The 283755-nt window shown below is 40.9% G+C and overlaps 2 protein-coding genes across 9 annotated transcripts; one reads left to right on the top strand and one right to left on the bottom strand.

The window, feature by feature from the left end:
* The first annotated feature begins 55094 nt into the window (after window positions 1–55094).
* Window positions 55095–189387, top strand: SMAP1 (small ArfGAP 1). Of its 8 annotated transcripts, none has more exons than XM_072965490.1 (11): window positions 55095–55425; window positions 102836–102969; window positions 119519–119604; window positions 126169–126244; window positions 132627–132710; window positions 137044–137124; window positions 168074–168158; window positions 183857–183972; window positions 185127–185298; window positions 186204–186511; window positions 188432–189387. In XM_072965490.1, exons 1-11 carry the CDS (start codon window positions 55308–55310, stop codon window positions 188564–188566), a joined length of 1395 nt encoding a protein of 464 aa, XP_072821591.1. In that variant the 5' UTR covers window positions 55095–55307; the 3' UTR covers window positions 188567–189387. The 8 variants fall into 8 exon arrangements, with proteins under 8 accessions (XP_072821591.1, XP_072821590.1, XP_072821593.1 ...); XM_072965489.1 differs by having other exon boundaries at window positions 55096–55425; window positions 168068–168158; XM_072965495.1 differs by lacking the exon at window positions 55095–55425 and adding an exon at window positions 113064–113181 and having other exon boundaries at window positions 168068–168158.
* A 147-nt stretch (window positions 189388–189534) lies between these two features.
* Window positions 189535–262366, bottom strand: B3GAT2 (beta-1,3-glucuronyltransferase 2). Its single transcript, XM_006215799.4, has 4 exons — window positions 261649–262366; window positions 228810–228954; window positions 190016–190164; window positions 189535–189938 (listed from the first exon to the last, which is right to left on the bottom strand). Exons 1-4 carry the CDS (start codon window positions 262237–262239, stop codon window positions 189852–189854), a joined length of 972 nt encoding a protein of 323 aa, XP_006215861.3. The 5' UTR covers window positions 262240–262366; the 3' UTR covers window positions 189535–189851.
* Window positions 262367–283755: the final 21389 nt, after the last annotated feature.

The raw sequence follows: 283755 nt of genomic DNA, 5'->3' as shown, positions 1-283755 counted from the left end.
AAGTCCAAAAGGCTAATGTGAGAGAAGCAGGGGATGGGTTGTGCCAGCTGAGTCACGTCTGATGACTCAGAAGCTCCCTCCCTGTGGTCTTTGGATGACCGGGTCAGGGGACGCCAAGCGCACCTGCAGAGCGGTGCTGATGGGAGAACGGGAAGGGCTGGGCTCCGTTGCCGTCCGCTGGCCTCACTCAGTCACAGAGATTGGACCTCCACGTGTTAACATAAAATCACATGTTTCTGAAAAGTAGTGAAACTAAAGTAACTTTCCAAAACAAAAAAATTCTTTAAGTGACATTGTTTTATATTTTTGTGATTCTCTTTAACATCTAACTTAATAGAAGGCCGCCATATTCTCATATCATCTTCTGCATTCAATTGGTTGTGATATTGTTTTGATTCCGGTATAAGGAAGAAAAGGTAGCCTCACACAGTTACGTGGTTAGAAAAGGGAGTATCTCTCAGAGCCCCTGTAGCGGTCTCAGGGTCCCCCAGGGTCCTTGGACACTTCCAAGAACTGCTGAGCTGACTTCAGTCGAGAGGGAGGTACTAAATGCAGACTCCTTAGAAAGGTTCACAGAACCAGCTGAGCCTTCAAGACCAAATTTCAGAACCCACAACAGCGCTGGCTAGAGAAGAGAGCTGGGGCCCAATGTCAGAGTCTGCTGCACCTCTCTCTGTAGGCAGGAAACTGTCACCACAATCAACACAAACCCCAGGAGCCCTGAGATGATGCCGACCATGCTGGCAAAATGAAGTCCCAGTGGCTTTCTTTTTCTCTCATCTAACCTCTGTGGGCAAAGAGTCAGATGTACACACCCTAGTGGAGGCTGGGAGGTGTGCTTTTACTGATCCCTGGGCTGTAAGGCAGGCTCTGCACTGGGGAGCTAGCAGATGTCGAGATGGTGTTCAAAAGAGTTTGGACAGACAAAAATGTTACTTGTCCACCACCAGCATCCAAGGAAACTTTTTGAGAATCAGTCTTACTGGGGCATATAGTATAGAATTGTAAAATACATAAATATAGGTGTGTAAAAATAAGGTTTAACTAATCTCTAAAACACATTAAATGTCTATTCCTGCTCATGTGAAGACTGCTTCTGTCAAGATTGGACATTTGAGCCTATAATTTATTTTTATGCCTTTTACATAGCTTTGGTTGATGAATATGAAAATTAAGTTATGTGAAAGTTGCTTAAAATTTAGTAACAGCCTATATTCTTTTGAAATACCACTTAGATATATTTAGACCCTGTATTTCTAACCTAGTTGTTGCAAGTGGAATCGCATCTGAAGCCTGGAGCCTGCAGGTGCCCCTGTTAGCTGTTGCTGGTAGAAAGGGATCGTGGACAGACTGAGGAGTCTGTTGTTCACGCAGGCGTGGGAAGGAGACGAAAATCACTGGAGTGTTCAAAAGCAACTTTTAAGAGAATATTAGACCCTGAAAACATGCATAAGGAGAAAAACTAGGAAAGTGTCTCTGCAGGCTTGTCTTTAAGTAGCCCCTTGGAAAAATCTGAATTTATAAACTGAGATGTTATAGACTGTGGACTGTAACCGTTATCTTAAAACACTGTGTATTCCTGCGCACAGGAGGTCACCGTATTCAAAGAGGCACGTACAACTTCAAAGGTGTAGAACATTTGGATTCTTTGGTTTACCAGAAGAGTTTCGTATTTTGTCTCATCCCTAAGTCAGTGACTCAGATGGATGCCTTATTTTTAAAAAAGCTGACGGAAGATTGTATTTTGATAGTTATCATCTCGCTTTCATTCTGCTAGTCAGAAGCCCCAGGCCTTTGGAGGGGGTTGTCTCACGTCAAATCTGAAACCTTGATTACGAGTCACAGGTCCTCTACCCTGGCCATCTGTATGCCAGATGCTGCAGCGGGCCGCACCACCCAGACGGTTTACTTCCGTGGTTTTGTGTGGATAGGTTAGCGCTGACTGGAGTGCCCCTGCCTGTTGCTACCAGCGTATCTCTTCTCCAGTCCTTTGTGGAATGCAGCTCAGTGTGAACAGACATGTGCAATGCCCTTCTGTACGTCAGAGAAGCAATATGAGACGAATGCTTGCCCAGCTAATTAGCCCTGACCACCCGTGGTGAATCTAGAACTTTGTATTACAGGCAGTCGAGATAGCTGGTAATGGCAAGCGCAGGGGTAACAGTGTGTGCTCGTTACTTAGAAGTGTGGGGGCAAGCACCAGCAGCACTGACCAGGAGAGCTGAAAGCAGTTGCCCCTGGGCTGAGCTGGCTGGACAGGCGCTGCTGTTCTGCCTTAGACGCTCTGTTTCTTCAATGAGTATGTTAGTCCCTATTTTAAGAAATTACACAGGTTCATTGGGGAAATTGAGAAAACAGTATAAAGAAGAAAACAAAAATTATCAGTAAAACTTCTATACTCACGTAACTTGTGGTGTTTTGTCCTTCAGTATTCTGAGACTGTATGCATGTTTTTTACATCTGTTGTCCTAACAACTTCATAGCAAAAATGGTGATTTCACGATTTTAACATTTCTTAATCACAAGTGATGTTAAGCACTTTTCTCTGTTTGTCAGCCTTTTGTATTTCTTCTGTTAATTGCTTTTTCTTGTCTTTTGCTCATTTTCTATTGGATATTGACCTTTTGTTACCAATTTGTATGAGGCCTTTGCTTTTCACTTGCGCTTATTTATGCTGAAGTTTTTGAATTATTTTTATGGAGTCATTTTTTTTTCTCTTGGTCCGAGTTGGCCTCTGTGATCTTGATTTATTAATATCCCTTCACAGATTGCTTTGGTGGTTCCAGCCCATGATGAAATCTTAAGTTCTGTGTCCTTCCTGGGCTGGCCCTTGACATCCATTCAGGCCCCTCCATTCCAACCAAGCCCCTCTACTCACAGCCTCTCAGACAGGCTCTTCAGCACCTCTCCACACTGGTAGATAACATGCCTTCTGCCGGAATCCCCTCTTCTTTACTGCTGGCCGAGAAAGTACCTATTGAGCTATACTCGCTTCCTTGGCTCTCTTCTGTGTCATTTCCACGCTCAGCTATTGTAGACATACTAACTTCTTTTAGAATTAATTTTCAGTTCTGTTCTCCGTTAGTCCATGGGCTTCCTTATCTGTCTTTGTCTTCCTGATTTACTATATTCAGCTCTGTACCCCCAGTTGCAGCATGGTGCTGGGTATAGTAAACACCCAACAAACGCTGCCTCAGTGTTGAAGAATTCAGTGTTCATGGGGGGCAGAATTCCACAGGGACACCCAAGAGCCCCTCTCCCTGGTGTACTTGGACTGTGTAGTCCCCTCCCCTCCAGTATGGGTGGGACCTGCGAATATGACGAGATACTTGTCCCCTTGATTAGGTTACATCATACAGCAAAGATGGTGGAATAGTCATTCTGGTGGTCATGTTACCTTGGTAAGAATCTACTGTAGAGGGGAGGGTATAGCTCAGTGGCAGAGTGTGCACTTAGCATGTACAAGGTCCTGGGTACAATCCCCAGGACCTCCATTAAAACTAACTAAATAAATCTAATTACCCACCCTCCCCCCAAGAAAACAAAACAACAACAATAACAAAAGTGTAATAAAGTAAAAAAAAAACCAATGCATCGTAGCCACCCAGAGGAAGCTCCTCTCCCTGGCTTTGAGGAAGACAGCTGCTTTGTTGTGAGAGTGCCGTTAACTCCTTCCTGAAGGCAGTTTGTAGGAGCTGAGAGTGATCCCAGCTGACAGCCAGCAAGAAAACAAGGACCTCAGTCCTGCAACCACAAGGCTCTGAATTCCACTAATCACCCAAATGAGGTTGGATCCAGATTATGAGCCTCAGATGAGAACCCAGCCCCAGCTGAGACCTTGACTTCAGCCCAGTGAGGCCTTAAGCAGAGGACCCAACTCCCCAGGACCCAGACTTCTGATCCACAGAAGCTGTGGATAATAAATGTGTGCTGTTTTAAGCTACTCATCTTGCAGTGATGTCTTACTCAGCAGTAGAAAATTGATACAGTGTTCCAGGTGCTGTTGCTAGGGAATTGGCCCTGAATCTCAGAAACAATGACAAGGCTGGTTTTAAGACCTTGTAGTTTGAATACCTTGATACTTACTTTCGTTATATGTGTACAAAAGCTCTCTCAGACCTGCTCTGCCAAACTCTTGCCCTTGTCTCTCTTAAGAGAAATGGAGCGCTGCTACCTGTAGGTGTTCTTCCTCCACCACCCCCCAATAGCCAACAGCAAGGTCTACTTCCTGCTCGGGTTCCTCCTTGCTGGCTTCTGTGTGCATAGAATATCACTCCTGTTACTGTACTGTGAATCTCTCCTGTGGGACCGCATGTGTGTGACCCACCACCTACTATTTACGGTGATCATTTGTGTGTACTGTGGTAAAGCCTGCTGGGCTGAACTTCCAACAGCCGACAGCCAGGTCTCCTTCGCTCCTCAGAGGGTAGATCAGCTTCCTTCTCAGAATGGCCCCTAATGAGTTACCTGGCCCAGTATTCTAGAATTGGGCCAGCTGGGTCCCTCAGGTGAAATAAAATAATCCTAAATCAACTTTGTTCTTTAGTTTTTAATTTAAAAAATTTTATTTTGGGGGGGGATGGGGAGGAAATTCAGTTAATTTTTTTTTTTTGATGGAGATACTGGGAATTGAACCCAGGACTTGTACATGCTAAGCACGTGATCTACCACTGAACAGTACCCTCCCCCCTCCTAAGTCAACTTTAAATTGCTATAGAAATGCCCCAAATTCTTTTAAGAATTTATTAATTTATTAAATAATGCATTTTTCTTTAAACCAACCAAACTTTGAAAAGATTGGGAATCTTCTAAGACTTCTGATGTCGATATGAGACAGGTAGCAAAAGTTCCGCTTGAGATGCAGGGGCATGTGCTTTTAAAAAAAGGCAGGTGGTGGTTAAGGAAGACAAAGCGGGGCCGTCAAGCCAGTGTGCAGCTGGAGGCGGGTCGGAAGGGCTGGAGAGGGCCAGCAGGTGCCAAGCGGCCGGAGGTGGGGGGGATTTAACCCAGAAACAAACCTGGTACCAAAACGTCCGAGACCAGGCTTGGTCTTAACTTAATTTTTACAAGGATACAAACTGAGCCTCAAGTCATTGCTCTCATTTTCCGCGAGTGAACCGAGACCTCCAGGCTGTATGAGGCAGGCCCCACTTACCTTTTAAAACCATTAAATTCACTTAAACTATTTGCATTTAATTTTCATTAAGGAAACAAAAAGAATTACTGGAAATGGGAATCAGTTTCAGCAAGTGCCCAAATAACAAGAAAAGCTCTCTTCCATGTTCAAAAACTTTCCAAAATTTAGAGTAATTAAAAAGTAAAAGGCAAAAATAGTTTCAGAAAAAAATAATGCTGATGTACATTTTCAGATACTCTGCCAAAGCCAGGCTCCTTTCTGGCACGTAGCAGCCTGACTTAGGTGATCGCCAGTGGGGGCTGAGCTGCCTCTGATTTCCTGCCAACCCCCACCCCACCCCCGCACACCATTCCTACTGCAGGCCATCAGGCAGGCTTTGTCACCCGCCTCCGGTTGGGTCACTAGAAAGATGCTTGGGCATGAGATGTCATAGCTATTTCAGTAATTGAAATGCAGGATACTTCCTGTTTTTCTTCTAAATGTGAGTACTAGGTAAATTTTTCAGGACCAGTTCAAGACCTGCATATCGTGATTTAATTCAAGCCCTCTCAGAAAACCTTCCCATACTTTCCCCACTACAAGTTATAAGATTCCTCACATTAGAAGGAAGGAATCACAGGAGAGAGGGATTACGAGGGGAATGAGAAAATGCTTGGGAGTGATGGAGATGTTCATTATCTTGCTTTTTGATGGTGGTTTCACAGGTGTGCATATATGTCAGAACCTATCAGATTGTACACTTTTCATATGTGCAGTTACTTCAATAAAGTTGTTTCAAAGTTAAAAAAAAAAAATCACTCCCAAAGGCCCTCTGGACCCATACTTGTCGCAGTGAGAGGTATTAAGGTACAGTTAACGTGTGTTACTCCTTAGAAGATGTTAATTACTGCTGACACATTCGGTGCTGCTGGGCGTCACAAGGTCTTCTGGGGAAAGAGACCAGATGTTGTCTTCGTGATTGTTGCTTAAGCTCTTATTAGGGGAATTTTCAAGATACACAAAGGTAAGAAGTATAATATGTGTGCTCTGTGTACGCATCACCCAAGTTTAACAGTTACCAATATTTATCAACAGTTACTAATTTTGCTTCATTATTTCCGTACACACTTTCTCCACTCTGAGATAAGTTTATGGCAAGCAACTACAGACTGTTTATACAGAGGAGTGAAGCCAACTTCAGAGACCGGGTACCTGGCGAGCAGCCTGGCTAGCTGGGGGGGTGACACTCACAGAGGTGTCAGCGTGAAGGAGGCCTGAGCCCAGGACTGGTACCAAAAAGTCAGTGGGTTTTTAAAAATAGGTACTTTCTGAGAAAGAATCAATTGATCTTGACTGCAAAAAAAAAAAGGTCTTGTTTTTTTTAAGGTTTTGTTTCACCTTAAGTATAGGAAGACTGTGCCAATATTCATTTTTTCAAGGTATTTATTTTAGACTTAAAACATTCATAATTACATTGAGTTTAAACATCCTGCTGTAAGCACTGTGCTCGCCCACTGGTTCTGTGTTCCTCAGTTTTACAGCCTACTCTTAAACACCAGGGGCAACGATTTCACAAATTTTAGAAAATACATTAAAAAGCTTCATCACGTTTTGCATTCAGGAAAATGATTATCATTGGCTCAGTTCTCTTTGATTACATAACATTTCCATTTCTTTTCCTTTGGGAAAGTGACAGTTAAACCCGTTGGAGCTGTTCTGTTCCTTAAGCAAACCTCTTTCCGAATGTTCAGCGTAGTCTGTAAATGTAACCCAAGCGAGCCCCTCCCTCCTGCACTGGCGTGTCTGGGAGAGGGGTCCGTCACCGGCCGGGGCGCGGCAGTCCTCACTGCGGAGGCGTCCTCGCTGCCCCAAAGCCCCTCCGCGCCCCCACCGTGGCCCACAGCCCTGCCCTCGCCCCGCCCCCCCGCCTCCCCCCCGGCGCGGGGGATGCCGATGTCAGGGCCGCCCCCGCCCGCCCCTCAGCGCCGCCTTAGCCCTCTGTCGTCCTTGCCAGCCTCTCACTGAAGTGCGGGGGGATGGGGGGGGGCTGGGCTAGCGCAGAACAGGGGCTGAGCGCACACTGACTCGAGAAGTTACTGAGGAAAAACTCCACTGGGCTCTGTTCGTACGTACTGGTTTCCTTTCATTATGGCGGCCTCACCGGGGAAGAGTAATTCCTCTGTCCCTCTCATCAGCCCAGGAAGGAGAGGCTAGTGTTGTGTTTTTAAGGTCCAGGTTCTTTTAACATCTCTTACTCCACCAGGGAAGGAAACAGCTGTTGTGATTCAGGTTCTCTGAGGAGGACTAAACTGGATCATCTCCGAAGGAGAGGCGGAGAGGGCCCCGGCTTTGGCTTAGATTCGTACCCGACCCCAAGCAGCACCCGGGTGGCGACACCCCTGAGGGGACTGAGTGAGGATTCCCGGGACTCCGCGCCAAGCGCAGCCTTGAGAGCTGTGTTTGTTTCCTAGGGCTGCCAGCATGAAGCAGCACAAACCGGGTGGCTTAAAACGGCGGGAACTTAGGCTCTTTCAGTTCTAGAGGTTAGAAGTCTAAACTCAAGGTGTCAGCAGAGCCCTGCCCCCTCTGAAAGCCACAAGGGAGAATCCTTCCTCGTCCCTCCCAACTTCCGGTGGAGTGGCAGCAGTCCTTGGCGGTCCCTGGTGTGCAGGTACACAACGCCTGTCTGCCTTCGTGGTCACACAGCATCCTCACTGTGTCTCTGTCACCACATGGCCATCTCATGAGGACACCAGTCATGTTGAAGTAGGGCCCACTCTTCTCCAGTATGACCCATCTTACCAGATGACATCTGCAATGACCTTTTTTCCAAAGAAGATCACATTCTAAACAAAAATAATAAAAACTGTGAAATTATGTACTTTAAATTGGCAAACTGTATGGCATTTGAATTATATCTCAATAGAGATGTTATTTTACAAAAGAACTCGATGCATATAACATGGGTGACCATCAAAATAATTACACTGAGTAAAGGAAGCTGTATTTTAAAGAGTACGTTCTGTATAATCCCACATATGTAAAATTCTAGAAAATGCAAGGATCTACAGTTATGGAAGGCAGATCAGGGGTGGCCTGGTTGGGGGAGGGAGGAACGGATTACCAAGGGGCATGAGGAATCTTTGGGGGCGATAGATAAACTCAGAATCTTGATTGTGGTGGTGGTTTCGTGACTGTACACATGTTAAAATTGATCAAATTATATGATTTAAATATATGCAGTTGTACATCACTTATCTTCAATAAAACTACAACAAAAAAAAGCCTTAAAAAAATCACATTCTGAGGTCCCAGGGGTTAGGACCTCAGCACACCTTTCTGGGGCGACCCAATTCGCCTCGTAACAAGAGCACAAGACACCTGTAGCAGGCCTGGTGGGGCGGCGGCAGTCACCAGCCTGTGAATAAACAGGCCAAGTGAGCTCACACAATGCCTGTTCTCAGCATCAACCAACCAAAGACCAGAGGGTCTCCCTGAATTTTCTAGCTGTGTAAGCACTCGGAGGGCCTTGCACAACCTCAGGAGGGGAAGGGAGATAGATGTGGCAACTCTGCCCCCGAGCACGCGGAGTCCTCTCCTGACGATTACACCTGACGCCAGCGTTCCCCGTGCTCCCTGGGCCGCCCCCGCCCCCGCCCCGGCCACTGGCCATTTGTCCTCTCCAGGCGCCTCATTCCTTCATTTATCGCCCACAGGTGCTGGTGCTCTATTTTCAGAAACTCCCCTTTCATTTTGTCTGTGGACAATTTCAGGGTTCACGTACATGGCCCAAAAAACCAAGGTCGCTTCCTAGTCAAAAGTGCCACCGACTCCTGGTCGGCAGGCTTCATAATAAACCTTTGCAGTGACAACTTTTCTTCAATGCAGCCTCTATAAATCTGTTGGAAGAACGTATTCCCCCACCAAACGTTATAAGCTGCAGAGAAGGCATAGAAAAACATGTTCCCCTCCTCAGAGAGTCAGTCCCCAGGGCTTGAGAATATGGGAGGCTGGACTTTTTTTTTCTTCCAGTTATATAAAAATCAAAGAAATGCCCTATTTCTGCTCAGATTCATTTGCAATATCACCGCTCGGATTTTTCCTTAGTTTAAGCACAAAAATTGGTCTGCAATGTTTTATATCCCATAAATAGCGTCCTCCCACTCAGAGGCAAAATGGAAACCTCTGTATACTTTTCTGTAATCAAAGCATTTCACCCAGTTGTGCAGAGGGAAAAAAAAAATCCAAGAAATCAGGCAACAACAAGCAAACTATATTTATAAAATCATGGAAATACTATGCAAAAGCATTTTAGCTATATTTGATAATACAACAAATTATCAGTCAAATTGCTAAACCACTTTCTTTTATCTTTTTTTTTTTTTTTTGAAGAGGTGAATGAAAGCTTTAAGTCATCGCAACCCCTGGTATTATGAACCTTCTTTCAGAACAATTCCAGGAATGACTGCATACATTCAACATGAAGAGTTATAAAAAGAGGATAGTCTATTTGTATTTACAGGTTTTCACTGAATATTTTTATTTTTCACTATACATTAGTCTTCTTAAATTCTACCTAGAAAAGGTTTTCACAGAACAAAATTTTATTTTTAAAAAGACTCCTAACAGTGAAATAAACGCCAGTTCTAAATATAACCTTCATGCTCTGCAGAAAAAGGAAGCCATAATCTCCACAAGAACCCAGCCATGTAATCCGACCACTGGCTAAACCGCTTTCTTTACCGAATACTTTTAAAAATTCTCCTTTAAAACAGTGAGAAGGTGGAGCTGTAGGAAATTGTCCTTCACCCACCCCTAATAGAAAATTAAGATGGTTTTAGCAATCTGAATGTGGAAGAGGAAGTCAATTTATTTTATATTTATAAAATTGTGTATCTAACAAATTTTTCTTCAGGGCTGTGCACATTTGTGATTCAATGTCTGAATACACCTGTAGCAGCCCAGGGAAAATGATTGATTCACTGACTCCTTCCCCTAAAACTTTATTAGCCATAACCTATTAGAATGTGAAGACGAAGGAGGTGGGTGTAACCAAAGGATGGTGCCCGGATCTGTTGTTTAAGCACTGAGAGCGATGCCTTAAGTCCACTATCCCAGGTGGAACCAGTGTGGGGCAGATGTGGTCTCTTGAGGAACAGGACTGTGGGCTTGAGGAAGGATGTGGGGTGAAGGTAAGATGCTGATCTTAGAAGCACAGCTGTTAGATCCTGACCATAGGCTGTAGATCTTGAAAGTGTTTAGAGATGATCTGCACAGGTCAGAGCCTCGCAGGAGCCCAGGCTGAGACCGCCTGCTGCTCGGTAGCTCCAGGGCCAGGACTCAGGTTTCCCGACCTCCTAGGCAGTGCTCGGAACCTTCTTCAACCTGACTGCATTGCTTCTCTTGAAATCAAGTTTAAATGTCACTCACATGTAGAAAAGCAGGTTTCCAGTTTGAACTTGTTTGCTTTGAGGAGCGTATGGTGGATCACTAATGTAGTATTTTCCTCCATACTTAGCCATTGCAAAGTATCCCATGATGTAAATGAGACTGACAGTCAGGCAGATGTCTTTTTAACTTCAGAAGTGACTTGCCTAGCTTCCATTTCAAGATGCTCGGCAAGCCTGTTTTCTCCACTGCTAATAACTTATTTTTCATAGATTTATTTATTTTATTTTTTTGGTGGGGGAATTAGGTTTATATCTTTGTTTGTCTATTTATTAGTGGAGGTACTGGGGATTGAACCCAGGACCTCGTGCCTGCTAAGCACATGCTCTACCACTGAGCTATACCCTCCCTCAACCCCAGCTGCTTGTAACTTAAAGGGATGCAGTCAAGAACAGCCTTCTGTGCCTAGCAGCCCGAACCTGTTATCCTGGCCTTCAGCATCTGAGTAGCACTGCTAGCACCTCAGCTGTCTCCGGGCAGCAGCTGCTGTCAGCCTGATCTCATCTTTCCGAACCGTCCACTGCCCGGGGAAAGGCATGGTGCACGGTCAGCCCCTAACTCCAAGAAGCACAAGCATCGAGAGTCTAGCGGCCTCGTTACAAGTCGTTGCTATAAAGTTTATCAATTCCTTCTTGGTTTTGAAAGTATTGATACAAGCTAACTTACATATTGGTCATTGTTTTTCCATTTTCCTTCATTTATTTAACTACTACTAAGCAAGAACAACAAAAACAAAAAAACCCAGTGGACTCGTTACATTTTTCTTGAGTCACACCAAGTTGTTAATAGGGTAAAGAGTCAGAATGCAAAGTACTCTATGGAAATTATACGAAGCTGCTCTAACAAATACTGTAAGTGCCAATCCACTTGTGGTTCACATTCCTGAGAACAAAGAGCTGGAGAGACTCGGGGATCAGCCCTCACTCATCCCCAGGGATTCTGATGCTGATTAAATAGTGCAAATATTTCCAGGGCTCACTCCAGCCTCCCGGCAGCCAACCCAAGGGTGGTGTGATGGGGGCTGGCTGATGACCACGGGATGGCGTGAGATGCTGGGATCTGGGGATGGCGCGTTCTTGTGCTGTCCCATGATGGCCACGCTTCCTCAGAACTGTTCTCCCTCCCAGGATGAATGTGCCCCTGTGTACAGAGAGCGTCCACCATCCCCTGTCCAGAAGGATGGACACTCTTGCCCTGATCTGCGCTTATGTAGGGCTCTAGGCCAGTTCACTCACTGTCCTTGTGAACATCCATCTTGTCCTTGTCATGGGTCCAGAGGAGTCTTGTGGGGAACCCAGCAGAGGGGGTTGGGCTGGGACAGAGAGAGGGGGGAGCTTCCCCTCCTGCAGGAACTGCAGCTGCTCTCCCTCCTTCCCCAGGCTCTCCATCAGAACCAGGCACAGCCTGTGCATCACACATCCCCAGTATCCAAAGCAGAGGACAGTCAGTAGCAGATTCATTACTTGATATTTCTACTTCTGTTCATGAAACGAATTGTGGCAGAGGCCCTTGTGAAGCAGCTGTCTCTAAATAAGACCACAAGCTACACATGAATTCTCCAACAGTGTCTGCAAGCCAGGAACTCAGGCTCATCAAATCTTCTGCGGAGATAAGACTTCTGATCAAGGTGGACAGTCTTTAGGAAATAAATAACCCTAATGAGAGGAGACTCATCGACCTTGGCACCTGGACAAAACCAGAGAATTACTTCTTCTAGTCCTCCTATTTCACAGACAGGACACTGAGGCTCAGAGAGGGTTAGGATGGGAAACACGTGAGTCTCCCACCTTTCAGGGTGAGGCGTAAGTGGCACAACCCAGCCAAGCAGCCTCCCTGCCCTCAGAGCTTCGTCCAGAGTATCCGTCATCAGGGTCAGAGAGCTGGCCTCTGAGAGGCAGTGAAGCACTGTCCACCCAGAAACTGGGTGGCCCACGTCTCAGAGAGATTTTAGAAATGGGACTGGGTTCCAGTTTACTGATTTTTTTCCCTCTAATTATGAAAAAGCCCTTATCAGATGAAAGATTGGCATTTATTTATTTGCAAAACTGATATGTAAGGGGGCTTTCGATTTCTTCACACAGTTTGGAAACTGCTTTCACAGGTGTTCATTACTCTGATGTGTTCATAGGGTCATCTCAAATTTGAACAGCAAATTGCCAGTCCAAACCAAGCAGAATTAAATCTCAGCTTGTGAGTGGGGTAACATTAGCTTGAAAACAGGATACACTAAAATTATAAAAATAGCGAGGAGGGGATAGCTCAGTGGTAGAGTGCATGCTTAGCATGCACAAGGTCCCGGCTTCAATCCCCAGGACCTCCATTAAAATAAATAAGCCTAATTACCTCCCCCTCCAAAACAAAAACAAACAAAAACAAAATTAAATAACAAAATTAAATAACAAAATTAAATAATAAAAATAGATTATTGCTTTTACTTAGTTTGTACCTTTTTTTTAAGAATTACAAAAAGGAATCCACTTGATAATTTTCCCTACTAGTAATGTATATATATGCATATAAAATACATGCACTCAAGCCAATTGGGAGATATATATATATGATATAATCTTAAACCTGAGCAAGGAATTACTTTTAGGGAATAGGCTGGGGCAGAGAAAGAACAAGATGAGCCTGGAGTATCTAGTTTTGCCAGAAGTCAGGCTGTGTTCAAAGAATAAGCAAAAGAACACAAGAGGCAGGTTCAAAACCAAGTTCTCCCACTGGCCAAACAGGAAATCTTTTAAGGGTAAATGGAGATCCATGTTTTACTCTGGCAAAATAACACTGTTGCCTCCGATAACTTGGAAGGCAGATGACGTGCGTTTGGACTGGCGATTTTAGGGGAAGAGATTGGATAGTATTTGCTGGCTTCCCCAAATTACTTCAAGATAGCAGGGTTCCGAAATGACTGGCTAGTTTCTAAGCCAGAATGAAAGGAAATAGAGAGTCTAGAACTTCAGGACCTATAGCACTGAAAGAGGCAACTGCTACTTAACTCCAAGTAATACAAGATGAAAATAAGAAGGGACTGAGTTTGCAGCAAGGATTAGACCAAGGATATGAATGTCAAAGCCCTGGTTTACATCTCTGAATGGATAAAATGACACCCAGTAATTTCTTTCTGTTGGAAAAAAAGGGGGAGCTCAGGAAAGACAGACTAAGGAGAGTGGCTCTCTAGAATTCCCCAGTGTTAACACTTTACCACACTGACCTCGTCATAGTCACTCTGCTCTCTCCCCTCTCCATAAGCGTGCGCACTCACACGTATCGTTACATTTTCTGTACCCTTTGAGAATAAATTGCAGACGTGATGCCTGTTATCCCTAACGCTTCAGTGCTGCTCTATGAAAACCCACAGCTAACATACTGAACGGTGGAAGACTGAATGCTTTCCCTCTGAGATCAGGAATGAGACCAGCGCCTTGCCTCTCACCACTTCTATTCAGCATCACATTGGAGGTTCTCGACAGGGCAGCTGAGCAAGAGTAAGAGATAAAAGGCATCCAATTTGGAAAGTAAGACATAAAATTATCTCTGTTTTCTGATGATATGATTATATAGAAAATCTAAAGGAATCTACTAAAACACTGTGAGAACTAATTAACGAGTTCAACAAGGCTGAAGGATACAAGCTCAATATACAAAAATCAATTGTATTTTTATGTGAGCAACAAATAAACCAAAATGACATCAAGAAAACAATTTCATTTACAATAGCATGAAAGAGAATATAGTACCTATGAATAAACTTTTGAAAGGAAGTGGAAACTGTTCTGAGAACTACACAGCATCATTGATAGAAATTAAGGAAGACCTAAATGGAAAAACATCCCCTGTCCACATACTGGAAGACTTAATGTTGTTAAGATGGCAGTACTCCCAAAATTGATCTATGGATCAATACAAACTCTATCAAAATATCAGCTACCTTTTTTGAATAAATTGACAAGCTGATTGCAGAATTCAAATGGAAATGCAGGAGACCCAGACTAGCGAAAGCAACTAAAAATAAGATAAAACAAAGCTGGAGGATCCGTGTCTCCTGATTTCAAAACTTACTAAAAGCTGCAGTTATCAAGACTGTAGTCCTGGTGTAAGGATAGATGGATAGATCAAAGGAATAGAATTGAGAGCCCAGAACTAAACCCTCACATGGTCAATTGATTTTTGACAAGGGTAGCAAGATATTTCAGTGGAGAAAGAATAATCATTTCAAGAAATGGTGCTGGGACAACTGAATATCCACAAGCAAAAGAATAAAGTTGTGTACATCCCTTAAACCATATACAGAAAATTAACTCAAAATTCGTCACAGACCTAAATGTAAGAGCTAAAACCATAAAGAAGAAAGAATAAGAGTGCATCTTCACAACCTTGGGTTAGGCAATGAATGGTTTCTTAGATGACACCAAAAGAAAAACTGGGCTTCATTAAAATTAAAAACCTTTGCACTTCAAGGGAGAACATCATGAAAGTAAAAGACATCCCACAGAATGGGAGAACATATTTGCAGTGCAGATATCAGACAAAGGACTAATGTCCAGAATATATAAAGAACACTTACCACTCAATAATAAAAATACAAATAGGCAAAGGATCTTAATACACATTTCTCCAAAGAACATATACAAGTGACCAGTGAGGATGTGGAGAAGTGCTCAGTATCACTGGCCATTATGAAAAAGCAAATCAAAACCACAGTGAGATGCCACTTCACATCCACTATGATGGCTATAATCAAAACACGGGCAACGGCAAGTATTGCCAAAGATGTGGAGAAACTGGAACCCTCATACACTGCTGTAGGCTTGGAAAAGGGTGCAGCCGCTTTGAAAAATGTTCCTCAAAATGTGAAACATAGTTTAACATAGTTATCATGTGACCCAGCAGTTTCACTCCTAGATATATACCCAACAGAAATGGAAACACATCTGCACAAAAACGTGTACGTAAATAGTCATAGCAGCATTATTCCTAGTGTGATTGTTATCTTTTAGATTTTTGCTAGTTAGATTAGCAGGTGTGGCCCTTTGGTTTGCTTTTAACTGATTTCTAGGCAGGAAGAGCATTTCTATGTTTATCACTTGTTTTGTTTTGTTTTCCCACTTAGGTCTTTTGCCCACTCTTTCATTTTATTTCTGTCGAGGTGACCTTTTCTTATTGATCTGTTTATGAAACATATCTTACTAAAGATGAGCTGCATTTGACATGAGGGGTGGGGAGAGCTGAGATTTAGGGATCTACTTTAAGACTTGTCCAGAATTACTGGTGAAAACTTATGAAAAAATAAAGATGTCTGCTCTCACTTCTTCTATTTAACAATCTAAATAGTCGGAACACCCTCCCCTCCAAGAAAACTGGGAATGATCCAAATGTCCAACTTGATGAATGGATAAATACACTGTGGTATATCCATACAATGGAATCTTATTACACAGCAGTAAGAAGAATGAAATACAGATACCTGCTACAGCATGGATAAGCCCTGAAAACATACTATGTGAAAGAAGCCGGTAACACAAGGTCACAGGTCATATAGCTCCATTTCTCTGAAATGTCCAGAATAAAATTTACAGAAAGTACATCAGTGTTCGTCTAAGGCTAGGAGGGAGCTTGGGGGCGGTGGAGAGAATGGAGAGTGTGTGCTAATGGGGATGGGGTCTCTTCTGTGGGCCATGGATATGCTCTAAATAGATTTGGTGATGGTGGCACAACTGTGTGACTATACTAACCACCACTGAACTGCACACATTAATGGGGTAAATTGTATGCTTGTGAGTTATGTCTTCATAAGCTGAGGTTTTTTTTTTTAAAGGTACGTGTTTATTAAAAGTGAAAAACTGAAGAAAAAAAAAAAACCTCTGAAATTTCCAAGCAATTATAGAGTTTCTGCCATTTCTTTTTTATTTTCACACTGAGGGTAGATAAAGGACTGTGTTCACAAATGCCTGGATCATTTCTTTTTTCTCTGAAGTTATGATGTTTACTTGAAATACATCAAGGCCATTTGTTTCTGTGTGTATTCAGTTTTAGAGTTGTAGCTACATTCCTTATTGGTGTAATTCTGTTTTTGAATTAAAACATTTATGTTTCCAAAATTAAAACTGTATGTGTTATCCACAGAAAAGTGCTGCTCCTCCTCTTAGTCTTTCAACTTTGTTCCCACCCAAGCTCCGTGTATGACCTGCTTCATCAGTTTCTGATTATCTTTCCTTAGTTTCTTTTGTGGAGATTTTTGAGAAGCAACCAAGCAAAAAAGTAAGCGCCAAAACCTGAAAATGTGGGTAGGGTATACCTCAGTGGTAGAGTCCCTGCTTAGCATGCACAAGGTCCTGGGTTCAATCCCCAGTGCCTCTATTAAATAAATAAATAAAAACTTAGTTACCCCACCAAGAACCCCCCTCAAAAAACAAACAACAAAAACTGAAACATAACAAAACTGGATGACAGAACTAATATAAAATAGGTAGACATTTATTTTTTTATATATATATTTTTTGAAGTATAGCCAGTTTACAATGTTGTGTCAATTTCTGGTGTACAGCATAATATTTCAGTCATGCATATATATATATGTATTTATTTTCATATTCTTTGTCATTATAGGTTACTACAAGATATTGAATATAGTTCCCTGTCCTATAAATTATAAACTTGTTCATCTATTTTATATATATTAGTATCTGCAGATCTCGAACTCCCAATTTATCCTTTCCCACCCTCTTCCTCCCTTGGTAACCATAAGTTTGTTTTCAGTGTCTGTGAGTCTGTTTCTGTTTTGGAAATAAGTTTGTCTTTTTTTTTTTTTAGATTCCACATATAAATGATATCATATGGTATTTTTCTTTCTCTTTCTGGCTTACTTCACTTAGAATGAGATTCTCCAGTTTCATCCATGTTGCTGCAAATGGCATTATTTTATTCTTTTTTATGGTTGAGTAGTATTCCATTGTATAGATATACCATAGTTCTTAGATTCATTAAAGGATTAAAAACCTCAGCTTAGATCACAAATCAAAACCTAAAAGTAAGCACCAAATTAAACAACACATTAAAAAAAAGTGACTCAGTGTTTGAAAGTAAAAGAATAGTCAAAGATATATTAGGAGTTTGGGATTAAAAGACACACATTTTTATATATATATATATATGTATATATATAAAATAGATAACAAGGACCTACTGTACAGTGCAGGGAACTATATTCAATTTCTTGTAATAAGCTGTAATTGCAAATAATCTGAAGATATATATGTAAAAAAGATATATCAAATAAATTCACACAAAAAGAAAATGGAGACCCCCAACAGTAGTATCAGACAAGGTTGAATTAGTAGGGAAGCAAACAATAAACTAGACAAAGAAGGTCACTCTACAGTGATAAAAGGGTCCTCTACAAATGCATCCACATTGGCTCTGTGCTTCCACCTTTATTAAGATGTATGGAAGGTTATGATCACAGTATTATTGATAATAGCAAAAGACTGAACCTAGTCCCCTCCCGCCACGTTCCGTCATTAGGACTGGTTGAGTAAATGGTAGTGTAAAATACAATATGGCCCTGGGAAATAATGCACTGCTAAGGAACAGCCTCCAGGATACACTGTGAAGCAAAAAAAAAGAAAAAGATACAGGACAAAGAGTGCAGCTGGAGCCCTTGGGCTGCACATTCTCTGGGAGGACTTGCAATGGCCCTGGGGGTGCAGAGGGGCAGGGGTTAACTGGGGAACCAGAGCTTTAGGTTGAGGAGATTTTAAAAATCTTTTTTTTCAAATATCCAAATAGGGTAAGAAAATTCCAACAGGCCAAGAAGATATACAGGTATACCTATATATTAGAAGGTGTATACTGTCTTAACCCTATTTGAATTTTCCCTATATGCAGACACTATCTTTTCAATTTAAAAAGAGTCATTTTAAAGAGGTTTAAAAGATGAAGATCCCTTCCAGACCTGAAATTATATCATCATTATGCATAACACTGTTCAGTAGAGAACCTCCAAAAAAATCCATTGTAAATTGTGGTGTGAACATTAGCAAATGGTTGTTCGTGTGATTTGAGCCTTAGGTAGTACTGCCTATTAAACCACGTGTTTAATTTTGTCACCAGAGATTTGGGTATCAGAATGTATATGCATAACCAGAGAATAAATCTGGTTTTGTCTTCCCAAGGTGAAATGATTAGACTACAAAGGCCAGTTTCTTGGAGTACATGGGAAAGTTTCAGATGAATGCCACCTTCCCTAATGTGGAGAAGGCTTCACAATGCAGTAGAAAGTACCTTGCTGGGGAAGGGTATAGCTCAGTGGTAGAGTGCATGCCTAGCATGTGTGAGGTCCTGGGTTCAAACCCCAGTGCCTCCACTAAAAAAAAAATTACCAACCCCCCCTCCCCAAAAAACCCCAAGTATGTTGCTTTTTGAATCAGGTTTTTTTTTTTTAATTTGATTTGTTTGAATTCTTACTACTTACTTCTGTGTGACCTCGAGCAAATCACATTGTCTCTTGCAATCTAAGATTCCTCTTACAAAGGGGAGGACTTACTTCTGCCGCACTAGTGTCGCAAGGGGATGTAGGGATCCAAAGAGGTAATGGATATGGAGATGAAATCCCTAATCAAGTTTAAGGGAGTATTAAAGGTTTCACTACTCGGCACATGTAGGTCATATATTGAAAACATCCTAAACAGGAGTAGCCTGGTATTCAGCAGTCAGCTTTCCGGAGGTTTCTGAAAGGACAACCACTGAGCAGCCTCAGTGGACCTGCTGGCGCAGAGCATGTGGGGACACGTCGCTTACTACATGTGTGAAGCCTTAATGAAACACATGAAGGAAGCTATTTGTCAGATCCCCGAGTTTAAGGTACAGAAATACTCGGGGCAAGATGTCAGGGACTTCAATTACTGGGATCTGAGACTCACTGTTGTGACAAACATCCCACTACATCTTGCCTTGGGAAAATTGTCATTTCAAAGGCTGCTGAAGAAGAGAAGGGATAAAAAGATAATTTTAATAACTCAGAGCCCAGATAAATGTTTGGGAAGTCCCTTTTCACGTGTGATCCCAAAGGAAATGAATAAAGGGAATTTTTACTCAATGAGGCAGAGACGGCAGGTGGGTCACAGCTGGCCTGGGCAGTTCCCGAGGGCCTTGGTCAGAGGCAGGAATGGGAACCCAGTGTATGCCTTCCTGTGCAATTTTGCAGACACACGCTGATACGTAAACCTGTGTCTCCAAAGATGCACTAAAGTTTTTATGCATTAAAAATTAGTAGTATGGCCAGAGGTATTGCTTAATAATTCAGCACATGCATTAACTTAGGAAGGGTTTAAAAGTCATTTACTGGAAAGAATGATTACTGTCAGCCCATTTTCAGTGGGTGATTTTATTATCATTTTATGCCAAAGGTTATCATTTCTTTTTTTATACTTTCTTTTATGTCCAATAGACTATCTTTATGAGACAGCTTTAATAAGATATTTCTTAATTACTTTTTTACCTCTCTGAGCTTTCTCACTCCTCTGCTGTTCCTTGTTCCCTCGAGTAAGTAACAGAGTTTCACCGACAAGAAGTGAAGCAGAGGTTCAGAAAAAAATGTTCCTTGTCCGATGCAGGCTTGGGAAGACTGATAGAAAAGGAACTTGTGTTGAAAAGAAAGTGAGGACTGGATATTAGTGGCGAGTGAACTTAATATGCACAACAGAATGATAGATGCTTAAAAAAAGAAGGCAAAATAAACTTAGTTTCCATATATGGAAATGAAGCTCTTGGATCACAGGAAAGAAGTAGTTCTGTTTTCTGTTGATTCAAGCCACAACTGAGATAAAGAGGTCAATTTGGAAACCCATCACCTAGGGATACATGGAGAAGGGCCACCAGAACAGAGAACCAAGAGACTGTCACAGGAGGAAACACAGAAGGTGTCTGGGAGGACTGGCCTGAGGAAGAGAACGGAAGAGGGAAACAGGACAGCAGCCTGAAATGAGACAACGAGCCACTAAGTAAAAGAGAGTGTAAACTTGGGTTATCTTTTCCCACAGAACTAGGGTTCCTATGCAGAAACCAGAGGAAAGTACATTATGCATTAAATTATTTAAAATCACGTTCTAGCAGATAGACCTGTCTGAAAATGAATTATGCTGTCTTGGAAAGTAGCCATTTCCCCACCATTCGGGTCCAAGATGAAGGGGCATCTGTCAGGGACACCGCAGAGCATCATCACTTTCTAGTGGAACTTCGTGCAGTGATGGAGCTGTCCCAGATCGGTCCTAGACGGTAGCCACTAGCCACACGGGGCAAAGAGCCCTGGGAATAAGACTCGTGTGACGAGGCACTGAATTATTTTCAGTAATCATCATTTAAAGAGCCCTCTGGGCCCAGTGGCGACCATGTTGGAGAGCGCGGTTACAGGCTAGGAGAAGTCGCTGCATTGAGCTGGAATGTGGACTAAGCCACCTCTGAGAGCTCTGATCTAAGCTCCTGATGCTCCCCTCACCCCACTGCAGTAGTGCTAAATTGCTTCTGTTCCCTTGAACGCACAGTGCTATTTCATACTCGTAAATGTTTTCTCTGCGTGGAATGCCTTCCTCCAGTGTGTTCTACTTTTCCTCATCCTTCCCTCCATTCTCAGTTGCTCTTCTCCTGGAAAACCTTTCCCAACATGCGCAACACTTGCGTCTTCCGTATCTGGGACATGGGTTTCTTATCAGGCGCATCGTGCAGCATTCTAACCCTCTGTTAACTTCTCCCTCTCACCCGCGTGCTTTGAATCTGTTAAGGAAAGGGCGGCTTGGCTCCCGGAGCAGTGCTGCTGAGCAGAGACGGTGTGTGAGCACACCTGATATGCCACCAAACACGTGTATTTTACAAAGTGATACCCAAGAAATTGCCAATTAAGGGGAGATGGTACAACTTATCAACCATAGGTAAGGATAAAGGAGTCGAGGTTTTAAAATATTTTGCACAATATCATGCAAAAAAAAATGAGTAGAAGAAATTGACCTACCATTATATTTTAACACCCTCCTCACTCCTCATTCCTGAACATCGCTGTGTCAAGTTAAATACAGTTACTTTGGAAGAATTTTAATTAAAGTTCTTAGAGCCACAAGGGAGCATGAGGTACTTCCTGCCTTTTAGCAGTGACATTCAAAAAGGCTGAATAAATGTCCCAAGTTTGTTCAGCGAGGAGGTGTCATAGTTGACTTTATTTATTTATTATTTTTAAGCTTTTGGTGGTGAGGGGGTAATTGGGTTTATCTTTTTTTTTTTTAATCGAGGTACTGGGGATTGAACCCAGGACCTCCTGTAGGCTAAGCACACACTCTAACACTGAGCTATACCCTCCCCCTCACAGCTGACTTTAAAACCATATCTCCTATTTATTAAGAATGGATGTCTCTGATATCCTAGTTGTTATTTTAAAATTAAATATGTTCTAGTTTTCCTGGCTCCAAAATAATACTTGTTTTTTTTTAAGTAAAAACATTGGAAAATACAGAAAAGAATAGAAAAGTATTTTTGAAAAAAGAGAATACCCATCACCTGTAACTTCTAAATGCAAAGGCTGATTGATTGGTTCATTCTGTCAGGGCGCACTACCAAAGACCACCAGGAACACAGCTGGAGTTGAGTAGGTAGAACTGCCGTGAGGGGGAACACACACCATGGAGAACCACAGGGTTTCCCAGTAAGAGAATGTTAGAGAGAATGTATTGTGCAATTTATTCCTTGGTTGAGTGATGTGGGGGAGGGTCTAGGAAGGGGAGAAGGGGCTTTGCTGTGGACTTGTTCCTGTCAGAGAGCAAGACAGTTCTGTGATTGGGCATCTCAAGTCTTATGTATAAGGATAGGAAAGGACAGACGAGAATGAGGATAAAGCTGTAACTGATGAAGAAGCAGTCCCTCACCTTGTCTAAGGGGCGGGGTGTCTGTGGGTAGCTCACTGGCCTTGCTTTTGTCTGCTCTTAGACAAAATTATCAAGTGGCTTTACATGTCTCATTTCATCATCGTCTCAGAATAAGCTTGTCTGAAGTTGGTGCTCTCTGAGATGCTGTATGTCTAACTGGAGTATTATGTGGCCCAACTGTGTCAGGCGAGTTCTGAAAATCAGAGACTGCTGCTTTTTGTCTTTCTTTCTCAATTCAATTATTCATTCAATAAATATATATGGGAGGGACGGTATAGCTCAGTGGTAGAGCACGTACCTAGCGTGTACGAGGTCCTGGGTTCAATCCCTAGTACCTCCTCTAAAAAGTGAATAAAAACCTACTTACCCACCCCAACCAAAACCAAACGAGCAAAAACCAAATAAAATGCTGGCTTAAAAAATTAAAAAACAAAGAACAACTAATAATAAACAAATAAGCCTAATTACCTCCCCCCAAAGAATAAATAAGTACATGTATATAAAGATGTATATTTATATATAAGTAAATATATAATATATATTTATATAAATTTATATAATATATGTTATAAATATATAAAATATGTATATAAATACTTATTTCTATATATAAGTATATATTTACATACATAAGTATATATTTATGTATATAAGTAAAAATATATATAAATATATATTTAGAAATATATCTAGAGAGAGAGAGCACTTGTAACTCAGATAAATGAGTCAGGACGTAGTGAATAGAACATGGTCCACATTCTCCTGGGGATTAGATGCTAACTTGGGGATTTAACTAAGCAACAAACAAATCTATGAAACAAGGTGGGGTAGCACTGACCTTTGCAGCCATGTGCTGGGAAGAGACAAAGAACAAGGGAGCGGCCCAGTGGTAGAGACTCTGTCTTAGGGAAGGCCACTTTTAAGCCGATCTGAGCAGAGGTCCATATGAAGTGGGGGGTAAACGGTGAAAGGTCTGAGAGGAAAGAGCTCCGAGGAGGAGGAACAGCGATTGGAAAGCCCCTGGTGGGGAGGGGTAGGCTCCCTATGTTTGAAGAACAGCCAGGAGGCCAGTGGGGCGGCACAGGAAGGATGGAGGGGTCTGTGGGAGGAGAGACGGCCCCAGGGAGGGGCCGGGGAAGGGCGGTCAGATCATTTAGGATTTTGTAAGCAATGATGAAGGGTTTGGACTTTATTCTAAGTGTGATGGAAGTCATTGGAGGGCTTTGAGCAGGCAGGGAACATGATCTGGCTTCTATTTGTAAAGGATCACTCTGACTCATAAGGGGAGGGTATCTACAGGAGAGCAGCAGGGCAGAGGCTCGGAGACCACTTAAAATACAAGTAAAAGTTAAAGTTAAAACACAACTTCATTGGTCCAGGTGGGAGATCATGCACCATTCAGTATGGTAGCCACGGCTTACGTGTAGTGGCTGAGCCTTTGAAATGTGGCTGGTCCAAGTTGAGATGGGCTTTAAGTGTAAAATACATATGGCATTTGGAAGACAGCTGGGGAAAAAAACAATGTTAAATGTCTCTTTTATATTTTTATATTTATTACCCATTGAAGTGATAAAAATTTGGTATATTTGGTTAAATAAAATACATACTTGAAATTGATTTCATTTCCTTCTTTTTACCTCTTTTTACATGACTACTAGAACATACGTGTTATCTTTCTATTGGACAGCACTGGTCTAGAGTCCTCCAGTGGAAGGTGCTGAGGAAAGGTAAGACACATGATGTATTCCCACATCATGCTGGTGTTGTTGGTGATAAACTGGGTGTGAGCTAAAGAAAGGAATCAAGGATAATTCCAAGCTTTGAACTTGAGCATCTGGGTGAATAGAGGTGCCATTTACTGAACTAGGGAGTGTTGGAGTAAGAGCAGATTGGGGGCACAGGGAATCAGGGTTCAATTCTGGACATACTAAGTTTGAGATTTCAATTAGAAATCCAGGTGGAGATGTGTATGTGCAGTAGGCAGTTAAAGGGAGAAGATTGGGGTGGAGATCTTTGAGAGTCGTAGGCAGGTACATGATGCTTGAAGTCCAGGGACGTGATGAGATCACCACGGAAATAAGGATGATGGAGAAAAGCAGCTGTCTAAAGACTACGTCTGGGAGCTCTAGGAAAAAATGAGTCGGTTGGGGAAAAGTCCATGAGAGTGTAATATCCCAGATGTCAAATGGGGAAAGTGTGTGAAGACTACAGGCGGGATCTGCCCTATCACATACTGCTGGGAGGTTCCATAAGAGGTGGACTGAGATGTGAGCATTGGGTTTGAAGATGTGGATCAGACCATGGTCAGTCACGTGGGCATGAGTCCTGATGTGAGTGAGTGCAAAGACTCACAAGGGTGAGGAAGAGGACACAGTGATGAAAATCTGTACCAGAGTTTAGAGCAGAGAAATTCGGGGTTTCTACAGGGCAGTGTGGAGTCTAGGAATGAGAGGGATGGATCTGGTGGAGAGATTGTCCTAGATCGGAGCCCACCTTGTCCTTCTAAGTGCTGACAGAAGGACACTGTGCAGGTGAGCGGGGAGCTGGGGCTGGGGAGGGCGCTTGGAAGTTCTCTTCAGATCGATTTCAGTTTCTTAGTGAAATAAGCAACTAGCCACCCACCGAGGCCTAAGATGGGGAGACAGTGTTGAAAGTGTGAGAAATAGTCACCTTGAAGAATGGTAGGGCGATATTTTTAGGGAAGATTTTAGTTCCCGGATCACTCACTGTCGGCCTCTCCAACACTAGCCCTTCCGTAAGATGCAGTAATTCCAGCATCCATGTACGTAATCCTCCCAACACTGGCCTCTCGATCCTTGCTCCCTCGTCCAGTGATCTCTCCTTCCATCACTCTATCTTTTCCTCCACTAAGGTGATACCCTAGACTCTAGACAACCCAGGTCACTATGTAAATGACGCCATTTACCAAAAATGGCGATGCCTCATCATTTCAATTTCAAGCACTCCGCTTTTCCGCCATCCCCTTCCAGAGTTTTAGTTTATTCCCTCTAGTACCCCAATCCCAGCCACCCTTCACTCTGTCCCCACAACCTTTTCATTGTCCCTCGCTCCACTCCCGCCTCAGCCCCTGACTCATCCAGCGCGATGCCTTGATAAACCAGATAAACCGTAATCACCCCCTCAAGCGTAGCCACCGCTTGCTGCCCCCGCCTGTCCCTTCTCCCTGCTCGCAAGCAGCGCCCCAGCAATTATCCATGTCTCTCTAGTGTCTTCACATTTTCTTTCATTATACAGAACGTGCAATCACTTCTCCCATCTTAATAAGCGCTATTTTTAAAATCCTACTTCCACCACTACTGTGCTTTCTCTCTTTCCCTGTGTAGAACAAAAAGTCTTCAAAGAGTTGCCTGTATTCACCGTTGCCAAGTCCTTTGCTTGAATTTTCTCTGGAACCCTCTCTCATTATCCTTCCCTTACCACCCGCTGAAATCCCCACCTTGCGAAGTCTGATTATTTATTCTCAGTCCTCATTTCACTCCATTGATGAGGGATTTCATCGTATTTCATCCTTGTCTTCACTTGACTTCTAGGACAGTAGAGTTTTCTGATTTTTCTTCTATCTCACTGCCTACTCCTTCCAAACATCAGAAAGTTCAGACTTTGAATTTTTAACCTCTTTCGTTTAACCTCCATTCACCCCTTGGTGATTGGATTCAGCCTCGTGGTATTAAATTCCACATGTATGCTTCTGAGCCCCCGATTTTATCACTGACCCAGGTCTGTCTCCTGACTTCCACACTTACGTATATAACTTCCTACTCAACATTCCCCCTTGAGGGTCTCATTGGCACTGCAAATCTAGCCTATTCCAAACTGACATTCAACCCCCCTAAATCTAGTCTTCCTCATCCTGGGCTGACGACCGTTTCACCTTACCAGTTGTTCAGGCCAGAGGCCTTGGCGTCATCCTTGACTGCTCTCTGTCTCATATCTCACGTCTGATGTCTTAGAAAATCTGTCCACTTCTCCCATCTCGGGCCGCACCCAGGTCTTCCCTGACTGCCCCAGAGTGAGCGGTTTCATATCTTGTGCTCTATTGGTCTGTGGTACACTATGGTAAAGAAGAATAAGAGGGTGTAAGGGAATAGGAAGAAGCTTTCTAAGCTGAAGAAAATAAAAGCAGGGAAGAGGAAAACCACATGTTCGGGGGACTGCTAGTGTTCAACACAGCTGGAGCGAAGGATTTAAGAGATGAGGCCGGAGAAGCAGGCAGTGTTACAGAAGGCCTCTCTTATTAAGTGGGCGGTATGACTATTTCACAGTCAGTGATGAAGCCTTGGAAAGCCTTCAGTGTGGGGAAACTTCAGCAGATGTGTGTTGGAAAGGTTACTCTGACGGCAAAATATAAGCGAAGGTAGGCAGGACACACACCTGAAATAAGGCCGGCTCCCTGGAACAGAGAAAGAAGGAGAGACCGAGAGATGGTGAAAATAGACTCCCTTTGATTGAGTATAGCACTGAACATGGGGAAAGGAGGGGTCTTCTGTCCTGGATGTGTTCAGATGGCAGCACTGCTCCCTGAGATTGCACACGGCAACAAGTGTAGAGGAGGGTGATGGGTTTCTGCTAGACAAATGCTTCCAGGTCCAGGGACACCTCACTGAAGACATCCAGAAAGATGTACATTTCATGGATCAGGAGCTCTGGCGAGGACTTGGGCTGAGATGTGAGTTTAGGAGTTGTTTGAACACACACCACTTTGTCCTAGCCTGGGCATGGGAATCGCTCAGCAGTGGTACCCGCAGGAGATAAAAATCAATCCAAGGCTGATAGTAGGTGTGTATGGAGGAGAGGAACCCCTGAAAGGTCATGGGGATTGGAGGGAAGATGAGAACCAGGGGAGGGTGATGTCTCAGAAATCAGGGAGGAGTTTCCAGAAGGGGAGGGATCATCAAGTAAGGTGAGGATTGTGTTAGCTCAGGCTGCCGTAACCAAATGCCATGGACCGGGGGTGGGGGGACCTCTTACTGGCTTGCAAACAGTTGCCTGCTCAATCTGTCCTCACATGGCAGAGAGAGAGAGAGAGAGAGAGAGAGACATACAGACAGAGACACAGACTTCTCTTTTGCTTCTTCTAAGAATGCTAATCCAATCATCCAAACCCAATTACCTTCCAAGGTCCCACCTCTAAACACCATCACATTGAGGATTATGGCTTAAACCTGTGAATTTGTGAAAGACGTAGACATTCAGCCCACAGCGAAGAGTAAACGGCTTTATTTTGATTTGACAGGCAAGAAGCATTTGGTGAAATCAACTGTACTTCAATTTAAAAAAAAAAGTATTTGGTGGCTTTGATCAGAACACACTTCTGATTGTGAGTTGTGAAGTTGTGAGTGCAGAATTCTGATGGCAGATAAAGGGCAAAGTCAGAAGGCCAAGACAGTGACCTCCGTCTAGCACTCCTGTACCTGGTTTCTCAGAGAAGGAGAAAGATGGGAATGTATTTGTCTACAAAGGATGCAGACCTGCTTCGAAATGGAAAGATTTGAGGGAGGGAGGATATAGCCCAGGGGTAGAGTTGCACAAGGTCCTGGGTTCAATTCCCAGTACCTCTGTTTAAAACAAAAGAAAGAAGCAAATAAATAAACTTAAATTTACCACCCCCCCATTAAGAAAACAAACAAAAAGGAAACAAAAAAGTTTAAAAATTTTTTTAAAAGATGGAGAGATTTGGACATGCTCACAGGCATCTAGACGGTGTCAGTTAAGAATAGTATAAAAATTGAAAAATACTGGAGAGAAAGGAGATGCCTAAGGTCTTTCAGGGAACAGAGGAGGATTTCACTAAGAGAAAGAAGAGCTGAACTGATAGCAAGATGGCCTCTGGGGATCAGAGAAGAGGAAGTAAGTCTGGGCCAGACACAGCAAACATGTGGGTGTGAGCAGGGCCAGCCCCATGGGCATGTGACTGCAGTGGCCTCGGGCACACTCTCAGAAGGAGCCCTGGGGAGGAGGGCACAGCTCAGTGGCAGAACACATGCTTAGCATGCATGAGGTCCTGGGCTCAATCCCCAGTGCCTCCTCCAAAAATAAAGAAACCTAGTTACCTGCCCCCACCAAAAAAAAAAAAAAAAAAAGGAGCCCTTTGCTTCGTCTAATCTCTGCCATGTCCACTTAAAAATTCTCAATAACGTTATCTTTGAACTTGCATTTCATACATGAAGTCCAATGGTGCTATAACTCATGCACAGAACAAAGGAGAGACGACTGGTTGCGGTGTGCACACGCTCAAGTTCAAGCCCATAGGCAGTTGTCTTGGCTGCCTGACAGTCCTGCACACCCCAGACACAATCCAGGGAACATGGGACCCTGAAGTGGTGCCTGGGGCTGGGACCTGGGTCCAGACAGGCAGCGGCATTGTGGCAATAGCCCCAGCCCTGGGGATGGTGGAGTTCAGCATGGAGGCAGCTGACTCCAGGACCCCAACTCGCCAACATCTGCACAAAGACTAACTTTACTGCATGAAAACTGGTATAGGAACTGTTGCTGCTCGGGCGGGAAACTGTAAAAAATTAATGCAACATAGAAGTTTATACACGGGCATTGCATTAAAGCGTATAATGCCCAGGAAGTCATAAAAATACTTCAAAGAGTTCAGAATTCCTGGTTTTGGAAACTACTACAACCCTGCCAAGCAAACATCCATTAAATTGTCATTGTATAAATTGATATTTGAAATTAAATTCAGACAACGCAAAACTGATTTGTACGATGAATTAAATCTTTTTAGAAAAATTGTACCATCTGCTCTAGATGTACTGAAATTTATATTTCAAAGGAATTTATCAGAAATCGATCTCAATGTTGTCATAGCCTATAAAGTACTCTTAAGAGCTCCCATGACAGTTGCATCAACAGAAAGATCTTGCTTGACATGAAAAATTATACAAAATTGATTGCAATCTTATATTTGAAAAGAGCATGTTGATTTCAATTATACCAACTGAAAATGAAGTTGCTGAAAGTAAAAATTGTGCCAACGCAATAAATGAACTTGTAGAAAAGGGAACCAAAATAACCTCGTGCTTAGAATGTCACATTAAAACAATATTATTTATTGTGGTGTATACAATTATATCAAATATATTTTTTTGCAATTTGTAAGTTTCTGTTTTATTCATGTGTCATTATTACTCCTAATATATATAGTAATTAATAAAATATTTTTAAAAGAAAAAGCTTTATATTTTAGTACCTGTAACTGCACTTTTTTTTCTTGCTTTTAAAAAATAAAGGGAACTGCATTTTCATGTTGAATTGAACCCTGCAAATCATGCAGCTGAACCTGGTTGTGAGGATGGGATGCTGAGGGAGCCCAGGCCTCATATTCTCAGTTTCTTTTTTTCCTTCTGAAAAGCTGGAGGCAAGAAAAGGGGGGTTGTGGGGGAATAGAAGCAGGGTGGTTCCTGAGTGTTGGCTCCAGGGTGAATTTTAAAGGTTTAAAATGTTACGTGGAAAAAAGAAAAACAAAAAACTTAAAAAAAAAATAAAATAAAATAAAACGTTATGTGGAGAATCAATCAGGTAATGCAGCACTTTGTTCGAGGGCTTTAAAATACTTTCAATATAATAATTTCCATAAGCTTTTTTTATTACTTCAGCTATACTATTCATTATATGACCAGCCATAAAGAAAATTCCATCTGGGAATTATTCTATTTCCACCAAGACATTTGCTGGGTTTAATATCATGTTGTGAAAAGTGGACTACAATTAGCTTGACTTGATGTGAAATAAATGGAGTGCTAAGGTCTCAACTGATGTAGATGACGGAGAATACACGTGCAAGTGTTGTGTAAGCTGTAAAGCCTTGTAGGTACTATAGTCAGTACATCTAGTTTTAGTAGATGATCTACAAAATGTGAAGTTTAAAAATGTATTTTTAAAATTTGAAGTATAGTCAGTTACAATGTGTCAGTTTCTGGTGCGCAGCACAATGTGCCAGTCATGCATAGATAATACATATATTCGTTTTCATATTCTTTTTCATTAAAGGGTTTTATAGGATATTGAATATAGTTCCCTCTGCTATACAGAAGAAATTCTGTTTTTTATCTATTTAAAATTGTATTTTTGTTTACAAAAGTAGACTTCTCCAGATTATAAAATTGGCATGTGTTCTTTGTTGAAAATTTGAAAATTTTGTTACATAGAGAAAAAGATTACTCACAGGTCCTTCTTTCAAAGTCTATTACTGTTATCAATTCAGTATGTTTTCTTATAGATTTTTCCTAGCAAATTAATTAGAATGTAGCTGTGATCATATAGTTATGTGTAATATAGATTCCTTATAAAAATCATTATAATATTTATATGATTGCCCATTATGTTGCTCTGTCATATATGATTTATCCATTTACCTATTGTTGGACATTTAGGTTGTTTTCAACTTATGCTGTGGTTTTATATAACTACCCGAAGAGTCCTCACTGACTTTCACTGCAGTTAAAAATGTTTCTAAAATTGAACTAAATTTAACCATATTCCATTTCTCTGCCTGTCCCCCCCTTCCCTGTTTTTTAACAAACACACAAAAATATGAGTCACTGACCTATTTGAATCTTAGTTACTAAAACCATTGTGCATAAAAAAAGTTATTCTTGAAGGATGAGAAAACTCCTCCACTAAGGCTAACTAACCTCCCTGCAAATTACCTTTATGAACTTATTTTCTGTTATTTGGCCTCACAATGAAAATGCCTGAGAATTTCCTAAGGAAAGGCAGAGATTCAGGTAGTGCATGAGAGATGAATTAATCACTGCAGGAGAAAACTCAAGGCTGAAAACAGGCTGACAGTCCCTGACAGATATAACAAGCTGCTTTCTGTCACCTCTCAACTATTTAAATGTAAATAGGTCATTTGGAAGCACATTTAGATTTTCCCAAATAACCGGTCAAACCAGAACTGTTTCACTCTCCCTGCATTCATTTCAATCTAACCGTTATGGGCCATTCCAGGATATTTATTTTCTGGTCTGGAGCCTTGAACGAGTTAAAGCACTTTGCAAATGCCTTACTTGTATTTGGGATTAATTTATTCCCACAATAGAATCTGGCTTATTAGAGCTTCAGGTATGTCCGAAGATTACTGAAATGAATAATACACTAGAAAGAAACAAGAATAGACTAAATGAGGCAGAAAACAGATCACTGAGCTAGAAGACAGAGTAGTGGAAATTACTACCACAGAACAGGAAAAAGAGAAAAGAATGAAAAGAAATGAAGACAGTTTGAAACCTCTGGGACAATATAAAGTGCATTAACATTCACATTACAGGGGTCCCAGGAAGAGAAACTAGAAGGTGCCCAAGAAAATGTTTGAAGAGATAATAGCTGAAAACTTTCCTAATCTGGGGAAGGAAACAGTCACCCAATACAGGATTAACCCATAGAAGAGCACACTGAGACATATTCTAATTAAAACGTCAAAAATTAAAGATAAAGAGACTAAAAGCATCAAGGGAACACCCATAGGGCTATCAGCTGATTTTCCAGCAAAAACGCTGCAGGCCAGAAGGGAATGGCATGTTATATTTTAAATGATGAAAGGGGGAAATTTACAACCAAGAATATCCCATCCAGCAAGGCTCTGATTCAGATTTGATGGAGAAATTATAAGCTTTATAGATACATCTGAAGAAAATTCTATGTTACGTACATCCCTGAGATATTTGCTGTTTCACCAGGAGCTCAGCTGAAAAGCTTGGTGGAGTAAACTTCTTTTTGTCTTTTTCTCCCCATGAGTTTTCCACTAGATGGCTGGCCTTTTCTAAAGTGAGGTTGACCAACCATTTCTGAGATTTGAGAAGGGATTAATTAGTATTGGGGGTTGACTGGAATCGTATCTATTTTTATTTTAAAAAATCACATACCGAGAAGCACTTGTTTTGTGACTTGCTTGTAAAATTCCCTTTCACCATCCACAGCATGACTGTGCGGCTGATGTGTAGGAACAGAGCTCAGGCTGCTTTGTCCCTGCTGGGAACGGGACCCATCGTAGTCAGGGTCACTCAACATCGTGATTTTACACAGATTTCCAGGTTGAGGCCAGAGATAACAGGAACCCTGACCTCTTGTTTTCACAGATGCGTCTTCATTAATTTTTCATGGTAGAGGCTAGGACAAAGATTCGTTTGCAGGTCTTTCCTTTGGGGCTTGACCACCATGAAGGGAGGCACAATCTAAGGAGGCTTCATGGGGAAATTGAGGTTAGAATTGGCCAAATGTGGCTGTGGCTGTAGGACTGTAGGAATGCGGAGGGACTATTACAGGCTGAGGGAATCCAAGAGACAAGCACGTGAAAGCTGGAATGAGCCTGAAAGATGGGTAAAATTAGCTAGACAGAGAAGGCTGGGACATGGAGAAGGAGGTCACAGCAAGAATGAAGCCCAAGCAGAGAGTGAGCCTGACTAGAAAGAATGGGACATGGTATCCCGTGGTGAGAACTCATGAAGGCTGGACTTGATGGGAGGGATGGAGTTATGATAGGTTCCTCAGCAGAGAACGACTATGGTAGATTGTTACCCTCCTTAACTCCCAAGGAACCACTCCTCCCAGCATTCATGCTTCTATATGGATAAAGACTCCCTCCCATCTCTTCTTCCACATTGACTCTGAGCTTGGACACATGACTTGCTTTGGTCAGGAGGATATCAGCCAACATAACTGTAGTGTGTCGGAGTTTGTCCTTTTGGAATTTTGCCTTTGCCAAGTGAGTAAGCCCAGGCAAGGCTCCCTGAGGGAAGAGACAGAGGAAACACATGAAGAGAGAGACCTGGCAGTTAATATTTCTAGTCATCCCAGCTGAGCCTCCAGACAGATGAGTGATGCCATCTTGGACCATCCATCCCTTTGAGGGACTAGATTACAGCTGCACAAGTGACCTCCGCTGAGATGATGGAAGAACCATCCAGTTGAGACTAGGCAGATTGCTGACCTATAGGACTCCGAGCGGTAACATGATGGTTGTTTTAAGCCACTAAGTTTTGGGGTGGTTTGTTACACAACAATAAATACAGGATTAAGATGAAAGGTCTTCTTTTCTCTTGCTGGCTGCTCTCTCTTGGTCACCTGGGCAGATTCATCATCCTTAGATTGTACCAATACTTAATAAATATGGATGTTCCTCAAGGCTTGGTCCCAGGCCCTCTTTGTTTTCACTCACTTCTCCCTCCTGCAATTTCACCCACTTCCAGAGCTTCTTTAATGTGGTAATGAATCACCACTCACCTACTTTCGACCAGTAGTTTATGCCTGCAGCTCTGCCCTGGTCTCTATGCTCCAGACTCAGATACCCTACCACCTGCCTGAGAGCTCCATCTGTGTATTTCAAAGGTGTCTCAGACTCATGATCACTCCAAAACAGATTCAGTTTTGGTTGTCTGTATATTTCTCAAAATTTGTCCATTTCTTTTAGGTTGTCCAAGTTATTGCCATATAGTTGTTCAAAGTGTTCTCTTATGATTTTTTGCATTTCTGTAATATTTCTTTCTTCCTTTCTTTTTTTCTGATGATGACGTTTAAGATCTATCCTCTTAGTGAATTTCAAATATGCAACACAATATCATTAACTAGAATCACGTTGCTGCATATTATGTCTCCAGAGAATACTCACTTCAGAGTCATACCTCCTTCACCCTTACTGCCCCTTGTCCATGACTAGGTCTTGTTGATTTTACCTTCTCAACACATCTCAAATCCGCCCATTTCCTACCATCTCCATAACCACTGCTCTAATCCAATTACCATCATCCCATCCAGACCTCTGCCAAAGATGCCAGCTACTCTCCCTGTGTCCACCTTGCCTGCATCCAATCTGTTCCTTACACTGCTGCCCGGAATGTTTGTTTCTCAAACGTAAATATGATCATGTCAGTCCTGAGTGTTAAACACTCCAAAAACTTCCTATAACTCTTGGAATAAAGACTGAAATGACAGTTGTGACCTGAAAGGCTGTGTAAATCTGGATTCTCCAAGAAGCAGATACCAAAATGGGATTAGATGGGAAAGACATTTATTAGGGAGAATAGCTATGAAGACTGATGATTGGATAAAGAAGATGTGATGTATATAAACAATGGAGTACTACTCAGCCATAAAAAAGAATGAAATAATGCCATTTGCAGCAACACGGATGGACCTGGAGATTATCATACTAAGTGAAATAAGTCAGACAGAGAAGGACAAATACTATATGATATCACTTATATGTGGAATCTTAAAAAATGATACAAATGAACTTATTTACAAAGCAGAATGGGACTCACAGACAGAAAACAAACTTACGGTTACCCAAAGGATAAGACAGGGGTAGGGATAAATTAGGAGTTTGGGATTAACATATACACACTACCATACATAAAATAGATCAATAACAAGGACCTACTGTACAGTACAGGGAACTATATTCAATATCTTGTAATAACCTATAATGGAAAAGAATCTGAAAAAGAATATATACACATATATATGTATAACTGAATCACTAGGCTGTACATCTGAAACTAACACAGCATGGTAAATCAACTATATTTCAGTAAAAAAGAAAAGAATAAAGGGGAGAGTGATGGAGAATGTGGGAGAGCTTTCAGACTATGATGCAAGTCTAACACCCATGATGGGGGGCAGAAGGGTGCGAGGAAGGAGATCTGGGCAGGAAGAGGCTCAGATTGCAGCAAAGTTCTGAGAAGGTCTGGGCCAGCCCAATGTTGGCCTTTATAGGTCTCTTTTCTCATGGTGGCATCCTCCCCCCACCCCCCTACCCCATGCCAGGGCTCAGTCATTGGCAACAGCCCAGGGGGTGAGTGGCCTCAGTGTGAACACAGTGGTGGACCCACGTTGTCGGTCAGCTCTGCTCCCTGGTGGCAGGAGCTCGGAGTCGTGCACTTTTATGACCCCCACAAGGTCTCATATGGTTTGACCCCTTCCTATTTCCCCAGCCTCCCCTGGTACCATGCTGCCCGATATGGTCTCAGACTCTCTGTACAAGTCTTTGGTTACTGCCTCAAACAATGATTGTTACATGTTTCCAACTCCCTCCCCAACACAGATACCAGTTTATGCCTGTCAGTCTTTTGGTCGTCAGCTCAAGTGTCTCTTTGTTTAGAGATTTCCACGATTGGGATCTAATCTCCCTTTTTTTTTATGCTCTCATAGCACTGTGTTCCTTTCTTTCATCACATAAATTTGTGTGGTTATTTGATTATTGTCTGTCTTCTTCCCCAGACTGTGAGGTACTTATGAATAGAAAGTGTGTCTTTTTTACTTGGGGCTATATCTCTAGTGACTAGCAATATGACATGTTCACAGTGGTTTTGTTGAATGAATGAATAGATGGATGTAAGAAAAGATACTCAATGTACCTGCTGGCACCTTGGGCACTTTTGGTCTGTTCAGTGGCTTTTTCTGCCTGGAGCTGATGAAAAGTTCATGACCCTGCTCTTTGACGTGAGGGCTACAGATTCTAAGAAAATGACATTGGGTTAACTAGGGTCGGGGGAAGAATGGAAACAAACAGGCCCATCTGGATGTAAGGAGCTGATGAACCAAATTACAGCAGACATTTTAAAAGAAGAAATGAAGTGAGTAGTTCATTTATTGGATATTTCATTTATTTAGAATGAATCAAAGGTAACTCTGAGGTCTAAAGTCAGGTGATTGGGATCATGGCAGGGAAGAGAGAAGGGAGAGCCTGAATGAGGAGGAAGATGAGTTTGGTTTTGAAGACATGGATTTCTGAATGAAGCCAGGCTATCCTAGCAGAAATGGTCAGTGGGGCACTTGGAGGTGTAGAAATGAAGCTAGTGTGAGAGTCTGAAGTCCATTGAGGGTCTTCTCTTTCAAGAAGCCAGCCATGGCCACTGGGTTGCAGAGTCCTGACAGTCTGGGTTGGGTGAGGAGGTGGGGACAGCTCGCCCTCACCTGCACAGGGGAAGCATAGGAGATAACGTGAGAGGCAGTACCATGGAGAGAAGGACATGTTGATTTGGCATCTAAGCAGCCAAGTAGATGGTCAGGGGAGCTCCCAGAGCCAAATGTCAAGGCAGAGATGTAGAATCTGGGCGGGGGCTGACTGAGTGGAAGACAGGGCTCCAGAAGACATGGAAGGTTGATGAAGGTGAGGGTAAGGAGACCCTGGAAGAATTCTTTGAGCCCATGAAGAGTGGCTGTCAAGGTCTGTAGCTTTGGCCGTGAGTGAGAATGGGAACTTTTTGGCTAGTTCCTCAGAGCAGAAGTGACAGTGGAAGCCATGATAATGCACAGTCCCTGAAAAACACGTGTGCTTTAGGAGAGAGGAGCACGGGGCTTGGACCCAACACCAACGATGAGGGAATGGGATGAAGAGGGGTTTTATGAGGCTCCAAGGAGAGCTGGGAGGCAGTCATACAGAAGTGCTGAGAGTAGGCTTTCAAGGAAGGACAAAGGGAAATTCTCAGCAGAGCATTAAGTATAATGTGAACAAATGAAACCAAATTATGCTCAGTTTCCTAGAGGACCTGTATGGTACAATGTCCTTCGATACCTTTCTCCAATATTCTTTCTATTGAGATATAATTTATATGTAACAAAATGGAGAGCTCTTGAGGGATATATAGTTTAATAAGTTTTGACATCTATATATACCACCCCAGTTAAGGTACAAAACATTTGTATGGCCCCAGAAAGTTCTCCTTGTGCACCCTACCCTCTCTCCATCCCTGAGTAATTATGGTTCTGATTTCTATTGCCATATATTCATTTTGCCCAATCTAGAACCTCATAGAAATGGAATCATACAACTTGTACTCTTGTGTGTCAGGCTTCTTTTTCTCTACCTAACAATTTTGAGATTCATCCATATTGTCTTGCAAATGGTTTGTTCCTTTTAATTGCTGTGTAGTATTCCATTGTATAAATGTTCCATTATTTGTATATCCATTTCCTTTTTTAGTGACATTTAGGTTGTTTCCAGGTGTTGGATTATCATAAATGAAGCTATTATGAATACTCTTCCAAGTCTTTTATTTTTTAATTTTTTTTTACATTTTTTATTGATTCATAATCATTTTACAGTGTTGTGTCAAATTCCAGTGTTCAGCACAATTTTTCAGTCATTCATGGACATATACACACTCATTGTCACATTTTTTTCTCTGTGATTTATCATAACATTTTGTGTATATTTCCCCGTGCTATACAGTGTAATCTTGTTTATCTATTCTACAATTTTGAAATCCCAGTCTATCCCTTCCCACCCTCTACCCCGCCCCCGCCTCCACCCCCCCCCCCCCGGTAACCACAAGGCTGTATTCTCTGTCCATGAGTCTATTTCTCTCCTGTATTTATGCTTTGTTTTTGTTTGTTTGTTTGTTTTTGTTTTTTAGATTCCACATATGAGCGATCTCATATGGTATTTTTCTTTCTCTTTCTGGCTTACTTCACTTAGAATGACATTCTCTAGGAGCATCCATGTTGCTGCAAATGGCATTATGTTGTCGGTTTTTATGGCTGAGTAGTATTCCATTGTATAAATATACCACCTCTTCTTTATCCAGTCACCTGTTGATGGACATTTAGGTTGTTTCCATGTTTTGGCTATTGTAAATAGTGCTGCTATGAACATTGGGGTGCAGGTTTCATCCTGAAGTAGACTTCCTTCTGGGTACAAGCCCAGGAGTGGGATTCCTGGGTCATATGGTAAGTCTATTCCTAGTCTTTTGAGGAATCTCCACACTGTTTTCCATAGTGGCTGCACCAAACTGCATTCCCACCAGCAGTGTAGGAGGGTTCCCCTTTCTCCACAGCCTCTCCAGCATTTGTCATTTTTGGATTTTTGAGTGACGGCCATTCTGACTGGTGTGAGGTGATACCTCATTGTAGTTTTGATTTGCATTTCTCTGATAATTAGTGATATTGAGCATTTTTTCATGTGCTTTTTGATCATTTGTATGTCTTCCTTGGAGAGTTGCTTGTTTAGGTCTTCTGCCCATTTTTGGATTGGGTTGTTTATTTTTCTCTTATTGAGTTGTATGAGCTGCTTATATATTTTGGAGATCAGGCCTTTGTCTGTTTCACTTGCAAAAATTTTCTCCCATTCCGTAGGTTTTCTTCTTGTTTTATTTCTGGTTTCCTTTGCTCTGTAGAAGCTTGTAAGTTTCATTAGGTCCCATTTGTTTATTCTTGCTTTTATTTCTTTTAGGAGAAAATTTTTGAAATGTATGTCAGATAATGTTTTGCCTATGTTTTCCTCTAGGAGGTTTATTGTATCTTGTCTTATGTTTAAGTCTTTAATCCATTTTGAGTTGATTTTTGTATATGGTGTAAGGGTGTGTTCTAGCTTCATTGTTTTACATGCTGCTGTCCAGTTTTCCCAACACCATTTGCTGAAGAGACTGTCTTTATTCCATTGTATATTCTCGCCTCCTTTGTCGAAGATGAGTTGACCAAAAGTTTGTGGGTTCATTTCTGGGCTCTCTATTCTGTTCCATTGGTCTATATGTCTGTTTTGGTACCAATACCATGCTGTCTTGATGACTGTAGCTCTATAGTATTGTCTGAAGTCTGGGAGAGTTATTCCTCCAGCCTCATTCTTTCTCTTCAGTAATGCTTTAGCAATTCTAGGTCTTTGATGGTTCCATATAAATTTTATTATGATTTGTTCTAGTTCTGTGAAATATGTCCTGGGTAATTGGATAGGGATTGCATTAAATCTGTAGATTGCCTTGGGCAGTGTGACCATTTTAACAATATTGATTCTTCCAATCCAAGAGCATGGAATATCTTTCCATTTTTTTAAAGTCTTCTTTAATTTCCTTCATCAGTGGTTTATAGTTTTCTGTGTGTAATTCTTTCACCTCCTTGGTTAGATTTATTCCCAGATATTTTATTACTTTGGGTGCTATTTTAAAGGGGATTGTTTCTTTACTTTCTTTTTCTGTTGATTTATCGTTAGTGTAAAGAAATGCAACTGATTTTTGAACATTAATTTTGTAACCTGCTACCTTGCTGAATTCTTCAATCAGCTCTAGTAGCTTTTGTGTGGACCTTTTAGGGTTTTCTGTATATAGTAACATGTTGTCAGCATATAATGACACTTTTACCTCTTCTTTTCCAATTTGGATCCCTTTTATTCTTTCTCTTGCCTGACTGCTGTGGCTAGGACTTCCAGGACTATACTGAATAGGAGTGGTGATAGTGGGCATCCTTGTCTTGTCCCAGATTTTAGTGGGAAGCTTTTGAGTTTTTCACCGTTGAGTACTATGCTGGCTGTAGGTTTGTCATATATAGCTTTTATGATGTTGAGATATGTTCCCTCTATACCCACTTTGGCGAGAGTTTTTATCATAAATGAGTGTTGAATTTTATCAAATGCTTTTTCTGCGTCGATTGACATGATCATGTGGTTTTTGTCCTCTCTCTTGTTGATGTGATGTATTACATTGATTGATTTGCGTATGTTGAACCAGCCTTGTGTCTCTGGGATGAACCCCACTTGGTCATGATGTATAATCTTTTTTATGTGTTGTTGGATTCTATTTGCTAAAATTTTGGTGAGGATTTTGGCGTCTATGTTCATCAGTGATATTGGCCTATAATTCTCTTTTTTTGTAGTGTCTTTGCCTGGTTTTGGTATCAGGGTGATGGTGGCTTCATAGAATGAGTTTGGGAGTATTCCCTCCTTTTCAATCGTCTGGAAGAGTTTGAGAAGGACTGGTACGAGTTCTTCTTTGTATGTTTGGTAGAATTCCCCGGTGAAGCCGTCCGGTCCTGGACTTTTATTTGTAGGGAGGTTTTTAATTGCTATTTCTATTTCCTTTCTAGTGATCGGATTGTTCAAGTGTTCAGTTTCTTCTTGATTCAGTTTTGGTGGACAGTATGTTTCCAGAAACTTGTCCATCTCCTCTAGGTTATCCAGTTTGATTCCATATAGTTTTTCATAATATTCTCGTATGATATTCTGTATTTCTATTTTGTTTGTTGTAATTTCTCCATTTTCCTTTCTTATTTTGCTAATTTGTGCTCTCTCTTTTTTCTTCTTTGTGAGTTTGGCCAGAGGTTTGTCGATTTTATTTACTTTTTCAAAAAACCAGCTTTTGGTTTGGTTGATTTTTTCTATGGTCTTGTTAATCTCTATTGTATTTAATTCCTCTCTGATCTTTATTATTTCCTTCCTTCTGCTGCTTTTTGGGGCTTTTTGTTCTTCTTTTTCTAATTGATTCAGGTGGTGGGTTAACTTGTTTATTTGAGATTGTTCTTCTTTTTTGAGGAAGGCCTGTATCGCTATAAACTTCCCTCTTAGCACTGCCTTTGCTGTGTCCCATAGGTTTTGAGTGGTTGTGCTTTCAATATCATTTGTCTCAAGGTATTGTTTAATTTCAGCTTTGATTTCCTCATAGATCCATTGTTTTTTCAATAACATATTGTTTAATCTCCATGCTTTTCTTTTTTTCTCCTTTGTTTCTCTGTTGTTGATTTCCAGTTTCATGGCATTGTGGTCAGTAAAGATGCTTGTGATAATTTCTATCTTCTTAAATTTGTTGAGGTTTCTTTTGTGTCCAAGTACATGATCGATCCTGGAAAATGTTCCATGTGCACTTGAAAAGAATGTGTATCCTATTTTTTGGGGGTGTAATGCTCTGAAAATATCCACCAAATCTAGTTTTTCTATTGTAGTATTTAATTTCTCTGTTGCCTTGTTTATTTTCTGTCTGGAAGATCTGTCTAGTGATGTTAATGCAGTGTTAAAATCTCCAACTATGATTGTATTCCCATCAATATCCCCCTTTATCTCTGTTAGTAATTCTTGTATGTACTTAGGTGCTCCTATATTGGGTGCATATATATTAACGAGTGTAATATCTTCATCTTGTATCACTCCTTTAATCATTATAAAATGTCCTTCTTTATCTTTCTTTATGGCCTTTGTTTTAAAGTCTATTTTGTCTGAAATCAGTACTGCAACACCTGCTTTTTTGGCTTTTCCATTTGCATGGAATATCCTTTTCCATCCTTTCACTCTCAATCTATATGTGTCCTTCTCCCTAAAGTGGGTCTCTTGTATGCAGCATATTGAAGGTTCTTGCTTTATTATCCACTCTGCCACCCTATGTCTTTTGACTGGAGCATTTAGTCCATTAACATTTACAGTAATTAATGATAGGTGTGTGTTTATTGCCATTTTGAACTTATCTTTGCAGTTGAACTTGCATATCCTCTTTGTTCCTTTCTTCTTCCTTTTGTGGTTTGGTAATTTTCCTTTGTATTATCATGGATTTTATTTAATTTTTGTGACTCCCTTGTAAATTTTTGACTTGTGGTTACCCTTTTTTTTGTAAATCTATTAACCTATACCCGTTTTTAATAAGCTGATAATAACCTGATCTCAAACCCATCCTACTGTCAAAAAAATTTTAAAAAAGAAAGAAAAAAAATTCTATATTTCCCTGCCTCCCTCTCCCACTCTCAGTGATTTGTATGTCTTCTTTTATAATTTCGTGTTTTCTTTATTTGTAATTCATGAGTTATCACCTTTCCAGTTGTGAGTTTCTCATTTCTGTAGCATCCTGCTTCTTTTCTATTTAGAATAGCCCTTTCAATACTTCTTTTAGCATGGGTTTAGTGTTGCTAAACTCCTGCAGCTTTTTTTTTGTCTGTGAAACTCTTTATTTCTCCTTCTATCCTAAAGGATAGCCTTGCTGGATAAAGTATCCTAGGCTGCATCTTTTTTTCATTCAGGGCTTTGTATATATCTTGCCACTCCCTTCTGGCCTGTAGTGTTTGTGTAGAGAAATCAGCTGAGAGCCTTATGGGGGTTCCCTTGTAGTTCACTCTTTGCTTTTTCTCTTGCTGCCTTTAGAATCATTTCTTTATCCTTGACTCTGGCCATCTTGATTATGATATGTCTTGGTGTGGGTCTATTTGGGTTCTTCCTGTTTGGGACCCTCTGAGCTTCCTGTACTTGTATATCTGATTCCTTCTTTAATTTTGGGAAGTTTTCAGTCATGATTTCTTCAAAAACCTTTTCAATTCCCTTTGATCCTTCTTCCCCTTCTGGGACCCCTATTATGCGAAGATTAGGACGTTTTATATTATCCCATAGGTCCCTTATGCTATTATCATTATTTTTTATTTGCTTATCTTGTAGTTCTTCTGAATGGGTGCTTCCTGTTGCCCTGTCTTATAGATCACTAATTCGTTCCTCTGCATTAACTAGTCGGCTTTGCACCGCTGTTAGATCATTCCTCATCTCTGTCAATGAGTTTTCCCATTTTGCTTGGCTCTTCTTTATAGCTTCAATTTCATTTTTGACATAATTTTATTTCTCTAAGCATTATCTCTTTTAATTCCTTCAGCAATTTGATCACTCCTTTTTTGAAATCTTGATCTAGTAGGCTAGTGATGTCTATTTCATTGAGCTTTCTTTCAGGGGATTCCTCTTGTTCTTTTAATTGGGAAAGGTTTCTCTGCTTCTTCATCTTGCTCATACCTCTCTGGCACTGTGGTTTATGGAGTATCAGTTGTCTATTTTGGATCTTAAGGATTTTATCTATCTAATGCCTATTTAGGAATAGAACTTAGGGGAAAAAAAAGAAAAAAGAAAAAAGAAAAAAAGAGAAAAAAATAAGAGAGAGAGAGAAAGATTTTTAAAAGAAGGGAGAAAGAGGGTTTGAAAACAATGTATAATGAATAATAGAAGAGCGGGTTGAAGCAGAGTATTAATCGGGTGGAGACGTCCTTTTAAAACCTTTAAAAAAAAAGGGGGGGTGGGGAGATGAATATATGTGTTTGAAGCCTGTGTCTAATCAATAACAGGACATCAAAACCCAGAGAAATAGAAATGAATTAAGAAGTAAAAATTAAGAGAGTAATTGAAAATAGAAGAGGTAAAAACAGATTAAAAAAAACAAAACAAAAACAAAAACAAAAAAACAAAAAAACAAAAAAAACCAAAAAAAACAAAAGGGGGGGTTGTCGATGTTCTCCTGGAGTGTGTGTGCTTTTAATGTGATGTCCTTCTGTCTTCGTCCTGTTTTGGAAGCTCAGCTTGTTTTCATAGGCCCTCCGTTGGCGCCCTCTTTTGTGCTGCTCCCAGCACCTGTCGGCAAGCAGATCGCGCCTCCTCCTAACACGGGGTCAGGTGCAGCTCTCCTCTGCAGCGGGCGGGCGGGCCACTGCCCCTCCGGATGCCGCAGTCAGATGTTGCACACTGGCCAGGCAGGAGGGCGGGTCGTGCCCCCTCCCAGCACCTCGCTCAGGGGCTGTGTTCCTGCCCGACAGGCGGGGGGGGGGGGGGGGGGGGGCGCGCTCTCCCTCTGCCTGCGCTGCCCGTAGCTCCGCTGCTCTGTGCGGCTGCGCGTTCTGCACCGGCGCTCCGCCCTGGTCGCGCTCCGCGGGTGGGCTCGGGGAAGACCGAGGGGAAGCCTTGTCCCTGCTCCGAGCCAAGACCCAGTTGCTTGTTTGTGGAGCAAGTTCTCTGGGGGACCAGAATGGAAGGATCCTATCTGCTCAGGGCTGTAGGCCCGTCTCAGTCTGGCCCTTGAGGCTGCTAAGCCCTTCGGTACAGAGGCAGGTTTCGCCTCTGCCCCCGCCTGGGTGCTCAGCGCCGGAGAATATGGCGGCTCTGCCTGGGCCCCGCCCCTCTTCCCCTGAAAAGTTTTCGTGGGTTTTCAGAGATGGGGGTATGCACCCTTCCCCCAAGAGCACATCAACCTTGCTGCTTTATGGAGGGCCCAGGTTGTTCTGTGCTGTACACCCACAGCCCCGGCGCCCAGCCCCTTGCAGTCCCCCGGAGCTGCCTCCGTGCAGCCGCCCCTGTCCTCCGCCTGGCTTGTGCAGCCTGGCCCTGCCCGCCGCTGCCGGCCCGCGTCTCAGGCTGGGTGTCGGGGGGACGCTCTGTGCCCGTTTAACTTAGTTCTGTCAGACCAGGGCTGCTCTGTACAGATCTGAGCCTCGGAGGCTCCCCCTCCGTCCCGCTGGCCTCTCAATTGGAGAGGGGAGACCCAGCGAGCAAGTGCCAGTCCTCCTTTGCCGCTCCCTCCCCGCGGGACCCGTCCCGCACTGCTTTGCCTTTTGTTGTTTCTTTTTTCCTTTTCTCCTACCAGATTTTTGGCGTCTTTATCTTTAGAAGAGGGTGATGATCTGTTGGAGTTCCGCAGGTGCTCTGGTTGGCTGAGTGGGTCTGTAGATGTGGGTCTTGATGTATTTGTGGGAGAGGGTGACTTACAAGCGTCCTTCTACTCCGCCATCTTGCCTGGAAGTCCAAGTCTTTTTTACAAACATATTTTTTCGTATCTCTTGGAGTGAAATTGCTGAGTCACAGAAGTGTATGTTTAACTTTATCTGATGAGTAGTTTTAAAAATGGATATAACCTTCCATATTCCCACCAGCAGTAGAGTACCAGTTGCTTCACAACCTATTAGTATTTGGTATTGTCATTCTTTTAAATTTTATTCATTTTAATGGGTGTACAGTGGTATCTCATTCCCTTAATGACTAATGTTGTCAAACATTTTCCACGTGTTTGTCGGTCATTCATGTATCTTCTTTTTGATATATCTCTTTAAGTCTTTTGCCATTTTTAATGGGTTGATTGTCTTTTTACTACTGATTTGCAGGAGTTCCTTACATATTCTCTAAATAATTCCTTTGTACTTATCATGTGTTTTAAATATTTTCTCCAAATCTATAGCTTGATTTTTTCTTTTTTTAAAATATCTTTTCCAAATTTTATATTTCCTTTTTTCCAGCTTTTAAAAATATAACTGACATATTATATAATGTTTACCTTAAACATTGTGTAAGTTTAAGATATACAGTGTCTTTCCATTTTCTTAATGGTGTGTTTTGAAGAGCAGAACTTTTATTTTAAAGAACTCTGATTTTCAATTTTTTTCTTTTATGGTTAGTCCATCTTGTCTCCAAGATAACTCTGCCTATCCTAAGGTGGTAAAAGATAAATAATATTTTAAAACAATTAAAAATAAACCTATGCCTATTTCCTTTCCTTCTAGCTCCTAAAAAATGATGCTACCTTTAGTTTAAAATCACTAAGATGACATGCACCATTTTGGTAAGAAGGTCAACAATGAGAATGACAGAAAATTTAATGCATAAAATATTTTATACCATCAAGGTTACCAAACCTCAAGGCCTGGGAAAAAAAAGATAGGGCTCCTTTAAAGAACAGGAAAAGAAGTGGAGGTCTTCAAGAACATGCCCCTTCCACTTCCACCAAGTGATACATGGGTGATTACCCATCGTATGGGTGCCCTATGTAGATCAGTTTTAGTTTGACTTTTTATACCTAACAAAGAATAGAGGAATGTATTAGAAGACTTATTGGGGTAGACAAAGACTGCATAGGAAAGCTAAAGAGCCAGTCTTCAGAAAGGACCAGGGCTACAGTAGCCATGAGGATCAAGGGAGCAGAAGGAAAGAGATGAACAGACCCCCACAAGGATGAAGGGCTTCTAGCTGTTCCTACCAGTGGGTTACTTCTCTCAAGCTCACCTTACAAGAGGAAAGTATCTGAATGACATAATTTGGTCACATGCCCACAGGAGGTACAGGGACGTTGGCTGGCAGTCCCTCCTTCAAAACTGGATTCAACAGAGGAAGAGGGTGGCTCCTCCAAGGAAAACTGGGACACTGCTACCGGAAGAGGTGGGGCCGGATTCTGGGAAAGCAAAGATAATAAGTGCCCCAGACACCTTTACCAAGACTGAATGTATAGCTTTCAACTTGTGTTTATCTCTCCTACTTAAGCAAGATGACACTGTTACTCACCTACCTTTGAGTCTTCCCTTGAATAACCAGGCTTGCTGAGGTAGACTATATTACAGCCAAGGCCAGCTGTGAAAGCAGAGTGTGCCTGATTATGGCTTATCCCACACTGGCTTTGTTGCTGTTGTGACTGTGTTAAATCTTGAAGTTGACTCTGCATTCCTGATTACTTAACATTTTTATAAGTTGAGATGCAGAAGGTCTGTAAAATCTAATGTTAAGTGGGGAAAAGGGACAGCCTAAATAAAACATAACTTGATCAAGACCAGAACTGAATTAGGAGTAATAGAAACAAGTTTTGTGTGTTAGATTCCCTTTTCAAAAGTTATTTGAGAAGTTGTGTTTCTTAATTTTGCTTCTAGAAACTGTATGTTTTCACACACCAGCTCCTACACTCAATCTTAGATTCCCATGCATTCATTTAGCAAACATTTATTAAGGGCTTGCCACATGCATGCATTAGAGATGGGGGCTCCGGAAACTGCCATCAAGGACATTGTGAGAGAATCTGATCTATGAATACAGAGAAGCAGTAAATTGTCATAGGAGTAGGGGATGAGGCTGCGACTTACTGCTCACTAATTTTTATCCCTAGGACCCAGCAGAGTGCCTGAAACGTTGAAGGAACTCCAAAATACATTGTTGAGGGAGGTGGGTATAGCTCAGTGGGAGAGCATGTGATTAGCATGCACGAGGTCCTGAGTTCAATCCCCAGTACCTCCATTTAAAAACAAAACAAAACAGAATACATTGTTGGATGGATGAAGAAATGAATGGAGGAAGGAATCAGCTCTCCTGTCAGGAGGCTGGTGGGGATTGGGAGTGTAGGAGATACGAGAAAGGGTAGGTTCAGTACAGTTTTCTTAAGAGTTGTTAATTTTGCTTCAAGAAAGTGCTTTAAAGAATGAAGGTTACCCCCCGCCCTCACTCTGTGGTCCCCCCAGGCATCTACCTTCAGGTGCACATGGGGGTTGATGACACCGGCTCTAACCAGGGGCTGCAGGAGTTGGATGTGCCCTTCTGGCTCCTGTATCAGGCTTTTTGTGATTGGGGACATTGGTCACTCACATGACCACTAAAAAAAATCAGTGTCTCTCTCCTGAGGGTGAGAAGATGAGGCACTAAGACTTTGGAAGTTATGTTTCCCCACATTGAGCAGTGCGGTGTTGTATAATAGACACTCGCTCAGTCCCACTTCCAGAGGAAGATGGAGAAGTGTCTGCAAGTCACACACCTGCAACACAGGCCACTCTCTCCCCACACCAAGACGAGTCCTCTGGTACCTGAACGTGGAAGGAGAGTGTGCGCCACACACTGGGTGGGAAGCCTGCAGGAACCACACACACGCTGGTGTAACTGGTGTGAACGCTGAAAACAAAACAAAAATAAGTTCTAGGTCCTTCCTGGGTTCCTCTCCTTGTCGTGTGTATGTTTGTTTGTGTATCTCTGCATTTGTGTGTTCCGCTTGCTGCAGTACACTTGGCCTCTCTTCAGCTCATGCCATTGCTGGATCTAACTTACTCTACTCTGTTTTCCATCCATCCCAGGGTGGGAGGTGAGGGTAGAGCACCCAGCTTATGGAAGGAGCAGGGCCTTAATGCCAAAACACCGAACCACAAATGCCAATTATGCTACTTAACATCTAGGCAACTTTCAACAAAGCCTCAACATCTCTGAGCCACCGTTCCTGGGCTGTTCGGTGATATTTCCACTTTTCCTTCTGAGGACACGGTAGGAAGGTGCTGTTGGTCCCTGATATCAGGACGGTCAAGCACTTGCTTTGGCCAGTGGATTGATAGTGGAAGCAGACATGTGTCACTCCTGGGGGGAGACCTGTGAGATGATCATCTTCTTGCCCTGACCCTGAAAGATGACAGATTCTATAACAGTCTGTTTCCCAAGGGAGGGCAGCGGGGAGCAGAAGCCCCGCCGACCCTCTTGTTTGAAGCCGTTAAGATTTGGGGGTTATTTGTTATTCCACAGGAACTAGCCCATCCTGGCTGAGGTTTTCTAACATGAATACTGAGTATAGTAAGATTTATTTCAAAGGGTGGCTCTGATTACTATCATCGCCATCCTCACGGCTGTCCATACCTACCGCTCTTAGCAGACATTCAGCCCACACTTCACACATGACTCCCTCCGGTCCATGTCACTCCACCCACGTTGTTCCTTCATTTCCCAACTCTCCCACTTTCCCTCTTTTACTATGTCCTCTGTGGAATACTGCCTCCATTTGTTCAAACTCTCCGAACCTCTTTCTCATTTTTCCTCTAACGGGAAACAGAATTTTAGTGTTGAAAGGGATCCCCCCCCCCCCAAGAATCTGCAGAAACAAATCTTCAGCCTGGATCCCCAGTCACCAAGCATCCGTAGACACCTTGACATCCTGGATCCTAGCAGTACATGTTACTGCTCCCCTCTGAGAGCTAGCAGAAGGCACTGTCTTTGTCAGCTGTTTGCACCCATTTCCTAAGGACACCTACTCACCTCTGGCCTTACAGGAGCCTGTGGTCATTTTGCTGCTCCTGTCACCCTTCCCACATGCATCCGGGACACTTCCCTTCCCTCCACTCTGGCAGTGCTTCCTATTCATCTACCTATGTCTCCTTCCTTTGTTTCCTTCTAACTGTTGCAGGAAAATGGGGCACAAGAGAATGGCCATGTCCCAGGTCCCCAGTGAGTCCCCAGGATGCACCCCATCAAGTGAGGGGCCTTGGCTTTGAGCAGGAAAGACTTCAAGAGCAAGCCGCAGTAAAGTGAAAGCGAGTTATTCAGGGAGATACACACTGCCATAGACAGGGTGCAGGTGTCTCAAAAGGCAAGAGAGAGAGAGGCAGCAGACAAGAAGCAGCCCCAGAGCATGGGGTCATCTAGGAAAGTGAGATTGGCCACAGTGGGTGCGGGAGGTCCGTTTTTATGGGGTCAGTAATTTCACTTGCTAACAAGTGGGAGAATAATTTCAGCTCCTTTGGGGAAGGGGCAGAGATTCCCAGGAACTGAGCCACTGCCCACTTTTTGGCCTTTTCAGACCAAGCCTTGGAACTGTCATGGCACCTGTGGGAGTGCCATTCAGCATGCTAATATATTACAATGAGCATGAAATGAAGCTCAAGGTCTACTGGAAGTCAAATATTCTGTCATTTGGGCCTCAAGGTCTACTGAGTGTTGAATTTTCCGCCATCTTGGGCCTAGTTGGTTCTAACCAGTTTATGTCCTATCCTCAGTTGCTGCGTCATTCTTTTAGTGGTTGTGCCCTGGCGTCTTCCCTCCTCTACCCCTTCCTCAACATTTTAGTGAAACAGCAGACAACTGCAGTCCCTGGGAAGCCCCAGCAGGTGACCGCTCTTCTCTTGTTCCTGGCGGAGGCCTAGTTATGAAGGCAGACAGTGGATGGTGTAGACCCATGATTGTGTGCTGTATCATTGCCTAAAACTGAAATACGTTACTTTCCCAGAGCAGCTGGCGTTAGTGTTTACCCTTACTTCTCAGAAGCCTCTCCACCCACGGCCTCTGGTTCTCTTCCCGGCCACACTTCATCTCTCTTTTCAACAGTTCACCTTACTCTGTCCACTTCTCATTTAGCTGGCAGTCCTCAGAGCTTTGTCCTTGGGACTCTTTTTTTTTTTTTTTTTTTTTTTTTTGTCCACAAGCTTTCTTCCAAGGCATCTCCTCCACCCTCATGGCTCCTATGACCATTTAAATGCAGATGACTCCCAGTGACTTTGCCCACACCAGCTCCTCTCTAGGGCTCTAGAGGTAGCTACTCAGTGTCCTATTAGATGTGTGGAGCTGGACGTCCTATGGACACCTTAAACTTAACATGTCCTCAAACAAACACCTTTTCTCTGACCCCATATCTGTACTGTCTCTTCTATTTTGATCTGGGTAAATGGCATCACCGTTTACCTGTCTCCCAATTTAGAAACCTTGGGTGTTGTTCTCACCTCCTTTCTCTCAACCCCTACAGTCAGCTGCCAAATCTTGCTGCTTCTAATTTTAAAACATCATTTGATTCTGTCTCTTCCAAATTCTATGCTACTGGCTCAAAATAGGATTTCAGCATATCTTCTTTGGACTATTATTGCAACCCTGTCTGTGATCTGTTCTCCTGATAACATTTTTCCCCATCCATATTCTCCAGCTTGCCACCAGAGTTGCAGAAAACAAAGCTTCTGTTGGTTTATATGCCCAGAGGGAAAAATTCCAACTATGTAGTTTGGCCACAAAGCACTTAACCTCTTGGCCCAATCTTCTTCATTTAGACTCCCTGCCTTCATGTTCTCCAGGCACATTCTAGGTTCTTGTCGCTTCATAGTGTCACTGCTTTGCAGCACATAACCATACATTTTCAGAAGTCCATACATATTTTTTTTCAAACTGTTCCTTTTCAAACTGTTCCTCTCCATCTCTATTCACTTGAAAAATACCTCCATCTGTTAAAACCAAGTTTAAGCATCACATACTTGGTCCGCCTTCCCCATTTCTTCCAGGCTACTGATGTTCTGTACCTTTTGCTCCCAGAGTGCTTTGTATTTGCTGCAGACTTTACAATGTGGCTCTTAATTTTTCTATTTACATGTTTGCATCTCACACTAGATAGACTGCAAGCTTCTGATGATCAGAAAACTGAAAACAAGTTCTAATAAATATCGATGAGGGTACACAATGTTGTTTTCCTCCCGTGAAGTTTTTGGTATCAATCTCTTTTTCGTCCTTCCTTCTACCATCTGTAATAGACAATCGACTTTGAACTTAGGTTTTTTTTTTTTTAAACATATATTCCTTTTCATATTCTTTTTCATTATAGGTTACTACAAGATATTGAATATAGTTCCCTGTGCTATACAGTAGAAACTTGTTTACCTATTTTATATATAGTAGTTAGTATCTGCAAATCTCAGACTCCCAATTTATCCCTTCCCACCCCTTTCCCCACTGGTAACTGTAAGTTTGTTTTCTATGTCTGTGAGTCTGTTTCTGTTTTGTAAATAAATTCATTTGTGTCTCTTTTTTTGAATCCACATAAGAGTGATATCATATGGTATTTTTCTTTCTCTTTTTGACTTACTTCATTTAGAATGCTTACCTCCAGGTCCATCCATTTTGCTGCAAATGGCATTATATTATTCTTTTTTATGGCTGAGTAGTATTCCATCATATAAATATATCACAACTTCTTTATCCAGTCATCTGTCGATGGACATTTAGGTTGTTCCCATGTCTTGGCTATTTTAAATAGTGCTGCTATGAACATTGGGGTGCATGTATCTTTTTGAATGAGAGTTACCTCTGGATATATGCTCAGGAATGGGATTGCTAGATCATATGGTAACTCTATTTTTAGTTTTTTTAAAAGAATCTCCATACTGTTTTCCATAATGGCTGCACCTAACTACACTCCCACCAGCAGCATAGGAGGGTTCCCTTTTCGCCACACCCTCTCAGCATTTATCGTTTGTGGACTTTTGAATGATGGCCACTCTGACTGGTGCTAGGTGATAACTCATTTAAGTTTTGCTTTTCATTTCTCTGATGATTAGAGATACTGAGCATTTTTTCATGTGCCTATTGGCCATTTGTATGTCTTCATTGGAAAATTGCTCGTGTAGGTCTTCTGCCCATTTTTGGATTGGGTTTTTTTTTTTTTTTTGTCAAACTTAGATTTTTAATGCCTTCAGGCTGACCACCTAGCACAGCACTTATCAGTAATGTAGTCACTGTTGCTATTGGACACTTGAAGTGCAGCTGGTCCAAGTTGAAATGAGCTGTAAGTGTAGAATACACACTGGATTTTGAAGACAATATGGAAACAAGAATATAAAATATCTCACTAATAATTTTTGGTACTACTCACATGTTGAAATGATAATATTTTGGACACACTGTATTAAATAATATGTACCATTAAAATGAATTTCACCTGTTCCTTTTTCTATTTTTTTAAAAAAATTTTTGCTTATTTTATTACAATTTTTTAAATGGAGGTATTGAAACCCTTGTGCATACTGAGCATGTATTCTTCCACTGAGTTATACCCTCCCTTTTTCTATTTTTAAACGTGGCTACTAAAAAATTTTAAAGAACATATGTGGCATATATTAAATTTCTATTAGATGTTACTGTGCCTCTTCAATCCATCAAATACATCATTTCTTGGTGGTAAGTCTGTCTTCTGTTTTTTTATTTTTTCTGAATTCTTGCACTGGGGGAAAAAAGCCACTAAAATTAGTATTTGTTAAGTGCTTCCTGTGGATTAACTTTCCCAAACATCTTTTTTTTTTTTCCATGCTACTATCCTAGGTGAAGAATCTACAGTTTTCTGTTGTCAGCTGCATCAAGGCAAGATTGCTTCGTCTGGTATCCCAAGCCTTCTCCTCCTCCTCTTTCTCTTCTCCTTCTTCTTCTTTTTCTTTTTCAGTTGAAGTATAGTCAGTTTACAGTGTTGTGTCAATTTCTGGTGTACAGCATGTTTCAGTCATACGTATCCATACATATATTCCTTTTCATATTCTCTTTCATTATAGGTTACTACAAGAGACTGACTGTAGTTCCCTGTGTTATGCAGTAGAAACTTGTTGTTTATCTATTTTATATATAGTAGTTAATATCTGTAAATCTCAGACTCCCAGTTTATCCCTTCCCACCCTGTTTCCACCTGGTAACCATAAGTTTGTTTTCTATGTCTGTGAGTCTGTTTGTCTTGTAAATAAGTTCACTTGTGTCATTTTTAAAGATTCCACACGTAAGTGTTAACATACAGTATTTTTCTTTCTCTCTCTGGCTTACTTCACTTAGTATGACAGTCTCCAGGTCCATCCATGTTGCTGCAAATGACATTATTTTGTTCTTTTTTTATGGCTGAGTAGTATTCCATTGTATGTGTATCTATCTATCTATCTATCATCTATCTATCTATCTATCTATCTCACATCTTCTTTATCCAGTCATCTGTCAATGGACATTTGGGTTGTTTCCATGTCTCCCAAGCCTTCTTTAATCCTGTTGCACTTGACTTCTCCAGCATTGTCTTTCACTTTTCCTAAGTAGCACCTCTGTCCTTCAGTCTGTTTTCCAAGCTACTTGAAGCTAATTAGTTCACTTACTCACCATCTACACTGCCATCACCATTCAATTTAATTGCACAAATGTTTTTGAGACCTTGTGCCAAGAATCAGGCTAGGCGGGCATGGAATTCACCTTCATGCAGGGCCTAGGCTAGGAATTGGCCCTATAAGACAGATTCCTGCTCAGTGCCTTCCTTAGATCTGCCCCACCACAGGCAGGGGCCATGTTTATTATGATTACATAAGCCCTATATTAGAAATTGCTAATAAACCACAACATGCAGAAACATTTGCATTACCTCACCCAGGGTTCAAATCCCACGGGATTGGATTGGGAAACTCTGAGTTCCAGTCAAGAGTGTCTCCTTTCCCTAGTTTCCTTTTTTGCATTAAAAGTAACTGTTGATACAGATTCTTGTTAAAGTGAAACCTCCCAGGGCCAGTATTTGGTTCCCCCTCTACATTCCTTCCCCTCCTATGGAAGTGAGACAGGAAGGAAGGAGGCAGGGCACAGCCATTCAAAGCATGACACAGCAATTAATGCCAAAGCAGTGGAAAATTCAACTTCCAACAGGCCTTGAGGCCTAAGGTGGTGGGAGATTTTACTTCTAGTGGAACTTGAGCTTCATTGTACGCTCACTGTAATACATTAGCATGGTAAATGACACTCTCACAGGTACATGACAGTTGCAAGGCTAACCATAAAAGATCAAATAGTGGGCGGTGGCCTAACTCCTGGGAATCCCAGCCCCTTCCCCAAAGTAGTAGAAATAATCCTCCCACTTATTAATGTATGCTATGCAGCCCAGAAAAACTAACAACCTCCACACCTGGTGGCCGCTATCCCTTCTGAGAGAGATAGACTGCACTCTGTCTATGGAGTATGTATCTACTGAGCACTCAGCCCTCACACCTGATGGCCTTTCTCTTACCTTTTGAAATAGCCTGCACTCTATGGAGTATGTAACTCTCTGAATAAATCTACCTTTACTCAACTGTGGCTCACTCTTGAATTCTTTCCTTTGTGAAGCCAAGGATCCACACTTGGAAGGGTGTGTCCCAGGGACTCCACTGAGACCTGGGAAATGGCCATTCTCTTGTCCCATGTTCATTTTACCTGTATCAGAATGCCCTACTGCCAAACATTTTAGACCCTGAAGACATAGGACTTTGGATTCCAATTGCATCTCCTCCCCTGAGTAGCTCTGTAACGTGGGCAAGTGATCTAACTCCATGCCTCCATTTCCTCCTCTGCATAGTGAGGGTAACAGTATCAAGGGTTGCGATAGGGTTAAATGAGTTAATAGTTCATGGCCTAGAGTAATCACTCAATAAATGTTAGCCCTCAGTATGTGTCACTATCAGACTATTTCCCTCCCTTAAACTGTAAGGGACTGTTTTGCCTTCTTCATTCCATGCGCGTCGCCAGCTCCTGTTTCAAAACTGCTGGTGAATAAACAGTGAATGAATTTAAAAAGTCCCTCCAATCACGGTTATTTCTGCCTTTGCAATGTCTGCCAGCGAGAGCAAAGGCAAGGAAGCCTCCTTGGAAAGGTATTCCTTTACCAGGTTTGACCTGAAGCCACCAGGAATAAGCACATCTCACAAGGGGGGGAAGCCTGACGTGGGCAGGGCGCGCATCCTTCCGGAACCACGGCGGGCGGAGCCGGGGCGGAAGGATCCGGCGGGCTAGTTCTGAGGTAAGCCCAGCACATGCGCAGCCCGCCCGGCGTCCGCGTTCCTTCCGGTGGCGCCGCCCGGAAGCGTCGGCTCCGCCCCCTCCCCTCGCCGGCTCGGGCGCTGCTGCGGAGCCGGCCCGGCGAGGAGGCGGGACACGTCGGCGCTGCCGCCGCTCCTCCTCCTGTTCCATCCGCTGCTGCCGCTGCCGTTGCCGCTTCCCGGCCGAGTCTGCGGCCGGACGGTGCAGGTGCGTCCAGCCCGCGCGGCCCTCGCCCGCGTCTCAGCCGCCGCCACCCGCTGCCGAGATGGCGACGCGCTCCTGCCGGGAGAAGGCGCAGAAGCTGAACGAGCAGCACCAGCTCATCCTGTCCAGGCTGCTGAGGGAGGAGGACAACAAGTACTGCGCCGACTGCGAGGCCAAAGGTAGCGCGGACGGCGCCCCGGGCTCCCGCGGCCGTGACCTTCGGGGCGCCCGGCCGGCTCGGCGGATGCGGGCGCGGGGCTCCTCGCCGGAGCCGGTGCCCGCGATGCTCCGACCTCCCCGGGGCCGGGCCAGAGCGGGACGCCGCCGGATGGGGTAGGGGTGAGAGGGTCGCCCCTCCCGGCGCTCACAGGTGCCTCGTGGGTGGGGCCACCCGGCGCCGCGTCTTCCCCCTCGGGAATCGGATGCTCCGTGTCCCGGGTGCAGCCCTACCTGCCCGCCCACCTGGCAGCTTTGTCCTGGGCTCTCGCTTTGCTTCCTGAGAAAGAGTGTGCTGGTCCTTTTTGGTGGGGTTGGACTTTTATTCAGTAAAACAACTGGGGAGGGATTGTTACTATCATCATTCGTAGTGTGTTTTCAGCTGGGTTTTAGCCGGAATGGAGAAGAATCTCCTTACGTGAGTCTCTTGCATAGTGGGCTTCTGTTCCTGGAAATTTAATAATTAGATTCTCTCTGACCAGCTAGTTTGGGAGCTTATGTATGTGAACCCTGGTCTGTATGCCCCATAAACGTCAAAGGTGCATTTTAAAGCTCCAGAAATGAGAAAAACCTAATTTTAGTTTGTTGCAGTTTCTGCCTGAGCCTTTGAAATAGATTCACTATTTTTAGCTTATATGTTTTGGCTTTGGAGATCTGATTTATGTTTAATGTCTTATAAGTAATCTCATGGGAAAAAATTCACATTTTTAAAAAACCTCTTACATGGTAGAAAAAAAAATCTTGCTTTTTTTGTAAATTGGTTTATTTGTTTAGTAGATGAGAAGTAGGTAGTTCTCCGAGGCAGGAGTCCGCCTTTGGGAATGTCGTTTAAAATTTCTGCATTATTTGACTTGAACTTTTCCTGAGGCTTTACTGTTCTTCCTCAGTACTGTATACATGAGTCACGTTTCAGTAGGCTGGTAATGTTTGATTAAACTAAGCCACACCATCGGCAAATTACTTCACTACCAAAACAGGTACTGATTACTGGAAGGTACCGTGGGAGTACTGTAACTAGACCATTTTATGAAGCACTTTTCAAATCATAGTTAGTTGATTGGGCCAATCTTATATTTATTGTGCGTAACCTTTCAGGTGATGAGGTGAAAATGATTGATTGTTAGAGTAGTATTTGTTTACCTGAAATTGATTATGCGTGTGGCTGTTTGGACTGCTGTTCTGCATTGAGGCTCAGTTGCTCACTCATCACTGCACTAGTGAAACACTGGAGAGTAGGCCTTTAGAAGGCCAGAAAAAGAAAGGAACTCAGGTTAAACAGGGTGCATTTTGAGTAATTAATACAGTTAACTAGAGATGCTAGTAAGCATTAAATCTTCTCATTAAAAATTGAATAACAATTTCAGTAATTATCTTCCTTTATGCATCGAAATCATTGAAAAATAGTTTTCAAGTTTCTTTCTCCCCAAAAAGTACTTTATAAAATCAGATTTCACCAATGCTTCCTAAAATAACTTATAGGTTAAAAAAAGCCATTCTTTACCACACCTTGACATTTCCATGTACTCTTTTTGAGGTGAAAAAGAAGAATTAGGTACCTCTCAAATTAGGACAGAAATTTTACCTCTTCTGACCTGAGGAATAGAGAACATTAGTTGTGTTAGTTTTGCTCACTAGTTGTCTTGCCACTGGAATCATTAGATGTATATCGAATGAATGTCTTTTTTATTTTGGTTTTGCTTGGTCTTTTGTGGTTTTGTTTGTTTTTGAGAAGCGAAGGAAGTGGGAGAGAACAGTACCAGGAGTTCAAGGATGTGGTGTGAAGGGCATGTGTGAACTCCGCAGTCAGGATTTAGAAAGGTCCTTGTTTTTTCCTGTTGCTACTAAATCTTGAGTAATGTTAGAATGATCTAAATTATTTCACTGTTTTATCTTCATCTTTCAGGAAAAACAAATCACAGGCAAAATCATTTATTGGTTTAATGAGGTTTGATTTATTAGTTGTAATAATTGAAAAAGATGGACATGATTGGGCAGTTGAGATGATTAAATGTATTTTGTAAAGTTTTTGAGTCTTTCGTATGATTCAGCTCCATTGGGGTGCTCTCTTAGTAGAATTCTTGGCTTATTACATATTTTGGCTCTATTATTATGTATGTCAGATAACATAGTAAATGTAGCTAGTGAAATTCTGATCAAATGTACTTTTAAAAGACATGTTAAAGGTCTTACTTTACAGTTTAGTTATTATAAAGTGGTTCCATACTCTGTGTGTGTATGTATGTGTATATATACATTTTTTTCACTGCTTAATAAATTGCATCAAGCTTTTCATGCATTTTGAAGTTATTTCCTAATTAACTCAATTTAAGAATGTTTCCCCAGAAACATTCTTGCCTTCTAATGGTTGGTAGAGGTATTTTGGACTTTAACATTTTCTTACCCTGCCTGATTTGATAGTATTTGGAAGGTAAGGGAGGAGGAAGGACAGCAGAGGTGCCTGTTTCCTGCTCTTGATCCTACTCTTAGCAGATCTCTTGAGGGACTGGAGGCTAGGAACAGGCAGGTGGAGCTGCTCTTCCTCTATCTGGCCCCGTTCCTGACCCTGGGGGGGGGGGTTTAAAGCAGTTCTATTGGTTATTAGTTGGTGCCACTTTATGGAGCAGTGAGGATTTTGAGCCCCTTGCCGACTTCAAGTTTAGTTTTTAGTATTTAAAGTTTCTCCCATGGTTAATACTGGCTTTGATTCTGAGCACGTGTAAGTTGGCATGAAAGTGTATCTCTTGCCCAGTTAAGTTTTGGGAGGGTCGGAAACAAAAGGTTTGTGAACCCTCTAGATGGCTTTGTTCTGCCTGTCTGGTATGGAGAGGTTAAGCAGTTTGCTCAGATCAAACACTCATTTCTTCATTCCACAGATCGTGACTTGAGGACACACCGTGAAGCACTGTATTGGATCAGGGGACTAAAAAAGTTTGAAAGACCTAAAGGAGTTTGCTTACTGGGGACTGCATTTTTCAAATGAATAATTCTAAAATGATGTGCGAAGTGTTAGACTAGTGGTTGTAAGAAGGACCTCCCTCTGCACGTATTTTGGGCCGATGGTCTTCCTTGCACCCTGACTTCTGTCCCTCGATTGTCATCACAGTTCCTAGAATGCTGTCTCCCGGCCTTTGCACATGCTGTGTCTTCTGCCTGGGAAGCTCGCTAACAGTTACTTGCTTGATGAGTTTTACCTATTTTCCAGTTTCTGCTTTAAGTGTCTCCACAAGGGAAACGATTCTCCCCGATCTTCCCAGATTAGGTTAGGCTTGCATTAGACATGTGAGACGCACCCTGAATCTTTTATTATGCTGACCACAGTTGTAATTAAATGTTATTTGGATAATTATTGTGAAATCAACATCCCTGTTGGATTGTAGCTGTGAGAGGGATGAGATCTTGTCTGTCTTGTTTTGGCTTGTGTCCCCAGCCCTCGGCACAATGTGTGACATGTCGTAGGTAAATGTAACTCAGCAAGTGTGTGCTGAATGAATGGGTGTGAATGAGCACAGAGCTGAGGGCAGGCAGCGGGGTGGGTGGAAGCGAGTGTGCGTCTGGGCGTGTGGAATGACCCTTTGGGGGAGAGGCGCAGAAGCAGTCTCCCTGAGCTGGGTTCTGAAGCGTGGGATTTCACCTGAGGGAGAAGCTGCACAGACGGAGGGACAGGTACATAAAAGAACATGAGAGGTTTCCGTACGGCCCCTTTTTTTTGTGAGCTAACTTTAAGCTTGATCAGATTTGGAGGTGGCGGGTCTGAGAAAGAACTGGAATGGAGAGAGCGGGCAGGTCACCTCGTTGCAGCAGTGTCCAAGCGAGAGAGCAGGAGGCCCTGAGCTCTCTTAGTGTCAGTGTATCCTACGTCAGCAGACAGGGCGGGGAACAACCAGTGTAGCTGTAATAATACCATTTCTGTTAAGGAACAGGCTACTCACAGAATCATTAAAGAGCTGGAGGAGCAGAATCAGGGAGCCTCTCCTGACTTCCAGTTTCAAGGCCACACCATTGCCACTGCCAGTGCCGCCACCACTGCCAACCGCCGCCTGGGTTGCTTCTCACCCCCGGACTAATGAACTGATCGAGAACAGGACCATGGCGGCTGCAGCCACTCAGTGTCTGTTAGACATCTTTGTCAGTTCCCTTGCTGTAGTAAAGTGGCCTTTGCTGCACTTGAGCCTTCCACATGACTGGCAGACCTAACTTATGTCCAGGACCTTTCCTTCATGGGAGACTTTAGGAATGGTAACCGCTTCAAAAATTAGAGATGTGAAATGGAGATTGTGAGACCCAGTCGAGTACTATGGGCAGTCGGTGATGGACATTTTTTTAAATCAATATTTTATCAATATCAAAATATATAAGAGTTCTTGTATAAACCTATTTTAAAGTAATTCTTACTAAAGAGTAAAGTTGACTTTGAGGAAGTGGTGTTTATGATGATGTTGATGCTAATAGGAGAAATTCATATAAACAGAGGTCTGTGATTATAATTCTTTAAAGAGACCTGCCAATCTAAAAGTTCCCTCATAATGGGAAACTTCAGTCTGATGAGATTATTCTTATAATTCTGCTGATTCTGAGGTTTGCCCTGATGATTGTGTGCAGAGCTCTGGTGTCAGAGCTGGGATGGAAAACACTGGTCTCTCTCTGACTCATCAGTTTAACTTTGGCTGCATGTTGTCCCATCCTTTTTTCCTCCCAATTCTTGTTTTTTTTTTTTTTTTTTAAGAGATTGAAATGTTCTTCTGTTACTGGATTTTACTAAGTAAATTTATATGTCCTTAATTCTTACTATATGATATATGTGTATTATGTGTGTGTGTGTGTGTGCGCGCAAAACCCTTAGTGATCTATACAGACTGGAACGCGTGTGTTCAAGGCGAAGTCAGCTGTCTGGCGTTCTGATTGTATACATTATAAATGCAAGCCTTCTCCTCCTCCTGCTGCTACTGCTACTAGCACTCCTAGTGGTCTTTCCACTGGATAGAATCGACTCATTTTTCTTTCCATTTCTCAATGGAGGAAGATCAAAGGAACTTGGAGGCCATTTTGTTTAAGTTGTAATTATTGTCAAGAGAGTTGACTGCCTTACGTTCTGACCATGGTGAAGAGTTGATTTAACAGACATACAGTTTTGTTGGTAAGTCCGTATTTTCTGAGCACTACAATGATTAAGTATCATGTCAGGTACTGTCATGTGAGCTAAAGGTTTTCTGTATGGTCCACAAACTAGTTAGGGATTTCAGTAATATGAAACAATGATCATTTAAATTCTAATCTCTGTGTAGACTGTAGATTCATTGAAATTTTAGTAATGGGAGAGCTCAGTGACTTGGAGAAGGTAGAACTGTAAGGATGGAATTTTAAAAAGAGCAAATAATAACATTATATATATACAAGTAAATTCGTGCTTTCTTCTTGCCATACACTGGTGTGAGCGTATGTTTTACATATATTAATTTACATATATAATTCTCAAAACAGTCTTTTGAGGTAGGTAACATTGTTCTGTCTTACAAATGAGGGAACTGAGGCACACAGAGCTTCAATTAAGTACCTTTCCCAAGGTTATACAGCTAGGGAATAGGGGAGCCAGAAATTTTTTCATTAAAATAGTTTTGTTTTGACGGCTGCTGTATATCTTAGGCACTTTCCTGGGTTCTGGGAATGAAGCAGGGAACAGGCAGGTAAGGTCCGTGCTGTAAAGGATTGACTAGTCTGCTGGGAGCAGGACTGACTTGTAGGGTTGGCCCTTGGCTATTTGGGGTCTCACTACCCTGAGTAATAAGAGTTGGTCACGATGCCCAAACTGTACAGACACCTGCCCTCCTTTCGGGAGTCTGGAATTTGCCTGTGTACTGGGCAAGGTTGCCTGTGTGACCAGCCCTGGTAAAACCCCTGGGCACCGAGTCTCTCAAGAGCTTCCCCTGTTGGCAGCATTTCACACCTGTTGTCAGAACTTACCACTGAGCAGCGTCTTCAGCGCAGCTCCCCTGGAGAGGGATACCTGGGCGGTTGTGCCTGCCTTCTCCTGGGCTGCTCCTTGTGCCTTTTCCTTTTGCCAGTATACTTGGTACCCTTCTGCTGTAACAAGTCGTAGCCATGAATGCAGCTGTATGCTGACTCTAGTGAGTCCTCTTAGTGAATTACCAAACCTGAAGGAGGTCTTGGGAACCTCCCAGTGTAATGAATAGTATATATCTCCCTCCAGTATAGTGTACAGATCATGTCAGAATTTCAGAATATCTCAGCTAGCTCTGGAACCCAGCCTCCTAGCAGGGGTACAGCCCAGAGGAGCAGGTATGAGCATCAGAGGAAGTTCTGGCTTTCCTGGGATGGGACAGAGTTGGGAATCTGGACTGTAAAGTCAAGACTGAACCCAGGAGATCTAGCTCCAGAGTGTACGTGGTTAACCGCATGTTTGATTCATGAAAGATAAAACATACGCTTTTGTAGTTGACATTTGTGTTAGAAGAGGTTATTTTGGGGGAAGAGATTATCAATTTCAAGCTGACTTAAGATATTTCTTCAGATTTTTGCCAAATGTATTCAAATGTTGACAATGTTGTTTTGCTTTATTTATCTCTTTGCATTTAATAGCAGAACCACCATAACTTTAAAATGCCAACTTAAACAAAATAAAATTGTTTTTTTTTGATTACTAAACTTTATTCTACAAATTGACTGAATCAATAGCTGGGTCCTTTCGTGCTTTTTTGTTTGCTTGTTTGAAAGGGAGTCTTCCATATAGCTTTTTTGTTTTCTATTTTTGCAGTTACGTCTTAGGTCAGGTACTGGTCATCACCTGGACTTTTTAAACCGTTGAAATAACATGACAGAATTGAAAAGCAGTGTGTTGGGTTAAGTTAGTAAGACTAGGTTTGAGCCTAAGCTTTGCCTGTAACTTGTCTGGTGACCAGTTGTCCCTGTTTTCATTGACTATTACTGCAAAGGTTTATTTCATCTCCCTCATGGTCTGTGTTCTCTCCTGAAGCTCTACCTCTTGTCACTTCTATTATTGCTATTGTCAGTATTTGCTATTAGTGTTAATTAAAAAAATTCTACTATTGAGGATATAGAAATATAATTTTGGTGGGGGAGGGTGTAGCTCAGTGGTAAAGTGCATGCCTAGCATGCACGAGGTCCTGGGTTCAATCCCCACTACCACTATTAAAACAACAAATGAACAAACCTAATTACCCCACCCCCAAATTCTTAAGTAAATCTTCAGTCATTTATACTTTTTAAAGCTTTTCACTGATGACTTAAGTGTTGTTGAGCAATTTTCCCTGGTATTATCTTTGGTTATCTCAAGCCATATCATATAACCAACAAAAATATTCCTCACTGGTTGAGAAGTCCTTTTCTTTGAAACTTTTTCATTTTAATGCTTTCGTGGAGTTGAGTAAAATCAATCACCTCTTCCACTCAACTACAAAACCAGTGTCTGCTTTTATTTATCATTTTAAAGAAAAGACTTGTAGTTGCATTACATTTTCAGTCACCCTTGTATATTATCAATGTCAGAATTTTTTTGCCTAAGGTGTTAGGTGGAGTTACGTTAACTCTGAATGGCATTTAGCTGTAGTATATAGAAACAATTTTTGGAAAATATTTTACTTAAAACAGCGCTTAGATAAGATGCTGTTGGAAATATGTGCTAATTTCATGTTAACAGTATTTTGAGGGTCCAAAGGAGAGTGGATTATAAACTTTCTAGTAACCCTCCATTCTCTGTGCCCCTTTGCCACCCCCCCAACAATTTTTGGCCTCCATTTTATAAGAGATCCAAGTGACTGCTTCTAAGAGAGATTGATGACAGACCTTCAGATGTCTGCCATTGATCTTTTGTAAAGAGTGCATTTCAAGGACCAGTGATCAGCTTGAATCCACACCTAAAAAGAAAATAAAAGAAATTTTAAAAATTCCATAGAAAATCATATTTAGGATGGCTTTATGTTCCAAGATAAGAATATTTATTTGAAAAAATTATAGTTTAGTCTGGACTTTTTTTTTTAATTGAAGTATAATTGATTGACAGTGTTGTAAATTTCATGTGTACAGCAAAGTGGTTCAGTTATTTTTTTTTCAGATTATTTTTCCTTATATTTTATTTTGTTGAATATAATTTCCAAGGCTATACAGTAAATCTGTCTTATGTATGGTAGTTTGTATCTGCTAATCCTAAACTCCTAGCTTACCCCTACCTCCCTCTTCCCCCTTTGGTAGCCATAAGTTTGTTTTCTATGTCTGAGTCCATTTCTGTTTTGTACACAGATTCATTTGTACTATTTTTTAGATTCCACATATAAGTGATACCATATAATATTTGTCTTTCTCTGTCTGACTTCACTAAACAAAATATTCTCTAGATCAATTCATGTTGCTGCAAGTGGCACTATTTCATTTTTTTATCGCCAAATATTTCATTGTATATACATAGTATGGACTTTTTTAGTTTATGCATTTCTACTCTTTTTTTTTTACTGCTATTTAAAACAATTTATTTATTTTAGTGAAATATAGTCAGTTTACAATGTATCAATTTCTGGTGTACAGCATAATGTTTCAGTCATATTAATATATTCATCTTCATATTTTTTCATTATAGGTTACTATAAGATATTAAATATAGTTCCATGTGCTATACAGTATAAACTTGTTGTCTAATTTATATATAGTAGTTAGTCTTTGCAAATCTCAAGCTCCCAATTTATCCCTTCCCACCTCTTTTCCCCCCAGTAACCATAAGTTTGTTTTCTATGTCTGTGAGTCTATTTCTGTTTTGTAAATAAGTTCATTTGTTTCTTTTTTTAGATTCCATATGTAAGTGATATCATATGGTATTTTTCTTTCTCTTTCTGAATTACTTCACTTAGAATGATGATCTCCAGGTACATCCATGTTGCAGCAAATGGCATTATTTTATTATTTTTTATGGCTGAGTATTATTCCATTGTATAAATATACCACAACTTCTTTAGTCAGTCATCTGTTAATGGACATTAAGGTTGCTTCCATGTCTTGGCTATTGTAAATAGTGCTGCTCTGAACCTTGGGGTGCATGTATCTTTTCAAATTAGAGTTCCCTCCAGATATACATGCATTTCTAATCTTGAAAGTTGCTTTTGGTATAGCGTGGTGATGGTACATGATGTCAAAAAACTAGTAAAAATATGTTTATTGAAGTGAAATGATCATCACTGTTATATTTATTTCCTATTGCTGATATTGCAAGTTATCACAAATTAGTCTCTTAAAACAATACAAATTTATCATCATTTAGTTCTGGAGGTGAGAGTCCAAAATGAATCTTACGAACAACTCAATCAAAAAATGGGCAGAAGACCTAAACAGACGTTTCTCCAGTGAAGACATATAGGTGGCCACTAGGCACATGAAAAGATGTTCAGTGTTGCTAATTATTAGAGAAATGCAAATCAAAACTGCTATGAAATATCACCTCACACCAGTCAGAATGGCCATCATTAAAAAGTCTACAAATAGATGATGGAGAGGGTGTGGAGAAAAAGGAACCCTTCTACACTGTTGGTGGGAATGTAAATTGGTGCAGCCACTATGGAGGACAGTATGGAGATTCCTAAAAAAATTGAAAAAAACTTACCATATGATCCAGCAATCCCACTCCTGGGCATATATCCAGAGGGAACTCTAATTTGAAAAGATAACATGGACATGGACCCCAATATTCATAGCAGCGCTAAACAACAAAGTCCTACTGTGTAATACAGGAAACTATATTCAATATCTTGTAGTAGTCTATAATGAAAAAAATGTGAAAAGGAATGTGTGTGTGTGTGTGTGTGTATACATATATAACCCAATCACTCTGCTGTACACAAGAGACTAACACAAGATTGAAAATTGACTATACTTCAATAATAATAATTTTAAAACAAGTCTTACTGAACTAAAATCAAAGATGTTCCTTCTGAAAGTTCTAGGGGAGAATCTGTTTTCTCATCTTTTCCAGTTTCTAGAGGTCACCTGAGTGTTTGCCTCAAGGCCTCCACCTTCAGTATGTCTTCTTCAGATCTGTCTCTCTCTGTCTCTCTGCTTCCATTATCGCTGTGATGCCGTTGAGTTCACCTGGATAATTCAGGAGAATACCATCTCAGTGTCTTTAACTTAATTGTACCTGAAAAGTCTCTTTTCCCATGGAAGGTAGCATATTTACAGACCCAGGTATTGGACATCTTTGGGGGCCATTCTGCTTACCATAAATGGATTTATGATAAAAGTTGTGTATTGAACCTGAATTTTTATAGTAGGTACTGATTTGGGATATACTTAAGAGGGCATAGGATGGTGAAGTGAGTACAGTTTAAATTAGCCATTCTCACAGAAAATATTTTAAAAATATATGCATGCAAGAGTCATTTAACAAACTCTTTGCAACATGACCATTTATATAGAGAGTCCTCAGACATTTATTTTTTAAAAAGGTATTAGAACCAATAGTTGAGTTTATCAGGGTTGCAGGAATCAAAATGATTATAGAGAAATTAAGTATTTCTATGTACCAGCAACAAACAGTTGGAAGTGGAAGTAAAAATTACCATTTGCAACTGCATTAAAAATATGAAAACTTAGTGATAAATTTAACAAAATATATGCAAGACTTGTATGCTGAAAACTACCAAAGATTGCTGAGAGAAATTAGATACCTAAAGAAATGGAGGGATGTATCGTGTACATGGAGTAGAAAATATAGTCTTTTAAAAATGTCAGTTCTCTCCAACTTAGTGTGTAAATTCACCATGTTCCCAGTCAAAATCTCGGAAGGTTTTTTGGGTAGAAATTGACAAGTTGATTCTAAAATTTATAATGAAATGCAAAGAAGCCCCACCCAAATCTAAACAATTAAAAAAAAAAAAGAAACATTAGGCTTTTCACACAACTGATTTCACCAGTTAATATAAAGCTACTGTAATCAAGACAGTGTGGTATTAGTGTAAGGACAGACATAGATCAGTGGAACGTAGTAGTCGAGAAGTAGACTCACATATAAGGTCAGCTAATTTTTAACAAGTGCAAGGGTAACTCAGGAAAAGGATAGTTTGTAAACAACAACAGAATGTACCTTACGTCCTACCATGAGCAAAAATTAACTTGAAAGGAATAATAACACTAAATTTAAGAACTAAACCTGTAAAACTTCCGGAGAAAACGTAGGAGAAAATTGCTAGGATCTTGGGTTAGGCAAAGATTTCTTGGATGGGACACAAAAGCACAATCCGTAAGGACAAAATTGAAGAAAGAGACTTCATAAAAATGAAAAACTCTTGCTTTTTAAAAAGGCACTGTTAAAAGGAAAATCATAGACCAGAGAAAATATATCCAATATGGACTTTTGTTCAAAATGTGTAAAGAAGTATTAAAATTTAAGACTAGGAGAAGATAAAACTTGTACTTGAGTGTTCATAACAGCTTTATACATAATAGCTGAACCCCAGGAACAATCTATATGTCCATCAGCTGGTGAATGGATAAACACACTATGGTACATTCATACAGTGAAATAATAGTTTGCAATATGAAGGAACAAACTAGTGATACAATCAGCAATGCGGATGAATCGTAAAAGCATTATGGTTAGTGAGGAATCCATACACAGACCACATAACACATGATTCCAATTATGTGGGATTCTAGAAGGGTAAAACTTACAAGGACAGAACATAGATTGGGGATTGGGATGAGGGAGGGTAGCTATTTTTCAAAAGTAGAATGCCATGCCAGTATATTGTTTTATTCATTTGGTGATATTAACAATTGCTGTAGATTATATAGCAGGTTCTCAGTTACTTTATTTGAATCTGTGTAACGTGTACAGTCCTAAAGTTATTTTCCTCTTCCATGGTCTGAGCAAAGATTTTGCAAAAGTAATACCCTTCTTGATCTTGGCTTAAAGGATGAAGAATTCTTGACTGATGCACTTTTTGTCTCCTCTCAGATCTATTAGAATACCGATGAGTGCTTTGAAAACTATGGAAATCTCTGGTTTAACCTTTTACTTTTTTCTTGAGGAGTTAAATTTGTACACAGCTCTGAAGTTCCTCCTGGTGTCTTTAGAACATCAGTTTTTTAGTGCCTCTAGGATACAGGATTTCTGGCACTACAATAATCTAGAGATGTCATGAAAAATATAGTCTGTAGATGAGAATGTCATATCATTAATGAAAAGAATGCCACTTAGTACTTTTTACTCCAAGGAGCTATACAACTTTTTTGGTCCTATGATTTTGGGATTTTTTTGTTGTGAGACCAGTGGCCTACCTCCTAAGACTTAGAAATCATTGCTTGAGAGAAATTGAAATAATTAAGTGACCTGGGATCCTGCCATGGGGAGTCTTCAGTTTCTGAGCTTCTCTTCCAGCATAGTGAACTGCTTTAAGGCAGGACTGTGCCTACTTAAGTCTCTTCCTGTTCCAGAAAGTAGTTAAGTTGGATCATACCTTTAGTAATCATGCATTGCAGTGTCTTGAAAATTGTTAAAAAATTAAAATTAATTTGTTATATGTTTGTACATAGAAGGAGTTCCCCTGATTTGGAAAGACTCCCTGATTTTAATGGCTTTCTCTTTTGCCAAAAAATTGAGTTATTGCTCTATTAATAATGGCCTTTCAGCATCTAGACTTTATAATCATAGAGGGTTTTTCTCAAGTTTATGTCTCTTCTTAATAATTCTTTGCTATTGTTGAGTAAAATTCTGTTTTGTTTTTTTTTAAATCTCATTGAAGTAGCAGTTCTTTCTTCTGAGATTAGCTCACCCCAATCCATGGGTTCATGACAGTTGGACAGGCATTTGAATAGGTAACTCAGAACAAAATTATGCAATGGCAGACCCTGGGGCATGAACTTGGTAATAAGGAGATGTACCTGTTAGTCTTAAGAATATGAAATCACATCTTACATAGGTGGTTAGATTATAAAATCCACTCTAACTGTGCTTTAACCCCTTAAAGAACAAGTATGTATGATTTTTATGTCTATAGCTCCATATGATTATTCTTATGAGAATTAAATTTTCAGTACCTTAGAAGAGTTACACATCATTAAAGGAAAGAAACAGGAAAACATATGCATTTTATTATATTCTTTTTGTGGTGGGGGCTAGGTAACTAGGTTGGTTGGTTTGTTTATTTTAGTGGAGGTACTGGGTACCTAGTGGGGATTGAACCTAGGACCTTGTGCGTGCTAAGCATGCACTCTACCACTGAGCTATACCCACCCCCAGAAAACTTACACATTTTAAACTTTTCTACCTAAAGTTAAATATCATGTCCCTAATGGTGAATGGAGCGTGGGTAGCTATTCCTCAGTTGTTTCTCTTTCATGGTGAGGTTTCCTGTGTATGATTTTAATATTGAACTCGTATAATTGTAATAAATGTTGATAAGTTGGTAGGATTATTTATGATAATTGCTGCATGACATAACATATATGAAGCATTTGTACAGAGTCTGGTATATAGTAAGTAGTCAGTAAATGTCAGATATGAATCTGCGTCTTGCTTGATTAGACCCACAAACAAACTTGCTTTTTGAACAGCAGTAGAAAAGCATGGTTGGAGATAAACCGAAAACAGGTAATTATAGTCATGTTCCTGAAATCTCTTAATTCTTATTCTATTTGCCAGAGTGAGTTTTGAAGATAAAGATGGAGCAGGTGCAGTCTTGTGTACGACTTTACTGCACGTTTCAGTCACACTCATTTTACTAGGTATTTAAGAGGAATGAGGTGGTGCCTTCTCTCAAGGCACAAAATTGTGCTGTTACTGTGTGTGCCCAGAGCACTTAGCCAGTGTTAGTTCTCTCTCCTGTGGAGTCAGAGTCTTGGCCTGCCTTTGTATAAATACTTCATGCAATTCCACAGCAATCCCAAGGGAATAAAAATCCCCACAATAGAGATGGGAGCCCTGAGACTTAACTTGGTCAGAGGTGCTTTGGTGCCAGGATTCTCACTGCACTCTGCCGGACAAGACTCTAGAGGCCCTTGGGCTGCTTCTCATATAGGCTTTTGTCTTGGTGTGCTGGAGCGGTCCATGGGGAATTTTGGGAAAGTCCTTTAGATGTTCCTGACCTGAGCCCTTTCCATGTCTGCTTTCCTGTGGCCTTCCCTTTCTCCTGTTGGACCCTTCCTGGGACCTGCAGAAGGAAGGAAGGAGGGTAGGAAGGGGCTCCCCCTCTGAGCAGCCGGCCAAGGCAAGGCTTAAAGGGCCCATCTTGAGGGGAAGCATTCTGGGGGGTAGTAGTCTAGTGGAAGGAAGGTCGACAGTCCATATTTGTTTCATTCATTTTATTTTATCTCATTTCATCTTACTTCAGATTTCAGTGAGAAAGCTGTAGTGATGCTCCGTTCCCACTGGGTGGATTTCAGAGTATTTCAGATGCGTGGGGATGAAGGCCTGGATGCCAGAGGGAGATGTTTTGCTGCACACATTTAAAAAGACATGGTGGTCTTGTTAACATCTTGTTGTAGAGGTTGTCAAATAAGCACATTTTTAAAGTGCCCTTGATAACTGAATTTTAAAAATAAAGCAAAAAAAATTTTGTTTTCTTTTCTTCTCAATTATTATTTTAAAAAAGTTTTATTGAAGTATAGTTGGTTCTCAGTGTTATGTTAGTTTCTGGTGTACAGCAAAGTGACTCAGTTTATATATATATATATATATATATGTATGTATGTGTATGTGTGTATGTATGTATATTCTTTTTCATTCCTAATTACTTTTTAAGACAGTTGTCCAAGATTTCAAATGTAAGAAAACTGCTTCTTCCTCCTGATTGTGGCTAAGTTTTAATACGGGGAAATTTTTCTGAATTTTATTTTTTTTAACTTTTAAGCTTCTAGATGTAATTGATGACTTTATTAGCGTTGACTTTTTGATATGATTATTCTAGGAAGTTAAAGAAAGATAAATTCTACCCAAATATCTGATACAGTTATGTTCTTCTCTTTGTAACATGACTTCCTTCTCTGTTTTCATTAAATTACTAGTTTTGTAAACAAAGGTCACTGGTCTGTTGCTGCTGTTTCTTCACCCATATTGTTGGATTAAAATAAATGTTTTCTCCTTGTGGAAATTCTGCTCAACTATTGTATAGAAGCAGTTTTCCCTCTTGCTTGTTTACTGAAAATCAGTTGTTATGTGGAATTTGGTTTTTAGTGGAGACAACGATCTCCTCCCTGTACATAAGACAAGGCTGTCAGGTGATTGCCTTTTGGGGGGGGGCTTTTATCTCGTACCACATTTAGGCAATTATACTTTCGACTTTTTAACTTATTTGTTAAAATATGCCTATAAACAGCAGGAAACAATGGTTTTTACTTAAAATAAATGTTTTTCTAGTTTTCAGAAAAGTGGTTGAGGGGAATTCTGGATTCTGGTCAAGACTAGAAGAAGCTTCAGGTCTCCATGCATCCTGACAAGTACAGATCTGAGCAAACTGGGCCATCAGCTCTTCTTTGATGTGTCAGAGAACTGAGGTCAGAGGGCAGACTGCTCTCCTCCAAATTGCAGAGGCAGGTGAATATAGAGAGTCACAAGTTTAATCACAACTCTGGGGACCTAAACTGTTACTATTGAATTGCTGGCTGCTCACTCCAGGGGGGCTAACTCATGGGGAGGGTCCCACACTTTTGTGAGTTTTACCTCCAGGAGCTCAACATAGTAATATGAGAGAAAAAGCTCTTGGTGCTTCTGGCAGGAGAGGGGAAAGGAACCATTTTGAAATACACCAGAGCACTCTGTTCTTTCTAGCGAGATAGGCTCTCAGGAGAAACTGTTTTAAATAGAGCTTAGGTGACCCGAGGGAAGGGGAATACCTGACTTGAGCCTTCTCTATCTAGTCTGTCAAGTGAGAGAGGAAATTCCGACTCCTAATCTAAACATCCTGTCCCACCAAAGGGGCAGGGGTGGAAACTGAGAATTGTGAAGCTCCCCTACAGAGGTGGAGGCTCCCTGGAAAGCGGACACCTAATCACGGGACTACGGATCGCCCTCCCACCCCACAGCTTAGCACCACTGTTACTAAAGATCTGTTTACAGCAGTTCCTTTTATCTAGAATATCACGTCCAGCTATCAAGAAGGAATTACAAGGCATACTAAAAGGCAAAACAGTAGTTGAGGTTTTTAAATTTCATAGTGAAAATGTTATCAGATATTTGAAATATGGTCTCACAGGCTGCCAGCCCACCCCTTGTGAGATATAAGAGTGATTGGAAAAACAGGAAGAATATTTTCATATGTTTAAATGAATGTATAAAACACGTGTGTATATATAACTTAGTACGTAAATGGCTAAAATTACTATATATTCAGATTGAATAGACTTACTTATTCACATCAGATCTGTACTAAATTCTTTTAGTCTAAAGGGTTCTGAAGTTTTTATAGAGAGTATCAGTCCCAAATAGTACTTCCTGTTAGGCCACAGCTGAGTAACAGAACTTTAGACAAGTCCCACTCAGCTGAGCTTTAATCTTTATGGTAGACCATGGATATTCATATTCAAGGTAATTTTAGATATAATACTAAGTAAGGAGCATCATACTGATCAGAGACATTTCATATATGTATGTATCTCCTGAAAATATTTAAAATGAGGTTGTAATTATTCTTTATATTAAACCTGGGGTTAATATCTCTCTACCAACTCAGTGATATGAAAAAATTGGGAGTGGGGACATTTTAAAATTAAAAAGCACTTAAGAGACATAACCAAACACAGTGCATGGTCCTTGAGAGAATTCTTTTTTGAAAAAGACCTTTACAAAGACATTTTTTATTTTGGAAGCACAGTTGTGGAAAGTAGAATGTGTACTGAGTATTAGGTGATATTTAGAACTCATTGTTAATGTGGTAGGTGTGGTAATTGTGGTTACGGGGAGAAAATTCATATTTTTTAAAGATTCGTACTGAAGTATTTAGGGATGATGTCTTTTGTCTAAAATTAAGATACTTCTCATACAAAAGATGAACATATGGCAAAATAATAACAATTTTGTTGAATCTGGGAGGTGGATATGTGTGTATCCACTGTACTATTCTTCATGTATTTCTATATTTGAAAAATGTTGATAATAAAAGTTAAGGGAAAAAATTTTAGTTTTTGTGCCTAAGGGATAAACTCAAGCCACCAACAAAAGAGGAGGATCATTCTGGCCTTAAAAAATGTTCAGTTCAACCTGGTCTGCATTTTTTTTTTTTTCAGTTAGAAAACTACACTAGTTAACTAGTCTTGACTAGCAGTGTGTATCTGGACATTTATGTAACCTTGTACTGAATGACTGTTTTTCAACATATATCAACTATTCTGAACATGCTCAGTGTCTGTGTAAATATGCCAAGAGAATGAAAGACTTTGGGGAAAAAATCTTCAAATAAACTATTATTACGAAGGCCAAGTGATTAAGCAGTAATTAAATGAGCTGTTGGCTTGTTATGGTAGCCCCTAGTCATTTTAGAATGCTGGGTGGGAAAAAAGATTGTCACAAAGCTGTCTAAGCACTGACTAGCTGTTGTTAATAAAGCATTTGAAAATGTAGGAATGAATGTGCTACTAATTTTACTTCTTCATCATGCTGTTTTTCGAGAACACATTGAAAAGAACTGCAGCAAACCATGAAAATATACCAGAACCTCTAGTGCTAATCACTAACTTGGATTTTATCCAGGGTTTACTTCAAGAAGTGTTCATTCCACGTATATTTTCCGAGCACCTGTTGTGTGTAAGGTACAACTGCTAATTGCCATACAGATTGAAGCTGTAACAGGGCACTGTGTGAATCCTGACCACGGGGCTTTCTGTATTTAAGACTTTACATCACAGGGGACAGAAAAAGAACTGGAATTATCTTAAGCAAAATAGCACTGGGAGTTTTAATCAGAAGAGGAGGGAGGTTTCCCCCATATGACTCAGTTCTTGAATCTCTTCACTCCCTTGCCAAGCTCATCCAGTCTCTCTTGCTTTTAATTATTGACTGTAAGTCGCTGACTCCCCAGTACCTATCTTCAGGCCCAAAAGACCTCATCCCAGAACTCCATACTGGTGTATCCACTTGCACGTTGTTGTTCATTCAGCGGCTCCCAATTAACCTGTCTTAACTTGATTCTTCATCTTCCTCCTCCAGGCCTGCCCTGGGGCAGTCTCCCCTATCTTACTGTGCCCTTTTGCTCAGTCCCCAGACTTTGGAATTGTTCCCATGTTAACTACAGTAGTCTCCCAGTTGGTCTCCTAGCTTTATTCTTACCTGCCATGGTCCATTCTAACACAGCTGCCAGAATGATCTTTAAAACAGTCAGGTAAGTTAGATCCTGTCATGGCTGTACCCAAAACCCTCCATGATTTTTGTCTTTCGGAGTGAAAGCCAAGGCCCTTAGGAAGGTCCGCACTGCCCTCTTTGCTCCTGTGGGTGCTGGTCAGGCCTTGCCTCAGTACCTTCACACTCTGTTCTCCATCCCTGGAACGTTCTGCTTCAGACGTGCCTATGGTTTAGCCTCCTCACCTAGGTTAGGTTAGGTCCGCACTCAGATGTATACTTAATTTTGTCTCCCTTTCTAGAATGTAGGAAGTCAGGGGTTTTTGTCTTTCTTGTTCATTGCCTAGGATACTTCCTGGCACACGAGGCCTGGGTAGAGATTTGTTGAATGAATAAATGACCAAGGACGGGGAGAAGCATGCTGGACACCAGGATGTTGTATGCTGCCAGTCTGAGTCATTGTCTGTGAAAGAGGAATAATCAAGATACAAGCAGTATATGAACAGCTAACTTATCTCAGTGGTCCTAGAACTATTTCATGTAGTATATTAAGTATTTGATGAGGGTCACTATGACTTTGGTGATTCTCTTTCTGAAAGATGTGGCCTCACCCAATATCTCTCTTTTTCTAACTTCTATTTTAGCATATGTAAAACTTTGTTTAGTCAGGTTTATAAAAGCCACTAACTTTGGATATTATAATCTTATATTGTTTTTATCTGTTTAAGTTGAAGTTGTTTTAGTAGAACTTAAGCACTGAAAACTGAACACTCCAGATGTATTGGCAGAAATACTTTAATACAGGGAATTATATGCTTAGGAAAGCCCTGGGAGGCGTGGAAGAGCTATTCCAGGCAAAGTCTCCCAGAATGACCATCAGATCACGCAGAACTGACCTTCCAGGGCGCCACTAGCCCTGAGGCTGCCACTAGACCATTGTGTATAAGAAGACAGCAGTTAGTTAGGGCCGGAAATTAGAATGCTACAGAGGCCTTCAACACTTAGAAGCCGGTACTGGAATGTGGGTCTTTCCATCATCTGTGTCAGAACTGTGGCTTCACACCCAAGGAGCTGGAGACTAGGCATTCTGTGAGCCAGTCTCCTTGCAGAAAACAGCCGAAAGGGCAGGAACATAGACTTCCCCTCACTTTTGCTTTCAGATATTGCACAGGGGCATCTAATTGGTAGAAACTCATTCTTTTTCGGAACTCTAATGATGGAGTAGTCTGAGATATAGGGCCTCTTTGGCTGGCTGTCTTCTGGACACCGACAGGCACCCCAGAAATAGGGCAGAAGGGAGGTCGTGTGAGCCAGTCAGTAACATCGATGTGGCTTCTGCCTTAGCGGTTTCATAACAGATAGAGCTTGCACAGCCTGACCTGGGAGGTCCTCAGTCGGCCGTGTTTTCTGTGTCTGTCCTTGGCGCTCTGTATCTCTCTCTGTCTGCCTCATCCTTCACTGAGATTTCCCTTACTCACTGGTTTTGCCTCTGCCTGAGCAACTGCTAAGTCTACGTGACCTGCTCTTTGGCTTCCTACAGGTGGTTGTCTCTTCCTTTGGGCCTTTGGGTCATAGTCCATATTCCTGGGCGAGATGACTGGGTCCAGCGTGGGTCACATGCTCACTTCTAGATACTGTGGCTTGGAGGCCAGAGGATTGCAGGAACAGCTTCCCTGTAGAGGTCCCTCTTCTGTGACTGAGTGGGCAGGTGCTCTGAGAAGGAAGTGTGGCACATACGGTTAATGTATTAATGCATGTCGGAGGAATATTTGACGCAAAACACAGATGAAGTGCTTTGCATTGGAGTAAAGATGAGGAAGAGAGTGGGTCAGTTTATGAGGAAGGAGAGTGAGAAGGGTCTGACGTGAGGGGACAGGTGGGTCAAGTCACTTGTTGAGAACAAGGGTAGGGGGATGTTGTGGGAGATGCCAGGTTATTCTCTGCACAGGATACTCGCTGATAGTCAAAATTTTACAACAACTTAAAAATGTTTTAAACTGATCCGTCCCCTCATTGATGGGTGTTTCCCTTCTGACCTCTGTGGTTACAGGGTCCTGCTGTCAAAGCTTTGTGCGCACATGATTATTCCCGAGCATCACGTCTCTGTGTGCGAGGTGTACCTGAGAGTGTGCTGGGCCTGCGCCATCAGGCTGCTGGGGCCAGTCTGCCTTCCTCCCCGTGCTGTGTGAAGACTGGCTGGCCCTCAGCTCCCAGCCTGGCACTGGCTAATCATGTTTTTGAAACGTTTCCTTAAATATGGTTGGTGAAAACAGCATCACACAGTTTTATTTTGCATTTTCTTGATGCTCATAAAATTGAACGTTTTTAATAGGCTTATCGGTCACTTCTGTGCTTTTGTGATTCGCTCTTTCACCTTGGGGCTGGGGTTGGCTTTCATTTTCACTGTTTTCTCTTTGCCAGTCCTTGGGCCATTCCAGGTGACTTTCATTCTGCTGAGTGGTGGACGCCGCCCCACTCACCCCAGAGTCTGTAAGCCCATGAATACTTTGGGCAGATTTTCAGTCTCTGACCTACATTTTTTTGTAACTATGAAATTATAGAAAGTTTAGTGATAGAGAGACCTGTCAGATATCTGGCCTAATCTCCTATTAGAGATCAGTTGATTAGTTAATAGGTTAAATGTGTTATTCAGAGCTGTTCAGCAAGAGAACCCAGAGTCAACCACAGTTTCTGCTTTGTGAATCCAAAGCAACAGATAGGTTTCCAGACAGTTGCAGTACTTTACCCTTGACCTTTATAAAAGGTATCTCTCAGCTTTTCAGTTACTTCTTTATTCTCTTTGCATTCAGCCACTGTACACAATGAGAACGGAGGTAAATTCTGGATTTTTATGCTTACTCAAATCGTACCCATGTCATGGCACAGTATTAGCAAAAATTGGTAGTCAGGGTGAGGAATGATTACATATTAAGTATTTACTTAACCAGTTTATTTAAACACTGATTTGGCAACAGCAGTAATGCAAACATGTTTTAAAACTTGGAATGCTGTTTGTTGGTGTGTGCTGTGTTAACTAAAAGCAAATGTAATCTCATGAAATCTGTAAATAGTGTCAAGAGTGGTTTAAAAGAGGTATTTGTAAATAATGAGTATCTTTGTGCTTGAGAGAGAAATTTTGCAAAAAGAAAGTACTAGAATATTTGTAAAAGTGTAAACAAAATAAGGAAAGCTGTAATATGCTTGCTCAAACTTTTGAACTTTTAAGGTGAATTTTTGAATGCTGCTAAATCACCTGAACAAAGTAAGAAATAGATTTGACAGGGCGTAAACTTTAGGACAGTCAGGTGATACAAGGGTTATTGATTCTTAAAATTAAGCTTCATTTCATTTTCTCCTTTGACCTTGTACCATCCTGATGACTGGTGAACCCTTAAACGGTCACCACAGTTTAACTTCTTTGCCAGAGGAAATCAGCATTTGAAAAATGGCATGGAAATTCTGTGTTTGTAGATTTTATTAGTTCCCTAACGAATCTTAGTTTTTTAGTGTCTTTATGATATTTTGAATTTATTTACATATTGATTTCTTCTTCCCAAGTTTTAGAGGTAAATGTAATAAAAACGATGTAGTTATCTGTTTCCTAACTTTTGCTCTGCTGTTACCCCTGGGAGCGTCCCGAGTTCAGGACATAGGCTGTGGAGGCTAGTGCTCCGCGCTGAGGTCTCAGCTCTCCTGTTGTTACCTCTGAGGTTTTTTTCTTTTCTTTTTCTTTTTTCCCTCCGTCTGTCCTTCCTTCCCTTCTTCCCTCTCCTTTCTCCCTTCTCTCTCTCCTTTTGTCCTTGTGGTGGGAATGTGGTATTTAGATGTTTAAACTTCAGTGTCACTACCTGTAAAATGGTGATACTTGTGTTACAGGGTTGTGAGGATAACCAAGCGTATGAGGCCATGTCTGGCACAGAGTGGGGCTTTGGTAAATGACCGAGGGTTTGTGACTTTGTCAAGGTCTTGTGTTTTATTTTTGTTTTTGCATCATGGTCATTTTGCTCCTTTGAAGGGAGCATTTATGAATTATGTTTTGTCTGGTAAACAGCGTAGTTGAGCAGATTCTGAATCTGCCCCACACAGGAGTACTTTACAGAGGCTCAGGACGAGAAGGTAGTAGTTCTCTTTATTTCTTTATTGTTGACCTTTTCCTACTGGTTCCCTGGAGCAGACATCAGGAAGAGGTGTACACCCCTGCCCTGCCTGCCCTCTAGGAGCCTGTCCTCTAGGGGACGGGCAGGCCAGAAGCACCAGGAGTCGTGCAAGCATTAGGTGTAAGAAGTTGAGAGAAAGTGAACATCACCAAGAGTGGGAGTTGGAGAAGGTTTTTAATACAAGATCATTTTTCAGAAAGAGTAGAACCAAAATTAAAGGAGAAGAGTGGCCAAGTCCTAGGAAGGGAGAGGCTGGTGGACAGCTTTGTGTGTGTAAACTTGGTACCCATGCCTGTCATGGCCCTGGAGATGTGTCTGGGTACCAGGCGGACATCTAGGAAAGGGGAGACACAGGGGGCGATGTGGAGTCTGCCTGGAGAGGCCCACCCCAGCCGTGAATGGTTAGAGGCTTATAGATTGGGGGGTTGGTGGGTGGATAATCTAGATGACAGAGAGGCAGGGGCCATGGGAAGTGACATCACAAAGGGAACTGATGGGACAGAGGGGCCTCCAGGGAGGGGCTTGAGAAGGAACAGTAAGTGCAAGTGGGCACTCCAGAGGCTAGAAAAGGGCATTTGAACTTGGTGGACGTGGGAGCTGTTTTGGAAGCCCTTGTGTGGGAGTGTGTGGTGGAGCCGAACCCGAACTGCTCCGGGCAGTCTGCACCTGCCGTGCCGCGGGAAGGTGCGTCTTTGTCTGGTGCTTCCGTTTCTCAGCTTAGCCTCAGGCTAACCTGGGCCAATGTTTAGCACCTTTGCCAAATTTCATTGTTTGCTTTGTTTTCTGCATTTACTTTTGAAATAAATGCTTTGTTTTCCTGTGGATTCTGACAGCTTTTATACTTCATGAGGAAAATTGTTTAGAATTTATTTTGCAGCCCAAGGAATATTGTTAATATATATGTAAATTGCTTTGAAAATAAGACTTGGTTAACGTTGTATTTGTCTGGCTTATTTTGTTTTGTTTGAGGGACTATAGTTAACTCTTGGATAAACTGATAAAATTGGTAAAAAACTTTTCTGGGGAGACTTGCCAGTTTATTTTTTTAAAATATATATTTCTTTTAGGATGTTTTCTCTCTTACTTCAAAAAGTACAATTCCTTTTGCGTCAGTGAATATACTAGTGTCTTTTGATGCAGAAGGATTAGACTTCGTAAACACTGAAAATTGTCATAAAATGTGTTGATAACATATATCTGCCCTCCGCTGGTGAAAAGGTATTACTGCTCTCAGCTCAGTAGCTTGAATTAGTTCCCAGTACTATCGAGAAAGGCCAAAAAATCGTATTTGGGGGAAAAAATACCTTTCTTGTTTGAAAGAAATGTATTCTCCTTAGAGCAATCCTGCACAATGAATTATTCTTCCCCAGAGTGGTAGTGCCGTGGGTGAGAGAGAATAGGACCTAGTCAGCTACGCTGATGGTTATTTTTATATTGTGTTTGTATTCTTTTCTCAGCTTTGCTGTAAGATCTAGATCTGCTCTGTTCAGCCTGGTAGCCACCAGCCACCTGCTGTTCAATGAAATTTGAATGATCAGTTCCTTAGTCCCACTCACCACGAGTCAAGGCCTTTGTGCCAGTAGCCATTGTGTTGGACAGCGCAGGGTAAAGAATGTTTCTTGCCTCAGAAAGTTCAATTGACATTGCTGTTCTAGTTTTAAATTTTAATTAACAGGGATCATCATTTTCATAAAGTAATCATTGTTCTTAAATTTGCAGTGAATTTCTTTGTTTGGCATTGTATCCTTTTCACATAAAAACAGTTCACCCAGAGAGGATGCCAGTTAACTGTTCGGATATGTTTAGTAGGATTTTAGTTTATTAAGATTTTTCGGTACCATGTAATTTACTGCACTTTATAGATATTTATTGCTAAATGATTGTAGCACAGTGTTCTCAATGTAGAGGATTAAGAATTTCTAGTGTTTTCTTTCTCTGTTTTGAAGAGTCAAGTTAGTTTATATAACTTGACCATAAAATAATGGTTATATTTTCTGTGTACCATTCAGTTGAGGTGATAGCGTCTTTCTCCTTTTGGTGCCTGTTTGGGGTGGAATGAAAGCTATAAATCAGAACATATATAAACTAAGACTTTGTGACAGTGTGAACCATAGTTTAATATGTGTTGGCTGGTTAAAAACGTAGGCAATCTACCCAGATTCCTCTAACGGCAACATCTTGCAGGACTACAGTATCACAACTAGGATATTGACATTGACACGATAACCAATTTTACTGTGATTTCTACAGTTTTGCTTATATTCACGTGTGTGTGTGTTTAGTTGTGTCCAGTCTATCACCACTAGCATCTCTTGTGCTGCTCTTCTGAAGCTGCACGCACCTTTCTATTCCCCTCCCCCATCCCTAACATCTGGCAACCACTAATCTGTTTTCTAGTTGTAAAATTTTCTCATTTCAAAAATGTTATATAAATGGAAACGTCTGATACTTTGTGATTGGCTTTCTTTGCTCAGTGCAATTCTTTGGCGGTTCATCCAGGTTGTTGCATGTATTAATAGTTTTCTGTTTCATTAAGTAGAATTTTATGGTGTGTATATACCATAATTTGTACATTGACCTGTTGAAGGCCCTTTGGGTTGTTTCTAGTTTTTGACTATTACAGATAAAACTGTACATTTGTGGATAGGTTTCTGGTGAACATAAGTTTCGTTTCTCTGGTGAGTGCCCAGTGGTGTAGTTGCTGTGTTGTATGGTAACTGCATGTTAGAATTATTAAAAAACTGCTAAGCTTTTCCAAAATGACTGTATTAATTAACGTTTCCGCCAGCAGTATAAGAGTGATCCAGTGTCTCCACATCTTTGTCAGCATTTGGTGTTGTCACTGTTTTTTATTTTAGCCAATTTTGTTAGATGTGTAGTGATAGTGATACTGGTTTCCATTTGCATGTCCCTAATGGCTGATGGTGTTGAACATCTTTTCATGTGCTTACTTCCCATTTGTATATCCTCTTCAGTGAAATATCTGTTATGTCTTTCATTTTCTAATTAATTTTTTTTACCATTGATTTTTTAAAAATAAACTTTTAGAACAGTTTTAGGTTCACAACAAAACTGGGTAGAAAGTGCAGAGATTTTTCCATATACCCCCTGCCCCTACACATGATAGCTTCCCCCGTTATCAACATACTATTGAGTTTGAAAGTGCTTTATATGTTCTAAATACGAGTCCTTTTCTGGTATATGTGGATGTTTTCTTCTGCTCTATAGCTTATCTTTACGCCCTCTTCACATGGTCTTTTACAGAGCTAAAGTTTTTAATTTTGACAAGGTCTTACTACTAATTTTTCCTTTTATGGGTGTGTTTTTGTTAAATCTGGTACTCTTTTCTAACCCAAATACTGAGGACTGCCTCCTGTGTTGTTTCGTAAAAGTTTTATGGTTTTATATTTATGGCCATGATCCATTTTCAGTTGCTTTTTGTATGTGATGTAAGATATGGACCAAAGTCCTTTTTTTTTTTTGCATATGAATATGCAACTGTTCCAGCACCATTTTTTGAAAAGATCTTTTCTACCCTTACTTGCCTTTGCATCTTTGTCAGAAATTAATTGACCATATATGTCTGGGAATATTTCTGGATTTTATTATGCCCCATTAATCTATTTGTTTTCCTCATGTGTTTATTTTAGTAGCTTTTTTGTAGGTTCCGTCAAATCTTCTACCTAGGTGATTGTCATCCTCAAAGACAATTTTTACTTCCTTTCCAATTTGGTTGCCTTAATTTCCTTTTTCTTACCTTATTTCACTACCTAGAACCTTTAGTAGAACAGAAGAGGTGAGAATGGATTGCATATCTTGTTCATGATGTTAAGTTAAAGAAGAAAGCATTCAGACTTTCACCCTTAAATATGCTGTTAGCCATATGTTTTTCATAGATGCTCATTATCAAGTTGAAGAAGTTCTAATTTGCTGAGATTTTTTAAAAAATTAGATGTTGGATTTTATCAAATGCTCTTTCTGTGCTTATTGAAATCATACAGTTTTTCTTTTATAGTTCTTTAACATAGTGAATTACATTGATTTTGCACATTAAGCTAACCTTGCATTCCTGGGACAGACCACACTTGGTCACAATGTACTATCTTTTTCATATATTCCAGGATTTGATTTGCTAAAAGTTTATTAAGAATTTTTGCAGATATTCATGCAGGATGTTGATCTGCAGGTTTTATTTCTTGTGATGTCCTTGTCTGGTGTTGATGTCAGGGTTATGTTGACTTCATAGGATGAACTGGGAAATACTACCCTTCCCCCTTTTTCCTTAGTTTCCTGAAGAGCTTGTGTAGAATTTGTATCATTCTTAAATTGTTTGGTAGATTTCCCTAGAGAAGCCATCTAGTCCTGGAGCTTTTTGTTGTTATTGGAAGGTTTTCAACTACAGATTTAGTTTTTTAAAATATTGAGCTGTTCACATTATCTTTTCTTTCTGGAAAGACCTCATTTGTGTCTCTTGAGGAATTGGTGAACTTATTAGTGTAAAGTTGTTCATAATATTGCCTTATTTCTATTATCTGTAGTCACTTCTCTCATTCCTGATATTGGTCATTTGGGTTTTCTCTTTTTTCTGATCAGTCGAGCTAGAGGTTTATCAATTTTATTCTCAGATAATCACCTTTTTTATTCATTGACTTTCTTTGTTGTTTTTCTGTTTTCTGTTTCACTGATTTCTGTCCTGATCTTTATGTCACTTTTTTTTTTGAAAGCTGTTTTATCATGGTAAACAGTTCTTGGTGGACTGTATTTTACTTTCAGCACTTTTAATATGTTGTTTCATTGTCTTCTAACTTATATTGTTTGTCATTGTATATTTTTTCCTTTGTATAGAATGTGTATTTTTCCCTTCAGCTGTGTTTAAGGTTTTTCTGTTTATTCCTAATTATATGCATATTTGATGTACCTTTGGGTGAATTCTTTTCAAGTTTCTTGTGTTTGGGGTTCTTTGATGTTCTTGGTTCTACAGGTTTATAGTTATCACAAAATTTAGAAACATTTCTGCAGTTATTTCTTTAAAATTTTTTTTTCTGTCACCTTACTCTCCTAAGTTAGGGATTCTAACGATAAATTAATTAGACTGCTAAAATTGTTGCTCAGCTCACAGGTGTGCTTTCTTTAGGTCTTTGTGTTTCATTTTGGATAGTTACTATTGCTCTGTCTTCAGAATCTTTCATTTTTATTTTTCTGTAATGTCTAATCTGTTAGTTCTCTCCAGTGTATTTTTTTATCTCAGGCATTGTAGTTTGCATCTCTAGCAGTTTTATACACACACATTGTCTTCTCTCTAATCCATTCCATACCTCTGCTTAACTTGCTCAGTCTTTTCTGTAGCTTCTTGGACAGTCACAAATATGTTTTTAATGTCTTTGCCTGCTGCTCCTATCACTGTGTAATTGTTTGGGTCAGTTTCAATTGACTGACTTTTCCCCTCTTTACAGGTGATATTTTCCTGCTTCTAGCATGCCTGCTAGTTTCTTATTGGATGCTAGATAGTGTGAATTTTGCTTGTTGGTTCTGAATTTTTTTTTGATATTTCTATAAATATCATTGAGGTTTTCCCCCCCTTTGTTGCAGTTATTTGGAAATAGTCTGACCCTTTCAGATCTTGCTCCTGAGCCTTTTTAGGGGACAGCAGAGCAGCACTTACTCTGGAGTTAATTCTCCCCACAAGTGAGACAAAAATTCTTCTGAATCGCACATCTGATGCTGCATAAATGACGAGGCTCTCTGGTCTGGCTGACGGGCACGGACACTGCTCCTGACTCTTTTGGGCTTTAGGGTTATTCCCTCCGATTGCTTTGGGTGGTTCTTTCTCCGCCTTCTGTGGGTTTCTCACACTCATGCATCCGTCAGTGCTCTGGTGGATACTTGAAGGCGCCTTTCACAGACCCGATGAGTTCTCTGCGCGTCCCTCTCCTCTCTCGTGCTCTGCTTTGTGAACCTAGCTGCCTTGGGCTCTGGACTCCTCGCTCCCAGTCTTCAGTTAGGGGGCTGCTGGCCTGCTCCGGGGTTTTCTCCCCTGAACCATGGCCTGGACGCCCCCGGGCAGTGAGCTGAGTTCATTATGGGCCTCGCACCTCGTTTGTCTTCCATCTGTTGATTCCCGGGCTCTTCAGGAGTGTTACTTTATGTAGTTCGTTCGATTTTTAAGGTGTTTTTAGTCAGTAGGGTAAATTCAGTGTCCATTCCTTCATATTGGTTAGATGTGGAACTCAGTATAGTTTTAGTAGAAAAGGGGCACGAAAAGAAAATTGCTTTTAAACCTTTTTTTTTTTTTTTACTGAAACTTTATAACTTTTCCTAGGCTCTTTGGCGAAAATAGTTGTATTGAATTTATGTGGGACATTTGTTTTCATGTAACACTTAGAGCTACTACCGCAGCACAAGAGAGATGACAGAGCCGTTGATGTTGGTGCTGCCCTCCTGTTGGAGTGTGGCCGGGAGCATTGCTCCATCGTCAGCTCCCAGCCCCACGGCTGACTGCGTGATGCAGCACGAGTTAGTCCACCAGTCAGTCCTCCCCGATCTCTGAAGGCTCACTTCATTTGTAGAGGAGCTCTCTCGTGATGTGTGCTTCAGATACACATTTGATGTTGTTTTGCCAACTGCTGATATTACTGATTTTTTTCCAAGTCACATGAAAACTTTTGATTATACTCTGCAGCGTATTATTAAATATTTCATGTTTTAGAGATCATCTCATTCTATTTTGTCCTGTTGAAAACATCTGTTTATATAATTACAGCTTGCTGTTCTCAAACTGGTACAGAATTTAGCTTGCTCTTTGCAGTGATTCTTCCTACTGAAAATGTAAGCAAGACTAATATATTCCACAGTGATATTTGTTGAAATCTTGGTATATCAGTGTTTCACTGATTCGTTACTGATATCAAAGACATTAAGTGGGCTTAATCAACCATCTCCATTAGTTGTGAACTTAAAAGACAGTAGTTGAACTTCATAGCTAATTTAGAATATCATTTTAGCCAACAGTTTTTGCTTTTCCCATCTAAAGGCTTTTTTTAAAAGCAATTGTTTTAATATACAAAATGTATATGTCTAAAATATAAAGACACTAATTGTTTAAATTGATTTTTCCACTGAAAGCTGAAAGTTGATATTAATTGAGCCAGCATCTGAAGAAGGTGAAGTAAAAGCAAGTTACTTCATGTTAATGTTGTAGTTAACAGTTGCAAACTCTAAATAATTGAATATTTTGTTTCTTCTTAAGCTGTGATTTCATTCATTTCCCTGGCCTTTCATAACTGTTCAGTGACTCCGTGTTGCTAACAGCAGGAAGTAAAATTTGGGAGTCCCAGCTCTCTGCGGTGCCTTTGGCCTCTATTTTCACTTAAGCTACATCCATTACTTTTTGTTAGATGCTGTCGGCCCAAGAATCTTATGTGCTTTTGGCTCTGCGTGTGTGTGGTTTTTATCCTCCTGGACTTAACTCCGGGCTGCTGCGCCTGAGATTCTCTCCATCTGGGGCTCTTTCCCCACATATATCTGCATAACTGTCTCCTTTAGGGCTCTGTCCAGATGCTGTTTTATGTGCTGTGTTCCCTGACTGTTGTATTTAAAATAGCATCCCCACTTTTTTCTCAGCACTTCGTGTTCTCCATACATACTTATTTTTTTTTCCTCCATAGCCTTTATTACCACCTGACATCCTAAACATTTAATAACTTGTTTATGTGTGTGTGTCTCTCTCTCCTCACTGGACTATATAGTTCGTGAGGGCATTTTCATCTCTTTTTTTTCCCATGCTGTGATCCCCAGTGTCTAGAAAGTTCCTGGCACTTAATGAACAATCAGCACATTTTTGATAACAATGAGTCAATAAGTGAGTGAATGAACCATTAACCTTCGAAGTCCTTTCTGTATCTAAAGCTCACCCATCTTTCCAGGCCCACCTCCAGGTACACTGCCTTCACGAAGCTGCCTTTGACTGAGGCCGCCCCCACTGCTTCAGTTCATCCCGATCTTTTTTCCTCCTCTGAATCTGCGGCATTTTCATATTAGTATAGGAGAGAATTTTCTAATAGGTAAAATTGCCCATGGTTGGAGTAAGCTGCAAGTTGGTAACATTCTATTACTTGAAATGTTTCCGTAGTGAAGGATGGCCTTGTCAGTGAAGGGGACTAGGATTGCCATTCATAGTTCTCTTTGTACTAGATGCTTTAATTTCAAGGGACTTTAAAAGGTGTAGATGAAGTTGCCCTACCCTGTAGTTGTGGAAACTGACATTAGAGAGGTTGCATAATTTGTCTGTAGTTCGAGAGCCATCAGCGTCTAATTCTAACCCACGAGCCATTATGCTGCCTTCAGTGAGTAACCACTTCATGAACACAAAGTTTCTTGTTTTTTGGCGGGGTTTGATGGGGGGGGGTTTGGCTTACTTATTTACTTACTTAAATGGAGGTACTGGAGATTGAACCCAGGACCCCGTGCATGCTAAGCACACTCTCTACCACTGAGCTACACCCTCCCCCCTCAAGGCCCCTTATGATTGCGTGAAGTGTGGAATTTGGCATTTTTACCAAGGAATGAAGGCCTGAATGGGGCAGAGTGACCACGCTTGGTTAGGGAAGGAAAAAAGTTTAGAAAATTTTGGATGATGGTATGGTTAGAAACACCAAGAGGGAAACAAAAGCACCAAACGTTACCATTCTGTTCAGATAGTGATCTGGTAGGAAGGTCAAGGTGTTGACAACAAAGTTGGTAGATTTTATTTTGATTTAAGAAACATTTGTTGTTGGGGTTTATTGCTTTAGTTTTTGTTTTTATATGATCCGGGGGATATTGTTTAAAAATTAAAATGAAAAATCTTAACTATTTAGCCAGTCTCCAGAGGGTAATAGCTAGCACGTTTAATTAGGGTATATGTTAGTTAAAAGGTGATACTTAAGAGCCTCCTCTGTGTCAGTTACTATGTTTTATGCAGATTGTCTAGGTTTTCTGCAACCATTATTGTCAAATTTGTGTTTTCAGCACCATTTCACAGATAGGGAAGCTAAACTTAGGGAGGGTGTGTTCAGACATACAGTGAAGTGGGGGCATCAGTGATGGCCTTGCATCTGTGTCTCTGAGACACATTGAGAAAAAATTGTTTTACGTGGGGAATCAGTACATGTTACATGTAACTGAAAGAAGTGTTTCTTTTTAAAAAATTAATTTATTTTTTGTTGAGGAGGGAGGTAATTAGGTTTGTTTATTTATTTTTAGAGGAGGTACTGGGGATTGAATCCAGGACCTCATGCATGCTAAGCGTGTGCTCTACCACTTGAGCTATGCCCTCCCCGCAAGAAGTGTTTCTTGAATAGTTTTTATTCTTACTGTGATGTGTACATTGCCCTGTTTTGGATTGCTGTGTTTACCCCAGGATGGATAGGACACATTACTGGTCATTATCTGCAGTCTGATACATCTCTGCTGTGTTTACTCCTTGACTTTATAGAACAGTAACCCACTTTTGGCTTCTTTACTTTGTTCTTTCATGCCTTTACCTGCTATATTATAACTCCAACATGTATCCTGGCAGCAGAAACAGAAAACCTAAGTCTTTATAGTTAAAAAAAAAGTTATTTTCCCAAGCTGATTTTTATTTTAAGTTAAAACTAATGAACAAATTCTTTGTTTTTAGTGAAGATCATATTTACTGAGAACACATGTTTTGAGCTTGCCTTTCCTCATGGTTTCATGGCAAACACACAAACCATATTAAGGTGTTGTTGAGAGAAACTTCTGTCTGGCTGCTCAGTGGAGGATCCAGTAAATCACTGTAGGTTCTGTTTAAAATAGAGACATCAGTGGGTCCATCTGACTGGGCCAGTTGTACTGCCAGTTTTTCTGTTTGCTTTTCTGTACACTTAAAATATTTTCATACTTAAAATTTTTTTAAATTGTATAACCCTACTTATATTTAATGAGTGCTTTTGTATTAGTGGACAAATGGAAAAGAAAATGCCAGGTGGTGCCCACCATTAATCAAGATTATGACGCCCACATCGTTTTCTGAATTATATTAAGTTAGAGTATTGTTAGAATTCTGGCAAGAATATATAAATGGATAATAAATGGCTCTAGAATTCAGGAATGAGAGAAAAAGTGGAATAATTGAGTTGCTAATATATAGGCCCAGGGTGTATTAAATAAACCAGTGTTCAGGAATAGTTTCTGGAATTTAATCACCGGGAGCCAGAATAATATTAGAGTAAAATTTAGGATTAGGAAACTAGCAGTTTGTATTTTGCCAAATATATTTGTTTTTCTTTGTTCTGAGTTTTCCTATGATCTAATTTGTTGCTGGCTTTTGATTATCAACTACTTTTGACATTAATAATTTCTTTTGCTATGTTAAGTTTTGATAGTATTAAAGTAACTTTATTCCAGTTATACTGTACTGGAATTTAGATTTATCAGATTTTGTTGTATTTTTATCACATAAACATGCAACATTTTGAGCATGATTTTAATTTGACAAAATGAGTAAACTTCATTTCATCTCTGAACATGTTTAGTTGTAACCACTCTAGAATTTTCATGAGTTGTCTGTAACGGAACTTATGATTTACTATTTTGATAACAAAAGGATGTTGAACTCAAATTAGTAACACCAAACAAAAATTTATATTAGACATATTTTAAGTTAAAAGGAATAACAGGTGAATTTTTCCAGTTTTACTGAGCTGTAATTGACATACACCACTGCATAAGTTTAGCTGGTACAGCGTAAGTTTTGTTGTACATACATTGAGAAATGAGTCCCACAGTACTTTGAGTTAACATCCATCATCTCACATAGATACATATATATGTGTATGTGTTTTCCCTTGTGATGAGAACTCTTAGAATCTGTTCTTTAACAACTTCACATTATACAGCAGTGTTAACTATAGTCATCATGCTGTACATTACATGCCCAGGACTTATTCATCTTATAACTGGAAGCTTGTGCCTTTTGACCCCCTTCATCCAATGAGCCCTGTAACTACAAATCTGATCTCTTTTTCTGTGAGTTTGCTTGTTTTCTGATAAGTGGAATTGATTGATTTGAAAGTCAGTTCTGAAAGCCATTGAGTGTTTGGTCATATTTGCCTCTTACCGTTGCCTTGGCTAAAAGAAAACAATACAGAACACTTATTTTTAAAAGTGCACTGTTCTGGCATATAAAAAAAGCTTGAAAATAGACATCTAAAACCTAACATTAAAGATGTGTAAATCTAATACATTTTCAAGTCACTTTTTTAGGTAAATGACTGTTTCTGGCTATATCATTTAAACAGTACTAAGATTTTTTTTTTCAGTATACTAGGAAGAAATATTTCAGTGTTGATTCTCATTTTTCCTGGGCATATTCTCTTAAAAGATTAAATACTTGAGGATTTTAGAAGCTATTAATATACTAAATTTTAAGACGTTTATCTAACATACCTATTTTGGTGCTGTTTATTGGGAAAGGGAAAGTGACTTGCCGCTTGCTGATTTTCACAGAGCAGATTCTGTGAAAGAAATGACTAAAGCAGAAAACTTTTTCATTGCTCCCCCCTCTCCACAGACTCTTTCCAATGCTTCTGTTTTTTCCTTGGTCAGTGTTAATAGGGTAAGTGAATACACAGTCTCCTCCCATTTCAGCTTACATTTCTTTGTTCAGTGGTAATGGGGCAGAGCAGCGTGTATAGCCTTACTTCAGTTTTAAGCTTGAGGGGATTCTTGAGTCTGCGTTGGTTCCCAGTGCCGCGTTGGCTTTTTGCCCCTAGACCCAGACTACTCTCGTATTTCTGATGACTGTGATCCACTGTTCTCAGTGGTACTCCTCTCCAAAGGTTTTTCAGTTAGAGAATATACTAATTTTGTCTCCGCTGTGGAATGTGTACATAAATCTTTTTGAGGTTTTCAGAAAGTCATTCTGCCATAAACTAGGAAGCAACAGAAGAATTAACAAAATGAGAAGATAAATTGAAATGCTGGAAGTCTGTATGAACTGATTATGCTGATCCATTCCTGGAGACTCTTAGTAGATTGTTTCCAAAACAGCCATTTAAGAATATTTCATAGGACAAGTTGTATTACTGTGCTTGATGTAAGGATGTAAAAGTCACTTTCACAGGCAGGGTAAAAAACAAACAAAACCTCTGTGATATTTCTTAAACATGCCTGAAACATTTCTTGTGCCTTAACCTTGAGGGAGGAAGGCATCTCCTCTTCCTCAGTCCTCTGTGCAGCCTGTCCCCTTGCCCTCATTACTCCTGCCCGGGTGCTGCATGGTCTGTTCCTCTCCCGCCTCAGGTCTCTGGTCAAGTACAACTTTTCCTGACCAAAGAGCACCACCCCCACCCCTTGCCTGTTTCCACCTGTGCTCTCCCTGTCCATTTTCCCTTTATTTTCTTATGTAATGTTTACTGCCATCGACACACTATTACTTTTTAAAAAAATTTTTTTATTGAGGTGTAGTTGATTTACAGTGTCAGTTTCAGGTGTACAGCGAAGTGATTCAGTTGTACATATACATACATATATGCATATTTTCTTTTCAGATTCTTTTCCATTATATGTTATTACAAGAAACCGAATGTGGTTCCCTGAGCTATGCAGTAGGTCCCCGTTGTTTATCTATTTCATGTATAGTAATGTGTGTCTGTTAATCCCCAACCCTTAATTCATCCCTCCCTGACACACTGTTCCTTTACATGTCTGTTTACTGTGTACCGCTTCCCACTGGAATATAAACTCCAGGAGAGCAGGAGTTTATCTGTTTTGTTCATCACTGAATCCCCAGAGCCTTGAACACAAGTGCCTTGAAATGGGGGGCACTCAGTAAATACTTGGTGGGGGAATGCATGCACTGCTCTTCTGAGTCTAAGAAACTTAAAAAAAAAAAAGGCAATTCTAATTCCAAGGGAATTATTTAAACATTACAACTTAAATGCCATCATTCTGAATAGAAAGGTTTTTAAATTTCTTTATTCTAGAACTATTCTTTCAAAAGTTTTGTTTTATGTTACTAGTTTGGTTTGGCATAAGATTCTTACTGGATGAAGATACTGAAGAATGATGACTGCTGTGTGTTAAAGGGAAATTCTTTTAAAAACCTTAGACAGAAACATTCTTTTCTTACTATTTAATGTCAGTCTGGTTTTAGACAGATTTCAGGAGAAGGAACTAATTACTTAAGGTAGGACGTGTCTGTGAGTCCTTTTCCGGGGACCACAATTGCTTGACCTGTGTGAATGCTTCATATTCTAGCTGCCAGGAAATGATTAAAACAGCACGCGGAACCTTTCCTCTCATCAGCAGTGTGATGACTCTGAATCTTGGAAAGTTGTGCAGAAACTGTCAGGTGTTACCCGCACTTGTTATGTTTCAGTGCTACTGATGCTGCTTTATAGGAACCGTGAATGTGAGGTAGATGAACAGTAGACAGGTAGGTGGATCATGCCAAAATATGTTACTTTCCGATTTTTAAAAAAGGATATTTTAAAGAACATTTTGTTTCCTTCTTAGTAAAATATTGTATGTTAAAATATTTAGTGTTTTAAAAAGTAAACTAAAACGGAAACCGTAACGGAACACTCTTTGACATAAATCGCAGCAATAGTTTTTTAGATCCGTCTCCTAAAATAAAGGAAACAAAAGCAAAAATAAACAATAGGATGTAATTCAACTGAAAAGCTTTTGCACAGCAAAGAAACTATCAACAAAATGGAAAGACAACCGACTGAATGGGAGAAAATATTTGCAAATGATACGACTGATAAGGGATTAATATCTAACATATGTAAACAGTTCATACAACTCAACATCAAAAAAAATCCAGTTTAAAAAATCCAAAAAAAGTTAAAAGAACTGAATAGACATTTTTCCAAAGAGGAAATGCAGATAGCCAACAACATGTGAGAAGATGTTCAACATCACTAATCATCAGGGCAAAAGCATAATGAGATATCACCTCACACCTGTCAGATTGGCTGTCATCAAAAAGAACACAAATAACAAATGTTGGTGAGGATCTGGAGAAGAGGGAACGCTAGTACACTGTTGATAGGAATGTAAGGTGGTGCAGTCACTGTGGAAAACAGTATGGAAGTTTCTCAAAAAAATAAAAATAGAACTACCATATGACCCAGCAATTCTACTCTGGGTATATATCTGAAAAAAACAAAAACACTATTTTGAGAAGATACATGTACCCTAGTATTCATGGCAGCACTATTTACACTAGCTAAGATGTGGAAACAACCTGAGTGTTCATAAACAGATGATTGAATATAGAAGATGTGATTTATATATATGTGTATATATATAATATATATATATATATAAAATATGTATCAGAATACTACTCAGCCATAAAAAGAAGGAAAGTTTGCATTCTGTAGAGAAAGACAAATAATGTATGATATCACTTATATGTAGAATCTAAAAATACAACACACTAGTGAATATAACAAAAAAGAAGCAGATTCCTAGATACAGAGAACAAACTAGAGATTACCAGTGGAGAGGGGGACGGGCAACACAGGGGTCAAGGGTGGAAGGTACAAACCACTAGGGGTGAGGTAGGCTCAGGGATGTGTTGTACAACACAGAGAATATAGCCAATATTTTGTAATGGCTGTAAATGGAATGTAACCCTTAAAAATTGTAGGAAAAATAATTTTAAAAAAAGAAAAAAGTAAACTGATGAACATTCTGTTGAGTATGTTTGCTGGAAGAAACTGTTTTAAAACAGCTGTTGTTGAAATAGTATTAATGGCACTTCTAGTTAAACTTTTGGGTTTAGTTATGGAACCTTTTTAATGTGATCTGCATCTGTGTCATCTTGGCTGACGCTTCTGTGAGTGCCAGGACTCCACATCCTGGGGTACCCTCTGGGATCTCCTTCTGAACTTAAGCCTGCTGCTTCTACTCCTGGCCACCATTCTGTCTTTTCTGGTAAAGTAAATAGCAGTAGAAGGAATGCATGATATTGCATGTCCACGTTTAAAGAAATGTATGTATTTTTTTAAGCAGCCTTTTGAGATATAATTTACATGCTATAAAATTCACTTATTTTAAATGTATAATTCAGTGATTTTTAGTATATTAACAAGAGTTTTGCAGTTATCACCACTATCAAGTTTTAGGACTTTTCTGTCTTGGTCATCCCCGAGGAGACTGGCCCCTAACCTCGCTGACTGTGAGCAGTGAAAAGCTGGTCAGTGCTCTGGGGTGGGGAACAAAGGGCCTGTTAGCGGAAGAGAAGGGGCTCCTTCCTTGTTCCATGCTTGGTCATGGACACGTGTTGGTGTAGGTGGTTTCTCTTTAGGATCCTTTTACTGTTTGGTGTGTCTCCCTTTCCCTAGGAATCCGCTCCTGTGGTGCTGCCTTGTGAGTCACCTTTTACATCCCAGGTGATTTTGCCCTCCCTCTCTCCTCTGTTCCCCCTGGATCAGAATTCTCTATGCTTTGCAATTTCCTTCTTCAAGGAATCAAACCAAACCAGATTCAGTTCTTACTGCCTCTGTTCTGGTGTATCATGAGGAAAGAGATAAAGTGAACTTATAATAATGTGGGAAGAAATGGTACTTCTAGAAAGATGAACAGATTATTTGCATCTTTAAATCTATATTATTAGCTTCAGCAGAAAGTAACTTGGCATTTCAAAAAATTGACATTGTAGAGTAAACACAGTCAGCCCATGCATGGGACTTTTGTTTGGAAGGATGGAATTACCACAGTAGGAGACGCAGGGTATTCACAGTTGCATTTTGGGACCTGGCCGTGGCATCCTCTTACCTCTCTCTCGTCTTCCTAGCATTTTCCCTTGTTTTTGAACCTAATTTTCTTAATCTTGAAATGGTGTAGTAACATTACCCACTTTGTGTGTTTGTTAGGATTAAATTAGACAGTGTTTCTAGAAATACATTGAATAATGTCTTGCAGATTCATTAAGATGCTAGTTCCCTCTAAAAGTACTTTCCTGCTCATTTTGGCAGCAGTAACTCAAGGTTCTAGTTATCATTTGTAAGCTGGAGACTGCCTGCATTTTTATGTCGGATGTTGTATTGGGTGCAGAGCATGCAGAGATCGATGAAATGAAGTCCCTTTGCTCAAAGAGATCACTGTGTCGCAGAAAAGATAGCTTAAACAATGAACTGTAAATCACTGTGATAAATGTTATTTAGAAAGTGTTGGGGAATTGGAGAAGGCTTTAAATCTTAAAAGGAAATTACTGTTAGCAGTTAGTGATTATTTTCTCTGTTCCTCATTGTATGTTATTTTCTATTTATAAAAAATTGAAAGAAGTTTTTCTGTTTGCTAGTCTGTCATGGTAATCAGAAACTTAAAAGAAGTTTCTTCTCAGAATAGCATACAATTTCATCAAATGATATGAAGTCTGCAAGGCAGGTTGAATGAGTTCTTGGTAAAATTCCTGTTCTTTTTTAGTTATATAGTACGTTTTTACATTATTTAGATTTTAATTTATCACTCACTAAACCTCATTTTTTCTACTTTCTCTGGAGTTTGTGTCTTTATCTGAAAGTTAGTAGTCACTTTACTATACAAATTTATGTGCATATATATCAAAACTTTAAAAAGGTCAAGTCAGTATTTAAATAAAAGAAACGTAGCAGTAATCAGGTGCTGCAGTATTGTATTTCGGCTCCAGCATTACAGCATAGCTGAAACTCTTCAAGGGGGGAGGGGCACTACTGTTCACTTATACTTTGTTCAGACCCAACCTGCTGTAATTGGACTTCCACTTCAGAATCACCTCAGGTGCTGCCGTCTCTGCAAAGCCTGTACTGATATCACCGGCCTGCATTCACCTTTTCCTCTTGTGTGTTTCCCCATCATTTGCACTTAACACTGTAACCACTGAATGACCTCCTGGATTGCAGGCTCCCTGAGATAGGACCTGTGTTTTGTCTTTTTCATCTAATAATACCTTGGTGAAAACGGACACATAATACATACTTGGTGATTTAAATTGAATCTGGAAAACTAAGGTTTGATGAAAGTGTGCTTTATTATTCTTAAATACTTCTTTTAAAATTTTAGCCCTGAAATAAGGGGTAAATCTCCGGTATGTTCTAATTACTGCCGCCAACATGCAGATATGATGCATATTGGATTAGGTAGATTGTAGGTTTAGCTGCTGTAACAAAAAGACCTGGAAGTACTGTGGCTTAAGCAGGATGGAAGTTTATTTCTTCTTCTCAGTAGTCTGCAGATGAACCATCCACTGTGGATAGAGTAGCTCTGCCCTCTTCAACATGAGGCTTTCAGATCCAAGGTAGCGCGTTCATTTCTTCTCATCTTCTCAGCTCATGGGGAGGGGAAGAGGCCAGGGGAACGCATGCTCAGTATGGTTAATGGCAGAACACGTAATTTTAGCTCACCTTCTGTTGGTCAGAATTGGTTATGTGGCCACGCTTCGCTGCAGGGGAGGCTGAGAAATGTAGTTTCTATCCGAGTAGCCACATTTCTAGCTAAAACTTCGGGGCTTTTCTTATTGAAAGGAAGGATGACAAATGCGTATTAGAAAGAACAGTTTCTGCCTGATGTTTTTTGCTTTTGTTTCTATTTTTTTTTATAGACTAATTTTTTAAAAAAACTTTTTTATTGAGCTATAGTCATTTTACAATGTTTGGTCAAATTCCAGTGTAGAGCACAAGTTTTCAGTTATACATGAACATACATATATTCATTGTCACACTTTTTTGTTTCTATTTTTAAGTGAATAGATGGATTGCTTCAGGTATCAAAGAACCTGTGTGTTTGACTAAGTCATCAGACTTAGCTGATTTTTTTCTTTTGTCGCCTGTTCCCTTATCTAGACCTGTTCCCTTACTGTGGGTGACATGGGCCATATAGGGCCTTCTCTGTGGAAGCTTTACCATTTACCTTTGTAGACATGACTATTAGATCGAAAAATCGCAGGTCCCTGTTGTGGCATATTCTGTGAGACAAGCTGTTGTGGGCTGCAGACACTCCTATAAAGCAAAGGAGAACGAAGGCATGAAGTCCTACGGAAAGGCTTTATGGAGGTATGGGACTCAAGTTAGGCCTGAAAGGTGAGGCAGGACTTGTGTATCATGGGCAGAACAGTCTAGGCAAGGGAAACAGTGTTCAGGAAAGTTTCAAGACTGGACAACTGAGTTGTATTCAAGGGAAGGCAATGAGCCTTGTTCTGACTTCTGAGTAACCGACTGTCTTCCCGAGTGTGCCCACTGGAGTAGTGCAAAATGAAGTTGACTTAAGAAGGATCAAGATTATAGATGTGTTAAAGGTTTGGATTTGGAGACTGAAATGGTGAAAGTTTAACTGGGCAATAGAATTCAGAATGGGTAAAGCCCCTCTCTCCTCCCCTTCCTCCCCCTAAACTGGTGATGGACTTCAGAGTAATTGAATTCCCTCCCTCCCTCCCTCTTCTCTGCCTGACCTCTGTGAGTTGCCCATGTGTCCAGATGTGTTGTCCTAGCTTCGTTCTTCTTGACGTCTCTGAAATTTTTGACACTGTTGACCATCTTTTCTTTAAAACTCCGTCCTTCTCTGATTTTGTACTGCTTTTCATTTTCTCTGTGAGACTCAATAGTCTGCTTTTTTTTTGCTCTTTTTGTTCTTGAGGCTGCAACTGTCATCTTGAAGAAGATCCTCATATATGTCACCAGTTTGAACTTTAGTCTTGTATTCCTAATTGCTTGCTGGACATTTTCATCTCAGTGTGTCACTGTTATTTAAAGCACTCAACAGATTTTCTGCAGAGCTTTCTGACTGTACAAGGACTTTGATGCTTTCAATCCCAGATTTAAAGCAGAACTCACAGACGTCTTTGGTCCTCCCTTCTCCATTGTCCCTGCGTCTCCCAGTCAGTACGGCTTGTCAGTTCTTGCTGGTGGTTCTCACATGTGTTCATTTCCATTCTTATTGTGGCCACATTTATCAGTCTTGTAACAGAGTGTGTTTGGATTGTTAGTGTTCCCTAAGTGTTCACCGATGATGGATGAGTCAAGGTGGTGACATTAGTGAGACCAGATAATAATTTCTGTTCCTAGAGTTTTGCTTTAGTGTGGTTGTGATTATGAGCTGACTAGTATTACTTTAGTTGATATTAGCTTATTTGTGTTGTGTTTAATGAGATGGTGATACTTAAAATTACCCATATTTGAATTCTAGATAAACGTGGACTTTTTTTTTTCCCTCAGCTGATTTTATTCTTAAGTTTGTTGAAATCAATTTTCAGTGTCAGTCACATACTCAGTAAGAATAAAGTATGCCGAATACTTGAGTTGAAGGCTTTGTCAGTATAATCTAGAACGGGGCGGGGGGTGATGTCAGCATCATGGCGGCGTGAGACCTCCCTGTGCTTCTCCCCCTCCACCCACCAGCAGTGAAACTCCGTAACTCAACGTGGGTTCCTCTGCCCAGCACCCCAGGACGCGCGAGAGCCCCACCCATCTGTACACCTGAGGGCCCTGGACTCCCAGCCGGATGGAGGACCGGGTACAGCAGGGAAGGCGGTGTCCGCGACCCTGGCTCCCCTAGCTCCCCTCTCCTCCCCAAGGCAGCAGAGCTGGCCGCCCAGGAGACCCCGAGCCAGAGGAGGCGCCGCTCTCCCGAGTCCCAGGTGGTCACCCAGTGACAGCCGCGACCCTGGAGGAGTGAGCGCAGCGGCGAGGGCACTAGGCGGTGGGGTGGGAAGTGCGGACCCTCGGGAACCGGGAACTGGTGCTGCGGCGCCACCTGCTGGAAACAGGTGTTCACTCCTTCAGATGCACTGGCAGTTCTGAGAGGAACCTCGGTAGCACGGCGTCGTCGTTGTCGGGAGAAAATGACAGTCTCCAGAAACGACGCTTAAAGTCACGAACTCCTGCAGCCTCTGACTGATAGAGAATGCATGGGAGCTGTCGTGGAGGAACTCGGCGGGCCGGAGAAAACCCAGAAAGGCGCTTCCGTGAGCTCAGGGATAAAATTAGTGAGGGGAAGGAATACCTTTCGGAGGAGCGTGAGACTCTGAAAAGGAACCAAATTCTGGAGCTGAAGGTCTCAATAAAGGAGATGAAGAATGCATTTGAAGGCGCTGCAAATAGAGCAGACTGTATGAAAGAGAGAATTTGTGAACTCAAAGACAGAAAAATAGAAATGATACAGGTAAAAGAGAAAAGAGAACTAAGTTCTTAAAAATGAACAGATTTCACAAGAATTATCCAACTCTTTTCGGAAGGGCAACGTTACGAAAATAGGTTTCCCAAAAGGAGAAGAAAGAGGAGAGCAGAGAGTTTATTTAAAGAAACAGTAGCTGAGAACTTCCTAGACCTGAAAAGGAACAGAATTGTACAAGTCCGTGAAGTGAAGAGAACATCTAGTTACCGCATCGCAGAAAGACCTTCTCTAAGACACATTATTTTAAAACTGAAAAGTCAACGACAAAGAATTTTAAAGGCAGCCAAGAAAAAAATGGATGGTAACCTACAAAGGAACCCCAATTAGACTATTAGTAGATTTCTCAGCAGAGACTCCACAGGCCAGGAGGGAGTGGAATGACATTCTCAAAATGCTGAAAAATAATACTGTCAGCCAAGAATATGCTATCCAGCAAAATTACCCTTCAGATCCGAAGGAGAAATAAAGGCTTTCTTAGACAAAGCTGAGGAAGGTCATCACCACTAGACCTGCCTTACAAGAAGTGTTGGAAGGAGCTCTTAAAATGAAAGGGCAAAAGTACACAAAACTTTGAGTAAAGTGATAAATAGAATCAGAAAATTACAACTCTGTGTCAGAATAGGTTGTTAAGCACTTATATCATGAAGGTTAAAAAGGAAAGAAAGCATTAAAAAAACAAAACAAACCCCCCAAAACCAACTATAGGAACTTCGATTTGGCAAAAAAATCACAACACATAAAGGAGTAATTTGAGACAACGGAAGCATAAAAGGAGAAGAGGAAAAGGATGTAACCCACATAGGTAAATGAAGATAGATGCTCTCTGCAGCAAGGACTGTTTTCTCTCTGAGACCTTTTGTACAGAGAATGATCTAGAATCTTGCTGCTCTTAAGTGTGGTCCATGGAAAGCAGCATGGGCAGCCAGGGTTGCTGGTTGGGATGGCGGAGTCTCAGGCACCGTCTGGGGCTACCCAGTCAGAATCTGCATTTCACAGTGTCCCCAGGGATGTGCTCGCACATCAGAGTTTGAGAGGCGCCGATCTGGAGCTGACTGTGCATTTCTTTAACTTTATTTAGTTTGAGACTTAGCTGCTAAAATAATTAAACCTTCCAGCTGTTTATCTTCTTGTGTTTGTTTACCTTGGATTTTTACGTAGATGTCCGAGCAGATTGTTGTAAGAGTTACAAAGGATGAAGAATAGCGGGGGTGGGGGTGGGGAGGGAGGTCTAGGCCAGAGAGGTCCCAATGCCCTCTCTGGGTAGGCAGCACGTGCCCTGAGGCCCACGGGGCAGAGTCAGCTGGGCACTCCAAGGCCCAGCATGTGTGCGTGGGAGTGCAGTGATGAACTTGGAAGAGGCAGTATCGCCTTCTCTGTGGGGCCAGGGTCCTAGCCAGCGAGTGACGCTTTTCATTACATGGCCTCGTCTGTCTTCCCTGAAAATCTCCCAGTTACTCTCATGCTCTGCCCTTCAGCCATACCAGAGCCCACCATCGCTCACCTCATTGAGCATTTGCCAGCAGTGTGTCTTGGCCTATTCTATGCTGGTTGCCTACTGGTCAGCCTTGGGACTTCCTCTCAAGCTTTGCCTCCTCTGAGACGTGTGTGCCTTCCAGCAGACTTGGTCTCTGCAGTTAGAGTACCGCTTGTCTCTTACCTATATCACATTGTGCTGACATTGATGACTGTATTTAGTGTTCATCCATGTTGACACATGCAGTTTATTCATTTTCACTGGTGTGTAATATTTCAATGTCTGGTGAGATAATCATACTGTGAACATTTACATTGTTTCCAGTCTTTTTAGAAAGCACGCTGCTGTAAATATTCTAGTTGCACTGCTTCTTGTATATATGTGTGAGTGTCTTTGTAGTGTTTTTCAGCCTTAGTGGACTGTGATCCAGAGAAACATTTTATAGCATGACTTGATTTTTGTGTGTATGTGTGTCTGTATACATATACGTATGTTGCTGATTTTTTAGAAAAAGTTTAATAAAATATTTATCCTTTGTGTGATGCATTGATATCTTTTTTCCCTGTAAAAATAAATAATTGTTGAGGTTGAATTAATGAGTTCTAACCTGCTGTTTAAAATTCTGCTGTGGAGTATGTTGTATATGTGTGTGTGTGTGTGTGTGTGTGTATAGATAAATATGCTGTAGTACATGTATAAATTAATAAACCTACGTGTGTGTATGGGTTGTCAGGTGAAAAGATTTATTCATCTAGAACTTTACTAGATTTCCCCAAATTGTTTTTTAAATGGCTATATCTATTTATACTTGGCCTACTGAATCTGGGAACTTAGCTTTTTATCATTGTAACCATGGTGTTTTAAAGCATTTGCTTGGCACAGAATCGGTGAGTACTCTGAATAGTTTGGTGAATGAAAATGAGGCTCTCCCACTGAAAATTGGATGACTACCATGTTTAACAACTACAATTTTGTCAGGGCAATGTTAGGTCAACTTACAGTGCTACTTTATAGAATGGATAACCCATTTGGCATTTTGGTTGGGCTTTTGAAAGTCTATTTTTGGGAATTCCTAACTGTAGTGTTCAATTACAACAGCTATATTGCAAAGAAGGATGCACTGACAAAATTACATTATTATTTTAGTTGGTAAAAGGTAGTTGGGGCTGAAGTTTCCCCGTAAGTGATAGCAGTTTTCTTTTTTCTTTTTCCTTGCAGGAATCAATAAAATAGTTTGTTTTTATAGCCTTAAATTGGTAAGACCTAAACATCAGTTAACAATTATATCTAGCTTTTGCTCAATAGTAACATGGCCTTTTTTTCCCTGTTGCTGCTAGCATTATTCTTATACAGTGCTTTTATATATTTTAATCCCTTTATGATCATTGATTATTATAAAAATGCACCACTGAGTTGCGTGCTGCAGCTTGTACCTGTGTGGACAATCCCTCTCCTGTTCTGCAAATGGTGCTTCCTAATTATTCAGTCAGTCATAGTCTTTGCTGCATCAGGGAAATTATGTTGTAGAGAAAAGTCTCCATTTCTGTTTGGCTGAGGGTCTAGAGGGGACTCATTCTATTTCAAGAACAAAAATGAAGCCACACCTGGAGTGCATTGAAAGTCTTTGTTTTCTCATCGTGCTCTAGACCCACTGTCCTTTTGGGAGTTACTTTTGAGGAAAGTTAAGATACAGTTGTTTTACAGACCAGTGTAGGAACGTCTCTAGAGAAAGAAAAGTATTGCATTTTGATTTTCAGAATTTCTGAACATGACAATAATTTGCACTTAAGTAGTGCTTTAAAACTTTCAAGTTCTTCTCCATGCAAGTCTCACCTGAGTATTGAGGGCAGCCGTTCTGACTCCACTGTAGCAGGTGAGAACCTCGCTGCTCAGTTGGGAACTAGTCCAGTGTCATTTCTGCAGCCCACAGGTGGCAGAGTACATGCATGGTACAGGGCTTTGGCCCAAATTCACTTTGACACTGTTAACGATCCCATGTTTAAATAGAGTGCGTCCCAGATGGCTGTCAATTTATAGGTGTCATTTCTCAAATTTAAAAGGATATTTTGGCATAAATTATAACTGTATAACCTACCTCCTAAGGGATTTGGGGGGATGTGTTCAGGCTCACTACATTGTAATTACTGGCTTCAGTGTTATTTTGTAGATTAACTCTTACCTTTAGATAAAAAAGTATGTACCTAAACAGAAGCCTCCATTTTTCAAAAAGCTTGGTTTTCATTGATATCTCTTACTATACATATTTTTTCATAATCAGGCGATTTCTAGAAATCGGTTATGTGTAAGCTTCTGAGTATTTGACATAACTTCCAGATGTTTTATTTTTGCATTTTTACTGTAACGAGACAGGCAGTATATGAGGATAATCATAAGGAAACTTAAAGGTATCAGAGGCAGTGCATTCAAAGGTATGAAGAGTAGTGGGGCTGAGGCTTGTTAGATGTGCACTTAGAAATGGTGAGTTTCTCTGTAGTGTCTTTCAGGAGTTTTTGACCGTGACCCAAAGAACTAACGTTTTATAGCACACTTCAGTTCATCTGTAGCTTTTCCTCGTCTCAGGGTTATAGTTGAGACTTATATTTGAGATGAGTGTTGATATGGGGCTTCTTGAGGCTGTCCTTGTTTCTCATCCTATACTTAGTATTAATCCATTCAAATTTTTTCCCAGTGTGTTGAATGCAAAGTGAAGGTTGCTGTAGTTTTACAGGGCATTTGCCCCTAATTACCAGTGAGGGTGTGCACGTTTTTTTGTGTGTTTATTGGCCATACATTTCTTCTGTGAATTGCCCGTTCGTCATTTTGTCCATTTTCTACCAGATTTGTTGTCTGTTTCTCACTAGTTTCTGTTCTTCATTTTAAAAAATCTCTTTGATTTTTATTTGTTAGCAATCTTACACATTTGATAAAAGCGATACCTTACACATTTGATAAAAAACTTACTTTTTCCTGTGGGATATTACCACTTCTGGTTCAAATATGCTGAGTGAAAAACCTTGACATAAGTTTGTTTTAAATTAGACAGATTTGGGGGGAAGAAGCTCCTAGGAAAGCAAAATTAGTAAACTCATTAAGGTTCCTGAAGGTTGATTTATAACCTTTCAGCACAACCAAAACACACGTCTTCTTAGCCAGCTGCCACTGTGCTGTTTGACAGTTTGAGTGGAAATTCTATAACCCTCTGATAATTGTATAAAGAACCAGAATGCTGCTTATGTGCTGTTACAGTACTTGTTTTAGTTTTTAATATTTGGTTTTCTTTACTTCTCCTTAATTAGGTCCTCGATGGGCTTCCTGGAATATTGGTGTGTTTATTTGCATCAGATGTGCTGGAATCCATAGAAATCTTGGGGTTCACATATCCAGGGTCAAGTCAGTCAACCTAGACCAATGGACACCAGAACAGATCCAGGTAAACACTTCCCCACCAAGAAATTATTAAAAATATTTAAAATGAGTTTAAAACTTCGAATCTTTCTTGTACCTAAGGATTAACATTGGAAAGTAGTATATTGAAACATGGCACGTGCTGTATATAAAATTTGTGTTATTTCAGTCGTCGATTCACAGATGCTTATTTCTCCTTGGTTCTGTATCAGAGTCAGTATTTAATCTATTCTTATCTAAAATGTTGATTTTGAATTATTTGAAAAATGAATTCATTTCCCGTGTGCGGATGAACTTTGCCGGTCTAGCTCCGCGGTCTGTCTTGCTGTGCTGTCAGCAGAGGGCGCCCGGGTCAAGGTAGAGAGCAGACGCCTCCCGCCTGGGAGCTGTTCTTGGTTCTCCTTCGGGGCCTCACAGCAAACGTTCTCGTGGCTGATCGGGTCTTGTTTCGAGTGGTTCAGCTTTGTTAGAGGTAAATTTGTCATTTTAAGGGTTGTCATTTTTCCATCGTAACAGTCGTAAATTCTCAAAATCATACTTTTTAGTCCCTAAGGTTAACTGCAACTGTAAAAAAAGCCCAACTGATTAAGAGAAAGAGAAAACCCAAATGACCAGTATCAAGAATGAGAGAAGTGACTACAGATAATAGGAATACGGGAATATTATGAACACCTTTATGCTAATAAGTTTACCATTTCCTCAGGAGACACAAATGAGATCTTTCCAGAAAGAAAAGATAACCTGAATAGCTCAGTATCTACTAAAGAAATAGATTCTGTAGTTGAAAACCTTCAGTAACAACAAAACGCTCCAGGACTAGATGGCTTCTCTAGGGAAATCCACCGAGCAATTAAGGAATGATACAGATTCTACAAAACTCTTTGGTTATATTTTATGATTCACAGTGAAATTACACTACTTTGTCTTACGCTCTTTTCAAATTACTTTAGTCAGCATGAAGTGCAAATACACAAATATACGTAGTTGAACTTCAGTGATACACATACATACCTCACAAATGTAAAAGAGCACAAATAACAAACATTGGCATGGATGGAATGAGGTAAGGGTGGAAAGAATAGAATAGAATGCTGGAGGGGAATGGTCATTAAAAAAGAGACATTGACTTGATTAAAGAAAGTAGAACTTCTGTACTGAAGACATTAATGCCAACATAAATTTTAGATGTAGCAAAGATTTAAATATTAAAAAAGTTAAACCTCAAAAATACTCAAGAAAATAGAATTGAGATCTTCAGGCTATAAAGTCAGACATAATTTATTTAATTTAGTCTTAAATTAATTTTTGAGCTTTTAATGGTTAGAGTGTAAAAGGAAATGTGAAACTATGTATTCTTGAGATCCTTGAGGAAAAACTTTACTTGTTACATCAAGGCAGATATATATTTTTGAACATTTTATATAGGGCAGAGTTCTTAATAACATCTCTGTGGTAACTGTGGTGACCAATTTCATGATATTTCTTATGTTGTCTTCCAGCCAATGTGAAGTGTGGCTTGAAAATGTAAGACGGTGTTTGTAAAGGGTATGGAAGTACAAAGCATTCAGGACCAAGTGTATTGCCTTTTTAATGGTTCATTTCAAACTAAGGACAAAATGTGAAATCCCTGGACAATTAAACTCTCCAGAAATACTGTTTTTCTCAACTAGGCTGTTGAAGGGGGTTGAGTAGGAGGTTACTTGAGGTGGACAGCTGTTCTTTTCTAATAGTTTAGAGCAGAACTTCCCACTCAGAGGGCTGTAGTTTACTGGTTTTCTTTGGGGTAAGTTACAGGTACACAGCAAGAACACTGTATTATTAAAAAGGCAAGGGCTTTGAAAACAATTATTAAGTAATATACAGTCTTTGAAATTGTATTTGAATACTTTTTGTGTGGTTCCAACTGTCAGCTTCTTTAAATCAGAGTTGTTATTTTTGAATGCAAGACTTTCAGTTGGTACTTCTCACCAGGGAGTGCCCTGTGTGGGCCCGTCCCCCCGGGGCTTCTCTCCAGGTGTGCCATGAGGAGAATGAGATTAGGACGCATTCCCTCAAAACTGCAATTGAGTAGACAGTAAAGTTTCACTCTAAAGAAAAAAAAAGCAGAGAAGCCTAAGCCATCTGGTATACTCATGGGGGCCTCGTAAGTACTTACAAGCAAAGCCAGAGCTGTTCTTTAAGACGCGATCTTGGACTGCTGGGCAGTAAGTGAGTAAGGAATGGGTGAAGACCCCAGGGCTCCGCACTGTCGAGACAACCTTTATCTCAGCCGAGAAAATGTAAAGACATGGTTCCAGAGAGGCAGTAGGTTGAGTGATGAAGACAGTTGTGTCTGGAGTCAGACTGGCCGTTATAACGACCCAGCTGATGCCGACAGGACGCCTGCGCCCAGGCTGCCTCAGTTTCTTCACCTCTGAGCTGGGAGTGGTAGGAGTGCCTCTCTAATAGGGTGCTGGGAGGAGCACAGACGTTAGTATGGGGCAGGCATTGACAACAGTATGAGCACATTTTTCTTTTAATAAAGTATCATTGATTTACAGTATTGTGTTAGTTTCAGACCGGCACGTTTTAAACACTCAGTAACGTGGGCTTGTCAGGTACTGGGAGGATTAGTCCGTTCAATACATCAAGCCCTCGGTGTTGCTGCTTTGAATATCTCTCTGATCTTCAGGATTTAGCTTCCTAGTAAACCTGCTGTGAGGAATGGGTTGCTAAATGTACTACTGGGGAAATAAATAGATCCATTGTGTGGTATTACAGAGTATAAATGAATTTCTTTCTGAGAATATTTGCAGGAAGTAATTACTTCATTTTGGTAGAACTGGCTGGTGAGGTATTCTGAAATGAGTAGGTAGGTGATCACATCATTGTCTCTTGAGATGGCCTCTTATTCAGAGTGAAGTATTTCCTGTTTTCTGTAATGTTAGGTGTGTTCCTTGTACTCCAGCTCTGTTTATACTTTGGCATTGTTTTTCTTTTTAACTTGAAAAATGATATAATTACAGAGTGAATAATGTACAGATGCAAGTGAGTTTTATGTACCGTGGCCAATGTCCGTACAGTTGTCCATCTATGTTCATGGAGGACTGATTCCAGGACCCCCGCAGACACCAAAATCCGTGGATGCTTAGGTCCTTTATCTGACATGGTGGGGTCCGCGGAAACGGGCCTCTGGGTGCAGAGGGCTGACTGTACTGCCACCAACACTCGTAAAGATACACAGAGCAATTTCCATCACTCTAAAAGTTTCCTTGTGCTGATTTCTAGTCACGTCCCCTGGGGGCAACCACTATGCTGTCTGCTTACTTTTAAAAGAAAATAATTTATTTACCAAGACTTATTTTTATTTTATTTGCATGGAAATAAAATATATTTGGTATTTATCTTGATAACTACTTATTTATAAATCTTCAGTAATCTTCCCTTACAGACTCTGTTTACTACTGTGTCATTTATTGGTGTGGTACTTAGTATTTTGGGGAACACCAAGGCCATACAACTAAAATTCATTGATGTATAAAACACACCCTGGGATACTTTGCATGTGAGATTGCCCAGTCTGTAGGCATAGTGAGCTTGTCTTCAGCGTTCTGTCGGCATTTTTCTTCCATCCCTTTATATCTTTGCTGTTTTTACGTAAGCTTTGACTACACTTTGGACTCGAAGGAAAGGCCTTTAAACCCAGACGGCCTAGCGTCTTTGTTTACTGTTATAACAAAAGAGAAGAAGCTTTTTTTCCCTCTCGTTTCACGACCGACCGCCCATCCTCTGCCTGTTTCTGCTTTGACTTCCAGCTTCTTGTTCTCTTGCTCTTGGGCCTTGCTTGTGTCTCTGCCTTTATTTTCATTCTTAGCCTTCCTTCCTGCTTTTCCACCTAATTAAAAAAAAAAAGTATATTCATGTGGAGGCATCTTTGAACTCCTTCTGTGAGACATGTCGCCTCACCCCCGCTCCCATGAACCGCTCCCACGGCTTCCGGCCCCGGCGCAGGCTCCCGACTCCGCCGCGCTCCTTACCCGCTGCTTGGCCTGTCCGGCCAGTGAGCGTTGTTCAGGACGCAGTGTGCCAGCGCCCGCCCCCTAGGGCCCAGCTCATCCTTTAGCAGTTGAGTTCCCTGAGCAAGGTCTCCACCTGCCGTTTGATTAATTTCCCTCACTTGTGCCCGCGCCGGCTCAGGGTGACTCCCGCCGACCCGCTGGTTGGGGAGGCCGCCCCCCGCCCGCCCCTCCGCCCTGACGCTAGTCTCTGTCTTCCGAAGCTTGTTTTTTGTAAGAGAGGCTCGAGTGACTGTCCCCCCTCTTCCGTTTTGTCTCATTATTTAGTCGCTGTATTTCTTACTGTTTCTTCTGCTTTTCCCTCCGACTGGAGACTTTCCGCAGCTTTGTCTTTAGCCTGTTTGATCTTTCCCCTTTCTCCACAGGGAAACGCAGTTCCTCGCATGGATTCAGCTGTTATTTTTCTGTGCAGATGGTTTTCCCTTCTCTTTCCAGTAGTGACTTCTGTACACTTTCAGAGCTTCAGTTCTTTTTTTAGATTGTCTGTTGGGGACCTGGGGTACGCATGGGTTTAACATTCTGTGAGAAACTTGGGGTATCCTTGGCATGCAGCATTTGGTGATTTTCCCAAGTGTGTTCTGTGAGGCTGGAGTTAGCCAGGTAGGTTGATTCCATGGCACTGGAATTTCGACGTCGCTTTCCATCATCTACTCCTATTCGTGTATGCAGTAACTCTCGCGAAGTAATTAAAAATCTTGTTGCTTTGTGACACTTGCTTTGCAATAAAGCAAAGAAAGGCAACTTTAATGCAATGATAGAAGTTAAGGGAACAAATGGATAAGACCAGGCATCCAGGCATGAATTTTTTTTTTTTTTTTGTGAGACAACATTACTCACTTGAGTGGAATGAGGAATAGGGTATCAGAATTAGCCGTTGCTCTTTAGTGGCATCAGTGAAACCTCTGTTTCATATGGAAACAGGAAACAGGTTTCAGTGTGGGAAATTTTGGCCACAGTCACAATAATTAATGGATAGCATTTGTAAATGTTAAGATCAGTAGATGTCTGTTTACCTGCAACTTGACAGACCTAAAATTTAAGTAATTTTCTGGTTGTCTAGACTGGCTTTCTTTCCTGTATTCTGTCTGTTCTTAATTTTTTTGTTGTTTGTGTTGCTTACCATTCTGTCTCCCCTTCTCCCCATGTTCCTATATGCTTTTAAAATTTCACAGATACAGCTGCCAGAGGGGGTGTAACTGAAGCTAGTGTGTGGAAGTTCCAAGGCAAAATCTGTAGGTACCAGAAAGGCAGTGTTTCCCACTAGTTCACACTGTGCAAAGCTAATTGATTGCCGTAGAGACCAATGAGTTTACCTTCACTGGAAGGTTTGTGCAGAGGGTGGACCGACCACCTGGAAATGTGTAGCTGGGATTCAGGCTTTGGACGACAGATGGGGAGTAGTTTAGATGATGCTGAAGTCTCTTCCACTCTTGAGATTCTTTGATTGTACGCTCAGTCCTCTTTGGTTACCTCAGCAGTTCAAAAAACATTTTCATTATTTGCTTTAGAATAAAAGTGATATGTCACAATTAGAGATGTGATTCAACTTTTTCCGAAAGTCAGATCTCACCTTCAGGATAAAAATTTCCTGAACTCTTGGACAATTAAAAAAAAAAAAAAGTGACAGGATTCTCGGGTTAATTACAGATTCTAAAAATGTCTTGAACAAACTTTCCTGCTCTTCATATTTTCTTTCATTAGGAGAAAATCACTAACTAAATAGATGTAGATTTCTGTTACAACCTTGTTGTTCCCAGAAACAGTTACTATGAGGTAACTTGGTATAGCCTTTAGTTTAGTTTAGCAATAGATGTGACTTGCTTGTCTCAATTTAAACTTTTGATCTTTCTAAGAAAAAGATTTTTTCCTAAGGGAGCTAAAATCATGGGTTTTTGCTGATCATCAGTAAGCTCTGCTGTCTTCTGTCACCTCAGTTTGTGCTCCTAATTGGGCCAAATCAGAGAGGACGGGCAAAGGAGAGTTGATGGAATACTTTAACTACTTCTCTGTAGCTGAAATAGCAACTAACATCACAGGTGCTTCTGCATGGCTGCTCACACGGTGTTCATCTTCAGTGGTGACGTTGGGAAGTTAAGGATTTAAGATGTAGGGGATGAAAGTGGCCAAATGCACTGAAGAAGTTTCCTCTTCTTTCGCTTTCTGATGTCGTATATTTTGGATAAAGTTATGATACATTTTATTTTTAAAAGCAAATTAACTTTGTGAAATAAAATGACTTGCGGTTGATGAAAGTACAGCCTTCCTGTTAGCTACTTCCCTATCTTTAAAAACTGGAAACCTGGAACTAGAATCTTGTTAGACAGTTGAAACTTAAATTTTACTTGAATCCTGTAGTTGTGTAGGTTTGTTTTACCTGGAACAGGATCCAAGGACGTATCGCACTGATCCTTTCTCCCAGGTCTGGTCTTTGCTACTGGGGAGTAATTAATTACGTTATCAGTTCCTTGCAAAAAAAATGGCATTGTGACACCATCTTAAGTCCTTCAGTGCAGGTGAGATAAGTTATTATGTTTCCCTGGAAGTCCTGCAGAGGAGAAAGACGCATTAAATAAAACATTACTAAAATTAGTTTTACCTGTTTTCTTTTTAATGAGGCTACTGGAAAATTTAAAACAACATAGCTGGCTCCTTGTCTCTGTGTTTCCCGGCGGGGATGTGAATGTGTTGTGGTTGTTGTGTGTTCGCCCGGAGCCTCTGCAGCTCCTCTTGCTTAATGTTTGCATGACCCACGTTCTTTCATGCTTTTATGTCTGACCTGTCTCTGTCTTGAAACATAAAGAGGTTTCTTTTAGACAGGAAATGCCTTTTTCAATATGTAGTTTCAGATTTTTTACTTCAGTGACTTTTTAGAAATTCATTTCTTGGTATCCTGTTTCCTTGTTTGAATTTCCTTTTCCAGTGACTGTCTCACCTGGTTGTTGGGTCTTCGTTGCCTGGCTCTAACAGTTGTCATTTTCTCTTTTCGTGACTTTTTTTTTCCGTCGTTAAAACTTTTTTCTTCTTTTGCCTCTCCAGTTTTCTTAGAACATTATTTACTGGGTTTACTTGTTCTCATGTTCTGTTTAATTTCATACTCATTTCTGAAATCTTTTTCTTTTTATTTCTAATTCTTCCCTGAGTTTTCATTCTAATCCTGAATATTCCTGATTCTGATTTAGTTGTTCTTCCATGACATCACATGCCCTTGAATTCGTTTTACACGTTTTCCTATCTTGCCTCTGTGTCTTGTGGCTCGTTCTCGGCACACCTGTTCTTGGGTGGTTGCGTTGTCAGAGGTGTTACTCCGCTTCTGATTCTCTTCTAATACCTGTGTATGAGATTTCGCCTTGGTTGTGTTATGTGACATTAGGTTTTCATTACCTTTAAAAGGAATTGATGTTCACGATAGCTTTTCCAACCTCACAGATCCCTCTTCAGTTGTTTTCATGTGATGTTTAAACATTAAGGCAACTTGTTTTCTGAGATTTTCTTGCTCTGTTCCCTTCTCCCACTTTTATCTGGACCTTCTCTTCCTGTATCTCCATTCTTCCTGTTGTGCTCCATGTTAAATTGTTTCCCAGAGTTTCTACTCAGTGTGGGGCCCTGTCCTGGAAGGCACACGTGCTGGTTACCTAGTGAGAGTTATGGGGAACTTGAGATAGAACTAGCCTGCTTCCTCCCCAGTCCCAGCTCCTTGCACTGACTTGCTGTTGGACCGGGTAAAAGTCCTTCCCGCCTCATGTGCTTTCGTCACGTTGGTTCACAGCAGTCTCCGGTGTGTATGTCTTCACCGTCTCAGGTTCTGTTCTCAGATCCACTGATGCCTTGTGAGCTGCAGGCATCACATGGCCTAGTGCCGTTACGTGCTCCCCACCTGATGGCATCCTGGGGTTTGTGGGGGTACTCCATCACCAGATTTCTTTGTGAATATTGGGCACGGGTTGTGGATTTTTGAATCTAGTAATACTTTTTGTGTGAGGAGCTTCTGGAAGCTGCAAAAACTGTCATTGCTGTTATAGAAGTCCTGTGACAAGCAATATTTAAATGAATAAAATTCCCAGTAAAAAAGCTAATTTGGAGCACTATATGATTTAACTGCACTTGACCTGTATGTGTTAGAACATTGTTTAACCTCTTAAAGTTTTGACCCTTAGATAAATCTCCTTAGTGACTTACACAACCAGACATATAATAAACTTTGAGTTCGCAATTCTTGGCACCCTCCTCTTTAAGAAACCCCGAATCAAATGACTTTCCTTACTTTGTGGAAGGATGCTCATTATAAATCCATCAAGCTGATGACATTTCTCAAATTACAGCCTTGTGTGCAGACTTCCCTTTTTAAGTTGCTTGGGATTCCTCTTACCCTGACTCCTTGCCCGGGCCATGAGATGTGTCCTCAGAGAAGCAGAGTCGAGTTCATGTTCTACCTGCATGTGCAGAGGGAAGCGAAGAGAGAAACGTGATACTGTCTATAGCGCTGACTCTGTGTGGTTTAGGAGGAGGTTTGCATCTTTTACAGGCCATTTGGGAAGAAGCCACATTCATTTTGAATTTGATTGTGCAGGATTGTGCTCTTTCTTTTGCTATTGGTAATCGTTTTTAAGGTTAAACTTTTAAAAATATCAGTACTAGTTTTAGAAGTCTCTTTTCCTAGTGACTGGCTATAGTTCTTGAGTCAAAGCAGTGAACGAAATGGTAAGGTGTTACTTAATGGAGGTCACTCATTTAGCTCTGTTAATTCTGTACTGCCTTGTCCAGTAGAGCTGAAGGCAAAGAAGGGCTTATACCGTAGTGAGCACTTTCTTTGGTAGGAAATTGCTGGGCACCGATGAATGAGTACCTGTTTGAATGGCTCATCTGGAAACACAATTATGACTAATGCCATTGTGTACAGTATTTTAGAGGTATCCTTGCTTCTCTTGCTGCTTTGTGTGGATATAAAATGATAGAGGAGAGCAGGTGTGGGACAGAGGGTAGCACTGGCCTGGGGCTCCAGAAACCTGGGCTCTGGTTTGGGCTTTGTCAGCTACATGATGGGTGATCTTCAGCAACTTACTTAGCAGTGGCTCCTTCTTCTTTCTTTCTTTTTTAGAACATTTTAAAATTAGCAGTAGCTAGTGATATGGTAAGTTCTAAATGTATTTTTTTAATGTCTCATTACTATTTTGATAGTGACTTTTGTTAATTTCTAAACACACACTAACAGTGTACAGAGGGACAAAGTACGTCGTGTTTGAGAGAGTAGGGTGGTTTTCTGTGACCAGAGTATTGGGTGCAGTCCTGTGGGTCTTAGGAGGTGAAGGTGAAGGTGCAGCTGTCAGGCAGGGGCTGGTTTGGCCTTGATCCTGTGAGTGATGGGGGCTTGGGGGGTGGGGGGAAGGACAGCAGAGGGAGCTCTTAACACATTACAAGGTGAAGAGTGACATCTAATACTATGTTTCTTTTAAGAACGTAAATCTGATGGGCTTGTTCCTGCAATGACCTTGGTGGTGGGTGACTAGATCTTGAACTAAAGTAATGGCAATGAGATTAACAGAGAAAGCCTACAAAAAATATTACAGTTAGAATCACTGAGACTTGTGACAAAAGAGACAAGAGTCCAGATGACTCCTGAGCTGGGCCTCAGGCACCTCGGATGAAAGTAGTGCTTTATTCCTGGACTTCAGATGGAATGAATTTCATAGTAAGTAGAGATGACAAAAGACTGTAATGTGAGACTTTCCCAATTTTGTCATAACTGTGATTTTATTGCTTTAAATAAAGAATTCATTCTCTGAGTTTGTACCAGCTAGCAAATGCTGCAACGTATGCATCAAGGTCTGAGAATATCTAGAAACTGTGAAAAATCAGAAAACTTGTACCTCTAATTTTACATCCTCACTTAAAAATTTTAACTTTTACGTATGTGTGGTTGGCTTATTTTGTTCTTAAAAACAATTAAAACAGAAAGAGAATGACTACCCTAAAACACAGTTTCATGAAAACTGAAGGAGTGGACTCTGTATTAGATATTTCCAAGGAGTTCCTGAGACCAAGAACGCTGGCCCTTCTTTTCCAGCAGCTGGAACCCAAAAGATCTTGAAACCAGTCCTGAAAAGCTTGCTCCTATGCAAGAAGTCCTGGTGGCTTTTGAGAGGAAGATAGAGAAGTATTCTGGAAAATTTCAAGTGGTAGTAGAGGTGAGTCACTGACATGAAGAATTTATCCAGGGACTTACAAATATTCATTTTCTCTTTTTAAGTAAGAGGGTTTTTTCTGTTTTTTAAAAATACACAGTCAGCTAAGGCAGTTTAAGATTTCAGTCTTTGTGTTCTAAAAATTTTAATGAACAGAAAATAGTAGGGCAGGAAGTATGCCCTCTCCCACGCAAAACCAAATACATTGAAATTTTAAGAAGCAAAAACAAATACACTGAAGTTTCAATGATGAGTATTCATCAACAATACAGTTTCTTTTTGGAGATAATGATACTGGGAAAGCACATGGTAAATAAATGCCACGCTTACATTTTGAATGTATATGAGTGTAAGATGCACTTGGATGGGATTTTTAAAAATACTGATTTCATTTGATTCATAACGTCTTTGGTCCTCAGAAGACTCTGTTCTCTTGGTAGAGGTGGAGGTCCTAGTAGGAGGAGGTCTCCTTGCTTTGATTCACATGCTGCCTGGATATCCTGGCTTAGCTCCCTCTGGACAGTAATTTACTTGGAAACAATGTAGGATTAATGTAGCCCCTTCTAATTATTTTATTGTTTTGGGGAATGGGAAATTTATGGAACAAAAGGTGTAAAATGAGTGGCCTCTCTCTCATATTTTTGTTCCTCAGTCATCCAGTTTCCCTCTGTAGGAGCAGCCATGTTTTTCAGTTTCTCATATTCTTCCTGAAATATTTCGTGCTTATATACAGACATAGAAGTGGTGCACATTCTTAGCTGTTTTCATATCCTTACCCAGTAATCTTTTGACCTGGGGTAAGATTCTTCTTTCCCCCCCATCTATTCCTCAGAAGATGGGTGGAAGTATTCTAATTTGCCTGTTTTTTTTTTTTTTTGCCTTGTTTTCCTCCAGATTTAATAGACTTGTCACATTCTTCCCTTATACATTAATGTGTAAGATTCTGTTGGTCATTTTAGTGTTCTGCATTTTTGCTATGGGGAATTTAGAAGGTCTGTTTGCCACATTGTAACCTAATCATTTGCAGCAAATCAGTTAGTATATTCTCTGTCTTTTATTTTGTAGCTCTTACTCTTTTTTCCACTTATTCCATTTAAAAAAATAGCCAGTGAACCCAGAAGGGCAAGTCAGTAGCATAGAAATTTACGAAGACTCTGCAACTCCATCCTGAAATGATACATTAGTGCGAATTTTTGTTCAACTGTAAGTGGTTGTTGCCTTAGATACTCTCAGGGGAAAGTGCGGGAAACGTGGCGCCAGCGGCAGGCAGGAGGCGGGCACTGAGAAAAGGGGGTCGCACAGACACGAAGGGGGCCTGAGAAGCCCTAAGTCTTCGGCACGGATACTGACCCAGGCTGGGCCAGGCTGGCTTTGGCTGGACCAGGACAAAGACAAGCCAGGCCCTGGCGTCATCCTGTCACTGGGTTGAATTCCACAAAGAGCTCTGCTTTCCAGATTTGGGAAGATGAAAGAAAAGAAAGAAATGGACGAGTTTTATTCTCGAGAGAGTGAATCATTAACTTGGAACCTCGGGTGGCCTGTTACTCATCTTGCCGGTTATTACTGTTTCCCACTATTGACAATGCCTGAAGCTTGGGCACATGTAATTTCTGTTTGTTACTGTTGCCCTTTCTCTTTACATGTGTTTCATGGCCCCTTTTTTAGTAAAACTGTTCTTGTGTGCAGCTTAATTGCCGTATTTTTCCACTGGAGATGCCCCATTGACATAAAACAGTGATTTTTTTTTAATGTACCCAGTAATGTTACATAAAAATAAAATTTCTGGTTACATTTGTTTGCTTACTTATTGATTCTGCTTTTGTTTAATCTCTTCCCACTTTTTGTTTTTTTTTAGTTTTTCTGTATGTTTATTAAATTACACTAATACAAAAATAAATGCCTATTGAAACTTTAAATTGACAGCCTCTATTCTCTTCACTCTCTGTAAAACATGAAAAATTTAGAACTCTTTTAGAATATATGTTATATTGTTTTTAGTGCAAAAACTAGGACTGGGTGATATGTTTTCTACTTAGAAAGTTTCAGAAATAGAGATGCTTCATGTACGTTAGATTGTGAGAACAGTGTGTTAGTCAGTAGGCACTTCTCAGCATTTCAGTTCAAATAGGTTTTTTAAAATTCAATTTCAAGTGATGTGTGAGGCTCTGAGCAGGTGGTATTCTATGTACTGGACGATGTGGCAAGACAAACACACAGATCATGGACTGATGAGGATGAATACTTTTAATAGTAGGTTCTGGGATTCGTAAGTGTGTTTTATTATACCATTTCTAGGTGAAGCCTTCCTTTTCCATTATAATCGTGGTGATTTTGGATGAAGGTGGTTCAGTCAAGAAGCATAATATAAAATTCATCTTTCTAGGACCATATATTGTGTAAAACGAGGACAGATTGAATTTAATAGAAATAGTAAGTAACATTCATTTTTAAATATGTTCTAACTAAATGGCATTTATCATAACTGTGAGGTACACATCTCACTTATTCCTCAATATAGTTTATGTAAATATATATCATATTATATATAATTATATATTTTTTCTTAAAGTAAAAAATGAATGTTGAATTTGTATTTAATATATTCTTACAATCATTGGTCAAGAATATCAATACATTTCTGCTATCTGGATGCTCGGCTTGTTTTTTAAAAATCTAATTTTGAAACCAACTATAGTTTGTTAAGTAAGTAAATATCTATTTCAAAATATTTAAAAACCCTAATAAAAGCTTTGATTTGAGTAATTAAGGGTCCTCTTCCTCCCTTTTTCATATTTGAAGTGTGAGTGGAAGAGAAAAAAATTAATTGACAGAAAATGACATGACTTCTATAAAGCCAAAGAATTTTCAAAATTGGTAAGGTCTTTTAATTTTTCATAGTCTTACACATATCCCTCCTTTCAGAGAAGTGAAAACAGATTCATAAAATTTAAGTTTTTCAGAACGGTGCATAGTGCTTAGGATCTGGCTTGAGTTGTAGGAACGAGATGGTGGAAGTTAGGTAGTTCATTACCCATATCTTAAATCTCATTGTAGTTAAATATAATTAAATATATAAAGCTCACTTTTTCTTTTAAAACAAATATTTGCCCTTTATCATCCCTGTTTTTTGTGACTAGTCTGCTCATCCCAGCTCGGGAAAACTGAATCATAAATTGCCAAAGAATAAGCGACTAAAATTCTCCTTTCTAACAGTCAGTGCATTTTGCTAAAGCATTTTGGATTAGGAAACCTAAAAGAAAAAGAATAACATTTTAATAATAGGAAAGTGGTTTTAACAATGGAGGCGATAGTTACAGTATTCTATTTTGTGGATACTGGTTTTAACTAGCTGGTGCGTGGTGGTGAGGATTGGGACTGAGGGAACTCGATTCCGGTCTCGGCTCTGTAGCTGATTCCTTGAATTACCCAGTAGAGAACCTCTTTGTGCCTGTTTCCTCATCTGTGGACTGAAAACTGAGCCTGTGAAACAGAGAGCCTGGTGTTCATGAGCCCTGCCTGTACGGTGTAGTCCCATTTCCACTGGATGCTGCTGAGGTACCTAAGTTACTGATGGCTGATGCTGGTTGGTTCTATCAAGAGTTAAATACTTGTGGAGACTAATGATCTTGGGCCTGTTACTTAACGTCTTGCAGCTTCAGGTTCCTTTTTTTTTTTGTCAAATTAGGGTAATAACATCTAAATCAGGGCTTTTGGAAATTAAAAATGGCATATACAATTTATATTTTGTAATAGGTATACAATTTATGTATTATATACAGTACATCTAATTTATAATAACATTGTTTATATATATGACTAAAGTATTGAGCCTAATGCTTGTTATTGTAGTTATTGGGCTACTTCATTATTTTCTGCTGATTACCAAACAGTTTGCTTCTTAGGGTCAATAAAGTAAATTTTCACGTGTCCTGTAGGCCATTTCCAGTAGCGTCTTGAAACTTCGAGGGCAGCTAGTTTGTGCCACATTCCTATCGCCTCCCCAGAGTGCCAGCCCCTGTTTTCTTCCCCTTGCTCTAACATCTCCAGTTTGCTGAACTGGCTTCATCTCCACCGGTCCTTCCATTGCAGACTTTCTTTCCACTCTAGTCTGTTCTACCTTTTAGAAACTTAGAAATTATCTGAGCTTACTAGTATCTCCCTTCTTTTTACAAAATGGTCTCTCTGTATCTTTAGTGTCGTTGAATCCTTGTTTCGCCCATTCCCAGCTAACACAGACACACACACACACACCTGCATTAAGTCACTTTTTGGCAGTGGTCTTCTGAAGAAATGGCCCATTATTTCACATTCCTTTCTGTTTCAGATTTTTATACCTCTTTTTGTTTTGTTTTGTTTTGTTCTGTCTAATTGATGGATAGCATCCCTAGAACAAAATTAAATACTTTGGTATACATGTAATGTATATGTACACCTTGTTCCTAATTATTTTTTATTTTGCCAAAATAAAATATTAATAATCTGTATTAAAGAGAATACTTATATATAATGTATAGAGTCATATTTGTTGAATATAAGATAATGTCACTGATTATAAGAACCACCTCTATTTTATGGACTAATAAGAAGAAAGATCAATTGTAAGACACCATCAATTGTAAGATGTATTTCTATTTCATAAATGTTAAAATATGAAGAAAAATATAACTTTGGATCAGTGAGGTACGGCATGGGTAGCAGTTACTATTTTTAGTTTTAGTAAATTTTTATGTGTCTTTATTGTTAGAAACTTCAAATTTTCTTATTTTCATAGTTTCTCTGAGCCATATTTAAGTTACTTTTTGCTTCTTTGCAAATATTATGCGAACTAAGAGACTTTTTTTCTTGGTCTAGTTCTTTCCAAATGTTTAATGTCTTTGTGATTACATGACTTGATCATTTCTGCTTCTAAATTCCTACCACAGCACAGAGATGCAGCATCATTTGAATGCTTGAAAACATTTTTTCTCTTTTCAGGAAGGGTGAGCTATACTGAATGTTTCTCGACCCTTCTCCCCGCACAGAATCACTTCCCAGCCTTGCTCGCGCTATCGCCTTGGCGCTAGTGTGCCTCCCAGCGCGCCAGCCCTGTGGCCTGCCGTATTCCCTCCAGAGCTAAATAACAAAAAGCCTTTCATTTCTTTTTCAGTTTACTAGCTCTTCTATTTCCCAGCCTTTCGTTACTTCACTTTCTCATTCTCTCTAGAGAGATGACCTAGAAATCTCGTTTACCCTGAGGAATGCTTATGTTGAGGGAGTGTGGTGTAGATATCCGGAAATGAAGTGTACGTTAGGATTTTGAATACCTTAAAACTCTCAGTTGGGAGAAAAGTCACTGTACTTTTACCTGAAGGAAGATGGAGGATGGTTCGTGTACACTTGAGGGCTACAACTCAAGGTTGACGTCTGGTAGTCTTTTAAGCCTGGGTTGTCTTCTTGGGGGTGTGGGGCTGTGTGTTTTGGAAATGAGGGGAAAAAAAGGAATTACAAAAGCAGATCTTTCAGCCAGTTCAAGCATTTTAAGGAATTTAAGCTGCATGTCAATGGTGTAAAATAGTAATAGAAGAATATTTGGCTTGTAAACGTTAGTTCAGTTTCTGATGTGGTAGAATATCCTGGAAGTGCTGTTTGGTTCACAGATGATGGAGCTTAACTGAATAATCATTTCAACCAGTGTAATTATCTTATGCCTCCTCAGCAGTGGTTCTTACTCCTGCGGTTTTAGGGAGAAGTCCTGTGAACTCCTAAACTTGTGTGTAAAACTTGGCCGTTAGGCACAGATTTTTGGTAGGGAGAGGATCCTCGGCTTCTAGCAGAATCTTGAAGAGATTGATAATCCCAGAGAAATGAGTCCACGTCTGTAGCGTTCTGGGCCAGCACTGTTTCTGGACCAGCTCTCCGTTGTGATCTTGATTGTAAATCCTGAAAACCTCAGTATTCTGAAGCTCAAAACAAAGAAAATTTGATTTTGAGTTGTTAGCCTTAGAAGTGACAGTGTTGTTCATGTGGTGTATTTAAAACAATACACCAGCACAAAGCCAGGGAAGCTGCTTTTAAGAAGTAGTGAGTATAAATAAAGATGACATTATAGACACAGAAAAAGCGTGAGAAAACCGTGGATCCACATATGTTGAAAAAATGTGGAGTATTAAAGATATGCTTCTGTTTTGAACTTGAATTGATTTCATAGTTGTGATTTAGATTAGTTTTCTAAAGAGAAGATTGTATGTCGGGAATGATACATGTCTAGTGTGTGTATACCTGTGTATACATGTGTGTTATAGGACTTACTTTTTAATGTTTATGTGAGTAGTGAAAATACTTGATTCTTTTTTAATTGTAGTGCATGCAGGATATGGGAAACACGAAAGCACGACTACTGTATGAAGCCCATCTTCCAGAGAACTTTCGAAGACCGCAGACAGATCAGTATCCTTTAAAATGTCTTTATTACAGGTTTTAAAAGAATTAGCTCATTTTTATGGTTCATATTTTAGCTGTATTTAGGAAGATGTGAACTTTGTCACACTGTTGTTCATTAAAAATAGAAGTTCATTTGCCTTGAGCTGTGCTTTATAGGCAGTAAGTTTTTAATATGAATCTGGTAACACGTAATCTATATAGTATTTTTATATAATTATTGTTAAGTGTAAAATATTTTAACTGATTCTTCTTGATTGACTTCCTTAATTCTTGATTGAAGAGTATGTGTTGTTTATTATTTTAGGCTATTATTTGAGAATTGATTTGTGAACATCTTGAGTATTTTTAAAAAATCCTTTCTAGAGGGGTTTTCTTTGATCACCTTTATGTAGTAATTTATATGAAGCACTTTGACATTTACGCGTTTGCAAGGCAAGGGGCATATTTAGTGGAAGTGCTGGGGTAATTTGGGCTCACTTCACCACTGACACTCCGTCTTCATCCCAGGGCGCACAGTGGTATTTACTTCAGATCTGCCCTAATGAATGAACAGAATATTTTCTCAAAGACATTTTAGTCAGGATGTGTTTCACATGTTAAAGGTAAATCGTTTGACTTTATAGGATTTCTCAAATTCAGACTGAAGTTTGAGAAATCCTATAAAATCAAAATAGGATTCTCTAGTTGATTGTAGGTATTTGTGATTTTATCCAAAGGTGGTTTGTGGTTTTGGCACTAGAATGTAGCTTCTTAAAGATCAGTTGTATATTACCCCATTGTGTACTAAAATGGTTTGTGTGACCAGACAAAGAAAAAAGTTGATCTTTTCTTACACAGAGATACTGGCTATTACATATTTTTTTCATAATTGTGTGGAAACTTTTTGAGTTATGTTAAAAAAGTTAGTGTTTGACCTTTTCTGTTTCTGCTCCCCCCACCTCCTTCCCACAAATTAACAATCTGATATCCAAGGCTATTTTTATTATAGCAAGATCCTAGGGTGAGAGTGGGCGGTACGTTTCAGGCAGAGAAGATCGTGTGAGCCGAAGTATGATGGTGTGAGGACACACGACATTTTACAGTTTTGATGTGACAGGAGTTAATTTCTTTGGGGCAGGCAGCAGAAGCAGCTCATTTTCTAGATTCTAAAGGGTTTTTAGTACCATAGAGAGCAGTTTGAACCTCATTTCATTGGCCCAAAGGGTTGAAGAATTTGAAAAGCCATGCAGGGTTTTGAAGCAGGAGAAACATTACAGACATTAGCTTCCACCGCCAGGAAGATGAGCTGGAGGAGATGGCGGAGTCGGGGAGACCATGTAGAATACCCGTACAGCTCAGAAGTGAGAAGTGATGGGGATGTGAGTTCCAGAAGAGAGCTGAGAATGGACAGGGGCGAACTGGGAAGATCAGAAAGAAGTTGGGGAAGCAGGAGCAGTTGGAGGAGATGAAGATTGGCTTTGTTTCTGGGGAAGACACTGAGATGACCCCAGATTTTCTAGCTTGCCTTAGGTTCAGTGAATGACGTAAACTTACTCACTGGAGGAAGGAATTCAGTACCAGATGAAGGTTTAAGGGGTAGAGGTTGAAGACAGTGAGCCATTACTTTGGGCAGGATGAGGTGTCTGTTGGACGCATATGTGGAGACAGATACCCATTTGGAAGCTGGAAACAGGCATCTGGACCCTAAAAGAAAGCAGGAAATGTAAACTGCAGAATCACTTCCGTGTAGGTGATAGAAAGATGCTCGGTTAAGTTATGTTTACCTAGGGCAATAACACCATTGCCTTAAAAATGTTTTTTAACTTCAATTATTACATCTGCGTTATTTTTATCCCCTCTTTTAACTATGAACACTGTGATTTGGAGCTTTCGTTGGGGAGACTAGTAAGAATACCAGTCCCCTTTCTTTCTTAATTTCATGAGTCGTTCTAAAGCTCAGTGCTCTTTGAAAAGTCCGACATCTCTGCACTTTTATTTGATTTAAATATAGTTGTCTCATCCCTAGAGGCAAGTGGAACCAAACTGAGTGAAACTCACACAATAGGGGACCTCACTGCATTCTTAACAAGATTTGTCACTTTTTAAAAGCTTTACAGTTTACAAAAGTTAGGCAGAAGCTGCTGTGAAAGTGTAATTTCTCATGTGGGATGCGGTTAATTATAGGCTGCGTGTGCTAGTGCATGACGAGTGATAAAGCTTTACATTAAGCTTTTCATTATTAGGATATTTCGTCTTATCTACAGACTTTAATTACTTCAGTTCCATGAGATCTGTTGTGCGCCACAGCTAATCAGCAGTTCTCCTTGGAGCTTTTGAAAATTTTACTGCTGTCAGTGGTGTGTGTCTGGAGCTGGAAGATTTTGTTCTTGGGAATAGATATTAATTTAATTGTCTTTTAAATGGTGTCTTTAAAGAAAGGAAGAAATCTTGAAATACAAATAAATACATGTTAAAATATAAAACACATCGTAATGTTAAAATTTTCCTGGATTTAGTTAGTATTATTTGTTCATTTTGAGGACTGAGACAGTTAAGGTACTAAGTGTTCTATAACCACAGACACAGGGAACATTCTGGGGCATTTTGTTATTTGTTTACTGAATCCCAAATCAAGCACTTAATCATGAATTGTTGTCAGTGTACTCCTTACCTTGATTTGCTGAAATCATTACCATTCTATTTCTGTTTTTTTTTTTTTGAGGGGGTGTATTATTGATCTCTGTCAGTGTATAATTAAGTCCTTTTGTGTCTAAAGGCACCTGGAGACTGGAAAATGAAGATAAATATTTCCTGATCTCCAGATTAGTTTGTTCTTTTGTTGATGTTTCATATTTGCTCAGACTTGATGCTGTGCAGGCCGCCTCAGCCCTTAACACAGTAGCTGCCATCTACTTCCCCCTCCGCTGGGGCCCTGTGTCTAAAACATTTGCCTATTAAAATGCATTTATCGATAGTAAGAGCTAAGAGTGAAATTTACCCTGTGCCACAGACCGCTCTTACTTCTTAAATCCCCTGGCGATCCTGTGAGATGAGTCTCGGCGTTACCTCCATCGTGAAGGAGCGGAAACAGGCACCCAGCTCCGCAGAAATAAAAGCCCACGTCATTTATTGAGGGCTTCCTGTTTGCTAGGTACTGTGATGGGTGCTTTGTATGTATCACCCCCTGAACTCTCAACAATGTTGTGGGGTGGAGTATTACTATCTTCTTTATGTATCTGAGTATGGGTTCAAGAGATCAGCTAGCTTCAAGGTCACCATAACTGCCAGTTAAATAACAACTGCCTGCTGGTACCTGAGATGAGGGTGCACATCGGAGTACTAATTCTCCTCTGGGAGTTAGTACTACAGTCAGCACAGAGTGCAAAATTATCGTCAAATTTCCCTTGAAAATCCCTTATGTTGTCTACAGTGATAGTTTGCAGACACAGAGAATCTCTGTAAATCCAATTTGGCTACACTTTGCCCTCTAGCAAATAGAATTTTGGGAATAGAATTCAGAAATCAGTGAATGCAGGCCCATGAGCCAGCTACTGTTTTTGTAAATAAAGTTTTATTAGAACATAGCCATGCCCATTCATTTATAAATTTTCTGAGGCTACTTTGGAGCTACAAATGCAGCAGTGAGTAGTTGCACCGTAGACCCTAGTGCCCCACAGAACCTAAAATATTTACTGTCTGGCTCTTTAAGAAAAAGTTTGCTGCCCCTCTGGAATAAATCATTTTTTTCTGTAGGTGAGGTAACAATGAAGAATTGCCTGGCATCTGGGGCCTTGTATAAAAAGAAATAAGGACCACGCAATACATTCTTGGTCGAAGAGGCACATGAGAACTGAGAGCAACCAAGGATGTAGCATGTTCTGTAAATCACCATTCTCACTCAGGTGACTCCCATGCAATTCTGAAAAAGTAATGTTTTATGTTAGTAATTAGGACTATCCTAGTGTGTTGTCCTACCTTAATGCTTTATTTTATTTATTTTTTTTTATATCCTTGAAAAGCAGATCACCTTTCATCTCATATAATTTTTTAAAGTTGCCTACTGCTTAGATAATTATTGAGAGGGCTTCTTATCAGAAGCAGAAACCAGACTCAGCTACACTTGAATTACTTGTAAAAAATATATTAAGTATAAATTGGGATTTCACAGATATCTGTTATTTCTGAAAATTCACACATTTCATTTCACCAGATGTTAGTATTGTTTTTCACTCCAGAAGATTCATACTTAAATGTTTGCCTTTTTCAAACTTCAGTATTTATAAAAACATCATAGTTTTCAATATTTTAGTTTTACAATGATGTTTAAATTATTTTATATATTGTATTTTTAATCTTAATGAGTTTTCTCTCTAATGGTAATTTTTTCTTCATAAACAGTGATCTTTTATTTGTCATAAACATTTAAACTTTAAACAGTATCCAAAATAAACTATTGTTGCTGTCTTTAAAGAGAAAATATATCAGTGTTATTCTCCCAAATATTTAAACATAAAAATTATACTTGAAGAATTTAGATTTCTAATAATTTTCTTCAGTTAAAAAATAACTATATACATATTATGTGTTACATAATATTTATATTTAAAAGTAAATATAATGACTATTTTAAAAACATTTATACAGTTTTTAGAAACAAATATATATCATCTGGAGTGAAAATGACATCAAAGTAAATTTATTTTTCTCTTCCCTTTTTGTGGTGGTGAATAGTTGTTTCTACAATGAAAATTGCTCATTACACCCATATTCATACATACTAATCCAAAGCGTCAGCTTTTTTGATTGTTTCATTTTTTTTCTTGTTAGAAATATAGAAAGATGTCATATTGAACATGGGTTTACAGTCTGTGCAAACTTCATATTTAGCTTATTTACATGTGAAATTGTCGAAGTAAAATAACATTATTGCATTTCATGAAAACCTTGGCATGTTTTGGTGATTTTTTGGTATTGGCTGCCAAAATGTTCAGATATCTCAGTAATCAGCCTGGTGGCAGCTCGGGGGCCTCTCACTTGAAAGGGTCTCCCCGGGCACCTTGGAAATGAAGGTCTTCTGCATTTGACGTTCTTCGCTATATTTTAGGGCATATATTATCATTAGCAGAAATGCAGTGACTGGTTCTCAGATACAACTGTGGTGACCAGAGGTAACATCCTCAGAGGTCGATGTCAGACATCCCTGGTTTCAGATCACAACTCTCCCTTGTACTGTAGAATCCCAGAGAACTTCCTGAACTTTCTGTGCCCGAGTTTTAGTTGTAAAATGGCACCTTCCTTATAGGTTGTTAAGAGGAGAAAAGGAGATAATCTGAAGTGCCTTTCACATACTCAATTCATAGAAAACTGTCTTCAAAACAGCTTTCAGTCGTTCAGCTTACTTAATAAATGGAGTGTTTAGATTTTCTGTCTGTCTTGCCTTCCCTGGCTCCTTTGAGTGCTTTTCCTTTAATACCTGCTGTATAGTGGTCTGCTAACTCTGTCTATTACCTTTTGCCTCAGCTGTCAACTTAAAGGTCTTTTATTAACTTCTAATCAGGAGTTATTGACTGAAAATATATTGTTTTACTGCTTCAGGTAACTTTTCTTTGAACAGAAGGATGTCTTATCCTGGGATCCACAGAGAGGTTGTATTTCCGTGTAATTCATGTCCTTTATAATCCTCTGTATTCTATTTTATGCATTAAAAAGCATTATCTCAGAAAGGAGTCCACAAGCCTTCTTTAACTACCAAAGGCACTCATGGTACTAAAAAATAAAAAAAGTTAAGAATCCCTAATGGAAGAAGTCCCATTTTAGTGGAATAGGATAAAGCAGAGATTGGTGAGGGAAGTCTTCTGTATCAGGTAACTCAGAACTCTTGAATCCCACTAGAAGTCCCTCACTCTGCCAACAGGTCAGGCTAGTCCACCTAGCCTCAAAAAAATTAAATAGTGCTATCTTTAGTTTAAGCTTCTTGACTTCTCCATTTTTTGAAGCTTTGAAAGAAAAAAAATTGGCCACCATTCTTCTAATACATGGGGAATCAATAAGAGGCAGCCATGTATGGTGGGATTGAACGGAAGTGTTGAAATCATGGTTGTTCAGTCTTTCCAAGTTGCTGACTCTTCACCTATGAGGTGGAAATTGTAATATGCACATGACTGCTTTGGGGAAGGATTAAAAAGAAAGAGCTCTGGACAGCACAGAGTGTCTGGTGCCCTGTGGGTGCTGCCTGGGTGTTAGTTTCTTCACTTAACGCTGAAAATCCAAAATGAACCTTAATTAAATTGAGAGTTTAGTGGAGGGTTGAGGAGTGTGGTAGAATTGAGAAATGTGGTTACTTTCTTTTTAGAGTGGGTTGAGTGGTTTTATTGAATGGGGAAAATTTTCTGAAAGAGATAGAATGAAAGTAGGTTTGGCAGAAAGAAAAGTTAGGTTACAGAATTTAGTTGTAGAAATAGTATGTGAGGAAAGAGCGGACTGGGGAGTGGGAAAATTGAATTTAGAGCCTTGGCTTTGTGGAGAGGATGGAGTAAAGGAGAACGTGCATGTCACTGAACTCATGCTTTTCCTTAAGTTATCTGTTTTCAGAGCAGTGGAATTTTTCATCAGAGACAAATACGAAAAGAAGAAATACTACGATAAAAATGCTATAGCACTTACAAATGTAAGTAAAATCTTCATCTCTATCACCAATTGATGTTTGTTGAGTAGATCTTGAACTTGTAACATCTGATACAGCTCAATTTATTTATTGTAAAGATATACTGGTTACATACCGTAAAACATTTGAATATTGGAATTTTTTGTCACTTAATGTTAATGAGCTTTCAAAGCAGAACTCTTGGTTCAAAAAGGAGCATAATCAAGTAAGAGTCTAGTAACTGCTTAAATGACATTTGATTAAGTTAATTGTTTGAAATTTACAAAAATATAAAGCCACTAACTGAAAAAGGAAGGTAGAGAAAATTATTTTACTGGATTCTGGAAATGAATGAAAAAGGCCAATTTATTGTCTTGTAAGGGCTTTGATGAATCTGTCCAGACATAAGTTTATTAAAACATGCTTTTTAATTGATTATTATCAAGCATTTGATACCTAATTTTGAGACCTTACTATAGTGATCAAATATGTTTTTTTTCTTTTCCTGATTAAATTTTCCCATCCCAGTAATTACCATTTAAAGCTAATTGTCTTTATTATTTCAATCATTTTTTGGTTTTTGATTCCTGGCTCAACAATGAAGCTACCAGCCAGTTAATTTTGTAGTTAAGTCACCTGCCAAGTAATTTAGAGGCAATAATTTCATCTCTTTTTGCATGTAATCTGATTTTCCTTTTCATTTTCCTGTAGTCCATATGGAGAAGCAATATACGATAAAATTCTAACAAAATAAGGAAATTTTAATTTAATATATTACGTTTGACCATTGAAAAATCTTGATGAAAAGTGTTTAAAGTATGATTAATGTATGTTTTAGAGCAAAGGTACCCTTGTGTTTATTTTGGGCTCCATTTTCAGTGGATGTAGAAGAGGAAATCCTTTGAAAGACTGACAAAAATGGAGAGTATTGAGAATGGTATTTATAATGTCCATAAAATTGCTTAGTTATAGCATTATGGGGAAAAACGACTACTTTAAAACACAAGTAATATATTTTCATATGAAATTCTAAGAAATCATTTTAGAATACAGGATGTATAAACTAGGGGATGGGAATTTTGGTGGCCATCCTAAAATTCTGTCATGGTGATACAGAGCGAATCTGCCCTCCCTGGCTGTTCCTTGATGGAACGAGTGATGGGAGACATTTGAAAAACACTGAGTACAGAAATCTGTCCTGCCTTACCTCCCCGCACCCTCTGAAGCAGCAGTGAATCACAGCTGGAAACACAGCGATAACAGTGATTTCTTGGGAGATCTAGTGGGCTTGAGGTGAGGAGGCTGAGCACTGCCACGTTGTCTGCTCTTTTCCATCAGCAGCTTTTCTCTCCTCTCCTCCCTTCTTCCCTCCCCCATCCCTTTCTTCCTCCCCTCACCACATATTTCCACTCTCGCATGATTCATTTGCCACCAGAATGATCAAACACCGAGTCTGCTGGAGCGGTGAACGTCCGGGTAACTCTAACTATTTACTCCTGACCCCTAACGTCCTTGGATTTGTCTTGGAAAAACAGCTAATGATCACTGGGCGTTCATGACTTTAAAATGAGCACTCGCTTGTTCTTGTTTCAGTTCATCTTACACATTTCTTGCCTCCTTTATCACTTCGCATCCCTCAGAAGTAACCTCTGGAACTCAATACTTGAGTTTGCAGCACACAGAGGTTTTACTTCTCCAGACTGAATTTCGCCCGAAATTACTTTGCCCATCAGCGGCCTTATAATTGAGTATTATATTAAGGGTTTAAAAACAGCAGCATTTTCACTCATCTTACATATGTGTGTATGTATGTATGTATATACACACATATATGTATTAAAAACTAGTAATTAGTACAACAAAAGTAAAATTAAATCCTTTATTTTAACTTAAAAGTTGTTATGGAAGCAGTGTTTCTATATTGTATTGCAATAAAAATGAGCTAGTCCTCCTAATTTTATTGAGCTCTGTTTGTCGCTAGCTAATGCTGGCATAATTTGTTATTTAAGGTAAATGAGCAATAATTTTAGATGCCCTTCGAGGTGGGGATGAGAAACTGAGGTGATGAATAACTAGGTGGTGAGTTAAGATTAATGTAACACAGCATAGTTTCAGGGTGTTTTTTGTTGTTGTTACTTCTGTTACAGTTTTGGTTTCCTTTTCTGTGGAATAGGAATGCTCTGGTATCTACATTTGATAGTGTTATAAGAGTTAAATAAAATAAGGCAAGCTGCATTTTTTGTAGAGTTACCTAGTAAATACAAGCTTAATAAATGTGAGCTCCTGTGGATGATTACGTTGGAGAAAGAGGGCAGGGTGGCAGGGCAGACGACTCACAGTAGGTGGATAATTTAGAGATGTGAGTACTCAGAATTAACCGTAAGACTTTAGATCATTGACACAATTTTGATATGAGTTCTGTTTGGTTAATATTGCTACGTTTTACCCTTTAATTATGGGCTGCCAGGTGACTGATGTGGCCATTAAAGAATTCTGTTTTGAAAGTTTTCTAGAATTCTCCATTTCTTAGTGATTTATCCAATGATTTTAAATTAGTATATTAAAATTCAGGCTGCTTCTACATAGTTTGTGGCCATTACTTAGTTAAGTTTGTTGAAGCCTCTTAACTCTCCCGATGAATTTAATTGGTGATTTATTTTGTGTGATTGATTTATTAGTTCAGTAAATGTACTTTCAGCTTTTGTATCTAACATATGCCATGAAAGGTAATTGACTTTGGAAGTCATGTTTCTAAAATGATCTCTGGACTCCTGAAAAACTTGAGCTTCATAGTGTATTGAAAGCTCCTGAGACAGCCATCTGAGAACTGCTGTGATAAAATCTCCACTTGGAAAACATATCCAAGAATTTCCAAAATGGGTGTGAAGCAATGTATTGCTAGCAATTAATCCATAAGGTATTTTTCAGTGTTTCAGAGCACCAGATTTTTTATTATACCATTATTCTGTTAAAAAAGGGTGATATTAAAACAAAATCAAGAAAGTAATGTAATCTTTTCTTGAAAAGATAGATGAACATTTTGCCTTATGATCTTCAAATAATCATACTGGTATTTTTTAAATACTTGATACTTTTTCAAAGAGTTATTTGCTCACCTTATCCTGGTACATGGTAGTGGGAAATCTGTTTTGCCTGATCAGGTTTTCTTCTGCGGTAGGTGGGTTTGTGTGATTGGATTGCTCTGGGAGCTTCTTCACATACAGTTTATTTTGGAGGGGGCTTAGTGAAGAACCTCGGGGCTTTAGGATAATTGAGAGAAGGATTGTAGTTCATTTATTCTGGAGGGAAATCTTTTCTGGGTTCCACCTGTGTATCCTGTCATGGATAGAGGGGAGGGCCGGAGAAGGTGGGGAGTAGGGGGATGTTCAAACACGAAAATTGATTTACTGACACCACCAATTCCCAGCACCGTTTTCAAGGTCAAAGTCTTGTCCTCTCTCTCTCTAAAAGTACTGAAATCCAGTGAAATGGCATTACCATCTAGCTAACAACAAAAATTCTGAATGTAACAATAACTGTAGATAACTTATATGAGATTTCAGACAAGTATGGTAGCAAGCCAGCGCACTGCTGTTGAGATGGAACCTCCTTTTGGTTCTGCCTCTGAGATGCACTCATCCTCCTGTTTTCTTTTCCACAAAAAAAAACACATATTTATTGAGACCTGCTGAATGCCAGATGCTAAAGATGATGAACAGACCAGAACAGTGTCTGTCTCAGACAACTTCAGCTGAACAAAGAACACTGATTAAAGTGATCACATCCTTACTGGACAGGTGTGATGAGGATGCAGTAAGGGAATGCTGTAGAAGGTGCTTTGGGAGCCATGAAGTGGCTGCTTAACGCAGACTAGGGGAAGGAAAGGATACTTCCTGGAGGGGGCAGTGTCCACTGGGAATTAAAGGATGGGTAGGAACTACTGGAAGTGTGGGTACCTCCCGCAAAGGAAACGGCAGGAGTGGAGGCCGACTAGAGACTAGACCCAGAGGAGTCACGTGCGGCTCGAGGCAGCGTGGCCAGGTCAGGGGAGGATGGGAGACAAGTAGATGACACTTGTGGCCTAGTTGAGTTTGGACTCTGCCCTTCTAAGTGGGAATATGTAGTGGGCAGACTCGTGTTTGATTTGTCATAGTTCAGAGAAGAGCACGTCTCGGGGCAAGGAGACTGGGGAGGAGGGCTCATCCTGGCGGCAGGTGATAGGATTTCCTGCTTGGGTGCTTAGTGGGGCTGCTGAGAAGTGGTCTGGAGAGGCTTAGAAGAACATCAAGAGCATTAGTTTTTCTTGCCTCTGCGTTTTTCGCTTGTCTGTTTCCGTGCTTCCCGTTGTCAGTGCGTTGACTTCTATTTCTTCATTGCTCGCTCACGTAACGGACCTTACCCTACTCATCAGCTTTTTAAAAATCAATCTTACCGAGGTATACTTGACATACAATAAAGGCAGACAATTTAAGGCACGGTCCGGTGAGTTTTGGAAACTGTCTGCCCCTGTGTAACTAGCGTGTGGAACCTTCCCTTCACTCCAGCAGGTTCCCTTGTGCCTCTGGCCTCCCACCCCAGCCCAGGGAGCCACTGCCCTGCTTTTATCACTGTGGGTTCCATTTGTCTTTGCCAGAGTTTCATATGAGTGGAATCATACTGTTTACTCAGTGTGCCTGACTTCTTTCAGCATGTTTCTGAAACTCATCCCTGTTTTCACGTGTGCTGTTAGACCAGTCCTTTTTTATTGGCACACAGTAGTTTGAGGTACAGGTATAGTTTGTTTACCCATTCGTGGTTGATTTGCTCATTGACTTTTCAAGTGTCTTTCTTACTGAACAAGTCTGTTTTTTCCCTAGCTGGAGCATAGTATTAAAGGGTTTTTTTTTTTTTTGCATTAAAATGCATTGTTAAATGACTCATAGTTACTGAATAGTTTTATATTGCTCCTTTTGAGGTTTAAAAGTGGTCAGATCAGTTCATCACCCTCTGAAAAGGAGAACTGCACTTGCAAACACTTACCTTGAGTTAGTAATACTTAACATACTGGATGTCCCTATTCTTCCCTTATACTTTAATGTTTAGCTTTTACCTGAGTTCGGGCAAAAAGGTCTTTATGATACAGGTTATTATCTTAAGTGATTTTATGTACTTCTAAAAATCCCTTGTTTTCTGAATAAAGTGGCAGTTAAAGATCTCAGATAGGTAAATGTCCAGTGGGATAAACCAGCTTTGAAGCCAGGCTTTAAAATGCACAGTTTGTCTTTTTAAATATTTCCTTCTGTGTTCAAGTTACATTAGTAGTCACTCAGCGGCTAGTTTGCATAATTTTTATAGAGACAACAGTGTTCCCAGGAAAAAAAAAACCCAAAGATTTTGGTCTTGGGTTGCAAGTCAAGAATTACAGTCATAACTAAATTAATAACAGGCAGATTGAATGAGGCTGCCTGTCATCTCTCAGTGTTATTTTGACATTACATCATGACCTTTCTATAATAGCACCTTTTATTTTTAAAAATTCCTCATAGGCACTGTTGATACGATAGGGCAATATAGAGATGTCAGTTTTATGGCTTCAGAGATCTACTGTGCATTTTGTGAGCATATCTCACTTACATTTTGACAGTGAGGAGAGCAGGAAGATAATGCTCCCATTAAAGTGATCAACTGCACATTTAGAAATTGGGTAGGAAGATGTGTCGAAAGGCTTTCAGATGAAATCGTTTTCATGTCTAAATGGTCTTTGCTGCATGTATAACTCTCTCCTAATGCCCTGGGGTAATTCAGTGAGTGCTCCTCTCAGAATGGTGTTGATGCAAACAGATCCTGAAGAGGGACGTGTATGAATTGCTTTCTGACAAGCCTCTCTGCTGCTTGGCTGTTACACTGCATTAATCCCCTCCTTTTCTCTCCCAGCCTTCTTTCTGGTTTTTAAACAGTTGATTAAAACCTTAATTAACTTTTACTATTTCAGCTGTTTTATTTTCCGCTCTTATAACAGTTATTGTCAGTAAAAACAAAAACTCATTTGTACTCTCCTGCTCCTTGAAGCAATGTATCTTCACGTCTCTGAGCATTAATATTTCAGTGGTGACACCGACCGAGACTGAACCATGAGAAGTGTCGTTATTTTTCAGATGCTTTCGGTATGATTTTGTCTGAGTACACTTTAAATTTTATATCATAGTGAAGTCCATTTTAAATCATGCACTATTCTGTAATAAATACTTTTAGAAATTCTACATGGAAATACTAAAAAAGCAACGCTTTCTTCTTGACACAATATTTTCCTTTGACATACTTCTAAATCTCAGAAATATGTTTCTTACCTGTGACTGTCAATTCTGGTGACCTTGTGTTGTTTGCTTTTCTTTTTGTTTTCTCTTGACTTTTCATCTGCATTCCACAGATTTCCTCCTCTGATGCTCCTCTTCAGCCTTTGGTGTCCTCTCCTTCTCTACAAGCTGCTGCTGCTGAGAAAAACAAGTTGGAGGTATGGTGGAGTTCTAGCCACATGATGCATTGCTCAGTGGTGAATGCACTTCCTTTCACCATGCGCCCTCCTTTGGGATGCTGTCATGGTTGTTTATGTTTTGAATAGTCTCCAGTGTTAAATATGTTAAATGCGAGAATTTTAAGAACACTTTTGTACATCACAGGTAAGATTAAAGGGCTTTAATCTGTATGTAATTTCAGAATGATGAATTTACTGGCACCATAGATATATCTCAGCATTTAATAAGCAGTTTTTTTTTGTTGTTTTTTCCATTACTACTTTACACTTGAAGGAACTTTTTTATAGTTGCTCTTGAATTCTTTGATTCATTGGGAAGGTTGTTGATTAAAAATGTTTTCTTTCTATGATTCTGTTATTATAAGCACTTGAAAGTAAAGGTCGAGTTTCTCTGTAAGCAATACTAGCCATCATATAGAGACAGTGTATGAGTGTAGAATGATCGGTGACACGTTAGAGTGGGTTTGGGGTACAGGTGGTTGGGGTGCATGGTGCTACCATTATGGATTTTGAAAGTCATCTCTACAAATATTTGAGGGTTTTAATTTTTTGACTGTTTATTTTTGTTTTTGTTTTTGGTATAATGACCTTAATGAATCAGTTTGAGACATCCGATTTTCAACTACCATTTTTTCTGTTTCTGTTCTGTTTCTGGACACAAAGACAAAGAAGGCATATCCCCCTGCCCTGAAGAAGCTTACAGTCTCACAGGGGAGAACAGATCACTTTTCCAAGATTTCTAATGAGCGTAGCGTGTGCTGTGATTGACATGCGCCCCTGTGCTGCTGCTAATACGGGGGCGCACTTTTGATGCATCTTAAACTCGTAATAAACATTAGCTATGAGGATTAGGATGCATGCCAAGTAGGGAAAGTATTTTGTGAAAAAAAGCTTGGGGCCCTGTGGAATGTCGCGCTTTGCCAGTAGGAAGGGGTAGGTTTGCAGGGCTGGGACCTGTGGTAGGGGAGAGTGGGGGAGGAGCCTTCCCATGGGCCTGCTGAAGGGGTCTGAGCTGCATCCTGAAGGCCCTGGCACCTCAGTGAGTTACAGAAGTAGGGGAGTATCAGGATCCAATCTTCATGTCATGATGCTCTGCTCCCCTGGCTCTGGAGGGTGAATTCTGTGCTGGTGGGTGTGGAAAGGCTTTGACAACCTGTCACTCTGACCCATGAGCGAAATGATGGGGGCTTGTGCTGGGGTGGAGGCAGAGGGCTGAAAAAGAGAGTGTGGTGGTAAGAGATCTGGAGAAGATGGAGCCCATTGACGGGCTTTTGGGGGTGCTTTGGGAAGCTGTGGTGACTCCCAGTTTCAGGCTTGGACATCTCTGTAGACGATAGTGCTGTCTGGTGAAAAAAGGGCACAGGCTGAGGAGGGGAGCATGTTTGAGTAGGGAACAAAAAGGGACTCCCGCATGGGGTGTGAGATGACTGTGGGATGTCTGGGTGTCTGGTAGCTGTTGGATGCACAGGTCTCTAGGCCAGAGGGAAGGCCCAGGTTGGAGCAGCGGAGGGAGCGGACAGGTAAGGAGATGGGGCAGCCCAGGAGGGGGTATGGAGTGATGAAAGGGGAGCCCTGTGGATGGAAAGCTGGGTGCACTTGGACTTAAGAGCAGCTAGAGGGGCACTCATGAGGAGACAGTGGGGACAGTTTTGATCCTGGAGTACATGGTCGGAGGTGGACAGCTTGGGTGGCAGAGTGCTGTAGGTGTCAGGGAATCAGCACTGGGGGCGTGTGGGGGTTGCCATGAGAAAGTGCAAGGATGTCAAAGGCTAGGGTTGCCTTTTCACTATTTGCCTTGAAGCTGTGCTCTCACCTGGGACCAAGAGTGGCCACTCTGAGATTACAGGTGTGTACTGTGTGGTGCCTCCACCAAGTCTTGGAAAGCAGTGGTCTGATCCAGTCTAGCATTAATGATGGTGTCTAACAGCATTTAGACATTGGGGGGCACCTCAGAGTAGTCCATTTAGAATGTCTATTCATATATTTTTTTTAATCCTTTAAAAATGTCTACTTTTAGGTATGTGTTATGTATACTATAGTGCTATACATACTTTATAAATATATACATATGCATGGTACAGTATATATGCTCACAGCTTTTCAAGATAAGAATGCATAATAAAAAAATTGTAGAGACTGTATCTTTAATTAAATCACTCACGTGTAGTTTGATCATAGTGAGCCCAGTACATACTTTATCATACAGGGCTTGAACATTTATTCCAGCTTTCTTATGCAGGAGGTCTCCTGTTTCTGTGTCTCACTCAGACATACAGTAACCAAGTTTTGGGGACTACTATTTTACCATACCAGACACTGCTGTGTTTTATTCTTGCTAAGAACATAGTTTAAAACAACAGAGGCTCTCACAGTTCTCTGATCTTTCAGCAGCTTTTGATTCTAAAGACAAGAGTCATCTGTGGGTCACACTGTGTGATCTGAGTTTAGAGCCCGTGGTTTTAATGTCACTTCAGAGCCTGTGTCATCACACCGCTGCTGCGATCAGAGTAGATCACAGCCGTCTTCTGACAGCCAAGATGTTAATGGTGTTAAAGAGCCTCAGCTCGTGCTCCCTCTGTTAAACGTAGCTAACTGATTTAATTTGTTTTTGGTGACTTCAGATGTGCCCCGCCAGTCACGGCAGTTAGAAAGATTGGCTTCTTACGAAGTATCGTGACTGACTTGCCTGGGAAACACCAGGCAGCTTTGGGAGGTGACGGAACAGTTCACCCCAGTGCGTTAGGGAGAGCGTTTGCTCATGTTGCTCCCTCACCCAGACATGGCTGATGACACCCAGAGAGCGTTCTATAGCATTTGAAGGATTTTTGTTCCCCTCATTTTCACCTTTCACTTATAAAATGGATTACCTCGGAAAGCTGTTGTGAGGATTTGCACGAGTCCGACGGTGTCTGGCACGCGGGAAGGGGTTAGTAGATGTGAGCTGTCATTGTGAGGAGGAGGGATGGGTGATGGCATCCTGCTCTGCCGGACGGCAGGGGCAGGGAGAGCCGGGAGTGTGGGCTCCGGAGGCCCTCGGCCTGACGGCTGATGAGCTTTGTGCGTGATGACACTTTTTTCAGACGTTATTATAAAAATTAAATTAGGCAATAAGGTGCTTATCACAGTACCTGGCCCACGGGAGCTTTAATTGTATCTCTTATGTTACAGCCTGAGAATTGCCAGTATTGGCTTTCCTGATTTACAAGTGGTGAAAATCTTACTCCTGAGAGAGGTTGTGTCAAACACCATTTTAAAGGCATAGGTGCAAATGCAGCCTATAGGCACTTTGATCAAGTTGTGTGTGTCTACTATTCTGCCTTTCCTGAGTTCACCAGTTTGTCTTTGCATGTTTGCTGCCAGGAATCTAAGGCCTAGGTCAGCACTCCGCTGCAGTGTCATCTGATTCTAAGTGTCTAGGCACCTTTTCCCTCCACCTGCCTTACAAGGGCTCTGTGTGTGTGTGTGTGTCCTGTCCCGTCCTGTCCTTTCCTTTCCTTTTTCCTTTCCTTTTCATGCAGGAATCTGGGGCTCGTGCATGCTAAGCACGCACTCTACCACTGAGCTATAGCCTCCCTTTGCCAAATGCTCTTTATTTAATCTTTATTTCACTTTCCTTTTTTAATGGCCCTTAAGTTTTTATTAGTATATCCTATTTCATCCTTCTTGGAAATGCAACTTGTGAACATTATAACACCATTATAGTTTACTTAGACTAAGTTGGATTAAACACACTCACTAGGCAGTCCCCAAGCACTATCTCCAACACTTTTCTTCATGAGAAAATTATTGTATTTGCCCTTTTAAAAATCACTACACTGTGGTAACAGGCTGAAAATATTTTATGTTATTTTTAAAAGTTAAAGTGATTTTACCCTTTTCTCCTTGTGTACATGTTGTGATCTGTCTTCATCTGTGTGATAAAGAATTCTGTTCCATCAGTTACTTTATTTCTTCTTGTTATTCAAATTTTAACTTAATGATTGCTGTTAGGAAGCCTAACCTGATGTAAAAATGCAGTGAGGGTTTACTGAGTAGAGGTCTCATCTGTTTTAAACAAACTGTAAAATATCTAAATTGTCTCACCTCTGTCTTAATTGTTTTTTAGGAAAAGTTACTCCTTTTCGTGTTATTATCACGTACCTCCCTCAGTGAGAGTGTGCATCTGCTCTGCTTCCTTTTATGTTGCAGTATCGCTGGGCGTTGTCATCACACTGTACCTTTTTCAAATGATGACTCAAACTAACAAAGTAAAATTGTGTAAAGAGCTTTTTTTTTTTTAAAGTAAGCATCAAAACATTTGGCTATGTTTCAGAAAGAAAAGGAAAAAAAAAAGGAAGAGAAAAAGAGAGAAAAGGAACCAGAAAAGCCTGTAAAACCTCTTACAACTGAAAAGGTAACGTTTCTTTTCTTTTCTTTTTTTTGTCTGCAAAGATTACGACCTTGTTTGTATAGTTAGATATGAATGACTTTTGGGATGTTCATGATAATACAAATATTCTTTCAGCAAGGATTTGTTGAACGAGTACTGTGTGCTATGCATGTGCGTCTAGCTTGTCCTGTGGGATCTGTAGTCAGTTACATAGGTGAGGGGGTAGATTCGTGTGAGTTCCTTGAGGACGAGTATTATTAATGATGGGAAGAATGGTGTCTTTAGAGGATGGGGGTATAGCTCAGTGGTAGAGTGCGTGCTGTATGCATGAGTTCCTGGGTTCAATCCCCAGTGCCTCCGTTAAAAGAGAATTATTTAAAAAAAAACAAAAACAAAAACAGATTTTCCATTTAAAAAAATGGCATTTTTAGCTTTTAAATCAGTGAAAATTTAAAGAACGGAGATATCTTACCTGAAGGGCCTTCAGGAGAGATTCCAGGTTTAAGGTTAGTACTTGAGCTAGATTTTGAAGTGTAGGTGGGGTTAAGGTGTGAGGCAGGAGTGTATCAGGTGGAGAGAATGCCTTGAAGACTGGCATGGAAACTGGTAATACACCAAGAGTGTTTAAAAAAACAGTGAGGAGTAGAGTTTGAAGGAAGATACATGTCTGTGTATAGAAAGTAGTGAAAAATGAGACCAGAATGGTAGGTTGAGCTCAAATTGTAGAGGACCTAAAGTCCAGACTGATTGTTTTTGGGAGGAAGGGCTGTGGGCAGCATTTCAAGGTTTCGGAAGCAGATGGTACGTCTAACTGAGAAGATTCTTTTGGAAGATTGTTTGGCAGCGATAAGCAGGACGCGTGTGATTAGGCCGACCAGAGGTAGACAGAGCATTCCATTTTTCTAAAGGGCTTGGTGAAATGCTTATGGCGGCTTAGCTTTGAGTGTGTTTCGTCATACAAGACTGGGAGTTCAATAAAAAATGTTAAAAAAAAGGTTAAAAAAAAAAACAACAAGACTGGGAGTGCAGTAAGGGAACTGTTAGTAAAGGGAGCACCCTTGATTTTAGTTGATGGAATTTTAATAATTGACTTTATGAAGGCATAAATTACATACAACAAAGTGCATCCGTTCTGTATACAGATCAGTATGTACTGGTTCTTTTTCTGTCCTATTTATTAGAACAGTCTCTCCCCTCAGAGAGTTATAAACATGCTTTGAGCATGAAAGATGTGCTGAGGATCCTTTGTGTAGCGTCAAAACCATCAACCATCTGACCCTTTCTTCACCTCCCTAGCAGTCTCCCTCCATCCCTCATGCCAGGCAGACTTGTCTGTTGTCACCTGAGCGTACCTTCCATCTCTGTTCTCTCAATTGCCAAGAATATCCTCCCGTCGTGCCACCTGCCTCCTAAGCTTACTCATTCCACCCTTTCCATGAAGTCCCTGGAACATCTCAGCTAGATACACTTTCTCCTTCCTCAGAATCCTGGTGACATTATCATGCATTTGATTTTATTACTTCCTACCTTATATTATTGTTTAATTGTACTGTTAGATAAAGTTCTAACACATGTTTTGTTTCCTAAGATTATGCATTGATCAGGTGGGGAATGAGTCTTACATTTCTTTGTATTTCTGACAGTTTCTTGTGCGTGTTAGATGTTTAAGATAAATACATGCACAGTGATTTGTTGATGTTTTTCATCTCCTAATTCCTGTAAGTTTTTGATCCCAAGGTCATGCAGAATAATAAAGAAACTGCAATTTATTACTGATCAATTTATTAAATACTAAAGACTGTAAGATTCTTGCTAAGTAGAATTCTTTGAAATTTTTTGGAAATATTTTTCAGTTATTTTCTTTGAATATCATTGTTTGTTTTAATGATTATTTACTGATTTAGAGCCTTACTGAATTAAATTTAGATTTTAAGTATTGTAAAACTTTTTTAAAGGAGTGATTAAGTGAAATCGTTTAGTTTTCTACTTGGTTACAAAGGAATTTAGAAATCACTAGTAAGTTTTATCTTTCATTTCCAAAAATCAGAAACATCAAAAGGAAGAGTTTATGTAATGCCTTATTGTTGCACTTGGCAAATGTAAAATTTGACTACTAAAAAACATCATATACTTTTTCCTCTTTTAAAGAAAACACTTAACCATCAAAGTACAGTGAGCATTGGTTGCAGTGACCTTGTACATTTCATAGCCTTGTGTGTAAATATTTGCCTTCTGTCGCCTGCTGTGAGAAGGGCCCCACAGTTACCTGAGAACCAGTCTCAGTTCAGGGGCAGTTCCGGGGTGGAACAGTGCGGAATCGAGCACTTTCCCTTTACCTCTCAGTCAGTCCACACCTCACCTGTCTGTCCTTGCTCAGCCTGCAGACGCTCAGGCCTCTTGCTGCTGATTCTGGGAACCGTGCTGCAGGGTTTATCCCCTAGAGGGAAAGGCTCAGTTCCTGTCACATGTGGTGGTCAGGATAATGTGCAGCGTTTGAGAGGGAAGATACATCTGAAGGCGTGGCGAGGGGACTGCCGGGGCAGGAGTACAGGCCAGCTCCCCTTCGCTCACACAGAGCCCTTTCCGTCACGTCCTGGCGGAGCTGCTGCTCTCGGGCAGGTATAATCTGCAGAGGAGAGCTTAGTAGTAGCAGCAGTGACAACGCAGCGGTCATCGTCACAGTATCGTCGGCAGGAGTAGAGTTGGCCTTCTGGCCGCCCGCTGTCTGGGGATCATGCTGGTGTGCGGCTCACACGTTCACTTGTGCGTGTTCACAAGCAGGCAGAGGGCCCGTCTGTGTGCTCACCACCTTGTCAGGAGACACAAGCGGCCAGCTCCCCATTACTCTTCCCAACTGAAAACCCCTTCCCGTCTCAACACAAAGAGGGCCATTTCCTTGCACTTTAGAAACCTTTCTCTGAAAGTATTTCTAAATAATGTGGTTTGTTTTTCTCCCTTTTTCCAACATACAAATGAAATGATACCATAAATATTCTGTTGGGTTTTGCTTTCTTGGTCAACGTTTTGTTTGTAAGGGTCAATCATGTTGTATATAGTTATCGTTTATTCAGTTAATAATTTTGTTGTATTTCATTATATACGTTTCTTACTCTATCCATCCCATTGTTGATAAATGTTTGGATTATATCCAGGCTTTAGCTCTTAGACATAGTGCTGCTCTGGACACTTTTATTCTTGTATCTAAGCATGTATTCTTTAGAAGGTAATTAGGAGTGAAATTGTTGAATCATAAAGCATCTGTGTCTTCAACTGTATTAGATGATGTCAAGCTATTTTCCAAAGTGTGTATCAATGTATTCTGGTCACAATATGTTCTCTACAACATTTGGTATTGTCATAGATTTTATTATTGGCAGTCTGGTGGGTATATAATTATACTTCATTGTTTTTTTTTTTTATAATGAAGGCACTGGGGATTGAATTTAGGACCTCATGCATGCTAATAAGCACGTGCTCTACCACTGAGCTGTTTCTCCCTACCCCGTACCCTGTTCATTGTATTTTTAATGTCCATTTCCTATATTACTAATGAGGCCCAGTGCCTTTTCATATGTTTATTGCCCACTTGGATTTCCCCTTTTGGAGTTCTGAGTCACATCTTTTGCCTGGATTTTTCAATTGGATTGCTTACCTTTCCTCATTGATCTGTAACAATCTATACATGCACATACACACATATATAGAGGAAACTCATGCCTTCCAGTTACATATTTGTCTCATCTCTGTGACTATATTGTGGTTAATTTTATTGCTGTTTTTATTTCTGGCTTGTGAATTCATGGTAGAGGGCCTCCTTGTCTTATTCCTGACGTCAGAGGGAAAGCTTTCAACTTTTTACCTGTATGTGTTATTATTATTCCTTACAATACTACAGTTAACTGTTTTAGATGGAGGAGCCAAGAGCCAGAGAGAATATGTGATTTGCCTAATGTCACCTAGTTTACTTAGAGAATTTATGGAGCCTAGTTTGGAAAAACAGATTTATTTATTTATTTATTTATTTATTTATTTATTTATTTATTTATTTATTTATTTTTAAGGCAGCGCAGATTAAACTCCATCTCATGTATCCTCATGTGCTTAAAAGAATGGTGCCTGATAGGGGTTATTATTTTAAGACTGCTTTTTCTGAGTCCACTTATTTCTACAAGTAATTAAAGCCATTAGTGTGATTCGTGAACACACAGCAGTGAGTTAAGAAACAGTTACTTAAAAGCATGTTGACTTGGGGAGTTGGAAGGATCTGTAATTCTCTAGTCCAAATCCCTTATTTTATAAAGAAGTCCTCTCCATCCCAGCTGGACCCCGAGCCACTAAGAAGTGACGTGCTCAGTGCTGACAGTTGGTAGCAGCTCAGGGGTTTGAACCCAGGTCTTCTTTTGATTAAGTCCCAAGTTGTGTGTGTGTGTGCGTGTGTGTGTGTGTGCGCGTGTGTGTGTGTTTTACTTTGACGTATGTCTTCAGGTTCCTTCCTTGTTGAATCTTTAGTCCTGTTGTAAATTGTGTACATCATTTTATAATGAACAGTCCAGGTTTCCTAAAAAAGAGTTGTATCTTTAACCCCACCTGTACTGTCCTAAGTAGTGAATTAATCATTTTTACTGATTTGTTCGCCTCTAACAAGGACTTCTTCCGAATGAACTTGTTTTCCCTGAGCTGTCTGCTACTTGTGTTTAAATTGTATTTTGTACCTATGTAGTTCTCACCGAGGTTGACATTTTTGTGTTGTGCAAGCATCTGTTCCTAACGGGCTTAGCCGGAACCAGACTTACTTTCTTTACTGGGAGGAGAAAGATAAAGCCTAAAAATTTACTGAATCAAGTGATAGTAAAAAAAAAAAGAAAAAAAGAAAGGCAGAAGCTTTTGACATTTGAATAGATATCTCTCTGTTGTGCTTTAGATATTCTGTTGGAAAATGGTATATATATTTGACTTTTTCTAGCACATTCTGTCATACGTTTGACATTTCTAATTCTCTCAGTTTAGATTTATCTCCTAGGCTATCTCTCAAGTAGCCAGTGACATATGAATATGTCCACGCAGAGGAGAGGTACTCTGTTAAAGGGAAGTATGTGAGTTCTCTTCCAGTTTAAATAAACACATCTTGATTTCTCCTTTGGAAGGTTCTGAGTTTTATTGTTTTCCATTTCTTAAAGATGTGCATATCAAAACATGAAATATGGACAGATAGTCATTTCTTGGTATGGGAAAGTTAAACCAGTTAAGGTCATTTAAGATAATAACCACAGTAGTGGTTCTGGTCTTAACTATAATATGGTTTATTACAGTCTGGATTATTATGCATTCAGTTCTGAAACTTCTGAATTGTATGTTATGAAACCGTTACTGTTGGGGTCAACAAACTTCTTTAAAACATTAATATTTGAGGCTGTAGACATAAGATGTCTTTCACAGCTACTCAGCTCTTTCTTTGTGGCACAAAAGCACTAAACAGATGTGTCCGATGAAATTTCATTTACAAAAACAGGCAGCTGGGTTTATGGGGCCCTCTGCTCACTGCTTCCACAGCCGAGAGTCTGTGGCGGTGGGAGGAGCGGGGCCAGGAGGGAAGCTGGGTCCAACCCTGGGTCGGTGCTCACCGTCTCCTTGGCAACATCAGCTACCTGCCCGGACCTGCCTTCTCTTCATTTATCAAATGACAAGCTTTGCCTAGGTGATCTCTAGAGAGCCTTGTGGTAATAAATAGTTTTAAATTTAGCATTACTTCTTCCACCTGCTGAATGGAGGGACAGATTCCTAAAACCATCCGAATATATCCTTAAAGATGGCTTTTGCAGGATTGGTATTTATTCAGTGAATTCTATTATTTCAAGCTGATTTCTCACCCACCTTCGTTGCTGTTCTCTTTAATCAGCTATTTTTCCTGTTAAAACACAAAATCTAATATAGGAAAAAAGTATTCAGTTATTCCTAATGCAAGCTACTTCTGAATTTATATAGAATACATATGTGTATATATGTATAATTCAGAAAAACTGGCTTACTGTAAGGTATTAGATATTTCTATTTAGGTATCTATCCATGTAAGTGTTAATGCATCAGTGCTTTTATATGCGATGGGTGTATTAACAGAATAATTTAGGTTATTCTATCAGAGTAAAGATTTTATATTTTCATGGACTTTCTTAAAGTCTCTCTGAGATAATTATAATGAGAGTTTAGAATGTAATTATGTACCTATCTTGGAATATTTTAATATTTTTATGAATTAAAATTCTTTTAATATTCAAACTTTTATTTTATTAAGTATTAGATTTTCTGTGTAGGAGAATATAAAATATACAAACAAGCAAAACATTAAAAAAAATCTAACTTCTCATAGTCCCTCTACCTGAGGATAGCTGTTTTAGATACTTGTAGTGTACCTTTTTGTGCTTGTGTGCACATGGTGTGCTCTTCCCTGCCTCTTGTAGATACCTTCGTGGAGTGAGTACTCTTAAGAGATTGCTGTGAATGGCATGTGGTCCTCAAAGTATGTGTTGTAATTTTTTTTAATGAAAAATTTTTTTAAAGTGCTTTTTGTGCAGATACTTGCCACTAGCTTCTTGAAGTTTATGAGAGAAAATTTACAACGTGTTATCGGTATAGAATAAAAAAAATTCCAGGAAGGAAAGTGGAGAAGCAATGATGCTGTGGGAAAGAGAAGGCCCCTACGTGTGATCTTGCTCACTGTCATGTCAAAGCTTACCTCAAGATACAAGTATTCGAATCTTTAAGAAGATGATATTTTAACTAGTTAGGAAAGAAACAAAAATAGCCAGCAGAGTTGCTCTTTTAAACAGACCTTTTATGTTAAAACTTTAAAAAATACCTTTTTACTTGATAAGTATAAGTGATCTGACTTTCCAATATAAGCAAAAGGTACAATTACAGATCTCTTGAACTTGAAATTTTGACACAGCCATGTAAAAGTAAACAACCAGTTGTAAGTCAAATCAGTTGTTCTTAGTAAACCATTAAAGATAAATTACGGGGCTCACTGCCAGATTCTGTGTTGATAGTCATGGCGTTGAGCCATCTGACAGAGAGACATGTACGCAGGCACTGCGCTCTCAGCGTAATTTAGGCTAAATAAACATTTCATGTAATGCACGCATACATTTGAGAATAAGATATTTCCTATAATTAATGCTTTTCTAGAAATCATGGGAACATGCTGTCTAGACGAGTAAGCACAGCAGGTGTCTTACAGAGCATTTTTACACATAGGTTTGGAAGATTCTTTGTATTTTCCACAAATCATTTCCAGCTTAAAACTTGGCATTGGAGATTAGTTTGATAATAATCTTTTGTTTGTCGATTTAAAAATTAGATTCAAAAGAATCATACATTAGGCTTAGAAAGCATTTTGGTCCTGCTTCTCTGTTGTCCAAGTTTTATTAGGGTATAGATTGCAAGTGCTATTGACAACTTTTTTCTCTAGCTATTAGGTCTCTTTTTTTTATGTAATTAAAAAAATTTTTTTTATTGAAGTATAGTCAATTTACAATGTGTTAATTTCTGGTGTACAGCATAGTGATTTACACACACACATATATATATATTCCTTTTCATATTCTTTTTCATTATAGGCTGTTGCAAGGTACTGAATGTGGTTCCCTGCGCTATACAGTAGGACTTTGTCGCTTATAGTTTTCTTTTTTTAAAATAAATCTTTTCTCTCTGAAAAGGAAAAGATCACAGTGCTGCTCCTAAGTAAAAATAAATCATCATTCCTGTCCAGTAAATTTAGAGTTTTTCATTCTTTAACCAAAAGACTGGGTGGATAGAAACCTAGTGGATTTTTCAGTAGCCTCTCCCTTCTACCTCCTCGTCATACCCAAACCATGTCTATTTTAAGAAGTTAGAAGACATGTATAAACAAAAAGAAATCACATCACCACAGATTTAACCACTTAGAAAAATTACCATTAACATTTGATGTTCACCCGTCCAGACTGTTTCCCAGGGAAGTGTATGTATCCACATGGGAACATCTATCCGTGTTATTCTGTAGCCTGCTCTGCTCTTCTGTCCTGTAATAGATTATCTTGAGTATCCTTTCTTGTTGATAAATACACATGTTCTTTTGTATCTTTAATAACATTCCACTGGATGGGTATATCATAACTTACCTTCCTCTGAATATAGAGTCTTCTTAAAATTTATCTCTCTTGAATAATAAAAATGTGTACATATAATCAGTGTACATGGCAACTTATTAGGAGCCATTTTTAAAGCTGGAATTGCTAAGCCAAATGAAGCGGACTTTTGAAAGTTCTTTTGAAAAATGTTAAACTACTGGAAGATAAAGATGACAGAGCTTAGACTTGGTAAGAAGACTTTTAATTCCATTCTCTGCTATTGACTAAATATCTGACCACTCTGAACCTCAGTGTCCTCAGTAAATCTGTTAATTCAGCGAGTATTTTTGTACCATCCACGTGCCAAGCATTACTGTAAGTGCTAGGAATAGAGTGGTGGGGTATTCTGTGTCTTGTAGGATGTTTAGCAGCATCCTGCCAGTCCCAGCCATCGAAAATGTCTTCAGACAGTGCTGATGCCCCCGAGGGCAGAATCGCTCACAGAATAAAGTACAAGCACCCGAACCTTCAGAGTCTGGCCATCACTGGCTCCCACTTTTTGTTTTACTCACTTCCTTCCCAAATCCATGCAGACAGGTTCCAGGGAGCCCGAGTGCATGCTGTCCTCTGAACATGCCACGCTTATTTCTGTCTCAACTTTGATTTGGTTCTGCACCTATCCCACCCCCAAACCCCCCCATGTCTCTTCTTGTCCCCAACCGGGTCTGTGTCTCCTCCTACGTCTTTATCATTGTGATCATGGTATCAGCCTCATTTCTTTCTATAGCCATTTCTCCCATTATTATAAAAACCATGGAAAGTATAGGAAAAATTGTTAAAAACCTTCCATCTTACTATCTAGAGTCTCACCACTGTTAACATTTTAGTTTTTGCATTCAGTTCCTTTTTTCTCTGTAGACTGACTGACTGCATTTTTTTAATATATTTTTCTCCTCTATCCTCCACTTAATATTACATAATGAGTGTTTTCTTATTAATATTAGTATTTCTTACTGCTGTTAACATTTGTATTACCATAAGCTTTAGTGTATGGACTGCATTAATACGTTTTTATATTTTCTAAATTTCTAGCTCACTATATAGCATTTTCATAGATAGGTACAAAAGAAAATTTTATAGGATTTCAAAAGGGTGCTTTATATCTCATGTTTGTTAGGATGACGCTATTGGAAAAAAACAGAAAATAACAAGTGTTGGTGAGGATGTGGAGAAATCGGACCCTTGTGCGCTGTTGGTGGGAATGTAAAACAGCGTGGCCGTTGTGAGAAACAGTCCGCTAGTTAAACATAGAAATTACCATATGATCCACCTGTTCCACTTCTGGGCATATACCCCAAAGAATTGAAAACAAGGACTCAGACAGACACTTGTACATCCATGTTCATAGCAGCATTATTCACAATAGCCAAGAAATAGAAACAGCTTAAATGTCCATCAGTGGATAAATGGATGAACAACATGTGGTGTGTACTCAGTGGAATACTCAGCCTTATGAAGGAAGGGAATTCTGACACAGGCTGCCACATGGATGATCCTTGAGGACGTTATACTAAGTGAAGGAAGGACAAAAGAACAAATACTGTGTGATTCCACTTCTTGGTACCTGCGTGAGGTACCTCAAAATAGATTCATAGAGACAGAAAGTAGAATGGTGGTTGCCAGGGTCTGGGGGGTGGGTGGGGGGAGAGCAGTTCCTGTTTAATGGGAACCGGGGTTCCATTTTGCAGGGTGAAAAGCTGGCCGTGGGGCTGCACAGCAGTGTGAAGGTACCTCCAGCTGCTGAACTGTGCGCAGAAACATGGTTATTACCACAACTGAGAGTTACTAAAGATTTAAAGGTCCTTGGTAAATCTGTGCAACTTTATCTTTGTAACCTAATTTTAGTAGGTTTTATAGTATAGCAATTTTAAGTCGTCATGTTTTTCTCTTGAATTGCGTATTCAGACATTTCACCAATTATGACACTTATTTTGGCTACCTCTTAGATGAATATTCTATTTATCTGAGTTAAAGCCTTTTCTCTTGTAATTGTGGTGTTGCAAAAATTATTTTTAAATATGACATTTCAATTTGCAAAACAGGCATTGATGGATTTTCCGTGTAATGGCGACGTGCAGTACTAGCTGTGGTGCTGGGGGAGGGAAGTCCCTGGCATCTAGAGGACACTGAGAAAAGGTCTGCTTGCCCACCTGTGGGATGCCCGCCCACCAGTTACCCAGCATGAAGGAGGATATTTTATCTTCCCATTTACCATGCCACCCTTACCAGTGAGAACGATAGTAAATTAAAAACAAAATAGGCTTAGGTTATAGAAATATTTGCATCACATACTTTGTTTAAAGGAACACAGCTAACACTCCTAGGTGCTTCTCTCCACCTGCCATCTACACACTGTGTGGCAGGCTGCTCAGAATAATTACGGGTTAATGTTATGTTTTCTTCGTTACATAAAATTTCTAAATACAGAAAATTGATAAATCCGTTTTTTTTTTTTTTACCTTCTCTTTCCCTATTTCCCTTCCTATCCATGCCCCTGCCCCAATAGAAACTGGTGGGGAAGGACTTACACTTGTCCTAAACTTACAGTGCCCTGGATGTATTAATGTATTTACTTGTTTTTTTTTTAATTAAAAAATTTTTTTCTAAATGCACAAAATTCCAAGGAAAGTTTCAAAACCTATTTCCTATTTAACTTGAAGATATTTTCTTTACAGTCTTTGTCCCTTAATTCATCTGGTGGCATTTGACTTAAAAGCAGTAGAATCTGACCAGAAAGTAAAAAGTACGCAGTGATGAGAGGACAAGGTGCTTCTTCACTCACAAGGGAGGCATCTGTGTCCTCTTTTTAAAAAGCATCCACTGTGTCCAGCCAAGGCCCCCTCCCACTGGCCTCGGGAGCTCCAGCTCTCTCTGCTGGTCTCCGTCTTTCAGCGTTCTCGCTTGCCTAGGTTTGTGGCTTCCTGCTACTGCCTGGCCTCATTATTCCTGCTGCATTTCACATCCTTAGCTGTAGATCTGGAGAGATTGAGAGGGCCTCTCTTTTCTGGTAGTAGTGATGAGCAGTCCTGAGGCATTGCTCCACAAGTATGCAGAATAGTGTTCGTGTGTGAATTGTGAAAACACACTTCATCACTTCACTTCCACCTGGTATGAACATCCTTAGAATCTGGTGAGGACCCTGAAAGCAGTGAATATGAATAACCCGCTAGACCCCACCGTGCTGTCTTTGTTTTCTCCTCTGTGCCCCATACTCTCCAGACCTTTCATCATTTGATGCCTTTCCTTTTAGCTTCGTAGGTGACATGGCTTTAATCAGATGTCATTAGAGTTTTCATGTGCGGCCTGTGTTCTGCATCCTGTTGCTTCAGTTCACCTGAGCTCAGCTCCCTGCGTGTACCACCTGAGTATACGTCTCAGTCCCCACCCACACTCAGCCCTCCTCTTGTGACAGTCGACAGTGTGCTGCAGGACTGTAGGTGTTGCTGTTCTAGCTGCTGTGGTACTCTGGGTGATTTCAGTGTAAGGCTGATAAAAGTAGCAGTAAGAGGCATCTGGTCCAAGAGTCTGGTTGCCTTTGAGTGTATTAAACGCTCCTACCATTTTGTATCCAGGTGTTGGGGGTGGGTGCAGAGAGAGATTTAGAGATACATTGAAAGATTTCTGGGAGGAAATTTTTGGATTGAATATGGCAACTGTTAGGATGCCTGCAGTTGTACAAGATGCCCTAAAGGATTGGAAGGAACATAAAAAGGATGAGGACAGAGCTTACCCTTAAGAATACTGAAATTCAGAAAGACCAAGTGGTTGAAAGGGGATGATATGAAAAGTAGCTTCAGTGGAGGCAGCTGGAGAGGTGCAGAGAGCAGAGGTTTAGAGCCATGAGAGCGAACAGTCGGGATTATTAGGAAGAAGACGTCTTCATGGAGGTTGTCACATTTGACATGAGCTTGGAAGGGCTGTTGGGGTGGAGGCAGGGAGGGCGGTGGGCAGACGGAATAGTGTGGAAGAGTGATGAGTTGTCAAGCGTGTTTGGCGATACTGTATACTTCACTGTAACTAGAGTGTAGGACAGTGATGAAGCGTAAGGCAACAAAGATGATTTTGAGGGAGCCTTCATTTCCTGATAAACGCTAGGGCGCTTCTGATTTTGCATAGGGAGGTGTATTGATCTGAGCAGTGGTTGCAGACTGTGAGATGTGTTGAAGGGAGGAGAGGCACTAAGCTATAATTCAAGCAGGAGATAAATTGAGACTTGACGCAGTGTTATCCATAACACATGTTGGTCATCCTCTGCTTCTTGTAGAGGAATGAAAGACCTTTTAGTTTTAATACATTTTAGTTTGCTTTTTAACAGATAGCCTTGTCAAGCTCCAAGGAGCTGTTGTTTCAGATGCCGTCATTTATTCACTCAACAAATATTTATTAAGCAACCACTCTATACACAGCACCAGGGATACAGTGATAAACAAAACCAAGAATCCTGCCTTCATATGAGAATGTGTGTAAAATTATTTCAAATGCAATAAAGTTCTTTACCAATAAAAGATATCATTGTGATATTTAGTTATTGCTACCATCAACTTTATATTAGCCAAAAGCCTCAAATGACATTATATGTCAACTCCATGTTATATCTCCTGAAAGATATTTTAACTGATCACTAGACTTTAAACTTACAGCATTGGTAGAGAGTTTAAGGACTTAGTCATTTGATTTTAATGATGAATATGCATTTACTTATTTTTCGAGTAATTTTAGCAAATGTCTATTTCAGTTATATTGGTGATTGAGGGTCATTGCATTGAATCTAACAAACCCTCCCGGTTCCATCTCTCCCCCAGCCTGTTAGATCTGTGACCCTGCAGCTGGAGAACCACAGGCAGCAGACATCTCTATTTTAAATACGCTAGTACATTAAACATGGGTGGGGAACACTCCGACCTGGTTTACAGTGGAAGCCTATTGCTGTGGCTTTCACATCATATTGTTTTGCCATATGCAGATGTATTTGCAAACAAAACGACAGAGAAGGGCTCTAATTGAGATCTCTCTTAGGACTGGGTATCCAGGAGACCCTGTGGGCTCTGGGGATGGGATGCTGGGATGGAGAATCTGTTTCAGACCTGCTTCCCTCAGTCTTCCTTCTCCCTTACTGGCATTCTAACAGTCTTCCTTTCAGGGGAGGAAAAGGAGCTGGGCTGGGGGACCCAGATCTGTGATATGAAAGACTGGCCTGGAGATGTGGCCTTCCTCTAGCTGGAGTGAAAATATTTACTTGGAACTATAATCACGGTCATCTTTTTATTTCCAGTTTGTGGAAAAACCACACTAATAACATTTTCCAGTTGTAAAATTTTATACCATGTTATTTTTTTAAATAACAGCTTTATTGAGATACAGTTCACATACTAATGTGTACAAGTCAGTGGTTTGTAGTACATTATCAGAGTGGCACAGTCATCGCCACTGTCCATTTTAGGGCACTTTCATCACACCCAAAAGAAACCCCAGAGCTGTTAGCAGTCCTTCCCCATGGCAACCACCAGTCTTTCTGTCTGTGTGAATTTGCCTGTTCTGGACATTTCGTATAAATGGGGACGTATAACGTGGTGTTTGTGGCTGGCTGCTTTCACTAGCACAGTGCTTCTGAGATTCACCCATGTTGTATACCGTATTCTTTTCTTCCAGTATGTTTTTGTTGTCGTTGCAATTACAGAGCAAAGAAATGGTCATTCTCTCATCAACAAGATTATGAGTTCTCAGAGTTTTAAAAAATTTCATATTTTAATAGAAGAACCAGAAGTAGCCATTTATTAGGGAGATATTTAAAATCTGGAATCAGCATTTACAGGACAGATACATGATTCATTCAGAGAATCCTGCCCATTTTAGGTCTGTGTACTGTCAAAACCAGAAACATATGAAATTAAAATTTGAGGTTTTTATGTTGCAATTCATACTGAAACTTTTTAAAGAGCTCTCCCACTTATTTTTTTATTGAAGTCAGTTTACAGTGCATTAATTATTTCTGGTGTACAGCATAATGTTTCAGTCGTACATATACATACATATATTCATTTTCATATTCTTTTTCATTATAAGTTACTACAGGATATCACATGTAGCTCCCTATACAGAAGAAACTTGTTTAGCTATTTTATATATACTAGGTCATATTCATAAATCTCAAACTTCCAATTTATCCTTTCCCACCCCCTTTCCTCTAGTAACTATAAGATTATTTACTGTGTCTGTGAGTCTGTTTCTGTCTTGTAGGTGAGTTCATTAGTGTCTTCTTTTTTTAGATTCCACATATGAGTGATATCATATGGTATTTTTCTTTCTCTTTCTGGCTTACTTCACCTAGAATGACAAGCTCCATGTCCATCCATATTACTGCAAATGGCATTATTTTATTCTTTTTAATGGCTAAGTAGTATCCCATTGTATAAACAGACTACAGCTTCTGTATCCAGTCATCTGTCCATGGACATTTAGCTTGCTTCCATGTCTTGTTTATTGTAAATCGTGCTGCTATGAACCTTGGAGTGCGTGCATCTTTTTGAGTTAGAATATATGCCCAGGAGTAGGATTGCTGAATCATATGGTAAATCTGTTTTTAGTTTTTTGAGGAATCTCCATATTGTTTTCATATTTAAAATTTTAATGTAATTTCTCACTCTCCCTTTATTCTTCTGTGAAGTAAGTGTAAAATGACTTGAAAACAAAAAAAAATTGGAAGAGTTGCTTTGATCCAGATGGTAAGTGGTGAGAACTGTTTATCCTGATAAACTGAGGGTTAAATTGGCTGCTAACCATGAGTGTTCACGATACAGTCTTTATTGGAACAGCATATGTTGAGGCCGCATCAGAACAATATTAACATTTCGAAGATTTTGAGATAGGGCGCACATATATCGTTACTTAGTAAGGAAGGAGCGTTCTGCGGAGTTGGCAGTACGGGCCTCTACGTAAGGTCGTTTTGGAGAGGCTGTGTCAGCCCCTGGGTTCAGGCAGCGGGTGGACTCAATCCGTTGCTCTCTGTTCCCCGCCCATAGGGCCCTGTACGACAGTGGCTTCAGTTCCACTGCCTGCTATGCCTTTTTGCTTGATTTCTGCTCCAGAAAGATGTTTACCTCAATTCTGAGCTGGCTAGTCTTTAGGTTTTTGAATTTAATATTTTGTCATGTGTTTGATGCTGAAAGAATGTGATTACAGGTGAGATTCTGGGGTCGTGTTGGCTGCAGAATGTGATGAAGTGAGTGAAAACGTAGAAGACTTATTTAAAAAGCTTCTGCTTTTGATGAAGTAAACTTGAGCTAAGATACACACCAAATAGTAATTTACCAAAAATAAGCAATATCTCTTGGATTTATCAATAGGGATATTGTTTATAGATTTTCATATCATGTTCCTATACAGTAAAATGTGAGGGAACAGTCATAACTGATGTTAAGAGGTTTGTAAAGAGGAGAAAAGAAGGACACAGTTTGATTTGATGGGGATGTGAATGATATGTCTTGGTACAGAGACCAGAAAAGAATTGTGAAAACCTTGTATTTTTTTTGTATATATGTATTTTTATTGAAGCATACTCAGTCTACAATGTTGTGTCAGTTTCTGGTATACAGCACAATACTTCAGTCATACTCGTTTTCATATTCCATAAGTTACTACAAGATACTGAATATAGTTCCCTATGCTATATAGTATAATATTACCTATTTTATATATAGTAGTTAGTATTTTTAAAGATAATTTTGAACCAGTGAGAGAATTTCCATCTATGACAATCTTGCAGCTTTTTTGTAATTTTTTTCCCACTTAATTATACAGAATGAGTTAGTTTACTTTCTTATAAATAGGCATTATTTAGAAGCCTACTTTTCACCACTATGGAAGAATCCTTAAATTGCATTTGTATCTCCAGATTCCTCTTATTAAGTAGGCTAACCTGTCACACACAGGTGAGCTAATCAATGCAGCCAGTAACTGGTTAGGGGAGTGATTAATCGCTGCTGGGTTTAGTCCTCGTGGAGTCTCCAGTTTCATATCTATCCTCGTCCTCAGTAAAACCAGTATTATACAGCGTCACTCTCTTGGTAGGACTTGAAATTGCTGTCAGAATTTTTTCTCCCCTTTTTTTTTGAAGATGTCCATTTCTTAAAGAGAAAATTAAGAATCTGAAAAAGCTTTCATAGTTATATGGAGTGTGTATCTATCTGAAAGTGATATTTTGTACCTTCATAGAGATTTTATTTTAGAAGTTAGTTTTTTAAAATTTCTTGACCTTTTTATTGAAGTATAACATAGAGATCTTAAGTTCATAGCTCAGTGAGCTTTTACAAATGCATACGCTGTGATCCACTGTGTGACCAGTGCACTGATCTCTATGTAACACATTACTAACATCTCTGCACTCTCTTGTCTGCTTACCCAACATCTCCCATAGGTCATCAGTGCTCAGATTGCTATCGATATGGATAAGTTTTGCTTGCTTTTAAATTTCATGTAAGTGAAATCATATGGAACATACTTTTTTATGTCTGGTTTTGTCACCAAACCAAAGGTTCTTCTTGCCCTCACCTGGTAAAGCCAGTCTGCTGACACTGGGTGGTGGTGGAGGAAGGTGCAGTGTTCACTGCACGTACCACGTGGGGAGTCCAGGCGGCTAGTGCTCAAACACCCCAAATTCCCTGATGGGTCTCAGGGAAGCATTTTTAAAGGCAAAGTTGGGGGGGGTCGCAGTGTCTATGATCAGCTTGTGCACAGGTCTCTGATTGGCTGATGATGAAGTAAAGGGTAGTGTCACAGGGGTTAATAACATTATCTGTCCTCAGGCTCCGGTGGGTCTGGGGCTACATGGTCATCGGGTAGTTAACTTCCATTTGGTGGGGGTCTTAGCATCTGTAATACAGCTCAGGAATGTGCCTCAGATACTGTCATCTGTGCACGTGAGGGAGCAACTAAACATCCTGTGACTGCCACGTGGCTGATTTACTCTGAACTGTTACCAGTATTCCTGGCTGAACTACTGCTTTTGTCATTACATGTTCACGTCCTTTCAAACATTAATTCTTGAGCCTGGCTTTTGTCAGTTGGGAAGGCCTGGGAGACTACGGCTTTTCAACAAACAGGAGGCCAGCAGGGGACACCGGGGCTAGCGTCTGTCCTGGTAAGGCCCCACAGGGTCCTGCTTTGTTACGGTTTCTTTTGCTTGTCATTTGTCTGTGAGAGTCATCCATGTTACTGTGTGTTCTTTCTTACTGCTAAATATTGTTCTGTTGTCGGTGTGCCATCCTTAGTTTTTCTATTCTACTGATGGCTGACAGGATCAATTTGGGGGTTAGGATTGTGATGAATAAAGCTGCTGTGAGCATCCTTGTACATGCCTTTTGGTTTACATACACGTAGCTTATCGGCTGTGTACCTGAGAGTGGAAATACTGGGTCACAGGGTATGTATATGTCCAGCTTTAGTCTTTTGGCCACAGAATTTTCCAAAGTGATTGTACCAATTTATATTCTCTCCAGTGTCGTATGGTAGTTACAGTTGCTTTTCATTTTTCACCAAAATTGAGTATTGTCATTTCAGAAAGGAATCTGGTGAGTATAGAAATGAGTATTTTTATTGGTTGGTGCTAATTAAGTATATAGAATGTCCTGGCAGTTGAGATTAAAAGATAAATAACTTAACTAGCTGAAACAAATTTGCTCTCTTCTTACTGTTTTACCTAGTTTAAAAAATAATTGAGTAGCTAAATTAAGAATTAATTCTTACAGAAAGCAAGAACAAGGTGATAGTAACCTTATTTTGTTGTTAAATAACTGTATGCTCAGATGCCCTCAAAGCCTGAAAGAAAAGGAACCAGCCGAAGGTGTAACTGCTTTTTAATACTTACTTATTATTAAGTAACAGGGGTGATAAAGAGTGTGTAAATTGTGGCAGAAAACCATATTTTAGGTTCTATTACAGGTTTACAGTAAATTGGAAACATTTTTTTTCTTCATGGAATTTCTAAAATATTTTTTACAGTCATTTGAAGTTTTATTGCAAGTGAGGCAATAAAAGGGGAAGAAAGCAAACTACTTTGTGTGCAGAGCTTTCATTTCCTATTTAATGAGAAAAGGGGAGACTTTGGTCAGTAAGCATGTAAGTGTTACAGTCCCTCACAGTAAATTAAAAATTTCCTTCAACAGACAATAAGAGAACTATTTCCTCAATACATGCTTTGGTGGAAAGTAGTTTTATGAAGTTGAAGCCTGTGCTTAAGAATGTTGGAGCCAAGGTAGAAGGGTCGACAGTTAGATGTGATGGGTCCTTGAAGGTAAACAAGTCAGTGCTTACTGAGTGCTTAACCCTGCTCTGCCGGGCCCTGTTCTGGGCCCTCTGTGTGTGTCACTCTGTAGTCCTCACAGTGACTCCAGGAGTTTGACACTGCTGTTAGCCTTGTTTACTGATGAGGACCCGAGAGACACAGGTTTGGTAGTTTATCCGTGTCACGTGGCTATTGAGTAGCCAAGCCGAGATTTGAATCTGAATGTCCTGCCTTCAGAGATGTGGTCTTAACTGTAGCCTCTCAGTGTGTGTTACTGTTACAGCCAAAAGCAGAGAAAGAAAGAAGGGAGAAAGGGCAAGGGAGTAGCTAAGTTTCCACTAAGGGCCATGTGTTGGGCAGCACGTTCTCTGTGCTGAATCTCGCAGAAACCCTGGATCGTTTCCATGTAGTCATCGGACAGAGGAGAAACATAAGATTAGAGGTGAAACTTACCCGGGGTCACACAGTGGTAGAGCAGGTCTGTCTGAAAAGGAGGTCACTGGAGGGAGGTCATTGTCTTCCCGTGAATGTCTGCCCTGGATTAATTTGAACAACTGCTGATACCCATTGGGCAGTAGCAACCTGTTTAGGTCTTTAGCACAAATTTTCTAATACGAGCGATCCTGGAGTGATTGAACATACCATCTCTGCTAAATAATAGCAACGTGGTATACGGAAAAGAATAGGGACTTTGAAGTCGGAAAGACCTCTGTGTTTATGATTAAAATTTAAATTTTTTTTTGATTATAACAACAAACATTTAGTTTGAACAGTTCTGTGGGCTGTGAAGTCTGAGGTCATGGCACTGACAGATTCAGTGTCTGATGAGAGCCCACTTCCACATAGCTGGCTGTCTTTTCACCGTAACATCACATGGCAGAAAAGGGCAAGGGAATTTTCCTGGATCTCTTTTATAAGGGCATTAACTCCATTTTCGAGGGCTCCACCTCCCAAAGGTCCCAGCCCCTAATAACATCACCCTGGGCATTAGGTTTTTAACATACGAACTCAGGTGGGGACACAGTCAGGCCTCAGCATGAGCATATAGGAGAGGGTTTATTTCTGGGTTCTCTATTCTGTTGTCTGTATGTCTGTCTTTATGCCACTACCACACTGTTTTGATTATTATACCTTTAAAACTTAATTTAAAAATGATAATTAAAAGTCATAGTTGATAAGCATTTTTGGATGGGCCACTCGTCTGCCCAGTCCTGAAGATGCACCCACGTTATTCATCAGATGTGTAACGAGTGCCTGCTCTGTGGCAGATGCTGGGATGGGCCATGGGGCACAGCAGTGAACAGATCAGACAGAAACTCCACCCTCTAGAGCGTACAGTCTCTCAGGTGTGTTTAGCTGTGACTTGCTCTTGGGCAGCCGTGATCTCCTTGATACCATCTCCTTGTTCTCCTGGCAACCTGGTGGGTGGGTGGGGGGTCTGCCTGATAAAGGTCATTTCTAAGGGCCTCCAGGATCTGCGCTAGCTTTCTCCAGGACCATCAACCCTTCTGTATTTTTTTTATTTTTTATTTTTTATTTTTTATTTTTTTTGTTTTTTGTTTTTTTACATTTTTTATTGATTCATAATCATTTTACAGTGTTGTGTCAAATTCCAGTGTTCAGCACAATTTTTCAGTCATTCATGGACATATACACACTCATTGTCACATTTTTTTCTCTGTGATTTATCATAACATTTTGCGTATATTTCCCTGTGCTATACAGTGTAATCTTGTTTATCTATTCTACAATTTTGAAATCCCAGTCTATCCCTTCCCACCCTCTAACCCCCCCCGTAACCACAAGTCTGTATTCTCTGTCCATGAGTCTATTTCTGTCCTGTATTTATGCTTTGTTTTTGTTTTTTAGATTCCACATATGAGCGATCTCATATGGTATTTTTCTTTCTCTTTCTGGCTTACTTCACTTAGAATGACATTCTCTAGGAGCATCCATGTTGCTGCAAATGGCATTATGTTGTCGGTTTTTATGGCTGAGTAGTATTCCATTGTATAAATATACCACCTCTTCTTTATCCAGTCACCTGTTGATGGACATTTAGGTTGTTTCCATGTTTTGGCTATTGTAAATAGTGCTGCTATGAACATTGGGGTGCAGGTGTCATCCTGAAGTAGACTTCCTTCTGGGTACAAGCCCAGGAGTGGGATTCCTGGGTCATATGGTAAGTCTATTCCTAGTCTTTTGAGGAATCTCCACACTGTTTTCCATAGTGGCTGCACCAAACTGCATTCCCACCAGCAGTGTAGGAGGGTTCCCCTTTCTCCACAGCCTCTCCAGCATTTGTCATTTTTGGATTTTTGAGTGACGGCCATTCTGACTGGTGTGAGGTGATAACTCATTGTAGTTTTGATTTGCATTTCTCTGATAATTAGTGATATTGAGCATTTTTTCATGTGCTTTTTGATCATTTGTATGTCTTCCTTGGAGAGTTGCTTGTTTAGGTCTTCTGCCCATTTTTGGATTGGGTTGTTTATTTTTCTCTTATTGAGTCGTATGAGCTGCTTATATATTTTGGAGATCAGGCCTTTGTCTGTTTCACTTGCAAAAATTTTCTCCCATTCCGTAGGTTTTCTTCTTGTTTTATTTCTGGTTTCCTTTGCTCTGTAGAAGCTTGTAAGTTTCATTAGGTCCCATTTGTTTATTCTTGCTTTTATTTCTTCTAGGAGAAAATTTTTGAAATATATGTCAGATAATGTTTTGCCTATGTTTTCCTCTAGGAGGTTTATTGTATCTTGTCTTATGTTTAAGTCTTTAATCCATTTTGAGTTGATTTTTGTATATGGTGTAAGGGTGTGTTCTAGCTTCATTGTTTTACATGCTGCTGTCCAGTTTTCCCAACACCATTTGCTGAAGAGACTGTCTTTATTCCATTGTATATTCTCGCCTCCTTTGTCGAAGATGAGTTGACCAAAAGTTTGTGGGTTCATTTCTGGGCTCTCTATTCTGTTCCATTGGTCTATATGTCTGTTTTGGTACCAATACCATGCTGTCTTGATGACTGTAGCTCTATAGTATTGTCTGAAGTCTGGGAGAGTTATTCCTCCAGCCTCTTTCTTTCTCTTCAGTAATGCTTTAGCAATTCTAGGTCTTTGATGGTTCCATATAAATTTTATTATGATTTGTTCTAGTTCTGTGAAATATGTCCTGGGTAATTGGATAGGGATTGCATTAAATCTGTAGATTGCCTTGGGCAGTGTGACCATTTTAACAATATTGATTCTTCCAATCCAAGAGCATGGAATATCTTTCCATTTTTTAAAGTCTTCTTTAATTTCCTTCATCAGTGGTTTATAGTTTTCTGTGTATAATTCTTTCGCCTCCTTGGTTAGATTTATTCCCAGATATTTTATTACTTTGGGTGCTATTTTAAAGGGGATTGTTTCTTTACTTTCTTTTTTGTTGATTTATCGTTAGTGTAAAGAAAGGCAACTGATTTTTGAACATTAATTTTGTAACCTGCTACCTTGCTGAATTCTTCAATCAGCTCTAGTAGCTTTTTTGTGGACCTTTTAGGGTTTTCTATATATAGTAACATGTCATCAGCATATAATGACACTTTTACCTCTTCTTTCCCAATCTGGATCCCTTTTATTTCTTTCTCTTGCCTGATTGCTGTGGCTAGGACTTCCAGGACTATATTGAATAGGAGTGGTGATAGTGGGCATCCGTGTCTTGTCCCAGATTTTAGTGGGAAGCTTTTGAGTTTTTCACCGTTGAGAACTATGCTGGCTATAGGTTTGTCATATATAGCTTTTATTATGTTGAGATATGTTCCCTCTATACCCACTTCGGTGAGAGTTTTTATCATAAATGGGTGTTGAATTTTATCAAATGCTTTTTCTGCATCGATTGAGATGATCATGTGGTTTTTGTCCTTTCTCTTGTTGATGTGATGTATTCCATTGATTGATTTGCGTATGTTGAACCAGCCTTGTGTCCCTGGGATGAACCCCACTTGGTCATGATGTATAATCTTTTTTATGTGTTGTTGGATTCTGTTTGCTAAAATTTTGGTGAGGATTTTGGCGTCTATGTTCATCAGTGATATTGGCCTATAATTCTCTTTTTTTGTAGTGTCTTTGCCTGGTTTTGGTATCAGGGTGATGGTGACTTCATAGAATGAGTTTGGGAGTATTCCCTCCTTTTCAATTGTCTGGAAGAGTTTGAGAAGGACTGGTATGAGTTCTTCTTTGTATGTTTGGTAGAATTCCCCGGTGAAGCCGTCCGGTCCTGGAATTTCATTTGTAGGGAGGTTTTTAATTGCTATTTCTATTTCCTTTCTAGTGATCGGATTGTTCAAGTGTTCAGTTTCTTCTTGATTCAGTTTTGGTGGACAGTATGTTTCCAGAAACTTGTCCATCTCCTCTAGGTTATCCAGTTTGGTTCCATATAGTTTTTCATAATATTCTCGTATGATATTCTGTATTTCTATTTTGTTTTTTGTAATTTCTCCATTTTCCTTTCTTATTTTGCTAATTTGTGCTCTCTCTTTTTTCTTCTTTGTGAGTTTGGCCAGAGGTTTGTCGATTTTATTTACTTTTTCAAAAAACCAGCTTTTGGTTTGGTTGATTTTTTCTGTGGTCTTGTTAATCTCTATTGTATTTAATTCCTCTCTGATCTTTATTATTTCCTTCCTTCTGCTGCTTTTTGGGGCTTTTTGTTCTTTTTCTAATTGATTCAGGTGGTGGGTTAACTTGTTTATTTGAGATTGTTCTTTTTTGAGGAAGGCCTGTATCGCTATAAACTTCCCTCTTAGCTGCCTTTGCTGTGTCCCATAGGTTTTGAGTGGTTGTGCTTTCATTATCATATGTCTCAAGGTATTTTTTAATTTCAGCTTTGATTTCCTCATTGATCCATTGTTTTTTCAATAACATATTGTTTAATCTCCATGCTTTTCTTTTTTTCTCCTTTGTTTCTCTGTTGTTGATTTCCAGTTTCATGGCATTGTGGTCAGTAAAGATGCTTGAGATAATTTCTATCTTCAGTCATGATTTCTTCAAAAACCTTTTCAATTGCCTTTGATCCTTCTTCCCCTTCTGGGACCCCTATTATGCAAAGATTGGGACGCTTTATATTATCCCATAGGTCCCTTATGCTATTATCATTATTTTTTATTTGCTTATCTTGTAGTTCTTCTGAATGGGTGCTTTCTGTTGCCCTGTCTTCTAGATCACTAATTCGTTCCTCTGCATTAACTAGTCAGCTTTGCACCGCTGTTAGATCATTCCTCATCTCTGTCAATGAGTTTTCCCATTTTGCTTGGCTCTTCTTTATAGCTTCAGTTTCATTTTTGACATATTTTATTTCTCTAAGCATTATCCCTTTTAATTCCTTCAGCAATTTGATCACTCCTTTTTTGAAATCTTGATCTAGTAGGCTATCGATGTCTATTTCATTGAGCTTTCTTTCAGGGGATTCCTCTTGTTCTTTTAATTGGGAAAGGTTTCTCTGCTTCTTCATCTTGCTCATACCTCTCTGGCACTGTGGTTTATGGAGTATCAGTTGTCTATTTTGGATCGTAAGGATTTTATCTATCTAATGCCTATTTAGGAATAGAACTTAGGAAAAAAAAAAGAAAAAATAAGAGAGAGAGAGATTTTTAAAAGAAGGGAGAAAGAGGGTTTGAAAACAATGTATAATGAATAATAGAAGAGCGGGTTGAAGCAGAGTATTAATCAGGTGGAGACGTCCTTTTAAAACCTTTTAAAGAAAAAAGGGGGGGGTGGGGAAATGAATAAATGTGTTTGAAGCCTGTGTCTAATCAATGACAGGACATCAAAACCCAAGAGAAATAGAAATGAATTAAGAAGTAAAAATTAAGAGAGTAATTGAAAATAGAACAGGTAAAAACAGATTAAAAAACAAAACAAAACAAAAACAAAAACAAAAAAAAACAAAACCAAAAAAAAAAGGGGGGGGTTGTCGGTGTTCTCCTGGAGTGTGTGTGCTTTTAATGTGATGTCCTTCTGTCTTCGTCCTGTTTTGGAAGCTCAGCTTGTTTGCATAGGCCCTCCGTTGGCGCCCTCTTCTGTGCTGCTCCCAGCACCTGTCGGCAAGCAGATCGCGCCTCCTCCTAACACGGGGTCAGGTGCAGCTCTCCTCTGCTGTGGGCGGGCGGGTCACTGCCCCTCCGGATGCCGCAGTCAGATGTTGCAGACTGGCCTGGCAGGAGGGCGGGTCATGCCTCCTCCCAGCACCTCGCTCAGGGGTTGTGTTCCTGCCCGACAGGCGGGGGGGGGGGGGGGGGGGGGGGGGCGCTCTCCCCCTGCCTGCGCTGCAGGTAGCTCCGCTGCTCTGTGTGGCTGCGCGCTCTGCGCCGGCGCTCCGCCCCGGTCGGCGCTCCGCCGAGGGTGGGCTAGGGGAAGACCGAGGGGCATCCTTGTCCCTGCTCTGAGCCAAGACCCAGCTGCTTGTTTGTCTTTGTGGAGCAAGTTCTCTGGGGGACCAGGATGGAAGGATCCTATCTGCCCCAGGCTGTAGGCCCGTCTCAGTCTGGCCCTTGAGGCTGCTAAGCCCTTCGGTGCGGACGCAGGTTTCGCCTCTGCCCCCGCCTGGGTGCTAAGCGCCGGAGAATATGGCGGCTCTGCCTGGGCCCCGCCCCTCTTCCCCTGAAAAGTTTCCGCGGGTTTTCAGAGATGGGGGTATGCACCCTTCCCCCGAGAGCACATCAACCTTGCTGTTTTATGGAGGGCCCAGGTTGTTCTGTCCTGTACACCCACAGCCCCGGCGCCCAGCCCCTTGCAGTCCCCCGGAGCTGCCTCCGTGCAGCCGCCCCCGTCCTCCGCCAGGCTTGTGCAGCCTGGCCCTGCCCCCTGCCGCCGGCCCGCGTCTCAGGCTGGGCGTCAGGGGGACACTCTGTGCCCGTTTAACTCTGTTCTGTCAGACGAGGGCTGCTCTGTACAGATTCGAGCCTTGGAGGCTCCCCCTCCCTCCTGCTGGCCTCTCAATTGGAGAGGGGAGACCCAGCGAGCAAGCGCCAGCCCTCCTTTGCCGCTCCCTCCCCGCGGGACCCGTCCAGCGCTGCTTTGCCTTTTGTTCTTTCTTTTTTCCTTTTCTCCTACCAGATTTTTGGCGTCTTTATCTTTTGAAGAGGGCGATGATCTGTTGGAGTTCCGCAGGTGCTTTGGTTGGCTGAGTGGGTCTGTAGATGTGGGTCTTGGTGTATTTGTGGGAGAGGGTGACTTACAAGCATCCTTCTACTCCGCCATCTTGCCCGGAAGTCTCTGTATTTTTTTTTAAATGATAATATTGAGTTTTTTTTCTTTTTAATGGAGATACTGAGGATCGAACCCAGGACCTCATACATGCTAAGCACACACTCTACCTCTGAGCTAAACCTACGCTCCGTGTCTTTACAAGGGTGCTTTAAGTTCATTACACGCTTATCAAGCATCTCTTATGTGATGAGTCCTGTTCTAGCATTGAGGGTACAAAGATGGTATCAGGGAAAAATAAATATCTACCAGGAACTTATAGTCTGGGAGAAAGAAGAGGAAGTGTTTTGTCTCCTCCTGTGGGGTCCCCTCAAGCCCGCCCTCTGCTCTTTCCTTCCTTCCGTGGAAAGCAGTGGGAACCTACAAGCGGGGTGGCGGGGAGGGTCGAGGCTTCCTTGTGTAAGGTAAGTCCCTTTGCTCCAGCCATTCTCGCTCCCTGACCCATGGTGATCCCTCAGGTTTTCCTTGAAGCAGGGAGAGGAGGAGGAGGATGTATGTGTATATTTGTTTTCTGGCCCATCTGCTTTAACTTTACTTAATCTTTCAGTGACCCTTTCCTATCATCCCTCTTTTCTGATGACTTGAGACGCATACCAGCCATCCTATGTAGAATGTCCTTATCGAAAAAATCTCACTACCCAGTCACTGCAGTTGAGTCATCAAAATATGAGAAGATTTCATACAGATAATGTTGGAAAACTGTTCTGATTACATGCAGTGCCTGTCAAATGAGATTTTATTTGCAGACTCTAAATGTTTTAGAGCTGGTAAGGACGGGGGCAATCCAGCCAAACCCCCTACCCTTCAGATGAAGAAATGGGAGCTGGGTGTGATGAGACTGTCTGTAAGCCCACAGCCCCTGCCCTGGATCTCTGCCCGTGATAAGTTGTTCATGGCAGCTGTCTCTAACCCGTGATAATGCACCTGGAACCAGCAGGGAGTGTGCATGTCCAACGATGGAGGCAGCGTTCTCTGTTGGTCAGCTGTTTATACTTACCCAAGCCTTGCGGGAATTATGTGCAGCTTTCATTTTTGTCTCTTTGAAGCTTGAAGAGTAATCTGCAGTTTTTCTACACGGTCGTCTGTTCATTGGCTGTTGGTGGAACACCTGATGACTTGGATAATGGTTTAGTGGTTTTTCCTCACTGTCCTCCCCGTCTAGCACCACTGAGCCGAGGGCCGTATTTCTCTGCCAGATCCACGCGGTAGGAGCTTGGAGTTCCCTACCTTTCCCCATTTTGAAAAGAAGACGTGAAGTGGGAAGTACAGCGTTCAAAGACAGCGTTGTGTTATTCTAAAGTAGCCGCAACTAAGTGCCAAAGAGACAGGGTTTCTAGTCTTTGGGAGAAAAGGAAACAGACCGAGTTGGGCTGGAAACTAAAGGTGGGGTGGGGCGGGGGAGCGGAAGGGGAGAGGCTGGTAGCAGTACGTGTAGTAGGGGCGGTGGTGATAGTAGGAACTGCCGCAGCAGGACAGTGTTTCAGCTCACTGCTCTTTGTCTGAAAGAGCAGTCTCCAAACCTTTATGTGTCAAGGTGACTCTTAGATTTTATTAACTAATAAAATTTAAAAATTAAAATATGGGTTTACTGCACGTGAACTCCATAAATGCCATTTGTTAATAGCGGTTGTGTTGGTGGTGGTAACATTAAATTATATCTTTGGATGGATTTCTTACCAAATTACTAGACTACTTATGACATGAATTAGACATGTATCAAATCGTATCTTGCTAATAATACATAAAATAACATCCTGAAAAAAGTAACTATAAAATACTAGTTCTGTTCTTTGCTAACAGTGATTTCGTTTTAACAGACATTTTACTTTACTGAAATCAGGAACTTTAAGTGGAGAAACATCCTCTGTGTTTGAAAATTGAGTGGGCGGTTGCTGGCGCAGTAAATTTGTTTCCACTGTAGACCTAATGCATCATCTTAATGCAAACAGTGAAAGGATGAAACCCTCTACTAGGTTTCTTGTGATTTAGTAGTAAGGCGCTATAATTTCTAGAGCCTTCACAACCTGGCTGCAGAAGAAGTCTTGAAACAATGTAAGGTATCTGATAGAGCAGGCTGACGTTGGTGTGGTCCTGCTCAGGTATGCCTTGTAGTACTGTGTTCTCTTCGTGGTACCTGATGATACTTTGGTACAGAAAGCCATCAGCTTCTGAGATAATAGTACAGAAAGAGAGAAGGTAGAGTTCAGTTATAATAGTAACATTAAAATCTCAAATATTTATGTTGCTTTTTATTTTTTATAGTTTACAAAGCACTATTGTAATATTTATCTTATTTTACCTTCACTTACTCATCTCCTATGTTCTTCCTTTCTTTATGTAGTTCTGAGTTTCTGACCTGTATCATTTTCCTTCTCTGAAGAATTTCTTTTAACATTTCTTGCAAGGCATGTCTACTGGCAACAAATTCCCTCAATTTATGTTTGTCTGAGAAAGTATTTTTCCTTTACTTCTGAAGGATAATTTCCCAGAATAAAGAATTACAAGTTTGTGGGGTTTTTTTTTCTTTTAATGCTTTAAATATTTGATGTTTGGGTCCTGTCTCTTCTTGCTTACATGGTTTCTAAGGAGAAGGTACATGTAATTCTTACCTTTGTTCCCCTGTAGGTAAGGTTTTTTTCCTCCTTTGTCTTCTTTCAAGATTTTTTCTTTATCCTTGACTTTGTGTAGCTTGAAAATGATATGCTTTGGTGTAGTTTTTTAGCATTTATTTTGCTTGGTGATCCCTGACCTTCCTGGATCTGTGTTTTGGTGTCCAACATTAATTGGTAGAAATTCTCAGTCATTGTGACTTCAAGTCTTTCTTCTGTTTCTTTCTCTCTTTTTCTTCTGATAATTCCTAGTGTGTGTTTGTTACACCTTTTATAGTTGTCCCACTTGGATATTGTTTGTTTTTCTTTTCAGTCTCTTTCTCTTTGCTTTTTCCCACTGCAAATTTCTGTTGACATACCTTAAGCTCAGAGATTCTTTCGTCAGCCATGTTCAGTCTGCTAATGAGCCCATCAGAGGCATGCTTCGTTTCTGTTACACGCTTTTGTTCTGTATCGTTTTTTAAATTCTTCCTTAGAATTTCTGTTTCTCTCCTCACATTGCTTGTCTGTTCTTGCACGCTGTCTGCTTCTTCCATTAGAGCCCTCAGCACATTAAACATGGTTGTTTTAAGCTCAGTGTGGTGGTTCCAGCATCCCTGCTGCATCTGAATCTGGTTCTGATGGATGCTTGGTCTGCATCCATCTGCATCTTCAGACTGTGTTTTCTGCCTTTTGTATGCCCTGTAATTTTTTGCTGAAAACTGCACGTAAGGTCCTGGGACAGGAACTCCAGTTAGTTGGCCTGTAGTAATGTGGTGAGGGATGCAGGAGAGGGGAAGTGTCAGGGGTCCTGTGATTAGCGCTCGTGTTCTGGTGAGGCTGTGTCCCTGGACACCGAAGGTGGGACAGGATGACCGAGGGGCCTAAAGTTGGGTGTTTCCCTTCCCCAGGTAAAATAGTTTCTCTTGAGGGCAGGCTTGGTTTTGAACAGAATGCTCTGGTGTATTTCAAAATGGTACCTTCTCCGCTCCCTAGGCCACAGCCAGGGGGGTTTCCTCAGGTCTTCACTATGAGAACGTGGTGTTGCTTCTGGAGGTAAAACAAAAATGGGACTAGTTTTGGGCTCTCAGACTGTGCATACTAGGTCTCCAGCAGTTTGTCAATTGCAGCTCAGGTTTTTCTACTGTCGGGGGGGGGGGGGGGGAGATTTCCACCTTACTCCTCTTGAGTTCCTTTGGCTGGTCCAATAAAAATTAAATTGATGCAAGATAGATGAACTGGAGGGAAAAAAAAACATCTAAGTTCATATGCATGGAAGTCTCATAGAAATGAGACCCAAAAGTAACAAAAGCAGACTGTTTATGTTATTTTTAGGTAAAGAAACAATTACTTGTGAAAATTTAACATAACAAAGGGGCTTGTGCCTGGGGTAGTAGACTAATGAAGAAGTAACAAAGAAGTTTGTCTCGCAGCTTTCTTAGCCCTGCGTTCCCTCACTGGGTCCTGGTACAGGAAGGGCACCATCACAGCGGAGCTTTTTTCCTGCTTTTAGAGGAGGGTCAGAGTGTTTGGGGTTTTTTCTTAATATCTCCCCCCCACCACCACGGGCTGTTTCTCCAGCAACTTTAATTCAAAATAATAAATACGTCATTTTTGAGGCACATTTAGAGGTTGACAAATACTACTCTGGTGCTGGTTTCTGCTCTAGTAAATTATAATTCTTTGGATTCTTCTGTTTCTCCAATTGGGGCGGCTATGGTTTGCCCTGTGACCTTACTTTTTTGATGGATCTAAGAAGAGCTATTGATTTTTTAGTTGTTTCAGCTTTTTGCTCGTGTTAAGATGGAGTTGCTTACATGCCAGACCAAAAACTGGTCTGCTTCTATTACCTGAATTGTTATTCTAGTAGTCGTAAGAACAATTTGACAGTTATTTTAAAAAATTTTTGAAATTATTTTTTAATTGTATTTTTTGGGGGGAGGTAATTAGGTTTATTTATTTATTTGTTTTTAACCGAGGTACTGGGGATTGAACCCAGGAGCAGTCAGAACATACACAACATTCATTAAGTTTGCGGTCTTGTACGGACTTGGTTCATGCCTCCCAAAAGAATTACAGAGTAACATCGACGATCAGTGATCACAGATCACCATAACAAATATAATGACAAGTTTGAAATTTTGCGAGAATTGCCAGAGCATGACACAGGGACACAAAGTGAGCAAATGCTGTTGGAAAAATGGCACCAGTAGCCTTGCTCCATGCAGTGTCCCCACTAACCTTCAGCGCAGAAAGAACGCAAAATCAGTGGAGCACAGTAGGAGAAGGGCAGTGACACAAGATCTGCCGCACATCCGTTGACGCCCCTCGAGTGCGGGGCTGCCTCCCCGCCCGCGGTGACCCCAGGGCCACCCGCCTCTGCTCGGCAGCAGCCAGCAAGTGAGTGGTGTGAAATGTGGGCTGTTCACACGAAGGGCTGAAGTGGCTGAGAACCGTTACACTAGGATTCCATTTGTATATTCACTGTTTTGGGGTCTAATATGTAAAGTTCATCGTTTGAAGTCAGTGATGGTGTTTACTAGTTTTTTTATGATGATAAATGCCCTGGGCTCTATAACACCGTGCTTCGTGTGATTTGTTGCACTAACTTTACCAGTAAAGATGTGTAATTAATTGGGGCCTGAAAGTCTTGTTTGGTTGATGTAAAAAAAATAATAAATCTCATTATTTACTTTCAAGCTACAGAAGAAAGAAGATCAGCAATTGGAGCCTAAAAGAAGCACCAGCCCTAAGAAAGCTGCAGAGCCCACAGTGGACCTTCTAGGACTTGGTAAGTGATGAAAGCCACCAGCCACAAGTTGAGTTACAAAACAATTGACACCTTTACTTGAAGTGAATGTAACGGCTTTATTGTCAGTATGCCCCAGAGATACCAGGTAACTGAATTTGAAAATTGTGTCATTAGTTTGCTGCGTTCCCACAAGAAGGGAAATCTTTAATAAGGCAGCTAGTGTCTGTCAGCCGTGCATTCGCCGAAACACAAGTAATGAGTTCCCTGGGGAGAGAGGAGATGGCAGAGTACCTTCAAAGGCTTGGTGGACTGTGACATTTCAACATTTAAAACGAAGAGTAGATTCTTTTTTCTCGCCCCCTTGCTACCCGCCTGCCCCTCATTATTTCATTTTGCTGTTGGGGGCTTCCCTTAGCAAATAATTCTGGGGTAGCCTTACTGTAAAATGTGTGGTTTTAAAGTGAACTTTATTTTGGTTACCTGGAGCGGCACGCCTTACACGCAGCTCTGGCAGCGAGGTTCCCTCGTCTGTCTGACGGCGGCAGTAGGTGCTCCCCGCCACTTGCGTGGTCTCTGCCCCCTGCTGACAGGCAGATGCTGCCTGCCTGGGGGGCGAGCGTGCTTCCCTGTCCCCGTCTGCAAGTACTGTCAGCTCCTCTTACACTGTCTCCTCTTCCTTCCAAAGTAGCTTGATAAATGCTTATTTTTTAGTGCTGTCAGAGCCTTTGGCAGTAATTAACTTAGACAAAATTTTTTTAGTTTGGGGAGAGATTAACAATTAAAGGAAAAGAATGAGAGAGCTGAAAGGTAGAGTTGAACTTCATACACTGCTTTCCAAAAACTGATCCTCATCCTTTTTGAGTAAATTGTTTTCTGTGTTTAGAATTACAGTTGAATGTTTCATTCGTTTCCTAGGAAGCTGGTACGTCATGCACACACACTTCCTATAGGTAATGACGGTCTGTGGTGGTGAAAATAAGTGGTGTATTAGAAATATAAAAAATAACTATAATTTTGAAAATACAGCTCATTTCAGGGGCCCTGAATATAATGATGTAGAATTCCAGTCCTCGTAATTGTTTTATTAGCTTTGCTGTAAATGAGAGAAAAGAAAAAAGGCTTATTACCAAAGTAAGACAATATCTTACTAAGACTGTGAGCATTGTTGTCTTCACTGCAGCATTTCCTTTCCGGTCTGAGAATCCGGTTGATCAGTTTATAACTTAGAAATGTAAGATACAAACCAGGCCTGACTCTTAGCCCAGAAGCCCCCTCACTGATCCAGCGTCTCTTCATAAAGGGTCTGCTGTGTGCTGGGCACCCTTGTAGGCACTGGGCAGAGAACACAGGTTACAATATCTGACCTTTTGGAGTCTGCACTCAGTCTGGGGAAACGGTTGAGTGAAATACTCATGGGCCACGTACGGTAAGGGCTGTAGGTGAAAGAAAACAGAAAAGAGTGGTTGTCATTTCAAGTAGGGTGAGGGGTAGGGGCCTCACTGAGCCATCATGGGAGCGAAGACCTGCAGAAGTTGTGGCTCCCTGGACCCGTGGAGGTGACACAGCGAGTGTAAAGGCCCGGCAGCCACGGGACCAGCGAGGAGGAGCTGAGAGGCTGGTCTGGGGGAGAGTGCTGACCGAGAGGGAGCTGGGCATGCTGTGTCAGGACATGGACTTTACTCTGAGCATCCTGGGAATGCGTTGGAGGGACTGGAACAAAGAGGCACATAATCTGACTTGAGTGTTTAGAGACTTCTTACAGCTACCGTGTTAGGCGTAGATTGTAACAGGCCAGGGCTGGAGGCAGAGAGACAGTGAGGAAGCTGTGATGGTCATACAGGTGAGGGGAGCGTGGCTTAGGGTAGGGGATGGCATTGGAAGTTATCAGAAGCAGTCGGGTTCTGGGTGTATTTTAAAGACAGAGCCAATAGGATTTGCTGACCCACTGAAATCACAGGATGTTTCCCTTGGGTAATGAGCCTGTGGAACAGGCGAATCTGCTCAGTCGGGACAAGAAAGGTTGCTGTACTGATGTCTTGATGGGATCCATTGCACAGATAGGGTGGCCGGCCTCAGATACTCCACTGTTGCTACAGTGATGTTGCAGAGTCAGGAACTCCTGGAGCTCAGCAGCTGACATCATAAACGTTGACTTCTCTTACTCTCAGGAGCATGGTCAGCTGGGGCATCTCTGTCGGAACCTCAATGGTACGTTTTCTGCCTTCCAGGTTATTGCTGGGTACGCCTGTCTCACCATCACTTGTTTGTCTCTGCTTTTCAAGCTCCCATTAGTGTTTCCCTGTCTCCCCACCCACTGCCTCACAGTCACTGGGTTTAGGGTTTGGTGGTGGCTGCGCCTTCTTCTGGTGTCTGTTTCTGTGATCGTCAGCGGGGGCTGGTGTCAGTTAACGTTTATTTCCCCCACTCATGGGTCTAGGAGTCTCTAGACAATGGGAGAGTTCAGGAACAGTGTCATCAGGGGAGAACTGAGGTTTGCATGGGCGGGAAGGTGAGGGCTGTGTGAAGAAGAGGTTCGGGATGTACCAGGGGAGTTGGCTGGGGACTGACAGTTTTAGGTCCTACACTGGACGAGTTCCAGAGGTGGCAGGGTGGGGGATGGGGTCAGGAAGAGGGAGTTTGGAGTCTTGCTGATGGAGATTTAGCAGCAGGACATGGGGTGTCTAACCCAGAGCACACCCCACTTTTCACTCCTGCTGGTTATCAGTAACTTAAACTCTTTTAAAAAATATTTTCAGACTTTTTAAAACTGTGTTAAGCAAGAGATTTGATGAGTTCATGGAAGTTGAGCAGGCCACAGAGAATCCAGTGTCCCTTTCAGCTCATAACAAACGGTGGTCCTAAATCAGGATTGATAAACTGGTGTCTCTTTTGGGCAGTGGACAATTTTTCTTCTGCCCAGGGTGGGCCTGCCACTCTGGTTTTCCCCTGTAAACCGAAACATGGTGGGGAGTAGGGAGCAGGTGCCTTGTGAGATGGTTTATGGTCATGCAAAAATGACGGCATATCCCCTTATGAATGAGACCAGGACAGGCATTATCTTAAAACATTTGCAGAAAATACAAACAAAACTCCACAAGGTTAGTTTAGTTACACAGCCACAGAGGACTGTGAATCCCAGATTTACTGTCTGTATTCAGGATCACTTTTAATAATTTCATCATAGGGTAATAGTAATCATTTTTTTAGAAATTAGATCTTCCCTTTAAATGACACTTTGATATGTCTCTTTTTTTCAACTTAGTGACTGAAGATAAACCGATTTTCTTCAGCTCAACTTTCCTGGTCTACTCCCCACCCCAAGGTTAAATGTAAAATGCTCTCTATATACTTTTTAGCAAGGGTCAGCAAATTTCTTCTGAAAAGGGTCAGATTTTTTTATCTACGCAGGCCGTGTAGCCTCTCCTGCGACTGCTCAGCTCTCCCACCGTCATGAGCACGTAGCCAGAAGCAAGTCTGGAACCCGGCGGGGAGGGTGGCTGGGCTCTGCTGAACTTTCGAAACAAGCAGGGGCTGTAGTTTGCTGCCCTGTGCTCCTGATCAGACCTGCAAGAACGACTTTAATACTTTATTCAGCAGTGCTCCATTTTCCTTTTTATAGAAGCCCCCATCTGAGAATAAAATCTGAAAGGGTGAGCCCCTGCTCTGACATAAACTGCTGGTGTCAAATGTGCCCTTGCAGGTTTCAGGTCAGTTTCTCACCAGAGCTCCGCCGCCCTGCGTGCCCCAAGTGCCCTGCCCAGACATCGGTCTCTTGTCAGGAGGCTTCAGCTGCAGGCCCGTCGGGCACAGACAGGTGTCTGTGACTGGGGGAACCTGAGAGAACGTTCCAGAGGACCGCACCCTCTTGCCCCTCTCCAAGGACCTCACGAAGAATCAAGTGTGAGCTAAAATCTAGCTCGGAATGTGTTCACTGCTTAAATAGCAATATTCTTAGGCTTGCTCACTTTACTCTAGGAAAGTTTCTGCCTGAACATTTCATATGTTTTATTTTAAATTATCTTAAATACAGAACTCTGTACAGATTGGAGGCAGAGGTTTCCTCAGTTTTTGTTTCTGTTTCTGTTTTTGTTTTAACATTTTTTTATTGATTTATAATTATTTTACAATGTTGTGTCAAATTCCAGTGTAGAGCACAATTTTTCAGTTATCCATGAACATATATATGTTCATTGTCACATTTTTTTCTCTGTGAGCTACCATAAGATCTTGTATATATTTCCCTGTGCTATACAGTATAATCTTGTTTATCTATTCTACAATTTTGAAATCCCAGCCTATCTTTTCCCACCCCCCAACCCCCTTGGCAACCACAAGTTTGTATTCTATGTCTGTGAGTCTATGTCTGTTTTGTATTTATGCTTTGTTTGTTTGTTTGTTTGTTAGATTCCACCTATGAGTGATCTCATGGTATTTTTCTTTCTCTTTCTGGCTAACTTCACTTAGAATGACATTCTCCAGGAGCATCCATGTTGCTGCAAATGGTGTTATGTTGTCGGTTTTTATGGCTGAATAGTATTCCATTGTATAAATATACCACATCTTCTTTATCTAGTCATCTGTTGATGGACATTTAGGCTGTTTCCATGTCTTGGCTATTGTAAATAGTGCTGCTATGAACATTGGGGTGCAGGTGTCATCCTGAATTAGGGTTCCTTCTGGATATATGGGCCCAGGAGTGGGATTCCTGGGTCATATGGTAAGTCTGTTCCTAGTCTTTTGAGGAATCTCCATACTGTTTTCCACAGTGGCTGCACCAAACTGCATTCCCACCAGCAGTGAAGGAGGGTTCCCTTTTCTCCACAGCCTCTCCAGCATTTGTCATTTGTGGATTTTTGAATGATGGCCATTCTGACTGGTGTGAGGTGATACCTCATTGTAGTTTTGATTTGAATTTCTCTGATAATTAGTGATATTGAGCATTTTTTCATGTGCCTATTGATCATTTGTATGTCTTCCTTGGAGAATTGCTTGTTTAGGTCTTCTGCCCATTTTTGGATTGGGTTGTTTGTTTTTTTCTTATTGAGTTTTATGAGCTGCTTGTATATTCTGGAGATCAAGCCTTTGTCGGTTTCATCTGCAAAAATTTTCTCCCATTCCATAGGTTATCCTTCTGTTTTACTTATGGTTTCCTTTGCTGTGCAGAAGCTTGTAAGTTTCATTAGGTCCCATTTGTTTATTCTTGCTTTTATTTCTGCTAGGAGAAAACTTTTGAGATGTATGTCAGATAATGTTTTGCCTATATTTTCCTCTAGAAGGTTTATTGTATCTTGTCTTATGTTTAAGTCTTTGATCTATTTTGAGTTTATTTTTGTGTATGGTGTAAGGGAGTGTTCTAGCTTCATTGTTTTTACATGCTGCTGTCAAGTTTTCCCAACACCTCCTCAGTTTTTTCTTAATTGAAAAGCTCAAAGGAGCATACAGCGTTGGGCATTATTTCACACGTGTGTTTCAAGAAATAAAATCTTGAACCTATCACAATAGCCAAGTTCAGGTGGGTTGACAGTGCTAGTTAAACGTAGTTATTAGTATAAAACCTCCTTAATTATGTAGTAACATATATCCCAATTTTATATAATGATAAAGAGGAATTCATTATCTTTTTTCTCTAAAATTTTTTTTGCTTTTAGAAGATTTTCTGGACAGAAACATACTAAAGCATAAAACATCCACAGAAAGCACTTTAGTTACCTTTAAAGCAGAAGGTTCCTACAGGGAAATATATGCCTGTTTTGCAAAGTCCATATGCTCTAAAGTGAAACAAGTTAGTGAGTGAGCTGACAATGCAGGCCAGATGTGGCAGCAGCCTGGATCGCCACTGTGTCCCGTGCACTGAGCCTGTCCGGGGAGCGTTGTGTAGTTGCGCACACACCCCTCTTCTATGGGGAGCAGGCTGAAGAAGAGGAATACTCATCTAGGACAAGTGCCCAAAGTAACTTTATGGTCTGTTCTGTTTTTCAGATGTGGCTTAGAACCTAACAAAAACTTGTATTATTTCTGCTCCAAAAAGTATGTTCAACAAAGGATAATAACACACTATAGTTACTCTTTCAAAAAGGGGGTCTTGGAGTCGGGTTTCTTTCTGTGATCACACCTGACTTCTGATGTACAGTGTAGTGATTCAGTTATACATATATATATATATGCTCCTTTTCATATTCTTTTTCATTATAGGCTATTACAAGGTATTGAATACAGTTTCTTGTGCTACATAGTAGGGCCTTGTTGTTTATGTATTTTATATTCAGTAGTAGTATCTGCAATTCCCAAACTTATCCCTCTCTTCCCCCTTTCCCCTCTGGTAACCGTAAGTTTATTTTCTGTGTCTGTGAGTCTCTGTTTTATAAGTAAATTCATTTCTGTCCTTTTTTTTTTTTAGATTCCACATATAAGTGACATCATATGATATTGGTCTTTCTTTGTCTGACTTCCTTTACTTTTACTTAGTATGGTGATTTCTGGGTCCATCCATGTTGCTACAAATGGCATTATTTCATTCTTTTTTTAGCTAAGTAGTATTCCATTGTATAAATATATCACATCTTCTTTATCCAGTCACCTGTTGATGGACATTTATGTTGCTTCTATGTCTTGACTATTGCAAATAGTGCTGCTATGAACATTGAGGTGCACGAATCTTTTTGAATTAGAGTTTTGGACCAGGCTACTTCAGATCACAAGTGACTGAAAGCCTAAAAGTGGCTGAAATTCAGGACATTTTCTGATTGGACTGGACAAAAATGTGGAAGTGCGGCAGTTCAGGTGGAACAGTGAGGTCAGGAGCCAGGCTCCTCTTCCCTTGTGTCCAGTCTGTCACCCCCAGAGCACTGCTTCCACCTTCAGGCTTGTGCCCTCGTGGTCAGCAAAGGGGCGATGCCATTCCCAGTACCTTGTCCTCTTGGGACCACATCCCAAGGGTGGTTTCTTGTCACAAGTTTCTTAGGAAGCAAAGCCTTTCCCAGAAAATGCCCCCCAGCAGGGTTCTCAGGGTCCCTCTGGCCAGAATGGGTTCTGCGGCCTTTCTCGTTGCAGGAGAGGCTGGGAAACAATGTGGAGGCTCTGGAGTGGAGGCCAGCCTTCTCAGCAAGGAGCGCCTGTGTGGCAGCTGGAGCAGGTGCATTTCATCCTTGTGATCACCCTTAGGGTGGAGGGTATTTTACACACAGACACCCCTTTTCCTTCTCTCTCGCTCTCTTTTTTGTTGTTGTTGTTGTTTTAAACAGGCAAACTGAAGCTAACAGAAGTTAACTTCCAAGTCACAACTTCTGGATGATAGAACTGGGATTCAAACCTAAGTCTGTCTGACCAAAGTCCAGTCTCAGCTCTTACCATGGACCGAAGCAAGATGTTGGTCTCAAGTATTAATTATATATTATCTGGTTACTTTAAGAAGCATTGAGATAGTGTATCCTGTGTGCCAGGCAGTGTTTTGAGTGTTTACAGGTATTTATTTATTGGATCTTTGCAGCAACCCTAAGGGTGATGAACTGTCATTGTTTCCATTTTCCAAGTGAAGAAACTGAGGCACAGAGAGGTTCAGTAATTTGCCCAAAGTCACACAGCTAGTAGATTACAGAGCCAGACCCATATTCTTAACCATTACATCATGTTGAGCTCTAACAGAAAATGAAATTCTCAGACTCCCAGGTGACACGGAACCACACAAAGTGGACCTTAGAGCCATGTGTCCTGTAGACAGCTGGCAGCTTTGGGTCATGATGGGTACTGGACTTGGAGGCAGAACCTGGAGTCTGGGCTCGAGCATCTTCGTCTGGGAAATGAAAATAAGAACCTTTCCCTGATTGTTGGCCAGAGTATAAAGGAATGGCTGAGTGTGAAACACAGAGCACAGTAACCTGCACGCAGAGTGCCCCGGGACCGCGGCCCGAACCCTGTCAGAGGAGACCAGGGAGGGAGTGCGTGCCTTTGAAGGGGTGTGCAGAGGATGCGCTCGGGCTGTGCCAGAAGCTGATTGCAAAGCCCCCGGAGGATCTGCAGCCCCAGGAAAACAACTGAGGGAATTGGGTGGCCGCAGAGAAATCAAGTCGGTCACCACTAGTTAAACATTTCAAAAGAAGTTTGTTTTGTACAGTTTAGTTTCATAGTTATATAGTTCTTGTCTCTCGAGGTTGTAAAATGGTACAGAAGTATTTGAGATACATATTTCTTATATATATATAAAGTATATATATGTTATATACATATATAAATAATGTGTTATATATGTATATGTATAATTTTTTTAAAAAATCAGTTCTACAAAGTTTCCTCCTTAAACCCCTTCTCAGCAGTTTCAGACCACAGCTGTAAATCAGTGTGTGTGTCCCCTGAAAGATGGACAGCCCCTCTCACAGCATCGGCGCGCCCATCCCCGAGGGGATCCCCGCTCCAAAGTCCACCACGCTGCAGGACCGTGCAGCCTGGAGGGGCTTGGAAAGGAGGGGAGAAGCAGGGCAAGAGGGTTAAGGGCAACTTTTAAGGGCAACTTTTAAGGCCACTTCAGTCGGTTTAGTAAAATTAGCCTAAATGCCACCTATTCAGCAGTAAGAAAAATTAACTAAAAAATTGAAAATAAATAACTCCACTTAATCTCTCACACATCTTTTTTTAAACATTTGAAGACATTATGAACCTTGAAAATTTTAATATGCTTCAAATGAACCTTTGTGACTTAAATTTACAGAGTAACACACATAGGTGTTTATTTCATTTCATAAAGCAGGTGTGTGTTTTAATACAAAGGAATTCCAAGTAAGATTTTTATTAAGGAAAAAGCTTGAAATGGTCTCTTGATAGAAAATAAAAAGTTCTTGAGTGACATGAACATTTGTAAAGCTTTAAGAAGGAGTTTTGCCATTAAGGGGGCATCCCTGCATCTCACGGAAGCAGCCTTCTTCAGTCAGTGCTGTTTCCACTTTAAATTCATTCCTCCTTGGGGATGATGCCTCAGTAGTTACTGATGAAGAATTAGACTTGGCAGCTTTCAGTGTAGCAAGAGTGTACTCAAGGCTGAGTGTTCATGCTCAGTCAGAAACGGTAATGAAAAACGTACCATCCACTCACTTACCATGTTCTTATCTGCCTTAAACTAGATACTACACAGACTCTCATGCTGCTCTTTGACATTTTTTATTGTTTGTGCAAGTAGATTATGACCAGCTAATGCCTCTGACATTCAGGTAAAGGATGAATTCAATTAATATTTATTGGGCACCAGCAGAGTTCCCGGAATCCTAGTAGACTCCAGAGAATGCAGCTCTGTGTGTATACAGTCGTGCAAGTGGAGGGTGAGTACAAATCCCAGCCTGAAGAGACAGAGGACTGTCCCCAGGAAAAGAGTGGGGTTATGCAGGAAACTGGTTGTGAAAATTCAGTTTGAAATCTGGCTTAATGCTAAAATTCACAACTCAAATTTTATTATCCTCAATTCAAAGCTTGGTTTTCCTGCTGCTGCTAGTCAGAGGAGGAGCACGTGAGTTTTTTAATACCCTGCAAACCCACGCTGAACAAAGTCTAATGTGTTCTGGAGGTCATCCTTAGAGCGAATAACAGTTGGAGAGGATGAGCACCTCCCCAGATAAACCAGCTCCTAGGGCCTTACCTTTATAGAGCAGCTTGTGATTTAAAACCCATCTATCTGCATCTTACTGAGCAGACAGCTTCCGAGTGCCTGGCAGGTGCTGTGATCACATGCCTGGCCCGGGTCTGGAGGGAAAGGGAGGGGAGGGAGGTCGGTTCCAGCCCTGGGCGGTGGGCAGGGACTGGGCAGGGATGAGGGACTGGGCAGGGATGGGGGACTGACCCGCGCGTGGGAGTCGGCGTGTGTGCTACTGTGGTGACAGTGATGCTCCCAGCCGTGAGCCAAGTAGCTCTGCAGGATGCAGTTCTGATTTAGAGAGCATTCCAACTGCTTTGTCTTCTTTGTGATCTGGAGAGAGGAACCCCAGGGCAGGGACTCAGGTCAGGAAGCAGTTGTTGAATCCCAGGCAGACAGCTGTGTGGGGTGCTGCTGTGAGAGAGGAAGGGGAGCCAGCGAGGGCAGCAGCAGCAGTGGCTGCAGGGTCTTGGGGAGAATGTGGCCCCAGACTCACAGGACCAGACTTCCAGGAAGGAAGGATCAGCCGGGGCCAAATGTCAGGGTATAGAGTAGGGCAAGGACTAAGGGACTTGCCACCAGACCACTGGTGCTTTTCAAAATCAGTGTCTTTATTTCACGTTTTCTCCCATCAGAGGTAGGATCACCTCCCTGATAGTTGTGTTTCCCCAAGATGCTGCCATCACCAAGAAATCCTCTCATAATCGATGGTCGGAAAGCATCTCAATTCATCCATCTTTTGGGGGGCATTTGCTGTGTGCTAGGCATTACTTAAGGAGGCAGCTGCATTCTCTCTTTCTGGGGAGAGGACAGGAGGGAGTGGATGACGGGTTGTTCTAGGCTGTAAGCCTGGTGCTGGGGTGCAGTGAGGAGGCTTGGAGCACTCTGGCGGGTGCCCGGCAAACTCAGTGTACTGAGATACCATCCAAAACTGAAAAGAAAATTGTTAAGGCTCTTGGAAGGCCACCACTTTGCAGCCCCTGGATTTGGGCCGGAGGAGTGCAGGCCTGCCTGGCCGGCTGTGGGTGGGGTGGCTGCAGTGGACGGGCTGCTGGGTCTCGGGCTCAGGGGTCATCACCGCCTCAGAGGGACCAAGGCTGAGCATGGGGCCTGGGCTGGGGGGCGTGCACTTTCCTAGGAGGCAGGGCAGCGGCGTGAGCCCCTGTATGAGGGTAGGGAAGCGGCACAGTTTCTGTCTGGGGGAACCAGGAAGAGCTTCTCAAAATGGGGAGAGCAGCTGGGTTTTCATCACCAGACTTGTCTTCTTTTGTGAAACTCTCTAGAGGTCATGTGAGGATTAAACTGAGACACTTTATCTAAAGCATTGTCAGAGTACCTGGCAATAGAACTTAAAAATGTTAGTATTAGAAATGTGTTACTGGGTAGGGAGGGTGGAGCTCAGTGGTAGAGCACATGCTTAGCACGCACGAGGTCCTGGGTTCAATCCCCAGCACCTCTATTTAAAAAACTTTTTTTTCTTAATAAATCAATAAACCTAATTCCTTCCTCCATGTGTTATTAAAATCCAAACTGTTGTCATAAATTATCATTCAGAGCCATTTGAACGGCCCAAGAAGACACTAAATATTGTTTTAAATACCTTGTTTACCTGTCCTCATTTGGGTTTCTGGTGTCACATGAGCTCTGGTGTAGCCACAGTAATAGAATCCCCAGCTGCATCGAAGATGTCTAGATGATGGAGACAGGCCTTCACGACTTTTGTCATGTTTGAAATGTTACCTTCTCACTAAGCATCTCTCTCGCAGTGTCATGGTGTGCGGTAGGCCAGTAACTGCATGCTGGGCGGGCCTTCTGTTCATGTGAGATGTAGCACTGATTTTTAACTTGTTTTCTTTAGCTCACAACATTTAACCTTTTCTTGTAAATTTCTGCCATGTGTATGAAGCACTGAAACAGTCACCCATCAGCTCAGTTTTCAGATAGAACATGAGTCTGAAATCTTAAGGCAGTGTAGAAAGAAAATCGTCACCCACAGTAACTAACTCAGGCTTGCTGCCTTGCCTTGAAGATCGAAGTTCCTTCTCCATTTCACTGCACTGTCCTGATTTCTTCTGCTTGCTTATTGTCTTTTCAAGAGGTCCTTTGTGCTTTATTATCCTTCTTTATGTTGTTGTCCCCAGCCACTTATCTTCCACTTGCCTTAGGCTTTTCTTGTACTCTGGGTCTACCGTTATTTTTACTGTCCACCGGCTCGTTTCTGCATACTGATTAAAGGGGGCTGCCGCTGCCTCCCGCTGCGGCCGCCCCGCCCGCTCTGCAGCCCAGCGAGGATCAGCGCACTCACACAGAGGGGCGCCGCGCTGGATCCCGAAGCGTTGTCTGCACAGACATCCACTTCTCGCCTGCAGGCGTGTGTAGGCTGGTCCTTGGTTCCCTCCACCCTGGAAGACAGACAGGCTTCCATTTGTCGGGGGTGGGGGGTGGGGGGTGGGGGAGGGTTGCGGGGGCCGGATGTGAGCGCGCTTGCGCGCATGTATCTGTACATACAAAGTGTAACCCATGTGGATTTAATTATTTTGCTTAAATTATAGTGATCTACACTATTTAAGCCATTTAATTTGAATAAGACTTATTCTAAGTTTTTGAATATTTATCTGAAAGACTTTTTTAACATCTTGGTATTCTATGGCTTTTGTGGCCTCTGAGCTTTTAGTTAATCAGCAGATTGTGCTGTTAGGGGACACTTGGTGAAAAGGATGCACTGAACTCGCAGTGGCTTGTGAATCCTCTTGACCACCGGGGCTGGTTGTATTCCACACTACTTCACTCAGTCCGTGCTCACTGATGACCTGGTCACGTGGATGCCTCACTAGAAACAGAAGATGAAGGGACTTAGTGTGAAGACAGGGAGGAGAGGAGGGCATTGGGAAATGTGAGGGCCCAGTGGAACGGTTTTTGAACTGTTTATGCCGCTGCTTCTCTTAGTACAAATAATGATAAACTATTTAAAAATTGCTTTTTCATTTTCAAAGTTTTAAGTGATTTCTTGTAATTACACACAGTTGTAATGACATGACTTTTGAGGACATGTAGCTGAAAGTAGAGAGCAGTTTCTAGTCGAGGGTTCAGAAGACTTGGTTCTAGTATGAGTTTTGCTACTAGAGAGGTGACAATGAGCGAGTCTTTAATCTCTCTGCCCTGCTCTCTGTCCCTGAGATAGTGAAAGGAGATGCCCTTCCCATCTTTCATGGAGACAGAAATAACATGGAAAAGTTCAGGAAGCAGGTGATTTTCCTAAGTATGATAATGATAACTAGTCTTTGTCTTTTTTAACTACTGAAAAGCAAAACCACAAGTTTTGAGATGAATTGAAACAGTCATTTTTAGAGAGTGTGTTTAGTGAGCCAAATACAGCAAGTCAAGTCAGCAAACAGTGAAATCCAGTGGGAAAACTCATCGGGAGTGTGTTTACCAATTTTGCAAGGCCGATAAGTTTCCATTTAGGTTAAAGGATTTGTTCTTCAGCAGTTCTGTGAATGCCTAGCTTTTTTACTAACAAGGAAAATTGATAGGAATTTTAATCCATCATATGAGGGGATCATCGGGGGAGAAGTGTGAGGCAAAGAGGAGAGAGGGCAGGGGTGTTGAGATGTGTGTCCATCCGGAGGCTGGAGAGAGGGAAACCTTGGTCAGGTCTGAGAGAAAGCTCCCCACCTTATTAGATTTTTGGAGCTAAGAGAAAATCTTCTCCAGTCACTTGAAAATAGAATCAGTCTTGCCACAGAGATCACTGTCCCTAAGCAGACGCTTCCTCTGTCTCATTCTAAAGGATTCCAAAGTCCCCTGGGCTTTGAAGTTGACTTTCATTGCCACTCCGCTAACCGTGGTGGGTGGTTACAAAGAAAGCCTAGCCTCGTTGTTTGTGTGGAATGCCTTTCTGAGATTTCAAAAGGCTAGGTTTAAATATACAGTTTTTAATGAAAGGAGAGAATGAACTGTTCACAGTGCAGTGTTAGAAACAGAAGTCGTGTTACCTTATTGAGAAGGATGGGAGCTGTGCACACACTGTTATTTGAAACAGCAAAACATTTTAATGGAAAAACTGGAATTAGTTACTTATACTCTACTCGCCAGTTTTTTCTTTTTCCTTTTTTCCTTTTGTTCCTCTTGGTTGCAGTTTGTTTTGGACGATATTTGCTTCTGTCTGTGAATTTAAGTTGCGCGTAATGTAGTCATATTTTCTGTTGATGAAGTGCTTCCTTGTTCATATGGCAGAACGGAACATGTCTGTTCGATGAGATTGTTTTCCTGTCCCCAACTCCTCAGCTTAGAGGTTAAAGCACCCTGGCTTACATGTCATTGTTATTTGAGTCTCTTTAATGAATCATGGATGCCATAAAGAAGGTGTTCCTTTAGTTGTGTTTTTAATCTGGAATACCTTGTCCTTCTAAAATATTTTATTTCTGATTCGTATTCACATGACATACTACATGGCAGGTAGATGGAGGCTGGAATGGACTGGAAAACATAAAAAAGCCCTTTAAAAAGGTCTGATTTCAGAATGATTGTTGCCATTTTGAAGGGGTTAGAAATGGAAAAAATTATTTTCATGTATGAGTCATATTTGAGTTCTTTTATGCTATGGTTGTGTGTTAGCTTAAAATATTTTATAAGTTAGTAATGATCTAGGCATTGTTTTATTGCTTCGCCTGTAAATTGTCCACAGTGCTTGGTAGAGCTATGACATGTGTAACATACACATGTGTACTGAATACATTTCTTTTTTATGGTTCTGATAATGTGATATCACTGAAAATGATTGAAAAATATTTGCAGTTAGTCTTTTCCAAACGAGCCTTTTGTGGGTTTCACACACATTTTTATAAGTTAAGTAGTAAAGAATATTTCATTGTGACCATTTATTGATTAAAATTAATGATAATTTGTTCTAGTGAAGCTTAAAACAGGGAAATAGAAGGTTACTAGTTTCTGTAGTTGCAGTTCAAAAAAGACAAGAAACATGTGAGTTTCTGTGGGTTGTGATAGAAATACCCAGTACATGTAGATCTTCATTAAATTTGTCAGATTTTTAAGTACCTACTCTGTGCAGGACATCATCCCAGTCATTGCTGAAGAAGTTTTAAACGATGCCTAGTTTGCCTTCGAGGAGTGTATGATTCATCAAACAGGGATCAGATAGACTGTTAGTTATTAAAATAGAAGCTCAATTAGGATGTTAGTCCCAGGAGATTGGAGTTGTGATGTTCTGAACTGTTCCTTGGGCTGTGGCCACAGAGAATTGAGCTGTGTCAGAGGTTCCATTCCTTGAAATACCATGCTCGCAAACTCTCCACTGCATCCCCTCCAGCTCCCCACCCTTCCACCTTCTACATTCTGGACAAATATAAAAATGTGAGGGTAAGAGGGGCTGAGCCAAGTGGTTGGCACTCTCTCAGAGTCCTTTCCCAGTGCTGTCTGCAGCTGGATACAGCCGTCATTGAAGGTGACCGTGCTTGAATAAAGAAAGGAGTTGTATCAGTGTTTTGTGGATACTTCCTACAGAACCAGTGTATGATGTGTATTTGTTTTATTTCTGTCCAGTTTTTTTCCTTATGTTAACTTTAAATTTTAACATTTCAGACATTTTAAATCATTACAATTTATTGCCAGGGTAGATAAACATGATACGAAGTGGTATCTGAAATGCTTATACACATTTATGGAGAAGCATTATTTGTAAGAACATGGTATCAAATCCCAGCTTAGCCAATTATCTCAAAACTAGTGCCTGTCTCATAAGGTTATGGGGATTACATGAGTTAATACATGTAAAGCACTCAGAATAATACCTTGTATAAGGAAGCATCAGGTCACAGCATAATGTGAATAGTGTAATATAATTTGTTAAAATGAGGTTTGCACATATACTTAGAAACCGGTGGGTGAAGAATATTTCTGTAAGAATAAGCAAAACTGGAAATGGTTTCTTTGGGAAAGAGGACAGAGTCTGGGGTAGGAGGAGGGCATATATTTTGTTGTGAACTTTTTGAATTTGCCTCTTAACTATGTATTAATTTTTAAAATAATGCCACATTTCAAGTAATTTAAGAGAGTCTAGAATCTTTAAGACGAGAACCTGTGTTCTTTTCATATGGCCCTGCAGAGGCACCAGTGACCAATGGGAACACAGCCACGGTGCCAGCCCTGAATGATGATCTGGACATCTTCGGACCGATGATCTCTAATCCCTTGCCCGCAACTGTCATGCCCCCAGCTCAGGTATGCAGTTAGAACGTGATTTTATGTGATCACTGTTTTTCTTTTTGGAAAGCTTCAAAGTGTCAATTTTGGATTGTCTCTCAGCAGTTGCTGATTTGAAAGCCTCCTGTTCGTTAGGCCAGGAGTTGGCAAACTAAGTTTGCAGCTTGTTTTTGCAAAAAAATTTTATTGGAGCACGGCCGGTCACGTTCACATACATGTAGTCTGTGGGTGCTTTCACGCTGCAAGGGCAAGTTAAGTCATTGCAACAGACATGTGACCCGCAGAGCCTAAGTATTCCCTGCCTGCTGCTCACCTTGTTCTGTAGTTTGAGAAGACTCTTCTCCAGTTTTTACTAGTCTTCCTAGAAATCTTTGAAACCCTGCATATCCAAGTCACTTCCTTGTATACACACGTGATCGAATATTTAATGCCTGCAGAGATGAGTAAAGTGAGGTGTCAGTTGTGACTGTCCGCCACCACGTGTGTGCACAGTATAGGAGATGAAGCGAACACTTCCGTTCTGTATTAACTACCCGCAGACTGATTTGTGTCTGCGTTCAGGCGCCCTGTCCAAGAGCGGAGTGCGAGGCCTCGGTGAGAGTGCAGGTGCTTGAAGGCTTGCTGTGCCTCGTTTCAGGACAGACTAGAAACATCCTAATGTTGTGGTTAAAACTAATTATAGACCAGCTTCATAAAAATACCATGATGTAGCTTTTGAAAAACAAACACTTTTTTCCCCCCAAAGAAGACAAAATCAGCCATTGCAAGACCCTTGCCGTCCACTGTAGTTGTAGAGATGTTCTTTATTCCGAGGGACACCAGTTCCTCTGAAGCAGAAGTTGCTGCAGGAGATGCCCGAGCACCTCCAGGGGTGCTGGTCCTCAGGCAGCTCCACATACCTCCTGCTGGACCCACTGTGGTCAGGATGTGATGGGCACAAGCTCAGCGTCTGTCTAGCAGGCAGACACCGTTTATTACTACTCCTTCCTTCACAGTAACAGGTTCAAAACAGGAAACGTTGTGTCTTTATCCTACCCGTTGGTTTTGCATGGGCTTGTGAAGGACTCTAATGCCACCATTTTACCTTCTACAGCAGTTCCATTTCTGTCTAATTTCATAACTTCATGTGGATTTCAAGTCATGGATGAGCTATGTTTTGGTGTCTGTCTCAGGGGACGTCCTCTGTACCAGCAGCTGCCACGCTGTCTACAGTGACATCTGGGGATCTGGACCTATTCACTGAGCAAACCACTAAGTCAGAAGAGGTGGCCAAGAAGCAGCTCTCCAAAGACTGCATCCTCTCTCTGTACGGCGCAGGGACCGTGCAGCAGCAGGGCGCTCCTGGTAACTCACTCTGAGACCTGCCCCCAGTGGATCGCAGTGACAATGCTGGAAGCATGTCCTTTGTGGTCACAGAGTATCAGTTGTCTCTCTTCCCTGTCTTTCCCATCTGATGACTACTGCTGCTGCTGCAGTTTACACAACCATGAATTAAAATGAATGAAGTGTTAGGATTAAAAGCGCAGGATGCACAAAACTTTATTCATTTAGTGTTAAGAGGCAGGTCACACATCACTTAAAATTGTTTCACAGGCTTTATGGGACATGGATAATCTTTGAAGAATTACTTAAATTTGATTTGCATGAAGTTTACAACTTTGTGTACAGTGTGGTATTTTTTCTGCAAGTAAAGAAGTCTGAAATACCACATGAAATCAAAAAAAGCTTTGAGGTTTTTTAATGCTCATAAAGAAATACTAGCACAGTGAGGTTCACTGTATTCAGTTTTAATCTGGCAGACCATTTCCTCTAAAATGGGCTGCATTTCACATATGAGCTGAAATTGTATGACATCTCAGCTGCTTCCTTAAAACCAGACACAGTCAACTCTGACTTGTTTATTTGGTAATGAGAGGCCAGTGGTGCAAATCAGCAGAAACACAATCTCATGCTACGTAGTCTGGTCTTCACAATGGATATTTTATGTAGCTGTTGCATAAGACTTATTTATCATGATTAAATTTGCTCAGGTTTGTAACTGATTTGTCTGCATTCTGGGAGTAACCAGCTCTGTGGGTGTAGGTGTGAGTTGGTCTAGGCAGTAGGAGCAGCCAGACCAGAATTAATTTTTGCTGTGGGTGGTTCAGAAAGACGGTAAACCCTATTCTGTGCTTATAGAGGTGAGTGCAGCTGTCTACAGTGGACCTGTTTTCCTCATTCATTTTCTTTGCATGGTTCTTACGATGCAGGTATGTTCATGGGACCCACAAATATACCGTTTACCTCACAAGCACCGGCTGCATTTCAAGGTTTCCCAGCCATGGGCGTGCCTGTTCCTGCAGCTCCCGGCCTCGTTGGAAACGTGATGGGACAGAGCGCGAACATGATGGTGGGCATGCCCGTGCCCAATGGCTTTATGGGAGGTGCACAGACTGGTGTGATGCCCCTTCCTCAGGGTGTGGCTGGCCCCCAGGGAGCCATGGTGGGACCGATGTCTGCACCCCAGAGTAAGTTTGGCCTGCCGCCAGCTCAGCAGCCCCAGTGGAACCTCTCGCAGGTAAGGGTCGGCCTCTCTCCAGCTTCTCCAGAACCACAAAAACCAGATTTGTATTCTAAGTGGTTTTATTTGTATTTAAAGCTAACAGTCTGGCAAAAAGAACTGAGTAGGGATAATGTTATACAAGGTCAAAACTGTCTAACCCAGCAGATGAACGAACTGTCATTGCTCCTGTGTTTAGAATATTCTGTAGAGAAGTGTGAGGCGTTCTTTTCATTTCAGATTATAACACAGCTGTAATGGTGAATATCCCTAATTTGTTTGTAAGAGCTGGAAATTATCTTGGGCATCTTTTGAAATTAGCACCAAGCTTTAACCCAGCTCCCTGGTGGGGTGTTTGTTTAGACAAACTATTTTCACTTATCATTTTGGGGTTTTTTTGGGGTAGTTTTCACAAATTAGAAAAACGCAGCCCATTTTCTCAAAGCACTGTTATTTGAGAGATGTAGGCTGTTTCCTACGGCTGCTGCCCATAAATTTATAAAAAATCTTTTTGTTCAGAAACGTTTGTAAAGTTGTATTTCCTTCTTACTTATAATCACATTTATGTTGAAAAAGAATACTCACTAGTTCAAGAATTCCCACAGGATATGAGCAAGTCCATATTTTTTGTCAGACATCCCCTCATGTTACAAAATCCTGTTTCTACCCAGGTTGGTTTAGAGCCAGGCAGTGACATTTTAGTATTACCTCTTTCAGATCCGTTCTGAAATGGCTGCGCAGATGGAGGCTCTGAGACCTGGGCACACGTGCCCACGCTTCTCCCTGTGCTCTTCCTGTTTGATGTTCCCCTAGTATTTCGCTGACCTTGATTTCTGCCTGGTCAGCATTCAGGGACTAGTATATGGTGCTTTCTAATGAACATTAGCAAAATCACCATTATATTCCATGAATATTCCAAGCTATTTTTATTGTCACAACTTAAAGGAGTATCTATATGACATTGGTCTCTACTCTGGGAATCTCAAAAATTGTAAGTACCAAATGTCAGGAACAGCTTTTGTGTAGCCAGAATGTAAAACTCCCACTGCTCAGGTTAGGGCACTGGCTGAACTGGCCTTGCTTCCAGGCCCGCTGTTCTCCAGCACTCCCTCAGTGGGGTCTGCAGGCCGTGACACAGCGGCTCAGACATCCTCTGGTAGGTGTGAGGAAGTGATCTGCCTCTCCGGACACTTACACCGCATCAGTGATGGGGTTAATGCTAGTGTCCTGGGAAAACTGCAAACAAGTAAACTTTATTAATACAGCCCAGCCCTGAACACAGGTTTGAATCCATTCTACTTTGTGGTAAGTGTTCTTGTGTTTCCTTCACTATCATCAGTCTTAGAGGTAAGAGGACCACAGGGGAAGGGTTAGGATGCTGATAGACGCACACGACTCCAGTCTGGAAGGAAAATACATGTCATCTTACACTTGTATTCGTTTTAGATGTTTATGTGGTTGGCAAAGCAAAAGAGGAAATATTTGATGACCTTTTTTAATATTTAGAAAGTATAGAGAGCCATTTAAGACCTTAATAAAGGCAGACTCAGAAATGACTTCAAAGATTACTTTGGTACTTTTTTCAGGCATGGTTAATCTTTGGAGGACAAGAAATTGAGTCCAGAGAATGAATAAATATAAAATGTTTTGAGGTCACTTTATGGACAGTGCGAAAAAGTGGAAGGAACTGAAGCCCAGTGAGGGAACCCAGCAGCTGCCCGATTCCGTAGAGAACGCCTGGTGTGGCGGTGACTAAGTGTCTACCCCGGGGCCCGACTCCGCCTCACGTGGAGGGAAGACACTGAGACTTGCTGTTACACTTCAGCACCTCGCCAGCCAAATCAACTCCAAATAGAGGCAGCTTCTGATAAACCGGGGTAACTGTTACAAATCCGTAACAGAAGTGGAAAGTGAAGGAGGCCTTTTGTGTGTTCACAGGTGAATCAGCAGATGGCTGGCATGAGCCTGGGCGGCGGGAGCCCCGCGGTGGGCTTCGGCCAGCCCCCCAGCACCACGGCCGGGTGGTCCGGGGGCGCGTCGGGCCAGACCCTCAGCACGCAGCTGTGGAAGTGAGACTGCGGCCCAGCCTCGCCTGGACGCCCACCGACATTCCTGCTCAGACGCATCCAGTCTCCCTGTTTTTTCATGTACAGACATTTTTTTCTTTTTCCCCCGTTTGTTCATATTAAGAGTTTATCTGATTGACCGTGTTGGTCTGTGCTGATTAAATTTGATGTGGTGCAAAGCAGGTTGAGGAACCGTTTCACGTCGAGCGCAGCTTCGCTCATGCTTCCCCCGATTTCATAGACGCGTTAGCAGAGGAGCTGCCAAGTCAACTTGCGTGATCAGTTTTACTCTGGATACAATTATAGCTCCAATGTTTGCATATAAGGGAAGTAGTTATCATCATGTTAGTAATACCTCTAACAGTATAACCCCCACCCCCAAATTAGCCAGTAATCCTGTAGGAAGGTCCTGTATGATCAAATGTTTAATCATATAAATAGAATGTAAATGTATCACGGAGCACTGTTTTTTAGTGTATCAAAATTCTTTTATTTCATCATTCACTTCACCGTGCTGTTGTAATGGCGTGCTTAACAGGGAACGTGGTTAGTGAAAGGAAGATAAACCTGGATGTTACTCCAAAACTTAGTTGAACAAATGTTTAAAGAAGTCAAATTTTACCTGCCTCTCTCGTAATTGGATCTCTTCTTATGTACACATAGTGCTAACACGATGGCCTTGCACTGTATGCAAACAGGGTAGTAACTCAACAAAGCCACTTCAGTCCTTGAAGGTATATCCAGGTTTATGATGGTCCTTGTGTTTACATTTTATGGTGCCTAGTATTGACAACTGTTAAATCTTGATATTAAACAGATGAATCCATAGACCTTTTTTTGTGGGTTTTATTTCCTATGATGTATATACTGTCAGTCACCAACCTTAAAAAATTACTTAACATTGCAAAGTTAGGGATGGGGGATGTTTGTTTAGTTGACAAAATACTTGTTATCTGTTTCTGAAGCCTGTTTGTTTCTACCAACTATAAGGCCAATGGGGGGAAAAAGAAGTATATAAGGTTCTCAGAGTGGTACCCTGCAGCCATTAGCTGTACTGGGCAGAGGTCTTCCAGTTTAGTTGTGGGGGGAACATGCAGGACAAATGAAGACAAAAGCACACGTGTGACACCATCCACTCAGCGTCTGTGAACTGACCAGCTCTCCGGAAGCAGGTGTCCGGCGGGTGGCAATGACGGCCGTTGTCCCGAGGAAGGTGACTGACACCTGGGTGCCCGCAGCCTGACCGCACACGTCCGCCTCGTCCTTGCCCAGGGCCGCTGGACGGCACCACTTCATACCTCAATCTTCACTGTGTCCAGGTGGTACTTGGGCTCATTGGCCAGGTTGACCTTCTCTGTCCGAGTGTGCCACACGAGGACCTGAGGGGAGGAAAGCTGGTGGGTGGCCGCGCGGACACAGCGCGGTCAAGGTCGGGCAGCACAAGGGAAACGAGTACCTTGGTGCAGTTGTTCGCTTTCGGTTCCAGCTCTTCAACTGTCGTTATCTGCTTTAGAAAGTCAGATTCTTGCATCCCTGGCTGGGACCCACGACGCTTAAACACAGCTTTGGGGTTGGACAAGATGACTTGAAGGCTTACAGCGAATCCTTTGTGAAAAGTTAAAAAAAAAAAAAGTCTTTAAAGTGAAATACTCGTGTACTTCTCTTTCTTCTATATAATTTTGGTCACATCAAAAAGTTTTTCAGACACCTACTGTGTGCCAAGTCTGGGTTCAGAGTTGAACAGGACTCTGTTCACTACCTGGATCACAGCCTCAGGGGGAACACCCAGCATTACAGTGTAGCGCGTTTGGTACCCGGTCAAGGTGTGCACTCAGGGGCGGGGGTTTTACTGTGACCTATAAAGCCTTGTCTGTTGGTAATAAAGAGGGCGTTTTATAAGCTGCTGTTTCATAGAGGCCTTCACACCCCATTTCCCTCGAATGACTAAGAACAGTGTTGCTGAAACGCACACAGACTCGCCCTACTGTCCTTGGGGATGGGGATGAGAGCCCGCCCGCCTTCCTGCCCGTCCTGTAACGTCTCCAAGTGTGCTGTGTAGCAAAGCCAGCACTGCCCCGGTGTCCTTTGAGTTTAGAAGACTGAAGAACAGAAGTCAAGTCAGTCAGCTAGAAAATGAATACAGTCGCCTAGTTTAAATTCCCAGTTTGATTCAATATGAAAATGGTGGGGCGGGGGGCGGTTTGGAAACCAGTGCAGGAGATACCAGGCCATTTGCTAAATTTGATTTTTGTATCTTGTTTCTCAAGGAAACAAATCAGTGTCAATTTCCTTAAATGGTTTGGTCTTATGAAAAATCATTTATTTAATCTGTAGTGTAACAGACTCTGTGTTAAAGGCTTAGCCATTAAGCATTCTGCAGGCAGTCGTCACAGCCATCGTAATTGTTTTAAAAGTCGGGAGCCCCGGACCTCTGCTCGAAATGTACTGAGCAGATGCTGTAATGTCAGGCACCCTTCCAGAGTTACGAGGACCAATCTCCAGAACGTTTTTTAGCATCTTTTTTCCTTCCCTACATCAGCTCAGGATTTATGCTTCTTTTTGCAAAAGTGTAGTTAGCCAAGGAAGTATCAGATGATACCAGTCAGTAACAGGGGAGCAGTCAGAAAACCACAGCCAGTATCCTCATAACCCCTCCTGATGCTGGACGGGGCCAGGCCCACGTGCTCGACCTGCCGCCTCTATGGGAAAATGCACCACTAAGCTACGGGCACACAGCCTGGTACATCGGGTGCTGAGTGAGGTGGGATAAAGAAACAGTTACGGACCATTATCCTGAGAACTGGTCCCAGTATCGTCCACCAGCCCTGGGGGAAGGCAGCACCTTTGGGCAGAATTTGAAATTAGAAGCCTTTGGTTTTTTTGTGGGTCCTTACAGCTGTGAACTGGCCAAGTCACTTAACATCTCTTGATTCTCAAACTTCATTTCCTCATCTGCAAGAGAGGTGTGACCCCTTCTCATCTCACGTCTGATGTAAAATTAGTGAATAGAAAGACTCCATTAACAAAGCGCTCTGTTCAAAGGACCCTAAAATATATAAATACAAATACCATTGTAAACAGTTAGGAGGGGAGGTGAAATCAGCCACCATTTACGACTGGAAAACTGCTGACAGGAAAAGGCTTGCAAAAGTTATGGGTGGCAGGACCAGACCACCCGCCTCTCACCCCACTTTGCTATCAGGTCTGAAGCCTTCCTCAGGCACGGCTGGAGCACATGCCTCAACAAAAAGCAGAGGTTCCAATTAACACAAAAAAGTGACTTCTAAGAAGTCAACTCAGATTTTAGGATTAAAAGAGTTCTTGCTTTTATTTTCACTTGCTTTTAACTAGGCTTCATCCTTTTCTAGTTCCAAATCAGCCCTTCTCAGTCCCACTGACGCTCTCGGTATGTTTTTCACATGGCTTCAAAGTACTGATTTTATTTCCCTATTCTCATAAAAAAAATAAAAGGGTCCAAATTGTGCAGAAGTCACTGAGGAAATTATATGAAGCCACGCTGATCTGATTTCCTTCATTTTCCCCTTAAGACTGACACATTCATCAGCGTGACCACTGAAAGATTCAGATTGAGATTTTCTTTCCTTAGCTCAGGGATATCCTTCCAGCTCTTAAAGCAGTTAGTTATGTGGCAAAATCCACCACGTGGGCCAAGCTGACAGCCGGCTGGGAAGCTACACTGCTTTGCTGAAGGCCCCTTCCAGCCTCGCTGGAGAAGGGGGTACATCTGGGAGGCCAGCATCTTGGAGAGAGATGCTGGTGGGCTGGCTCACCGCCTGAGCAAAGTGGTTTTCTGTTTTTTCATCCAGAAGGGAGACGGGTAGTTCAGATGCTCCCCCACCTCCTCCTTCCATTTTCCCTGCCAGCCCTTGCTCAGTGAGCTCTTTGAAGGATGGCTCGCTCACTGGGCCAAACCCTAGGATGCCTTTTGGGGAACCATCTGACCCGCTGCAAAACTGGGGAGGCAGAATTCTCTGGGCAGTGGGACAAGGCGTTTTCTGCTCCTAAACCATTGCCTCCAACCCAAGGTGGGTATCTTGAGTTTTCTTCATTTCCAAGGACTTAGGCCTCAAGTATTATAGGTCCCCTTCCCTCTTTGTCACTGAAATTAAGTGAACTTTAAAGAAGTTTCCAGAAGCTTCTGAGATACTAGGAGCCTTACAAAAATCACAGGGGCAGGAGTCTCTCTTCTGGTCAGTTGTGTAAAACATAAAATGCAAATGGACGCTCATTATCCACTGTGCAGGCAGGACTTCTGACCTCCTCCAGTGCAGGGGGTCGGGTGGGGGTCTGGTCCCTCCCGTCAGGACGGGGCTCACTGATTAATGTTCAGAGTCCACCAGGCCATTTCCACTTCAGGACAGGATGAAGCAACAAGCACCAGGTGTTCCCTACAGTCTTAACTAAAAACCGGACAAAATATTTGCAAGAAGAGTTTCTAGACGTTGGGAAAGAAGCACACGGGACAGAGAGCTCCGGAAAAAGGAACAAAGGTGAGCCCCCTGGGTGCCCCATCTTCCTGCCTGCAGCGCGTGTCCAGACTGCACCCCAGGGAGAGGACTGCACACCGCCGGGTGGCCGCCTTGAGCCAAGGAAAGAGTCGAGAATTCGGGGAGGCCAAGGCAGCTGGGGTTCACAGGGCATTGCCCTGGAAAGCAGGGAGCTCGGCTGCTCTCAAGTCCAATTGAGTGCGATCAGCACATGCTTGGGAGGCTCCCTGAGGCCAAGGAAGGAACCACTGGAAAGAAACAGGTGGGTCGATGGCTGGAGCTCACCCGGCCCGGGGCAAGTTCATGTTCCCAACAGACTGCAACTGGGAGTAGTAGCCGGGGCCCCGGAAGCACACACGGCGGAGGTTACTGCTCCACAGGGAGGTGACACTAGCCCGAAAATTAAGGCTTAGCTGGTCTTGCCTAACAAACCTTAAGCCTGGAAAGGATCAAATGTGTCTAAGTAACTTAACTGTATCCCAGAAAAAAGCCAGAAGTAAATAAATAAATGCACATATAACACACAATTATACTCACATATACATACACACCCATATATGCATATGTGTGTATAATTATATATGTGCATGTCTAAAATAAATACATGTTATACATTTTGTATATAGAAATACAATCTAATATAATGAAACATGTTTTTTTCTACTACCTAGTCACATAAAATTTTAAATGCCTATGATCCCAAAACACCAAATTTACAAAGAAACAAATTACCGTCCTATAATGAAAACTCAGTCAACAGAAATGACAGATCATAGAAGTACAGGTCAGGGGCATTAAAACATTATTAATACACTTAAGATGTTCAAAAAGGTAAGGGAAAGATAGAGCATGCTAAGTAGAAATATGGAAAATATACTGAAGACCCAAAATGAGCTCACTGTGATGAAAACTACAATGTCTAAGATAAAAAATACAGTGGATGAGATTAACAGCTGATAAGACACTGCAGAATAAAACATAACTAAACTTGAAGACCTAACAATAGAACCACCAAAGGAAAACGGAAAACACACACGCGCACACACACACACACACACACACGAGTCATGGAAACAGAATGAAAGATGGGAGAAAGAAAAAAATTTTTGAGGAAATAGCAACTGAAATTTTTCCAAATTTGAAAAATCAGTAAGGGTATTTAAGACTTAACATTACATCTAACTCAGTAAAATAAAATTAAAACAAACAAACAAACAAAAAGATTTACAAAAAAAAAAAAAAAAGACTCAACATTACCAACCAACTTGACCTAACATTTATCAAACACTCTACCCAACGGCAGAATACGCATTCTTTTCAAGTGCACATGGGACATCATCAAGATAAGCCATTATCTGGGCCATAAATCAAGTCTCAATAAATTTAAAAGAATTCCAACTGCACAAAATATTTTACTAACCACAATGGAATTAAAATCAATTATAATTCAATAAAATCAATAATATAGAAATCACATGTATAAAATATATAAATCATATATAAATCAATAATATAAAGATATCTGGAAAAGTCTCCAAATATTTAGAAACTAAACAAATAATTATAAACAAGGTATGAATCAAAGAAATAAATGAAAAAATGTTAAGCTGAACGAAAACAAAAATGACATTAAAATTTGTGAGATGCATCTAAAGCAGTACTAATGTGGAAAATCAGTTTTCAAAATATTTTCCTTTTTTAATGTTTACTAAGCAACTTTATTGTTTGGAGGGGAGGTAATTAGGTTTATTTATTAATTTTAATGGAGGTACTGGGACTCCATTGAACCCAGGACCTCATGCATGCTAAGCACACGCTCTACCACTGAGCTATACCCTCGTCCTGTGAAATTAATTATTTTTTAAAGCACTAAATACTTAAAAAATTTTTTATTGTAGTAACACTGGTTTATAACATTATGTAAGTTTCACATGTACAACCTTATATTTCAACTTCTGTAAACACTAGAGTCTGCTCACCACCAAAAGTGGACCCTCTTTACCCATTTGGCCTTCTCCCAACTACCTTCCCCTCTGGTAACAACTACTTTGTTCTCTGTAGCTGTTTGTTTTTGTTTGGTTTGGTTCATTTGTTTATTTTTAGATTCCACACACAAGTGAAGTCACACCGTATTTCTCTGACTTATTTCACTTCGCATAATAATCCTCAAGGTCAATCCATGTTGTCATAGATGGCAGGACTTCATCTTTTCTATGGCTGAGTAGTAGTGCATTGTGTGTATGTGTGTGTGTGTGTGTATACACATTTCCTTTATCCATTCATCCAATGAAGCTGTTTCCATATCTCGGCTATCATAAATAATCCTGCAGTGAATCCAGGGGTGCATATATCTTTTTGAATCAGTGCTTTCATATTCTTTGGATAAGTATCTAGAATTGGAACAGCTAGAAAATTAATTATTCTAAATTTTTTAAGGAATCTCCATACCATTTTACATAGTGGTCATACCAATTTACATTCTCACCAGCAGTGTAAGAGGGTTCCCTTTTCTCCAAGTCCTCACCAACACTTATTTCTTGCCCTTCTGAAAATAGCCATCCTAATGGACATGAGGTGGTATCTCACTGGGGGCTTGATTTGCATTTCCCTAATAAGTAATGATGTCAAACATCTTTTCATGTGCCTATTGGCCATCTGTATGTCTTTGGAAAAGAACCTATTCAAATCCTTTGCCCAGCTTTTTAAAATCAGGATCTTGTCTATTTTGTTTGTTTGTTTGTTTTTGAGTTGTATGAGTTCTTTATATATTTTGGATATTAGTGCCTTATCAGATACATGATTTACAAATATGTTCTCCCATCTGGAAGGCAGTCTTTAAGTTTTGTCAGTGGTTTCCTTTGCTGTTCAGAACAGTTCCAGTTTGATGTAGTCCCAATTGTTTATTTTTGCTTTTGTTTCCCTTGTCTGAGGAAATATATCTAGTTAAGATATTGCTAAGGCCAATGTGAAAAATCCACTGCCTATGTTTTCATCTAGGAGTTTTATGGTTTCAGGTCTTACATTCAAGTCTTCAATCCATTTTGGGTTGACTTTGTGCATGGGGTAAGATAGTGGTCTGGTTTCATTCTCTTGCATGTGGCTGTCCAGTTTTCCCAACACCATTTAACGAAGAGACAGTCCTCTCTCCACTGGATGCTCTTTGCTCCTTTGTCATAAATTAATTGTCCACATACATGTGAGTTTATTTCTGGGCTTTCAGTTCTGTTCCAATTTATCTCCTTTTCTGCCGATACTGTGCTGGTTTGACTACTGTAGCTTTGTAGTATGATCTGAAATCAGGAAGTGTGACATGTCCAGCTTCTTTTGTTCTCATGATTTTTTTTTTTTTTTGCTATTTGGGATCTTTTGTGGTTCCATATAAATTTTAGGATTTTTTGTTCTATTTCTGTGAAAAATGCCATTGGGATTTTGATAGGGATTGCACAGAATCTGTAATTGTTCTAGGTGACACAGATATTGTAACAATGTCAATTTTTCCAATCCATGAGCACAGATTAACTCCGATTCTTCACTTCTTCAGTTTCCATCATCAATATCTTACAGTTTTCAGCACACAGGTCTTTCACCTCCACAGTTAAATTATTCCTAGGTATTTTATTCTTTTTGTTAAAGTTACAAATGGCATTTCTTAATTTCTCTTCCTGAGAGTTCACTGTTAGTGTATAGAAAGAAACACAACAGACCTGAGTATTACCACTTCCGTACCCTCCAACTTCACTGTATTCATTTATTATTTCTAACAGCTTTTTGGTGGAGTCTTTAGGGTTTTATATATATAATATCTTGTCATCTGTAAATAGTGATAGTTTTACTTCTTCTGTTCCAGTTTGTATGCCTTTTGTTTCTTCCTAGCTCTGGCGAGGACTTCCAGTACCACACTAATGAGAGTGGTGAGAGTGGGCATCCTCGTCTTGTTTCTGATCTTAGAGAGAATGCTTTCCGCTTTTCACAGTTGAATATGATGTTAATGGGTCTGTCATATATGGCCTGTATTATGTTGAAATATGTTCCTTCTATACCCATTTTATTGAGTTTTTATCATGAATGGGTGTTGAATTTTGTCAGCTGCTTTTTCTGCATCTATTGAGATGATCATGATTTTTATCTTTCATTTTGTTAATGCAGTGTATCATGTGGATTGATTTGCAGATGTTGAACCATTTTTGCATCCCTGGAATAAACCCCACTTGATCATGGTGTATGATCTTTTTAATGTATTGTATTCAGTTTGCTAATATTTTCTTGAGGATTTTTGCATCCATGTTCATCAAAGATACTGGCCTGTAATTTTCTTTTCGTGTTTCCTTACCCGGTTTTGGTATCAGGATAATGTTGGCCTCATAAAATGACTTATGAAGTATTCCTTCCTCTTCAACTTTTTTGGAAGAACTTGAGAGGCATAGGTATTAAATCTTTGAATTTTTGGTGGAATTCTCTTATAAGCCATTTGGTCCTGGACTTGTGTTTTTAGGGACGTTTTTGATTACTGGCTCAACTTCCTTGCTAGTCATTGGTCTATTCATACATTTTATTTCTTCACGATTCAGTCTTGGAAGTTTGTGTGATTCTAAGAATTCATTTCTTATAGGTTGTCCCATTTGTTGATGTACAACCATCATGGTATTCATTTATAATCCTTTGTCCTTCTGTCACATCCATTGCAAGTTCCCATCTTTCACTTCCGATTTTATCTGTCTGAGCCTTCTCTTTTTTCTTAGTGAGTCTAGCTAAAGGTATGTCACTTTTTTTTCATATTTTCAAAGAACCATCTCTTAGTTTCACTGATCTCTTCTATTGTCTTTTTGGTCTCTATTTCATTTAATCCCACTCTGATCTTTATCATTTCCTTCCTTCTATTCACTTTGGGCTTCATTTATTCTTCTTTTTCTAGTTCCTTTAGGTGTAAGTTTAGATTGTTTGAGATTTTTCTTGTTTCTTGAGGTAGGTCTATATTGCTATAAACTTCCCCCTTAGTACTGTTTTTGATGTATACCATAAATTTTGGTATGTTCTACTTTCATTTTCATTTGTCTTCAGTTTTCTTTATTTTACTTCTCTTTTGATTTCTTCGTTGACTCAAGGGTTATTCAGTAGCATGTTGTGCAGTCTCCACGTATTTGTGATTGTTCCAGCTTTCTTCTTATAGTCGACTTCTAGTTTCATATCATTGTGGTCAGAAAAGAGGCTTGCTACAATTTAAATCTTCTTAAATAATTGAAACTTGTTTTGTGTCCCAACACATGATCTCTCCTTGAGAATGCTCCATGTGTAGTTGAGCATATGTATTCTGCTGCATTTGGATGGAATGTTTTGTACAAATCTATTATGTCTGTCTGGTCTAATGTTTCACTTAAGACCCCTTTCTGTCTGATCTACCCAGTGATCTAAGTGGAGTGTTAAAGTCCCCTCAAAACATATTATTATGTTATTGTTAATTTCTCCCTTTAGGTTTGTTAATTGCTGTATATCTTTTGATGCTCCTATGTTAGGTGTATATTAATCGCTGTTATGTCTTCTTGATCAATTGTCCCCTTTATCATTATATACTGTCCATCTTTATCTTGTTACTCTTTTATGACTTGAAGTCTATTTTGGCTGATATGAGTATGGCTACACCTGCTTTCTTTTGATTGCCATTTACTTGGAGTATCATCTTTCATCACTTCGCTTTGAACTTTTGTTTGTCTTTAGGGCTGAGATATGTCTCCTGGAGGCAGCATATACTTGGGTCTTATTTTTCAACCCATCCAGCCACTCTGTGTCTTTTGATTGGCGAATTTACTTCATTTACATATAGAGTAATTGATAAATGAGGACTTTGTTCTGCCATTTTATCTTTTGTTTTCTGGCTACTCTATATTGCCATTGTTTCTTTTTCCTTGTGTTCATTGGCCATTTTAGTTTGGTGGTTTTCTATGATGTTTTTCTCACTTCCTCATTTTTTATGTTTTGTGTCTCTGCTCTTCATTTATATTTTTTGGTTACCATGAGAACTGTATAAAACATCTCATATATTCTAAAACCACATACAAAAATAAATTCAAAATGCATTAAAGACCTAAATATAAGACCAGATACTATAAAACTCCTACAGGAAAACAGAGGAGAACACTCTTGGACATAAATCACAGCAATGTATTTTTTGAACCAGCTCCTAGAGTAATGGAAAGCAAAATAAAAGCAAAAATAAACAAATGGGATCTAATTAAACTTAAAAGGTTTTGCACAGTTAAGGATATCATTGACAAAATGAAAAGAGCCTACAGACTGGGAAAAAATATTTGCAAATGATGTGACCAACAAGGGACTAATTTCCAAAGTATACAAACAGCTCATACACCTTAATATCAAAACAACAACAACAACAACAAACCAAGTAACCCAATCAAAAAATGGACAGAACACGTAAACAGACATCTCTCCAAAGAAAGATAGCTAACAAGCACATGAAAAGATGCTCAACATCCCTAATTGTTAGAGAAATGCAAATCACAACTACAATGAAATATCACCTCACACCAGTCAGAATGCCCATCATTAAAAAGTCTACAAATGATAAATTCTGGAGAGGGTGTGGAGAAAAAGGAACCCTCCTACACTGTTGGCTGGAATGTAAATTGGTGCAGCCACTATGAAGGACAGTATGGAGGTTCCTTAAAAAACTAAACATCGTCTTACCAAATGATTCAGCAATTCCACTCCTGTGCCTATATCCAGAGAAAAATATAATTCAAAAAGACACACACACCCCAATGTTCACAGCAGCACCATTTACAATAGCTAAGACATGGAAACAATTCAAATGTCCATTGACAGATGACCGGATAAAGAAGATGTGGTATATATACACAATGGAATACTACTCAGCCATAAAAAAGAATAAAATGTCATTTGCAGCCATATGGATGGACCTGGAGATTGTCATTCTAAGTGAAGCCAGAAAAAGAAAGAAAAATGTCATATGATATCACTTATATGTGGAATTAAAAAAAAGGATACAAATGAACTTATCTACAAAACAGAAACAGGCTCACAGACACAGAGAACAAATTTAAGATTACCAAGGGTTAAAGGGGTTGGAAAGGGATAAACTGGGAATTCAAAAATTGCACCTCTTGGGGAGTGATGGAAATGTTAGCTATCTTGATTGTGGTGGTGGTTTCATGGGTGTGTACATCTATCAATATTCATTACATTGTACATCTGAAATATGTGTAGTTTATTGTACAGGAACCATACCACAGTAAAGGTGTTTAAAAAAAAAGGTATCAGAATCAAGTGCGCTCAAGTGACATTATTATAGGGAAGCCATAGATTCTAACATATGGAATACTTTTTGGAAACTTTCAAGGGTCAACTGTTATCAGTAATAAATCACAAAGAGCTATGGATATGACATACATTATTTTATATATTCTAGGTTAAATGAGATGTTGTTTCCTTTTAGGACTATTTCATTTTTCTCCTCTTCTTTGACAATTGTGTCATTTTACCTAGATTCCTACCATAGCAGATCTGAGAGAAGGATGGCAGAAGCAGAGAAGTCTGTTAGAAATTGCTCCAGCCCAAGGATTCATACTCATCAAGTCTGGACCTCTCCATCACCAACTGGGAGACGGGACGGCAAGGACTGGGGTGTGGAGAGCAGGGCTTGGAATCTCTCTCTCTGCCTCTAACATAACAGCTTTATGGAGATATAATTGACAAATGAAAATTGTATACTTTTAAGTTGTACAACTTGATGTTTTGATATACATTGTGAAATGAACACTGCAATCAAGATATTTAACATCTCCATTACCTCATATAGTTACTATTGTCTTTTCGTTCTTTTTGTGTGTGGTAAGCATACTTCAGATCTACCCTCTTAGCAAACTTCAAGTATACAACACAGGATTGTTAACCACACACACAGAAAGTCTCATATATAAAATAGTTCTTTTTCTGCTGACAGTGTTTCTTTATTTGCCTAAGTGGTTCCATTCTTTTATCCCACCCTTCTATGTTTTTGTTGTTTCAAATGACCCTTTTTAATGTTGTAGTTCATTACCAAATTGAAATACAGTTATTTTACTGCTTTTCACCTTTGACCTTTATGCTATAATTGTTTACCAACTTCTTCTGATACAGAGTTGCAATTTTCTGATTCTATTTATTACCATAGCCAAAGCCTTTTGGTTTCAGGTAGAAAAGCTCCTTTTCAACATTAAAAAAAAATTTGGCTGGGGAGGATAATTAGGTTTATTTATTTTTTTAACAGAGGTACTGGGGGTTGAATCCAGGACCCCTTACACGCTAAGCATGGGCTCTGCCACTGAGCTATATACGCTCCCACCTCAACATTTTTTGTAAGACATATTTAGTGATGAACTCCATCAGCTTTTGGTTTGTCCAGGAAAGCCTTTATTTCTCCACTGCTGAATAGAGTATTCTTGGCTGGCAGTTTTTAATCTTTCAATATTTTGACCATGTCATTCCACTCCTTCCTGGCCTGTACTTTCTGCTGAGAAATCTGCTAATAGCCTAATGGGGGTTCCTTTGTAGGTTACCACCCTTTTTCCTGGCTGCCTTTAAAACTCTTGGTCATTGACTTTTGACAGTTTAAATAGAACATGTCTTGGAGATGGCCTTCTTGTGCTGAGGTAATCAGGTGTTCTTTTAACTTCATGACTTGTATATCCAGTTCTCTTCCCAGATTTGGGAAGTTCTCAGCTATTTTTATTTTAAACAAACTCACTGCTACCTTCCCCCTCATTTTTTCCTTCTGGGATACCCATTACCCTGAAGTTGCCCTTCCTAATAGAGTCAGATACTCTGTTGCACGTTTCTATCTGTATAGAATTTCATTTCTTTTTAGATCTTAGTTGTCTGTGTTCTTCCACCTGTATCATTTCTAGATTTATATCTTCCCACTTGCTAATTCTCTCTTCCACATGGTCTGCCCTGTTTCCAATGCTTTCTAATGTGTTCTCCATCTCATTTATTGAGTTAGTTCTTCAACTCCAGAATTTTTGTTTAGTTATTTTTTAGAGTTTCAATCTCTTTGGTAAAGTATTCCTTCTGTTCACTGATTTTATTCCTTAGCTCAGTAAACTGCCTTTCTGAGTTCTCTTGTAGCTTGTTGAGTTTCTTCACGACAGCTACTTTGAATTCCCTATCAGTTAGACTGCAATATTCCATGACTCTAAGTTGGGTTTCTGGAGATTTGTCATTTTCTTTTTGTGATGCTGAGTTACCATGGTCTTTTTTTTTTATGGTACTTGATGAATTGTTCTTTTGGTGGCGCATTTAAAGTAGTGAACGCCTTTCTTATTTAGGTAAAGGTTTTTTAAACTTGATTCTAACAATTCAACAGGTTAGAAATTAGAGGCCTTTCTTTTGCTTTTCAGTAGGTGGCGCTATAGCTCAGGTTTTGGTTTCTCTTTCCTGAGCATCCTCTGGTTCTCTTTGAGAGTCAGCACTTTTCCACCCACCACTGCCACTGTCAGAAGTGTCACCTGGTGCCCTCGGTGCTGCTGCCTTGTCTCTGGGGTCGCTGGTGCCTTGCTGTTGCCAGTGTCACTGCTGTCACTGGCATCACAGCTTAGGGCACTGGGATGGAGGGTGCCTTCACTGCACCCAGGGCGGCCTGGGTCACGGGCTCTACAGCCAGGAGGGGAGATGGAGGGTGGTGGGGGAGGTGGGGCTCTGGGTGCCGCCGCCTCATAAGGGGTTGTTGGGGCGCTGCCGCTGCAGGTGGGGGGCGGGAGTCGCAGATGCCTCTGTGGCTGGAGGGACGGGTCTCGGGCTCTGCTGCCACTGCTGCCTGGTTTCCTGTGACCCCGGGCCCCGCTGTGCCAGGAGTCCTCATTCCTGTGCTGCCTCCCCTGCTGCTACGGGGCTCTCCGGGGCTGCAGGCTCACCTGCCACAGCCAAGGGGCCAGGATCACAAGCACCGCCTCCACTACTCCGCTGGCTCTGCCTCCTCTAGGTCCACCCACCGTAGACGTACAGATGTACAGAACTCTCTGGAAACCTAGTATGTTGGGCAGAGGGAACCTCACTGAGTTATGAATATATTACTGGTTGTAGATTGAAGGGAGAGACAAAGGGAGTGTCTCATGCCGACACCAGGCACTAAACATTTTTATTACATAAGAAGAAAGGTCTCAGCTCAGTGACCTCACCACTCACCTTTATACTGTAGAAAAAAGAGTAAAATAAAACCCAAAGTGAATAGAAAAAAAAAGGTACTAATAAATATGAGCTGAAATTACTGAACTAGAAATAGAAAATGATAGAGAAGGCCAGTGAAATCAGAACCGTGTTCTTCGGGTGAAAAAAAAGTCAGTAAAGTTGATCAACTTTTACTTATACTTATCAGAAAAAAGAAGATACAATTTACGAATAACAGAAATGAGGGGAGTATCAGTGCAGATTATACAAATATTAAGAACTCCTGTATAATAACGGAGTATTATGAACAACTTTATGGAAGTAAATTTGACAACACAGATAAAAATGAACAAATTCCTTGAAAGACACAGGCCATCAATCTCACTTATGAAGAAACAGATAATCTGAATAGACCTGAATCAATGAAAAAAATTAAGTTTATATTTAAAATCTTACCACCAAAACAACAAAACAAAATTTAAAGACTCACCAGATCCAGAAAGCTTCACTAGTGATTTTTACCAAATGTTTAAGTAAAAAAATAACAGAACTTCTCCAGAAAATAGAAAAGGCAGGAACATTTTTCAAATTCTACGAGGCCAGCATTGCCCTGACGCCAAAATCGGATGGAAACATTACAAGGGAACTACAGAGCAGCAACCCTCATGAACACAGAAAAATACTTAACTTCTAGCAAACTGAATCCAACAATTAAAAGGACAATAAATCATAACCAAGTGAGGCTTATTCCAAGACTGCCATGTTGGTTTAACATTTCAAAATCAAGCAATATAATTCACCAAATTAAGAGACTAAAAAAGAAAAAAAATCTGATGATCTCAATAGGTGAAGAAAATGCCCTTGACAGAATCCAACATCTAATCATGATTCTAGAAAAGCCTCTCAGCAAACTAAAAAAAAAAGCGAACTTCCTCAACTTGATAAAGTATGTCTACAAAAAACCTATTGCCAACACTGTCCTTAATGGCGAAAGGCTGAGTGTCAAACCGCTGAAGGCTGGAATATGCAAGGATGTCTGTCTCTACCTTTATTCAACAAAGTACTGGAGGTCCTAGCCTTTGCAATAAGGCATAAAAAGAAAATAAAGGAAGGAAAGGCAGACAAATTGGAAAGGAAAAAGAAATGTGCAGTAAACCTCTTCTGTTTTAATAGCATCAGTGGTGCCTGTCAGTTCCTTCTACCGTGCATCAGCATGGTCCCACCTCCACGTACCTGTCTCACTGGCACTGGTCTCTTTTTTCTAACTATTCATAATCTAATTTCAGCGAGGCTCTTCCAAGTCAAAACTATTTCCAGTTCCCAAAAGATGGTTTTTGGCAACAGTACCTTTATTGTCTGGTCACAAAAAGATACTAACAACTTTTTCTTGCACAGTTGCTCTGGCTAGTTGTCCTGGAATGCTGGACCCTTGAACACTTCTACTATTGCCAGTAGCTATCGGGGACTTCCAACAGTCTCTCTCTCTCCCCACTTTAAACAATAAGAAAAAAAGATTTCAAGTCCCCATTTAAAACACATACACACAATAGTGTCAGGGAAAGTGGAAAAAGAAAGATAAGAGTTGTTGATATGAGTTGAGTTTCCGGTCATATCTTTTCCTAGCAAAGCACACACTGCCTTTTTGAGTGTCATGTGTTCGTTCGTGTGTGTGTGTGTGTGTGTGTGTGTGAGAGAGAGAGAATCTTCCGTACGCCTTCCCTTTATTGAGATATAATTCATATATGCTGAAATTTGCCTTTTCAAAGGATACAGTTAAGTGGCTTTTGGTATATTTATAACTCTGGGCATGATTTTTTTTTTTCGTAAAGACTGTTCTTTCTCTTGAATCATCTTGGCACTCTTGGCAAAAACCCTGGACCATAAATGTAAGGGTTTATTTCTAGACTGTCACTTCTGTTCAGTTGATTCATGTGCTTATCTTCATGCCGTACCACACTGTGTTACTTTAGCTTTATAGTAACCTTCCAAATCAGAAACTGTAAGTTTTCCAACTCTGCTCTTTTTCAAGATCGTCTTGGCTATTGAGTTCCTTTCTTTCTCATGTGAATTTTAGGATTACGTTGTCAATTTTTGCAAAAAGCGCAGCCAGAACTTTGACAGGAATTGCATCGAATCTGTAGATTAATTTGTGGAATATTGCCATTTTAGTAATACTAATAAATCGTCTAATCCATAACATTAAGTCTTCTAATCCATGAATATAACATGTCTATCCCCTTATTTGGTTCATTAATTTCTCTCAATGATGTTCTAAGTTTCTAGTGTGCAAGTCTGATACTTCTTTCGTTAAATTTATTACTAAGTATTTTATTATTTCTGACACAGTTGTAAGTGATATTGTTTAATTTCATTTCAGACTGTTCATTGCTATTGTACAGAAATACAAATGATGTACATATATTGATCTTACATCCTGCAAACTTCAATCATTTATAGCACCTGAAGTTGTGTGTGTGTGCGCACATGTGCCTGTATGTGTATTCCTGAGGATTTGTTATGTAAAAGATCTTCCTTTCTAACCTGGATGCCTTTTATTCATTTTTCTTGCCTAATTCCCTCGCTAAACCTACAGGACAACAGTGATTACAAGTGTCAAGAGGGGCCATCCTTGTCCCATTCTTGATCTTAGGGGAAACACTTTCAGTTTTCAACTCTTAAGTATGATGTTAGCTGTGTGTTTTTCATAGATGCTCCTTATCAAGTAGGGGAAGTACCATTCCTCAGTTACTGACCTTCTGTCTCATGTTCTTATAATGAAAGGATGGTGAATAATTTTGTCAGATGATTTTTGTGTACATATTGACTTGAGTATGTGCTTTATTCTACTGACATGGCATATTACACTTACTGAATTCTGTATAGGAACTAACCTTACACTCCAGGGATAAATTCTACCTGGTCATGGTACACAATTGTTTTTATCTGTTGCTGTTTAACTTTACTAGTGTTGTGTTTAGGAATTTTGCCTCTATATTCATAAGGGATATTAGTCTATAAGCTTTTAATCTGTACTGTCTGCTTTTTGAATCAGGGTAACATCAACCTGATAGCATGACTTCGAATGTGTTTCTGCCTTTCTATTTCTTTGGAAGTGTTCGTGAAAATTTGTTCTTAACTCCTCTTTAAATGTTTGGTAGAATTAACCAGTGAGGCCACCTGGAACCGGGCTTTTCTCTGTGGGAGGTTTTGATGACTAATTCAATGTATTTCTTACAGGTTTATTCTTAGTTGCTTTTCCTTTTGAGTCCGTTTTAATAGCCTCTTGATGAATCTGTCCATGTCATCGAAGTTCTCTAGTTTTTTTTGGCATACAGGTTTTCATAGTTTCCTCTTATATTTAAAAACGTGTGTGAGGTTGGTAGTAATACTCCTTTTTTCATTCCTGATTCTAGTAATAGCAGGCTCCTACTCTCTCTCTGGGGCAGTCTAACCAAAGGTTTGTCAACCTTGTTGATGCTTTTAAAGAACAAATTTTGGCTTTGTTACTATGCTGTATTGCTTTTCTAGTCTCTTTTTTTTCTCTTTAATTTTATCTCCTTTCTGTGTTTGTTTGGGGTCTAATTTGCTCTTCCGTTTTTAGTTTCTTACTGTAAATGATTAGATAATTGGTTTAAGATCTTTCTTCTTTTTAACAGGGGCATTTTCAGCTATACCTTTGCCTCTAAACACTGCTTGAGCTACACCCCATAAGTTTCAGCATGTTTGTTTCCATTTTAGTTAATCTCAAAGTATTTTCCAATTGCTCTTGTGATTTCTTGTTTATTTAGGAGTGTGATGTTTAATTTCCACATACTTGTGAATTCCACCAACTCTTTTCTGGTACTGATCTCTAATTTCATTCCATTGTGGCCCAAGAACATACTCTGTATCCTTTCAGTTATTTTAAGTTTATTAAGACTTGTTTCACGGCTTAAAATAATACTTGTCTTGTAGTCTATGCTAGAGAACGTCAGTTGTGCATTTGAAAAGAACGTGTATTCTGCTGGTAGGTGAAGTGTTCTGTAGATGCCCTAGGTCTAGCTGTTTTACAGTTCTTTTCAAATTTTCTCTTCCAGTTGATCTTTTACCTAGTTGTTCTACCATTGAAAGTGGGACATTGATGTTTACAACTATCATCTTTGAACTACTTCTCCCTTCAGTTCTGCTGTTTTTGCTCTATGTATTTTGGGCCTCCATTTTAAGGTGTAAACACATCTGCAATGGTTTCGTCCTCTTGATAGATTGACCCTTTTATCATTATAAAACAACTTTTTTTGTCTCTGGTAACAACTTTTTTTGTCTTAAAATCTATTTTGTCTTGTATTCATACAGCCATTTCAGCTCTTTTTTTGGTTTGTTTGTTACTGTTTAGATATGCCTTCTTCCATTCTTTTGCTTGCAGCCTATTTGTGTCTTTGAATCTAAAATGTTTGTGTTGTAAACAGCATATAGTTGGATCATATTTCTCTATCCAGTCTGCCTTTTGATAGGATTGTTTAATCCATTCACATGTAATGTAATTACTGATAATTGAAGATTTACATCTGCCGGTTTGTGATTTGTTTTCCATGTGTCCAATATCTTTTCATTCCTCTATTTCTCCATCACCATCCTCTTTTGCATTAAGTAGTTATTTCCTAGTGCACAATTTTGCTATTTGTCATTCTTGTACAATGTTTTTTTCAATTAGTGTCTTAGACACTGCCTCGAGGATTACAATTAGCATCTTAACTTCTAACAATCTAGTTCAGATTAATACAAACTTAATTTTATTAGTATACAAAATTTTTGCTCCTACATAACTCCATTCTTTTTCCTCCTCCTTTGTGCCATTATTGTCATGCAAAATACATCTATATAGATTATGTCTCTCAATCCAAATTTCTAATTACTGCTTTATGCAGCTGCCTTTTAAATCAGAGAAGTTAAAAAAAAAGAGTTAAAGATAAAAATTACATTTATATTCAAATTACCAATGACATTTTTCACAGAGCTGGAACCAAAAATGTTAAAATTTGTATGGAAACACAAAAGACCCTGAATAGCCAGAACAATCTTGAAAAAGAAGAACAGAGCTAGGGGAATCATACTCCCTGACTTCAGACAATACTACAAAGCTACAGTAATCAAAACAATATGGCACTGGCCCAAAAATAAACACATAGATCAATGGAACAGGATAGAAAGTCTGGAAATAAACCCACAGACTTATGACCAATTAATCTTTGACAAAGGGGGCAAGAATATATAATAGAGAAAAGACAGCCTCTTCAATACTTGGTGCTGGGAAAACTGGAAAGCTACACGTAAAAGACTGAAATTAGAACATTCTCTAACACCATATATAAAAATAAACTCAAAACGAATTAAAGAATTAAATGTAAGACTAGATACTATAAAACTCCTAGAGGAAAACATAGGTAGAACACTCCCAGACATAAATCACAGCAGTTTATTTTTTGAACCAGCTCCTAGAGTAATAGAAATAAAAGCAAAAATAAACAAATAGGAGCTAATTAAACTTCAAAGTTTTTGCACAGCTAAGGATACCATTAACAAAATGAAGAGACAGCCTATAGACTGGGAGAAAATATTTGCAAATAATGTGACCAGCAAAGGACTAATATCTAAAATATACAAACAGCTCATACACTTTAATATAAAACAAAAGAAGCAAACTGATCAAAAAAATGGGCAGAAGATCTAAATAGACATCTCTCCAAAGAAGACATACACATGGCTGGGCAACAAGCACATGAAAAGATGCTCAACATCCCTAATTGTTAGAGAAATGCAAATCAGAACTACAATAAGATATCACCTCACACCAGTCAGGATGGTCATCATTAAAAAGTTTACAAATGATAAATGCTGGAGAGGGTGTGCAGGTGTGTGTGTGTGTGTGTGTGTGTGTAAAATGGAATACTACTTAGACATAAAAAAGAATAAAATAATGCCATTTTCATTATGCCAAATAATGCCTGGAGCTAGTCATTCTAAGTGAAGTAAGCCAGAAAGAGAAAAATGCCATATGATATCACTTACATGTGGAATCTAAAAACAAAACACACAAATGAACTTGTCTGCAAAAAAGAAACAGATTCACAGACATAGAGAACAAACTTATGGTTACCAGGGTGTAATAGGGTGGGAAAGGTATAAATCGAGGATTTGAAAATTACACCTCTTGTGGAGTGATGGAAATGTTAGCTCTCTTGATTGTAGTAGTGGTTTCATGGGTATACACATTTATCAAAATTCTTCAGATTGTACACTTGGAATATGTGTGGTTTACTGTACAGGAACCATACTATAATAAAGGTATTTAAAATTACATTTCTATAGTCTTTGTTTTAAATTTTATTTTTATAAATTGAAGTATAGTTGATTTACAATGTGTTATTTTCTGGTTATACATGTATGTACATTCTTTTTCACCATAGGTTATAGCATGATATTGAATGTAGTTCCTTGTGCTATATAGTAGGACCTTGTTGTTATCTGTGTATATATATATATATAATATATATAATATATTATATATATATATATATATTAGTTTGTATTTACTAATCCAAAACTCTTTTATATTGTCTTTTGAATTTAACTATAGACTTACTTTTACTGATGCTCTTACTTGTTGATGTGGATTAGTTACTGTCCAGTGTCCTTTCACTGTGTCCTATAAAACTCCCTCTAGTATTTCCTGTAGGACATTTTGCTAGCAATGAATTTTCTTGGCATTTGTACACTGGGAATGTCTTAATTTCTCCTTCATTTTTGAAGGATAATTATTCTCAATATAGAATTCTTGGTTGACAGTTTTCCCCTCCAGTATTTTGAATATGTCAAACTATTCTCTTGTGGTTTCCATGGTTCTTGTAGAGAAATCTGCTGTTAATCGTACTGAAGGTCCATTATATGTGATAGGTCATTTCTCTTTTGCTGCTCCCAATATTCTCTTCATCACTGTCTTTCAACTGTTTGCTAATGATGTATCTAGGAGTGGATCTCTTTGAGTTTATCCTACTTAGAGTCCATTGAGCTTCTTGGGTATGTAGATTAATGTTTTTCATACAAATCTGTGAAGACCATTTTTTCTTCGAATATTCTTTCTATTCCTTTCCTTCTCTTTTTCTGAGACTCACAGTTTGCATATATTTTTACTCTTGACCCATAGATCTCTGAGACTGTTCATTTTTTTTCACTTTTTACTTTTTGTTCCTTAAATTCAATCATCTCAATTGACCTCTTTCAAGTACACTGATTCCTTGGTCTGCTCAAACCTGCTCTGACCCTCCTAGTGGATTTTTCATTTCTGTTACTGTACTTTTCAACTCCAGCATTTCTACTTGGTCTTTTTTTTTATTTTTAAAACATAATTAATTTAATTTATACCGCTTTATATCCCCTGTTTGATGAGACATCATTCTCTTATTTTCCTTTCATTATATAGACATGGTTTCCTTTGGTTGATTGGATATATTTAAAACAGGAGCTTGAAAGTCTACCTATTAAGTCCAATGTCTGGACTTTCTCAGGGACAGTTTCTATTGACTTTTGTATTGGCCATGTTTGTTTCTTTGCATGTCTTGTAATTTCTTGTTGAAAACCAAACATTTTAAATAATAGAATGTGGCAACTCTAGAATCAGATATTCTTATCTTTCTAGTATATGTTGTTGTTGCTTTTGTTGTAGTTACTGTTATTTGTGACTTTCTTGAACTAACTTTGTAAAGTCTGTGTTTTTTGCTGTGTGTGGCCACTGAAATCTCTGCTCAACTTAGAAGTCAGTTAAATATTGGGCACATTTTCTTAAATGCCTGGAACCACAGAGGCTCTCAGTCTTTGCCAAGGGGCTCTGTGTGGATGTTGAACCTGTGTTCAACACTCAGCCTAGCAGTCTACAACTCTTCACCCCTTTCTGCCTGGACAGGGGTGAGAGCTCAGGGCTTATAACATTTTTCTTAAGCACATGTATGGCTCTAGGCATGCACACAGACCTATATGTACATGTGGAATTTTAGAATTTCAGCAATATGATAGAGCTTTTCAAAGCCTCTTACAGAATAAAATACTCACCCAACTTTTTCTTTTAAATTCTGTACTTAGCTTACTGTTTTCCACAAGTATTATCACTGCCTCAGGGAGCTGTGATGGTAAACAATCAATATTTTGTTTTCATTTCTGTATTTATTTTGGTTTTGTTTGTTTGGGGGGTTTTGTATTTGTTTTTTGTTCTTGAAAAAATGCCTCCAGGAAAAGGTTAGTTACCCTGGGTGAGCTCTGAGTGAGGTCAGAAAAAGACAAGTTTTATGAATGGGATTTTCTAGGGAACTATTGTGTCAAATAATGACAATTCTCTTTGAGCAGAGCTTTGAATGAGTTCCAACCTTGTTTTTTCTTCCCAGTAGGTACTATGATCAGTAGCTGTTGATTTTTTGCCATGACTGCAGGGCTCTTGTTTTTCAAGGCTACTGTGGAGCTGGGGAGAGCAGATGGGAATCTGGAAAGTCAAAACAATGCAATACTCCCTGTTCTTACCAAGATTTAGCCATTTTTCTTGAAAAAACACTTTCTAGGTTGATGCACACTTGGATTAATTTCCATAGTCCTGAAAAAGTTGATTTTGACAATTCTTGCAGTATTCTCACTGCTTTTATATAGGACAAGACATGGAAAAGCCCTTACTCTACCAATACCAATGATGCCACTGTCTTTCTCTTTTTCAAATCCCCAGTCCCATTATAATCCTTTGATGTAGATAATCATAGAAGAAGTAGTTACAGTAATGTAGGGCATGAAGGTTAAAAACAGACAACTGCTGAGAAATCAAAAATTACCTTGAGACAAAGGAAAATGGAAATAAAACATACCAAAACTTTTAAGATGTAGCAAAAGAAGTTCTAAGAGGGAAATTCATAGGTATAAATGCCTACATAAAGAAACAAAAATGACCTCAAACAATCTCAACTTACACCTCGGGAGAATAGAAAAAGAATGAATGACACCAAGAGTTAGAAGTGGGAAGGATATAACAAAGATCAAAGCAGAAATAAATGAAACAGAGACTGAAAAAAAAAACCCAGAAGAGATAAATGAAACTAAGACCTGGTTCTTTGAAAAAATAAAAGATATTGACAAACCTTTGTATCCACACTTACAAAAAAAAAAGTATTCAAATAAATAAAATCAAAATGAAAGAGGAGATATTACAACAGATGCCACAGAAATACAAAGGATCATAAGAGACTACTATGAATAGATACATGCCAACAAAGTGGTCAACCTAGAAGAAATGGATACATTCTAAAAATGATCTACTGATTGAATCATGAAGAAATAAAAAAAATTCTGAACAGACTGATTACTAGTAGAAGACTGAATTGGTAATCAAACACCTCTTGTTGAACAAAAGTCCAGGACCAGAAAGTTTCACTGGTGACTTCCAGCAAACATTTTAAAAGAATTAATACCAGTCCTTCTCAAACTCTTCCAAAAAAATAGCAGAGGGGGGCACATTTCCAAACTCATTTTATGAGGCCAATATTACCCTGATATCATAACCAGACAAGGATACCACAAGAAAAGGAAATTTACAGGCCAACATCCCTGATATACATATATGCAAAAATCCTTGGCAAAATATTAGCGAATTGAATCCAACAATGCATTAAAAGGATTACACACCATAATCAGGTGGGATTCATTCCAGGGATGCGAGGATGACTCAACATCTGAAAATCAGTGTGAACCACCACATTAACAAAATGAAAGATAAAAATCATACGCTCATCTTAGGAGATGCAGAAAGAGCTATTTGACAAAATTCAACATCCATTTATGATAACTCTCAACAAAGTGTCTATAAAAAGATTGTACCTCGGCCGCCCTCCCTCTCTCTCTCCCTCTTCAGAGACGGCCTGCACTCAGTCTATGGGGTGTGTACATACTTTTACTCTAATCTGAGCACCCAACCCCACACCTTGTGGCCTTTCTCTTGCCCTTTGATGCATCTCTCTAAATAAATCTACCTTTACTCAAAAAAAAAAAAAAGATTGTACCTCAACATAAGCCCACAGCTAATACTGTATTCAATGAGGAAAATCTAAAAGCTTTCTTCTAAGATCAGGAACAAGACAAGGATGCCACTTTTATTCAACATAGTACTGGAAGTCCTAGACAGAGCAATCAGGTAAGCATGCAAACTGGAAAAGAATGAGTAAAAGTGTCACTATTTGCATATGACATGATATTATATTAAGAAAACCCTAAAGACTTCACCAAAAACATGTTAGAAATAATAAACAGTCAATAAACTGGAGGATAAAAAATCAATATACAGAAATCTGTTGCATTTCTTTTTTATGTTGCATTTCTATACACCGATAACAAACTATCAGATACAGAAGTTAAGAAAACAATCCCACTTAAAATTGCATCAAAAAGAATAAAATACTTAGGAAGAAACTCAACCAAGAAAGTAAAAGACCTGTACACTGAAAACTATGAGACACTAATGAAAGAAACTGAAAACAACACAAATGGAAAGATATCTCATGTTCATGCATTAAAATAATTAATATTATTAAAATTCCCATTGTACCCAAAGCAATCTACAGATTTAGTACAAATCCTTTCAAAATTTCAATGGCATTTTTCACAGAAACAGAACAATAGTCCTAAAATTTATATAAAACCACCCAAAACCCTGAATAGCCAAAGCAATCTTGAGAAAGAAGAATGAACTGGAGGCATCACATGCCCTGATTTCAAACCATACTACAAAGCTACAGTCATCAAAACAGTGTGTACTGGCATAAAAACAGACACACAGATCAATGAAACAGAATAAGAGGCCCCCAAATAAATCAACATATATACGCTCAATTAATTTACAACAAAGGAGCCAAAAATATACAATGAGGGGAGGACAGTCTCTTCAATAAATGGTGTTGGGAAAAATGGACAGCCATGTATCAAAGGATAAAACTAGACCATTATCTTATATCACACAGAAAAAGGAACTCAAAGTGGATTAAAGACTTGAACATAAGTCCTGAAACCATAAAACTCCTAGATGAAAAACATGGGTGGTAAGTTCGTTGCCATCAGTCTTGGCAATGATTTTTTTTTTTTTTTTGGATTTGACACAAAAAGCAAAGGGAACAAAAGCAAAAATAAACAAGTGGGATTATATCAAACTAATGAGCTTCCACAGAGCAAAGGAAAGCGTCATCAAAGGAAAGGCAAACTGTGTGTCCTATACGGGGTTAGTATCCAAAATATAGAAAGAACTCAAAACCCTGAAAGCAAAAAAAAATCTGATTAAAATATGGTCAGAGGCTCTGAACAGATATTTTTCCAAAGTAAACATACAAAATGTCTAACAGGTACATGGAATGGTGTTCAATATCACTAATCATCAGGGAAAAGACATCAAAACCACAATAAGATATTACCTCATACCTGTCAGGATGGCTATTATCAAAATGACAAGAAATAAAAAGTGTTCGCAAGGATGTGGAGAAAAGGGAACCCTTGTGCACTGCTGCTGGGAATGTAAATTGGTGCAGCCACTATGGAAAATGGTATGAAGGTTCCTCAAAAAATTAAAAACAGAACTACTATATGATCCAGCAATTCCACCTCTGGATATTTATCACAAGAAAGTGAAAACACTAATTTGAAAAGATAGATGCACCCTCATGTCCACTGCAGCATTATTTACAACAGCTAAGACATGGAAGCCACCTACATGTTCACTGACAGATGAATGGATAAAGAAGACATGGTGTATGTATGTACATATAACAGAATATTATTCAACCATTAAAGAGAAGGAAACTTGCTTTTTGCAACATCATGGATAAACCTTGAGGGCATTATGCCTAGTGCAATCAGTCTGAGAAAGACAAACACCACACGATCTCATGATTTCCATTCGAAAAAACAATTCCCCCCCAAATTGAACTCATAGAAACAGAGAACAGGTTGGTGATTCAATGGTGGGAGGTGGAGAGGTAGAGTAAATGGGTAAGGGTGGTCAAAAGGTATAAACTTCCAGTTACAAAATAAGTAAGTCCTGAGGATGTAATGTACATCCTGGTAACTACAGGTAATAACACCACACTGTATATTTGAAAGTTGCTGAGACAGTAGCAACTTAATCTTAAAAGCTCTCATCACAAGAAGAAAAAATAATTGTAAGTATGTGTGGTGATGGATGTTAACTAGACTTATTGTGGTGATCACTTTTTGTAATATACACAATTTTTATATAACTTTGTATATATATACAAATAGAGTCATTATGTTGTACACCTGAAAGTAACATCATGTCATACGTCAACGGTATCTCTATTAAAAGATAGAAAACTGATGAGTACGTTTTTTCAGTCTTTCAAAAAAATTATTTATAATTTTTTGGAGGGGAAGGTAATTACATATTTATCTATTTGTTTGTTTATTAGTTTGTTTATTTCAGTGGCTGTACTGGGAATTGAACCCTGGACCTCATGCACGCTAAGCATGTGTCCTACCACTGAGCTATACCCAAACCCTCTTCTATAGTCTTTTTCCTTCCAGCCTTGGCATCTACAAACAATCCAACTGAAAAACCAATATGTTGACAATCATGTTCCAAGAATCATTTCCGCTAGATTTAAATCAGATATAGAAAGCAAGAAAGAGGGCTGTATAATAGGAATGTGTCTTTTATCTATTTACTATCATCTCTAAATTACTACCGTTTCATGCTATAGATTTTCATCATTCTAAGACTGAATGCCTACACGTCAGGATGTGCTCTTAACGACCATGATAAAGATCCCTTCCTAATCTACTGCTTCCTAAGGGGCAGGCAGAGCTATAGCTTTCTACATTTACTTCCAATTATACTTTAGAGTGATTTTCTTTTTTTAATTTTATTTTTTCATTGAGGTATAGTCAGTTTACAATGTTGTGTCAATTTCTGGTGTATAGCATAACGTTTCAGCCATCCATATACATATATTCCTTTTTATATTCTTAATCATTATAGGTTACTACAAGATGCTGAATGTAGTTCCCTGTGCTATATAGAAGAAACTTGATGCTTATCTGTTTTATATATAGTACATATATCTGCAAATCTTGATAGAGTGATTTTTTTTCTAGTGCAGAATAGGAATGAAAAAGCATGGCTAGGCTGTGAACTTGGTCTGTTAATCTGCTCCAGAACACTGACTGAAAGTTCATGATTGCTTCAGGGTAAACCGTTTTTTTTTTCATTACTGTCTAGTTTTTAAAACTCCTCAAAAGCCATTTAGAAGACATTGTCCTTTGTGGAAAAAATTAAACATTCTTTATTTCTAAGAAGTGTCCTTTAGCTAATCTTCAAACAATTCATTTAAATCTCTACTCTGAAAACAAGAAACCATCATTTAGGAAACTAAACCTTCTGAGGAAACATTCAGAACAAACATCCTTGCTGACCAAGGATGGAAATCTTGATCCTAAGAAGAAAGGAACATTAAGGAGGTTTAATGAACCGAATACTAAAAAACACCCATGAATGATTTTCTAGTAAATTGGTGGTGAGGATGTAAGGCATACTAACACCAAAGGTTCCCTAGAGGGGAAAGTGACTGTCCTGGCTCAACAAAGGACAAGTGTAAGTCCACTTACATGAGGCACCTCAAAAAGCCCAATTTACAGAGACAGAAAGTAGAATGGTGCTTACCAGGGACTGGAGGGAGGAGAGAGTAGGGAGTAATTGTTTAATGTGCGGACAAAAAAAAAGCGTTGCCTTCCACCAAGCCAATAGCCACTGAAGCCACCCAAATGTGTGCTGAGGGGAATTTGGGATGGAGAGAAACAGGACACTGACCCTAGACAGCTAAGATGCACATCAAAGGAATGATTTCAATGAGCCCACCTCTTGCATCTTCCCATATACAGAGAAGCACTAAAATCATTAACTTAGGACATCTGGTTTTTGTGATTAGTCATAATCTTTTGATGTTTTACTGCCTTTTTTAAAAAGTAAAAACTCCTAAATATACCCTGGCTTCTCACTTACCTCTTTGGAACAGTCCCTCAGAGCGATCTGAGAGGCTGACTCCCAGGCTACAGTGCTCAGTAATGTCCTCAAATAAAACATAACTCGCAACTTTAAGGCTGCACTTTTTGTTTTAATCAGTTGACAAAATGGGGACAGAGTTTCAGTTTGTGATGATGAGAAGTTCTTGGGATGGACGGTGGGGATCACTGCAGAACAGTGTGAATGCACTTGATGCCTCTGTATACTTAAACATAGTTAAGATGGTACATTACATATGTATACCACAATTTAAAAAAAGAGACTAAACTTCAATCCCAGTGAATATAGGCAGTCTCTTATATTGTTAGTGGTGCTTGTCAGTTCTCACAATTTTATTTATTTTTGGAGGGGGAATTAGGTATGTATGTATGTATGCATGTATATATTTTAATGGAGGTCCTGGGATTGAACCCCTGGGACTGAACCTTGTACAGGCTAGGCACGCATTCTACCCTTGAGCTATAGCCTCCCCTCAGTTGTTACAATTTAAAAAAATACTCTTGGGGGGTAGTAGCATATAGCCCAGCGGTAGGGTGCCTGCCTAGCGTGCACAAGGTCTTGGTTCAATCCCCAGTACTCCCATTAAAACAGATAAATAAATAAAAACCTAATTACCTCCCCTACACCCCAAAGAGGGGAAAAATAAAAAATACTCTCCTGTGCTTAAGGTCTCTCCTTGCTTGCCCAATGGGAGTGTCTTCTATGGAAATAATTTTATTAAATATTCTCAAACCTTCTGTAGCATGGGGTCATCCTATCTCAACCCCCCAGACTGCCTCACAGGTGGCCTGGGAGGGGCCGTGCCTGCCAAGGGACTGGTATGAACCAGAGGAAGAAACAGGTAGCTTCTGACCAGCTACACCAGCCGTTCTGATCTCTGGCTGTACTTCATAATCACCTCAAGACTTAACATAGATATACACACACCCCACCAGACCTGCACCCAGAGATGTTCGTTTAACAGATCAGCGATGGAGCCTAGGAATGTGCATTTCTTCAAAGCTCTCTCGGTAATTCTGATGTGTAGCCAGGCTGTGAACAACTGAATGAGACCCTCCCTAGGGAGCTCTCTGGAGTACAGAACTTTAAAAAATACCTATCTGGAGAAAAAGGACAGAGAAATCAGCTGCAGCTATGGACATGTTTTTTCCTCTTGTCATTGAAAATTGGGGAATCACTTTTGACTATTTTGTGTGTGTGCATCCAAAGAGCTTGGACTGTTTCTGGATTGTCACTGAGGATGCCTAATCTTAAAAATAAAAATTAGTTTAAAATTGTCTTATAAAAAGAGATAATGGCAATGTGATCTCAGCAGAAATTAGAAGCTGTCAAACTTAATTTTGGTGATCCTCAAGCTAGAAAAGTTGGACAAGTAAAATCTATGAAATCAGCACACATTTGTTCAAGCTACAACTGTCAGGGACGGTGCCCAGCCTGGACAGGCAGGTGGGAGACTTGAGCTCCCTCCCGGCTCAGCGCCCCGCAGGCAGAGGGAGCAGAGTAGGCAGGACGCCGACGGGAGCGCCCCCTGGAGGACAGGCGCGGAACTGCAGGGCTCTACAGGAGCATGTGGGACGGGCATCGATGCTGGAGGGAACATAAGGAAAACTTCCTGTAGAAAGTGACTCCTGCGCCACTAGTGGGTCTTGAGGGGTGACTAGGAATCAGCCAGGCACACATGGGAAGGCTGTGACATTCCATAATCTGGGCTGCAGGATGCTGTGTGGCCACTCCTGATACCCTCAGGCCCACCAGCTAAGGGCGATGCTCGCCTTACCTTGGTGGCTGGCAAATTTGAAACAACAGGGACTGAGCTGCAGAGTGTCTGGGGTAGGCGTGATATGGCTGTTTGTGGGGCCCAGGAAGGATGCCCGCTAACTTTACTTCCGAAGCCGGTCTCAGAAGGTAGCCTGTGTGCCCGCCCCCAGGTTAGCCTAACTCTTGTTTTCTTTCCACTAGCTGTCTATCTCTTTAACAGATTCCAAATGAAAATTCTATGGATGCTCTCCTAGGGGCTCTTGGGAAAGTCTAAGTGGTAGAAAAGGATGTTCCCCCGCCCCCAGTGACCTGATTAGAAAACGTGTAAATCCTTCCCCGGGAGCCATCGGTAACTTGTACCGAGAACCAGGCTCCCTCTCATTAGCACTCTTCCCCAAGCTGAGCGGTGACACCAAACACCCTGCCAATCTCCATGTTACAGATGGCACTGCCTTTTGAAAGCTCAAATGCTTTTTTGTTTTGTTTTTCGCTGGGAAATTATAAACATGAGCACATACCAGCTTCTAAATGCTTAAATGATCTTTGTTTCTTTCCTGTTGACCACTCTCTGGGGAGTATTCTCGCTCAAGCCAGGGCCGGTGTCTATGCCCACACGCCATCCTGCACACTGAGCTAATTCGCTGAATGATGATGAGCACGGCTCCACCAGCCAGGAGAGAAAAGAAGTTCAAGAGCCTTGAGCAAGGAGGTTGCATGGTCTTAAGTCACCCTCTTCCAGGCGGATCGGAAACATACATGCCTGTGCAGACTCAAATCTTCACAGGACAGCAGGAACGGTTCCTCCTGCTGCTCTTTTCATTTCAGCCTCACATGACCCCCGAGGCAGATGGTCTGATCCCTTGTTTAGACGTGAGGAAAGCAAGAAGTGCAGCCTGCCTGTGCCCAAGGGGCCCCGAGGTCAGCACCCCGCCTCCACAGCCGCCCGGGGGGGACCCGACTCCACGTGAACACACCCACGACACTGGGCGGATCCTGCTTCTTGGTTACGCGGCACCCCAGACGTTGAGCGGCTGCAGTGTTGTGCCCTGTGCTTTACAGGTGGAGCCTTATTCTGTGAAGGGATGATCCCGTGTCCTCTGCTCTGCAGGTGGAGAGCACGTAGGCTCAGCGATCAAGGGCTCGTTCCCTTGGCTGTAAGTGGGTGAGTTCGGATTCAAAGCCCGGTGGGAGGCCCATTCCTGAACAGAGTTTGGATCTCAGTTCCATTAATCACTGTGTAACCTTGGAGAAGTCGCTCAGTCTGGCTGGGCCTCGGTTTCCTTATATTTAAAAGAGGACAATCATGCAAACAGAGCTGAGTCAGGATTCAGTAATCTTGCTGCCTGGCAAATTCTCAGTAAACAGTCGTTATTAAGCCTGTCAGACTTCTCTGCTCTGAGGGAAAACTTGTGGTTTTCAAAATTCTGAGTGCTAAAGGAAAGCTTTGTTCCACTGGAACCTGGAGGGACATGACACTATGTAAATGCAGAGCGGCTCTGTGTGAAGGGGGATGGGGCCCTGAAACCCCTCTGCCCACCTCCCCTGCACACACGTCCTTCTCCCCCTCCCTCTCGCCCAGCCTCTGCACACCCGCCCCGCCCCAGGAAAGCACCCTGATTGCGAGCCCCAGACGCGCAGGGGCGCCGTACCCCCAGGCCCAGCTCCGCCCAGCAGAGCCGGCCGCCTGCGGACAGGACTGAATGAGGGGCTGGAGGCATCAGATGCCCCGACGTCTCTAGAACTGGACGAGAGACGAGAAATGCACACCGGGCTTCCGCCTGCCCAGCCCCCACCGGCGTTCCTCAGCGCTGCGTGTTGTTAGGAGCGGCAGCCGCCGCCCCCTCCCAGAGAGCCTGCGCCCCACTCCAGTGACAGTCACGTTGTGCTGACCTCAGGCCAAGTCCCACCTCCGTCCCTGGATCCTGCACCCAAAGGAACCACAAGACACATCAAGTCACTCTCCTGAGAACATTCACTGACTTGGTCTTTTGCAGAAAAAACTGTCCTGTATTGAAAACCGCACACAGATTACAAATGGACCCAAAATGGCGAGAAGGTCATGCTCAGCGCCGTCTTGCAGCATTTACAGTCATGGGGCAGAGGAAAACTTCGTCAACTTTGGCTACGCTCAGGTGGCTTCAATGATCATTTGGGCTGGGCTGGGCTGGGCTGCAGTTCCCTTCCACATTACCTACCTGGAAAGGGTTGGCTGAGTAAATTACCCCAAGGAGACTCCTGGTCAGCAAGTCTCAAGAGAAAGCAAGCCGTGCACACCTGTCATCTTCAGAGAGCCCACGAGAGAGGTTCAGGGACCTGCCCGTGTCATCCTTGGCTCCCTTCTGTTTCAGAGTCATCACTGACAATCACTTATTTTTTTTAAAAAGGTCTGCCTGGTGAGCCAGGCAGTGGGGACTCGGCTGTGAGGCAATCCCTTAGCCCACTGTAGGCTGGGGCTTGGTACACACGGGGCCCGAGACTGTGGGTGGGGTGGAGGCCAGGACTTCCAAGGCTTCTGCCTCCGTGGAGGCTGCATTTGACAATTACAGTTAAAGATGGAACAGCACTGTGGTAGGCTCTGGGGAGCAAAAGTGCAGGGGTTTCAAATGACAGGAGGAAATAACCAGGCCAGGGAGCTGTCTTCATCTGGATGCCTGCAAAGCCTTCCTGGAGACAGTGAGGTTTAAAAGCTGAGAACGAAGGGAGGACAGGGGTGGAGGAGGCCTCGTGGCAGGTGGGAGGGGAGGTAGGACTTTGGAGAGGTGTTGGCGGGGTCCTTCACCCTCTGAACACAGGAGGAAGGGGCTGCAGGAATCTGCTCTGCACTCCTGAGTGACTCCCCTTGCGACCACACGAAGCCCAGGCAGGCACTGTGTTCCCCTCACCTCAATCTGCAGCCCCTCCGAACCCCACGACCCTCTAGTATGGCGCACCCATGATGAATCCTGAGCCCAGAAACTTTAGCCCAGGAATGTGATTTTTTTCCCCCTCTAATATGCAGATTCCTATTTTAAAACAACTGGAATTTTGGGCAATGGTAAATTATAATTACCCAAGGGTACCACATTTTCCACACAGAAATTACAACTCAAAGGATAAGACAATAGATCACACCAGTTAAAACGTCCCCAAATTAAACTGAATATATCCGTTGTCACCGTATACCTGTGCTAGAAAGATCCGCATTTCTGCTGACTTATGAGTGGAATCTGAAATGGCTTGTTACAATTTTTTTAATTGAACAAAAGGTTCTTTAAATTCTATAGTGCTTTACAAGTTTTGAAAGTTTCACATGTGATTCCGTTTAATCCCACAAAAACTCTTTTTTCCCCATCCCTGTCTTGCCCCTCCCCACTCCCCTCTCCCCACCGGTGACCACTGCTTTGTTCTCTGTATCTGTGAGTCGGCTTCTTTTTGTTTTATTCACTAGTCTGTCCTTTTTTAGATTCCACATATAAGCGATGTCACACAGTATTTGCCTTTCTCTGTCTGACTTATTTCACTTAGCATAATGCCCTCCAAGTCCATCCATGTTGCTGCAAATGGCAAATTTCCTTCCTTTTTATGACTGAGTAGTACTCCATTGTATATATATGCACCGCATCTCCTTTATCCATGAAATGGCTTGTTACAATGTTGCAAGTCCATGACAGCTGTCCTAGAAGGCTTCCCATCACCTCCTACTCCTCTACCTCAGCCCCAGCATCCTGTATGAGGATGGCACACTGGCCTGAAGGCTCACCCCTGCTGCCATGCTGTTTTCAAATCACAGGTCTGAATCACCAGCCCTCTACGCAAAACATTCCACAGACTCTCCAACAGCCACGGGGTAAGGACAAATTCCTACCCTGACACTCAGTTCTCACAATCTGAGCCCAGCTCACTTTTCCCTTAGAGCCACAGTCCCTGGGGTTCACTGTCCCACCCCAACTGTGACCCTGCTTCCCTGACCTGGCCCATGTGGATGGCACCCTTCAGTGGAGACCCACACAGCCCATCTACATCTCATCTCCTGTCTCACTGGAGAGTCAGTTGTTAACTGATTACACCCCTTCTCTCTGCTGGATACACATTAGGGGGAGCGGATAGACGTCCCCTCCAGGCCCTGCAGTCCTGTGTTCAGGACGTGTCCATGGAACTCAGTCCAGTGTCGCTTCTGCTCTGTTAACCCCCGGCAGATGGCCAGCCTGTAACCATCACCCCCTCCACCCCTTTCCCAGGTCCTGTTTCCTTGGTGACCTCACCTCCTCACTTGGAGGACGAGGTGATTCTGCTGAGGTGAATTTGTCTATCTAAGGTCTGGATTCCCCATATTTCCTCTCCTTTGAGACTTTTTTTTTTTAATTGAAGTTCCATCAGTTACAATGTGTCCATTTCTGGTGTACAGCACAATGTCCCAATCATGCATACACATACATATATTCATTTTCATATTTTTTTCTTTAAAGGTTATGACAATATATTAAACATAGTTTGCTGTGCTATACAGCAGAAACATTTAAAAAATCTATTTTTATATATAGTGGCTAACATTTATAAATCTCAAACTCTCCTTTGGGACTTTCAACATATCTGTTTTGTCTCAAAACTCTTCCTACTCTGTCATTAAAGTAAAAAAAAAATTATGTCCTTAATCTACTTTGAGTTTATTTCTGTATGTGGTGTGAGAAAGTAGCCCAGTTTGATTCTCTTACATGTAGCTGTCCAGTTTTCCCAATGTCATTTATTGAAAAGGCTGTCTTTTTCCTCATTGTATATTATTGCTTCCTTTGTTATTAATTAGCCATATTAGCATGGGTTGATTTCTGGGCTCCCCATTATGTTCCATTGATGTATAGGTCTGTTTCCATGCCAGTACCACACTGTTTGGATGACTGTAGCTTTGCAGAATGGTAAGAAATCAGGAAGCATGATGCCTCCTGCTTTGTTGTTCTTTCTCAAGATGGCTTTGGCTATTCAGGGTCTTTCGTGGTTCCATACAAATTTTAGAATTAATCTCATTCTGTGAAAAATGCTATTGATTTTTTTATTTTTTAGATTACACTAAATCTGTAGACTGTCGTGGGTAGTGTGGTCATTTGAACAACATTAATTCCTCCAATCCATGAACATGGTATTTCTTTCCATTTGTTTCTGTTGTCCTCAATTTCTACCATCAATGTCTTATAGTTTTCAGAGTACATGTCTTTTACCTCTGGTGAGATTTACTCCTAGGTATTTTATTCTTTTTTTAAAAAATTATTTTTACTGAAGTGTAGTTGATTTACAATGTTAATTTCAAGTGTACAGCAAAGTGATTCAGCTATACATATACATACATAAATATATATTTTTAGGTTCTTTTTCACTATAGGTTATTACAAGTTATTGAATATAGTTCCCTGTGCTATAAAGTAGGTCCTTGTTATTTATTTATTTTATACATAGTAACATGTGTCTGTTAATACCCAACCCCTAATTTATCCCATCCACTCTTTCCCCTTTGGTAACCATAGTTTGTTTTCTATGTCCATGAGTCTGCTTTGGGTTTGTAAACAGAATTTATATCATTTTTTCTTAGATTCCACATATAAGTGCTATGATATGCTAAATTTCTTTCTCTGTCTGATTTGCTTCACTTAATATGATAATCTCTAGGTCCATCCATGTTGCTGCAATTTCACATTATTTCATTCTTAATGGCTGAGTAATATTCCATCATGTGTGTGTATGTCTATGTGTGTGTATATATATGTATATGTGTGTGTATGTGTGTGTATGTACGTGTATATGTATATATGTGTGTACTTATGAATATGTATATATATGTATGTGTGTGTGTATATATATATATAAATCACATCTTCTTTATTCAGTCATCTGCTGATGGACATTTAGGTTATTTCCACATCTTGGCTATTGTAAATAGTGCTGCTATGAACATCGAGGGGCATGTGTCTTTTTGAATTATATTTTTCTCCAGATATATGCCCAGGAGTAGGATTGCTGGATCTATTTTTAGTTTTTTAAGGAACCTCCATACTGTCCTCCATAGTGGCTGCACCAATTTACATTTCCACCAACAGTGTAGGAGGGTTCCTTTTTCTCCACATCCTCTCCAACATTTATTATTTGTAGACACTTTCATGATGGCCATTCTGACTGGTGTCAGGTGATACCTCACTGTAGTTTTGATTTGCATTTCTCTAATAATTAGCAATGCTGAACATCTTGTCACATTCATGTTTTGTCATGTGCCTGCTGGCCATCTAGATGTCTTCTCTGGAGAAGTGTCTATTTCTCCAAAGAAGACAAAGAAGAATTATAACTAATTAATCTACAACAAAGGAGACAAGAATATAAAATGGAGAAAATACCGTCTCTTCAATAAGTGCTGGTAAAACTGGACAGCTACGTGTAAAAGAATGAAATTAGAACATTCTCTAACACATATATAAAAATAAACTCCAAACAGATTAAAGACCTAAATGTAAGACCAGATACTACAAAACTCCCAGAGGAAAACATAGGCAGAGCACTCTTTGACGTTAATTTCAGCAATATTTTTTTCAAACTAGCTCCTAGAGTAATGGAAATAAAAGCAAAAATAAACAAATGGGATCTAATTAAACTGAAAAGCTTTGCACAGCAAAGGAAACAATAAACAGAATGAAAAGACAATGTACAGAATGGGAGAAAATATTTGCAAATGACACAACTGACAAGGGACTAATTTCCAAAACATACAAACAGCTCATACAGCTTAATATTAAAAGAAAAAACAAAACAAGCAGCCCAATCAAAAAGGGGCAGAAGACATTTAATTCTTTTTGATGCATTTATAAATGGTATTATTTTCCTAATTTCTCTTTCTGATAGTTCATTATTAATATTTAGAAATGCAACAGATTTCTGTATATTAATTTTGTATACTGCCAACTTTACTGAATTCATTTATTATTTCTAATAGTTTCTTGATGGCAGTCTAGGATTTTCTATATACAGTATCATGTCATCTACAAACAACAATTTTATTTCTTCCTTTCTAATGTGGGTTCCTTTTATTTCTTTTTTCTTGTCTAACTGCTGTGGCTAGGACTTCTAATACTATGTTGATGAATGTGGCCATCCTTGTCTTACTCCTGATCTTAGAAGAAATATATTCAGCTTTTCTCTGTTGAATATGATGGCTGTGTTTTTGTCATATATGACCTTTACTATATGTAGGCATGCTCCCTCTATATCAACTTTTTTGAGAGTTTTTAATCATAAATGAATGTTGAATTTTGTCAAGATTTTTCTGCATCTATTGAGATGATATGATTTTTATTCTTCAGTTTGTTAATGTGGTGTACTATGTTGATTGATTTGTAAGTATTGGACCATCCTTGCATCCCTGGGTAAATCCCATTTGATCATTTTAATATACTGTTGAATTCAGTTTGCTGATATTTCTTTGAGGATTTTTGTATCTATGTCAATCACTAATATTGACCTGTACATTTCTTTTTGTGTATGTGGTGTCTGTGGTGCCTTTATCTGGTTTTGGTATCAGAATGGTTCTGGCCTTATAGAATGAGTTTGGAAGCATGATTTCCTCATCATTATTTTGGTATAGTTTTAGAAGGATAGGTACTAAATCCTTTTAAATTTTTGGTAGAATTCACCTATGAAGCTGTTTGGTCCTGGACTTTTGCTTGTTGGAAGTTTTTAAACTACTGATTCAAGTTTACTAGAGGTAATTTGTCTGTTCATATTTTCTATTTCTTCCTGATTCAGTCTTGTGAGAGTGTATATTTTTAGGAATTTATCCATTTCTTCTAGGTTGTCTTTTTTATTGGCATGTAATTTTTGGTAGTAATGTCTTATAATCCTTTGTATTTCTGTGGTGTTGGTTGTAAGGCCTCCTCTTTCAGTTCAGATTTTATTGACTAGGGTCTCCTCTATTTTTGGCTAAAGCTTGATGAATCTGGCTAAAGCTTTATCAACTTGTTTATCTTTTCAAAGTACCATTCTTAGTTTTATTGATCTTTTCTATTTTGTTTAAGTCTCTATTTCATTTACTTCTGTTCTGATCTTTATGGTATCTTTCCTTTGACTAACTTTGGATTTTGTTTGTTCTTCTTTTTATAATTCCTTTAGGTGTCCTGTTCGACTGTTTATGTGAGATTTTTCTTGTTTCCTGAGGTAAGCCTGTATGCCTATAATCTTCTCTCTTAGAACTGCTTTTGCTCTGTCCCACAGGTTTTGGTATTTTGTGTTTCCATCTTCATTTGTCTCCAGGTTTGTTTTTTTTTTAAATTTTCACTGTGATTTCTTCAAGACCCATTGGTTATTTAGTAGCATGTTATTTAGCCCCCACATGTTTGTATTTCTTGCACTTTTTCCTGTACTCGATTTCTTATCTCATATTGTTGTGGTCAGAAAAAATGCTTGATATGATTTCAATTTTCTTAAATTTATTGAAACTTGTTTTGTGGTCTAGCATGTGAGCTCTCCTGGAGAATATCCCACGTGCACTTGAAAAGAATGTGTATTCTGCTGTTTTGGGATGAAATGTTCTCTATATACCTTCATTCCATCTGCTTTAATGGGTCATTTAAAGCCAGTTTTCCTTATTGAATTTCTGTCTGGATGAGCTGTCCACTGTTGTAAGTAGGGCATTAAAGTCCCTACTAATATTGTATTACTGACAATTTTTCTGTTTTTAAATAATTGTTTCATGTATTTAGGGACACCTATAATGGGTGCATATATGTTTACAACTGTTATATCTTCTTGTTAGATTGATCCCTTTATTATTATATACTATCCTTCTTTTTCTCTTATTATAGTCTTTGTTTTAAAGTCTGTTTTATCTGATGTAAGTATTGCTATCCCTGCTTTTCATTTTCATTTACATGGAATACCTTGTTCCATCCCCTCACATTCAGTCTGTATGTGTCTTTAGAATGGAAGTGAATTTCTTGTAGTTAGCATATACATAGGTCTTGTTTTTTATTCATTTAGTCACTATATGTCCTTTGGGGCATTTAGTCCATTTACATTTAGAGTAATTATTTAACATCTTTTTGTTTGTGTATCTCTTAACTACCTATTGTGGATATAGATGATTTTACTGCTTTTGTCTTTTACCAGCTTTATGAGTGGTTGGTCTACTACCTTTACTATATGTTTGTTTTATCAATTAACTCACAGTTAATAAATGTTTGAAAAACCAGTAATCCAATGTTTAAATTTTACCTATTAAATACATTGATAATAGATATTAAATATATCAATAAGCACTAATGTATCAATAAGCAAATGAATAGCTTGCCTATATCATATCACTACTAAATTTATCAATACACATGTGACGTCTTAAAACAATCTGGACTTGGAAAGAGAGGCATCGAAAAGTACAGGGTGCAGACCCCGTGACGCAGGGGTCAGGTGGCATCCTCAGCACCGAACTCCCGACTGCCCAGCCCAGCCCCTGGCACGCCAACATTGCATGGACTGGTGACAGAATGGAATGGACTGAGCATTTTCCAGTCCCTCCAAAAACATCAATTTCTATTTGAATTCACCAAAAGCCTGCATTGAAGGTTTAGTTAAACCATTTATCTGCTGAAGATAACATAATCTAGGGTTTTAACCAAAGCAGCTGGTCAAGGTCAAAGCTTCTCTCCTCTAGCGCCTATGACAAACAGGGGAGCCAGCAGGGACAGTCAGGCAGGAGCAAACCCACCATCCACATGCCTCACCTGCCATGTCAATGGCGAAAGGTCGGTCTGCCCTCCAGCCCGTGTACCAGCCGACGACTTTGCCATTTTCCACCAACGGACGTTCATAGCGTCGCCCGCCAACCAGGCCCACTGGCCAGACGGAGACCTTGCGCGTGGTTCGCATCTACAAAAAGGGGAGAAAGATGCGGTTTAAGATTCCTCAGGGAAAAGAACTTGAAAGGAGGATGGCGTGGGTACCACACAGAAGAAATGGGGCTGGGGGTGAGGGGAGGAGGGAACGCAGATCTCCCAAAGGTGAATGCATCCAAACAGAGCCCTTCTGATGACCCACGGTTCCCCAGGTCCCTGTCTGTCTCTGTGACAGACGCAGCTGGAGGCTCACAGCTGGGAGGGATGGAGGGGGTCAGTATATGAACCTCACTTACCTGCAGTGAAGTTGTAATGGCCAAATATTGTCTATTTTTCTCAAAGCTGAATCTGAAACAATATTTGGCACCTTCAGAAGAGAGGAGGCTGGCTGCCCCTGTGGGAAACCTTAATCCTCACTGATAGCAACAGTTCCACTCTGAGGAGCTGCTGGAGTGGTCTTTCTCTGATTATTTTCTTGCTATGGACACACAGAAGTCTTGGCTGAGAACATTAATAAGGGGATTCGGGTACAGAACTGATACCAGGCATCCTCTAGGCTGACATAGAGAAAAGCATTGCTAAATTCACCTGCCTTGCAAAGGCAACTGGGTCAAATTAGAGAGGAGATGCCTCACACCGGTGGCTGGAACAGCTGGCCCTCTCCTGGCACAAGGGACACATGCCGGTTCCCAGTGGGGCTTTGAGTAAGGACAGCCCTCAACTGGAAGTTACCTGCTGGATCTCTTTAAGGGGAAAGATGTGTTCACAACAAAGCCTGCTGACAGCAAGGAGCACCTGGGAGGGTGGAAGCTACCACCATCAGCAGCAAACCCCCGCCTCCCCTCCCCCCTCCCAGGGTGTGTGCTGGGGCCAGAGGCAGCCCACGTGGCGTCTCTGTGCAGACTAGAAAGATGTGCTCCTTTCTTGGGCAGACACACCCAGGCGGGGCGAGGGGGCTGGCTTGGCCATCAAGGCACAGGCTGGATTTCCACTCTCCTCACCCTCCCAGCCGGGTGCCCTGGGCAGCGCAAAACACACACAGCGGCAGCTGGCGGACCCAGTGTTGTGGTTGTTACAATTTGAACACTGATGCTTTACTTTTTATTTGCTGTAGAACTAGGTCATAACCAGTTGACCAATGATGAAAATGACTATCAATCAAGGAAATTTTTTAATGAAAAGGAAGAAAGATTTCACACGTGGGAAAGAGTTTCAAATACAACTGAAAAGAAAAGTCGTATTATTAAAGGATGAAAATGTCTTGAAGCTCCCATTTGTCAAGTATCCCAATTTTGTGTACTTATTAACATCCCACCTCGCTCCAAAAAGATCATTTTGGAGTATGAACCAATCCAAGTAATGAAGGTTTTACTATATTGGTCTCCCACAAATCTGAAGTTACTATTTTATAGTCTAGAACTTTTCCAAGAAATTGACCACCATTGCCTTGCACTAGCTCATACCAATGTACAGAATAATTTAAAAAAGTGCTACTGAGGTTTCACTGACTGCAGAGAAGCATTAACAGCCCTGAGACCGTTATCTTCAGAAAGGCCCACTTACAAGGCTGGCCCTTGGCTGGCATATGGGAAGCTGGCTTGGAAGCAGTTCTTAGGCTAATAGGGTTGTGGTTGTTCTGCCTGCCCGGGGCCACTGAACATGTCTTTCTTTTGGGAATGTGAAATACCAGTGGGCAAAAGGTCCCTGTGTGACCAGCCGCCAGGGAAAATGCAGAACCTGAAACAGGTTTCAGTGGGCATAACCACAGCACAGCCATGGTTACATTTTCGCTGCTGGAGGGGAGGTGTCCTGGGTGAGCCCTCACGGGAGCGGGGGGACATGGGGGAGGCACGTGGATTCCTCCAGACCCTGCCTGATTCTTTCCCCTCTCTGATCTGGTTCCACATCTTTCCTGCCTCACGGTACTCAATCTCAGCCCCAGGGACAACCGTGTTTTGTGTGCCTGGAGTCCTAGTAAATCACCAAACACGTGGGTAGTCTTAGGCACCCCTGAAAGAGTAAAGTGCACTTTTCCAAGTGTAAAATTTGATCCATTTTGACCTATGTAAATAGCCGTGAACCCTTCTCCACAATGAAGATAATGAACGTACCCATTACCCCCAAAGTTCGCTTGTGCTCTTTTTCAAACCCACCCCCCCCCGCACAGTCCTCACACCCCCTACCCCCTGGCAACCACTGATCTCCTTTCTGTCACTGTACATTAGCTTACATTTCATCGAAGTTTATATGAATGGAATCCCTCAGTACGTACTGTCTTTTTCAACTGGGCTTCTTTCACTCCGCAGAACCATCTGCAGATTCAGCCATGCTTCCATGTGCATCGGTAGTTCATTTCGTATATTGCTGACTAGTATTCTAGTGTATGGATGTCCAGGTTTTTTTTTTTTAATCCGTTTACCTGTTGATGGACATTTGGATTGTTTCCAGCTCTTGGCTATTACAGATGAAGCTGCTACAAACATCTGTGCACAAGCCTACGTGGACGTCACTATTTTTGGATAAATACCTAAGAGTTGAATGCCCAGATCACATGGGAGGTGTGCATTTAACTTTTTAAGAAATTGACAAATGGTTTTCCAAAGTGGTTGCGCCATTTTCCACGCCCACTGGCTGTATACAAGAGTTCCAGTTACTCCCCATCCTCACCAACGCTCAATGCGGTTCATTTGCATTTCAGCCATTCTACTAGGTACTAGCAATATTTCACAGTGGTTTCACGTGGCATTTTTCTGATGACTGATTATGCTGAGATCCTTTCATGTGTTTGTTTGCATGCCATTTGTCTTGCTTCTTTGGTGAAATATTTGTTCAAATCTTTTGCCTACTTTTTGAATTGATTGTTTATTTCTTTACTATCAAGTTTTGAGAGTTATTTATATATTTTGCATACAAGTCCTTTCTCAAATATGTGACTTATTAATCTTTTCATTTAGTCTGTAGCTCATCTTTTCATTCTCATAATAGTGTCTTTTGAGAGACAGAAGCTTTTAATGTTGATGAAGTCCAATTCATCCATTTGCTCTTTCATGAATCATGCTTTTGGTGTTTATATCTAAGATATTTCTGCCTAACCTAAGGGTTTCACCTCTTTTCTAGAAGTAATTATAGATTTAGGTCTTATATTTAGATTATGATCTATTTTGAGTTAATTTATATATATGATATTAGGGACTGATTGAAATTCTTTTTTCCTTTTTTTCTTGCTTATGGATATCCAATTGTTCCAACTGTATCTAATGGTCCCAGAACAACTGAACTGCTTTTGTGCTTTTGTCAAAAATCAGAGGCTACACATGTGTGAGTTTATTTCCGGACAGTCCCCTCTGATCCATTGGTCTACTTGGTGATCTTGGTGCCACCACCTCTCTGTCTTGATTTACTGTGGCTTTATGATAACAGCTGTAGTTACGCAGCATTAGTCCTCCAGCTCTGTAGAGTTGTTTTTTTCTTACTTAAGTATAGTTAATTCACAATGCTGTGCTAGTTTCTGGTGTACAGCATAGTGATTCAGTCATACATGCAAATATATATTCTTTTCCATTATACGTTATTACAAGTTATTGAATATGGTTCCCTGGGCTATACAGTAGGACCTGGTTGTTTACCTCTTATACACAGCAGTTTGTATCTGCCAATCCCTGACTCCCAATTTAGCCCTCCCCCTCTTGATAACCATGTTTGTTTTCTATGTCTTACCAAAGTTGTTTTCATTGTTCTAAATGCATCTCATTTCCATATGGATTTCAGAGTCAGTTGGTGAATTTTGGCAAATCTTGACTGGGATTCATTGAATCTATATATCAATTTGGTGAGAACTTAGTACCTTAACAACATCGAGTCTTCTAACCTATGAATATGATCTCTCCCCCTCCATGTATTTAGATCTTTAATTTCTCTCAGCAATGTTTTTGGGATTTAATTTCAAATCAACATTAACACTAATGCTTTTGTGTCCTAGGTCTTCTCCACAGGTGGACAAAACAGCCAGAAAATTTACTAAAATTTTCACAAAAATTGAGTCCTCTTCTCAATCCCCTCCACCTTCAGACTCCTGTTCCCTCACACACTGCAGAAAATGAAGACATTTCCATTTTTTTTGTCTTATATCTCAAACCTGCCAAACATACTAAGAAACCAAATTAAATCTAATACATGTTTTTCTCACGTTGACAGAATGGCCTTATATCTAACAGGGCACTAAAATAGTACTTATTCTTCTTTTGGCTGTTTCCTTAAAATGCCCATGATTTTTCAGCCCCTAAACTGTTTTTGCTCAGAACACCAAATTTTCAAACCTGAAAAGCTGGTGAGCAGAGCCCATCTCAGACTTGTGTGTCCTCTTGAGCATACTTAGGTTGTGCCTGCATACAGCAGGTGCAAAACATTCCTTTTTTTTTTTAATTTTAAATTAACGGAATGAACCCAGGACCTCGCACATGCTAAGCATGCGCTCTACCACAGAGCTACACCCTCCCCCTGAAAACACTGTGTGAGCACCGGGCGGTAGGCGACATGTGGGCCACCTGTAACAAGCCATCAGCTGAGCCTGTGCTGTGAAGGGGCCGCTCACAGTCAAAGAGGAAGACAGACAGAAGGAGAGGAAACAGGAAAAGAGAAATTACCTTAACGAGAACAATACGCGGGAACTAGGGGAGCACTCCTATGGGGCAAATAAACACGGTCAGACATGTTCTCCGGGTGGCTGTTCACTGAATGGGGCCGTGGAAGACAGGCGGGCTTTTGTCCAGAGACTACAATGGCCCAGGATTCTAGGTCATAAGGTGAATCAAAGAAGCCAAACCTCACATTTCTGTGCCCATTTCATGCTAACATGTAGGTTTTGCTCAGCACACTCCAAATTTCTGAGGGCAGCTCAGAGTTAGCTCTTACCCAGGTTTTATTTTTTTTCAGAAGTTTGGGTGCTATAGGGGAATCAAGGGAGACCTAAATGCAGATGATGTGGCAGGATTATGTTTCCAAGTGTGCCAAATTAAAAAAAAAAAGTCTGTCATTTAAATACGGTCAGCCCATCGCATCCGCGAGATCCGCATCCTTCACATTCGCGGATGGTTGAATCCGCGGATGCCGGACCCGCAGATACGGAGGGCCAACTATGGGACTTGCCCATCTGCAGATTTTGGCATCTGCAGTGGGTCCTGGAACCAACACCCCACAGATACAGGGGGATGACTGCTCTTTAAAACTTCAGAAAGGTCCAGATGCCCTTGGCATGTATGCACTGCTCTGAGATTCAATGTGAAATCCTTCATCACAGAGTTAGACATACAGCCCCTCAGCACAGGACCGTGATACCACATAGGGTGTGCTAGACATTTCAAAGGAAAATAGCACAGCTATTTACAGAACGTCTTCGCCCCACCCCTGGGATCTATCCTTTGTTCTGTGTCCTTTCCACTCAATCTATGCTCCTTAAAGATTCTACCTCCTTTTCTGAGGAGTGGGGGGATGTTAACAATGACTGTTACTATTAAAAGTAAAACCACTTTCATATAACTAAAAGATTCTCAGCCCATAAAAGCTTTATGACTTTCTTAACATAAAATAGCAGTTACATAACTGATACAACTTCAGATGCCTGGTGTGAGCTCCAGCCTCAAACCGAGGAATAAAGCACTGGATGTGAAGACAAAGAGGAAGCAATTCACAAATTCATAGAAGTTACAAAATGATAAACAGGTCTGGCCCCCAAAGGCACTCTCTTCCTATTTATTCAACACCAGGGTCACACTCTGTCACTTATTCCTTCTACCATGACCCCAATGAAATAGACAGGGCTTGCAGAGCAACCAGCCAAAATCAAGGGCAGACCCAATGGCTACAGAAGACCACGGGATACGTTTGGTATAACTCTACACTCCCCTAGACTAAATGCCTTTTAAACTCCCCAGGACAGGCAGTGCTTGGTTGTTCGCATCTCCTCCAGAAAAGGAGGGTGGCAGGTAACTACTGGGCGTGCCCGTGTCAGGTGACCCTTGCCTACCACCACATCCTACTTCTGTAGCCAACTTTTTTTCCCTGCAGCTTTAAGCTGCATCACTTTGGTCCCTCTTTGGGAAATGGCTAGCGGCCAGCTCCAGGGACTGGAAGACTACAGAAAACCACACTTATGAGATCATCCAAGTAAAGCAGAAAAAGCTAAACAGATGACTTTAGCTTCCTTTAAGAGTCACCACTAGGAGAAATCTTGTTATATTTTTTCCAAGAGGAAATGAATAAAATCCTTGACCTTATGGAACTGAAAATGCTATAGGCACCCTCAAGGGGTAGAATTATAATAAAGAATTTTACATTCCATATCCTGCTTTTGAAACCCGTCTGTTTAGTGGCAGAAAAATGGCCCCCCAAGCCCCCCACAACACACCCCAAACCAGAAACAAAAAAAAATCATCCTAAATGCAGCAGGATCCCATGAGCAAAATCCAGAAAAGACAGAGCAGTGCAACGATGATGGAGGGACAGAGAAGTGATGACTTGGAGCTGAGAATCCTTCCCAACATTCTTGTGCGTAAACATCTGACATTTTCCAACCTGGAAGCTATATTTATATGATCCAACCCACCCGAAAGTTTTCTCTGAGGCAAGTCTGAAAATGAACGTCACATCTGCTCTCTTTTGCATCAGCCCTTCAAGATGTCACCATCCCTTTCCTTCAGCTAGTTGTGTCGTGGCTCAGCACTACTCAGTCCATACGGCGTCCCTCACATGACTTTACATCACCCTGTTTTTTTTGGGGGGGGTCCTATTTTGATTTCCATACACTACCATTTCCATAGCATGAACTTCTGAGGTGCATCAGCTAATTACTTAAAAGAGCTAAGATTTCTAGAAAGCAGAAATGTTCTTAATGTTATATTCTCAACCCTTCTATATCATTGGGTGGAACATCATGTTGAACATTTCTGCCAAACCTCATCTGTCTTTCCAGTAAATATTGATCCTACACCTAATGTTGTGTCTGCTGCCAGCCCCTGAGCAAGGCAGACAAGGTCCTTTCCTACAAAGCCAATGTTATGGGAAAGAAAAGGCAATGACACAACCCACTGCAAAATTAGGTACTTGAATCTAGGCTGTTAAGGGCTATTAGGGAAGCGGGTGGAGCTGTGAGGTGATCTGACGTGATCTGGGTCCTGCCGAGGCTTCCTTGAGGTCATCAACGTGAGCTTCGCCTAAGGTGTGAAAGGCATGGACCACCGTGGACAGGGAGACCACAGACTTTCCAGGAAGAAAGGATCTCAGGTGCTAGAGGTCCTGGACACTGAATGCCTTAAGGAAAATAGATCCATTTCAGACAGTGGCTGCTGGGAGACAGGTTTCTCACCTTGGAGTGAGAACTTACAGATAAGCAAAAGAGAAGGCTAGGATGATCCATGTGGTTCTGGACTAGAGTTGGAGACATCAGTATGAACTCACATTTAGCCTAACATAGAGATGGGTATAGATAGATATGTGTGTAGATGTTGGTCAGCATATACACACATTTCCTTGTTCTGCCAGCTGAGGGGGTGGAGAAGCAGTGATGCTCCGGGAGCAATGATCCCGCCAAGCACCAGGCCTTGGTTTCTAATACCACGCTTGAATAAAGGGAACCAGAGCTACTCAGAGAAGTAGCTGATTCTAAGACTAGGGCAGAAAATATACCAGATGATCCTGGGGGTACCTTTAGAGCCAGAAAGTAAGGAAACACTCAAGCACACAAAAACCAAAAAACAAAAACAGTGCACATTGATGGGGACATACAAAAAGGCCCACTGGAGTCTACCAAACGGCCAAAGTTAGGACAATTTGAGCAACAAAATTAGATTACAAACTAATTAAAAAATAAATACTAAACACTAATACAACTGAGGTATCTAAACAGATGTTTGAATGAATCAGCAAGCGGGGAACATACAAATGTCATGTGCAGAAGAGTTCCGAATATTGTCTGTAGGGAACCCTCCTCCCACCCTAGGGAGCAGAGCGAGCTCTCTACTCCTTGGGTGCGGACTGCACAGTCACTTCCTTCTAAAGAGAACAGTATGGAAGAAGCCTTACAGGGAAGAAACCTGATAAGCATACTGCAGCCAGATGGTCAAGGTTAACACCCACATTGATAAGTCACAGTGACAGTGTGTACCCTTGAAATGCCGCGCTGAGAATGGTACTTTACCTCAGTGGTCTTTTCTAACAACATTCCCCAATTAAAGGAACCAGGGCTTCTTGGAGAAGTGGCTGATTCTAGGACAGAGAATGGGAAATATACAAGATTTGTACACAGCCTAAAGCATCTTTTAGTGCCAAGAGTAGAAAATAAGGAAGTGGTTTAAGACATAAACAGAAGCTCCAAACAAACCCACATTGATGGGGGCTATGTCGAAAGAACACAGCCAACTGAAAGAGTGCCCAGTGGCCAGAATTGGAAGAATTTGAGCAATAAAATAACGTTGATAGTATGTACCCTTGCCCTGATTTATGAAAATGGCTTTTCCCCTCCCCTAAACCCATAACGGTATTCTAATCATGAGACAAACCACAGAAAAATCCCAAGAGAGTGGCATGCTCCAATATACTTAACCAGGACTCCACAAAACTGTCAAGGTCATCAAAAACAAGGAAATTCTGAGAAACCGTCACAGTCAAAGAAGAACCTACGGAGAAAACCGGATGTGACAACTCAACGTCATGTGGTACCCAAAATACGATCCCAGAACAGAGAAAGGACACCAGATAAAAACTAAGGACGTCTGAGTAAAGAACAGACTTTAGTTACTATTGCTTTGTTCCTCATAACACATGCAACATACTAATGTATGATGTTAACAATAGGGGAAACTGGTGTGGGGTGTACGGGAATGTTCTAGCATCTTCTCAGTTCCCTCAAGGATTATCCTCTTAAGGATAAAAATCAGTTGACCCTTGAACAAGGCAGGGGTTAATACACATATAACTTATAGTCAGTTCTTTGTATCCATGGTTCCTCTGCATCCATGGAGGCAACCAACCACAGACTACGTAGTACTGTAGTATTTACTACTGAAAAGCATCCACATATAAGTGGACCCATGAAGTTCAAATCTGCATTGTTCAAGGTCAGCAGAAGCTGTTCTTTAAGAATCCGGGGGAAGGGGCTTAGCTCAGTGGTGGGATATGTGCTTAGCCTGCATGAGATCCTGGGTTCAATCCCCAGTACCTCCATTAAATCAATCAACCAATCAATCTAATCCTCCCCCACAAAAGAAATGCATATATATTCTTGGCAGGAGGGGAAGAAGAAAGAAGAAGCCAGCTGACAAATGTAGAGGGAATGACACAATAAGAAAAGCACCATTTGCTACCCACAAAATACAGTAATGACTAATTCAACAATAATCGTCACAGGACGCTAGAACTCTTAGGTCAAAGCTATTGGGAAACAAGGTATTCACACTGTCTTAGGGCATCAGTCTATGGGTTACTTACTAATTATGAAAGAAAAATGTGCCTTTACAGTGGAGACATTTGTCAGTCACTACCTTGACCAAGTGATTGACCATCACCACCCGTGAGATGACCTGACCATCAGTGCCACCTCACTGGATGCAGGAGGAGGAAGCTAATGTCACTTGTGTGGTGTCCTTGCAAAAGAGGTTTGGCCTGAATACATGCATGAGAAAACAGATGACCGTCATGGAGACTAAACATCCAAGTGCGATTTTTTCTTTTTTTTTTTTTCGGTCTATGTGGACTTATCACAGCCAAATTTATGACTAATTAAATTTCTATTTTCTTCAAGGCATGTTGCAGAAAAGAAGTCCAGCCAGGAGTATTATGCTATTGTGACAACATCGGACAAGGACAAGAGAAAAGGGTTATTACTTTGGAGGTCCCCTCACCCGACATAAGCCCATCCTCTCCCCTGCCATCAATGTTGAGATATGTTCCTTCTAAAAAATTGAAATAAGCTTCCTCTATTCCACTATTCCTTGTATAGATCTATATACTTCAGTAAAATTTGATGTTTATTGAAATGATGAACATAATTAACTAATTGCCAAAAATCATGGTAATCCATATTTGGATATCAAAGAGGAAAACTTTGCATAAAATCAAATGTGTAAGATATGGAAGCAATCTAAGTGTCCATCAATAGGTGACCAGATAAAGAAGATGTGGTACATGTATGCATATGTATATACATACATACACACATACACAGAATGGAATACTACTTAGCCATAAAAAAGAATACAATTTTTCCATTCGCAGCAATGTGGATGGACTTAGAGGACATTATGCGAAGTGAAATAAGTCAGACAGAGAAAGACAAATCCTGTATGACATCACTTATATGTGGAATGTAAAAAATAAAACTAGTGAATATAACAAAAAAAGAACCAGACTCACAGATACAGAGACCAATCTAGTGGTCACCAGTGGGAAGGGAAGGAGCAAGGGAGGGGAGGGGAGGAGAGGCACAAACTATTGGGTGTAGACTGGGTGGGCTCAAGGATGTCCTGCACAACTTGGGAAGTATAGCCAGTATTGTGTAATAATTGTAAATGGAGTGTAAACTTTAAAGTTGTATTTAAAAATGTAAAAGGCAATAGTAATTCAAAAAAGGAAAAATATATCAACTGTGTAGATAGGTTTGCAGAAAACGTCCACAACTTAGCATGCTAACATATTTCAATATGCTAAGTAGTCCCAACCTTTAAAATCTGCTCTGTTAGCTCCACATTCCCCACAATTTTCCAGAGCCCTGACTTCTGTCACAGCAGAGAGAATGTCACCCAGCTCTGTGGCAGTGTGTCCAGCACAGAGAGGGGTGCCTCTCCTGCCATACAGTGCACTCGGGATGAGCATCTGGAGCACCGAGCCATGTCTGATAGCTGGTCTTGCTAGTCTACCAGCCCTTCCATGCAACAGACAGACTCAGATACAAAGAAGCTAGTCTACACTTCAAGGAAAGTTACCAATTAACACCACTGCTTTGGAAGCATTAAAAAAAAAATGAATATGGTCTCAGAAAAAGTCTTCTAGTGCTGTGTGCATGTGTGTGTCTGAGTAGAATGGAGGACACTGGGGGGACATCTTGATTTTTTCACCTCCTTTCCATCAGTCACTGCATAAGAGGTGGCCGAGTTCACTACAGGAACGGCCCTGGCTGCTCTCAATCTGTTTTCCTGAATAAATACTGGCCCTAAACCCCTTGCTCTGGTCTGCTCGGTCTCTGAGTGTGTGAGGAAGTTCAAGTTCTTTCATTTCTGTTTCTTAATTTCTCCATATGAAAATCAGTGATCCATCTCCTGTTTTTCTCAGAGAGAAGAGTGGGGGAAAGAGGTCCTTAAAACACTCAGATATTCTTAAAAGATGTTGTTTATGACCAACCAGTTTCAGTGTTAGGTATAATGTTCTGAGACATGAATAACCACACTTCCTCTGTCACACACAGTGTTGTCGTAAAACAAGTTTTGAAAAAGACATGCAATCCCACTTCTTCCCTAGGCAATGGGGTAGAAACTCTCTTTTCATAAAAATGGAATATAATAAAATATTCCTTGCTTTCTTGCTCTTCAACCCTGTCCCCTGTTTCCTTTAAGATCCCTATGCCTCTGGGTTTCTTTCCCAGTATTTAATTAAGATCTAATGTTACTTCAGAAAAGACATAAGGAAATTTACAGAGATACATGGATACAAGAAAATTGAGCAGAGGCGACTGATAACTAGCAGCTTCCATCTACACCAGCAAATATCAAGGAAAACAGCATTTCCATAGCAAAAGCAAGTCAGTAATGCTAGGCACAAACTTACTGAGCACAGAGCAGGAACCACATAAAGAAAATCACAACTTTTACTATGGACTGGAAATGACATAAGAGGGAGAGAGGGTCTGTGGTGGATACTGCTGACTACCTGCTCAGCATCGACTCTGTCCTCTCCCTTACTGAGCTTCAGTTTAGCTCAGTGGGGATCAGCCGTCTTCACCCCTCCACCAAACATGACTGAGGAGAGAGTGACCCTCTCCCAAGGGCAGGGATAAATTCTGATTGTCCACAAGGAATGTGAGTGTTGGCAGCTCTGGTCATCCGAGGAAGTGTGTTGGGCTGCTTCCAGGAAAGGTTTCCTCACTCCTAAGGAACCATTGAGGTCCCTTTCCACCTTGGCACATAGCCATGTCTGGATGTGATGGCTGGAACCGCAGCAGCCGTTTCACAACCAAGAGGAGAAGAGCTGGACAAAGCTGACAGTCTGAGATGGGACTCTGGGCCCTGGATGACATCACTGAGTCTGTAAGTCGGCCAACTCTGAAGCCTGCTCTCCATCTGGACATCCTGATAGGGGAATGTCGCTCCTCGTTCATCACAGCTCCTCCTCCTCCTAGGCTCATAGGGAGACTCTGTGTCTCAGCATTCTCTGCAGTTAGAATGGAGCCATATGACTGACTTTGGGCTGTGGAACATGGGCAGAAATCAGATAAATCAGTTCCCTCTTTGGTCCTTAAAAACAACCTGTGCAATCTCACCAGGGTGAGCTTACAGACCATGTGTCATAGATGGTGCAGGGACAAGTTGGAAGCACTGGGACGTATGTCTGAGTCACCAACTTGATCCAGGAGAGTTGCCAACCCCCCAAAAAACTCTGCAGGACCATCAATTTACTGTATCAACCTTCTGAGATGTCAGGGTCTACCTGCTGCAGTGGCCAGCATTAATTATTCTCCTAACAAAGTGAGACAATATATCTGCTAATTGTTTAAGCTAATTTTTTTTTATTGTTGCAGTTGGAGTTTTCTAACCCGTAGCCAAAAGTTTCCTGTTTGTTACACTTGCCATGTTCTTGGACCAGAAGTCTCAAAAATATATAGGATTCTTCAGTTTCATGCCCAAAGTGATGTTTTCTGACCATAGCCCCACCGAATGTAGCTATTTGGGGTGTTGGTTTGGTTCAGCATTATAAACGCCTTCACTGTTGAACCAGGACAAAATGTGGTATGATATTTTTTGTTTGTTTGTTTTGGGAGGGAAGGTAATTAGGTATTTACGTAAGTATATATGGATTTAAATGGAGGTACTGGGGATTGAACTCAGGACCTCATGCATGCTATGCACACACTCTACCACTGAGCTATACTCCCTCCCTGAAAATATGGTATCATTCTAAGAAGATAAACTTAGGACATCCAACAAAGACTAAACCTGAGTGGAGAAGGGGCAGGAGCATCAGGAACATCTTCCTGGGGGAATCAGTCCTAGGAGATGGAGGTACTGTCATCTCTGTGCAAGATTCCCACTTACTGGGACCTAATTCACAGAAAAGTGGGAACTTCCCATTTTGGTAGTCTTTGACCAAGTAGTCTCTTAGCAGGTTTGGAGTTTTAATTTTTTTTATCAATTAATAAAGCACTAGAGTGCTATGATGATCAATACAGCAAAGTACTTCATGACAAATTCTAATTTCCCAAATAAATAGAGCATTAATGAGAAATCCAATTTTTAAAAAGCCTCACACTTGGCTGGAGGAATAACTCTCCCAGGCTTCAGACAATACTATAGAGCTACAGTCATCAAGACAGCATGGTATTGGTACCAAAACAGACTTATGGACCAATGGAACAGAATAGAGAGCCCAGAAATGAACCCACAAACCTTTGGTCAACTCATCTTCGACAAAGGAGGCAAGAATATACAATGGAATAAAGACAGTCTCTTCAGCAAATGGTGTTGGGAAAACTGGACAGCAGCATGTAAAACAATGAAGCTAGAACACACCCTTACACCACATTCAAAAATCAACTCAAAATGGATTAAAGACTTAAACATAAGACAAGATACAATAAACCTCCTAGAGGAAAACATAGGCAAAACATTATGTGACATACATTTCAAAAATTTTCTCCTAGAAGAAATAAAAGCAAGAATAAACAAATGGGACCTAATGAAACTTACAAGCTTCTGCAGAGCAAAGGAAACCAGAAATAAAACAAGAAGAAAACCTACGGAATGGGAGAAAATTTTTGCAAGTGAAACCGACAAAGGCTTGATCTCCAAAATATATAAGCAGCTCATACGACTCAATAAGAGAAAAATAAACAACCCAATCCAAAAATGGGCAGAAGACCTAAACAAGCAATTCTCCAAGGAAGACATACAGATGATCAAAAAGCACATGAAAAAATGCTCAATATCACTAATTATCAGAGAAATGCAAATCAAAACTACAATGAGGTATCACCTCACACCAGTCAGAATGGCCGTCATTCAAAAATCCAAAAATGACAAATGCTGGAGAGGCTGTGGAGAAAGGGGAACCCTCCTACACTGCTGGTGGGAATGCAGTTTGGTGCAGCCACTATGGAAAACAGTGTGGAGATTCCTCAAAAGACTAGGAATAGACTTACCATATGACCCAGGAATCCCACTCCTGGGCTTGTATCCAGAAGGAAATCTACTTCAGGATGACACCTGCACTCCCATGTTCATAGCAGCACTATTTACAATAGCCAAAACATGGAAACAGCCTAAATGTCCATCAACAGGTGACTGGATAAAGAAGAAGTGGTATATTTATACAATGGAATACTACTCAGCCATAAAAACCGACAACATAACGCCATTAGCAGCAACATGGATGCTCCTAGAGAATGTCATTCTAAGTGAAGTAAGCCAGAAAGAGAAAGAAAAATACCATATGAGATCGCTCATATGTGGAATCTAAAGACTCATGGACAGAGAATACAGACTTGTGGTTACAAGGAGGGTAGAGGGTGGGAAGGGATAGACTGGGATTTCAAAATTGTAGAATAGATAAATAAGATTACACTGTATAGCACAGGGAAATATACACAAAATGTTATGATAAATCACAGAGAAAAAAATGTGACAATGAGTGTGTATATGTCCATGAATGACTGAAAAATTGTGCTGAACACTGGAATTTGACACAACATTGTAAAATGATTATAAATCAATAAAAAATGTTAAAAAAAGCCTCACACTTAGAAGAAATGGATTAGAGATGCATACAGCAATAAAAAATACATCTTTAAAATTTGGTATAGCATGGAAAAATAGAAAAAGCTATATTCCATTAATGCCATTTATACACACTTAAAATACTGCACACAAAACACTATTTCATAAGGACACACAGAAATGAATAATCCACAGTGTGCATGTTCGAATGGATGCCTGAAGACAAGGATAAAAGGAAATAAACAGCAGGGCAAGGGAGGAAACTTGCATAGGATGATGTTGGCAGCACATTAGGACTGGGAAGTATGATCACCTCTACCTTTGTACATGAAACGTTAGGAAAAGAATAACAAATACAGGTTCTCCTGGTAGAAGACATATTCAGAATACATGGCAAATGAATAAAAGAAGAACAGGGAGGAAAGCTTCTAAGATTATAGAAGTAATTAAACACTTACAGAAAATATTAAAAAGGAGGAATATTATAGAATATTCCCTAGAGTAGTAAGTAGACTCTGTAGCCTCGGTGAAAGGTTATTTTATAAAGTTATCATGACCAATCTTCACTTTGGTCAAAAGTAAAGATATAGATGAACCTTGAAAGGAAACCTAATTTGGAAAGTCCAATTCACAGCAAAATACAGAAGCTGTTTACTCATACAGGAGTCACAGTAGGGGTTATTTAAATGAGGCTTTGTTTACAGACTGCTTCGTCCTTAACTTGGGAGAAAAGTATCAGAAAAGCAAAATGGATAAAGAAATAAGAATCAGCATCATGCTATTTACAACAGAGACACTTTACATATAAGAACAGAGATAGGATGAAAGTAAAAGGATGGAAAAAGGAATACCATGTAAACAGCAAGCATATGAAAGCTATTGTGGCCATACTGGTGTCAGACAAAGTAGCTTTCAAAACAGGGAGATTACCAGAGATAATAAGGGACATTTCATAATGATAAAAAAGTCAATTCATCAGGAAAAAAAAATCTAAAGGTGTATGCACCAAACAACAAAGCGTCAAAATACATGAAGCAAAAAATAAATCTAAAAAGAGGAAGAAAAATTCACTGTCACAGTCAGAAATTTTAACAGAGCTCTCTTTGTATTTGATAGAGCAAGCACACTAAGTATCAGCAGGGATGCAGAGAATTTAAGCAGCGCTCAGCTAATTGGCATGTATAAAACTCCATGCCCAGCACCATTAGAATAAACAGTCTTTTAAGGTACACCCAGAATATGCACCAAAAACAGCCACATACTGGAATATAAAGCAAACCTCAACACATTTCCATAGAGCAAAACTAGATTATGCTTTCAGACTGCAAAGAATTAAACTAGAAATCAGAACCAAAGATAATTTTAAAACCTAAATATTCAGAAACTAAGCAGCATATTTTGAATTACTTAGTAATATTACAGAAAGATACACAAATAATTCAATAAAAAGAAATGCTTGAAGTGGACAATATGAAAGTATAGCATCAATATTTGTGGGATGCAGGGAGGAGGGTATAGCTCAGTGGTAGAGTGCATGCTTAGCATGCACAAGGTCCTGGGTTCAATCCCCAGCGTCTCCACAAAAATTAATAACTAAACAAACCTAATTACCTCCCCTCCCCACCAAAAGTAAGTAAACATTTGTGGGATGCCGCTGAATTAGTGCTTAGAGGGAAGTGTATAGCTTTAAGCATACATTAGGAAAAAAGGTAGAAAAATTAAAGATCTAAGTTTTCATTTCAATATCAAAAAGAAGAGAAAATTGAATAAAAAATAAAGAAGGAAATAAAATAGCAAAATGAAGCAAACAAACAAAAATAATGAATCAGAGTCAGGCAATAGAGAACAAGCAAAATGAAAAGTTGGATCTGTGAGCCCTCCTCCCAGCATTCAAATCTGTTTCACCACTAACTAGCTGTGTGGTCTCAGGCACCTTACTAAGGCTCTCTGTGCCTGCTTCCACATATGTAAATGGGTATGACAACATTACAGCACCATCTCATAGGGCTGTTTTGAAGATTAAATGAGTTAAACGTGTAAAGCACTTACGAGTCAGGTACATAAATATGTTCTATATCATTGTCACCATCACTGTTACCACATGTTGCTCAGGGGCATAGATTGACCAACCTGGGCTTAGACATTGGCACCTGTCACAAAGCAAACCCTCTTCTCACATGGTTAAGAAATAGGACACCTACTGCTTTTCTAGGAAAAGCTGCACCAAGCAAATCCCATAAATCCAGGCCTGGAATGAGGGATGCCCTTCCTTCTGTACTTCAGGATTTACAAGTTTAATATCTGATGCATGTTTGAGGTTAACATTTGATGTTATGAACATATGATGAATATGAACAAGAAACAAGTCATTTAAAACCATGCCTGGAAACATCACCAGATACCACTGTTTTGTGGAACACAACTCAGAAAATCCTGAACAATTTTATTTGTGTGTGTTCTTGTGAAATACGCAATACTTTGTGTGTGGTATTTTAAATGCACATGTGTGGTATTTTAAATGCCTATAAATAGCATTGTGGAATAGATTTTCTTCACCATTTTTCTATGCTGTACCATACTTTCAAGATCTATTTATGTTGCTCTGTGTACCTAATGTTTCCCTCAGCCTTGGGTTTTTTAGTTCTATGAGTAGCATATGGTAATATTTCTCAGATATGGGACAGAGACTAAAACTAACTTATTAAAACCTCATAGGTGGCATCAAAAAGAACAAAACAATTAAGAATAAATTTAACCAAGGAAGCAAAATAGGTGTACACTGAAAACTATAAAACACTGCTGAAAGAAATTGAAGACATAAACGAATGGAATGATATCTTATGTTCATGGATTGAAAGGCAATATTATCAAGATGCCAGTACTGCCCAAAGCAGTCTGCAAATTCAATGCAATCCTTATCAAAACCCTAATGATTTTTCCAGAAATAGAAAAATCCATCCTGAAATTCATATGGAGTCTTAAGGGATCCCAAATGGCCCAAACAATCTCAAAAAAGAACAAAGCTGAAGGATCCACACTTCCTGATTTTAAAACTTACTACAAAGCAACAGTAATCAAAACAGTGTGGTTCTGGAATAAAGATAGACGTGCAGACCAGTGGAACAGAATAGAAAGCCTAGAGATAAACCGTCACATATCTGGTGAAATGATTTTCTTAAGAAAGATGCCAAAACCATTCCACGGGGAAGGGACAGTCTTTTCAACAAATGGTGCTGGGGAAAACTAGATATCCACGTGCAAAAGATACTACGTAATATTGAGTACAAAAAATAACTCGAAATGGATCAACATTAATTGCCTAAAAACAAAAGGGCTAAAATTATGTAACTATTAGAAGGAAACACAGGAAGAAAGCTTCATGACATTGAACTTGGCAACAATTTCTTGAACATGACACCAAAAGCATAGGCAACACAAGAAAAAAACAGAGAAACTGAATTTCACCAAAATTTGAAACTTCAGGACATCAAAGAACAGTAACAACAGAATAAAAAAGCACCCTTCAGAATGGCAGAACGTATTTGCAAATCACATATCTGATACAGGATTAACATCTAGAATATACAAAAACTCCCAAAACTCAACAAAAACAAAACCAAAAACCCCAAACAACCCAATTCAAAACTGTGCAAAGGCCATGAATAGACATTTCTCCAAAAAAGATACACAGATGATGCAAGCACATGAAAAGGTGTTCAACATCACTAGTCATTAGGGAAATGCAAGCCAAAACTACAGTGATACGTCACTTCACGCCTATTAGGATAGCTTTTTTTTTTTTAAAGGAAACTAGCAAGTATTGGCTAGGATATGGAGCAATTGAAACCCTCAGGCTCTGTTGGTGGGAATGTAAAATGGCACAGCTGCTGTGGAAGACATTGTGGCGGTTCCTCAAAAATTTAAACATAGAATTATCATGTGATCCAGCATTCGCACTTCTGCATATGTGCACATGAAAGAATGGAAGGCAAACTCAAACATATTTGTACTTCAGACTTCAAAGCAGCATTCAAAACACCCAAAGGTGGAAATAGCCCAATATGGGTTGGTGGTTGAATGGACAAACAAACTGTGGTCTATACACAATGGAAAGGAACAGAATTGTGGTCCATGCTACAATGTGGATGAACGCTTAAGACATCACGCTAAGTGAAATAAGCCAGATCCAAAAGGACAAATATTGCACAATTCTACCTTATATGAGGTACCTAGAATAGTCCAATTCACAGAAGCAGACAGTGGATTATAGGTTATCATGGGCTGGAGGGAGGGGCAAATGAGGAATTATTGTTTAAAGGGTACAGGGGTTCAGTTTGGACAGTGAAAAAGTCCTGGAGAGGGACAGAGGAGATGGTTACTGAACAGAGTAAACATACCTAAATGCCACTGAACTGGACACTTAAAAATGGCTAAAATGGTAAATTTCATGTCATGTACTTTTTCACAATAAAAAAAACAGGAATACTCATTTTAATTTTGGGGGGGGGTAATTTGATTGATTGATTTGATGGAGGTACTGGGGATTGAACCCAGGACCTCATGCATGCTAGGCATGCACTCTGCCACTGAGCTGTACCTTCCTCCCTACCCCAGAATACTCAATTTTTGTTTCTCTCCCAATGCCCTTTACAAGTAGGGAAGAGACATAACAAGAAATAGAGAATAGGCATTTATTTTCTAATGTTCCCACTAGATTTACAGGAGCCAACAAAATGAACAATGGTTTTAATCTACAGGATAATTAACTGACTTACAGAGGAAATTCTGGTTTGCTGAAAAACCCCAAATCACTGCCCAAAGAAACCACAAACATTGTCAATCTGACTCCATAATGGTTTTGTTTTAAAATCTGAAAAAAAACCCCATAAACAGAGGGGAAAAGCAAGACCAGAAAAGGTTGAAAAAAAAAATCACAAAACCTGTGTGCACAGCAGAAGTTACAGGCCACAGGCAGACGGTCAGGGCACGAGCCCCAAGCGCCAGGTCCGATGACTGTGGGCACCAGAGCTTCCCTGCAGAGCAGGCTGTAGCTCCCCTGACGGGAACACTCCCCAAGGATATCTCTAGCACTTTCGCCCATGGGAACAGATGCAGCAGAGGAACTTTCCAGAGTTACAGAAATATCCCCAAACTGTCATTTGACCTTTAAAAATGAGACTGGCATTTTCACTTTGCAATGTGGAGTTTACTTACATGATAACATGCCCACACGTGCACCATCCTTCAATTCCTTCCCATATCTGACTGTTGGGATGGGGGCAGCCGTGGCCGCCAGGGGGCTCTGGGACATCTGGTCTCCTGAAGCCTCTCCTTGGCTCCTGTGGCCAGACTTCTGAGAGTGCAGACATCCAAGTGGATGGGCGGCTGTCCTGTTAACCCCCTTTGCCTGTGTATCACCTCACTGGACTCTCACAGCCGCCGTCTACGTCACCATCAGGCCCCCCGAGGAAGCTGGGTGTCAGGGCTTTTCCTCATTTGTTAACAGGACATTGTGGTTCTGACCTCAGAGACATTATGAAAATTCAACTTCTAAATGCCTAGTGTGAGGTCTGGCGCACAGTAAATGCTCAAAAACCGACAGTCAAGATATTGAATACAGCTCCCTGTGCTACATGGTAGTTCCCTGATGTTTACCTATTTTATATACAGTAGCATTTTCTGTAAATCCTGTACTCCCAATTTATCCCTCCCCACTCCAACCCCCTGGTAACCATAAGCTTGTTTTCTATGTTTGTGAGTCTTTCTGTTTCAACTATAATTCAATTTAAAAAAATTAAAATGGAAAAAATAAAAACCATCCGTCAGCTTCCCTGAGGTCATGAGGGCTGAGGGCTCAGCCAGGAATTGAGTCCACTCTTTCCAGTTCTTAACTCAGTATTCTTTCTACCAAACACAGTAGTTTTCAGACTGTGGGTGCCTGGTCCCTGAATGCATAAAAGACTCATGAAATAAATGTGACCACAGACAGCTTGAAGGGGGCACATTCTCAGCCCCTAGGCCATCTGACATGTGCTCCCCTACAGCTGACCTCCTGGATGGAGGGGTGGGTCCTGACTCTCCTCCACCCTCCTCCCAATTTCCTTCTCCAGCTTCACATCCATCCCAAATCATACTAAATACATTGCCCCACTGTGGTCAAACCTCCAGGACCAAACTAAGCAAATCAGAAATACCGCTATCTTCATTAAGAACGTTAATGTCTCTAATGAATGGGTAACAAGTCCTTTTAAAAGACAGAATGTTTCTAATTATTTGTTTTCAACAAAATTGAAGAACTCATGTCATCGATAGATTATTAGAATAGTTTTTGCTATGAGACCAACATAGGAATTTTGGCTTAGAGCTTAAGAGTCCAAAACATTGAAGAACACTGCTATAAGGCAATGCATTCCAGCTTATTCAATTCTTTACGTGAACAAGGCGGACCTAGGGGGAACCAAATTTATGCTAAACCCTACCTCTTTCTAGCAGTAAGTCATACTCATCAATGACACAGAGTATATATACCAGCAGCAAAATGCTCTGTCTACGTCATCAAGAAATCAACTTCCAAGAAATACAGCTTTTATGCTTAACAGTTAATTATCCAACTTTGTGACACTTATGTTGCTTTGACTTCCTGATTGCCGCTACTAACTGCAATGTTAACTCAATCCCAAAGAGGTTTTTTTTTAAATTGACGCATAGTTGATTTACAATATTATATTAGTTCCAGGTGTACAACAGAATCATTCAATACTTTATAGATTACATTTCCTTTAAAGTTATTACAAAATAATGGCTACATTTCCCTGCAGTGTATAACATATTCTTCTATTTCATCTACTTTATGCAGACAGTTTGTATCTCTTAACCCCATCCCCCAGTCTTGCCCCTCTTCCCAGGGGTAACCACAAGTTTCTTCTCTAGGTCTGTAAGTCTGTTTCTGTTTTGTTAATACAATCATGTTTTATTTTTCAGATCTCACAGTCCCAAAGAGTTTTTAAGACAGAAGTTTATAGCCACAAGAATATTTGAAAAAATTGAATTCCATCTATATTTTTGTTACTGCAGACAGACGTGATAAAGGGGTTAGTAGATAACCTTAAACCTCAAAATGTCATGCTAGGAGGAAATTCAGAGTGAGAGCAGAGAGAGAAAAGAGAAAAATATAAATTTTCCAAATGCCATTGAAAAGTATGTTTATTAAATGGATGATGGTAAGTATAAAACTTACAGTATTTAAAATATTCACTGGATATAATTAAGTTTCATTTACAAATGTCAATGTCTGTAACACACTGGAAATCACATGATCTGTGACCATTTAAAATGATTTTTAAAATGTAGACGTCAATTTGAAGCTATCCTAGAGGGCAGGTAATTTAACCAAATTCTTGGGGGAGTTATGTGAAAGAAGATGTTGAGGACCCCTGGGTTATAACCACACTTCTGGGCAGAGACTGAAGTGAGGGGCACAGAGTCTGTGAAGGAAGACCTGGGGGAGTGAGGACCTACTGCACTCACAGTCAAGGAGGACCCAGGGACACATGGACACACACACACACTCCACTCCAACTGCTACATCGGCCCCAGGCTGGCAGGAAATGAGCTCCACAATGTTTTTATTTATGAAAACTGAAGCAACTGAAAAAATGAGAAGCTCAAGGAGGACTTCCTAATAAGTGCCAGTCATCTGATGGCTCCCAGTGTCTCCGTCAAGGCCGGAGGGGCCTGGGTACCACGGTAGCCTGTGAGATCACAACCTCCCTGCCTCCACCAACAGGTGCTGCAGGGAGGCAGACCCCTCACCTTCCCACTTCGGCAAAAGTACCTTCGAAATCTAGCTACTGCTTCTATCCTGTGTTTCAAACAGAGGTTAATTTCCTTCCTATGGAGTTGCCCTCTCCTTTGTAACATATTATCTCCTTGATACATTCATTCATTCATGTCATACACCCTAGGTCCATGACAATAGTAACAAAAAAACCACACCCAGGACCTGCAGGAAGTTTCGCATCCTGCTCTGAGACACACATGCTGACCTGCCAGCATCGCACACGTGTTAACCAGCCTTGCACCTTGTAACCCTTGGAGGAACATCCTTCTGCCTCCTCCAAACCCAAAGTGTCCTTTGGATGCCTTTTCCTTTCTTGCAGCTCACTTTCTCCCAGGACTCCTTAGAGATGAGCCCTGTTAACCCTGGTGTCTCTCATCACTGTGGTAAGCCAGAGGTGCAATTAAGACACCCAATTTACCAGTTCCACCTGGGCACAGACTAATTTGGGAAAGCCAAGCTCCTTCACCTCCTCCTCCAGAAACCCAGTCCAGATTTCAGGAGCAGAGATTCATAGGCACTGAATCAAGTGGGACGGGGTAGCTTTCTGGTAGACCTGTCACCTGGGGCAGCCACCCACAGGGAGGGTGGGGGAAAGAATGTCTGTAACCTGCCCGTGGTTCAGTACTGACAACAATCAGATGAGGCAGGCAACCTTGCTAATCTCAAACAAGCGCGAGGCCGTGAGGCTGGACTTGAACCTGGGGCTGTTTAACTTCCCAGTTCCCACCCACCTCCAGCCTCTCACACACGTGCCAAGGTCTCACACTCCGTCAGCTCGCAGCCACCTCCCCTCACCCTCGATGGGTGTTCGCAGGGATGCCTTGCTCCAGACATCAGCATTCACCAGGGACAGATCTATCTGCCTCTCCCTCTTCCCGTCCCCCTCCCTCCTTTTAGCACTGAAAGCTCTTAGAGTTAGTGCAGGGGTCACCTTTTTCTTTAAGTTACTATCTAAAGGTCTCAACATTACCCTAAATACACAACATGGTTATCACAACCGCTGTGTAACAGACAATCCCTTTGAAAGGGGCAGCCTCCTTCGGTAACAGCCGCCCAGCTTTGAAGCCGCTTGTAATCTGCTCATGCATTCCACAGATATTAGTGAGCATTCCTAACTGCTGGGCACTAGAGAGACCGCAGTGAACAAGGGAAAAGTCCTACGCTTACTCAGTTTATATTCTAGCAGGATAAGCAGTGAACTGAAACACAGACATACTGCACTATGTTATCTAAGCTGATGCTAGGTGCTGCGATGCATCCAACAGTCCATATTAACAATCCCTTGGGACAACTAGACAGATAAATACAGACCTATAGTTTTTCTATCAATTTACTACCCGCCTTATCCAGGTTCTATTTTAAAAATTAAACAAAAAACCAAACAACCCAATCCAAAATGGGCAGAAGCCCTAAACAGACATTTCTCCAATGAAGACACACAGATGGCCAAGAGGCACATGAAAAGATGTACAGTATCACTAATTATCAGAGAAATGCAAAATCAAAACTACAATGAGGTATCACCTCACACGGGTCAGAATGGCCATCCTTACAAAGTCCACAAACAATAAATGCTGAAGAGAATGTGGAGAAAAGGGAAGCCTCCTACACTGTTGGTGGGAATGTAGTTTGGTACAGTCACTGTGGAGAACAGTATGGAGATCCCTTAAAAAACTAAAATTAGACTTACCATATGATCCAGCAATCCTACTCCTGGGCATATATCTGGAGAAAACTCTAATTGGAAAAGATACATGCACCCCAGTGTTCACAGCAGCACTATTTATAATAGCTGTTGTAGAAGACATGGAAACAACCGAAATGTCCATTGACAGATGAATGGATACAGAAGTTGTGGTATATATAATGGAATACTACTCTGTCATAAAAAAGAATAAAGTAATGCCATTTAAAGCAACATGGATGGAACTGGAGATCATCATACTAAGTGAAGTAACCCAGAAAGAGAAATAAAAATACCACATGACATCACTTATATGTGGAATCTAAAAAAAAAGGACACAAATAAACTTACTTACAATACAAAGACAGACCCCCTCCCCAGACACAGAAAACAAACTTACGGTTACCAGGGGGAAAGGGCTGGGGAGGAATAAACTGGGAGTTCAAGATTTGCAGATACTAACTACTATATATAAAACAGAAAAACAACAAGGTTCTACTGTAGAGCACAGGGAACTATTTTCAACATTTTGTAATAGCCTATAATGAAAAAGACTATGAAAAAGAGTGTGTGTGTATATATATACATACACATACGTATATATATATCTATATATCTCAATCACTATGCTATATACTAGAAATCAACACAACATTGTAAATCAACTACTCTTCAATTAAAAAAAACAAGAAAGAGCTCAAAAAAATTAACAAAGATTTGCCTAACAGGTGATCTGAAAAGCAGATGTAAGCAAGTAAAAGCATGCCCCTCACACTGCCAAGTACACACTCTTCAAATACACAGACTTACATAAAGACATGTCAGCGTCTAGGAAGAAGAATCTAACTAACGGGCGTGATTTCAATACCACTTCCAAACACAAAGAAGCCGAAGACTTCTTTTCTTTATAGGTCAGGTGTGGGGGATATGCTAACTCTTCTCCCAGAGATAAGCACATTTGACCCGCGGAAGATGTGAGGTGCCTGCCTAATCTTGCACCTTGTCCCCGAGACCATCGAGACCTCCTGCAGTGAGGACATCGTTTGGCTCTCTGGGTATCCCCACGTCCTCTCTTCTCAGGTTTGCAAACATGGCTTGTTCCACCGGGATAGCTCTTTCCCCCTGCCCTCATCAGACCCCAGGCTCCGTCATCTTCAGGTGTCAGCTCAAACCTCACGAAGGCAGGAGGAATCGGGCAGAGTGGTACACTATTACTGCTAAGATCCAATCATCTTATGTAACGGAAATCCCAGTTAGTGGGGAATGTCCAGCATTGAGCACATTCGGCTTTCACTGGAGAGATCAAGGTACGATGGATAAACACCTGGGTTGCAGGAACCACCTGTCTGAGATTCTGCATGCAACTTACCTCCTGTTTAGAGTTCTCTTTTCATGGATGGGGGAGACAGACGGGAGAAAACAAAAACTACTGAGTTTTTAATTACTTTGGGAAAATCATCATCATCATCATCATCATCATCATCATCATCTAGGGAAAATTCTAGTCCCAGAAGAATCAGACAAGAAAATTAACGAAGCTTTGACCAACGAGAGAGGAGCTTGGTGAATCCAGCAGTGAGGGCCAGCAATGGGCAGCATCGCCAGCTCACAGGTTCCTATAAGCAAGAGCTGAGCCCCAGGGAGGAGATGCCTCAGCCACCCGGCCAAGGAAGCAACTGGCAGGTGTCTGTTACCCACATGACCTTGAGCTCAAATTGGCTCAGGAGGTCCCCAGCTCCTGTCCTCCATCCTGATGGTAAACCACCGAGCCCATCTGAAACAACCCAGTCCTCATTCCCCATTTCCATTCCCTCCAGAAAATTATTCTCCCATTCAATCTGTCTGCCCTGAGCTATGTGCCCGGCAGCTACAGTTGCTGATGGACACGTATCAACCAAGGAAAAAATTAATGTTTTATCTTCTTGCAGAAATGATCAGTCCTTACTTGTTCACAAGAGTACAGTTTCAAAAAATATAAGATGGCAGTTGGCATATGAACTTGGGAGTTTTCACCTGACTTGAAAAAATAATCTAAAAATCAAGTGGTCTATTGGTGAGATAGTGAGGGAAGAGAGAACTTTCATCAGACAGAATTACATCACGAAGTAAAGGTCGGAAGAGAAAAATAGAAGTTGATAGAGCCAAGAAGATGGACCTATACGTATAATTGAATCACTGTGCTGCAGACCTGAAACTAACACAACGTTATAAATCAACTATACTCCAATAAAAGTCATAAAAAAAGAAGACAGACCTGAGTTCAAGTATGGCAGAAGTTAGAACAATATCAGAGGACTCTGCTGGTCAAATGCTTTGCTTAAGGCAATGATGTACATCCATCCAACTGCCAAGCGAGATGGGCGGTAGGACGCCCAGGGCGCAGGCCCCAGAACCACGCACTGGGTCTAAGATCCTGTCTCTGAACAGCTGCGTGACTTTTCCAGTTACTTCCTGCTGCTTTAGAGCTTCTGTAAAATGGGGATCAGTGATTCTATTGATCAGGGTAACAATGATATTAGATTCATTTAAAAAATCCTTGCAGTCTTTATCAAAGACCTGTGTTCATGCTTAAACATCAGCATGAGGATGGGGGTGGGGGGGCAGCATCAGGACCTCCCCCAGGCGCCGCTGAGGATCAAGTATGTTAATACACCTAAAACCCTAAACGTGGTTCCCGGCCTGTAGTAAGTGCTCATTTAGCTTGTACCCATGGTAAAGGGTATTTTATTTATTTTTACTCATTTTTTAGCTAATTTTTTTAATGGGGGTACTGGGGATGGGACCCAGGACCTTGTGCATGCTAAGCACATACCCTTACCACTGAGCTATACCTTCCCCCACTGCCCAGGGTAAAGGGTATTTTAAACACTTAAAGTTGTACATAAAAATTGCCTGGTATTAACGATGGGTTATCTCAGTTTATTTCTGTGAATTGGAAATCTATTCCCAACCTACGTAACTACCCTACCTACCAATCTATGGACTGGTAAAGCAGTTTGATTTGTGTTTTGAGGGGGGAGAATTTGAGAACCCTGCAAAACTTAAATTCCCTGTTTGGCAAGTCAAATATAAGCAATGTTATCTTAATGTATACAGACCAAGCAAATATTTCATCAGAGCCCAAAAGGTTTGAATGGTGGGGGGACAGTACAGCTCAAGCGATAGAGTGTGTGCTTAGCATTCACGAGGTCCTGGGATCAATCCCCAGTACCTCCATTAAAAAGTTAATAAATAAACCTAATCATCCCCACCACCCCAAATAAAGGCGTATTTATTTAAAATAAAAAGGTTTGACTAGACATATCTGAATATTACTGAATTCTGTACCAAAACCCCCACTATTTGAGCAGCCCCCGGAATAGGTAATAAATAAGAGTGTTGACTTTGGTCCTTCTACTCTGCTTCTGTAGCGGGCCTTAAAAGCAATGACTATTCCATTACTGTTCACACAAGAGAAAATATACCAGCCTGTAATTTAGAGGCAAGTGGAATAGACAGGAGACAATGGATACGCATGACCGTTTCCAAGCAGCAGCAGACAAGAGTCTCAGTGCTTAAAAGACACACATTTGTTGCACCAAATGATAATCTGGACGTGGCTTCATGTCTATTCATGAGAAAGAACAATCAGTGAAAAGGTAGGTTGGAGGTCGAAGGAGGAAGGAGAAAAGACAACAAGAAGACGCAGATGGGAGAACGCCTTTGAAACCCAAATAGTGATCTCTGGTCCCTTAAAATATCCACATCCAAGTGAAAACTGCTGGGGTCCAAGGGGAGCCCTGTCAAAAATTAGCCATAACTCAAGTTCTCTGAATTCAGGTGGAGTAAAGAGAAAGCACAGATTTCACACTGATTGCCTGAGAAAATGGATTGTCATTTTCACACACACATTTTACAAAATTCTCACATTTGATCAGATGTACGGTGTGATGATTAATATGCTTTTTTGGGAGGTATAGCTTATAGCTCAGTGGTAGGGCACATGTTTAGTATGCATGATGTCCCAGGTTCAATCCCCGGAACCTCTACTGAAAAATAGATAAATAATACACCTAATTACCTTCTTCCTCCTCTGCAAAAAAAAAAATGTTTTTAGATGGGGAGGAAGAAAACACAAGGGCCACATTTCAGGTAAAATTGTCTTGGTATGTTACACCTCAGAGAACCTTCGAGGTTTCTTCTTAAAAAGATTGCTTGGCATCCACAAAGTAACTGTATCCAGGGTAGAAAGAAAGGGAGGTCTCTGGTCTCCTTTCAGGAAACACATATAGAAGGGGGAGGGTATAGCTCAGTGATAAAGTGAGTGCTTAGCATGCACGAGGCCCTGGGTTCAATCTCCAGTACCTCCATTAAATAAATAAATAAACAAACTTAAATAGAACCTCCCCTAACCAAACAAAAACAAAAAAGAATTGCTTAAAAAAAGGCTAAATTTAAAAAAAGTGTGTGTATATATATATATATATACACATATATATATATATATACACACACATATATATATATATATATACATGAATGAAACACAGAACTTACTACTCAGGGGGAAAAGTGGCAAACACTGTGAATTTGAATATCCTTTGGATTGTGTCTCCAATGAGCCCCATAGAAAGGGGGGAAATATAAATGCATCAGAAAAGGGGCAGGACGGATCTAACCCTCACTCCTCTACCCGCTCAGCACACGAACAGCCGAACAGCATCCAACAGAAGATCCAAGCAAAGGGCCTCTCTAATTCTCTGCTTGCCAAGAATATCTTCGAAATGCAGGTGAATTAACTGAGTCCCTTTCTGAGCCCCTTAAGTGTTTCAAAGTCGGCTTGTTTTCCAGTCTCACCTCATTACATTTAAAGTTAAAATTTTTAAAGTTTTTTTCCTCCCTGCTTGGAAAGTGCTGCTTTTTTATAACCTTTCAATTTAACTGATCTCCAAAGATGAAAGCACCTTCCCCTGAAAAGCGTCAGCTTTAAACTGAAGAAAGCTTGGCAGATTATCTAGCAGAGAACAGAAATCTGATCAATAGGGTTATGCAAAATGGGGTAGAAACAGCCACGTTTGTCTGTGGTTGTCGCTTTTATGAGAGCAGTGCCAATCCTTTGCAAATAAGCTTTTCCGGAGAGCTAGATTGACAGGGCGCATGGGTGGCAGGCAGGCAGGATTACCTGTGAGCTACAGGGCAAAACCCCATCAATGTCACAGGGAGAGCCTGAGACACTGGACACTTGAAAAACTCCAGCCATCTCCATCTCCGTTGGACAGCCCAGCTTCTGTGCCTACAATTCACACTGAGCTTCATTTGCAAGTGGATTTGGTTATTAGATGTAGGATTCTTCAGTGCAACTATTCCTTTCCTGGCACACAGCTCAGTTGAATAGGGGAGCCTGGGAATTAGTTAGCCGTATGGGAGAAGAAAGCCCCACTCCAGTTACCAGGGAGGAATAATTGAACACAGGGCGCCCTTAATTTAATTTGGAGACCTTTCCTTCATTTGCAGCCAATGCTTAGTGAGCTAATTTGTACCTGGTTCATTTTCTCCCTTTTATCTTATCTACGTTAACATCAACCATGGAAATTAGAAGCACTATGAATAAAAGATGAAGCCTGACTTGGGACAGTCTTTCCTTAAGTCCTGTGAATTACCTAAAACCTCATTTGCATGTGCACAGTATTCAGGGCTGAGAAAGATGCCTGGGTCCTACAGCATCCCTGATCAGCAGCTTCCCTTCCCTGGATGAGCTGTAGTTTCTGGACGTTTAAACTGGTCCTCCCTTTCCTCCAAGAAGCAATGTCTAGGTCTGTAATGCACAGGGAATCATTAATCCTAGAAATGGTGTAGGGGACCCCAACCCATCAATGCACAAGACTCAGGATGCATAAATTCCACTAATCTGACTTTTGAGAGAGTTCAATACTGCTTGCAGTAGAAAGAAACGAATGTGATGTAAAAAAGAAGATTGAATGTCTCAACATACATGCCCGGTGGATAGACAGACACCTGCTCTGCCCAAAAACACTGTGCTGGGGAAGGGGTGGTGGGTGAGAATAGGCCTGGTCATAAAATTCCTGCCTGGGAGGAACCTCTAGGAGCCAGAGGACTTAAATTCTAAGTGTATCATGTGTATTATGCTTTTTAAAAATCCCTTCTGTTGTGTACTTTCTAGACTTGGCGCCTCTCCTTGAAAAACAGCTGCGCATGCTCTGAAGCTTATTTTGAATATTTCATTACTTCCAACTGTACAACATTTTTGTGCCTTGAAAGTTTTGCATTTTTTTCCCTATATAGTTCCCTTGGGCCAAAGCTGCATTTTCACCCCACCCTCTCCTCTTGCTTTTATCTTCTCCCCACCCCCACCCCCAGGGACCGATGAAAAAAACCTACTGGATTCTTCTCTTGCAGCTTAATATCCACCACCAACAAGCCTTCCTTTCAGTTTGGGAAGCGTTAAAGGAAGACAGTGTTCTGGACCGTTTCACTGCCTGAATGTGCCAACTCTTCCCCTCCATCCAACTCCTCACACCAACGGGCTAGAAGCTGGGAAGAAACTGAAAATCACTCCCCGTCATAGCCCATCCCTCTAAAAGGTTCATTAATAGTGTTGTGCATTATTTTAGTTACACGAGACCACACATTTTCATGGGCAAGGCAATGTTCAAGCTGTAGAAGGAAAAAAAAAGAGACTTTAAGGTTTAAAATGCTGGTATGCTGAAATGTAAATGTCTTTGCTTCAGAATACAAACTACATGTTTGGGGGAAAGAGTGCACAAGCATGATCACAAAAATAACCTAACTGAAAAAAAATCAGATGACACCTCTTATCTTGGTTTTAATGACCATATGATACAACGACAGGCTTACTGATTTCTTTGGAAGAAACAGGAAAAGAAAGCTCTCCATCTGAAAGCATGTTAAAGAAAAGGTGAGGAGCAATTAAGACTGGTCCTTTTATTCATGAAGCAGGAGAGGATGCATAGAAATGAGGGCAGCAATTGCCCTTAAGGAATGGATTTTTAAAGCCACAGAGGCAGAAACATTGAGCTGGAAGGGCAGAGTAGCTCTGTTCTAAGATTAAGAAAGCAAATCAGAGATGTTAGGACGAAAGCACGGGGCGTTTGTGATTACTAGACATACAGATTGTTCAGTTGACTTGGGGGGGCGGGGGAGCAGGGAGGAGGGGAGGGACAATAGAGTCTCGGAGGCTGAATGTCAGGAATTTGGGGGAGAGGAAGGCAACAGTCCCACAGGATGTCCAAAAAGCCAAGACTTTTCTGCTACGTTTGTGGAGAAGGAACAAGAAAACGGACAAAACCATGCAGCCCCGTCTCACTGGCAGCAGCGCATGCATCCACCACACTGAGACTGCAAAATACCCGCCTCAAACACGAGCACCTGCTCTAACCGCGTGCCGGCTGGCTAGCGCACCTGCGGCCTTCCAAGGGCAATCCGGTCGCCTCAGCAGCGGTGGACCGGGCTGCACCGAGGACCGGGCTGCGACGGACCCGGGACACGAGTAGCCAAAGAGAGGCCTAGAGAAGGGTCAGGGAAAGTGCCAGGCAGTCCAGCTGGCACCTTGGGCTGCAAAAAGCCATAATCACACGGCCGGACAGTCGCAACTCGGTTGCCAGAGGGTTTCCTTGAAAGGGGAGGGTAATCTTTAGCTTCAGAAAGGGCCTGCTGGATGCAGAGATGGAGGGAAGACCCCCTAGAAGTCAGTGTTGTCACTAAGAACCAGTTCCGTGCCAGAAGACGGTACGAGGGAAATGCGCGTCTGGGCTGACTTTCAGTCCCTACTTTCACTGCCCTCCCTATACCGTTCTAGCCTCAGAAACACCTGTGTGCGCTGAAAGGCCTCGTAGAACACCAAGCCCCCCCCCCTTTCGCAGCCGGCCCCGACGGGGCTCCATCCTCAGGCCAGCCCGAGCCCAGTTCCTAGAAATCATCCCCGCTCCCCCTAACTGCGCCACCGACTGGGCCCCATCGCGGGGTTGGGTGGACTCCCTCCTGGAGCCGCAGTGGTCCTCCCACCCGCTCTCCATCCCCGCCGGCTCGCAGAGGGCTGCGGAGCGCTTCACGGGGAATCTTGAAAGGGCGCGCGGAGAAGCGAGCGCTCCAAAGAGCCGCCGCGGCGGGACTGGGCGTCCGGGGGCGGGGCGGGGCGGGCCGGGGGACCCCTCCCTTCTGCCCACTCCCCCCTTCTGCCCACCCCACAGCTAGCCGGGGCGCGCGAGCCGCTACCTCCTGGAAGAGCTCCAGACTGTAGGTGTTGTCGTCGTCGGCGAAGAAGAGCACGCCTGGCTGCGCGCGCTGCTGCTGGTGCCGGTGCCGCTGGCGCAGCCAGGCCAAGCCGGCGTTGCGCTGCTCGGTGGCGCGCGGCAGCCCGGGCCGCTTGTAGCGCCGCGGCGTGGGCACGTGCAGGTGCGTGCAGGGCAGCCCGGCCCGCGCCAGGAAGCGGCTCACCAGCTCGCTGCGCGCCGCCGCGTCCTCCACCAGGATCCAGTGCAGCTGCGCCACCTGGCGGAACGTGTTGGCCAGGCGGGTCAGCTCGGCTTTCTGCACCGGGCGGCTGTAGGTGGGCGTGATGGCATAGATGGTGGGCAGCTCGGGTGGCGGCGGCGGCCGAGAGGCGTTGCGCTTCTCCCAGCCGCGCCCCGGGCCGGCCCGGCGCAGCGGGAGTCGGGCGCCCCCGCGGCCCAGCGCATAGGGAGAGAAGTAGGGACGCGGGGTGAGCGGGGGCGAGGGCCTGCGCGTGTCCACGTCGAGCATGATGATGACGATCAGGATCCAGGGCAGGAGGATGAAGAAGCGGCTGCACAGCGCGGACTTCATGGTGCGCTCCCCCCCTGCCTCTCGGACGCCCCGGGCCGGGACGAGCCGGGGGACCCCAACGCGCAGGTTGGACGGCGGCGGCGCCCGCGCTCAGAAAGCCGCGGCCGGTGCGCTCTCCATAGGGTTGCGGGGCGCTGCGGGCGCTGGGAGGCCGGGGCCACGGGGCTTAGCGCGGGTGCCGAAGAGCTAGGGCTCTCCGGAGCGCAGGCGGGCGGGCAGGCGTTGCCCCTTCTCTGGGTAGTCGGCGGGAAGCGGGACTCGGTCCAGCCGCGCTGCTGGCCCCGGAGTGGTGCCGAGCACCGGGAAGCTGGTGATCCCTCAGCGCTCTGTCCGGAGAGCGGCAGCTGGGAGCCGTCCCGCGGCGATGCGGCCAAAGGGACTCCAGCCGTGCGCCCCCGAGGCGCTCTCGGAGGCACCTTCGGGGGCGAGAGGCAGGCTTCCCTTCGTCACATCCCAGCCGGGGCAGCGAGGACCGGAGGGGCCGCGGGGGATGCCGTGACCCCAGCTCCGTTGGCGCGCCGCCGCGAAAACCCGCACTCCGGTCCCTCGCTCTGCTCTTCCTTCTCGGAACCTCTCCCGGCTCCGGCAGCAAGATCCCAAAGCCAGGAAAGAAAGAAAAAGCGAGGGGGCGGGGGCGCTGCAGACTCCAGCGTCTTCCTGGTCCTCTGGTGGGAAGACAGCGACGCTGCTACTGGCGGGGAGGGGCTGGGAGGGCGAGGCGGGGAGGGGGCCCGGCCCTCCGCGGGGTTTAGCGCTGACGGCCCCGAGGGCCAGCTCTGGAGGCGGCTGCCGCACCGACCAGAAGGAGCGGGAAGAGGGTCCCCGCTAGGCGCCGCGACCCCCGGGCAGGGTGGGTGCTCGCTCGCCGATCCCCGCTTGCTCTCAGCTCTCTGAAATACTGCAAGGTCTTTGGCGATCAGCCTGGAAAACCCATGCACGTGCGGAAAACTCGGGAGACCCTGGTGGTAGGGGTAGGGGGGTGGGGAGGCCAAGGATACCTTCTTTGGCTGCCAGCCGCGGGGTTCGTGTGCCGGGGGTGGACCGAACAGCGCCGACCGAAAGGGCTTTCATGGAAAGACAGAAATCAATAGAAGCGCCGGGAGACGGAGCGGGGCCGTAAGGGGTGTTCGGCATGTGAGATGGCCCCGGAGAAGGAATCAGTCCGAGCGTTTGCTGCCCTCCTGCAGTTAGATCATTCGCGAGAATTCCTGAAACTCCAGCTGAGTGTGGTTAACTTATTTTCCTTCGGTAATTTGAAGTCAAGCTTCCTCACCGTTCGCTGCCATCAGAATCATGCCGTTTGACCCTCCCAACGGTTCTTTCAAGGAGGCCTGGAAATTAGAATCGCCTTCATTTTCCGGATGAGGAAACTGGGGCTCAAAGTTGGGAATGATTTCTCCGAGGTCAGTGGCAACGGCTAAGTGGAAATGGGGCATGGGTCCCCCGAATCTAGCCAGCGGCCTCCTCACTGCGCGACCTGCAGACACCTCTCCAGACACAGCCCCACTGGGCAGGCCGGCCCAGCTGCATGTAAACACGGTGCGCTCAGAACCCAGCAGAGCGGAGGATGACGTGTGGAGCCGTGACAGCGTCTGGAAGACTCGCGCAAACATGGGCGCTTGGTTTGGATTTCTTTCTATCTAGCGGACCTACTAGCTGCGTCCCTGGCTGTGATGTACTGGGATGAACGAAGAAGGGCCACGCTCCAGGGTCACGTCCCAGGACGGTGCTTACAAAGCAGCAGGAAAGCCTCCCCCCCCCTTCCCCAGCCTATGATAAATAATTTCTCAGCCCATCTTCCCCCAGCTGTCTGTCTTCCTCGGTCTTGCTCACAAATACATCCCTCTGATCGCGCGTTCAGAGCGCGGGCGCAGAGGAGCGCTCTGGGGTCGATGCCCTCTGCTCAGCTGTTCTGATGCTCCTGAGTTTCTCAGCCCTGCCCTGACCCCACCCATCATCCATCAGGCCTTGGCGCGTCTGTGGATTTCCCTAACTTCCCTTTCAGAGTCTGAAACCTTAGAGTGAAATGTATAGATCGAACCCCACCCGCCACCCTTGCAAGGGCCGGCCTTCTGTGCCAACCGCCCAGTTTCACCTATAACTCATACTTAAAATGGGCAGATCAGTGCCTCCAAGACATAGAAGACAATCCGTCAGACCCTTTCCCATGTTCGCGGATAGCCTAAGGGGCCTCTGAAGACAACACAACCTCGGGAAAACGCGTCCAGGTCAGGCCTCGGGGTGCGCCCTGGGAAGTCACGGTCACCATCTTGGGGGAGGCAGAAGGACCACGAGGGAGGGAATTCAGTAGAGGCTTCTCTTAAATACTGGAAAGCAGCGCACACATCTGCCCACCCCCGCAACGATTACTGGTCTCTTTCACCCTGCTCGAATTTTTTAATATAGTCGAAGAGAAATGCCTTGTGTGTCCGCTGTAGTAAAGTTTGACTGGTTACAGAATTGTACTTAAAAGCATCACTAATCCTGGTTAGTAGGGAGCTCTTGGTTATTCAAAAACCATAAAACCTGTTTCCTAATTGCTGCTTCTCCAGCAACCGGGGCGTTTCGGATATGAGACTCTTCTATTTATTTAATTTTTGTTTGTTTGTTTTTTGAGACACTTATTTAAAAAAGCAATCCAATTTTCGAATTTAATTTGAGGTGTTGACTCGTGCTCAGGATTCACAAGCGTTGGACAACGCAACACTTAAATAGCATATCTCCATCAAGGAAGTCAGTATATCTTTTCTGCTGTCCTTAGTCAGCAATTGCACCAGGTTAACCTCATCCAGTCATCTGCTGGCAGCATCATGGTTCTTGGAGTTAGGTAGACATGGCCTTGATTCCCAGCTTTGATTCCCTCTGGGCTGCTTGGGCAACTTTAGAAAGTCAATGAGCTTTTCAATCCCTCAGTTTCCTCTTCAGGGAAGTGGAATTAATAATATGTACTCCATCAAAATCTTGTAAGGATTAAATAGGGTAAGTTAGGTAAAGTATTTTTGCAGAGGAGTTGACATTATGCAGGCAGTCAATAAGTGATGTTTAAATACAAGTAACATTTCCTCAAAAGCACGTCTTACCCCAGGGGCTCCGTATGATTTTCCTGATGATGCACTGAAATAGGGCCCCCACCTGTGGAGGAGGTGTTAGTGTGCGTGGTAGAATCTTACCAACTTGGGCTAGAGAGGGGAAGAAAGAGGAAATCAATTTGCCCCAAATACAAGGTGCACTTATCACACAATCAGGATGACATGATTCCAAGTGACATTTATTTCAAGTGACTGGATATGTCATCTTGTTTTACCTTCAGTGACTCAAAAATGTGGGCCCCCACGTTTCATGATCAAGTCTGAGCAAAGCTATAAAGATACAAAAATTACTAAGAATGTCCATTTGAAACACAAAACCAGGGTAAAATGCTTTCAACAACAATGCATCCTGCTTTTAAAAGATTTAGAGAATTTATCAGGTGCTAGAATGGAACCAGCTTCTTTAAATGGCAGCTTGAAGGAAATGTCATTTTTATAAAGATCATCACTAGTAGCTGTCGTACTTTTCCATGTTGTTTACGCTATTCTTCCATAAAACAAATTAAGAATGATCTGCAGTTGATAATGAAGGTTGATGCAAGTTACTAGAGTAATTAAAATGATTACCTGACTTCAGAGCTTCTGTACAGCCTCTTGGTGTTTATTTTCATTTAATCTCCCTAATTATTTGTGTAACAAAGTGAACATTGCTTCATCTGTACTAATGAAGCTTTGGAATGCTGGCATCAGCCACTATGTTTAAGCATTCAGCTGTTATTCTGAAATAAACAAAGGTTAAAAAAAAACCTCATCTGGAGAGTCAACAAAAAACATATTGCATAATCACTAAACATTTACATTTTGCCTCCATGAGTAATTTGCAACTGTAACTCCTGCAGGAGAAAGATTGCAATACGATGAGTGTACTATATAGAACTGATCCCATTAGACACTTGAGCCTGCGGTTCTGCTAATGTGACAAAATCAGCCTTCAAGTGAGCATTTGGGGACAGACATCTTTGATATTCTTCACTAAGAAAGAGATCAAGAAAAAAACTATACACAATTAAGTGTTTGTAAATATCTATATGATAATATTATGGGCATGTAAATCAAGTTATAAAAAGAATCAACTAATTCATGTGGGAGTAGTAATGTAATGTGAAGGTATTGACAATCGATGCCTACCTGCATGTGAACATAAACATTTCCTGTTAAAATATCAGATACAATTATGTAAAAGAATGATGTCAAAATAAATAATTCTAATAGTCCCAAATTCCAGGGATACATGACAGTTTCATTGATGACTGTCAGAAAAATGACATCCAAACCACATACTAAATGGCTCATTTGGTTTATTTTATTTTCCTGCATCTGGGTCCTCTTCAAATATCACTTTTGCTTTAGAATTGTTCTAAATTTTAGTGCTTCCTTAATACTTTAGACATTTGCAGCTATTGTGTTCAAAATGTGACAGTAGAGGTAGTTTGTCAGTAAAACCCTACTTTTATCGGTTGGGTCAGGATCAAGTTTATTCAGGGAAAGTGGTTTTCCTAGAAAATTAGAAATTGGCAATTTATTCTAACAATTTTATTGAAAAATAATTTCATTTAATTTGAATAATAGCTGGAGATAAAGCATGCCACTGTTCCTCCTTTCCTCTTTATTAATGAATTAGGAGGCACCAAAAAACCCAATGAAACATGCATGAATGCATATGAGCATCCTTAAAATTTTTTCCTCACTGTCTTAAATATTGGCATTTACATTAAAATGGAAATTCATTAGAAATAGGATTTTACCATAAAACTACATAACCTACCCTTCACGGTCATCATGAGAATCAAAAAAAAAAAATACTGTAGATGAAAGTACTTTAAACACTGTAATGTAGTTTGTATGTGTAATATAGAAGAGGGACATGAGACAAGACTGGCCATGAGTCGGTAATTGTTGAAGTTGCGCTATTACACATGGGGATTCATAATTTTACTGGGCTTATTTTTACATGTTTCAAATGTCCCACAATTGAAGGTTAAACTACATAAGTGATTACATACTACTATTTGTTTACCACAGTGGTACTGCTGGACCCAGAAGCTGGGTGGGTAGATTATCCCATGTCTCACTGAATCAATCTCTTAGTCCTGAGATGAGGTCAGTCAAACCGTTATGTCCTATTTCAGGAGGCAGTGGTGCAGGTGGAAGCTGGGGTGAGGGGAGCGCATCTAAATTAGAGCTTTATGTAGAACAAGTAACAGTCATCTAATAAGGGGCATTTCTATGGAAACAAAAGAAAAGCAAAGGTTAATGATCAGAACAAACTGTAAACTCAGTTTTGGAGTCCAGAGGGCAGTGGTTCGAAAACACTTTTAGATGTTGGACTTGAAGCACTGTTAGGTGGTGGAATGAGAACAACAGTGAAAACCCAACGATTTTTTGTTTGTTGGTTGGTTTGACAGTCTCTGAAGATGGCACCTGGTGTTGTGTGTTACAGTGAATTTTCTCAGTGGTCTACAGCGGGCGTGAAGGTTGTCTGTGCATGATCTGTTGTGGTGATGTCTTCAAAATGCATATCAAGTCATCCAGCTGCAGCTTGCAGAGCTTCGGGAAAAGGGCAGTTTTAGTTTTTCACCATGTCAAATCAGGAGGGTGGGAAAAAATTGAAAACATTAATTATCCACCAAATGGCAGGAGCTGGATTACAAAGAGGGGAAAAAGCTCAGTCTGTGAATATGGCACTATTCAACAACCCACAAGGCTGGGGAAAAGCAGAATTTTCCCAAAAATCACCCCCATTTTTATCAAAGATAATCAAAGCAAGACTAATTTGTTCGTAAAACAAGTCTACTCTCTTGAAATCTGGCTTGATAATCTACATAAGTACAAGTATACTGACTTATCATATAGGCTTTTTAAACAAATAATTGAAGTGTAGTTGATTTACAATGTGTTAGTTTCTGGTGTACAGTATAGTGATTCAGTTATATACATATATGTATTCTTTTTCACATTCTTTTTCATTATAGGTTATTACAAGATAATTTATTTCCCTATGCTATACAGTAAGACCTTATTGTTTATCTATTTTATATGTGGTAATTTGTATCTACTAATCTCAAACTGCAAATTTACTCCTCCCCACTCTTTCCCCTTTGATAACCATAGTTTGTTTCTTAGGTCTGTGGGTCTGTTTTGTAAATAAGTTCATTTGTATCACTTTTTTGATTCCACATATAAGTGATATATGATATTTGTCTTTGTCTGACTTACTTCACTTAGTATGATAATCTTTAGGTCCATCCATGTTGTAGCAGATGACATTTCATTCTTTTTAAGGCTGAGTAGTATTCCATTGTCTCTCTCTCTCTCTCTCTCTCTCTGTGTGTGTGTGTGTGTATGAAAACTTTTTTATTCATTCATCTGTTGATGGACATTTAGGTTGTTTCCATGTCTTGGCTATTGTAAATAGTGCTGCTCTGAACATTGGGGTGCAGGTGTCTTTTTGTTTTTGTTTTTTTTTTAACTTTTTTTTTATTGAGTTATAGTCATTTTACAATGTGTCAAATTCCAGTGTAGAGCACAATTTTTCAGTTATACATGAACATACATACATTCATTGTCCCATTCTCTTTTGCTGTGAGCCACCACAAGATCCTGCATATATTTCCCTGTGCTACACACTACAATCTTGTTTATCTATTCTACATTTTGAAATCCCAGTCCCTTCCCACCCCCTGTCCCCCTGGCAACCACAAGTTTGTATTCTATGTCTATGAGTCTGTTTCTGTTTTGTATTTATGTTTTTTTTTTTTTTAGATTCCGCATATGAGCAATCTCATATGGTATTTTTCTTTCTCTTTCTGGCTTACTTCACTTAGAATGACATTCTCCAGGGCCATCCATGTTGCTGCTAATGGCGTTATATTGTGGGTTTTTATGGCTAAATAGTATTCCAGTGTATAAATATACCACATCTTCTTTATTCAGTCATCTGTTGGTGGATGTCTTTTTGAATTAGAGTTTTCTCTGGCTATATATACCCTGAATGGGATTGCTGGGCCATATGGGAGCTCGATTTTTAGTTTTTTAAGGAATCTCCATTCTGTTTTCCATAGTGGCTGCACCAAATGACATTCCCATCAACAATGTAGGAGATTTTCCTTTTCTCTACACCTTTTCCAGCATTTATCACTTGTAGACTTTTAAATGATTGCCATTCTCACTACTGTGAGGTGATACCTCACTGTAGTTTGCTGTCTTTTTGATGATAGCCATTCTGATAGATATGAGGTGGCATCTCACTATGGTTTTGATTTGCATTTCCCTGGTAATTAGTGATGTTGAGCATCTTTTCCTGGACATTTTGGCCACTCATATGTCTTCTTTGAAAAATATTTATTCAGGTCCTCTGCCCATTTTTTAACTGAGTTGTTTGTTTTTTGATGTTAAGTTATATGAGTTCTTTGCATATTTTGGATATTAACCCTTTATTGAATATATAGTGCAAATACCTTCTTCCATTCAGCAGGATGCTCTTTCATATTTTTGATGTTTTTTCCACAGTGCAAAGCTTTTCATGTAGTCCCATTTGTTTATTTTGCTACTGTTCCCCATGCCTGAGAAGTCATATCCAATATCCAAAAACCTATTACTAAGGCCAATATCAAAGAGCATACTGTCTATGTTTTCTTCTAGGAATTTTACAGTTTCTGCTCAGTTAGTCTTTAATCCATATTGAATTTACTTTGGTGTCAAAAGGTACTCAGGTTTTTATGTAGCTGTCCAGCTTCCCCAGCACAATTTTTGGAAAAGGCAGTCTTTACCCCATTGTATGTGCTTACCTCCTTTTTCAAGACTAATATAAGCATGGGGTTATTCCCGGCTCCCTACTCTGTTCCATTGATTTACGTGTCTGTTTTTGTGCCAGTCCCATGCTGTTTTGACTACTGTAGCTTTGCAGCATAGTTTGAAACCAGGGAGTGTGATATCTCCAGCTCTATACTTCTCCTTCAGGACTAGTTTGGCTATTCAGGGCCTTTTGAGTTTCTGTGCAAATTTTAGAATTACTTCTTCTAGTTTTGTGAAAAATGTCTTTGGTATTTTGATAGGGATTGCACTGAATCTGTAGCTTGCCTTGGGTAGTATGAACATTTTAACAATAATAATTCTTCCAATCCGTGAACATGGTGTATTGTTCCATTTATTTATATTGTCTTCAATTTCTTTTCACCAGTGTCTTATATTTTTCCAAGTACAGGTCTTTTATCTCCTTGGTTAGATTAATTGCTAGATATTTTATTCTCTTTGATGTAAATGAGATTGTTTTCTTTCTCTTTCTGATAGTTCATTGTTAGTGTATAGAAACACAATAGATTTTTTGTATATTAATCTTGTATGCTACAACTTTGCTGAATTCATTTATTCCAACTTTTTTGATGGTGTCTTTAGGATTTTCTATGTATAGTATCATGTCATCTGCAAACGGTCACAGTTTTACTTCTTCCTTTCCAATTTGGATTTATTCTATTTCTTTTTCTTGTCTGATTGCTGTGGCTAGGACTTCTAACACTATGTTGAATGAAAATGGGGAGAGTGGGCATCCTTTTCTTGTTCTTCTATTCTTCTCCCAAGATTGGTGAACATCTTTATAATCATTACCTTGAACTCTTTACCAGGTAGATAGCTTTATCTCCATTTCATTTCGTTTTTTTCTGAGGGTTTGTCTTGTTCCTGCATTTGGAACACATTTCTCTGTCTCCCCACTTTGCCTAATTCTCTGTGTTTGTTTCTATGTATTAGGTGGGTCTGTTATATCTCTCAATTTTGGAGAAGTGGCTTTGTATAGGAGATGTCCTAGGGGACCCACAGCTCACTCCCCTTTGCCCACTAAAGCTAGATGCTCTGAGTCTCCCATTTGTGGGCTGCGTCTGCCCTTCTTTTGTGCTGCAGCCAACTACTATGGTCACACTGGTAACCAAGGCTGGTCCTTGAATGTGTTCAGTCATGTACAGCTGCTGCAGGCTGGTTGGTGATTTGATCAGGATCCTGGCACCAATAGGCCAGAGGGAGAATTCTAAAATGGCTCTTGCCAGCACTAACGTCAGCATGGTAGAATGAGATCCCCCAAATGGCTTCTGCCAGCATCTCACTCCCCAGGGGGAGTCCCAGCTGCCTCCTGCCTCTCCAGGAGGCTCTCCAACATCAGCAAGTGAGTGTGACCCAGGCACCTTTCAACACTGCCTCTGTGCTGGGACTTAGAGCATGTGACCTTTTGCACATGCCCATTAAAAGCAGACTCTCTGTTTCCTGTAGCCCTCCTGCTCTCCCGAACCTGGGCCTTACCTGTTTTCAAAGCCTGACTCTCTGGGGCTCCTCTTCCTGGTCAGGAGCCCCAGGATGGGGAGCCCGATGTGGGCTCAGACCCCTCGCTCTCAGGGGGAACTTCTGTGATTTTGATTTTCCCTCCACGTGTGGGCTGCCAACCAGGGATGTGGTGCCTGACAAACCACATCTCTACTCCTGCTACCTGACTCGCGGCTCCTTTGCATCTTGTGTTGTGGGCGATCTTTTCTGCTGGTGTTCAGGTCATGCTCAGAGTCAGTTGCTCTGTAGACAGTTTCTCCTTCCTTCTGGTGTGGGGAGGACATCTTTCACGTGGGAACTTTATCTTCTGCTTTTAAGAAGAAGATGGGAGGATCAGACAGCCCTTCTTTTACCTTCTGTGATTCAAGTGCCTTTAGCTCAAAATAATCTTTATACCATAGTGGTACAATTTGGGGCGGTGTGCCCTGCCACCCTTCAGGTTACTATACCATAGTAGCAGGCACTAGGTGGTTTTAAACAACAAACATTTACTTGTCAGAGTTCTGGAGGTTGGGAAGTCCAAGATCAAGGTGCCAGCAGATTTGGTGTTTGGTGAGAAATTTCTTCTGGGTTGCTGACTGCTGACTTCTCACTGTGTCCTGACAGGACAGAAAGGATGGGAGGGCTCTCTGGGGTCCCTTTGATAAGGGCACTAATCCCATTCTTTTTGCTTTTAGTTGAGGTGTAATTGACATATACACCATATTAGTTTCAGGTATACAACATGATTTGGTATTTGTACAGATCGTGAAATGATCAGTTTAGTGAATGTCTATCCCCATACAAAGTTATCAGTTTTTTCCCTTGTAACGAGAACTTTCAAGATTTAAACTCATCCCTTTCTTGAGACTCCTACTCTTATGACCTAGTCACCCCCCAAAGACCCCACTTCTTAACACCATCACATTGTGGGGTTAGATTTCATCATATGAATTTTAGGGGGACACAAACGTTAGTCCATTGTACAGGGTCAAGGGGGATTTGCAGTATCTTCTTAAATAAGAAAGTATCTCTTGTCTGTCTCAAAGATAAATCTTGTTCCTGTGGGTAAAAACACACTATATGAGCATATCCTCTCCAAAATATAAGAATTAAAATAACAGAACACTGTCAATGTTTTAAGTGCAATTTCTCCTAAATATGGTGGCCCATTGGCTGGAATTACTTTGTTCTATTTTCATAACAAATTAATTTGTGAGTCTGTAGTCAGACAACTGAAGTGCCTACACTTATTAGTTTCTGGTTCTTGACAGCCAAATTAAGTACAATTCGGCTCGGACATGTACTCAGGGTGCTAAGTGAAATGTGAATCCTTTAGACCAAATGAACAGAGTTTGTGCCTGTACTCCTCTGCCTATAAGGGGTTTGTAGCCTCAGTCTATGAATTTACCCACACAGATTTCATCAGAGAAGAAGCTCATTAAGAGCTCTTGGTTCTGAAGCAGAAATAGCATAAGGGTTGCAAAGTTGAGTCCATTATTTCTCAAGAAAAGTGCTTGGAATTCTATTCAAGGCAAGAATAGAAGGCAATTAAGCCAGTGCAATCATTATTCCCAAACTATGGTGTAATTGCTTAGCGTCTCACTTCAACTAGCCAAAAACAAAAGCCCTCAGATTCCAGATGAAGTCCACGTTCTAATGTAATCTCCAAGCTGTGCGGTGTCAAAGTGCTGTCGTGGTCAAGGTGCTGTCACTCCGCAGCACTAGGTTATTTAGAAGGCGGCAGGAGAAATAAAGAGCAGAAACCCAAGGATGGGAGTGCTGACTGGTAGCTCTGGTGGCTACAGTGCTTACAAGTGACCTGAGACCCAAGTCACCCTTGTCAAGGAGGTGACACATGGCACCTGGGAAAAAAAAGCTGTCTCAGAATGAGATGTGAGTCCATAACCTGGATATCCACTCGCCGGTTACCCAACCAAACTTTGTCCTCCCTTGTCAGGTGAATATGGTACCAACACTCACCTCCTGCTGCTGCTCCTAAAACTAAGACGCTATGTCAGGACTGTCACGAACCAGATTCTGCTCAATACACTAAACCTGCTTCAACATGGCAACGCTGCAGAGCCAGAACACGGAGTGAGAAAGTTCTCTAAGGTCGTACAGCCAGTAAGTATGAGACTAGATTTTAGTCCAGTTTTTTTTTTTATTCCAAAGCCAACATTTTATTTCACTATAGCTGTTCTCCACAAATGTAAGAGTTGAACTGACAACAGGAGACTTGTAAATGTAAGTTATTTGAGCATTTAATGCCCTTGTGATTAAATGAGTTGAGAGATATAAAACCCTTAGGACAATAACGTGCTGACCGCTCAGTGAGCATTGGCTAATGTTCTTACCATGAGGATCATCAGTCCGGTGCACTTTTGGCCTCTGAATATGCAGTGAATCAGTGACAGTTAGATAGGACTGATTACACACATTTTAAAAAAAATGAGTAATCAAATGGTTATTGTTCCATAAAAGCACAAATTGGTGGGAGAAAGATGTGGATTTGAGGTCAGAAGGTTGGGGTCCCAGTTCTGCCCCCCACTTTTGTCACTCACAAGAAAAACTACCTTGGGCTTTTCATGAGGAGTAACTACAAATGTGTGAGATTCTACTAGAAATCAGCACAACACTATAAAAATACATGTCAATATAGAGACGGTAATCTCCTTGGGCGTAAGGATTTACTGGCACTCTGTTTTCTCTTTGCTGCCCGCAGAAGCAGCAGTATTTACGGAACAGCCTGTAACTCTTGTAATGTGGCATACAAAGCGTGGGTTCAAAACATAGCACTTCTTTCCCCCGCTTAACAAGGGCAGTTGGCTATCAGGAGAAAGAAGTCTCCAATAATATAAATTAAAATAATTCACTTAGTGTATTTTTTTGTTGATATAGCAGAGTTCTTCAAATAGTGCCTGTGACTGGTAAGTGCCAGGCGTTCGCTAGTATTATTATTGCTGTTTTTAGAGAAATTGACCAAGCGGGACGCTATGGGCAGAATGTTGTGTCCCCCTCCAAACTCGTCTGTTGAAGCTAATCCCAAACATGATGATATTTGGAGGAGGGGATTTGGGAAGTGATGAGATTTGGCTGAGAGCCCTCAGGATGGGGCTTAGTGCTGTTGCTAAGGGGATGGAGGGCTAAGAGCTGGCTTCAACACGTGAAGATTCCAGGAGAAGCCAGCCGTTTGCAGCCCTGCAGAGGGCCCTCACCAGTCCGACCGTCCTGCACTGGCCTTGCACTGCCAGCCTCCGCAACTGCGAGAAATAACCGTCTGCAGTTGGTCAGCCACCATTTTACGGTATTTTGTTAAAGCAGCCAGAGCGGATGGAGACAGGAGCAAATCATCCCAGCCGGCTCTGCCGGCCCCAGAGGGCTGTTGCGAGGCGATGCTTGTCAATGTCCTCAGACAGCCTTTATAAATGGCGTTGGGGGACGAAGGTGGTACGTGTCTGACACAAGTGACCGGAACAATGCTTTCCTAAAGTTTTGAACAGTTATGAAGAGATGTTTGTAAGTTACGGAAGAGAAGAAGGCGGGGCAGAGAGAAAGTAGGGGGTGGAGAAAAGGACAGCCCTGGAGACGGTGGTGCAGTCGAGCAGGGCCAGCACACGAGGCTCTTGGGCGCCAGAACGCCACCCGTCTGAACTGAGATGGGCTGTGAGTGGAAAACGCACACAGGATTGTAAAGTCTCAGTGCAAAAACAAACAAACAGAAACAAAAAGTAAAACACCTCGTTAATTTTTTCTTGGTAAAGGGTGGAAATGATGATATTTTGGATATCCTGGGGTAAACAAAATGTATCATTTAAATGTAACGTACTTGTTCCTTTCTACTTTTTTAATCTGCTAGAAAATTTAAAATATACACATGGCTTGCATCACAGTGCTATGGGATGGCACTGGGCAAGAGAAAAAGGGAAGTAGAAAGGGAGCATGGACAGATGTGGGATGAGAGGATGAAGTCACAGCCCCAGACCTGAACCCATCCCCAGGACATCCACGTGGAGCCGGAGCCAGGCGCCCAGGTTTTATGATAGAGCGTCTTTTTGTAGCCCCAGTGCGGCGGTAAACAGAAATGCCATCAGCCTGCCTGGAGCTGGGTGAAATGAAAGCAGGTCATCAGATCTCGTCCACAGATCAGAGCTTCCTAGTAATTCCTAATATTTGAATCTAAATTCTTATGTTCTTCTCTCGTTATCTACCCCCCACCCCCACTCAAGCCATCAAGGGCTCTGTGAACAAAGCTATATACACTCAAAGTCGTCTTGAATCAGGCTCCTCTATGACTGGTTTCCTGTCTCCACAACTCATCACTGTGATGGCAGCTTCCTGTGCCTACTATGCACCTTTTATCAGTGCTCCATAAATGTCTGTTGAGTGAGTGAATATTTGGAAACATTCAAGAATTAGCTCAACCACTGTATAAATGCATCCTGTTAAGTATTGAAAATGAAACCCTAACATGCACCCCAATGTTCATAGCAACACTATTAACAATAGCCAAGACATAGAAACAACCTAAATGTCCATTGACAGATGACTGGATAAGAAAGTTGTGGTATATTTATACAATGGACTACTATTCAGACATGAAAAAGAATAAAATACTGCCACTTGGAGCAATATGAATGGGTCTACAGCTTATCATACTAAGTGAAGTAAGTCAGACAGAGAAAGACGAATATATAATATCACTTCTACATGGAATCTAAAAAATGACACAAATGACCTCATTTACAAAACAGAGACTCACAGACACAGAAAACAAACTTATGGTTACCAAAGGGGAAAGTGGAGCAGGGAGGGGTAAATTAGGAGGTTGGGATTATTAGACTCATTACTATATATAAAATAGATTTACAAAGGTCCTACTGTAAGCACAGGGAACTATATTCAATACCCTGTAATAAATTACAATGAAAAAGGATGTGAAAAGGAATATATATATGTATATATGTATGCATATGTGTGTGTATGTATATATATATATATATAGATAGATAGATAGATAGATAGATAGATATATAACTGAATCACTATGCTGTACACCAGAAACTAAGACAACATTGTAAATCAACTATATTTCAATTAAAAAAAAGAAAATCACAAGGAATGGAAAAAATGATAAAGTGGATCATGGTAAAAAAAATAATTAAATCCTAAAGGCTAAGCAGTCAGGAATGACCCCAGTTCACAGGCACACAGAGAACTGACTCCCGCTGCTCTGATTCCTGGGCTGCTGCAGTAGAGGTCTGTCTGCTGAAAGGGACAGGACCTTCCTTGACAGGGATCCCCTCTCCCTGTCCCTCAAAAAGGACCAGTCTCTGCAGTTCAGCTTAAGGGTGAAATGTTGTCAGTGTTAAGTCAAGGGACCCCCCCCCCCCAAAAAGCTTGACTCCCACCTACCTTAGTGATTCCCAAGGGAATTGTACACATAAGAAGCCACAGAGTGAAAACACACACGTGTTGAGCCTCGGGCATCCACTGATATTCCAGAGCTGAGCTCTGATACACAGCTAGGTTGGGAGTTTTGAAAAGGGACCCTCACCCCATCCATGTAAATCTGAGGGCCGTTAGCACAGGCACAGCCGAAGGATAGTCAGGAAGGAAGAAGACTAAAGAGGTGGTATTCCCAGAAGAATCTAGTCCCTTCCCCACCAGCTATGTGCCCAAGAGAATGAGAAATGGCCACCTGGATTTCCCTCTGGGGCAGGAAGTGAACCGGGAGAGAGGGGATGAGGCAGGGCTGAATTGTGTCTCTGAGGTGCAGGGGCTCTGGTGGTAGTAATCATTAGTAAGGTGGTCCCAATGATGTTTCGGTTTCAGACCAATCAAAGCAGAACCCCTCATCCAGGGTGGGCTGGATCAAACCTGCCACCCTAGGTGCTGCAGATGTAGATAAAGTTTCTGTTCCGGAACAAGCCAGGAAGCCAAACATGGCTGGAGGGGTTATCAGCCTTCCTTCAGGTGCTCAGAAAAGGGTCTGGATTGTGCAATCCCACTCCTGGGCACATATCCAGAGGGAACCCTAATTCAAAAAGATACATGCACCCCAATGTTCATAGCAGCACTATCTACAATAGCCAAGATGTGGAAACAATCTAAATGTCGATCAACAGATGAGTGGATAAAGAAGATGTGATATATTTATACAACAGAATACTACTCAACCATAAAAAAGAATTAAATAATGCCATTTGCAGCAATATGGATGGACCTGAAGAATGTCATTCTAAGCAAAGTAAGCCAAAAAGAGAAAGAAAAATGCCATATGATATCACTTATATGTGGAATCTATAAAAAAGACACGAATGAACCTATTTACAAAACAGAAACAGACTCACAGACATAGAAAACAAACTTACAGTTACTAGAGGGGAAAAGGGGTGGGAAGAAATATATGGGAGTTCAAGATTTGCAGATACTACTATATATAAAATAGATAAATAACACGTTTCTACCGTAGAGCACAGGGAACTATATTCAATAACTTGTAGTAACTTACAATGAAAAAGAATATGAAAAGGGATATATGTATGTATATGGATAACGAAAACATGATGCTGTACACCAGAAATTGACACAGCATTGTAAGCTCATTATACTTCAATACAGAAAAACAAGATAAAAAAGAAAAGGGTCTGGATCAAGCAGGGTATCAAAGGCCAACTCCACCCAAGGCTTCATCAGGGTCCCAATTTTTTGTTTCAACTGGGTTTGATTTTCCCCTCACTTTTCTTCTTGTTTTTCCTTCTTCCCCTCCCTACTGATTTTTACTTGTTTTATTACAAATACATTTTTCTATACCTTAGAATTTACCGCAGTTGAGGGACACCATTGTTTTAGCCATAGATTTTTATTTCTAAGAAAAAAGAATCAGGATTTATTCAGTATTCATTATGTATCAATCACTACGCTAAGCACTTCAAACATGTCTTATGTCATTGGCTCCTCACAACAATGCTACCCATTTTACAGGTAAAGAAACTGAGGCTGAGAGAGGTCATTAACCCAGTGAGTAACAGAGTAGTGCTGTGAGGACAAGCTGCCTAAATTCTGCCCGCGATCTGAAGCCCCCGCAGCGGCACCTCGTTTAATTGGCCTGTATCTTTCTAGCTCAAGTTTCCTGCTTCTGTCTCGTCTTTCATTTCCTTTCTAAAATGTTTACTCCTTTTCTCTTCTTTTTCCTTGTCTTTGTCCTTGATTCTTTATTTCTCTGTTCAGTTTACCTCCTGTCTTTATTGGATTATTTAAAATTTTCCCTTCCTCCTACTCTTACATTTTTGTTCAAAAATGAACAAAAGTAGCCTTTAATGGTATTGACTGAGGGAAAAATAAAGCATAACCTAAAAGCTGAGTTATAGGTTTTATTCAGGGGACATTCTGAGGATTTTTAAGCCCAGGAAGAGCCTCTCAGATGGCTCTAAGAGACTGCTCCAGAGAGGTAGGGGAGGAGCCTGGTTATATAGGAGTTTTTGCAATGAAGAACTGGTCATTTGAACATCAAAAGATTACTGTTAATTAAAGTTACTGAAGTCTGGACAAATCCTGTCACTGAAGTCATGAGCCAGAATTCAAGGCCACATGGGCAGGGGACTGGTCACACTTCCATGCACAGACTGGTCTGACCTTGATGACCAATTGATTTTGAACCTGGACAGATGGAGGAGGGCTGCTTTGGGTACCACGGTGGGTCCTGACTCTGGGCATCATTTCCACAGTGGTCTGACTCCACGCTGATCACTTCCTGCAATGGCAGAGTCATCATTAACAGATGCTCTTGATATGTGGTCCCTCAGTTTCTTCTCATCATGAGAAGACGGCTTGAGCAGGTGTTAAATCTGAATGACTAGCTCAGTTCTCTCCTCTGCTTGGGGGTTTGCTTAGCTACTTAGAATCTAGACTGGGCCTCCCCAGACCTTCTCAGAAGACTAGGGGTATGGCGGAAAGGCAAGGCAGGTCTGAACCTTGGGCCTCGGCAATTCTTGGAAATGCATTAGGATTCTGGGAGGCATCTGAGACTGGGTTTTCCCAACCCTTGGCAGCCTACTGAAGCTGACAGCACCCGAAGTCCCTTTAAGATTAGACCAAGTCTCCAACTTGGGCATTTTTCTTCCAGTAGATCTATGGGTCCTTTCACAAGACCCTCCCAATAATGGGTTCTGTCTGACTGCCTTCTGTTTAACCTGGTTGTTTAAACCTCCCACCCAGCCTCAGAAAGTCCCATTAATTCCGACTGAGGAACTGTTCTTCAACTCATATTTACCCATTGCCGCCTCCTATTTTATCTTCTCTATGATCCTTGATAATCTTTGCTGTTTGCCCAGTGCCAGTGATGTGGTTCAAGAAGGTTGCAGGATTCCCTGTTGTTGCAACATTAGAAGGATCTCAGTCCGCAGAACTACCCTGCCCCCACTTCCCATGTAAATGTCAGGGGCAGGAGGGGGGCGGTGCCCAAGACCGCCCTTAGTTCCAATATTTCACAAGAATTCACAGAACTCCCTGAAAGCCATTAGACTCAGGGTCCTGGTTTGTTAGATCTGAAGGGTCTAAAGGATACAGGTTAAAATTTGCTAGAGAGGAAGCTCACAGGGAAGAGTCTGGAACATTTTAAATTCAGATTCTCCACTTGTCCTCTCCTCATGGAGTCCTGGGAAGGGTCACTTTCCTAGTGTCGACATGGTACAGTAAACACAGAGTAGTGCCAACAGGGAAATTCACGCAAGTCTTTGTGTCCAGAATCTTACAGTGGCTAAATCATGTATACTTGGTTGGTCACCGTCAAGGCTGACTACCTCCAGCCCCTCAGGAAATTGAGCTGCTACCAGTGACCAAAATCCCTCTGCTGGCCCCCCAGCATCAAGTTGTTGCTGTGGCTCAAGGCCCACAGGTAAACAAAGACAGGTTCATCAGGGAGGACATTCCAAGGGTCTACATATTACCTTCCAAGGTCCAAAGGCAAACATATCCTTGGATAAAGTTAAATCCTTTACTAACACAGTTACTAAGACCCATCTGGGTCATGGTTTTTTTTTTCTATTGAGGTATAGTCAGTTTACAATGTTGTGTCAATTTCTGGTGTACAGCACAATGCTTCAGTCATACATGAATATACCTGTATTCATTTTCTTATTCCTTTTCATCATGAGCTGCTCCAAGATATTAAATATATTTCCCTGTGCTATACAGTATAAACTTGTTTATCTATTTTACACATGCCAGTCAGTATCTGCAAAACTTGAACTCCCAGTTTATCCCTTCCAACCCCCCTGCCCCTGGCAACTGCAAGTCTGTATTCTATGTCTATTCTATGTATCTGTTTTATATATAAGTTCATTTGTCTTTTTCTTAGATTCCACATATGAGCAATCTCATTTGGTATTTTTCTTTCTCCTTCTGGCTTACTTCACTTAGAATGACATTCTCCAGGGCCATCCATATTACTGCAAATGGCATTATTTTTACCATTTTTTATTGCTGAGTAGTATTCCATTGTATAAATATACCACAACTTCTTTATCCAGTCATCTGTCAATGAACATTTAGGTTGTTTCCATGTCTTGGCTATTGTAAATAGTGCTTCTATGAACATTGGGGTGCAGGTGTCTTTTTGAATTAGGGTTCCCTCTGGATATATGCCCAGGAGTGGGATTGCTGGGTCATATGGTAAGTCTGTGTTTAGTCGTTTGAAGAATCTCCAAACTGTTTTCCACAGTGGCTGCACCAAACTGCATTCTCACTAACAGTGTAGGAGGGTTCCCTTTTCTCCACATCTTCTCCAGCATTTGTCATTTGTGGACTTTTGAATGATGGCCATTCTAACTGGTCTCATAGTTTTGATTTGCATTTATCTGCTGATTAGTGATATTGAGCATTTTTTCATGTGCCTATTGGTCATTTGTGTGACTTCATTGGAGAATTACTTGTTTAGATCTTCTGCCCACTTTTGGATTGGGTTCTTTGTTTTTTCTTATTAAGTCATATGAGTTGTTGATGTATTCTGGAGATCAAGCCCTTGTCAGTTTCATCTTTTGCAACTATTTTCTTCTATTCCTTAGATTGTCATTTAATTTTGTTTTTGGTTTCCTTTGCTGTGCAAAAGCTTATAAGTTTAATTAAGTCCCATTTGTTTATTTTTGCTTTCATTTGTAGGAGTTTTATTGTGTCTTGTCTTTTGTTTAAGTCTTTAAGCCATTTTGAGTTTGTTTTTGTGTATGGTGTGTGGGAGTATTCTAATGCCATTGATTTGCATGCTGCTGTCCAGTTTTCCCAACACCATTTGTTGAAGAGACTGTCTTTACTGTATTGTATGTTCTTGTCTCCTTTGTCGAAGATTAATTGACCAAAAGTTTGTGGGTTTATTTCTGGGCTCTCTATTCTGTTCCATTGATCCATATGTCTGTTTTTGTACCAATACCATGCTGTTTTGATTACTGTAGCTGTGTAGTATTGTCTGAAGTCTGGGAGGGTAATTCCTCCAGCCTCATTCTTTTTCTTCAGTAATGTTTTGGCAATTCTGGGTCTTTTGTAATTCCATATAGATTTTAATATGATTTATTCTAGTTCTGTAAAGTATGTCCTGGGTAATTTGATAGAGATCGCATTAAATCTGTAGATTGCCTTGGGCAGTATGACCATTTTAACAATATTGATTCCTCCAATCCAGAAGAATGGGGTATCTTTCTATTTTTTAAGTCTTCTTTAATTTCCTTAATCAATGTTTTGTAGTTCTCCATCTGGGTCACGGTTTGCCACCAGGAGTGGCAGTGTTGGGAGTGACAAGACACATAGTTGGCACCTGCCCACCTCATCCCATCCCAGTTTCCCAAAGAAGATGTCAAAACCACCCCAACTTAGTCTTTGAACTTAACTGGCAAGAGAGAGAGATTGCATTTCAGGAAACTTCTCAAGGGTTATGACCAAATTTTCTATGAATCAACAGTTCTGCTGAGAGAAAGGATGTGCATGAAGGGTGGTCAGATGGATGTATGGTTCACACAAAGCATGAAGCAAACTGTGTCACCCCTGGGGGTGTTGCCTGGGCAGGGGCCTCCTATGGCCTACTTCTGTCTCAGTCACATGAGTGCATACATTATAAAACATATGCATTATAAAATATATATCTCTGCTATCTTATAGGGAGAGACTGTGTTACTAATCTTTAGGATCTGTGCAACTAGATATAGCCAGCTACTCAGAACAAAGAAATACTCTTATGTGCCATATAGAAGTGAAAATGAACTCAACATCGTGTCACTGGAAGTGCTGTTACCACAACCTGCTTGTTTGGGAACATGCATCACAGATTGAGATTCGGACTAATTAGAACACTGGGGAATTGAACCAGTCAGAACGCCACATGCCCTGACTCCTCCTTGTTCATCATGCCAGCTCTCAGAATTCAGTAACCAAAGGATAGTGGCAATTAATTTAGCACTGCATAAGTGATATGAGTCAACTAAAAAGGTTATGGCAAATAAAAAAAATAAGATTATATACATCCCAAAATATCTGTATTTGGGAGAGAACATGACAAGGGCCAAATATATTAGTAAGTCTTATTAAAACAATCCCCCCAAAGGGACAAATTTGGAAGACTATGAATTTCTCATATAAGACTCAAAACCTCATTAGCTCTCAAATCTTTTTTAAAGTAAGGACATAATTAGGGTAAACTTTTCAAAAAACAATAAGAAGTAGGAAATAAAAAGTTCCTTGTTGTTTCACTTTTGTCCTACCTCCCCCAGCTGCTAGCATCTCCACCCCTCCATACTAAGCACTGGTAATAATGCCTTTGAATCACACCTGATGCATTACAACCTATCTTTGCAGCAGGTCAGGCCCATCAGAGAGCTCTAACTGTGAGCTGCATTTAGGCCCCTTCCTATATTCGCTTTGCCACTCTGCCCTTTACTCTGACACACTCAGCCTCATAATCAGAGAATTATTACAACGTGAGGCCCAGGAAACCATGACCACGTTTTCTGTACAAATATTGTTGAGAACCTCATTCATTACCTCACAGTGTTCTCTGGGTGAAGACCCACAAGAGTAATGTGTCTCTAGTCTCTCAGAGCTGGGAATGGTTGCACTTCTCCAGATTCGTTTGCATCTAAAGGACTGTTGCTCT

This window comes from Vicugna pacos, chromosome 8, assembly GCF_048564905.1.
Source record: "Vicugna pacos chromosome 8, VicPac4, whole genome shotgun sequence".
NCBI lineage: Eukaryota > Metazoa > Chordata > Mammalia > Artiodactyla > Camelidae > Vicugna > Vicugna pacos.
The sequence above is the reverse complement of the archived record's forward strand: the minus strand, read 5'-3'. Positions and strand labels throughout refer to the sequence as shown.

Bases quoted from the DNA above. Each gene is read 5' to 3' on its own strand.
- SMAP1 (XM_072965489.1), top strand. From the start codon at position 55,308: ATGGCGACGCGCTCCTGCCGGGAGAAGGCGCAGAAGCTGAACGAGCAG. The intron at 55,426-102,835 runs GTAGCGCGGACG...CTCCTTAATTAG, and splicing joins CGCCGACTGCGAGGCCAAAG to GTCCTCGATGGGCTTCCTGG. The intron at 119,605-126,168 runs GTATCCTTTAAA...ATCTGTTTTCAG, and splicing joins CGAAGACCGCAGACAGATCA to AGCAGTGGAATTTTTCATCA.
- B3GAT2 (XM_006215799.4), bottom strand. From the start codon at position 262,239: ATGAAGTCCGCGCTGTGCAGCCGCTTCTTCATCCTCCTGCCCTGGATC. The intron at 228,955-261,648 runs GTAGCGGCTCGC...CCCTTTTTGTAG, and splicing joins GTCTGGAGCTCTTCCAGGAG to ATGCGAACCACGCGCAAGGT. The intron at 189,939-190,015 runs GTACTCGTTTCC...TCCTCCCCTCAG, and splicing joins AAGCGAACAACTGCACCAAG to GTCCTCGTGTGGCACACTCG.